Source organism: Haliotis rufescens, unplaced genomic scaffold (genome assembly GCF_023055435.1).
Source record: "Haliotis rufescens isolate VD_foot unplaced genomic scaffold, xgHalRufe1.0.p SCAF_6, whole genome shotgun sequence".
In the NCBI taxonomy this organism is placed as follows: domain Eukaryota; kingdom Metazoa; phylum Mollusca; class Gastropoda; order Lepetellida; family Haliotidae; genus Haliotis; species Haliotis rufescens.
In genome coordinates, this window is record NW_025964334.1 from 18,575,293 (window position 1) to 18,863,650 (window position 288,358).

Here is a 288,358-nt window from a genome sequence, read left to right on the forward strand (position 1 = left end):
CCTAGTGGTTAAAGCGTTTGGTCATAACGCTGAAGACCTGGGTTCGATTGCCCACATGGGTACCATGTCTGAAGCCCATTTCTGGTGTCCTCCGTCATGATTTCGCTGGAATATGCTAAAAGCATATTCACGCTCACTCCTACATGGCCGGTGAATACATAGGGCAGCATTGTTTTTAGCCAATGAGTCAAGCCACGGCCTGGTTACAGTAAGAAGGAAACCAGTGAGTGTTCTGACCAGAATGAGCACTGAGATAACATAGGTAACACTTCTCATGCAACATGCGACTTTGCCTTCATCTACAAAAAATTTGCTTCAGTATCTGGCAAAGGTAGAGATCGACTTGGCAGTTTTAAGTGAGGAAGTATGGTCTTACACCACTTTTAGCAATATTCCTGCAATATCACACCAGGGGACACCAGAAATGGGCTTCACACATTGTACCCATGTGGGAAAACGACCAGGTGTTTGACATGACGGGCAAACGCTATAACCACAAGGCCACCTACACCAATGCCCCAAGTTTTAAGGCATGATAACATCAAGTCAGCAGTTTGTTTTGACACACAGAAAAAAGAGAGCCTGATATGCATGAATGAGTGAGTGAGTGAGTATGTTTTTACGCCGCTTTTAGCAATATTCCAGCAATATCACGGCGGGGGACACCAGAAATGGGCTTCACACATTGTACCCATGTCGGGAATCGAACCCGGGTCTTCGGCGTGACGAGCTAACGCTTTAACCACTAGGCTACCCGACCGCCCCTATGCATGAATGAAAGGAACCACAAGACAAAAACCTATTCAAGTGACACATATATTTATTATACATGTTAAAATATACATAATACTTCCTTTGTACATAATTACAATGTGGATCATGATGTCAGGTGGCCATGGTATTTGTATATACACAACACACATCTGCTGACAATTAAATACTAGCAGCAAGAGCCCTCTCTGAAGAATAAACTGACCAGGAAAACTATAGTTAACATTTAATCATGTTTGTTGTTTAACGCTGCACTCAGCAATATTCCAGCTATATGACAGCGGTCTGTAAATAATCGAGTCTGGACCAGACAATCCAGTGATTAATATCATGAGCATCGATCCACGCAATTGGGATCGATGACATGCATCAACCAAGTCAGCGAGCCTGACCACCCAAACCGTTAGTCGCCTTTTACGACAAGCATAGTCACCTTAACATATAATAATGTTTGTTGTTTTATGCCGCACTCAGCAATATTCCATCTATATGACGGCGGTCTATAAATAATAGAGTCTGGACCAGACAATCCAGTGTTTGACATCATGAGCATCGATCCACTCAATTGGGATACAATGACATGCATCAACCAAGTCAGCCAGCCTGACCAACCATAAAAATGTCATGAATCTGCACTGACATAGGGTTTGAAGGTAATAATGAATTTTTTAGCGTCAGTTGTATCTCAGTGCTACCCAGCTGTGTACATTTCTGGGAAACTTTTAATGTATACGCTATGCAGTTCTTCAGTTAATACCATACACAAACATGAACTACCTTTAACCATACTCTTGACAACTGGGTAGTTGTGTGTCGTGTGTCAAAAGTTCAGTGCCACTATGTGACTGATATAGAGACACATTGTCATAATAGTTAACCTGTATTTCAGTCCTGCGCAAAAGTGGACATTTTCAAAGATTTACTCTTTCAAGATATATAGTAAGGAAACTCAATAGTTTTGATATAACCGGGCTGATTCTAACTTGCTTTCAGTATTGTTGATTACCGTATTGGACATAATAAGCGCCCCGCTCTAATAAGTGCCCATGGCGACATTTTCTAAGATATTGGCTAGTGAACAATCCCAATTAGCACCCCTTAAGATTGATCAATGTACATAAGACTTATTGATTTGCGTATAATACGCACTCATGTGTTATATGCACACTTAATTATAGGCATTTAATTCTGGAAAAAAATATCTGTCGTACATAAACATTTCAGGCTGTCAGCATAAACCACAAAATTTATCTTTCAACTCTGTTTTTTTCACCAAAATAACATTCTAATATGAGGCCCCTATTTCTAATTTTGAGAGCGCCCTGGGCGCTTATTACGTAGAGTATGGTAATATGAATATTCTGAACAAAACATGAACTGTTTTAAAGCCACTTGTCCCTTGGAAAATTCCAGAGAAAACTGGAAGTATTGTTATCTTACACATAATATCTAGTTACCCGATCACTCAGCATAATGAGCAGCGGTTAATAAACCAATACAAGTTATGATGTCATTAGTTTCGATGTAAAGTCAACATTAGGGTTGTAACTATTCACCAATGTCTACAATGTCTTCGATACAGATGATACTTGATTCGTCAGTTTGTGAAATGGGATATAAATAGAACAGGAAGTAACAGTGCCACCTGTAATACCAGTGGTATTGTCAATCTGTATCTCACAACATCTCAGACAAAACTCCACCTCCATCACCATGATGCAAATTTATTTTTGGCGCACTTTGGATTACCCTACATGGTAGAAAACATATTTAAATGAAAATAGCCATTACAAATCTGTAGCGGGTCTATAGAATATGAGTTGTTTGTATGTTTAACGCTGAACGCAGCAATGTTCCAGCTATATGACAGCGGTCTGTAAATAACCCAGTGATTGACATTGTGAGCATCAATCTACATCACTGGGATACAATGTTTGTTTGTTGTTGACGCCGCACTCAGCAATATTCCAGCTATAAGATGACGCTCTATAAATAGTCGAGTCTGGACCAGACAATCAAGTGATTGACATCATGAGCATCAATCCACTCAACTGGGATACGATGATATGCATCGACCAAGTCAGAGAGCCTGACCACCCGATCCCGTTAGTCGCCTCTTACGACAACCATAGTCGCCTTTTACTGGGATACGAAGACATGCATCAACCAAGTCAGTGAGTGTGACTACTCGATCCCGTTAGTTGCCTCTTATTACAAGCACAGTCGCCAGATCCTAGTTGAATGGTGCCTGGGTTTAAAAAAACATTCAGTTCATTACGCCCCAAAAACCTACCATTTACACCATTTACACATATAAATCATGTCCCTGCAAAGTCCTGATCACCTTCATCTGTGCACATAACTCGGGGTAAACATGTAGCCACCCCCCCCCCCCCCCCCCATTTCCTCAATAACCATGATTACAAACTTGTAGCTTATTGTGGCATTCCTATTTTTCTCTCACCACGTTACAAAACCGATGACTACATTAAGATTACATTAGGTTAAAAACACCAGCACAACAGACCACATCATCATGATAACATAGCTAGACAATGGGTTCTACAGGGACTGAAGTCATCTGCTGATACCATGGTAAATGTGTGTGTGGCATCCATACATTTTCAAATCGGAGAGGAGATGTATATAAGTAAAAAAATGTTCAGTCAGCACTTTGGTTTGCTGCTTTGCTGGACTCTCCAACACGTTTTCCCATATACTACTTAAAAAAAGTTAAGGGCCATCGGATTCTTTCATACCACTGTAACTGATCTGTCATGGCATGACAGTGAGTGAGTATGGTTTAAGCCGCTTTTAGCAATATTCCAGCAATATCATGGCGGGGGACACCAGAAATGGGCTTCATACATTGTACCCATGTCAGCGTGGCAAGCGAACGCTTTAACCACTAGGCTACCCGACCGCCCCCATGGCATGACAGATAAACTACAGTAATATGAAAGAGTCAGGTGTTCTTTAACTTCTTATGAACAGTATAATGATGAGATGATGTCTTTGGAGATTATTTGTGACAACTGCGGGTCAAATATCAATGACTTGTATGACTTTTGACCGCAAAAACAAGGCTGTTCTTCAGATATTATTGATTGTATAAAAAAATGACACTGTAGATACATTAGCCCAGTCGACCTATCATGATTATTGGCAAGATGGAATCGATAACCTTTAAAGCAAACTCCAAAAGAGATGAAATTCTCAGGCTACCAGAAGCACACAGTCTCATAAGCTACATCAACCATCACATCTCCGCCCATCTGCAGCTCACAGTCTAGCACAGGAGAACTCAAACCTTGAACATGCAACATTCAGTGAAGATTCTTATCCAACATACATGAAAGTAGAATTCCAAAGTGTGAGAAGTGAATGATCATCCTCGCCCTCTGCTGGACAAAGATCAGATTTGGCACTGCCATTATAAATAAGTCTGATATACAGAATGGCGGCATAGTCATTTAGGATCTTCAATGACTCCTTTTGCAATGTCTGTCATTTTGGGGTATTTCACCTTCTTCTTGTCGAGTTCTTCTTGTGCCCATAGCAACAGTTTCAAGAGGTTGGCAAGTCTGGGAGTGGAATCGGATTCAAGGATGGCAGCATTTAGTTCACTGGCAACCTGGTTTAAATTGCAAATTGTTAATAGGATAAAATGTTATAGACAAGGAATGTTTATGATGACATGATGATGCTCAAATTTAGTCAAATCTAAATATTTTTTACATTTGTATACTTATCCTGCATTACTCCTTAATGCATTCACTGCTTAAGTGAATGCATTAAGGAGTAATGCAGGATAAGTAAAAAATATAATGAATGCTCAAATTTCCATAAAACACAATCACGGCAATCACACCAGTCAATAAAACTCTGGGATGGAAATGACAACATCTAACCAGATTGGGTGAATGTTGTTCTATGCTACAGTCAGCAGTATTCCAGGTGAGGTGAGGTGAGGTGAGGTGAGGTGAGGTGAGGTGAGGTGAGGTGAGGTGAGGTGAAATGGGGTTTAACATCGCGTCCAAGATTATTGCACTTATATAGCAACATGCATGCACATGTGTGTTTGTGTGGCTGCTTGTACTAGTCCGGACTAATGCCGATTTTATAGTTCTAGGTGAATGAGATACTATGCCACAGTTTAATATGAGAACCCCACTCAGACACAGTATACTGACACCGAGCCAACTAGTCCTTGTTTTAGCCCCTTAATGCCGAGCACCAAGCAGGGTAACAACAAGTACCATCTTTTAATGTCTTTTGGTATGACGAGACTGGGGATTGAACCCCTGACCTTCCGCTCTCCTAGCGGACGCTCTACCACAAGACCATGGAGGCGGTCCAGCAGTATTCCAGCTATGTCTTGAAACATTTTAAAAGGAATGTTCAGATATTACTGTCTCCATGCAGCAACTGTTTTGAATCTTTTACATTGCGGTCAGCAATATTCCAGCTATATAACAGTGGCCTCTAAAGCCAACCAATGGCAAACCAATGGCAAACCAATGGCCAATATCATGAGCAAAAGCCCATGCCATAAGGGTATGTTAGCATGAAATCAATCAAGTCACCAAGTTGCTTCTTGTGACAAAGACTGGTCCCCAGTCAGGACCTAAATTAACCAAGGTCCCAAATGGATGAAGCTATTTCACCTTCTGTCTCTGGGATGGGTGGAGCAGTTCGCCAAAGGGTGAGTTCTCGGGGTCCTCAAAGGCCAGCAGCGCCAGTGTCCTCTCCAGCTCCGACAACACCTCCGGGTTCTCCTCGACTCTCTCTGCCAGGTGGGTCTGGGCGTACTCCAGGGCCCCCTCCACATCCTTCTGTCTCACCAGCTCAATCAGCTTCTGTTGCTGTTGGCAGTACAGAGTAGAGTCACAGTCTGTGCTGAACACTTTGCAAGTTTGGTGTATACTAGCCCGGACTTGGCATCATTTTCAGTAGATTTTAGAGAGATATAAACCAAACAATAGGCAGTTTCACTTCAATGTGATCACAAGGCTTGATCCAGCATTTTAAAGGATGGATCCAAAATATCAAAATCCTCTCAGATAATTTTACTGCCTACAACACACTACATTTGGTTTTCAAAAGTGGGTAATCGGAATCCCCTTGATCCCCTGTCTGGAGCCACCTCCCGGAGCCACCTATGGATCAAGTTATTTCTGTGTGCTCACTTACAATATCTCAGTCTTAGCTAATGTCTTCTTCAAAACATGAATGGGTGGGTGCTGTGAGGGTGGATGTGTCTTGGTTGTCAGTAGATTTCACATTATCTAAAGGGGCATTGTTTCCACCCTGAGTAAATGTTTTACACTAGTCAGCAATATTCCAGCTACATCATGGTGGCAGATAGATAATCAAGTCTGGGCAAGTCAAACCACAGCATGAACTATGTCCTGCGGTGTCCACTGGAACAAAATATATCCCCCATCATGGCAACAGACATTTTGCCGATCGCTCGTTCTTTGGGTGAGTGAGTATGGTTTTATGCCGTTTTGGGCAATATTCCAGCAATATCACGGCGGGGGACACCAGAAATGGGCTTCACACATTGTACACATGTCGGGTCTTCGTTGTGATGAGAAAACGCTTTAACAACCAAGCTACCCGACCGCCCCTCTCCTTCTTGGTAAACAACATTGCATAATGTACTAAAACACATGCTATAAATGTCTTCCGGAACTTTACTAGTAACAAGCATGTTAACGCAACAAACAAATGGTACACATCTCAATCTCTGTTTTCAAATTGTGGTAAATAATATGGCAGTAAAATACACTTGTTGTCGACATATTCCTTCTGTTAAAAGGGTCGATGTACCTTGAGCATGTTAAGATGCCTACAACTTCGTTGGTTGGTTTGTTGTTTAACGCCGCAATCAGCAATATTCCAGCTATATGACGGCGGTCTGTAAATATTCGAGTCTGGACCAGACAATGCAGTGATTAATATCATGAGCATCGACCCACGCAATTGGGATCGATGACATGCATCAACCAAGTCAGCGAGCCTGACCACCCGATCCCGTTAGTCTCCTTTTACGACAAGCATAGTCACCTTTTATGGCAAGCATGGGTTGCTGAAGACCTATTCTACCCCGGAATCTTCACGGGTCGCCTACAACTTCTACGATCCTAGCCTTCATTCAATTAGCCAGATCACACACTGCAACCTCCTGATCCACATCAACAAGGCAACAATCATGGGGTGATGGGAATCTACTCTAATCAAATCTGCTGCACTAAGGGATAAAAATTAGCACTAGCCCGAGTTGCTTTGGCTAATGTTGAAAGGTATCCTAAGGCCTCATAGAATTTCAAAAGGTTTGGGGATGTTCCTATATGTTATCAGTACTCTGGCCAGGAGACTTTCTAGGTCAGTGACCTGTGAAGAACCAGGGGTACAATAGGTCTTCAGCAACCCACACTTGCTGTAAAAAGCAACTATGCTTGTCATAAGAGGCGACTAACGGGATCGGGTGGTCAGGCTCGCTGACTTGATTGATGCATGTCATTGATTGACTCATTGTCTCAGAGTTCAGCCCTAGTGATCACTAACCTGCAACCTGAAGTAAAGATATCTGTCATTGTCTAACAACTCCGGGTACAGGTTGTTGACAAGTGAGATTGCTTCATGGACATGTCCGTTCTGTATGGCTTCACGGATCTTGATGCGATCGTCTAACTCGTCCAGGTCAACAGACGGCTGGATACCCGATTCAAGACGGAATTTCTCTGCTGCCTCCTTGAATCCCTCTGGTGAATAAAGACACATTCATAATCCTATCCAGCTTATGACATTTAGGACAAAAGGAACAATGCTTTCGTATTGCTTGTAACTGTTACCACAGCTTGAACACTTCCAGGGGAGACAATTTCACCTTCAGTAATTACCTTCCATTGTCTCCCCTTGACTGCCAGTTCAGTATTCTCTTTCATAAAATAGAACAGGTTGCTTGTTGCAAACAGTGTAAATAACATATAATACACCTTCAAATAAAACTGCACATGGTGCCATACCTTGTCATTGATTATAAATATTACAGCGGTTCAACTGATGAAGTAGGTGAGTATGGCATTGCATTGCTCTTCCAAATATTCTGTCACTGTCATGGTGGGGACAAGAAGAATGGGCACGATTTCGAGTGACCTTCAGGCACCAACAACTTATTCTAAAAGTGAGTGAGGGGAGGAGAGGGGAGGGGAGGGGAGAGGAGGGGAGGGGAGGGGGGAGGGAGGGAGGTAGCGAGTATAGATTAGAAATGCACTCCACACATTATACAAGTGGGGAACAAAACCCAGTGAGTGAGTATGGTTTTACGCCGCTTTTAGCAATATTCAAGCAATATCATGGCAGGGGACACCAGAAATGGGCTTCACACATTGTACCCATGTCGGGAATCGAACCCGGGTCTTCGGCGTGACGAGCGAACGCTTTAACCACTAGGCTCTCCGACCGCCCCAACAAAACCCAGGCCTTTGACATGACGAGCAAACACTTTACCCACTGGGCTACCCCACCACCACTACTTCAGCAGTGAGCGTACCTGTAACGAGATAGTTCATGATGAGCTTGTTCATGTCTGCCCGGGTGATGTGGATGTCCTGGAGTTTCTCCAGCCACTCTTCCTTCGTTATTTCTTCTGAACCCTTGTCCGTGCCAAGATTCATCTTAGGTCTTCTCACTGAAGCAACAAAGCAGACATGTTAGATGAAACGTCCTTCAAACTGGCTGATTTAAGAAAGGCATAGTTATTATCAATACAGTTGAGCCTATCCTACTTTTAACACTGATCGAAATTAACCATGAAAGTCAAGGGGTCTTGTCTTAACCCAAATGACCAAGAGTCAAATACTGAAAACAACAAACCTCAAAGACTCCAGACTCCTTAATTTCTAACACTGAGAAATATTTTCAGAATGAACCAAATTAATGTGTTGATTGAAAATACTCTTACTAAAAACAGATTTTTCTCAGAAATTTTGTAAAACTGTTTAATAAACCTAGACAAAATAACTTTGTTCTGTTTTCAGCCTGATTAATGGAATATTATTCATTTCACACTATCAGCTGTATAAGAGATGAATCATTTAATAGTTTGTGTGTTGTTTAACGCCACTCTCTGCAATAATCCAGCTGTATGATTGTGGCCTGTATATAACCAAGTTTGGACCTGACAATCCAGTGATCGAAAATTGAGAGTAACAATATATGCCATTTACAGGCTGACATCACATAGTTGGAATATTGCTGAGTGCGACATTAAACAACAAACACACACACATATACCGTATTCGACATAATAAGCGCCCAGGGCGCTCTCAAAATTAGAAATAGGGGGCTCTTATTAGAATATTATTTTGGTGAAAAAAACCAGAGTTGAAAGATAAATTCTGTGGTTTATGCTGACAGCCTGAAATGTTTATATACGACAGATATGTTTTTCCAGAATTTAATTGCCCTATAATTAAGGGTGCATATTACACACGAGTGCGTATAATATGCGAATAAATAAGTCTTGTGTACATTGATCAATCGGAAGGGGTGCTAATTGCCTCGGGCGCTAAGTAGAGTGGGGCGCTTATTATGTCGAATACAGTAACACCCCTTTTTCATAATGTACAGATTTTCGTAAGTGAAAAGCTTATTGGTAGCTGGTATTGGCACATTAAGACACAAAACATGTCAATGAAAAGGTTAGTATTATGTCTAAAATGGAACCAGATTGAAGTGTATTACAGAACAGGAATTGGGAGGGAGCGTACTCAGTCACATGCAGCTGTAAATGTTTGAAGTAACATAGTTAATAACATAACTGAGTATCACCCAGCTTCCCGAGAGAGTATACTGACTTTAAAAGTCCAGTTTCCACCCTTGCCGAACTAGGCTGGAATTCCTGGGCTCGATCGTAGCGCCACCAGTGGCTATTACGAGTTATGTCCTTTCTATACCTCTCCTATTGACCAATCTGATTCAACCTCTCGTATCACTTGCATTTGCTTCAAACAAAACGGTGGCGCCCAGTCAAGACGATCTGATTGATAATCAAGATCTATATTGTGATAAAACGAGTCTTACATCGCGAAGTGCATCAAATCACATGAGCACCTTGATTAAAAGCATGAAAAGATTTAGACATTATCTGTTGACAACGAGTTAGCGGTGCACATGCTTTGCAAATCCTGCAGTCGACCGAAATCTGCATGACACTTTACGAACCGGATTTCGATTTCGGTGCGCGATTTTGATTGGACTATGCATAGACTCGATAGTCCAGCCAAAACAGAACTCCATAATACCAGCCTAGTTCGGCAAGGGTGGAAACTGGACTTTTATAGTCAGTTAACTCACTTGCCTCGGGAAGATGAGTATCGCCTGGTATCTTGCAATACAATATGTTTCACAATACATTCTGACAATACCACTGGTATCGCGATACACCAGCAAATAGGAAAAAAAGGATGAAATCACTGAAATATAACTTTAAAACCTCTGGATTCATACATTTACTTATTATCTAAAAAGAAATTGTTAAAGACGAACAACAAAACAGTTTTAAATGAAGGGATGGTTATTAAAGGTAATAGCTTAATAGCAGGCACGTCCTCTATCACCACGTCCTCTATCACCACGTCCTATTGTTCGGCCATGTTTTCAAGTTGTGCTAGGCTATTTCTGCCTTGTCGGCAGGTACCTCTATCAGTTTCTTTTCTATATAAAATAGCCTATCACAAGATCACAAACAGACAATTCATGGGAGGCAACTCTATCAGTTTCTGTTCTATTTACAGCCTATCACAAGATCACAAACTGACAATTCATGGGAGGTAACTCTATCAGTTTCTGTTCTATCTATAGCCTATCACAAGATAACAAACTGACAATTCATGGGAGGTGACGCTATCAGTTTCTGTTCTATCTATAGCCTATCACAAGATTACAAACTGACAATTCATGGGAGGTAACTCTATCAGTTTCTGTTCTATCTATAGCCTATCACAAGATTACAAACTGACAATTCATGGGAGGTAACTCTATCAGTTTATGTTCTATTTATAGCCTATCACAATCTCAAAGACAATTCATGGGAAGTAACTCTATCAGTTTCTTTTCTATATAAAATAGCCTATCACAATCTCACAAACAGACAATTCATGGGAGGCAACTCTATCAGTTTCTGTTCTATTTATAGCCTATCACAAGATCACAAACTGACAATTCATGGGAGGTGACTCTATCAGTTTCTGTTCTATCTATAGCCTATCACAAGATCACAAACTGACAATTCATGGGAGGTGACTCTATCAGTTTCTGTTCTATTTACAGCCTATCACAAGATCACAAACTGACAATTCATGGGAGGAAACTCTATCAGTTTCTGTTCTATTTATAGCCTATCACAATCTCACAAACTGACAATTCATGGGAGGTGACTCTATCAGTTTCTGTTCTATTTACAGCCTATCACAAGATCACAAACTGACAATTCATGGGAGGAAACTCTATCAGTTTCTGTTCTATTTATAGCCTATCACAATCTCACAAACTGACAATTCATGGGAGGTGACTCTATCAGTTTCTGTTCTATTTACAGCCTATCACAAGATCACAAACTGACAATTCATGGGAGGAAACTCTATCAGTTTCTGTTCTATTTATAGCCTATCACAATCTCACAAACTGACAATTCATGGGAGGTGACTCTATCAGTTTCTGTTCTATTTACAGCCTATCACAAGATCACAAACTGACAATTCATGGGAGGTAACGCTATCAGTTTCTGTTCTATTTACAGCCTATCACAATCTCACAAACAGACAATTCATGAGAGGTAACTCTATCAGTTTCTGTTCTATTTACAGCCTATCACAAGATCACCAACAGACAATTCATGGGAGGTGACTCTATCAGTTTCTGTTCTATTTACAGCCTATCACAAGATCACAAACTGACAATTCATGGGAGGTGACTCTATCAGTTTCTGTTCTATTTACAGCCTATCACAAGATCACAAACGGACAATTCATGGGAGGTAACGCTATCAGTTTCTGTTCTATTTACAGCCTATCACAATCTCACAAACAGACAATTCATGAGAGGTAACTCTATCAGTTTCTGTTCTATTTACAGCCTATCACAATCTTACAAACTGACAATTCATGGGAGGTAACTCTATCAGTTTCTGTTCTATTTACAGCCTATCACAATCTCACAAACTGACAATTCATGGGAGGTAACTCTATCAGTTTATGTTCTATTTATAGCCTATCACAATCTCACAAACTGACAATTCATGGAAGGGGACTCTATCAGTTTCTGTTCTATTTATAGCCTATCACAATCTCACAAACTGACAATTCATGGGAGGTAACTCTATCAGTTTATGTTCTATTTATAGCCTATCACAATCTCACAAACTGACAATTCATGGAAGGGGACTATCAGTTTCTGTTCTATTTATAGCCTATCACAATCTCACAAACTGACAATTCATGGGAGGTAACTCTATCAGTTTCTGTTCTATTTACAGCCTATCACAATCTCACAATCTGACAATTCAAGTATCATCTGTTCCTTAGCATCGATGACTTCATAGGTATCGTGAATCGTTAACTCTTTCAACACCAGTCAACCAGAAGTGTTTACTGCTGGGACACCGAGTTCCCAGAGGCTCTTGTGTGATAGATGAAGCCAACATTTATCATAGAAAATACCTGCTGTAAAATATATTTGCTACTACATGTTATACACCATTTAAAAGGTCTGATCCTATGGTTTATAAATATGAAAGTTATGTTTTTCACATTATTTAAAATAATGCATTTACAACTTAATTAAATTTGTTGTAAATAAAAAATGTACGCTAACACGTTGTTAACATCCAGATTAAGGACCAAGGAAGCGAAAACTTGACGATTTTCGGCAAATATATGATTTCATAATATCCACGTACCTATTTCTATTTTATTTTCATTGTTTACGTTATTGGAAAATCATTTTAAAAAGAATTATAAATAGTCTCTGTCATCATCCATTTCCCGATAACAGCGACTGTCCGCTCAGTAAAATGAAGAAATACCCCCGTTTTCGAGGTTTCGTATGAATAACACGTTTCGTCGAAGAATGGCATATGACACATCGCTGGAAAGCTTATTCCTTCATCTACATGCTCGTAACATCGACTGGTTTTTTTCCGTAGTAATAACAAGCGATTTCATTGGATTAAAATTGGTTTCTAATGACGCTTTCTTGCTGAAATCTGCTACAAGTTTCGTGATTGGTCAATTTTGAGCACGTGACCTATGGCAGCCAATCAAATTACAGCTGTGATACCAAGCTCGTGTTCGATAAATTACAGAAGTTTGCGAAAGTATTTTGTTAAATCGTGTTATTCTGAACGTTTTGAGCAGGAAATCACGATATATATTAAAAATATGGAACTTCGTGAATGTATCGTGCTAGGTTACGAGCTGTGACAAAGATTTTTCATGCATATATTTTTGCATTAAACATCGTGTCCGAGCCGAGAATTCAAGGCGACGAAAGCCGAGATGTCATTTGACTTACATTACACGCGATCGCACGAAAAGATGAAAATAATAACTTAGATGTAAGTTTGATTACTTTTAGTTATATTTTTGTTGATTTTATATATTACTTTGTATAATATATTTAAAGATTTGTTTAAAACGTCTTTATTTTCCTCTTTGACGAGTTCGATGTGGACCGGTTGTCGAAATGTGTGTCCGAGAATTTTATTTTCAATAACATCGCGGGAAATAGTGAATAATTTTTTAATTTAACGATAAAAAATGTTAAATTGAAATGGAATATGTATTTCAGACACTGTGAAATGTGATAGATTTAATAAATGAATGATATTACAGGTAGGTCTATAAAAATATAGTACTATTTTGACGTTACTACGGCTTGGCCGGATAACTGGCCTGCGGTGTCTGGGGACTCGATGCTTCTTGGCCGGATAACCGGCCTAGGTGTTGAAAGAGTTAAAGCCCTAGTTAATAGTATAGCGTCAACAATGATCAGTTTACAGCTATCACCAGGTACTGTCAATGGATACATCCATGTAAACGTGTGCTGAAATTTGAAGGTTGTGTATATTATCACAAGATTATATGTCATGATATTTTCAATATTCGAGGTATTCAGAGGCTGGTGGAGAGTGGGGAGTTTGTGTCTTTGATATCGCTTAGCTGTGCACCAGTCTGTTGATGTGGGAGGACAGTATCAATGTTCTTTTCACAGAAACAATCTTATGGTAAACATGCTAAATGACTTTCAAGACATGTTTCATAACATGTGTTTCATAGCATCTTTTTAGCCAGTTTCTGAGATGTAGATACTCTTATAGATAACAACATTGAAACTTCATATACATGATATAGTCATAATAAATTGCACAATTCATTTCTCTGCAGCAAGAAAACTAATCTAAACCATTTGATCAAGCAATATATTTTTAATTTCAAATTTTAATGTCAGTAATAGGGGTGATATATACATATATATATCCTAAGTTTCCTGATGCAACAATAAATATTACCTACATTTATCATCCTTCCATACATCCAGATTCAGTGGAACTCCCTGGTTTCTGTTGGTTTGTTTGTTTGTTGTTTTAAAGACGCACTCAGCAATATTCCAGCTATATGATGGAGGTCCGTTAATAATCAAGTCTGGACCAGACAATCCAGTGGTTGACATCATGAGCATTGGTCTACGCAACTGTGATACGATGACATGCATCAACCAAGTCAGCGAGCCTGGTCACCCGATCCCATTAGTCACCTCTTACGGCAAGCATGGGTTGCTGAAGACCCATTCTAACCCAGATTTTCACAGGGTACCGATGTTTCTTAAAACTATAATTGCCTTCGGACATGTCACATCAAAGTTACAGCTTTGTGGCCCTTGTGCTTTCTGGGAAGGTCTTTTTTCACAATTTGATCAGAAATATCAGTTTGACCTTTTTACACATTTTCTGAAAATATTTTAATTTCATAAATATAACAGTAGCTTATTGTGGTATCAGGCACCCTCCTATGTATACAGATATATAGCCATTTACTAGTTTCAGAGTATATGCCACATGTGACCAAGCACATACACACAACAGAAAACAGTTAAAACTATAAACATTCTGATAACCTCCCTTGCACCTTCAGTCATTGTGAGCTATTTAGATGCTTATTTATCAGATTAAAAGTGCTCTGGCACCGATTGAGAATTATAATTTATTTCTTGCAATGTACAACATGGGCTCCAGATAAGCTGTGTATTTGCGTACAACTGACTTGAGTTTCTTGAATACAAATAAATAAAAAAAATAAAAAAATAAAAATATTATAATCATGATAATGACACTGTGTAAATTACCCAACGTAGCATTTTCAGGTTGTGTACCTGTATTTCTTTACAGATTGTTATACACTGATTGAATGCAGTCCTTTTACTTCTACATGAACTCTATGTAGGGGATAATGCAAAGACATGCTATATCTCGCATATTGTAACTTATATAAGTACCACTGTTAAGAGCTATGACACACTTAGAGCATCACATGAACAGATCCAAATTAGAAGTCACCTGAAACAGCATTCCAAAAAGGTTCACTCACTGGTTAAAGTAAGTAAGTAAGTGAGTGAGTGAGTGAGTGAGTGAGTGAGTGAGTGAGTGAGTGAGTGAGTGAGTGAGTGAGTGAGTGAGTGAGTGAGTGAGTGAGTGAGTGAGTGAGTGAGTGAGTGAGTGAGTGAGTGAGTGAGTGAGTGAGTGAGTGAGTGAGTGAGTGAGTGAGTGAGTGAGTGAGTGAGTGAGTGAGTGAGTGAGTGAGTGAGTGAGTGAGTGAGTGAGTGAGTGAGTGAGTGAGTGAGTGAGTGAGTGAGTGAGTGAGTGAGTGAGTGAGTGAGTGAGTGAGTGAGTGAGTGAGTGAGTGAGTGAGTGAGTGAGTGAGTGAGTGAGTGAGTGAGTGAGTGAGTGAGTGAGTGAGTGAGTGAGTGAGTGAGTGAGTGAGTGAGTGAGTGAGTGAGTGAGTGAGTGAGTGAGTGAGTGAGTGAGTGAGTGAGTGAGTGAGTGAGTGAGTGAGTGAGTGAGTGAGTGAGTGAGTGAGTGAGTGAGTGAGTGAGTGAGTGAGTGAGTGAGTGAGTGAGTGAGTGAGTGAGTGAGTGAGTGAGTGAGTGAGTGAGTGAGTGAGTGAGTGAGTGAGTGAGTGAGTGAGTGAGTGAGTGAGTGAGTGAGTGAGTGAGTGAGTGAGTGAGTGAGTGAGTGAGTGAGTGAGTGAGTGAGTGAGTGAGTGAGTGAGTGAGTGAGTGAGTGAGTGAGTGAGTGAGTGAGTGAGTGAGTGAGTGAGTGAGTGAGTGAGTGAGTGAGTGAGTGAGTGAGTGAGTGAGTGAGTGAGTGAGTGAGTGAGTGAGTGAGTGAGTGAGTGAGTGAGTGAGTGAGTGAGTGAGTGAGTGAGTGAGTGAGTGAGTGAGTGAGTGAGTGAGTGAGTGAGTGAGTGAGTGAGTGAGTGAGTGAGTGAGTGACTGACTGACTGAGTTGGGTTAAACTCTTTTAAAGCTGCTTTTAACAGTATTCCAGTTATATTGCGACGTGTCAGCTTAATGTGGGAGGAAAGCCCGAAGTGATGCAGATCTCAGACATTTACCACTTCGGTGAAACCCACGAGCACGGGTATGGTGCTGACAAACCTAGGAACATAATCGGAGCGAACCTGGATTCGAACCCACGATCATAGGTTTCTGGCATGCCCAAGGGATGCAACTCTGCACAGCGAATCGCTGCGCCTTAGATGACTGGGCCACCCATGCCACCATGGGCCACCCATGGTTTAAAGACCCAATAGGCTGGACCCAAGAGAGTAAAAATCTATTAAATACCCAAAGAAAACTATGAATACCCAAAGTTGGTGACAAAGCATGTAAATACTAGTACAATGGCTAAATATATTATCTGGAGCCCTGTACCAAACCTAATCCTCTCATTCTCAGCACAGAACATGCAGTGTGAGAATAATAAACAGGGAGAGAAAGAAACAGTTTAGAACAGGTACATAATAAGAACTTACAAGCGTTCATGTGCACTGTAAAAGCAAGGTGATATCTGATTAGATATAAACATGAGTGAGTGAGTGAGTTGGGTTTTACGCCGCTTTTAACAGTATTCCAGTTATATCGCGGCGTGTCAGCTTAATGTGGGAGGAAAGCCCGAAGTGATGCAGGTCTCAGACATTTACCACTTCGGTGAAACCCACGAGCACGGGTATGGTGCTGACAAACCTAGAAACATAATCGGGGCGAACCGGGATTCGAACCCACAATCATAGGTTTCTGGCGTGCCCAAGGGACGCAACTCTGCACAGCGAATCGCGGCGCCTTAGACGACTGGGCCACCCGTGCCCCCGATATAAACATGATGCCAAATACAGGAACAATGCTGGGCACAGTTCAGTGAAGAACCTGCATGATCAGTCAGAATTTTGTGATGAATGAAATCTTTACCATCTTTGATGTTTATTTTGTTATTCACAGTCACATTTTCAAAAATATCTAATAAAATGTCCTGTGGTTTTCACAGAAAATTCCTCACACAGTATACTCTGATTTTCAATATTCCTGGATCTCTACTTCTGGGGTATCTTACAATTTACAGAACTACTAATGTGCGCACAATATGTTGATTATTTGCATATGCATATTCTCTCATGATGCTCCTCATTTCTGTTGTCCCCTGCCGTGATATTGATAGAATATTGCAGAAAGCGGCGTAAAACCATACTCACTCACTCTCTCATGATACTCCTGCATGTCAACTGTTGTCTCACATCTTATCATTATTATGACATTTATGACAAATATCGGAAACTGCATAATTTCACAAATAATGATATATATCCTTACTTCCACTTTCGGGAAACAAGACTGAAATGTTATCACATCAGTGACAAATTTCTTCCAAAAGTGGTCTCATATGCATCTGTTTCTATTAACCTACCTATCGGATTCAAGTAGAAGTGGTATGAGTGACATATCCAACTGAAACTCACACCCATATACAACATTGTCATGGAAATGATTAACATCTGGAAATTGACCCTTATTGTTTGTTGATAAGCAGATGCTATGCAGTAGGTTGTTCCTGGCATATCTTTTTAAACTTCTATTATCATGATTATATCACGCACACTCACACACCATCACTTTGAGCGTAATCAAAACTGTCAATGACCATTCTAAATGGCAATAAATTATGACTTTGTCAGTTTGGATTTGTTGGGTTTAAATGATGATCCTATGCCTATGCTGCAAAATATAATTCAGAATAATGCGAAAAATCTGGTTGATTCCCCTAATTTTAACAGACAGGGTGGGCATGCTGGGTGCCCGCCAAAACAGACCAGCCTATTTGGTCATAACAGACCAGCCTATTTGGTCATAACAGCCCATCTTTTCTGGTCAAAACTGACCACTCTTAGTGAAAACGGACCAATGAAACGGCTGTTCCATTTTGACTGGTATCCATACCTGATATGTTTTCATCACATTTTAACATGATACTGTTTAATTAATGAAATACACTGATATGGACAAGATGAGTTTGCGATTTGTATCCAGATTGACTTCCACAACAACTACCTGGGTAATACAGAATCTGATGCTATATCAGTTTTCAATTTACAAATTTTTCATGCAGTTTTAAACAAACAATCTTGGCTCCATTTGGGTTGCTTCAATGACCTATCTAGATAATCAGGTTTATTCACCACCCCGTAAAATAAGTTTGGGAAACATCATACAAAGGGCCATGATTCCAAATTTAGTTATATTTTCTTCAGCCTATTCACACGATTCAGAATATTATTATTTATTATTTCATTCTGTATGACATCAGCACATAATAATGCTTCTAAACGTTCTTGGAAGAAATATTACATTCCTTTAAAAATAAATACATAATGATCCTCGGTTTAGTTACATCATTCGTGATATGCTATTTCATAAAGTTTCAAAGAAAACAAACCTAGCTAGACCATGGCTAATAATGCACGAAAACCGAGGTACAGTGAATACGAATATCCTGAATTGAAGAAACACTGACTTATCGCGTTCCTGTCTCTTTCCTACATCTGTTTTTGTGTTAACTGTGTTACAAACTATCTTCCATTCAACAAGGTATATAGTAGATATTCACACAGTATCTTACCAAACCAAAATATCACTCCACTCACGAACCAAAACAAAAGTCTCCCAAAACCGGAAGCGCATAACTCACGCACCTGCAAGTTCCGGTACATGAAAAATATATGAGAAATGTGTTACCGACAAATGTAAATCATATTATCTTTTAACTGACGGACATATATACATATAATCTAATGGTGGGTGTAACCACACATCCCCTAATTACCGTTTCTTAATTATTTTCAGGAATACACTTCTTTCTGTCACTGAATATTATATGCTATTTACTTGACGCCTAATGACAAACATGAAAATGATATCACGGGCTTCTGCTGAACATCTAATTACAGCTTCTATTCCGTTTGTAGACCTAGTTCGTAAACAAGCATAGTTTACCACTCAGGAAGGGATATAAATATCATAGCGGTACTTCAGAGACCAACCTGAAAATATTACATAAACATAGAGTGTGAAAGTATATAAGGTTCTAGACAACAACAAAAAGTATACTGAACAAAGACCACTAACATATGTCTACGATTTCTGCTTTAAAATCATAGGCTGGTCAGCTTGAAGTAGTGATGATAAATCTGCAAAATAATTTGCTATTTTCATACGTATTTATTTTCACATGCACAGAACACCAAATTAGTATATCAGTACCATAATCTGTCAGAATATATCAGAGATCCACGAGGTCAGTTTGGGTATCAGTTAAAATAGATTCCTTGGAATAAGACGCGAACACATGTTACATGCTGTTTGCTTTTTCTTATCATTACACTGTCGCATGCAGGTCACGGGAGCAGGGAGCCGTCCGCTCTCATTTAGGGATCCACTGCAGCGTTAATATACATGCATCATTACGATCTAGGTACGGAATGCAGATGGGGATAACAGTGTTCACAAAAAACGTCACGCTTGTTGGTGAACGTTAATTCATGGTAAATAGGTGAGCTCATACAACATTAAATCCAACACAAACTGATAAATAATCAAAGAACATTAACCCAAGAAATAGTATTCGAATATTGAATATATCTCGCTTTTTGTTGGACATTGTTGTACATATACACATAATTGTTTGACATGTGTGTAGCTCTATGTGCAAACGGTGATGAAGGTAAACCACAATGTCAAACATATGGCTTCAAACCCGAAACTCCGAAAAGGAGGGGTAAGATTTCGGGATATCATCTCAGAAAACGTGTAACCGTAAAAACATTGAAACATCATTGGTCGGTTTCTTATTATAATCTACGTTAATCCCCAAGATTTACATTGGTGTTAGTGAACGTACAATCATTAAAAAGAACAAACGTTTTAAGCACGATATTTGTTTACGGTCACTATTATTATGTGTCAAGGGTTGTTTTATTTTCGATGAGACCTAATCACCACTGTACCAAATTAACCCAAAACTTGTGCATGAAAAACCCAAAAAAACAGCATTGTATCAGTTGAGTCGTGGATAAAATGACTTGTCATTTTACTGTTCAAAGACACGCGAACCCTGTAGGAAATTGTCTACCACACGGATATATAATTAATGGTGTTTATACTTGAACATTATTTCTTTGTTTGAACTTCAAACATTGTGTTTCAGTATCGATTATATTCCCTCACCCGCCCACAAAAGCGGGATGCATAAGCGTCAACATTGAAAAGTACTTTTGGTTTCATATTTGTTTTGAAACAAAGTTCGCGTAACGTGTTGATTATTGCACCTGTGAATGCGGAAAGATGTTTGCAAATTTTGTTGTTTATTCACACTGTAAATTGCTTTCTTATGCATTATCATGCTTAACACACCAAGCTTTACAACCTTCCTTGAGCATGTATATTAAAGGCCGGTAACTCCTGAAGCTCAGGAAACGTTTGTAGAATACGGAGGAAAAATTCCCCTGATATAATTCTTGTTTTGGCTGTAACAATTTGAACAATAACCGATTTTGTTTGGTTGGAAACCATACAATGTGTTAGGGATGTTAATCGGATAAACGTGTTGTACACAGTATTAGTAAATAACATACAAACACAGTTTTATCAGAAGATTAATTACAGAAATAGTTGACCTGTAAATAGTACATATCTCGGTACGCCAATATGGCGGTCTCGGTGTGTTTTGGATTTCCGAACTATGTCAAATAGACATTCTATCTATTCTTATATTGGACTACCTGCCTCAACTAGGTGCCAACGATGGCTGAAAGGTAAGGAAGGGTCTACATTTCCTCTGATCACCCCAACGACCGATTTATAGCCAGCAAGGCATTGCCGAATCCCTCCAGCATTCTCTCTCATCCACTTGCCAACCAGCCTCGTCAACCACCCACTAGCGAACAGTAGGACAACCACTATGCACATTGTTGTGTTTTGGGGTATGGTGTGAAACTAGAGGTATCACGGCCGTGTCCATAGTCATTTCTTACAGTGACGATCTTGACCTAGGCATTGGTGCTCCCTTTCATAGACAAACGTTGGGCGGAGTTGGTGCCAATATCGCCCCATTCTTCGCGGTTGACAGATCGGGTCATGTCGCATGTACATTTCAGTTTAACAGAAATGTACATCGAAAAAATGATTTTATTGTGTACACATGAACAGTATATTCCTGTCTCAAACCTGTCTGAAGCATTGTAATTTATGTATGTTATGTTTGTTATTATTATCCCACAATAACAATGTAAGAGGTACAATCGTAATGAGTTCAATGTCCTACCTGTGTTTCTTCTATGCCTATTGTTATGAACAAAGATTGTGTTGCACACTGGAAAAAAGAGTTTCATTCTCAGTATATTCTCCAAGCATAATTAGTTTATCACACACACTAAATGCTTATGCAATTTAGTGCATTCGCAGGTAGTAGATAATGAGGTACCAGCTGATAAGCATTTAATTATCATGTTATGTATGAAATTAGCAATTTGGGCTCCGTGGGAGCAATTACCAATTAGTGAGGATTGCAATTGATAATCAGTGTGTGTATACCTGTGAATTTAGGTCAATAGCAATTGCTTAATTTATCATTGTGTGTAAGGTTGTCTATTTTGGTGTGTCTTTCAACCATGACAATTACTCAAGCTTACTCAGTTGACAGATTAGGTTGTTGTCATCAGATGAATATGCATTCTGAAAAAGTACAATCAAAAAGAATGTCTTTCTTTCAATTGAGCTCTCAGAGTCAAACAATATATTTACAAAGTTCTTGTTTTTGAAAATAGCTGTTGATTTTCAGGCATTCACACAAGGTCTGTTTGTAAGCTGAAGATAGAAACCATCAGAAACAGAATCTTGAAATGATTGTATCTTTTGTATTCTTTACTGCTAATCTTAAGGTAATGTTCTTATGGGTAATAATTGATAAATGATTGCTGATAGTAATATTGAGATTCAATAAAGGATTAGCTCCCTTTGCCCCTCGTGAATATTTCCTTTGATACAACCTTTTTATAAAATATTGTTCATGTCATATAAGGCATATGGTCCACACATCATGAATCAATGACAATGAGCAGTACGTGGTGCCGAGCTTTATACAATAATCAATAAACCGTGCCTGAATCTTCCTGTTCCACTGTAAATTACAAATTGCACGAGTAAGCATTTTAGCATCTCATAAATATTTAAAATTTAATAACAACTTTCCAACATCAACATGTTAAACTGCAACAAAATGCGAAAATGTTAACAATGTGATCATATGAGGGGATGACAGCTTAGTTTTTGTTGTAATATACATGTCACCTTTTCCCATGTGTTACATCAGTATGTGAATGAAATGAATGCCAATGAAATTAACGCCTTTATTTGTACTGTGTGACAACTCCGAAAGTATATTGTATTTTTACCACAGGGAATGATGATAGACAAGGGACACTTACTGATCAAGAGAAAATAATCAAGCAAATACCGTATTCGATGTAATAAGCGCCCCGCTCTAATAAGCGCTCACGGTAACATTTGCTAAGATATTGGCTAGTGAACAATCCCAATTAGCACCCCTTCCGATTGATCAATGTACACAAGACTTATTTATTCGCGTATGATAAGCACTCATGTGTTATATGCACCCTTAATTATGGGTAATTGAATTATGGAAAAATATATCTGTTGTACATAAACATTTCAGCATAAATAACGATATTTATTTTTCAACTCAGTTTTTTTCACCAAAATAATATCCTAGTAGGAGCCCCCTATTTCTAATTTTGAGAGCGCCCTGGGCGCTTATTACGTCGAATACGGTAGTCTGAAATAGGATGGACACTACACCTTTCAGTAGCTTGACTGACTGAAACAATAGTACAGGCTGATTATATAGAAACAAGTGGAGGAACTCACTCACAAAACTATGCATGGACATTTCTATAAATAAGTGGCTAAATATGTGTACATATTGACTCAGTGCACAAATCCCTGCCTTACATGTAAATATAGGTCTCAAGTATGTAAACATGAGTATTTTCATGATTTAAATAGTTTTCAGTGGTTGACAGTTGTTTGTAAGGTTTTTGCTGAAGATGATGTCAGCCACGCTGTCAGTAGATACTGGGTCTTTGACCACTATTTAAACTGAAGACCATGTTTAGCTGACTGTTGTCTTGTAAATATAGCAATGCTAGCCCATATGTAAACTAGCTTTGATCCAGGAGAGTTTGGGATGGTACATGGTACAGGTGAGAGATTTGGGCATTGAAGGTGATGATGTTGTTGATGACAAGGATGGTCATGATAAAAATAATTCGCAACAAGGGATTAATATTGCGAATGTAGCAGGGCGTGGAGTCATCCCACAGATGACATCCTTACCTTGTCAGCTTGCTGACGGGGTTAACCTCTTTGGTCATGTGGACAAGGCGTCCGACCTCTGATCAGAAGGTCCGTGGTTCGAATCCCATCACAGGACTCGGAAATTTTATGGCCGCTACATGAACATGACGAAAACTGACTATTTCCTAACATGTAGAGTCTTATTTACAACATTTCATCAACTTTTGGAATCGGACTTGATAATAATCCTTTAGTAACATTGATAATGATAATGATGATGAGGATGGTTTTAATTCTGTCAGTATTTTCTGTACTTTCACACTGTTTTTAACATGTCTTAGATTTAGCTATCTATTTTTAAACATGTAAGGCTTTTCAAGTATTCAAGAAAACAGTACCAAAATAAACTAAGCATCACAAATGGTAGATGCTTGGAGATACCATTTTTCAACTTCTCATCAACTTGGTGACAATCTATTATATACAAACAAACTTATAGCTGGAATATTGCTGAGTGCGGCGTTAAACAACAAACAAACAAACTTGGTGACAAGAAAATCTTTGATTTTGAAACAAGGATTATGAACATGGCTGTGTCAATATTTTCTATATTTTCACCTTGTCTTATGTTTTTCATATAGTTATCTATTTTTGAACATGAAACATGTTTCATGTATTCGAGAACAATGCCAAAATAAACATCATCATGAAAAATGGTAGATTCCTGGAGATGGAACATAAACACAAGAATCTGGCGACACTCCAACACTGACAGCCTCAGAAGCTCACTTCTTGCCCTAGATTCGGATTAATTGATCCCCTGGTTAGACCTGCCGAGAGTGGAAGCGAGAGTGGAAGCGGTCTATCCGACCCACTTATAACGGAAGCGGTCTATCTCCCTCTGATAGACAGTGTCCGTAAAGGCATGACTAATAGTCATCACAATTCTCCGTAGATGCCAAGGCTTGGCACTGTCTGTCACAAATACCTGATACTCCATTGCCAGACATCCCATGTCATGAAACTTCCTCACGAAAACAATACCTTTTTCGGGTGAGTTGATTTCTGAAATTGTTGATATTTTGTCATGGTTAAATTTTGGATGGTGCCTTTGAGGATCTGTTAAATCTTTTACGAGAGGGATGTTTTCATAATTTATTAACGGTAACCCTTCTCCGGGTAATGGGATTATTCCTGCATGGGAATATGGATCGATTATGTTCAATGCATTGAGAGATTAAGAGAAGGAAGCCTTGTGGAATTGGCTTTGATTGAATGACATTACGATCAATTATTTTAGGGCGATTACAAGAATAATGTTGAACAGATGATTATGAATGCTGTTCAAGTTGAATAGCCTTAATTGATGAATCAATTCTTGAAATGAAAATTAGGTGTATAAAAAAATAGTTATGGTTAATTGAAAACTGTTTGAATTAGGCAATTGTTTTTGCAGGTTAGAACAGAAACAGGGTTATTGATAAGAGCATGATGTGTTAATATTGACAACATCATACATGTCTTGAGTTGCATGATGAATAATGATGTCATTAAATCAGAATTTGAATTAATCTGTGTTTTCACTCATCTGTAACAATAATCTGTTACTGAGTTGCCATCTACATTGTGGTGGACATCCATTGGGATATGTCACTAGGCCTTCCTGTGTTTTACTAGTCTCAGACTAGTGGACATGTTAATTTCAGATCCTGTTAACTGGTTAATGCATTTTAATGTTTTGATTTAGCTTTGTTTTAGATTATATCAAAATGTAGGGAACTGTTAAATATTTCGTAGAAATATTCGAGATACAAACAAAGAATTTGATTGTAATTGGGCCTGATCAGTCAAAGGTCGATGTGGTCATGGTGGTAGTTAACATTGATTTGAAACTTGGGGTCAGACAGTGGGATTCTTTGGAAATGTTCTCTAAGGAGTAGATTAACTTGAAACAAGATGAAAGTTGTGTTTGCCAAGTTCTCTATGAGAATATCAATAATATTTTCAGAATCAGCTCTGAGAAACAGGATCTGTTTGGTGCTTGAGTCATATTATGCATCTTGTTGCGCCAAATCTCAGTGGCATGTCTTGGCTCATGTTCAATAGTGAAAATCCAAACAAAATATTTTCATGTTTTTCTTTTCAAATGAGTTTAGCATATGAATCATTAAGATATACTTGTATATGTCACACCCTTCTGGTATTTCATAACTTCAGGTAGATAAGAATGTAACTATGTATGTGATGTCAGATTATTTTGTTGAATATTTTCATTTGCCAAGAGTCAGTCTTGTCAGTTCAATTTCATGATGCAAGTGATTATGTTTTTGTTTGTTTGTTGTTTAACGCCGCACTCAGTGATATTCCAGCTTTATGACGGTGGTCTGTAAATAATCGAGTCTGGACCAGACAATCCAGTGATTGACATCATGAACATTGATCTATGTAATTGGGATGCGATGACATGCATTAACCAAGTCAGCGAGCCTGACCACCCGATCCCGTTGGTCGCCTCTTACGACAAGCATGAATATGTAGATATAGCCATCAAATGATTGTAAATTTAAAAAGAAGAAAATTCACTTTGCAAAGAGAATATTAAATTCAGATATTATATTTTGGTTGATTATTTTAATTTTTCAAGCATCAGTGTTGTCAGTTCAATTTCATATGGAATTATATGAGGTATATTCTAGCAGGTAGGTCTTGTATGGGTGAAAGACTTCTGTTATTGGGCTGTTACAACTTGTAACAAGGATATTGGATATTGTCGCTTACGGATCACTCTATGTTAAATGTTGCACATACCCACATTTGTGTCAAATCCGGAAACAGCCTCTTAACAAACACCTGCTTCAAAGTAACCGCAAGATGGTCACATGACTTCTCATTTAAGTCCTAAGTAGCTTTGCTTGGCTGGTTTAGTTAATCTGTAATGGCTGGCTTCATCATTTGTAAAGCAAAGGTCAGTGGAAAGGTCAGGTATTATGTCAGATGGTATAGAAGAGCGTCAATTTCGTATGATTGACTGTCAGCTGTTTGCCCACATCGTGTACTCCATACAGTGCTGCAAATGTCATCCCCACATTCTGTATACATTAGTCGGGGCGATATTGACGAATGTACATTAGGATTCCGAGTTTCGCAACAATTGGGATGATATTGAGGTATATGTATAGGTCAGTGGACGATTCTTTACAAATATAGACTGGTGGGTCAATTTTGAAGGTTGGGGGTTAGAATTAATGTTTTTAGGGGGTGTGGTTTTAGAGGGCTCAAATTTTCTTTGAAGCATTTTCTTTGGCTGCAGTTTTCATTATAGAAATTCAAGTACCATTTAACTGAAATAACAAATGAGCATCGAAATAATTAATAAGATTATGAATAATACTGAACTCTCTTCAAATGTTTATAGTGTGCAAGGGAGTATAATGTGTGTGATCATTTACACTTGCTTACCCCAAACTGTTACAAAAGTGGATCATATATCATTTTGAGAGTATAAGCAAATTTAATAATAAACATCAATCTTTATTTTCTTGTATTTATGTAAAATAAAATCAAAACAAACAGGTAATTGTTTCATTATGTTTATTTTTGATTAAATCAGCTATTCAATCATTTTATTGAACATTATTGTGAAAGTCAGCCGAAATATCCCCTGTATGAAAATATTTCTGAATGTTGTCCGGGAATGCTGCAGGGTCGTGGTCTGGAATGAACACTACATTTATTACCCCCAAACTTGCTTTTCATCCCAGATAGTATTAGCCTCATTCACCCAGGTGTTGCAAATTTGTTGAGACAGTGCCTCTGAGTACCGTATTCGGCGTAATAAGCGCCCTGCTCTAATAAGCGCCCAGGTTGAGATTTGCTCATATATTGGCTGGTGAACAATCCCAATTAGCACCGCTTCCTTCCCCTATTCGCGTATAATACGCACTTGTGTGTTATATGCACCCTTAATTATTGGCAATTAAATTCTGGAAAAATAGATCTGTCATACATAAACATTTCAGGCTGTCAGCATAAATCACGATATTTATCTTTCAACTCTGTTTTCTTCACCAAAATAATATTCTAATAAGTCAGCCCCCTATTTCTAATTTTGAGAGCGCCCTGGGCGCTTATTACGTCAAATACGGTATGTACAGTTTGTAATACTATAGTAATCCTAGAAGGATGTTTGCAGGGAGATGTACCATCACATGTTAAAGTCAGTAATGATAGGCTGTCCTTGTCCCCGGGATCTTTGAGACCTTTGTTACCCCCAAAACAGAACCTTTGACACAAGAATAGACGGCTAATATTGACACCCTGAAAGAGTTGCGATGGCAAGAGACACTAACTGTTTCCGAGTTCCAAATAATGTCTTTTGTCGGAAGTGCTCAATTTATCGGACAAAAGCCTTTAATTGTGACACCAAGAAATTCAATTCTACATTGGAAGTTAATTTCTAGAGCCCTTTCATCTAGGGTTGATGGTTTCTTTTTTGTGGGTGTTTGATCGAACGATACGATGGCCGTCCACCTCATCTAGTTTAGCCGAAATATCAATTTGTTGAAGAATGTTGGGCTGTGGAATCAATGGCTGCTAACCACAAAGTTTGGTTAGTTTATAGATAGATGCTGCGGCTGTTATTATGCTGCAGGATGGAAGAAATGAAAACGCTAATTAATAATGAATCGTAGTCCTACAGCCTGGGGCTAAGAAGTTTTTTATACACTGGTAAAAGTTTTCTTTTTTGGGAGATGTGGAAAATGGCATTATTATTGGTTAATTACAGAGAGGGTTTTGAGTTTAAAATCATTTCAAGTGTACTTGCATGAATTGCTGTGAGCAGTGCAAACTGGTTGGTTAGTATGCGATTTTTCCCTCTTTCTTGTTCATGTTTGAAAGGAATTCATTTTCATAATGGCTGAATTATATTTAGTGCTCGTATTTTCGAGTTTGTTGCTTGTTTTTGAAGGATTGAATATTTATGAACACTGATTTTTAGGAACCATATTGTTAAAATCTGTGTGGAATGAATGAATGAATGAATGAATGAATGAATGAATGAATGAATGAATGAATGAACAATTCCATCCCTCTTTTTACATCAATGCGGCATGTTTCTGTTAATATGAAATTCATAAGTCTGTTCCCCAAGGCATATTTCATGCAAATCAGTGCTGATCCTTCTTGTGGTGTTATTGTTTGAGACTTTGGGGTTAAATAATCCTTTCATGCAGTTGTTTAGTTCATGGAGGGATCCTATTTGACAACTTCAAGACAATAACTGGTGCCTGTTAGTCTGTCTCCCACACACCAGAGAATAAATAATATCATGAATACAGCTCAAATCTAGAATGAGTCCAGCTCTAGCCTGAAATTAAGCATTATCTGGGCTTCATAAATGGATTTAAATTTTTATTATGCAGATATTTATTTTTAAAAAACAACAACTTTATTTCAGGACTTAATATTTTTGTCTATGGTTTCTGTATTTATGTTGAAAAATGTGACATTTGTGTTGCCACATTTGAAGCATCTATTTTCTCTATTCTATCGGGGCGCTGGGGTAGCCTAGTGGTTAAAGCGTTCACGCGTCATGCCGAAGACCCGGGTTCGAGTCCCCACATGGGTACAATGTGTGAAGCCCATTGCTGGTGTACCTGCACCGTGATATTGCTTGAATATTGCTAAAAGCGTCATAAAACCACACACTCAATCACTCACTCACTCACTCACTCACTCACTCACTCACTCACTCACTTTTCATTCATAGCATTATTCCATTATCTCCCTTTATGATTTATCAATACCTGGTAAGCTTCACCTATACATAAGTTACCTTACTGAATCACTATGGATAGTATATTTGGTGTTAATTGCAAACATTGGAATCAGTGCCTTGTGTATTGTCTGTATTTATTGATAAATATTTGCGTTGTGAATGAGTTGTGCTTGATCATGGATCAATTTTGTTCCAACCTATTAATTATGGATGATATCATGTAACACTTGATGTCACATTGTTATTGTACCTTAACAATGTGGATCATCATTCATGCTATCAACAGGGCGGTCGGGTAGCCTAGTGGTTAAAGCGTTCGCTCGTCACGCCGAAGACCCGGGTTCGAATCCCGACATGGGATTTCTGGTGTCCCCCGCCGTGATATTGCTGGAATATTGCTAAAAGCGGCCTAAAACCAAACTCACTCACTCATGCTATCAACCACAGGTTTGCTTGTTCTAGACATATTGTTTACAGTCAATTGTGATATAGCTGGAATATGGCTGACTGCAAGTCACCATGCCCTGATGGCATGGATTGTTGCTCATGCTATCAACCACAGGTTTGCCTGGTTCAGACTTGATTATTTCCACTCACTGGATATGATATCGCTGGATTATTGCCGACAGCAGTGTTTAACACCATTCTCTATCCCACTTCTGCTGATGCTGCAATTAGTTGTTGGCACATCTCAGTGGTACTTTGTACTCTGCTGATAATGGGTTAAACTAAAGCCTTCATGACTTGCTGTCTCTGCAGTTCTATAGTGTGTGCCCTGATTGTATGGTTGCCATGAGGCACCCTTTGTCACTGACACTCAGATGGTATTTGGAGAAACAAATGAAGGAATTGCAATATTTGATTTCTATTTGGCATGGTTGGTTGGTTTGTTGTTTAAAGCCACACTCAGCAATAGTCCAGCTATATGACGGCGGTCTGTAAATAATCGAGTCTGGACCAGACAATCCACTGATTAATATCATGAGCATCAATCCACGCAATTGGGATTGATGACATGCATCAACCAAGTCAGCGAGCCTGACCACCCGATCCCGTTAGTCACCTTTTACGACAAGCATAGTCGCCTTTTACGGCAAGAATGGGTTGCTGAAGACCTATTCACGGGTGTCTATTTGGCATGGGAAAGCAGATCCCCTCATTGCATGTATCACCCTTATGCTTCGTTATGTCTGGTGATATACAACAATGCAATCTTTGGGATGTGGATTTTCAATTCCTACTGCAGGACCCGGTTTTTCGCGTGCGTGGGCAAAGTCCAGAATAAGTCTCGAAAACATTATGATGGTGATGCAGTGCAAGTACTGTCATTAACCAGGATGTTATATATATCATTGTAACATGTGTCACATTTGTTTCACATGAGTGTACTTGTCTTTAAATGACGCATGCTGTAGACATTCCTGCCATTTAATTATGTCAAATGCTGTCAGCAGATCAGGGTTGGAATTGATAATTATATTTTCACGGGTTGCAAAAATAATCTACAGAAGTGCCATTGACCATTTGGCCACTTGTCCTTCCAGAATTTTACTGTCTTAGACAAGTAGGTGCATGTTAATGTCAAACTTTGACCTGGGTGATTATAGAGGGAGGAAATTTCTGTGTAATCTTAATGGTACAGAGTTCTGTCCCAGGATCCTTGATTGTGGGTTCGATTCCCAAATTAACCAAGATTATGATCCTTGGTTTGTCTGTATCATGCTATGATCTTGCAGGGATAGACACCATTGGTCACAGCCAACTTGTCCGTAACTCATTTCAGACTAGACCATCTCTGTGGTCTAGTGGAAGAGCATCCGCCCGGAGAGCGGAAGGTCCAGAGTTCGATCCCCAGCCATGTCATACCAAAAGACGTTAAAAGATGATACTTGTTGTTACCCTGTCTGGCGCTTTGCATTAAGGGGCTAAAACAAGAACTGGTCGGTTTGGAGTCGGTATACTGTGTCTGAGTTGGGTATTCATGTTAAACTGTGGCAATTTTGGACGCGATGACATGCATCAACCAAATCAGCGAGTCTGACCACCTGATCCCGTTAGTTGCCTCTTACGACAAGCATAGTTGCCTTTTACGGCAAGCATGGGTTGCTGAAGACCTATTGTACCCTGGATCTTCAATGGAAAGTGATATGAGTGGAAATACCCAAAGCAGTGAAATACCGAAAAGCAGTGTTAAAGCCACATCACCTCTCTTACACTTCTTAAATGTTTATTGTACAAGTGGCTCAGTCATCCAAGGCAACGCAATTAACTATGCAGAGTTGCATCCCTTGAGCAGTCAGAAGCCTTTAACCGTGGGTTCGAATCTGCTTTGGGCTGGTTAAGTTTCTAGGTCTGTCAGCACCATACCCATGCTCGTGGGTTTCATGAAAGTGATAAATGTCTAAGACCTGCATCACTTCGAGCTTTTATCCTACTTCAAGCTGACACGCCATGATGTAACTGGAATTAACTGTTAAAAGCAGCGTTAAACCTGACTCGCTCACTCTGTTATATTATGAAATTGGGCCAGCCACCTATGAATATGGAATACTATCTTTGAAATGATTCTAAACAAATCCCACAGACAAACACAGGATCAGATTGAAATAGAACATAAATGGAGATTTTCTGTCACTAACAACTGCATGTAATGACGTCTCAAATACAGCCTACGAGTAACATAACATCAAAATCACAGTGTTCTTTTCATTCGATCACATTGTTATGAATCCCAATGCTGTCTATTACGTTGTCAGAACATAAACCAGAGCAGAGTCTTCTACTTCAAGTCCCAGCATGGATAATAACACTGATCCCACATAGCCAGCCAGATTTGTGTACAAGGCTTGTCCTGTGTAATGAGATGTTACCTGCTAGACAGGATCCCCATACTGGGATGGCTAGGAATTGATCCACGATTACATAACCGGCCAGGTGGTGGGGGATGTTTTCCATGAGACAGACCCGGTCTAGAGATGGGTCTGAAATAGGTGCAGACCCTGGAGTTGTGGTTTGTTTGACTCAGGCAGGTTGAGGCAGCCTGCAAGATGAACTGCTTACAAATGTCAGACGTTTGGTCATGACCGTCTGCTTTCAGCGTCTGCTACAAGCAGTGGCTTAAAGATGATAATGGATGTGATTTGTTATGAATGAATTTGGATAGATAATATTTCACTGTGGATTTGTGAAAATATTAATGTAAAAAGAAAAATATGCATCCTTGAGGACTTGGGATTTCCAGAATTAAAGAAAATGCCCTTGGGATTAATGTCAGAGATTGAAGAAGTATTGGAATTGCAGTGAAATGATATGCAACAAATATTGCAAGAACAGAAAAGTGGAATGGCCTTTTTGTAAAAGAAGACATCAGTTTGTTCCACTGATGGAACGCTGATTTCTATCTATCCAACTTGGTGGATATTTCGAGAGAAACAACAGGAAGAAACATTAAAGAAACATTTAGGATTTGTGGAGAATTTCTGGTTCAGTTCCTGAGATTTATTTGCAGCTGGATACACTGGAGGTTTTCTAAGACTGCAATGTTTCACACAAATCTGAAAAGCTCGAAAATATTCATTGATTGGTCTTGTTGTGTTTGATGATTTCATATGGAGAATGATCTGTAAAAAAAGTGTTCAACAGAACTCAAACAGCATTGACTGTGTGTTATGATGAATTCAGTGGAAATAGTATTGAGGACTTGATTAGAAGGATGAGGTTTGTATTTGCATGGATGTTAACATTGTGACAAAAAGGGAATAGAATCTTTTGATGACTTATAATAGTCGAAGTCATAACTTCCTTGATCATATTTGATATCAGTGTTAGAACCTACACCAAAATGGCGCTCCAAATTGTGATAAAGAAGTTGTTCATCCATATATCTTATCCTTACTTGCTTCATCATGATGGACTAATATTTGCTTGATCAATTTTTTAAGAGAACATGAAAAATCCCGAATAGTCTTGGCACATGATCGCAAACACTTTTGTTTATGAATTTCACAGAATTGAAATATATCTATTGTAAGAGTGAAAAAACAACATACTAATTTTTGAATCAGGATTTTGTTCCTATCAGCAAGTATTTTGGTGCATATAGATATGACTCATTGTTATACAAACGAACCATTGTTTTAATGCCGGATGACACTGTGGACGCTTGTGCATTACAGATGTCGACAATTTTGATTTCCTCAATAGATTCACCCACTGACATCAGGATGCAGGATGTCCCAATGTTTCACTGACCCCGAGGTCTTCGGACATAGTACATGTTCCATTGATGTATGTTGAAACCAGGTCTGATTGACAGCATGATTATCCAATTACTATAATATCTATCATCATGATCATACTTGTCTCACTGTAACTGAACTGTAGCATGGACTTAGCAGAAGGCTGAGTATGTCTGTCGAAGCAGAAAGTTCATGTTAATATACATGCAACTGAGGATGCATATTTATATAAAAGCAGATCATTTCAGTGTGTTGCTGGAATTATGATTTATATGATACTTATCTTTTAGATGAATTCTGTACATTGCACTCGGTAATCAACTTGACCTATTTCACTGGACCGGTGCGTCATCTGATAATAATGTTCATGGGAATAAAAGTTGTCATGACACATGAAGCAGCTCCTTCATTGGTGGAAAATCCTTGCTTCCTTACTGACATATTGAAGATAGTATTGTTATTGATGCGATAGATTGGATTTGTTTTGTGATGGTTTGTTTGCAATGAACATACAGTATTCATGTAATGAAAGGGCAAGTGGCCCTGAAATGTCATAAAAAACAATAAGGAAATTGTTATTATTAAGAGTTTCATCTGTTAACATGATTGGTTGATCATTTCCTCTTGGTATTTTTTCCATTAGAATTGTGGTTTCACCTTTTTAGTGGATTTGAAACGTGATATCCAACATTGGAACTCACTGCTGTTAAACACAATGCTGTGACTAAGATTTAAGACATGTTTTGCATACCAGAGTACATGGAGTAATGAAAAAAGTGCTGAGGCATCAAATAATGACATTATTCAATGACCAAGGTCTCCTCTCAACCATCTGAAAGTATTTGATCAAGTTGACAGACATTGATTGATGTCATATTGCTATTGATACTCTGCAATGTATTTCATGGATGTCATAAGAGGAAAGATTATAATTTTGCATGGCCAGAAGATGTACATGTTGAGAGTGTTGTGACCAAACAGTGTCCTGACTAAAAGAGATGGACTCACTTTGCATTGAAATTCATTTCAAATCCTCATTCTAGTTCAACAGGTGTCATTTTCTAGGCCGGAACCTATCTCCAACAATTTGTGAGTTTTAGGACAATTTATGAGGTTATAGAACAATTTGTGCATTACTTATAAGGACAATTGTGTGAATTTTGATTTGTATATTTTGAGTACAATTTGTGCATTACTAAGGCAGTCGTGTGAGTTTCAAGGACAATTTGTGAGTTTTCACTTAAGTACAATTTGTACTAAACTTAGACCTTTGTCTGAATTTCAAGAACAATTTGTGAGTTTCCAAGAAAATTGGTACATTCCTACAACTGTTTGTGAGTTCCTTGGACAATATGTGAGTTCCTTGGACAATATGTGAGTTCCTTGGACAATATGTGAGTTCCTGGGGCAATATGTGAGTTCCTTGGACAATATGTGAGTTCATAGAACAATATGTGAGTTTCTAGGAGGTTTAATTGTGCTCAAAGACCCTGCTTTTAGAAGAACCCATATCAGCCAGTTGATGGAATTTATTTCACGTGAGTGAAATGCGATAGTGACAGCTTCCATTAAATATGAAACAGATGACACCTGCTGGATTGGCACTGTGCTGGTGATCAGCTCATTTGTTGCAAGGCTGCCGGGGCCCCAGCAGGAATACTGGCTCCCTTGCAGGAACCTATTGTTTGGAACATGTTCAAGTTGGAATTATTTTCTATTTTGGATTTTGTAAACATTTACTAATGGAACTGACATATTGAGATAACATCTTGTAGCTGTGTGGATCTGTTGCATGTTTCAATGTGGATTTCTTTCATGCTGCATATTTGAACTTTTTCTTGCTGCATTTGGATTTTCCGCCGTGGAGACAGCAAATGAGGTCACTTTCCACATTTGTTTTACCTCTTCTAAAAAAGGAGCTAATATTTTGGATGGATTCGACAAAATATCTGTGGTAAAAATGGCATAATTTCGTAAAAAAAAGTTACAAAGACAAGTGAAAGTAAGATATTTCAGTGGACACTGGACAGACCAAGTTTTGAAGTCAATTTAAAGATATATCATAAACTATTACTAGTATTAGGATTTCGAGAGACAGAAGTGGACATACACATGATGACTCACCAACATATTTCATAAACAAGAATCTCATCTATTTGCTGCCAATGTCATATTTGACGTGTAATTATGCTTGATGAATAAGACTATGAATAGGGCGGGAATCATATCGCTCAAACAAGGATACCTTTATTGAAACTGTAGCTCTGGCTTGAATGTATCGCATGGCTGTGAGTTAACCAGTCATTGGCAGGAATATTGATGGCTTAGACGGACTGCTGAACCTGATTCCCAGAATGGAATACTGAAGCCAGACATGGTCACAGATGGCGATGTGAATGAATCGCTTTCAGCTCCGTGTCATCTACGGCAGACTCACACATATCTGACAATACTGGTCTTGTTTTTAATGGTCATCCCTTGATCTTGGTGATGATATTTTTTTTATTCTGAATGTGAAGAATAAGGCTTTGTCTTTGAAGAGGAGATAAAAGTGACTTCTGATTCAGTATTGGTGATATTGGATTTAAATCACCAAGGCATTGTTGATCAAGTTGAAACAGGTTTCGTGGCTGTATCTAGAATTACAGAGTTGTGAAGTTTTACTTTCTGTGACATTTTCTTATGAAAAGCAATTCTACCAACTGTACAATGTTTGAATAGATGGAAAAGGATTATTGATGTCTGTGGAAGAATTGGGAACGATTGAGGGGAATAAGAATCAACAGTTTGTGTGATGAAGAAAAACATTTCCTTATCAATCAAGTGATCAAATACAAGTCCTTGGTATGTGATGGAACAATACATGTGTTTTACATTGTGAACAGATTCAAAGACTTGACCTGTTTTGCAGTCGAAACATATTGACCATTAATCCATGCAGTTGGAATAACGTCATATAAGTTTCTATAGAGATTCAGAAGAAGTCTTCGTTTCATTGCTACCTCAGGAAGGCTGAAGTTCCTACTGGATAGATGAGCCAGTGAAACGTCATCAATGGGGAAGAAATTGGATAACGATGCCTATTCCTCCCATTTTGGGTACAGTACCATTGATCTTGTTTTGTCCCTTGATAGGCTTCCATGAATGCGTCACTGTCACACCATTGATCTTTTTCCTTGACCTTTTCCCAATTTCGTACGAAAGGCGGCAAGGGTTTTAGATTAAATGAAAGTTAAGGAGATTGGTTTTTTGGCTGTTGCAGGGTTTTGCAATGTTCTTGAAGGTTAAGTGGCTCTATACTACTTACTAAAAGTCCTAAATATTAACTAGAGGTTACCAGGGTTAGACATGGCCACTTGTCTGTTAGTCGAAAAGTAGTGAAAACTTAAAGGGACTGGTTGTTTTCTGCCAAAGCCAAGCTATTTCACATAAACCGCAAGTCCGTGATGAGTTGTGTATGACCAAAGGTGTCCACTCCTGCAACTAGTGCAGACATATTTGCCTTTTTAAAACATAGCAGCGTTAGAAATTGGCACTAGTCCTATAGCCCTTACCAAACTGCCCAATAGTTAAGGTATCCTAAGGACTAGTAGAAATTGGCCCATTTTAAGGTTTTGCTATATGTTGTCATTGTAAGGACAAGTGGACAAAAACTGTTAGTTTCTAACCCTGCTTATAAACCTATCATGGTGTTGTAACCATCTCCCAGACGACCTTTCTTTTGTAGTAAGACCACTCAGCGGGTTTTACAATTGCTCCTCAGGTTTTACAATTGCTCCCCAGGTTTTACATCCTCTCTTGTGAACAGTCAACGACACAATGCCATGTGGTACGACGCACGCAGTTCTTTCTGCACGTACAGCCCTCCTCTGCACGTGCAGTCCGCGCAGCAACTGTTATAAAGCATGTCTCGTTATACCGCGCTTATTTGCGACCCATATACCACATAAATATAAGCTCCAAAAATGACATAGATTAATGGATAGCAGTTTATAATTTGGACAAACCATTCCACCTCAGGAATGGTATGATTGTATAACCGGGTAGGCACGTCCTCGGCTTTTCTGTGCCTACCCGGTTATACAATCATACCATTCCTTCGGTGTCATGGTTTCTCCATTACATAGCCTTCAGGATAGTGCAATTTGTACCAATTTGACTAACAGGATCAGGTAGTCAGGCTTGCTGATTTGGTTGATGCATGACTTCATATCCCAGTTGCTCAGATTGATGCTCATGATGTCAATCACTGGATTGTAAATACCATAGAAACCGTTGAATGGGGTTAGTATCCTTTTGAAGTAAAGTTGGTGAGAAAAATGGATTTCATTGATGACTGATTGGTTTCACTTTCCAATCAAGAAATCAATCAAGGAAATACTTTCAAATTATATTTGTTCATTTTAATGAATTTTTGGAGGATAATTAGATTGTGAATGACTTGTTTATCACAAAAGTAACATAATACACATGCTTTCAATACTCTTAATGTATGATTGTTATAGATCATTCATGATCGATTGTTAATTGATCATTGATTGCTTTTGTCAAACCAGTGATCAATATTGCTGTTTCAACAAGCTCCCAACACTGTCAAGTATACCGACGTAATTAGCGCCCTGCAAGCGCCCACTGCGATATTTGCTAATATATTGACTTGTGAACAATCCTAATAAGCACCCCTTCTTTTTGATCAATGTACACAAGACTTATTTATTCACATATAATATGCACTCGTGTGCTACATGCACCCTTATTTATGGGCAATTAAATTCTGTATATAAACATTTCAGGCTGTCAGCATAAACCACGAAATTTACAATCTTTCAACTCTCTTTTTTCCCCCAAAATAATATTCCAATACAGTATTGTCTTATACTGGAGAAGACCCGTGAAGATCTGGCTTAGAATAGGTCTTCAACAACTATTGCTTATTGTAAGACTGATGGGATCAGGTGGTCAGACTTGCTGACTTGGTTGATGCACATCATTGTATCCAAATTGCATTGATCGATGTTCATGATATCAATCACTGGATTGTCTTGTCCAGACTGGGTTATTTACAGAGCGCCATCACATTGCTGTTATTTTGTTGAGTGCAGCATTCAACAACAAACAAACAACAAAACAAAATTATATATATAAGTGGATAAGATATTTCTGTCTAAAGTTGGGTATTTTTACTTGGAACTGAAGGTTGTGGCTTTGATCCTAAGATACACCCTGATTTTGTATTGGATCTTTATCAGAGCAGGTGATTACATCGTTTATTATTCGGTTGAGGTGTCGGACGTATCTCCTTCTTCTGGCCACACTTTGCTGACACCATCATCTAACGAAAAGACTGTAACAAGCTGTGTTTAAATCCAACTCACTCACTTTATGGCTTTGTGGGGATTCCACGTTAGATGAAGCAAACTTATTCTTGTCGTACAAGGAGACCTAATGGACTGGATGGTCAGGTCACGACAGCTCAGATTGTTGCTCACAATATCAATTGATCCAGGGGGCGGGCGGGTAGCCTAGTGGTTAAAGCGTTCGCTCGTCACGCCGAAGACCTGGGTTCGATTCCCGACATGGGTACAATGTGTGAAGCCCATTTCTGGTGTCCCCCGCCGTGATATTGCTGGAATATTGCTAAAAGCGGCGTAAAATCAAACTCACTCACTCAATTGATCCAGATTTAACTACAGTGTACATACAGGATCTGTCATTGCTGAGTATGGGATGAAGAACAAACCAAAAACTAACCCGTTGGTAGGGGTGTCATTGATTGGACATTTTAGTATATCATTATATATAAATGAATCAATTAATAATAAGATTAGTCAGAGCTCCAGATAAGCTTTTGGTGTTGTGGGTATTTTACCCATGAATTTTAAAATCATTGGGTATCAGTAATTCTATCTGGGTACCGGTATTCAAATTTCTCTTACCCACTAGTTTTTACGCATGTGGGTATTTAAGTTAAATATTTAAAAACACTATTCATCTAGTCCCTGCAAACTGGTGTCGTGTGGGTTCGAGAGCTTTCTAGGCCTAAAAAATACCACGATACTTCCACAAGAAAGTGTGATGGCAAATGATCGTGATGTAACTGTCATCGTGGAGTTTGGCAAGGTTGACGGAATGCCCGTTTATAATTTCAAAATAAGTTGCTGATTAGCTAATCGAATACGCAGGGTTACTTCACAATATTTTGATGATACGCACAAGTTTTATTTTTGTAGCTTATCTGTAATGTTCGTTGCATATTTGATACGCTTGGATTTTATTTTACTGCGTATTTCTGCATTTCTGATGCGTATTTTATGCAGATACGCAGCTTATCTGGAGCTCTGTTAGTTATTCTATATGTGTATAGATAAACAGTTCTTCTGTGGACCTGCAGTATAGCAGAACTAGGCTGATCTATTAAAAGTTTAAGATTAAAGTTTCTGCCTTCTCATTGTCCGTCTTAACCATCATGTAATCTTAATTAAAACACATCTGTGACGTCATTCTATTGTTTAAACGCTCCATTATTTTTCATGAATGGAGAGTTGCTTGTCAACTGTACATTATCTTGAAGCAGCATTTGAATTTTTCAAATATTTTTTATTACAGAATATTTTGTCAAAGTGTAAAAGTAGGGATGAGTTTTAAGTAGGGGAATATCCTCGTAACTCTCCATTCCTTAAAAATAATAGGCCTCGGCCCCTGCGGGGCCTCTACTCCGTTATTTTTAAGTAATGGAGAGTTACTCGGACATTCCCCTCTACTTAATGTAGACATTTCCAAGGTAGTGAATAGTCAATTTAGTACCGATATTTATAAATTTGTATCGATACAATATCAACATTAAAGATGTACCGATACATCAGTATTACGATATTCAATGACATCCCTACCTCTTGTTTTTTTAAATTTTTTTGTTTGTTGTTTAACCCCGCACTCAGCAATATTCCAGCATTGTGATGGCGGTCTGTAAATAACTGACCAGACAATCCAGTGATTGATATCATGAGCATCGATCCACGCAATTGGGACAAAGATGACATGCATCAACCAAGTCAGCGAGCCTGACCACCCGATCCCGTTAGGCGCTTCTCACGACAAGCATAGTCACCTTTTACAGCAAGCATGGGTTGCTGAAGACCTACTCTACCCTGGATCTTCACAGGTCTGGTTATTGGGGAAGGCTGATCACAAACATACTGTGACCTGGCTGATTGTATTTCACAGGTTTCACTGCTTGAAGAATTATTTGATTGAGGTAATATTTGAACATTAGATAATGAGTTGTATAGTCTGCCATCTACCACAAGCCTCATCTCCAGTCATTTTTATAAAGGGCCAGTTGATATATTTTCAGCCAGACTGTTTAAAGGCTTTCAGCAATCAGTACCATAGTTCTTTAGTTCTTCCAACAGCAGTAGAAGTTCCACCAGCTTAGTTGTCTAAAGACTTGCACAAGTCTCTAAGGCAATAATTATTATTTCATACAATAATTTCTAGAATATATAGAACATAAGAACAAGATGTCCCTGTAATAGACTTTTGTTCTTTAACTATACATCCATGGACGTATCATTCCAGCGTTAGAAATTGGCACTAGTCCTGTAGTCCTTACCAAACTGCCCAATAGTAAAGGTATCCTAAGGACTACTAGAAACTGGCCCATTTTAAGGGTTTTGCTATATGTTATCATTATAAGGACTAGTGGACAAAAACTGTTAGTTTCTAACCCTGATCATTCTCTACAGCCTTGGAGCAAGGCTAATTTGCCTATTGTACCGATATTTCTTTATGCAAGCTGCACACAAAATGAACATGTAAATTTGTTTGTTTAGCAAGTCAGCCAGCAAACACAAAAAACAATATATGTTATCCTCTTGGCAGGAAACAGTTTCCTTCCTTTTTTCAAGACTTTTTAAGTATTTGTCCATTGTATTTTAAAGGATTTTCCTCTGGGAATTATTTCAGCGTGATATAATGGTTCCAGTGTAGAATAAAGCATTGAAAAGACTGCCTGACAAAAAAATGTTCTTTTTTTGCTGTTACAAAATACTGGCATGGAAACTGTCCAGAGGGAATTCTTTCTGTGTCAATTTGATTAGGTTCAGATATTTCTTTTATGTCAGCTCCTGCAACTTGTAATGTTTTTTTCATAATAAAGTTCCATTCTTGGGGTAAATAGCTTGAATATTCTAAAGACAGAAGAGACTTATCCGTTATCGGATATGTTTTGGAGACCCATTTTGGCATCTGATATTTAAAAACAGTTCAGCATTGAAAGATTTGAAACATTTTTGGACTTTACAATGAGTTCGCATGATTCACAGTGACATGCTGCAAAAAAGATTATGGGCGTCTAAAATTACTGAACATGTAATAATCTGTTGCACAGGATTGAGGCATTCTGTTTTGCCTGGAGTTTTACTGCTAATTTTTATCCTTGAGGTAAAGTAATATGCTTGTGAAATAATCATGTCATCGTGGAATACCGTACATTATTCAATCTGGACAGTTCGTGATAGGGATGCAGATGGGAGTTATGTTAGAACCAAAAGCTTATTGTATTTTAAAAATATAACGACATGTTTTCTTCATGTTGAGGCAGGGAATCATCTGATGCTGCTCAGGGCCGATATTTGGTCTGCTGCAAATGTCAGTAATTCCCACATTGGAAAAAAGATTACCGTACACGACGTAATAAGCGCCCCGCTCTAATAAGCGCCTACAGCAATATTTGCTAATATATTGGCGAGTGAACAATCCCAATTATCACCCCTTCCGATTAATCAATGTACACAAGACTTATTTATTTGTGTATAATACACACTCGTGTGTTATATGCACCCTTAATTTTGGGCAATTAAATTCTGGAAAAATATATCTGTCATGTATAATACGCACAGACTTTTCTTTTGTATCATTTCAGGCTGTCAGCACAAACCATGAAATTCACAATCTTTCAACTCTCTTTTATTTTTTAATAAGGGCCCCCTATTTCTAATTTTGGGAGTGCCCTGGATGCTTATTACTTCGAATACGGTATTCCCAATTCATTTTGTAGTTATATCTAAAGTTATCATCTAGCTTTGTAGAGGTGACTTGTGTTTCACTGGTAACCATGGTAACAGGACCTATAAAGCTTCAAAGGGGCTTTAATGCTCCATAAGTTTTCACTTTTGCCTTAAACATGTTAAATACAATATTAAAATATCTCCAAATATTAAAAAAAAGCCACATTAATAGAAAGATGCTATTTTGAAAAAGTAATTATTTTTTTCTCAGTTTGCCTGCCATGGGCACTTATTTTGGTATCCTAGACACATCCCTGTTAAATTTTGTTTTAAGGCTGTGATACGTGGCTATAAATTTGTTTTGTTTGTTGTATAATGCTGCACTCAGCAATATTCCAGCAATATGACATCGGTCTGTAAATGATAGAGTCTGGGTTCGTGGTTGGCATTGGTGTCTAAGCATCCTAATACAGGTCGGAAGGGCAGCAGTAGAAACTTACATTATTTGTCCACTAGTCCTTATAATGATAACATATAGCAAAGCACTTAAAAATGGCAAATTTCTACTAGTCCTTATGATACCTTAACTATTGGGCAGTTTGATAAGGACTATAGGACTAGTGCCAATTTCTAACTCTGAAGGGGCGACTTAATTGACTGAGTTGTCAGACTTGTTGATTGGGTTGTCATGCTACCCAGACAACGTGGAATGTCGTTCATAACATATACCACTCAAACGAAGGTTAAGGACCACCTGATTCTTTCATTGACTATGGTAATTTGAAAGAATCGGATGTTCTTTAACTTCTTTTGCGTAGTATATATCACTGGATTGTCTGGCCTGGACTTGATTATTCTACAGGCCAGATTTTTTTTTATAGATTTCAGAATGTTTAAATCATGTTCCCGATGATATAAAGACTTAATAGATATGAATCATGTTAATGAAATTGTTAGTCATGCTGAAACTATTCATTAATTCCTTGATGCTCGACATTTATTACCGGTAATCAAATGACTTCAAAGAGTAAATTTTTAATTTATTTAAAACAAAGAATATTCATGTAAGGGTTTAGTCTGTCTTACAGACCCTGATACAGTATCTGAAAATGGAGAGAGTCACTGGGCTCCCTTTTATTATATTTTTATTAAGATAACTGAACAACTGGTTTTTTTCTGTACGATATGTTCATTTCAGAGACCAGATGTTAGTCTAGTAAGGGTTGGTAATTACAGGAACTGTATCCTAGAGGAACAGTTTACGAGACAGCAATATGATGAAAGCATATATACTACTCAAATAAAGTTTAGAAGCTCCCAATTCTTTCATCTTACTATAATTAAAATGTCATACCATGACAGATTAATTACAGTAAGATGAAAGAACCTTAACCTTTTTTGAGTAATATATAAGAAACCATTTTGGAGAATCCAGCCAACACAACAAACCAAAGTGCTGACTGAACAACAATTACTGTTGATGTTGCGAATATCGGGAATTCAACCATGCCATTCATGCAGTTCCACAGGCAACAGTTACGTTAACAGTACATCGTTCTGCAAATACCTGAATCAATTCTACAGCATGCATTATCTGTTAACGCTTGCTCTGGTGCAGCCGCTGTCGGCGACAACAGGAAGATCAGGGCAGGCATCAGAGAAAAGTCACAACTAAAACTGTCATCGTAGGGTGGTTCTTGTCATTGTGAAAAAGATGTGGGCATATTCCTGTTAATTATTCAGTCGGCATCCGGGACGTGTTGGAATTCTGTCACGCGTGGGTGCTTCCTGCCGCTGCCACTGTTACAAGCCTGTGGTGTGACATGGAGGACATGATGAACCTGTGTGTAGGCTTGTAGAGCCTCAGTTGTTAAACATGGCGTTACCTACAGGGTCGCTGTTGGCCCATTGATGTCGGGTGGGTGGGTGGGGGGGGGGGGGGGGGGGGGGGGACGATAAGCTGAGTGTTTGGAGGTAGTGGGAGGCATTTTTTTAAGGTATTAGGTGGTATTATGGGAAGTTTGGGATGTGGGGAATTAGGGAATTTCAAAATTTTTCATTGGTTTTAAGAAACAATCAGTGATGGGTTAATGATTGATAGTGAGTGAAAATAAAAAATAACATCCTTTTATAGCTTTCTTTGTCTGTATCCTTCGTGAAAACGACAATGCATAATATTTTAGTGTACTTTGCAACACAAATGCATCTACTAAGAAATATTGAAACATTATGTTTTGTTTGTTGTTTAACACCGCACTATAACGCTAAGTTATATAAGTATGTAAATAATCAAGTCTGGACCAGACAATCAAGTGATTGATATCATGAGCATCGATCTACGCAATTCATCTTTAATGAAATGCATCAACCAAATCAGCGAACCTGCCCACCAATCACCTTAGTTTCTTCTGTAATGACAGGCATGTGTTGCTGAAGACCAAGTTTAACCTGGATCTTCACTGGGTTCAAACTGTAGTGACCCGTGAAGATACGGGGTAGAATAGGTCTTCAGCAACCCATGCTTGCCATAAAAGGCGACTATGCTTGTGGTGAAAGGCGACTAACGGGATCGGGTGGTCAGGCTCGCTGACTTGGTTGATGCATGTCATCGATCCCAATTGCGTGGATCGATGCTTATGATGTCAATCACTGGATTGTCTGATCCAGACTCAATTATTTACAGATCGCCGTCATATAGCTGGAATATTGCTGAGTGCGGCGTTAAACAACAAACCAACCAATCAAACTGTAGTGGTGAGAATGTTACAGTGGTTGGTTCCATACTGGGCCAAATTCGCAGTCCCAACATATCGATTCCTTTGTTTTAACACTTCTGCTAAGTCCAATGTGATTTTGTGTATCAACCTAGCTGTTAATTATTACCCAAACAGCATAGAAACGATGGAGCATGAGTGGCCCAGTCATCTTACGGACTGCAATTCACTGTGCACAGTTGTGTCCCTTGGGCACACCTGAGGAACATCAGGTTTCGAATCCTGATTTGCCCCACTTGTTTCTAGGTTTGTCAGCACCATACCCGTGCTCATGGTTTTCACCGAAGTGGTAAAAGTCTGAGACCTGCATCACTTTGTGCTTTCCTCTCACATCAAGCTGACACACCGTGATATAACGAGAATTCTGTTCAAAGCGCTTTAAACCAGTCTTACTCAATCACTCACTCATATGGAGTGTAGATCTTTGGCTTGAAATGGGCACCCTATTTTTTAAATTAAGACTGACAGTCAAGGCTTCCTTGTTATTACCCTAATGGTAAAAAATAAAGATTTAAGGAATTAGATTCAAAGACTACAGGAGAACACCTCAAGGACTGGCCTTAATTTGAACATTTGCTTTATACTTGCCAGTACATGTCATTGTTTTCAAGCATGAACAATTCTGACATTGATTAAGCTTCTAGAACAGAATTCTACTTTTTCAAGATTTTCTACATTTCAATACTTAATGTTGCAAATGTCAAGGATCCTAACTTTCAAACACCCAGGCACTGTATCATAGAGCATAGCCCTCTGTACTGATCATACAGAATACCTTTGGTCTGTTGAAATGCAATTTTGGAAAATATTTGTGTTGTGTATTTGATGTCTTACATTTGTTTCTTGTTGATTTCAGGTGGGAATGGGTGGAGATCATCGAGCCCCAGACAAAGGAGCACATGTACGCCAACCTCACCACTGGCGAATGTGTGTGGGATCCACCCCCAGGGGTCAAAATGTGAGTCCCGCTTTCGCAACACACACACACCTACTCACCCAACACATATCTTTCTATTACAGGATACCTTATTTAACACAATAAGCCCCCATAGGAATTCAGTATCAATGCCAAGGTATGGTTGTCATGATTATACAGATATATCAATAAATTATTATGTGGGGGTGAGAATTTTCCTTGGATCTGTGGAATTGTGCAGATTTCATTATGTTAAGGGTCACTTTTGTGATACATGCCATAACATGCATAGATCAGATAGTCCCCAGACCCTAGGCAAACTTTCCATTTTTTGGGGGGGAAAAAAAATGTTGTCGTCACTGAATATTTGGATAAAACTCAGTTTTGATTTAGAATTTCACATTTTGAATATTTTTTTTAAAAGTGGTGAGGTAGCTGCCGTATGGTGAATACGTGTGCCTGTCATGTCGTTTAGATTCTGCACATGACTACAGGACCATTCTTGATGTCCCCACTGCTATATTGCTGGATATGTACAAAAGCTGCGGTAAAAATTTAAGCCAAGCTCGCTCAATCACATTTGGATGCATTTGTGATGATGTGCTTTTATTACAGGTGCTGTGCTTATTATGTCAAATATGGTAGTTGTATTGAATGTGGATGTTTTTGGTTTTTTTCAGATTTTTATTTTGTGTGCATGTTATATTTATCATATATGTTAATGTATTTAGATTTGCATTACACAATAACTTTGAAGCAAACATGTACACTTTATTGATGAAGTAGAGCTGTTAATCTGGTTTGTTCGTTCATAATCATATAAATCAATATAATGAAAGCCAAGCTGTGGAACGATATTCATTTTTTGTAATTTACACTAGCCTGCTGGACCGAGACTACTTAGTAGTTCTGAGGACAAGGAAAAATCTATAATTCCGAACCAGTTTTCAGTGCTTCAGTTTTGCTACAAATTAGAGCTAAATAAGACTGACAGAAAATGTAAATATAGTAAACACTTTTGTGTCTTTCAAGCAGGACTAGTTACAAGCACTCCACTTTGTCCTCTGGCCCAATCTTAGAAAACTCTGAATTTCTATTAATGCTGCTTATCAACTTCGAGATTGCCACTTGGTGACTTCTTCAATATATCCTTGATGGACAGTATGTCTTCTCAGAGTGTCTCGTGGTAGTTTTTAGACTAACAGCTAGTCTCCGAAATGAACATATTTTACAGAAAAAACAGTTGCTAAATTATTGATATAACATATAATAAAAAGGAGCCCAGAGACTTGCTTCATTTCCTCAGATACTGCAGTAATCTAGACTTGCCAAACATTATAGACTTGCATGGGCTGTTTGGATATATTTGTTTCAGGGTGTGTATGACAGATTAGGTTGTTTTGTGTACAGGGCAACATATGTACATGAACTAACAAACTGAAATGCTGAAAATGTGAACAGGTTGTATGTCATTTGAAACACATGGTCTACATAAGCACATGTTTTACAGGGGAACTGCCTGGCCCAGCTGCACATGTGTTTTGAAACTCTACAACATACGTGGTTATACATGTCTTAGTTCCAGGCATCATATCATAGATATACATTGACATATGTATTGTGATATCATATTGTGACATCTGGATATCATACAGTGACATCTGGATATCATACAGTGATATCTGGATATCATACAATGACATCTGGATATCATATTGTGACATCTGGATATCATACAGTGACATCTGGATATCATACAATGACATCTGGATATCATATTGTGACATCTGGATATCATTCAGTGATATCTGGATATCATACAGTGACATCTGGATATCATACAATGACATCTGGATATCATACAGTGATATCTGGATATCATACAGTGACATCCGGATATCATATTGTGACATCTGGATATCATATTGTGACATCTGGATATCATATTGTGACATCTGGATATCAAACAGTGATATCTGGATATCATATTGTGACATCTGGATATCATACAGTGACATCTGGATATCATATTGTGACATCTGGATATCATACAATGACATCTGGATATCATACAATGACATCCGGATATCATATTGTGACATCTGGATATCATATTGTGACATCTGGATATCATATTGTGACATCTGGATATCATACAGTGACATCTGGATATCATACAATGACATCTGGATATCATATTGTGACATCTGGATATCATATTGTGACATCTGGATATCATACAGTGATATCTGGATATCATATTGTGACATCTGGATATCATATTGTGACATCTGGATATCATATTGTGACATCTGGATATCATACAGTGACATCTGGATATCATACAATGACATCTGGATATCATATTGTGACATCTGGATATCATATTGTGACATCTGGATATCATACAGTGATATCTGGATATCATACAGTGATATCTTGATATCATACAGTGACATCTTTATATGATACAGTGACGTTGTATTGTGACATCTTATCATGATATCATTTACTTGTAACTTCATACTGGGATATCATATTCACATATCAATATTATCATCATATGGTGACATATTTTGACAGAATTTTTGATATTGTGATGACATCATGCTGTGACATATCTTATCGTAATATCATACAGTGAAATCATATTGTGAAAGCATTGTATTGACATTGTATTGATACATCTTATTGTGATGTCAGCAGGGAATACATATTTTCACTGGTTATAAAAACAATCTGCTCCAGAGTTGCCATCTGCCTGATGGCAAAAGACAAGAACGTCACTTGTCTTTCCTGAATTTTTTCGGCCACGGACAAGTGGACTTGTTTCATCAGTGACTTTAGCCACTGTTCTGAAGCCCAAGTCTAGTAAAATTCTGTTTGGTCTAGTAGGCTCAGGTAGTAATAGTTCACATGATGACACCAGACTCTGCTGAAAATGATGCTTGGAGCTCTATTGGGGTGACCAGACTCTCCAGTGTTTGGCATAGACTGCTTGTGATAATTTCTAACCCTGTATCCAGTCGCTGTTTGATACAGTGAACCTGACCAGGGACGACTACGTCCATCAGCCTCCATATTCCATAAATCTTTCAAGGAGTGTTCTTTATTATGTCAGGTTCACTTAAAGGCAGGGGTTGATGGCGTGTTGTATTGGGTAATGGGGACTGGCAATTTGTGCTGTAAGCTGGGACTGTGCCAGTACAGTGGGTGGGGACCACACAAGCCTGAGCACATGGGATGGCAGTGTGACAGTGAGCATGTGTCTGCAGCGGTCCGAATGGCGTGCCACGTGGGGGATGCAGATGGGCTTGCAGGCGACACAGATGGTTCATATGGAGGTAAACATGACATGTTGAGGTTAACATGACATGTTGAAGTTAATATGACACATATGGAGGTTACCATGACACGTTGAGGTTAACATGATTAATATGGAGGTTAACTTGACACATATAGAGGTTAACATGACACATAAGGAGGTTAACATGACACATATGGAGGTTAATATTACACATATGGAGGATAACATGACACATGGAGGTTAACATGACATGTTGAGGTTAACTTGACGCATTTTTAGGTTATGACACGTTGAGGTTAACATGATTATAATGGAGGTTAACATGACACATATGGAGGTTAACATGACACGTGGAGGTTAACATGACACATGGCATTTAACATGACACATGGCATTTAACATGACACATGGAGGTTAACATGACACATGGAGGCTAACATGACACATGGAGGCTAACATGACACATATGGAGATTAACATGACACATGGAGGTTAACATGACACATGGAGGTTAACATGACACATGGAGGCTAACATGGCACATGTTGAGGTTAACATGACACATGGAGTTTAACTTGACACATGGAGGCTAACATGACACATGTGGAGGTTGACATGACACATGGAGTTTAACATGACACATGTAGGCTAACATGACACATGTGGAGGTTAACATGACACATGGAGGTTAACATGACACATGGAGGCTAACATGGCACATGTGGAGGTTAACATGACACATGGAGTTTAACATGACACATATGGAGATTAACATGACACATGGAGGTTAACATGACACATGGAGGTTAACATGACACATGGAGGCTAACATGGCACATGGAGGTGACATGACATGACAAGGCTTTACTTTCCTTAAATATGGGGTCGATAGTTCACTCAACACACTGAAAACCTGGGTTTGATGGTGTTGGGATGGTCCCTCCATGTTGTGGTCATGACATGACAAGGCTTTACGTGTTCAGTTCAGCAGGTGGGGTTGTAGTTCACCCAACTTTCTGAAAACCAGGGTTTGGTGGTGTTGGGATGGTCCCTCCATGTTGTGGTCATGACATGAAAAGGCTTTATGTGTTCAGTTCAGCAGGTGGGGTTGTAGTTCACCCAACTTTCTGAAAACCAGGGTTTGGTGGTGTTGGAATGGTGTTGGAGAATGGAAGGTTGATGGTTCGATCCCCTGGCTGTGTAATACCAAAGACGTTAAAAGAGGGTACTTGTTGTTTAACCCTGCTGGCGCTCGGCATTAGGGAATTAAGCAAGGACTGACAGGCACAATGTGAGTGTGGTATCCCTGTTAAACTGCAGCATGGTATCTCAGTGGGCTAGCACTTTAAAACAAACACAAATCCAGAGCAGCAGCCACACACACCTCCATGCACATTCAGACCCATTTCACCTCACCTCAGGATGATGTAGATGCTCCTCTGCAGCCCACGGTTCCTAACAGATGTGTTGTCTTGAGTTCATGATCATGAGTGGAGTTCATGATCTCCAAGGAAAAATGCAGAACAATGACTGTAATGGCTGGTATCTGTCAAAAAAAGGTTGTTTATTTACAACTGTCAATATTACCATTCACCCACTGGTGTTGAGCAAAGCCGAGAGGCAATTGCCTGAGCAATTAGTCCATAAAGAAACCTCTTTTTCTCATCATGGGTGTATGTTAACAAATAAAAACATGTTAATCTCCTCTTCTCAGCCATCACGGCAGGAAACGACCCAAACTTTGCTGTAAATGTTTCCCAAGTTGTGCTTGACTTGGTCTGCCATACCAGTTGTGCCCTGTTAGCATGATCGGGTGCCCAGGTGAGGGGATCGTGACGTGTTTAGGGTTTGTAGAGATGGTCTGCTGTTGCTCAGCTGTAGATACTGCTGCTTCTGTAAAGAACATCTCTATGTTTTGTTTCTTTTAGTATCAGTTTCGTCCGATGGAGTTATCAGATTTGCCCGGAGATTTAATGAATTATTCACAAATGGAATGAAAAATGCAGTGCTCAGTGATGGGCCTTTTTTTATTAAGATGTCCTTTTAATGATTGGCATATGTGATTAATATCAGATGGAACGAAGCTTAGTTTTAGTGTCTAGACTTTGTAATGAGTGTCAGTTTTCTTACTGACAAATGATTTATTGCATTAATATAAGTTTCAGCCTTATACTTTTAGGTTAAACAGGCTTTGAAAAGAATTTCAGTGATATCAGTGATTAATGTGGGAGAAAGCCCAAATTGGTCCTAAATGTTGACCAGTTTGGTGAAAACCACCAACATGGGTATACTACCAAGTTTAACACTCAAGGTGAATCTGTGCATGTTGATAATAGTAAATGAAGTATTGAGAGTTTTATCAGAATGAAAGAGACAAAACCCTTTCCACAATGATAAGTCTCTACCAAAAGCAGAGTTGATTCTGACTATGTAATGAGATGGATGATAGCAGGTGTTGGTGTAACAGACAAGCGTATCCTGACCCACTGGTGGCAGCAATCACAAACACATGCAAAGGCAAGTCAATGTTCACCTGAATAAACATGGAAATAGAAGATTACTATAAGCGTGAAGATTATTGACAAGTGTTAGCAGTTTTAGAATGCCTGTGAATCTTTGTCAGAGCGCAAACAACTCCTAACCCTGCAATTGGAGAAAAGTCATAAATATTGTATGTCAATTTGGAAATTGATTCCTGTAGGAAGAAGCAGTTTGTTAAAGTGCAGGATGCAGGGGAGATATATGAGACAACCGATTCCTCCACAGTTCCACAGACATGGTTCCCAGGTGACTTGCTATAGGATCCACACCATCAGCCTAGTGTAGACCTGGATCATGATAGATGCAGCGCTTGCTAAATGCTGAACATCTCAGTCCATTTACACTACCATCACGTAACAATGTCTGCAAGTTAGGCAGATGTTTGTTCTCTGATATATTCATTGGATATTTCAGTGTTATTCATACCAGAGTTAGGCAGATATTTGTCCACGGATTGCTTACCAGAGTTAGGCAAATATATCTGTGTTTTGGGTACCACATTTTGGTAGATATGTGTTGATGTTGTAAATGCCAGGTTAGATATTTGACCATGAAATGCATATTGAAATTGGGTAGGCATGCCCATAAGATGCATATACCACAGTTTGGTAGATATATGTCCATGAACATGATGAAATGAATACCAGAGTTAGGTACAGTGATTTTGACACAAAAATCTGTATATAGGTCAATGACTTGGACCCAGGAAACGTAATAGGTCAATGGCAAAAGACAACAAGTCAAATCAACAAAAATGATGGAAGAGCCATAACAACAAATCAATGCAATACTGTTCGTGATCCAATGATCTGGCCATGAACGTGGCAATAAAAAAAGCGTTTGACAAAGTCACTATAGCTCGAGACAGTGTTTCCCTATGATACAGAAAGTACGATGCAAAGACATGCGATGTTCAGAATTTCAACTAGATTTTTAATGGCTGTGCCTTGTTTTATTGAATCTATACTGTAACTTGTAAGTAGGACTAATCCTTACTATTTATTTTTACAAACCATCTGTCAATTTGAAATTTTATCAGTCAATGACCTGTGACCGACGTCCATCTGAAACCCTGTAGGTAGATAATTGTTCCATCATCTGTTTGATCTAGTAAGCTTTGTTTTGATTGGAGTGATGGAAATATCACTTACACCTCATTGATTTCTTCTTGTTTTTCTTTCTTTTGAACATTCAATAAAGAAACCTGTAAATCTTCCAAGTTTGTTTTGAAGGATCTCCATTCTTCAATGCAAGTTTTGGGCTTTGAGTATTCTGCTTCCATGACTGAAGACTTACTGTGTTAATAATCAACATTGAACAGGCAAGCATTGATTAGTTTTAGTCATCAATTTTACCCTCGGCAATATTTGCCAGCACTTACATCGTGACATTTACTATTGCACTTGTATATATCAGGGTTCAATGAAATATACATCCATCAGTCTCCTCGTCTCAGGTGTCTCGGACTGGAGCCAGGCTTGTCTAGTTCCACAGTCAGTACATCTCATTGATTTTTGATGGCCTATCTCTGCTCCCGAAATGTTTTCTGGCCTATGGAAAGAGTTTCTGGTAAACTGATATTGTGGAGTAGTCGGTCATATTGCCCCTCATGAGAACCTCCATAGCTCGAGGTCTTTCTCAACATCCAATTTCATCGAATGTGAGGAATGCATGATCCACTGCCTTTTGTAATCTGTGAAGTCAGGTACTAGGGACCGATAATGTGAACAGGAAACTGGTGGAAGAAATTAAATACCTGTGATAGTTTCGAATCAAGAGCGAAATAAGCTTTAATGTCGAGACTACATTTTCATGATACAAATATTTTCCATAAATTCCAATCAATAGATATATGCAGTATTTCCCCAGTGGTTGAAGTGTTTCATCAATGATATTACCTGCTGTGCCCTTATCAACTTTTGTATCACTAAACATGCCCTAACATTTTTATTTGCCCACTCACCTATAAATTCTAAAGGGTGGCAGTTACCATGCCATATGAGTTATCTCCCTTGATTATGATTGCAAAGAATTCAGCTCTTAGCCCCTCATGAGTTAACCCTTGCTGTTGTCATGACTAGCAATGTGTATGCAAGTCAGCAAGTTCAGGGACCCCCAATAGTTAAATTCAAGGGCCCTTCCAGGAAATATGGTCGTGGAAAGTAAGGAAATGGTGTAGTACTGTAAGATTGATGTTTACTTTAATTACAGGACGTTAAAAATACTTGTCAAGAATTTGGTACAATAAATATTATCAGCATGCAATATATTTTCTTTTCTGTGTCCATGCTGTAAATTTGTACGTACTTGACGCACATTTCTGTGTTGTGTAAAACCCTGATAGTTTCATACTTTCATAGTATCATGCTTATCGTAAAAGGCGACTGACGGGATGGGGTGGTGAGGCTCGCTGACTTGATTAAAGCATGTCATCGATCCCAATTACGTGGATCGATGCTCATGATATCAATCACTGGATCGTCTGGTCCAGACCCGATAATTTACTGACTGCTGTCATATAGCTGGAATATTGCTGAGTGCGGCGTATAACAACAAACCAACCAACCAAATCATAGTATCATAGTATCATTTAAGTATTATACTTTCATGGTATCATACTTTCATAGAACATAGTATCATACTTTCATAGTATCATAGTATCATGCTTTCATAGTTTATACCTTCATAGTATCATTATTCGTATCATACTTTCATGGTATCATACTTTCTGTCATGTTAGAGAACAATTGTTTTATTCAGATTAAACCAACAATGCTATTATTTCACATGCATTTCTGAAGGTAATTGGACATGATGTACTGAAGTAGAGTTAATTATTGCATTGGCAGTAAATAGAGTCAAAGGTCAAAAGGATGTCTGTGAGGGTGCCTCATGTTTTAATTTCATGGTGGTGTTGGGCTGTTATTAGAGACAGGCATTAATCAGCTGATCATGGCGTTGTCAATAAACTGGCCAAATTAGCTTTTGAATAAATGGAAAGGAAATTTGCCAACATTGTGCTTGAATTCCTGAGAAGTTGTTTTTAATTGCAATGTCCTGAAAAATGATTTAAGCACCTCCATGAAATATTCATAATTGCATCAATATCCTTCCCTTTTAATTTCAATTCAGTTTAAAATACATGATAATGAAATGTCAAGTTTTTTATATGAAATTGACAAGTTGGAAGTGAACAAAGGATTGCATTCCTTGACAAAATAAAAAAAATATATCTTCAAAAGGTTGTCAATTTGGCAGATACTGAAAACATGCAATGCCAGTCATTTCCCCGAGGTCACAGTGACCTGTCACGGAGACCCATCAATTTCATGCCACAATGTCAGGGTAATAAGGCCGCTAGTGTACATGCCATCATAAATCTCTGACCCGCAGTCTCAGCCAATCTGAATTGTTAACTGCCCTGTCCACCATTGGTCAGTTGTGATTTGTTAATTACACTTGTCAACAAGCCTTGCTGGACGCTTGGTGGAAGCAATCACCATTCCTCTGCATGATTTCATCTGCTTATAAGATTTGCCATGTACCGCTGTTTGACCTTGAGAGTCAGGCCTGATATTGACAATTTTGGGTAATGACACTTGTCAGTTTGAATTTTGATTATGAAGGCTACTTTCATAGAACTACAAATAACATTTGATGAATATTGATTGTGAAACTTGAGAGCTTTGTGTGATGCTTAATAGCACAATGCATTGTTCCTATTAGACTTGCATAAGTCTCTGGGAATGATTCTTAGTTTATATCACACTTCTTAGGTTATGGAAATGACAAGAACAAGTTGTCCTGATGAAAGACAGTTATTGCCTCCTTATCTAGACTTGCCTATTATAAGGCTAGAATTTCTATGCATCCATGGACTTATCATTCAGTACAGCTTTGGAGCAAGGCTATACACCTGTGAGTGGTGTATTTATTCTAATCAGCTTCACACTGAAACTCTTGACAATATAAAAATAACATAAAGAGAATTACCAACGTAAGTCAAGGAAAAAATCAGGTGTTCTCCATGTTCTTTTGACTACTAATTAGTACTATGTGTATTTTATGAAACCCAAAGCAATCTAGATTGTCTAAAAGGCAAAAATCAGCATCAAGCAAAAAAAATATTAGAAGGGAGAAATATTTTGTGTAATGAAGGATTTCATAGACTTTCTGTTAGTCTATATATCAACTTTTTATCTATTTCATCTAATCAGTCTGCAAACTGTCATTATGGCATATATTTTTTTATAATTTCAACATAATATACAATGACACTTAACAAAATACATCCACAATTTTGAAAGCATTGCAACCAACCCTAAATATCAAATGAAATCAGTGTCAGAACCAGAAGAGTCCTTGAGAACCATGTAGTCCAAGCACAAGTCTTCCCAGCATGCCTAATTGAACACGATGACCCTTGATCTCTGGACATGCAGTCCTGCTAGTGAATCAGTGCTGAACAAGCCTTTAATACCACAAGTAAAGTGATTGTCACAGCCCCAATCAACACCTTCCTAGCATGGCGTGGACCAGGAATAGCAGCACTAGCCTGTCACAATGATGTCCTCTGGTCCTGCTCTCCTATGGTGACATTCAGTTCAGACATATTGATGCGTTCTGGTGTGTCAGATGGTGGCCAAAGAGCTGGCACCGTGTCATACTGACGTAAGCTTTGGACATTGCCTTATCCCATTAGCCCAAAGCTGAAGACTCGTGGAAAGGAATTGAGCAAGTCTCATTACATCAATGTTAGGGCATGTGTTTCCAAGTAATTACTAGCCTAAGGCTTTGAATTAGTAAAGATGAATTGGGGCAAGTCTCATGCTGTTTTGTGGTAAAGAAATTGTTTTTATCTTTCGCAACTAACTAGCCAGAGCCTAAAAATAGAGAAGTAAGAATGACTTCAGGCAAGGGAAGGAACTTCTTCATATCCTCAAGCATCTTGCCGTGTAACAGAAAACACATGTTATTGCTATATGGTTTAATGATCATGGACCCTATGATTAGACGGATCGTGTAATGACTAGACACATCATTGTAAATAAAAGTGACAAGAGGCTTTATCTGATCATAAGAAATCTCCACTAAAAGCAGATAACATTTTACGATTCAGACTTTATCACAAATATCTATCATTGAATCACTATCAAATTGTCATGATACCAGGTGTTTGCGAAAAGGTGAGCATATCCCGCACCTGCCGGTGGCACCCATCACAAACACATGCAAAGGCATGTCAAGTGTTCACCTGAAAAGCATATGAACATATGGTACAAGTTAAAATAAGAATTGCATCAGACATCATTATGTCTCCCCCAGAATGGAGGGAGACATATTGTTTTTGGCACGGTTCCCGTCGGCGTTGGCATCGGCGTTCCCACCGTTTCCAGACCATAACTCAGAAACCGTTTAATATTTTTTCGCGAAACTTTGTATACACATTAACCCAGCACTGAAGTGGTGTCTTTTGCTATTTAGAGATTTTTGACATTTTTATTTTTTCTCGTTTCCATGGAGATAAGTTGAACATAGACTCTGAATGGGGGTAAGCTTGGTTTCCAGACCATAACTCGGAAACCGTTTAATATTTTTTCGCGAAACTTTGTATACACATTAACCCAGCACTGAAGTGGTGCCTTTTGCTATTTAGAGATTTTTGACATTTTTATTTTTTCTCGTTTCCATGGAGATAAGTTGAACATAGGCTCTGAATGGGGGTAAGCTTTGTTTCCTGACCATAACTCAGAAACCGTTTAATATTTTTTCGCGAAACTTTGTATACACATTAACCCAGCACTGAAGTGGTGCCTTTTGCTATTTAGAGATTTTTGACATTTTTATTTTTTCTCGTTTCAATGGAGATAAGTTGAACATAGGCTCTGAATGGGGGTAAGCTTTGTTTCCTGACCATAACTCAGAAACCGTTTAATATTTTTTCGCGAAACTTTGTATACACATTAACCCAGCACTGAAGTGGTGCCCATTAGTTGTTTGAAATTTCTAGGAGTTCTATTTTTGTCTCTGATATGTAGTAATGGAGGGTGGGAATGAAGAGATGGGGTTTAACGTGAAGTAAACGAATGAATGGGGGTTAGGGGAGTGGGGGGAGACATATGTTTTTACGAGTAAAAACACTTTCTAGTTTAATATGTCACTGAGACTGTGAGAGTCAAATTTGGAAATGTCCTTCACAGACCATGTTTAGTTCCATGATATTTTCTATCCTGCATATAATGTCTTTTAAATCAAGATTTTGGTTAAGTCGAATATTTCATTGGCATGTTGAAATATGTTCTTACAACTAGTGAACATTAGTTACCATTCTGTATGTTACCCTCAGCTAAAAGGGGACATAATCACAACCTTTACTGAAGCTGTAAATCTGGGTGCAGATAAACCTTCTTCGTGGCACAAGACTCCATGACAGTCATTGTGATGTTAGCCACTAGTCCAAAGCTCGAGTCTAGTTAAATTTAATTCTGTCGTATAAGCTCATCTAATATATGTCCAAATATTCCCTATAAAATCTATTGAAATGAAGCTGAGAGAAAAGTTTGGGCTAGCAGATTCAAACCATTTGAGGCAGAGACTGTCATCACCACAAACTGTTGTGAGATTTTCATAACTTATTTGGGCCAGTGAAGATCTGGGATAGAATAGGTCTTCAGCAACCCATGCAAGGCGACTATGCTTGTCGTAAGAGGCGACTAACTGGATCGGGTGGTCAGGCTCGCTGACTTGGTTGATGCATTTCATCGATCCAAATTGCGTGGATCGATGCTCATGATATTAATCACTGGATTGTCTGGGCCAGACTCGATTATTTACAGACCGCCGTCATATAGCTGGAATATTGCTGAGTGAAGTGTTAAACAACAAACCAACCAATCATAACTTATTAGATCACTTTTATTTAAATAACTTTAAGATCAGAGGTAGTCTGACCAATAGATGAATTTACTATTACACAATACAATTCTTTCCTCTAAATATTTTTTTCTAATGCTGATTTCATTCATCTTGAGTGGTTTCATGCAATACAGATCTCGTTTCACTGGCAGTGCTTCCCCTATATCTGTCATGACAACTAAGTCGTGTGGAATAGAGCTGGCTAGACTTGCTTTTATGTAATCCTAATTGGTGATGGTTTCATAAACATACATATATTTCACAGTTATTGTGCATGATAGATCAGATGTTGAAGTAACTGCTGGCTTACCTTTGCCCTTTGACCTGCTGAGATAGCAGGAGACCTGTCAGTGAAACCGCTGGACCAGTCCTCCACATGTACTCACGCATTCCTGTACATCAGGGTATATGTAGTTGCAGGTAAGATATTAGACAATTAGTACAATTCTCCATGGCAATGATTATTCGTTTAAATCACAATTCCGAGATTATGTAAATGTTAAGAACAAGTTGTCCCTATGAAAGACAGAGCACCCCTTCCGTCACTTATCATGACTTGCTTTTTATGATTCCGGGGTAGAATAGGTCTTCAGCAACCCATGCTTGCTGTAAAAGGTGACTATGCTTGTCGTGAAAGGCGACTAACGGGATCGGGTGGTCAGGCTCGCTGACTTGGTTGATGCATGTCATCGATCCCAATTGCGTGGATCGATGCTCATGATATTAATCACTGGATTGTCTGGTCCAGACTCGATTATTTACAGACGGCCGTCATATAGCTGGAATATTGCTGAGTGTGGTGTTAAACAACCAACGAACCAAACAACTTTTATCAGGATAGAATTACTACACATCCATGGACTTATCATTGAGTGCAGACTTGAATCAAGGCTTGTAAGATTTATGTTCAGCTAGTTTCTTTTCAACACTTAACTGGCCAAGCTAGCCAACAGATTCTTGTTTTGTAAAGCATGCCCTGTGAGACTAGTTTGGTTTTAAGACTAGTAGACGTGATGTACTGCTACTAGTGATCCATTACGCTGACCCTCTGTGGGCTGGATAGTCAGGCTAACTCTGAAGACCAGCTATATTTGGCCATTCATTGATTAGTGAAGTAATTGGCTTAAGAACAATACTGTTGGGGCTGCCATGGATAAAATATAAGCCTTGTCCTCATCCCTGTAGGCTTTGCTTATCATAGACCTCAGGTTACCCTATTATTTGTATAAACATGCTTTCCTGACGTCACAAAAGAACCTTACAGATTGTTTTTGCTTACAATTATAGGACATAATAAGAATTCGTCGGTTTACTGATTTTTTAACGCCATTCAAGAAATTTCTTCTCATAACCATGGCAACTATGGAATTATTATATCAGAAGAAAATTCAAATTGAAATTTTGAAATAATAAATATTCTGACTTGAAGATGATTTTATGAAATAAAGTTCTCATTCATGGAGAATATGGATCACAATGTCTCTGAATCGGTAAGAATATATAACAATGACAAGGAAGGGAATTATCAATTCTTGAATGAACGGTGTTATTTACATAATGATAAACATAAATATTCACTTATACCATCACTGCTACATGTGCAGTAATTGAGTAGGATGAATTTATTCATTACATGTTTAATGATTTTGGCGATTCATCAGAATGATCGACCAGCCGCCTCATTGAAGGTCAAACAATCCCATCTCTGGGGAGATGGAGGTATTAGTCTATTTGTAAAGGTTTATCAATTGTAATAACCATACACTCACTGTATCATGCCTTGCTTCTACAGGCAATTCATTTGCCATGGAATGTTGATCAATTAGGGGATGGTATGTGTAGGGCTGATCTTGAGATGAAGATGGCTGTGTCAGACATACAAATGGTTTTGTATGGCAAAGCTAAATAAATGTTTGAATGTGGGATAAAAATGGTTAAGTCATGGTTTTTGTTGATGTATTTTTACCCTGTAGTCAAGACAGGTAAAAGAATCCTGAATGAGATGAATTGAGTCTTGGAATATTTGTAATCCGGGCTGTTTTTGTCTTGCCTGTCTCCCATGAAAATTGATTTTACAGCTGAGGAAAAATCTATTTAGCAATGATTATGGAAAAGTGCGGAATAGATTCAGGCTTGAATAATTGTTGTAATGGTGACCAAAATGGTGATTGGTTGGTCACAATGGATGTTTATGTCAGTAATGAGGTGTTTGACCGTCTCTATAGAACTATTTTCAGCTGTTTCACTAGGCAGATTTAGATAGAGCTGAGTATCGCCTGAGATCTTGTGATGTGATACGTATCGCGATACAGACAGACAATACCACTGGTATCATGATACACCTCAACAACGAGTAAGAAATGCTAAAATTACTGAAATACAACTCAAAGATGTGTTGACGTGTTTGTCATGTTCCCGCCGTACGAAACAATCAACCTTGCTCCAAGGCTGTACTGAATGATAGTTGTTGTTGGTTTGTTGTTTTACGCCGTACTCAGCAATATTCCAGCTATATGACAGCAGTGTGTAAATAATCGAGTCTGGACCAGACAATCCAGTGACTGACATCATGAGCATCATGACATCATGACATCATGAGCCATTGGGATTGATGGCACTGCATCAACCAAATCAGCGAGCCTGACCACCCGATCCCATAAGTCGCCTTGTTGGGTTGCATGGATTGCTGAAGACCTAGTCTTCCCCGGATCTTCACGGGTCTAATAGAAAGCTACAAATTTAATTTTTACTCAATATCGATCATTAACCCATCACTGATTGCTTTTTCAAACCAATGAATTTTTTTTATATATTCCCTAACCAAGACAGCGAGCCTGACCACACGATCCTGTCAGGTCGCCTTTTATGAAAAGCGTAGTCACCTTTTACGACAAGCATTGGTTGCTGAAGACCTATTCTACCCCTGATCTTCACAGGTCTGTACTGAATGATAGTCCATGGATGAAGAGTGATTCTTTGCTTATAACATTCAAGTCTAGATAAGCCGACAGTAGGGGATGCCAGTCTGTTATAGGGACGACTTCTGTTTATTAGAAATCAAGGAATTATTATTGAAACTAATAATCATTTCTTTTGAGACTTGAGCAAGTCTACAATAGACCCTTGCATCTGACATGTGAAACACAGAAATATCCAAAATATTTTTTTTTATTCAATCAAGCAGTTTGTATCAAACAACATTTAAACCAGGAGGGAGATATTGGATGCAAGGCCAGGATGTGCTATTTGCACATGTTTGACAACCGACAGTGCAATTGGGCTTCCTGTAACAATGCTACTTTGTTTCTTGCGCAGATGCTGTTTGCCTTACAACTCTGTGTAATTGTTGACTGTGTGGTGTCAGTACTGGAAGCGTTCGCCCTGAGCTCATTGCATGGATAGAAGAGCTTCAGTGTGGGGGCTATCAATGTGAGATGCATCCTCAAAAACAACATCCATCAGTACATGAAATATTTATGAGATCAGAAGTAGTTGTAGGTATACAGTATGTAGTGTTAATCTGAAGGTTAAATATGCCAAGACATTTGTCTCACGGAAAGGTTTTGGACAATATTGTCATTCGTTTTTGCAGCATATTAGTGTTCAGTAAGTGCAAGAGTGGGCTGTTTGTAGGGAATTAAGTATTTAGTGCTGTATTTTCCCTTCTGGACAATCATTACACTCAACTGAATACAGCTCGTGTCTCCAATACACATGATACATTGATACATGCTAAGCTTGCTTTGCTGATTTTCAGTGATCCATTTATATATTTTTCATCACTATTTTGCCTTTTACGCCCAATGGAGTCTGTTTTGGCAGATAAGCGAGACAGATTATTTTGGCGGTGACATTTTGTGTTTATGTCCTACTCAAAAGAAGTTAAGGAACACAAGTGTTTTTCCTATGATTATAGTTGATCGGTCTGATGATGTTCTTGACTTCTTTTGAGGAGTAAAGTAAAGGGCTGATGGTATTTTTGTTTTGATTAAATTATTTTTGTCAATATTGTGTAGCAATTACCTAATAAGCTTTCAAATATTGTAAAACACATGGACATAAATATCCAAACTAAGTTCAGTTTTTCTGGTATTGGATTCCGTGTTCAAAAACAAATTCAGAAATCAGCTCAGAATATATTACAGGTATGTTCACTTTAGACATTACCGATCTTTGAATGATTGTAGAGTTATGTTTGGGGGCATGGGTGGCGCAGTTGTCTGTGGCGTGCAATTCGTTGTGCGGAGTTGCATCCCTTTGGCGTGACTGAAACCTATAATCATGGATTCTATTCCCTGGTTCGCCCCGATTGTGTTTCTAAGTTTGTCAGCACCATACCCATGCGTGTAGGTTTCGCTAAACTGATAAATGTCTGAGACCTGCATCATGTCAGGCTTTGTTCCTACATCAAGCTGACACACTGTGAGTGGAATTATAACTGTTCAAAACAGCATTAAATAATATCCACTTATTCATTTCTGAGTGATTGTCAAGCTATGTTTCCTTCTAATAATAGTTGAACATTCAGCAAGTTATTTTGTAGTCTGCTATCAATAGATATCACTCATGGAAATGATTCATACAAAAGCCCTTCACTCGACTACTCCACTTGACTTTCAGGAAAGTGATTCAAAGCCCTTAACATGTAAAGGGCTATGATAAACTTCAGGTACTTGAATCTTTGTGTATTCTCGAATGTTTTGGAGAAGCAACCCAACTGACAGCTACCAGATAGTAAGTTGAACATGTCCCTATTGAGTGAGGCCGCATCGGAAGGATGTTGACACTGTGCTATGTGGAGTGTTTATATGGGTTGTGTCACGCGGTATGACGAGCCTGACATGATACCACAGAGTAACAGGGTGTTACAGGACGCTAGCAATTAGATATGACCGATGAAATAACACACCAGGCAATTACCATAAGTTTTCTCTTGCTACTGTGTCATAGAGTTGTCATAGAGTTGGTAACAGGGTTAGAAACTAACAGTTTTTGTCAACTACGTCCTAACAATGAAAACATATAGCAAAACCCCTTAAAATTGGCAAATTTCGACGAGTCCTTAGGATATCTTTACTATTTGGCAGTTTGGTAAGGACTACAAGACTAGTGCCAATTTCTAACGCTGGGTAATAGGCTGTTTCACTTGTTAAATTAATACTGAGTTTAGTCAAACCTTTAACCTTTTTCGAAAGCTAATCCATTTGGGATTGTCACATGTAATATGGGTACAATTTCTCCTCATGTATATTCTTTGCTGGACCATGTATATTCTCTGCTGGAGGTTGACCATGTATATTCTCTGCTGGAGGTTGACCATGTATATTCTTTGCTGGACCATGTATATTCTCTGCTGGAGGTTGACCATGTATATTCTCTGCTGGACCATGTATATTCTCTGCTGGAGGTTGACCATGTATATTCTCTGCTGGAGGTTGACCATGTATATTCTTTGCTGGAGGTTGACCATGTATATTCTTTGCTGGACCATGTATATTCTCTGCTGGAGGTTGACCATGTATATTCTTTGCTGGACCATGTATATTCTCTGCTGGAGGTTGACCATGTATATTCTCTGCTGGAGGTTGACCATGTATATTCTCTGCTGGAGGTTGACCATGTATATTCTCTGCTGGAGGTTGACCATGTATATTCTTTGCTGGAGGTTGACCATGTATATTCTTTGCTGGAGGTTGACCATGTATATTCTTTGCTGGAGGTTGACCATGTATATTCTTTGCTGGAGGTTGACCATGTATATTCTTTGCTGGAGGTTGACCATGTATATTCTTTGCTGGAGGCATGGTATCTCAGTGGGCTAGCGCACACTAGTTTAATGATACAGCACTACAATATCAGCAATATATTGTCATATAAAGAGAAACAATACTTGCACCTTGCACAGAAAGTAATAAATATAATGCAGTGATGAAATGAAGTCCATGGTTGCATATCATTACCCACCTGTTACATATATGAGATCAACATACTTTGTTTCCAGTGTAGAGATAAGTTACCTGTAGATTTAATCCTGTTAGACAGAATTAGCCAGTGCGGTGGTCACTAACAGCCATCACCTATTTTAATCAGAAGTGGTTATTGTGCTTTGAAACCTCTGATTGACAAGTCAGAATCACAGATTTACAAAATCATTGTAGAATTTCAGTTTAACACGTTTAAGGGCCTGAAATGTAAATACTACAGCGGACCCTGGAAACTGAAATGATATGTTTAATAAGTCTGTCTCCCAAACCCTAGAGAATATAATTATTTAAAAATAAATCCAACTCAAATCAAGAATGATTAGGCAAGTCTAGATTGCCTCAGCTCCAGGTAAGCATTGTTCTGGGCTCCGTTTAGATTATTATTTGTTATTTTGTAGATATATATGTTCAAATAAGATTTTTTTCTTTTTTTCTTTGACTGAATGCTTAAGTCCACCTGTTTTTTCAGACAGTCCACAAAAGTAACAGAAGTCATCGACTACATTGAAAGTTGAACAAGACATGTCTTTGTAAACTAGATTTGGGGAATATACAACTTATCCTTAAGATTCGCTTAGTTGGGGACCAGGAAACCTATGGCAGTTTCAAACCCAGAATAAGACATAACTTCAAAAGGATATATCCAAACTTGTCATAAGTAGCGGACACAAATAACGGAAGAAATAAAATCAGTGGGAACTAAGTAAGACATTTCTGCCTGCTGTGAGAATCACATATATAATGTTACCCACATGACAAATTCCATAAGGGTAATTGTAACTGTACTTGATTGCTCTGCGGCATATAACTGGCCTCTCGGGTTGCCTCCCGCGGCATATTGTGGCAATAAGTTCAGCTGTAACAGCCCTAACCTTTGTCACCGGACAATTCTGACTGAAATAGTCCCCATTGTACATACAGGAAGGTATACTGTGTGTCATTGTGCGGGGCATGGTCCAACAGGTTCATGGGTGTCGTGAGGGAAATATGATGATGATGTCTTCCATTGATATTTGAGAGAGTGGAGATTGATGACTTTGATTTGGATGACTTGGTGTTCAGATTTCATGGGGCATTAAACAGTTTGATGGAGGTGGAAGGAATTCTGATTGTTTAAGAAGGACTTAAGATTTTGTAATAAAGAAAAAAGATATTGTATTTCTGTGAGAATAGTGCTAAGTTTATAGTGGAAACTACTCTGATTTGTCCTGATGTGTCTTACTGTCCTAGTCTCCTAGTTTTTATTATAAGCGTCTTGTACAAAATGATTTTCATAGAAGACTTCAATAGGGGCCGGGTGGCCAAGTGGGTTTGTTTGTTTGTTGTTTAACACCGCACTCAGCAATATTCTGGCTATATGATGGAGTTTAGTAAATAATCGAGTCTGGACCAGACAATCCAGTGATTGACATCATGAGCATCAATCCACCCAATTGGGATCGATGACATGCATCAACCAAGTCAGCGAGCTTGACCACCCGATCTCGTTAGTCGCCACTTACCACAAGCATGGGTTGCTGAAGACCAGTTCTACCCCGGATCTTCACGGGGCCTAGTGGGTGAAGCATTTGTTCATAGACTTCAGTTTAATTGCTCACATTGGTATAATTTGTAAAGCACACTTCTACTGTCCCATGACTTTATATTGCTGAAATATTGCTGGAAGCAACAAGAGGCCTCCTTCCTTACTCACTCCTAAGAAATGGCGGTGGGGTAGCCTAGTGGTTAAAGAGTTCGCCTGGAAGGCCTTATTCACATTAGCCAAGTTCGATTCATATCTTTCTTGCTGTTCCTTACCACAAAGCCATCTTAGCGCTTATGATGTCAGCGTAAGAAATTGGCACTAGTCCTGTAGCCCTTGCCAAGCCGCCCTATAGTTAAGGTATCATAAGGATTAGTAGAAATTGGCCATTTTAAGGGTTTTGCTATATGTTATCGTTGTTTGGACTAACGGACTATAAATATTAGTTTCTACCACTGGAAAATATGATCGTAATTCCCATGCCTTAACTTAGGCTTACATAGGCATTGTGCTAAGATGGCTTTGTGGAATGGCACCCTGATTGCTGAACCTGAACCAAACCTTTTCACCTGTAAACAGATAGAAGCAGACATTAGAAACATTGCCTCTTTCAGGACAGGCCATCAATCAAAACTACTCATTTCTCTGTCATCATATGTGTATATCTTTTTCTACATCGACCTTGGCCTGTCACTTGATGTTGTATTGTGCTTGACCCCAGTAAAAAGTTATTCAAGACAGGTCAAGAATACAGATCGAGATCGAGAATTTCTTTTTACTTTGTAGATACATCTTCATACAATATTTGCACATGCTGATCATGTATCGTCAGTCTATTATAGTACACCATTTGTAAAACTCTAGGTTACCGTATTCCCCGTAATAAGCGCCCAGGGCGCTCTCAAAATAACATTAGTCGGCTCTTATTAGAATTTTATTTTGTTGAAAAATAGATTTCGTGGTTTATGCTGACAGCCTGAAATGTTTATATACGAGAGATATATTTTTCCAGAATTTAATTGCCCATAATTAAGGGTGCATATAACACACGAGTGTTATGATGTCAATCACTGGATTGTCTGGTTCAAACTCGATTATTTTACAGACCGCCGTCATGATAGCTGGAATATTGCTGAGTGAGGGGTTAAACAACCAACCAACATACAAACAAATGTATGTAAATCATGTCAATCTCTAACTGGTAGACTAACATCTAGTCTCTGAAATGAACATATGGTACAGAAAAAACAGTTGTTCAGTTATCTTAATAAAAATATAATAAAAAGGGAGCCCAGTGATTCTCTTCATTTTCAGATACTGCAGTAATATAGACTTGCATGGGCTGTAGTTAATATATTTGTATCAGGGTCTGTAAGACAGACTATCTAACTGGCAGTGGTTAGCCTTGTGGTTAAAGTATTTGCTTGTCACACTGATAGTCCCAGGTTCAGTTCTGCACGTTGGTATAATGTGGAATGTAAACCATACTTTGTGTTCATGACTGACGGTTCAGCATTATCAAGAGTTGCAGCTTGAAGATAAAGCTCTGAGTTTCTTCTAAGGAGGCCCCTGACACTAATGTTGTTTTCGTGGTAGCCAAAGCAATATTTATGAGCCAACAAATATCACAAGAACCAAATTTCAAAAAGAAATAAGACAGGCAGTAAGTTCAGATTCGTGTTCTATTTGATAGACACTCTATGGTATATAACATTGCTACCTAATTAATACATAATGACATGTTAGATTATTGGAATTTATTTGCTTGGGCAACCAAAGGGTTCCCATAAAGATGGCTGCTGGGCTGTTATACCTTGAGTGACTGAGTGACTGAGTGACTGACTGACTGACTGACTGACTGACTGAGTGAGTGAGGAGTGCGTGAGTGAGTGAGCGAGCAGTGCGTAAGTGAGGTTTAACGTTGCTTTGAACAGTATTTAGTCATATCACAATGGGTCAGCTTGATGTAACGCGGGCTGTTGACCACTTTCATGAAACCCACACAAATCATGGTTGGTGCTGACAAACGAAGAAACACACTCAAGAGAGAATCCTTTTAAGAAACTTTGTCAGATAAAATGAGGCCTATAAACATAGCCTTTCCTGTAAAACCCTGCAAACATACAAGGATGTGAATTTTCCACGGATTTCATTACATTAAGGGTCCCTTTTGTGATACATGCCATTACACTCATAAATCATAGAGTCCCACAGACCCCTGGATAACTTTTATGTTTTTTTTACAATCCCTAAATGGATCAGCTGTTTGAAGTACTTCGTGCAAAAGCAAGAAAAAGAGTAGTGGTTTTATCTTGTAATTAACAGTCTATTGATGCGGACTGTTATCTACATCATTTACACCTGTCCAGGTATGTGTTGATTGCTAATTTATTGGGGTGATGATGCTGGAAATGACAAGATGAATGTAAACAACCCATCACTCGTAGTCTCCCTTCTAGGTATATATAGCATCTAGTTGATGTACAAAATAAATTATTAATTTTGGTTGAAGAATAAGGTAAACAAACGCCTTCCGCTGCTAAGGGAAACCTGAAGCTTGAGTTTGTGTGTTTCGTGTCCATAGTCTATATTCTGTGGCTGATCGTATTGATTCTCCTGTTGATATATACAATGCTTGTGTGTGTTTTTTGTAGCCTGTCTTTTATTGTAATGAAACTGGATTGTGAGTTAGGAATGCTCAGTCTTTATGCTCTACTACATGTCATTCAGTTTCAATGAGGTTTTCTTTTGGTTTCTAAAAAATGTTTTATTACATTTGCGATTGGGGTTGAGGTTAACTATTTCACATGGACGTGTTAAAAACAAATGTTTTCAAATGTTAAAAGTATTTTGATTGACCAGTCTGTTTGTCAAAGGTTTTTAAAGAGTAAGACCTATATTGCATCATGTTTTCATCCTGTATCGACCAAGTGGCGATGCTGGGTTAGAATTATTCCTCAACAACCTTTCCTGGTTGTCAGAGGTGACTTAATGGATCTGGTGGCCAGGCTGAGCGACTTGGTTGATTGTGTGTCATTGTAACCCGATGGCGTGGATCGTTGTTCACAATATCGATCACTTATTTACAGGCCGCCATCATACAGCCGCATTTAACAAACAAAGCAACAAACAAACAAAACATTTGGTATCGATATTCCAAAAGTAAATTTTGAAATTTTGCAAGAATTTTGCAAGACAGCGATTCTGCCTATCAAAAAGAAAATACTCAATCTGTTTGCACGATGCCTTTGGAATGAGTCTAAATTAGCCAATCATGTGAGTTAAATAATACAGATTGATAGCAACAACCTCTTGTTAGCTGGGCCACATGGAGAAATTCAAGCAAAACGATGCTAATTAATTATTGTGATTAAATGTATCAGGACTCAAGTAGATCATGTATACGTGTGAAAATACTTGAGGTATGTCATGGCACCCTTATTATGAATGTACGGTAATCTGAAAGCCTGAGCACATAATAATAACATGGTTACAACTTTGTCAATAGTTGGGTATTGATTTCACACTTTTTCGAAATGCATACTACTTGAAAATCTGTTAGACGGGTGAATATAAATTGACCAAATGCATAAGCCAGAGGGAGTCTTGAAACATTGATTAATACATTCATCTGCAGGACTGACAAAAAGACTGGGGTAAAGAAATGATTAGCTCACAGAAACTCTTTTATGAACATGTTTTCATGTAAGGCTGTCACTGATAGAATATTTCAGTATTGATATGTCTTTAGGAAAATATGACATTTTGGTACAGTGATTTCCAAAAACCATGGAGACAGGATCTTGAAAAATATTAATAAACATCTATGTTAGTTGTCTTCAGAGATTATTTTAAGATGTAATAATCTATATTCTATTGATATTCCCAAATTGTGTATCAAGACGGTAACACATGCAGGTATCATTATACAGTCATTCAGGGATATTTCAACCATGGTTTCACTACAGTATTGCTCAAAAATGGCCTGAAATCCTTCTCACAACAACTGTAAAAGATTTTAAAAAGATTTACATCAAAACAGTTGTCTCTGTTAGTAGACACAAAGGATTTATTGTCTGTGTCCAGAACTATTTTCCCCCTCTCATACCCCCTCCTACACGTTTGACCCTTGTCATGACCTCGGCAGGGTATCCGCCTTCTGTTTGTACAACATGTCCCAACAATGCTTCCACAAGATATTCTCATACCTGCCACATTCCCCCCTCCCCCTCCTCTCCCCCTACCAGCTGCCATTCACCCTCCCCACTATGAATGTAGGTGTAATTTCAATCAAAATGGACGTATGTGTGTAAGCGTATGGTTTCAGGTTGAGAGAGTTATTGACAGCATGTTACTTATTTTTGTAAAGTTTATGAACTGGTTTCTGAGCCTGGCCTTAATGTCAATATTGCCATTTGGAATTTATTTTGCAAACTATATGTTTTTGCTGATAATTTAATTTTATGATTGTATCAACTTGTTTTTTTCCAGCCTCGTGAAAGATTGAAGAGTCTGAGGAATAAAAAATATGACGTTTTTTGTCACCATCTTCATAAAAGAATTGTCAGTTGCATGACAGCATGTCAGTGTTTTCTGAAAATTAAACTTTAAAATGTTGAATTAGTATTTTGGTTCGTTTTTCTCGCTAGTAATGGAAAGGACTTGTGAAGATCTGGGTTAGAATTGATCTTCAGCAACCCATGATTGTTGAAAGAGGTGACTAACGGGAACGGGTGGCCAGGCTGTCTGATTAGGTTGATGCATCATATCAATCACAGGATTGCCTGGGCCAGGCTTGAGTATTTACAATCCACCATAATTGCGATACCTAATTGTGATAATCTTAGGTGTGACGCTAAACCCCATTTCACCTTAAAATGAAGTTCAAAGCTGCGTTATGCCAAACTCACTCACTCACTTAAAATGATGTAGGAGTTGGAGGACGACATATTGATTGCCATCATTATCTGTGCATCTTTGTTTCTACATTAGAAAAAACTTGACAAACAGTTATGGTCCTTGTTGTACATGCTTAAAAGAGAAGGACAATGTCCTTAGGACATCTGTATGTTTCTGGAGCACATCACAATCAATGCCATGTAATGCAAGTATGGCACAATGCATCATGGGAAGCCTTTAAAGAAAATGTGCTGTTGACGATATTATCTTAACAACAAAGTAAGAACCTTTTGGACTTCAAAGGAACTGACCTTTATTTTGTCACAATAATTACGAAACACTATTTACAAGGGATGCTTCAGAAATTGCTTTCTTTCGGGGGAAGGGAAACAAGGAGATTATCTTATGACGTTGACACATAATGTTGCCACCTTTAATCAGAATTGCGAAGTCAGCATGGTCAGGGTGATAAATGACGTGTAAGTTCGTTTACATGGTCTGGGTTCCCCAGACAGCACATTTTCGCCTCCAAGACATTTTATTACAACTTGTAAGAGATCCATGGTAACACACCCTTGTTGTCAAATTAACCTGGAGCCGTCTACTTCAGACAGACTTGCGCGGCCCCTTGTGTGGATGTGTTAGGCTTTGTTACTCTTTTGAAATTATACAACGTTCAGATAAGCATTTTACTTTATTCTTCGAAATCCCTGGGTTCATTGCCTGAGGTGTAAGGTTGCAAATTCATTTTCCAACAAATTTTCATTTCTGTGTTAATACATTTTTTCATTTTTGTTTGGTCACATGTGAAAAAAAACTCTGGGAATTTAGGAAGCCTGTTGTATCTGACTGCTGTTGCTGTGCTGGTGGTGTCATTGCCGTCTTCGTCACATGAACCAGATTTCTCTGGACATATCGACTCTTAACTTAGCCTTACAATTTAACACTGAGTTCCCTTTCTCGGAGATGAGGCAGCAGAGATTTCCGTTGCAATTTCCATTTAAGACTGGATGTTAAAAATATACAGCAGTGGCTCTAGATCCTGAAGGCAACGGATATTACCTCAATAATAGGGTTAGCAAATACTGCACCTGGTAATGACAACTTCGGAAAACAGGATTGCCACCGATGTGGATGGAATTGTCTCCGTGGGGTGGTTGGGTTAAGTGATGCAATTTTGGGCTCTTCGATGCTCTTGGCTCTGGCACAATATTGTTGGTATTCTATAAGAAGTGTTGAAGAGGTGCCATTAGAGCTCCATATTACAAATGGACTCACACGTAACATTTGGATGGCATCAGTAAGATCCAGACCAATATAAGAAAATCAGAGGCACTTATAACTTATGTTCTGTAGTTGCTGGGGATGTAGGATATTGATGAAATGTCATGTGATCAGTGAAATCAGTCTGGTGTCTTTTAGCATCAGCATGCTTGAGGGTAGGTTCTGATTAGTTGATTGGAAAACGTCATGTTTCTGATAGGTTAAAAGACTTGGCAAGGCAGACAACTTTTATGAGAATGTGTTTTGTGTTGGACTTCCGCAGTGAAGAATGTAACTCATATTATATTTTTTGTTATTTTATTTTTATCTGTGACAACTTTGATATATTTTCTTTCGTATTACTAAGGGGGCGGTCGGGTAGCCTAGTGGTTTAATTTTTCGCTTGTCACGCCGAAGACCCGGGTTCGATTCCCGACATGGGTACAATGTGTGAAGCCCATTTCTGGTGTCCCCCGCCGTGATATTGCTGAAATATTGCTAAAAGCGGCGTAAAGCCATACTCACTCACTCACTCATATTACTAAGAGGGAACGGGTGGTCCAGTCTGTCAAAATATTGCCGAAAGACAGAGGCTTTGGACTAGTGGATCTGAAATATGTCAAGAACTTGTAACATATTGATCCTGATAGTTAGACATTGGTCCCTCACCGTACAGTGTTATTATTGTTAAAAGGGGGCCACGGGTGGCCCAGTCGTCTGAGGCGCCGCGACTTGCTGTGCAATGTTGCGTCACTTGGGCATGCCAGAAACCTATGATTGTGGGTTCGAGTCCCGGCTCGCCCCGATTATGTTTCTAGGTTTGTCAGCACCATACCCGTGCTCGTGGGTTTCACCGAAGTGGTAAACGTCTGAGACCTACATCACTCTGGGCTTTCCTCCCACATTAAGCTGACACGCCGTGATATAACTGGAATACTGTTAAAAGCGACGTTAAACCCAACTCACTCACTCAATTATTACTGTTAAATAATAAAGATAGATTCTCAACTGTCATCTTGCTGATTGTTAGAGATTGAACTGGTTCAGCTATGATTACGTGACAGGTCACAGTCACAGTGACATAGCAGTAATATTGGTGATAAAGGATAATACCCCATTCACTCACTCACCCAGTCAAGACATTTTTGTCCAGATTAACAATGATGAAACCATGATTATAAAAACAGGCATGCTGGGATAGAAAGGATTACTCGTATTTCAAGGTCTGTTGAGCGACAGTCTTGCTGACTCACGCTAAGCAGGTACAGAACTTGTAATGTGGCTGTGAGAATTGAAAAAATAAATGAATGTGTCGACAAAATGATGTTAATTTTCCAGTCCACTAAATGTACAATGATTGTCCCCTGGATTTGATGGATGGATGTCCGTATTGGGGGTTTAATTTTGGAGAAATTGCTCAACTGAGGCTGATGTTTCTCAGTTGCTTCTTCTGCCTCTGTGGTGTCGTGGATAGAGTGTCTGTCCAGAGAACAGTGGTTCATTCCCCTGGCCTCGTCATACCAAAAGGGGTCGGTCGGGTAGCCTAGTGGTTAAAGCGTTCGCTCGTCACGCTGAAGACCCAGGTTTGATTCTCGACATGGGTACAATGTGTGAAGCCCATTTCTGGTGTCCCCCGCCATGATATTGCTGGAATATTGCTAAAAGCTGCGTAAAACCATACTCACTCACTCACTCACTCATACCATAAGACACTTAAAGATGGTACTTTTTGTTACCTCCTTGATGTTAGGCATTGAGGAGATAAAACAAGGATTGGTTGCTCGGAGTCAGTATGCTGTATCAATGGTAAACGTCCGTATTAATATATCAATGGGCTGGCACACACACACACATGCAAAGCACAACAAAAGTTATGTGTTATTTCAATTCACTCCACGCTTACAAATACTCTGAATGAACACTACCCGATCAATATAGTCAGCATAGCACAAATGTCAGATAGAATATCTCCTTCCTTCCTAGTTATTGCTTACGGTAAGATTAAGGAAGAAAAAATAACCAGTTACATGTCCTCTACATTGAAAACGAACATCTCGTACATACCCTCTCTGTGTTCCTTTGAGTTGAAGACAGAACTTGACCTGTATGTCCGGGGATGGAGAGATGTTTTTGCATTATGTACCCTGGTAAGTTTACTTAGAAGTTCTGCTTTTAGTCAATCTGGCTCTTTTTGTGATCACAATGGAGTACGATGGCCATGTAATCCAAGGTGTTGCTAATTGTTGTGCAGAGTTGTGTCCCTTAGCCAATACAGGATCCATTGATCATTAGTTTGAATCGAAGTTTTATCCCCGGATTATAATTCCCGGTTTGTCAGCACCATACAGGTGCTTTTTGGTTTCACTGGCGTGTTATACTTCCTGCGCCACATTCATAAGCCAACACACCGTAACATAACTGAAATGCGTTTCAAATGATGCTAAACCAATTTCACACACTCCATTTGTCAATCCATAATTTTGTTTTAAAGGCAATGAGATTTTTGTGGAAAGTTGAAAGCTCATTTTAAAAAAAAATTGAATTATTTTTTTAAACACTAAAGTCAAGGGCCAGTTTTTAAAAACAACATCATTTAAAGCTTGTTTAGATTTCTATTGTTTGTTCTGATTCAGACATACAGCAAGACCCATTGGGTACAACAGCAGACTTTTTGCTACCTTTATGTTGCTTTGGGCCTTCATTTTCGAGATTCATTAATGTTGGAATTTCTGATTTTTTCCTCCTGTGGTATGTCAAGAGGGGCTCTGATAGTGTGTAATCAAACCAGCAAACTAGTTGTCCTAACTCCAGGGATAGTACTGTTCCGTGTCCCAGTATCTGTCTAGAACTGTGACATTTTCTTCCAGGATCACATTGCTGTTAGAATGGCAGCCATTTTTTTTATATTAGTCCGAATGTGGAAATTTCCCCATGGAAATAGGTTGATTATAAGGCAGTGAGCAGTTGCACTGATTTCTTTCCTGGATTAGTTGAGTAGTTTTCCTGTATTTCTTCAGAAAGTTAGAAATATCCTTGAAAGAAGCATTTTCTTTTAGTTCCTTAAGGTTGAAGAGGAAGTTGTATTTGAGAAGGTATTTGTACATTTTGGAAGTTATGGTTGTTGTATAAGCAGCCCTTAATGTGGATTTGAAATGTTGATGAGCTGCCTTGACTTATATATAACCGGAGATTTCTTGTTATTATGGAAAAGTTTTATCCCTTTTATAAATATTACTGTGGTGATTTTGTCTAAAAATAGTGAAATCTTTTGATTCTTTATACATTTTATGTATTTTGTAAGTTTTATAAATTACATCATGTTAATCATAAACAGGATTTCTCAATAGAAGAAAAGATTAACAATACAATAGATATGTTAATTTGTCATAATTTACATGCAGGTTGAAAATGATTTCAGTTAAAATATCGAACAGGATGTAATCAGAAATGTCCACATGTTTTAGCAATGGAGGAATTTCCACTGCTTTTGGAGCAGAGGGTAAATGCTGGACTTTCATTTGGGTGGGTGAGTGAGTTGGGTTTAACGCCGCTTTTAACAGTATTCCAGTTATATCACAGCATGTCAGCTTAACGTGGGAGGAAAGCCCGAAGTGATGCAGGTCTCAGACGTTTACCACTTCGGTGAAACCCACGAGCACGGGTATGGTGCTGACAAACCTAGAACCTGGAATCAAAACCACAATCATAGGTTTCTGGCATGTCCAGGGGACGCAACTCAGCACAGCGAATCGCGGCCCCTTAGACGACTGGGCCACCCGTGCTCCCACTGGACTTTCAAAAAGATGTGGTAAATTCTTGCTATTTTGGAATGGTTCCAGTATGTCTTTTATTCCATGTCACTTTTGATTAAGAACATCATGCCTTTGGTGAGGTGGCTGTAAGTCACGACACTCCCGCCAATCCATTATGTGTACCTATCAAACAGAGATGCTGCACACGACATTTTCCACTCTTTTCTGAGGCTGGAGTCCAAGGAATTGGTGTTCCAACTTATGTCCTTCCTGGCATTGATAGCCTTTTTCTGCAGCATTTTCAAGAATAATTTGGTTACCCATCCATCAAGAATGTATTAGGTCTGACAGATATGGAGTCAGGGAAGGTCTGTATTCCAGTCATATCGGTACCACAGCAAGGTAACTGCTGCCTACTCGCAAACATTGTCCATTGTCTGATGGATGGTTTGTATTTGACTTTCTGACTCCAGATTGAGGATTATCTCTTCAGCACTGGAAGACAAACACATGATGTAGACTGATTACCTACCTATTAGCTTACATACCTGTCTAAGCAAGGTGTTCCTTGTCAGGGTTGCAGACAGGATTCCTGCCATGCTTCTATAAAGAGAAACACTTGAAGCCTACAGATTGGCTCTGCATGTTTGAAAATTGAGGATTTTGTTTCGCGTTTTTTGTAATGTTTTTTCAACTAAATGTTTGCTAGTGGGTGTTTGTATGTAAGAGGAGAATTTGTGGTTTCAAATGAATATACATATGCAAGTGTTTTGGGGAAATAATTTTCAATTTGTAATGCTGTGATTGTTATAGGGTTAATCCTCTTGTAAGGGGTTCTTCTGAGGTCAAACTTCAAGAAAGGCAAGGAATTGTGTCAAGAGTAATGCTGATGTCTTTAAGAAAAGGGGCTTTGAGAGCACTTTGGTATGTTAGTCAACTCTGCAGAGTTTAGAACCCATTATAGAATAAACATAATTACATGTTGAAGATGGCTGAAGTTGACGTCCAACACTTTGTGTAATGTAGATCTTGGTTTAATTTAGAGCTCACTGTCAGAATATATGTCAGTTTCACAAGTTTGTTTGATTTTTTCTTTGAGTTTGAATTTAGTGTCTATTTTTAAGTTCTAATGTTAGAAATAAGTAGACCAGTTAGACATTTTAGATATCCTGTTTATTTTACGCAAGTACAAATGTCATTCACTGTGGATGATTCAGTGTTCAACAGCTGAAATGTCATTAAAAAAGCCCCCAGCCAACATGTGAGTTTTGAAATAGGCATTGTTCAGTATGTAAAATGTTGCAGTTTGCTGCTCAGAAAACTACAATCCTGGGTTCAAAGTTCAAATCCTACTGATAATGTGTTCATGTGACTTTCCACCCTAATGATGCTGGCACACCGTGATTTAACTTAATACTATCCAAACCAATGTAAAATCCCAAGTACTGTCTCTCTCTCTCTCTCTCTCTCTCTCACTCACTCACTCACTCACTCACTCACTCACTCAAATCCCAAGTACTCTCACTCATTCAGTCACTTACTCACTCACTCACTCACTCACTCACTATCCAACCAGTGTAAATTCCCAAGTACTCTCACTCACTCACTCACTCACTCACTCACTCACTCACTCACTCACTCACTCACTCACTCAAATCCCAAGTACTCTCACTCACTCACTCACTCACTCACTCACTCAAATCCCAAGTACTCTCACTCATTTAGTCACTTACTCACTCACTCACTCACTCACTCACTATCCAACCAGTGTAAATTCCCAAGTACTCCCACTCACTCACTCACTCACTCACTCACTCACTCACTCACTCAAATCCCAAGTACTCTCACTCACTCACTCACTCACTCACTCACTCACTCACTCACTCACTCACTCACTCACTCACTCTGGTACTTATCACATGGCAAGTTGTTCCATCCTGGCTGACAGTCAGAAATCATTATATGTTTTTGAATTGAAACACTCCAGAATACCTTGTCTTTGACTCAAAAGAATGATCTCATTTCTGCAAATCACAAAAACGTCTTGATAAAATTAATGGTAAGCTATCATGAAGTACCGTTGTTAGAATGTTCTGGCAAACACAGACATGCCGCAACCATGATTAATTTCTTCTTGGGCTACGGAAAAACAACCAGTTCCTTTCTTCTCCTAACCCTTTTCTACATGAAAATTTAAAGCTGTACGAAAGCAATTTATGAAAAGATTAAATGATCCATCAAGGTGAAACCAGGCATATATTGGTTCCATAACAATGATGATTATGAAATATTGGCCAATGTTCATCATGAGGATGAGGCCATCTTTGAAAAAATAAAACAAAAACAAAATCATTATGGTAATCCCACAATTCATTGATTGAGGCTGAAGACATGGATGATGACCCCTGTAAACTCTTCATCATGTTGTTCCATGATGTTCCTGGGTTTTCGCCACCTTATTCCACCCTGGGCATTATCGTACGTAATCCCCATTTGCCAAATTGCCCATGTCATGATATTCCAATGATGAAATACTAACCACTCAGGCTTAAATATGTCCAAAAATGAAACTGTATTGATTAGAGCACACAAATGGTCTAAAAGCTTGTTGCTATGAAACTAACAGGGACATTCTGCTTTGAGTTGTACTTTATGACAACAAAGATATCCTCTCTTGTCATTGATTTAGAATTATAACCGCTCTTAGCCTGGAGAGTCAAGTGCCTTATGTCTTGTTTGCCATTTTACCTTGTTCATTGCATGTATGAGTTGGCAAATTATTGATGTACTATAATTTGGTTTAAATTACTTTCTTTGAACTTAAATATTTTTTATCATAATTTACAGGTGGAAAATTAATTTTAAATGTTCTTTATGTTTAAAAATTATTTTATTTATTTTTTTTACATTTTAAAACTACATATTCCTGATTATTAAATGTATGTAAACTGTCAGTTTTCTTGTTCTTTAATTAGAAAAATAAAGATACTTGACTCTGTTGATTATTCAGCATACTCTCCAGTTCATGAACAAATTATACACTTTTTGAATACATCAACATCGTGTTAGAAGTAGTACATACAGATATTTTAACTGTACATGCATTCCTGTTTTAAAGTTTTTCAAATTTCAAAAGGACTGCCAACTGATTTCATGTCAAACTATCCTTTTCAAGTTGAAACATCAACTGTGGTTTCAGAAAAGGTTTCGAAATTACAAAAACAAATAAATCAACAACCTTCCAACATGTCCAGAACAAAAGCAGAAATAGTAAAAATAACCCAAAACCCAAACCAAATAAGGTAAATAATTCATATTGAAATACTTTTCTCAGGGTTACTTTAAAAGATAGTTATTAATTAATCGTATTAGAATAGTACAAATGTACCCTGGGTGGAAGCCCATTTATGTAACAGGTGCGTCTTTCTAAAAACAATAAAAGAAAAAAAAAAGAAAAAAAAAGAATAGTACAAATGTTACAGGTTTGATTATTCAAAGTAAAGACAAGATCAGGCATCATTCCGTTATTGGCACCATTCAAGGTAGTAACCTTCTAAGATCAAAGACCTTTGTAATCCCAGACAAGAAGACTAGTTGACCCTTTTCGGAGACAAATTTGGCAAATTATTACCTGGGACTGTCATTAGAGAATGTCTAATGATGGTTCCAGGACGTTATTAGCTTGTAGGCATGCCAGTTTGCAACAAGCAATACCATCCCAGACTTGTCTGACTCTCCCTGCATGACTTGACATTGCTACAGGATAGGCCACTTTTTCAACATGAACAACCCACATATACAACTTGTATATGTTGTATCTTGTCCAGTGTTTGGGATTGTTCGTTATTAACCCTATAAATCTTGGGAGATTATGTTTTTCATGGTGTAAAGACCCCAGGCTGGATAATGCTGATTGTAACATGTGATAAACATTTGCCGTGATGAAGAAAGAATTTTGTCAGAACTCTGAGTTAGGGACTGGTCCTTCGGTGCCTAGGCCTCACAACACATGGGTTTGTTTAAGTTCCTCTGTCAAATTAATTATCACAGTGGGAAGATAAACAGAAATAGTAACAGTCCAACCCTCTTGGTTAAAGGGCTTAGGATTACAGTGAGAAGATAGGGTTAACCCCTTCCCTGCTGGAGACTGGAACTGGCCAATGATTACAGTGAAAGGAAGAGGTTAACCCCTTTACTTACTGGAACTGGCCAAGGATTACTGTGAATGGAAGAGGTTAACCCCTTTCCTTACTGGAATTGGTCAAGATTACAGTGAGAGGAGGGGGTTAATCCCTTCCCTGCTGGAGACTGGAACTTTCCAGGGATTACAATGAGAGGAGGGGGTTAACCCCTTCCCTGCTGAAGAGAAGAACTGCACGTTACTCCCTTCTCCACTTGAGTGAGTGAGTGAATGGTGTTTAACTCAGCAGTTTAGTTTGCCAGTTATTTCATAACTGCATGTTAAGAATCGAGTCTGTTTAACTGTTTGGTAAAGTGATTTGATAGGCACAATAGAACTGAAATGATCTGATCACTGAAAGTTTCTTCCCATCAGTCCTTTCTGTGGAGAATTGAAACAAAGGTGTTGACCCTTTTAAGGACTTAATGCTCTTTCTCCAGTGTTTGACAAGTGAGGTACATATTTACACTTAATGCATTCCTTCAGATGTGGAGCTTCCCAAAGCCATTATTTTTCATGCCACACCAAACATTAACAAACACATGAGAAAAGGTGAACAAATCAATATTCGAAGTGTCTGCAATGAGAGTGACAATTATGTTATATCATGTATTTCGGAATTTGATACAAGAATAGCCGGTTCCTAATTAAGTTTCCTTGCTGCCAAAGTTGAGAAATGACACCGTCGAACAAAAAGGTCAGCTTGGAATAATTTCGGAAAGATAAACACGAGTGATGTCATCGTGTACTTGACTTCAAAGGGCAGGCGACTTGTGGCGTAATTGTATAAAGTGAGTGTGTTGGGTTTAACGCCGCTTTTAACAGTATTCCAGTCATATCGCGGCGTGTCAGCTTAATGTGGGAGGAAAGCCCGAAGGGATGCAGGTTTCAGACATTTACCACTTCGGTGAAACCCACGAGCACGGGTATGGTGCTGACAAACCTAGAAACATAATCGGGGCGAACCTGGATTCGAACCCACAATCATAGGTTTCTGGCGTGCCCAAGGGACGCAACTCTGCACAGCGAATCGCGGCGCCTTAGACGACTGGGCCACCCGTGCCCCCTGATTGTATACAGAACAAGCAGGGAATGGTAACAGCTAAGCAACGTTGAAACACAGTCTCCCAGGGTTAGGCAAAGATGGTGTTGCAGTTGCCAAGTTGAAGGAAGGCCGACATTGTTTGTTCAGGCTGAGACGTGGCAGAATGTTTGGTCAGTCAATTGTGACAGAAGGTGCCATGTCAATAAGCAGTCTCGCACACATGATGTCTCCCCTTAGGGATTCAAGAACAGACGAGGTCCCCAGTACCCCTTGCTTGTCTCCTTGTAGGGATTCCTGGATAGACTAGGTCCCCAGTACCCCTTGCTTGTCTCCTTGTAGAGATTCCTGGATAGACTAGGTTCCCAGTACCCCTTGCTTGTCTCCTTGTAGGGATTCCTGGATAGACTAGGTCCCCAGTACCCCTTGCATGTCTCCTTGTAGAGATTCCTGGATAGACTAGGTCCCCAGTACCCCTTGCATGTCTCCTTGTAGAGATTCCTGGATAGACTAGGTTCCCAGTACCCCTTGCATGTCTCCTTGTAGAGATTCCTGGATAGACTAGGTTCCCAGTACCCCTTGCTTGTCGCCTTGTAGGGATTCCTGGATAGACAAGGAGTAACTACCCCATGCTTGCTTCATGTAGGAATTCCTGGATAGAATAGGTACCCAGTACCCAAGGCTTGTCTCTTTGTAGAGATTCCTGGATAGACTAGGACTAACTGCCCCATGCTTACTTCATGTAGGAATTCCTGGATAGTTTGGGTACCCAGTACCCCAGGCTTGTCTCTTTGTCGAGATTCCTGGATAGACTAGGTCCCCAGTACCCCTTGCTTGTCTCCTTGTAGAGATTCCTGGATAGACTAGGTCCCCAGTACCCCTTGCTTGTCTCCTTGTAGGGATTCCTGGATAGACACGGAGTAACTACCCCATGCTTGCTTCATGTAGGAATTCCTGGATAGACTAGGTCCCCAGTACCCCTTGCTTGTCTCCTTGTAGGGATTCCTGGATAGACACGGAGTAACTACCCCATGCTTACTTCATGTAGGAATTCCTGGATAGACTAGGTTCCCAGTACCCCTTGCTTGTCTCCTTGTAGAGATTCCTGGATAGACTAGGTCCCCAGTACCCCTTGCTTGTCTCCTTGTAGGGATTCCTGGATAGACGAGGTCCCCAGTACCCCTTGCTTGTCTCCTTGTAGGGATTCCTGGATAGACACGGAGTAACTACCCCATGCTTGCTTCATGTAGGAATTCCTGGATAGTATAGGTCCCCAGTACCCCAGGCTTGTCTCTTTGTCGAGATTCTTGGATAGACTAGGACTAACTACCCCATGCTTGCTTCATGTAGGAATTCCTGGATAGTATAGGTCCCCAGTACCCCAGGCTTGTCTCTTTGTCGAGATTCCCAGATAGAATAGGTCCCCAGTACCCCAGGCTTGCCTCTATGTTGAGATTCCTGGATAGAATAAGGCCCATGTACCCCATGCTTGTCTCTTTGTCGAGATTCCCCGATAGAATAATTCCCAAGTATCCCAGGCTTGCCTATTTGTCGAGATTCCCGGATAGAATAAGGCCCATGTATCCCAGACTTGTCTCTTTGTCGAGATTCCCCGATAGAATAATTCCCAAGTATCCCAGGCTTGCCTATTTGTCGAGATTCCTGGATAGAATAGGTTCCCAGTACCCCAGGCTTGTCTCCCTGTAGGGATTCCTGGATAGATATGGGGTTACAATAGGTCTTTAGCAACCTATGTTGGTCGTAAGAGGCGACCAAATGGATCAGGTGGTCAGATTCGGTGGCATGGGTGATAGCGTGTCATCATACCCCTTCGACATGGAACATTGCCCACAAAATCAATCACTAGATTGCTGGCACAGATTTAATTACTTACAGGCCACCATCATATAGCTGGAATAGAGTGGCATTAAACGACAAACAAACAAAGTATAACAGTTTCGATAAAGTTCATATGAAACATTTTGTTTGAGTTGTGAAAAAACAAGAAGTCAAACAGCCCAGTATCAAAAGTGTTTCCAACCTGGTTGCATGACGAGGAATGGGTATTGAGAATTAATGCCATAACAGAGGTACCGTGATTCGAATCCACAATCATAGGTTTCTGACGTGTCTAAGGGACGCAACTCTGCACAGCGAATCCCGGCGCCTTAGACGACTGGACCACCCGTGCCCCCGTTGAATAGAGAGAGTAGAACTAAGACAAGCTAAAGGTAACTGCAAGAGCTGTCACATGCAGTAGTATTGAAGTACTAAAACAATACCAATTATGATTATCCCTATATACAATGCATGTGGCATGTTATAATCCTTATAGGAGTACACTAGAATTGACTTCCCAACTCCCTGGGGAGTACAGTGAATTAACACAAGTCCAACAATGATGTGATAGGTTTTCATTCAAATACCAACCCGTGAAGATTCCGGGGTAGAACAGGTCTTCAGCAACCCATGCTTGCCGTAAAAGGCGACTAATGGGATCAGGTGGTCAGGCTCGCTGACTTGGTTGATGCATGTCATCGATCCCAATTGCGTGGATCGATGCTCATAATATTAATCACTGGATTGTCTGGTCCAGACTTGATTGTTTACAGACCGCTGTCATATAGCTGGAATATTGCTGAGTGCGGGGCAAAATAACAAACCAACCAACCAAATCATTCAAATACCATTCATTTTCACTTGGATAAATTTCTTGTTTCATAACTTCCCTGACTCTGATTTCTCCGGTTTGGAGGCTCTGTCACAAGTTTGCTTTTCCGAACGTCCTTGATCTCGGCATATTGAGCATATTGTATTAACCCAAAGGATGAATATCAGGTTCACCCTGATTATGTTTGTTGGTTTGTCAGCACGGTGCCCATGCTTTGGATTTCAACAAGGTGGTAAACGTCCAAGACCTGCATCACTTGGGGCATTCCTCCCACATCAAGCTGATGCACTGAAAGACTGTTCAAAGCAGCGTTAACCAAATTCAATCACTCACATGTTGGATTTCAAAACGTACCTGATAAATTGTTTAAGTCCCAAGTACTTTAGATGATATTTGGATAATACATAACTGGTTAAACCTGGATAGTCTAAACCTGTTCTCTCAATGACTCCGGAACGGAAGCGGATGTCTAGGGTTTTGCAAGGTTATGTTATGTAATGGCTACAGCTGAATGTGTCATGTGCTCTATGTGAGTAAATTATTTTTCACATTATGCATTGTCAAAAGTCCATAAATATCCCTCGTCGCCAATGATACCATTATGAGACTTGCTGGAACCTTGTTGCCATGGTGATGTAAGAGTCTTTGACAAGATATATGTTACTGCCAGACACTCTTATACAAGGATGTCTTCGATTGTGAGTTAGTTTACTTCAGAATCAGACATACATTAGATTTATGGAAAAACCTTTGAAGTTATTTTCGTTTTAGAGACTTCTGTATATGATCTAAGGAAGACTTAAAGAGAAATAGGATGAATATATTCAAACAATGACATTTTCTGTTCAGGCAGACCAGTTTGATTCTTGTTTTTCTGAGTTATTGATAATAATGATAATCAGAGGTTATTAATGTAAATATCATATATTAGGAATCAATATTGGATTATGCAAGCCTAATTGTCCTAATATATATTTACGATATGGAAGCACACAAGGGAAGTAAAAATAATCTCTTTATCATATAATGGCATTTTTTGAATAATCAAAGTTTAAGACATATTGCTATTCACTGTAGTAACTTTAAGAACCGTGTAGGAATATATAGCCCGAGGGAGCCGCCCCATTTATGATATAGTGCCCAATGATTTGCGACCATGTCTATTTACAGAAGCACTCACACATAAGGAACCACTATCTTATCATTAGGGAATGTTATGCAATGGTTGTTGAGGAAGTAAACTCCAGATCTATGTACAGAGCTTGTCGAAAGTAGTTCCTGCTTGTGACCTCATTTGCATATTTATCGGTTCATGATACCAAGTTTATCGAATAGGTTTATCGCTAACACTAACCATTATGATGAAAACATGTTGTCAGATTTGATTTGAGGTAAACTTCCAATTCAATCAAATACAGCAGTTTGAATTAATACTTTTGAAAATGAAGGGTAGGTTTATTTGTTATCAAGAAAGTAAATTGTTCTGGGTAAAAGTTCTGTTAATAAGTTCCTGGGATAAAGAAAACTTTTATTATATTACACAAACTTTAAAAAAGTATGTATGAAAAAATATGATTGAAACTTGCTATTATGGAAAGAAGTTGTCTTTGAAGAATATTGTTCTGACCAGACATCAAGAAAACACAGGCTTTGATACATATTTAATGGTGTTTGTCTTCCGACCAGACAAAGTCTTCATGACAGGTCTGAAGAAAATTAAGCCCTTTGGAGATATCCTTCATGTAGGTTGACTGTGATGTTAATGGCAGAGATAGGGACTCTCTTGGTGAGACTGTGTCAAGAACAAGAAGTTGGTGTGCTATTTTCTTCACAACTAGTTCTGATCAGGATGTCGTTGGCAGGTTGCATTGTTGCAGCGTCATCAAGTACACTCGCTTGTTGCACATTGAAGTGACGAGAATTTCAATTCAGATTTTTTTTTTAAATGTGTTCCTGAATTTCTAAAAACTGAGTTCTTTTCCTCTTCGTTGGTTGGAATGGTGCCAGAGGTTGGTTTGAGATGGGAATGTTATTCTATTAAATCAACTTTGTAAGCTAACAGAAACGGTCTCAATGGTTCACATATTGTAATATTTGTGTTGGGGGACTTAGCTGTTGGGCATAGGGAATGTTCTATGTTTGTAGTTTAAATTAGCTGATCTTTAGAGAGATTTTCAAAAGAAGAATAAACATTTTCTGTATTGATTTGAAATACAGGTCATGAAGTGAATAATCATGAGAGTTTGTCCTGCTTTGATCTGTTTTGTAGCTAGATCATGATTTATAAAATGAACAATATTGTATAGTATTATTCCGGCTTCTAGGAAGGCCAGGAATTAGTAGTTAGCACTACCCTGCAAGCCTTCACTAATGTTGAAGGTATACTAAGGGCCAGAGGAACATTTTGTTGTTGTGCTGTGCTGTGCTGAGTTGTGTCCCTTGGGCATGCCAGAAACCTATAATTGTGGGTTCGAATCCTGGTTTGCCCTGATTATGTTTCGAGGTTTGTCAGCACCATACCCGTGGTCATGGGTTTTACTGAAGTGGTAAACGTCTGAGACCTGCATCACTTTGGGCTTTCCTCCCACATTAAGCTGACTCGTCGCGATATAACTGGAATACTGTTAAAAGCGGCGTAAAACACAACTCACTCACTCACCAATTGTGTAGTTCAATGCTCATGATTTCAGTCACTTGATTATTTTCAGACCATGATATTGCTTGATTTCAAACAAACAAAATCAAACAAAACAGCCCAGCATGATACTTTGGCTACTGCTGGCTGGTGTGTAACACTCCCACACTCCTATCCAAGTGGCATTTTTACTTGTGTGACTCTCCTATACTGAGCTGGCTGGTGTAGTGTGTAAGTGTACCCTCACAACATTGGTCACTGTAATATGTTGTCCTTCTTCAGGCTTAGTTTGTGAATGGGGTTCCATGTAGAATCATTGCTTGTGGGGTAGACTAGTGGTCAAAGCGTTCACTCGTCACACTAAAGGCCTGTGTTTGATTCTCCCCTAGGATTTTTTGTTGGAAAACCCAATTCTAATGTTCTGAGCAACTGAAACCATTCTCACACACTGACTCTTAGAGGTAGAATACAATCTCCAGTAATTTGTTTGTCATTTAGCTGACACACATGATGATTGAGAAGTTATATCCATATGGCCATCTACATCTGCTCTCACTCACTCACTCACTCACTCACTCACTCACTCACCCCCCATATGTAAATAAGCTGGGACACTGGCACTTATCACATAGCATGTTGTTGCTGACAGTCAGAAATCATTATATGTTTTTGAATTTTAACAGTCTAGAATACCTTGTCTTTGACTCAAATAAATTATCGTTTTTAACTCACTCACTCACTCACTCAAACACTCACTCAAACATTCACTCACCGTCTTCACTCACTCACTCACTCACTCACCTTCACTCACTCACCTTCACTCAAACACTCACTCACCTTCTTCACTCACTCACTCACCTTCACTCACCTTCCTTCACTCACTCACCTTCACTCACTCACCTTCGCTCACCTTCTTCACTCTCACTTACCTTCACTCACCTTCACTCAAACACTCACTCACCTTCACTCACCTTCACTCACTCACCTTCACTCAAACACTCACTCACCTTCACTCACCTTCACTCAAACACTCACTCACCTTCACTCACTCACCTTCACTCACTCACCTTCACTCACCTTCACTCACTCACCTTCACTCACTCACTCACCTTCACTCATTCACCTTCACTCACTCACTCACCTTCACTCACTTACTTAAAAATTATTGCATTAATGGTTTAACAGTGTTAACTAGATTAGGATCAACTTACAGTCTCAGACTCTTTAACACATCTACTAAATCCTTCCAGTACATACGTACATCTTTCAAGTCGTAACTGTTTGACACCAAGAAAACCTCTTCTTAAGACCATGGCCAAAAAGAGTGACTTTGTTTAGGAGTTTTTGATACCTGTAAACTGTTTCTCTGTACCAGGGGGCAGCGGCCATGTTTACATACCCAGCAGAGGCTGTGCAGCAAGTCGGTTCACTTGTTTTTCTCCCCGATGCAATGCGGGAGCATCAAAGCTCATGTAAACAGTGAAATTACATACGACCCGAATAATTAGCACCTTTTCACAGTGAGATAAGAGAGCAGAATCCTACCTTCAATACAGGAGAGTTCGGAAGATGGTTGACGGGTGTGCAGAGCAATCCACATCGATGGTGTTTTTTCAGGAGTTAGGTAAACAGTTTAAGTGGTATATGTTCCTGAAAATTGCTCTGTAAATTGCTTTTGGTGAAAAAGTATTAAAGAAAACATGGCTGATTTTGTGTAAGTGAAAGATGAGTTCTTGACCTTGACAAAGTAGGAGCTTGTGATGGCGATGAGTGTGACGGATTTGTAGGTGTTTGTAATGGTGGTGTTTCAGAAGGATGGTAAAGTGACCTTGACGTCCGCTCTTGCAGTATTTGAATTTTGAACCCTGTAAGTCTTTCAATTTGGGGCAAGGGGGAGAAATTAATTTTTCTTTTCACAAGTCCACAAATATTTTCCCTTACAGAGATGCCGTCTACTTCATGGTTGTCCACAAGGAAATGTCACAAGTCCTTCCTGGTTGGTTGGTTGGTTTGTTGTTTAACGCCGCACTCAGCAATATTCCAGCTATATGACGGCAGTCTGTAAATAATCGAGTCTGGACCAGACAATCCAGTGATTGATGTCATGAGCATCGATCCACGCAGTTGGGATCGATTACATGCATCAACCAAGTCAGCGAGCCTGACCACCCGATCCCGTTAGTCGCCTTTTACGACAAGCATAGTCACCTTTTATGGCAAGCATGGGTTGCTGAAGACCTATTCTACCCCGGAATCAAGTCCTTCCTGAGTTTTGCTAGTCTCGGACTAGCTTTCTGTGTTATTTCACACCCTGATGGGATTATGACAAGGGCCCTTAGATGCTTTATAAGTTTCAAGGGGGCACGGGTGGCCCAGTCGTCTAAGGCGCCGCGATTCGCTGTGCAGAGTTGCGTCCCTTGGGCACGCCAGAAACCTATGATTGTGGGTTCGAATCCCGGTTCACCCCGATTATGTTTCTAGGTTTGTCAGCACCATTGTAACCCGTGCTCGTGGGTTTCACCAAAGTGGTAAACGTCCATGACCTGCATCACTTCGGGCTTTCCTCCCACATTAAGTTGACACGCCGCGAAATAACTGGAATAATGTTAAAAGCGGCGTTAAACCCAACTCACTCACTCAATTATAAGTTTCAAACACTATAGGCTGTTGTGCCTGTAAGTTGCTTCCAACAAAGTCTGAGCTTGGCGTTTAGGCTGAACCTTGGATCTTAATGACCCATAGATAAGGTAGCATTTTGACTTAAAAAGTGATAAGTGAAGGATGATGAAAGTTTTAGTTGGACAGTTAGGTTATTTCCATCCTGCTTTAGCTGGACAGGCAGCTATCACACCGACTGTACCCCGGAGGTGGGGATCTATGTTGACCTCTTTGATCACCGGTTGCCTCTTCATGGACAAATAACGCCTTCCTTGTGTTGTAATATTACTGTGTGTGCACTAAAGTCTCTGGTATATGTATGCTGAACAGTCCCCCCCCCCCCCCCCCCCAGATTCATGAATCATCTTTATGACGATGTTGAGTGCCTGGTAGTTTCGAAAGGTTAATTTCTGTGTCAGCCTTGCGTGGTGCATGGGAATCTTAGTTACAGCTGATCGCTGCATGAGTTTAAATACTCATGAAGTTTTTCATGCTTTTAACTTTGGAAGTGCATGGAATTAACTGTGGGTATTCTTGTCAATCGTGACGTAATTTATGGCTCCTTGGTGGCAACATACTTTTATGATCTTGTATGAATTTGTTACGTTGAGACTTGGGAAAGTAGAAATTTCAGGATATTGCCTTTGGAGAAGATAAATTAGAGGGAAAATGTTGAAGTATCTGAGCAAAATATGATGCACGCTGTAAGGTAGGTATAGCCATGCGGAAAGGGTGTCAGCTTTTCATGAATACTGATGGGTTTTATTCCATTATTGGTATAAACTTGTGCGCTATTGTCATTGTTAGCCCTATCCAAATGAAAAAATGTCAAATTTATTATTACTACTGCACGTAATATATGTTATTTATGTTTTGGTTGACCAAGGGAGCCTGGCTGCAAGGGTATATCTTCCTACTCCTGTATTGCCAATTGTAATCATAGTATCGACCACTGGACCGCCTTTGTGGTGTAGTGGGTACAGCATCTGCCTGGCAAGAGGAAGATCAGCGGTTCAATTCCCGTCCGTTTCATTGTAACCAAAAGACCTTGGTAGATGGTACTTAATGTTACTCTGCCTAGCACTTTTTTCATTGTAACCAAAAGACCTTGGAAGATGGTACTTAATGTTACTCTGCCTAGCGCTTTTTTCATTGTAACCAAAAGACCTTGGAAGATGGTACTTAATGTTATCCTGCCTAGCGCTCGGCATTAACAGGGTAAAACAAGGACTGATTGGCTAAAAGCAGTACACACAGTACACGCAGGCATGCACGCAGACATGCACGCACATAATCTTGCAGTAGTCTTGAAATACTCCCCTCACTTCACCCTCAGCCACTACTTGACCATCCCACACTGAAGTCACACAATACAGTGCAGTGTGACAGCTGAAAAAGTGCTGACTACAGCATCTATAGCAATAAAAAATCAATTCTCTCTCTCCCTTTTTTTATTTGCTCCTAATGTTTTTTACATTTCAAACTGGTGTGCCACTGATATGATCAGAATTCTACCCTGTCGTTGTCATCGGATGCTCAGAAATGTCATCCAGGTTACCCAACTCTGAAAGACAACAGCTCAGCTCTTCACAATGTGAAAATAATCTGTTGTCAAGCTGTGTGCCTGTGTTTTACAAAAATACAATACATCAGTGTGTCAAACTTTAGTATAGGGGCTAAACATTGTGTGTGTTCCCTTCTGAGTATTACAGCCCTAAAAAACTTAATAGGTTTTTCTGTTCTTGCTCTTTGGCTTTCTCTGATTCCCTGTCCTTGTTTCCCAGCTGAGGTGGAGATATATTACCCTATTTTGACAGGACGCATGTCATTTTCACTAAAGTCATGCCTGTACAATGAAAGGGGTGGGTACACAGGCCAGTCTTTTTGTTTGACATGACAGTCTTCACGGGGTTGTTCATGTCTGCAACTGATTTTGAAAAAGATTTGAAAATGACACCTTTTTAAAAATAAAAAAATTCATAATGTCCATACATTTTTAACATTACTGATTCTTAATGGGTTGAGTTGAAATACAATTAAAAAATGCCAGACATTTTTAAAGCTGAGAATCCTGTTGTAACCGTTTTTAAGTGTAAAATATATAAATTGTTATAATCATCGGAAATTGCTTTAAAAATTGCTATTTTCAGATTGCCTGGGTCATTACACTTTAAAAATATATATTGGACTCTTAATTGCTGAACAATTGGTACCCCGGTCCTATATTTCGGCATCAGGTGTCGTAGGTGACTTATAATAAGGATCAATAGGTATAAAATCTATCTAAAAGTCTGCTGTGGTATTACTGTCGCTTGTTCTAAATCATGTCGTGTACAGTTCTTGTCAGCTCAGAATAATCTCCTTAGCTGCAACACAAGGTAAGAGTTTCTTACCCTGATGGAAAAAACAGTATTGTTTCACCTGACATCACATGGCGATTACCTTACAACATATCCCAGCCCTTGGGAAAGTGGAAAGTACTGAGCTCGGATTCTGAAGAGAAAAACATCCCAAGCTACATCATTATTATTGCATTGCCCTCCTCATACTGACATTGTCAGTAAACTGAACCTTCAATTTGTAAATGTCCATCACAGGTGCATTTGTTTTCACCATGATATGTAGTTGTTCTTTAGTAGTATATATATTCTTTCTGTATTGACTAGACTGTCTCACAGTCTGTCAACCATATTATTTTGCCCTACGCAAGCTCTACTGTAAGGGTATTGCTTTAAATAAACAAGTCTAGATTTTCCACTGAATCTCCCATCACATTGGGGCTCCTTTTCAATTTAAATGGAGTATTTTGTTCCTATCAAAATTCAATATTTTCAGAGACTTAGTAAAGCATTAGCCTATGTTTTGACCTACGCTATCAATAGTTAAGTCTCTGAAACAGGGTTAAGGATATGTAAGATTTAGTGAGCAGGAATCTGATACAGGTGCTTTCTATCAGAGGTATAATTTTACAGGTGGATATGGAACCATGTGTTTACACAAAGCAACATATGTGCCCTGGATCTGATGTAGTCTGTTGTTATTGTTATGATCATGGGGTCGAGCAAACAATTCATGCTGCCATTTTCTCTCTCCCATTTTCACCATGAATACGGTTCTGGTATAATTTGTTGGAAGCAGAAAACAAATCTCAGTGAATCTGAATCTATTTACAGCAGACTACGGTTATAACGAACACAAAGGGAAAACTCATTTTAGTTTTTTATGACCATAGTTCGTTATATACATCAAATGGATAGGACCAAAAGACAGTTCATTTTTTCCGTCAGTTCATTACAAGCCACTCTTCACTGACAGTGGACCTGTGAAGATTCCGGGGTAGAATAGGCTTCAGCAACCAATACTTGCCGTAAAAGGTGACTATGCTTGTCGTAAAAGGCGACTAACGTGATCAGGTGTCAGGCTTGCTGACTTGGTTGATACATGTCATCGATCCCAAATGCGTGGATCGATGTTCATGATATTAATCACTGGATTGTCTGATCCAGACTCGATTATTTACAGACCGCCGTCATATAGCTGGAATATTGTGCGGCATTAAACAACAAACCAACCAACCAATCACCGACAGTGCTTTTGACCTATAGAACATGAAATACAGTTCAGAAGTTTGGACTGTTGTTCCAACACTTAGCCTGGCCCAGCTTTATGTTCGTGGTGAATAGACCCTTTATAAACATAGTTTACTGTATTTAGTTCATTTTGTTGCCTTAATAATAATTGATATAGTGTTGCCCATCCTTCAGTAATTTGTTGGAAACAGGTAACAAATCTCTGTGTATATTAGGGGCGGTCGGGTAGCCTAGTGGTTAAAGCGTTAGTTCGTCACGCCGAAGACCCGGGTTCGATTCCCGACATGGGCACAATGTGTGAAGCCCATTTCTGGTGTCCCCCGCAGTGATATTGCTGGAATATTGCTAAAAGCGGCGTAAAACCATACTCACTCACTCACTCTGTGTATATTAGTCTGTGGATTTAGTCCAATTTTATTTTTTTTAAATAAAATAAATTGAAGTAGCCCATTATGCTTATGAAGACATGCTGTTTTTAACACAATTTTACCTTGAAAAGGGTCATTTGGCACTTTTTTTAAGGAGAAATATTCTTAATTTGTTATATTTATTTTAAATATTTTTCATAAAAATTATGAAAGATCGCGTGCAGTTTGGTTTATCATTGTGTGGTTGATGTTGATTTTAGATAAGCAAGTACTTCTATTATTTTACTTTAATTAGATATCATTTATAAGAATGTTTGGTGTGGTTTGAAATGTGAAAGGAAAAATACTGTGGGTGTGATTATTTACCCGAGATTAATTGTTATGCAAGCACGACCTCACCCTTTCATAACTCTTAAATAACAGAATCACCTAAAACCACATCCTTGTTGTGGCTAACACCAGGCGGTGACAAACTACGTCTAAGCCAACCAAACATTCTCAGGGTAACCACAGAACATTTTCCGTTACATGCTCCACGTTAGTACAAATGTTAATCACCTCCCCGGTCTTTACCATTTGCAGAGTTCATATCGTGACATTCCTGAAGCAATGAAGGATGCACCTCTTCCCTTCCTCCTTCTTCAGTAGCAAGGCTAGTCTCACCCTTCATTTCTGACTCACAGGATGGATAGACTTGCTAATGGTTGAGATAGGCAATGCTAATATATGTCTTGTCAACTCGCATGGCAGCAAATGAGAATTTATTTGGGAGGTTGCTAGATTGTGTAGTTCTCTAGACAAGGAGGCTGTGTAATGGAAAAGTCTTGCATTTTAAATTATAATTTAAATTAAGATGTATTTTGAAGGTGGCCGTTTGAGGCCACTAGGTGTGTTGATAATAAGTGTTGCATTTTGAATTAAGGTGAAAAGGTAAGTTATAGAGTTTGTTGTTTATGAAATGCCCCCGCATGAGGAGTTGGGCGGAACTTGTCCCCCTGACCTAGGTGTTGTGTCATAATCAATTATCATGGATCATTGGTCAGGTTTAGTTGGCCACTTGGAGCGGTCGGGTAGCCTGGTGGTTTAAGCATTCGCTCGTCATGCTGAAGACCCGGGTTCGATTCCCGACATGGGTACAATGTGTGAAGCCCATTTCTGGTGTCCCACGCCGTGATATTGCTGGAATATTGCTAAAAGCGGCGTAAAACCATACTCACTCACTTACTCTCTAGTTGGCCACTTGGTGTGTCATAGTTTGTGGATTTAGGCATGGATCGCTGCTCGTGCTTACAGTCACTGGATTGCCTGGTCCAGAATGTTTACAAACTCAAAGTGTTATACATGTTGAAATGTGCAACAGTAAGTGCTGTAGGTGATGCATTAATAAGCACCAGCTTCTCTTTTAAACTTAAAAAAATCCAGAAGTACCTAGGTGTAGTCCCTCGGGTAAATATTTCCTACCGCCCTTGTCATCTCTGTGCTGCTTATCGGCCATACTGCAACAGGACACGCAAACCTCCCTCAGTGGCTGTTTTCGCCACTGACTCGGTGACAGCTCTGTAGATGGGAGGCATTTTTAGCCCTCCTTCTTGTTTCCTTTCTCATGATATACAAACAGATAGGTGAGCGCACAAACACGATTGTCGACTTGGCCGTAATCGAGAGGAGGGTAAGGGAGGGCTGCGACATTTTATTGCACGGTTGCTGTTTGTTTTAGTACTCGGTGTTGGTGTGTGTTGTCACTAATTGCTTCAAACGAAGATAAGACATTGTTTTGGTTGAAAGGTTTTTCTGTGTTCTCGAGCTCTATATTGGGTGGTGACAGCAGATGCTGGCAATTATGTCCATGTTTTAGGTTATTCAGTGTCACGTCACCTCCTTCATTGAACAGACAATAGTCATGGGGATGATGTGAGTGGCAGATGGTGGTGGTGGTGGTGGTGATGGTGGTGGTGGTGGTGGTGATGATGATGATGATGATGATGATGATGATGTTGATGATGATGATTGTGGTGATGATGGTGATCACAGTGTCGATGATAATGACAATTGTCAGTGGTCACCCAAGACTGAAATGGTGGTGGTGGTGGTGATGATGATGATGATGATGATGATTGTGGTGATGATGGTGATGATCACAGTGTCGATGATAATGACAATTGTCAGTGGTCACCCAGGATTGAAATGGTGGTGGTGGTGGTGGTGATGATGATGATGATGATGATGATGATGATGATTGTTGTGATGATGGTGATGATCACAGTGTCGATGATAATGACAACTGTCAGTGGTCACCCAGGATTGAAATGGTGGTGGTGGTAGTGGTGATGATGATGATGATGATGATGATGATGATGTTAATGAGGATGATGATAGTGGTGATGATGTGTTGATGATTGTGGTGATGATGTGTCGATGATCATGTGGATGATGATGACAATTTATTTTTATGTCTGAGTGGTCACCAGAGATTTTAGTGATGATGATGATGATGATGATGATGATGATGATGATTTAGATAGTCGTTTCTTTCACTTTAGATCTTTCAAATATTTTGTTATCATGTATATTTTTAATGAGATACTAAAGGGTTTCAGACTAGATAGATTTTCAAAGTTTAAACCATAATGCTCCTACATGATAAGGAGGAGGATGAAATGATCATAATGTACAACAAATCATCCATAATAGGAATGAACTGACACACATTGTTTGGAAATCAGGTCTATATTGTCCGGTGTGGAGTGATATGACACACTAACACCACATACTGCCCTCATTATTCCAGTCATGTATATTGATTGTATCTAATGGTCATCATTTGTACCCATCACAAAATAATCAGCTTGAGTAGACCACCTCTTAAGGAAGCTCTGAGATCAGTCCTTTCATTATCAATAACCATACCCATGTACTCTCCAGATTACCAGCACATCTTGATCGTCTTACACCTGAAAACTCACAGTCTGGCATCACTAAAAACACTGTCATCTCGAGCATGATACTGTGCGAAATGAAGGCCCCATTCTCAGGGCATTTTGCTGATGAGATTCAGGTCATGTCAGGTCATCCTGAGACTTGATTCGAGGTGTACTACTAGGAAATAATCAATGCTGAAGTCAGGAAACTCGTGTTGATCTTTCTATCTTGGTGTAAGTTTTGCAGCAGCATCCTTACTTCAGCTGCTCGTTGATGAGATATATTACTTTTGTTCCCATGTAGTTTGTTTTTAATGAACATACTGTTCTTTGAGGCTTCACTTGATATTGATTTTCAATCAACTATGTTCCAAAATTGTGTGTTTTGCTTTTCTCGGCAAGTGATGGATAGTTGTGAACTATAAAAAGCAGCCATATAAAGGATTGTTTTTCATGTCATGACAGCCGATTATTTTATTTATGTTATCAGTTGTATTGTTATTTTAATGTATGAGAGAGTTTGTGTTGTCATCCTCAGCGCTGAATGTCATTCATTACACAATGGCGGGGGCATGGGTGGCCCAGTCATCTAAGGCACCGTAATTCGCTGGGCAGAGTTGCGTCCCTTGGGCACACCAGAAACCTATGATTGTGGGTTCGAATCCCGGTTCGCCCTGATCATGTTTCTAGGTTTGTCAGCACCATACCTGTGCTCGTTGGTGTCACCGAAGTGGTAAACGTCTAAGACCTGCATCACTTCGGGCTTTCCTCCCACATTAAGCTGACACGCTGCGATATAACTGGAATACTGTTAAGTGCGGCGTTAAACCCAACTCACTCACACTCACTCACATTACACAATGGCAGGGGTCACTCACAGACCAGTGGCATGGTGGGGGATGTTATCCAGTGCTTGCTGATATTGGAGAACACCCAAGTTTGATTCTTTGATGTTTATGAAGACCATATTCTGCATCCTAGCCTTGCTCCAAGGCTGTACTCAATGATAAGTCCGTAGGTGTATACTAATTCTGTCCTAATAATAGGCAAGACAGAAAGAACGCCAGTCTCTTATTGGGACAACTTGTTCTTATCATTTATATAATCTGGAAATTATGTTTTGAGCTAATCATTTTTGCCTTAGAGACTTGTGCAAGTGTAAGTGCATCCCAGCTACTTCATTTGGGGTTTGTGGTGTTTTTATTTGGTTTCATTTTATTATGATTAGTCATGCTATCAACCACAGCAGGTCTTGGTGAGGCTAGATTATTACAAGATATTAGGGTATAGGTCTTTGAACAGCATTGAAGTGGAAGTGATACACCTAAGGTTTGGTTTGGTTTGTTGTTTAACACCGCACTCAGCAATATTCCAGCTATATGACGGCGGTCTGTAAATAATCTGGACCAGACAATCCAGTGATTGACATCATGAGCATCGATCCACACAATTGGGATCGATGACATTCATCAACCAAGTCAGCGAGCCTGACCACCTGAGCCGGTTATTCGCCTCTTACGACAAGCATAATCGCCTTTTACGGCAAGCATGGGTTGCTGAAGACCTATTCTACCCCGGAATCTTCACAGGTGATACACCTAAGGAAGAGACATCCATAAATTCTCTTCCTTATTAGGATATAGTTTGAATAGTTCTTATATCGTGGGATCATAGTCTTTTGGATGTTATGAATTATGATGAAGGGTGTTGTATCACACAGATATTTTAAATACTCAGATGATGGCTTGTTTTTAAGAAAAAGTTGTCCTTTAGAAGTGAATGAGATGTTTTACAGTTGTGATCTTCAAAAACCCATAACATGGGGATACTATTACATTAAAGCAGTTATTAACCAGTTGCAGCACTTTGACACGATGAAAGTCAGTGTATGCAGTCTGTGAATTTGGCCACTTGCATCCGAAGCCCGAGTCTACTAAATTCTGTTCTGTCCCATAAGTAAGCTCAGGTAATACAGTAACATTACATCTCCTGAAAATGATTTGGTTGGTTGGTTGGTTTATTGTTTAACACGGCACTCAGCGATATTCCAGCTATATGACGGCGGTCCTGAAAATGATGTCAAGAGCCATGCTTGGGCCAGTAGACTAAAAGGTTTTAACAGTCTGGTGTCATTGTCATAATTATTATGTAACTAGATATATAACGTTTTAAGCAAAAGGTCTCCATGTTTATGTAACTGTTGAGCATCTCCAGGCATGGCAAATCAGATCTTGGAATGACACAGATTGTGAAGAAGCTGTCGTGGCTGATGGATGTGGCCCCCTGCACTCCCACAGCTCAGTCCATGGACAGGAATAATTACCAGTACAGTACTCCATGATGGAGGGAAATTTGATTTTACCACACACAGGTTGATGTGTCGACGTTGCGCGCCTGCCAGTAAAGTGAATTATACGTTATCGAGGGGTATTTACTTCACGGATACGAGTTACTGCCACCACGAGGAATGGGATTTTTTGTTTTCGGGATTCGCATTTGGGGATTTGAAATTTGATGAAGGGAATTTCAAAATGTGCTGAGTGTACATAGAGTAATGCAATAACAGACACATAAACCTCCCAGCCTGGCTTTTTTGGAAATAGAGTGTGGAAGAAGATGTGTAGATTTGTCAGTGTGAGGTGTTGACAAATGGATTGCTTTTGCATCTTGTCACCTGATGAAGTTGTATCAATCGATTATGGTTCTGTCAGATGGATATGTTTTGATTTGTGACAAGGTTTGGGATGAAAGCAATGATGATGCCTAGTGTAGAATGTTTTCATGGGCTGTGTACATAACTATTTTTAGCATATTTTTGTTTCTTTGTTGTTTAATGCTGCCCTCAGAAATATTCCAGCTCTATGACGACAGTCTGAAAATAATCGGGTCTGGACCAGACAGTCCAGTGACTGACATCATGAGAATGGTTCTACACGATATGGATACAAATGCATCAACCAAGTCAGTGAGTCTGACCTCCTGATCCCTTTAGTCTCGTCTTACAACAAGCATGGGTTGCTGAAGACCTATTCTAAGTAATGGAGACTGGACCAGACAAACCAGTGATTGTTATTATGAGAAACATAACAAATCCACGTGGTTTGAGTATGATGACATTACAGTCAAACAAAGTCAATCAGAGTTTGACCAAAAAATCCTTATGTCCCAGATATACTCCACAGCATATATACACATGTATTTAATAAAACATTGACCCAATTCTACTTCAGCTGTGAAATGGCATGGTTTAATCAAATCATCGACCACTGGTTTGTATGTTCGAAACCTGATTAGACCTTGACAATAGTGTTAAAATTAAAAGATTGAAAATACCAATTCCTGAAAATACTGAATGACCTTGGAACCATAATTTCCAGCAATGTGTTTGTTGTGCTCCATCATTCTGATACTTTTGTCAATGGCCGGGGTACAACAGATGTTGCTTCAACCTCCATTGACTTCCCTGACATGTTGACTCTGATAATGACAGAATTATGTTGAAGTCTCAGTTGGTCATTAGGCGATTATTATGGATTGCCTGACTACAAATCGGATTAATTATTTTCAAAGCATAGTATTGACTTTTTCGATGATTTTTTTTGCATCTGAAGGATGGACTTACTAATTGTACAGACGTCTGAGTATGGTAATCGTCAACTGCTAAATCTCCACTCGAACATGGAATAGTGTGTTGCAGTTAGAATCACAGATGTAGAGACCACTGTTCCTCCATCTAGTTTTTTGTTTTGATTTGTATTGTTTTTAATTTCTTTTAGCAATATTCCAGGTAAATGATGGCGTCCTGTCAATAATAATCGACTCTGGACCAGACAGACCAGTGATTGATATTATGAGCATTTTCTATAGCTATATCTAAGGTCTGATTCCTTTACTATTGGCTAATAAACGTAACAATGATTCTCTGAGATAAGAAGTTTTGCCCTGTCTGTATACTGTCTCTGTCTCCAAAGATGTATTCTGTGCAATGCTACAACTTAATGCTGAGTTGACAAGGGCTATTTGAAAAAAATCGACTCAATAAATCTATTTTGTGTCAGTTTTTTTCATTGATTTGTTCCAGCTCAGGTTTAAAAAAAAATTGCTATGAACCATTGACAGGAAGTGTTTTTGTTCCCATGTTTGTTGAATGTTGTGGGCATGACTTGTAATGAATGCTTGTCAGCCGGCAGGTTCCTTCACAAGCTGTAAGACCCGTGAAGATTCCGGGGTAGAATAGGTCTTCAGCAACTCATGCTTGCCGTAAAAGGCGACTATGCTTGTCGTAAAAGGCGACTAACGGGATCGGGTGGTCAGGCTCGCTGACTTGGTTGATACATGTCATCGATCCCAATTGCGTGGATCGATGCTCATGATACCAATCACTGGATTGTCTGGTCCAGACTCGATTATTTACAGACCGCCGTCATATAACTGGAATATTGCTGTGTGCGGCGTTAAACAACAAACCAACCAACCAACCAACCACAAGCTGTAAGCTCTAATGGCTGCCCAACTCTGGAATAATTATATTCCAAAGGAAACGTATCTTTTGTGAATTATTAGAATTTTGTGACATATGAGTAAAGGAAATGATGAATATTTCCTACTTCATTTGAGACCCGTGAAGATTCCGGGGTAGAATAGGTCTTCAGCAACCCATGCTTGCAGTAAAAGGTGACAAGGCTTGTCGTAAGAGGCGACTAACGGGATCGGGTGGTCAGGCTCGCTGACTTGGTTGATGCATGTCACCGTATTCCAATTGCTAGGATCGATGCTCATGATATTAATCACTGGATTGTCTGGTCAAGACTTGATTATTTACAGACCACCGTCTGTAAGCAATATTTGGGATTAAAGGTGAATGTTTGAAACCTGGGCTTTCACAGTTGAATAATGCAGAATTTGATATTCATTTCATAGAAACATTATACAGAGGAATGTGTTGATAAAAGCTGTAAGCTGTAAGCCCAGTAGGTCAGATTGCAATGTTTATTGAATATGTTGGTTCTGAATAGTTTATATAAAGCATCACACCTGGTTGCAAATGATTTGCTGATTGACTCCTACAGGGGTTAAGCCAGAAAGAGTTACTTCCCTTGGATGTAAGGCTTACTATATGTACATGTTGTCTCGTAGATATGTATACATTGGGTTTTGTGATTTTGTTGATGCTTGTGTAGAAATCAAATAATTGTTATGGAATGGTTGGTAAAAGACGTTTACATGGGTAAAAGTTGGATGAACAGTTAACATGTTGATCAGGCCTTACATTGTTTATGCTTTGTTTATGAATTCGTCTACCTTAAAAATGATAAATTAAGACAAAATAAAACAAGGATTTTAAAATACTTCTGACGGTAGAGATTAATACAACAATAAATGTATATATAAATGTATATATGGCTTAAATCGATTTTTTAAGATCTATTGTCGGATTTTAGATTTATCATATTTATAAGGACCCACCCCAGTCCGAGACTTTGTACACACAGATATTCTGTAATTCCAAGTTTGGAGTAGTAGGGCTAGGATGGGTAACTCGGGTAACTCGGGTAACTCGGGTACTCTGATCGGATGGTACTGACTAGGACCTGGGTACTCACAGGACTACCTGGACCTGTGGTTAGTCACGTGATATTGTGTTAAACGACGAAAATTCACTATAACTCAGTGGTTACACTACATAACACTTATATTGGCATTTCTTTCTGACTATGCACACATTCCTTCTGACTTTAATGTGATTGAATAAAGATAAAGCTTCAGTTAACTTCATAGCATGGGTGTGATTAAGGAGTTGCCAATCAGACATTTTGTACCCTACTCTTTAAAACATACAGCGGGTTCCTGGCTGGGATCGGGTAATAGGGGTTCAGGTCCCTGGGTGACCCGTGAAGATTCCGGGGTAGAATAGGTCTTCAACAACCCATGCTTGCCGTAAAAGGTGACTATGCTTGTCGTAGAAGGCGACTAACGGGATCGGGTGGTCAGGCTAGCTGACTTGGTTGATGCATGTCATCGATCCCAATTGCGTGGATCGATGCTCATGATACCAATCACTGGATTGTCTGGTCCAGACTCGATTATTTACAGACCGCCGTCATATAACTGGAATATTGCTGTGTGCGGCGTTAAACAACAAACCAACCAACCAACCAGGTCCCTGGGTAGTAAAGTTAGACTCATCCGTGTGAGCCCTCTTGAGCAGGTTTTTCTGTAAATTACTCGTTGACATTTTAAAATGAAAAGTCAACCCTACTGAGAAACTTCCATCAGACATAATGTAATCAATTTGTGATGTTATGAGCGTCACAGATGATGTCATACCATATTCTTTCCATCAATGAAGCTCTTTGACATCACATGGCTTTAGTTTAACCAATCAGCTTTGAGAATTGCTCAAATATGCATGTGCCAATATCAGACAGTTGATACACACAATCATTTAACCTGATGGGTAATATTCATGTTTGACAACAAGCCAGGTCTACCATTTGATGTGATATTTAGCAGATTAGTACCAGGAATGGGTACAGGGAACCTGTTCTGTCCAAGATTCCCCACGGAGTGGAAAACTATGAGAATGAAATGGTTGAAATGAGTAGATATTTAATTCAATCACAGACTTCATTAGTTTGTTTTCCCATCTTGAATTCTCTAGTTTCTTTGAAAACCAAAAAAGCGGATAATTTTTTCAGCCCAGCATTAAAACAGATTGTTAAAACAGAATTTATTCCCGAAAAATAGTTTCTTTAATTTGATGAAATTGTTTCAAATCATTATCAACATGTCCAAAGGCGCAAACTGATACCTCCATGGCTGTCACAAGACAGTAAAAGTATTCCTTATGCCGTTCAATTCCTTCATTAGAATTTGATTGGCCGACTATGACCAAGGGTTGAGTCAGAAAGGCATCAAAATGAGACTGATCAATCTGAGCCGAGGAAAGAATTGATGGATTATCTTCCCTTTGAAGTCGATCCTCACTTTCCCAACAAATCTTAACTCCATGTCTGTTGGAATCTCACTGGGGTTTTAAATATTCAAAAAAAAAAGTTCCTTCACGGTAATTCCTTCACTAGGAGCTCCTCCGGAGGAAATCTCTCCATCCCTTCGGTCACCTTTGACCTTCATGACCTTTGGTCTTCTATGGCTCTAGCCAATGTATCCCAAGGGTTCTCATCCACTGAAGTTGTTTAATTGGATTTTTTCATGACATGATATTGAAGTTTTTGGTATAAAGCTGCAGGATTAGCCGGTTCGGCATGCAGTGTTTTGCTTGATGAAAGAGGGAGATTGGGTGTTAATTAGCTAGTGACTATATGCCTTGCTAACTAAGACGTGAGATGTTAGGTAATGCGTGTTAATGGGTTAACTGGATAGCTGAGGGTCAAGCAATTTTGAACCTTTGTTGGAAATTGTCTGATTAAAATTGAATCTTGATGAAGCGTTTTTTGTTTCTTAATCACCAAATTGAAATTCTTTCCAATGATTAAGAACAGAGTGGAGTTGAGCTTTCATTTAAATCTTGAAGGCGGGGAGGAAAAAACATTAAGGAATCATTTTTGATTGTGACGAAGTTTTTTAGCTGTCCTTTGAGATGCCACCAAAAATGTCTCGGAGTTATAAAATATCAAAGATTAAATGGTTTTAATTAAAATAAGATTAAATACTTCTCATGTTTGATATTTTATGATATTTACACAGACGTTTTTGCACGTAATTATTTTGTGTATTATAAGGGAAAAAAATATCTCAAAATATTTTATTAATATTCTTGAATAGTTCCTTTTCTCATGTGAAATTGCTTTTATCATGGCCTATCAGTATCATAGATCAACATGAACAAACCTGTTAAAATGTAAAGGATTACAAAGGAATGGTTGCCAATAGTTGTGAAATAATTAAATCAAATCACAAGAAATTAGCTTTTAAGTAAAATTGTATCCCTTTTATATTATTCAGTATTTTTTCAAAAGTAAGATTCATAATTGAATATGAAAACTGTAGAAAGTAACACTTCTTTTCTATTTATTTTTTGATAGAATTACGGTAACTATGGGGCTTTATTTCAGTAGTACTAAGGAAATGACACTGGGGTAATTTATTACCCTTCTCTAATGGGTTATTAAAAAAACCCATCTCAAGGTTCACCGTGGTTTGGGTAACCTGGGATTACAAGAGATTGGGAGCTGAACATCATGAACATTTGGCTGACTTTATGTTGATGTTAGTTGGTATTTTTATGACATTATTGAGAACATTATCTGCTGCACGGAAATCATTTAAGGCAGAATACCAATATTTCATATCGACAGGGAGGGTTTTCTTAAAAGGAGCGTCTGTAGCTTTCTGGGTTTTTTATGTGGAAGTGTAATCATGTGTCATTATTTGTAATTGGAGACTCTCTTTTAGTTCATTAATGATGGATATCTTGATGTATTGATAGCTTAGAACTGTTATGTGTCAGATTTAGACATAGCTTCAGATCAGTTAATAGTATTAATGTTGGGAAAATGTTACAGTGTTTGTACAATTTAAATTGTTCAGACTTTACAGTGCATAATTTCTTTTTGCAAACATTTTATTTTTTGTCAAAATGAGAAATGTTTTTTGTTAAAACAAAATGAAAATATTAATAAAGGGACTTGTGCCACCTTTAACATATTTTTAGACTATGTATATATACTACTCAAAAGAAGTTAAAGAACACCTGATTCTTCCATATGACTGCAGTTTATCTGTCATGCCATGACTATGGTTATGTAGAGGATATTCCTCATGACACCACTCAGCAAAATATCTCCTTTCCCCTCGTCACTCAATGAGAGAAACATGATATTTTACTCGACACATGGAATATCCTATTTATTATATACTTTTTGTGTAGTCGTCTACCAGAAAATTAAATTATTTCATTACAAATGTAAAACCATGAAACATAAATTCTCCCTACCTATCACACAGGGACGATTCACCACCCCTTGTATTTGCAACTTAAAAAGTAGTTTGGTGTTTGCAAAATCTTAAGAAATATAAACGAAAGTAATAAAAAATATTTAGGGTCACGATAATTCTTTAACATACATTTAGCTATGACTATTTACAAAATCAACTTTAACAAAAAAAAATTGTGAAAACTTGGAGACCGCTGTTGGAAGCGAAAGAATACATGCTAGTCAAGTAACAAAAATGGTGCTTTGCGAAAAGAACAATCTTGATTGATGAGCTAAATGACAAATTTACAGTTTGAATAACAAACGCCAAAAAGTGATATTAACTCCATAAATGACCATCTGTCATTATTTTGCCTTGTCAATGTGGAACTAACATAAAGAGGACGTCAACAGTTTGTACACGGGCCAGACACTTATGAAGGAGACAATTTAAGGGGAGGTAACTCTTGTATGACAATAGTGCCATCAAAGTGTTATGTTCACTGTAGTGAAATATCAAGTATTCTCAACTTCAGGAAACTCAGTCTTTCACACTGAAGTATATAGTAAATGAATGAATCGGATGGTCTTTAACTTCTTTTGTGAAGTATATGTTGATTCTGTTGTTTGTTGAACTGCTATTGCCATTTTGGTAATGTTTTAGTATGTTTTCTGTTTGAAATGTATATATGTCTTCAGTGTATGTTCATCCGAGTCTAGCCCTGCTCCAAGGCTGTACTGAAAGATAAGTCCATGGATGTGTTATAATAATTAGCCTTAATAAGTCTAGATATACGGATATACAGTACAATCTGAGGATGTGAGTCTCTTACAGGGACAATTTGTTGTTATTATTTTTAAAATCTAGAAATTATGATTTAAACTAATAATAATTGTATGAGAGACTTGTGCAAGTCTAATTCAAGTCTTAAAACAAATTGAGTGATCTCTATGAAAGCCCATGCATTACACAAGTGTACAACTATTCCAGGGAGATAACTCTTCATATACAGAAGATTCACAGGATATTCAATATTGTTTGAAGTGTCTGTAAAATGTCTATCAGATTACCAGGGTGAATAAATATTGTGTTCTGCAGTTGTCAGCAATGTTCCAGCATTATTCCACCATCTAAATAATCATGGTGAGGCCAGGAAAACCAGTGGTTGATGGCATGGGCACTGAACGATAAACTCTCAATTGCTTGGGTTTGTTATGATGGTAATGACAAGCATGGGGAACTAGGGACCTATCCTGAATTGGTTTGTTGTTGTTTGTTGTTGTTGTTGTTGTTGTTTAATAACGCACTCAGCAATATTCCAGCTATATGAAGGTGGTCTGTAAATAATCAAGTCTGGACCAGACAATCCAGTGATTGACATCATGAGCGATCTATTCAATTGAATACGATGACATGCATCAACCAAGTCAGTGAACCTGACCACTTGATCCCTTTGGCCACCTTTTAGGACCAACATAGTCGGCTTTTACGGCAAGCATGGGTTCCTGAAGACCAATTCTAGCCCAGATCTTCACTGGTTGGGACTCCAGACTTGATGATAAGATATGCACCATCAGATGAAAGTGAGGAAGAGCAGGTCCATAGCTGCTCACATGGCTGTCAACATTCCTGAGACAAAGCAAATTAATTTTAATATTAATCGAGATTTAATAATGTTTTCCTTCTTACTGTTTGTAAGGCTACTTTGTAAGCTGGTCTAAGGACACTGCATGAATTAAATGTTTTTCTTGGACAAGCAAGCATGTTGAATGTACCGTATTCGATGTAATAAGCACCCAGGGCACTCTCAAAATTAGAAATAGTGGGCTCTTATTAGAATATTATTTTGGTGAGAAAAAAACAGTTGAAAGATAAATTTCGTGGTTTATGCTGACAGCCTGTAATGTTTATATACGAGAGATATATTTTTCCAGAATATAATTGCCCATAATTAAGGGTGCATATAACACAGGAGTGCGTATTATACGGGAATAAGTAAGTCTTGTGTACATTGATCAATGTGGGTGCTAATTGGGATTGTTCACTAGCCAATATATTAGCAAATATCGCTGTGGGCACTTATTACGTCGAATACGGTATTGGAGTTAGTGAGTTAATATTTAAAGTCACATCGGCATTATGTCAGCCACATGGAGACTGAATGTATAGGATATGTTATCCTGAATCCGGCACAAGAAAACCAAAGGGTTCCTAAAAATGTAGGTAACATTGACGTCATTGCTTTGGGTATGAAACTCATGAGTTTTCCGTGTAGTATTTTCAGATTAAATCTACAGAAATGATATTATGGGACATATGCACTGACTGTAATTTTATGTAGTAGGGCTGGGACGAGTGCAAATTTACTACCTGGGTAGCTGATCTCTGATTATCCGGCACGGGTACATGCTTTAGGTCTCAAGAGGTGTCAAAATGTCTGAATGGGAGTTGTTTTTCTGCAGCCCTTGCAAAAACTATTTAGATACATGTATAAAACGATCAGATCATGCGTACACTGAAGTTGATTGAAGCTTTATCTTTACTCAAACATAAAAAAGTCAGGGGCAATGCATGCATAGTGAGTAAGAAATAAGAACATTAGCAACTTGTAGTGTAACCATGGAGTTTTATTGTTATTGTCATTAAACTGTATATCACATGATAAACCACGGGTCTCGGTAGTCCTGTGGGTACCCGGTCCTACTCCAGACCCACCTGACCCGAGTACCCGAGTTACCCGTCCCAGCCCTAATAGGTAGACTCCAGTGACCCCCACCTGTTGGGTATGGGTAGTATTGGCTGGGTCATACTCCGGACCCACCTGACCCGTGTACCCAAGGTACCCGTCCCAGCCCTTATAGGTAGACTCCAGTGACCCCCACCTGTTGGGTATGGGTAGTATAGGCTGGGTCATACTCCGGACCCACCTGACCCGAGTACCCAAGGTACCCATCCCAACCCTTATAGGTAGACTCCAGTGACCCCCACCTGTTGGGTATGGGTAGTATTGGCTGAGTCATACTCCGGACCCACCTGACCGAAGTACCCGAGTTACCCGTCCCAGCCCTAATAGTTTAACTCCACCTGGTGGGTATGGGTAGTATTGGCTGGGTCCTACTCTGGACCCACCTGACCCGTGTACCCGAGTTACCCATCCCAGCCCTAATAGTTTGACTCCACCTGTTGGGTATGGGTTAATGAGTATTGGATGAGTGACACCATCAGTTTGATGACTCCTGTTTTGTAGGAATCCCAGGCAATATCCTGTCCAGTGTGTTGTAAACAGCGTGAAACACACCATGCTGCTCTCACTGACTCAGCTGTGACAGATACTGACATTGACAACCTTGACATGTCCATCATGCATCAGTGCTGGAATCACGATCCGTCTTGTTGAATTTGTACACTGCAATTGTTAAATGTTTTGATGAATTGTTATCCTTGAAATTTACCTGTTTTTGTATTGGTAAAAATATCCATGTACTGATGTTTTTTATTTGTTTATTTCTGTTATTGTATTTGTAATGCCCCACTTAGCAATATTCCATCTGTATGTCAGTCTGTAATTGAGTTTTGACCGCACAATCCAGTGATTAATGTAATGAGCATCGATCAGTCTGCCTGACCACCGGATCCCGCTAGTCACCTGTAAGACAAGCATGCGTTGCTGAAGATCAATTCTAATGAGGACTTTTCACGGGTCCCTGATACTGATATGCCTAAAGTTAAAGAAAAGTTCTTGGCCTTTGAAAAATTCTATTTAAAAGTTAGTTTTGTACATTAAAAAAAGCACCAAAATATATTTGTTTTGAAAAAACCAAAAAAAACCCTTTTCAGCGAACCTAAAAATTGCTGATTAGTAAAAACATGTTTCTCCTTTTTTTAACTTCTGACAGATGAGTCCCTGCAACATCAAACAAAACAAAAAATGTTTCCCACAAAAGTATGTGTATACCAAGTTCATATTTTCATTTCAAACTTAGAAAGTTTTGTATCTGAACAATGTTTTTAATTCTTTGGGAAATTACGGTATACCATCAGAAATGAACCAACACCAAGGCGCTTATCATCTCTACCCAATCTCACTCTTATGCTTTGTTTATTTAGTTTAATCCCAGGGGATCCCGTAAAGACCACCCATATTTTCCGTTTAGTGATAATTCCCACCATATTCTGTATTTCTGTTTATGCTGACCTTAGTAGTCTAGGAATATCCTATTTATTCATATCTACACCCAAGATCTCAAATCAGTGCAATCGCCCACCATCTTCTCAAAATATGGCGCATAAGACCAGACCTCCGTTTCATAATTCATTCTTGAAATGAACTACACCAGAAAACCTAATTTGTATGCAAGTGTTAACAAAAGTCAAGTTTTAAGTGAATTGAACCTGAGAGGTAATTTTGCCTGCAGAATAATATCTGTTATTTTCATCACAGACGCAAGGGAGATAACTCTGGTTTAATATCCCTCATGGTCGACCACTGAATATATCTGGGCACCGTATCCACTGACAGTTTATCAGTACAGTATATTTATATCCTCAACAGCTATCCTCTCATAAAAATGCAAGTTGGATTCAGTGATAAGTGTTTTCACAGTATCTCACAGTTTTACCTACATGCACAAGATAGTCTCTGAGATGGTCTTTTTCGCAACCCCAATATCAGAGCCGGAGTCATACACCGTCATAACCGTGATGCAGGCCATTTAGTTAGCATTTTATGGAGGCGGGGAAGTAAATGTTAGATAGCAAGAAGCGAAGCCAGGGCTCCAAGGACCCGTGAAGATCTTGCTGCTCAGGTACTGCATATATATAGGTGTGTTTTCTATGCAATAAAATGTGTGTAAGGTAAGATACATTTTCCTGGGGTACTTTCGCAAGACTTAGGGTCCGATTACCAACTACCTCATCTATGTTGTGAAGGTTTGGGGAGCCAGTTTGGGAATTGTGATGTTGTGTCGGTGAATTTTTTAATTTTTTTGTACTTTACTTGATAAGTTCTTTACTTGATAAGTTCTTTCCTTGATAAGTTCTGAGTTTGAATATTCATTTATCTCTACCTTTTCCATTTTGTTCTAATTTTATGATGTTATGTTTAAATATAATCTTTTTCTTCTTAGGTGCTTCTTGTATAAAGTCTTACTAGTTGATGATATTCAACCCCATGAGATATCCTTTACAGCAATATAAGTGGCACTTGTCCTATAGTCCTTGGGCTAGTAGAAATTATCCATGTTTAAGGGTTTTGCTATATGTTATCATCATACTTGTGGGCTAAAAATGTTTGTTGCTATCTCTACTTAAGTAACATATTTTGATAATGTTCATATTTACGAGTATTTAAAGAAACTTGGGTTTTTTTTACAGACAAAATAAAATGATTGTTTTTTTGTGATTCCTAGAGTTCTTGTTAGTGTTCAAGTTTCACAATATTATTTAGGAGATAAACCAAGTTTGCTTTCGTATTTTTATCAAGCAGTATTATATTTCTTATAAAAGTAAGTATTCGTTTTAGGTGTAATTATCCGGTATTGTGTGTAGCCAAGAATGGAATTCCAAGATGGAGACAATTTGTTACTGATATTTGTGAAGCAGTCATTGAATGTTGTTAGAATAATATAATGTCGAAATATGAGTCCATGTTTTCTGCACATTTGCTGTTGGGCTTAAACATAGAACACTTCAAAAGCATTATCTTTTTCAGATTGTCGTTAGCTTAACACAGGTGCAAGGCAGGTTCTGACAGCATAATCGGAGAGTCTAGCTATTAGGTAGTTTTGTAAAAATGATTTTCCCAAAGGTACGTGATCTATAACATGTTGAGGTAGAAATGTGTAAGAGATTGACATCAGGAGAAGGTCGAAGGTTAGCCAAATACATGAGAACCAAAGTGTTTTTCTATCTAACAACTGTGCTTGAAACAATGCTCTGTCACCTGATCTTTGAAACATCCTCGTCAATTACGTAATGAACAACGATTGATTTCCCACGCAGACCTGGAGTCATTTCCCAAAGTACAACAGTTTTTGTACATATCGCCTGACCTAGTGTATTCCCATCAGCCCTGGAAGAATAGGTCGTGTCATTCAAATTTACAGAATTGTTTGTTGGAAGTTTTTTTTTAAAGCAAGCTGATGGATGAATTTGTTTGTTTTTTCTAAAAATCACGAAGTTTCTTGTAATATTTTTTAATTGAGTTGAGTTTTCTTAGTTGATGTGAACACACAAAAATAAACAAATTGTGATATTATGCAGGAATGCATGGTTCATGGTCAGTTGCTCTTAGGATAAAATGACAACAGAAATGAAAAAAAAATAAATTGTGATATGATGAGCTATGCCTGAGATATTTAGCAGCCTTTCAAGTTGGAGTATTGAAGTCTACCTAATGTTGTATGAATGAGTGAGTGAGTTGAAATGTAACTCTGCACCAGCAGGGTGTGGTTTGACCATAAAGGATAGGAAAATGTACTTAACTGATAATGCCTACTTGTTTCAGGGTTTGAAGTCAGCTAATCTAAGACTGGTTAAATTCAGGAAGTACGAGTGACATTTCTATGTGGACTGCTATTTTTATGCTTTTTCCATTAGGAAGATGGCAATAGATGACAAGTGAATATAAAATGTATTTGCAAACCCTGCATGGTATTGACTTAATATCTTCTCTATAAGTACTCCTTTGGGAACAGTTCCTGGGAGTGCGGATGATGGGAGCTAGCTGAGTCACTAGCAGACTCACTGTGTACCTGCAAAATAGCTTGAAAGGGTGTAGGCGCAACTCTCATTTCTCACAATCCTCCATTCTGACATAGGAATAGGTATAACCCTTTTTTCAAACTGGACAAGATCGTTAAAATATGCTGATGGAAATTAGAGTGAGTTAAATTTTCAAGTCACCTTGGCAGGGCCTGGTGTTGGACATGATTGTCTTTGATCACACTGAATGCTCTGGGGAAGAACCAAATACATCACGAGATGTCATTTACAACAGATCAGATTGTTTGTTTCTTGTTGTTAGATGCCCCACACTGTAATATTCTAGCTATATCACAGTGCTCTGTAAATAATCAAGTCGAGGCCAGACAATCCAGTGATTGATATTGTACGTTATGATCCAAGCTGTTGGGGTAGGATGCCATGCAATCACCTGAGTCACCAAGCCTGACCCCCCATTCCTGATTAAGTCGCCTCTTATGACAGGTATACGTTGCTGGGGACCAATTTTCCAACCTGTGACACCGGGTTGCTTAGAGGAACTTGTTATGGGTTACATTTTCTAAGGGAATCTTTCTCATGTTCTTATTAGTAATATTTTAATGCATCTATCAATAAAATCCTTTGAAGATACACCCTCAAAACAAAGTCGTTATCCAGGAGTGCTAAACCTTAAAATCTTATCAAGTATCTTCACGGGCATTCCAATTTCGGGCAGTGATGGCATTCTTTCATGGGGTCATGCACATCACAGATTTCTTGTCAAAGATTATGAGGAATATGGCCTCGTACAAAGTTCTTGATTCCCGGAACGGTGTTGCAAGCCTCCTAAATGTAGATAAGATAACAATATCAGGCAGCCGCTGGTGCAGTCGGCGATGTTGCACATGATGCACAAACATCCTACACCAAGGAACTAATTGGTGACCTGACCCAAGCTTACTATCATTCAACTTACCTTCACAGTCGGAGAAGTTTAGGATGGTGATATTACATCATCTGTTTACTTAGAATGATAGGTATGGAGATGGGTTGAGCTGTAGTGCTCCGAAAGTGTGTGTAGTGTGAAGTTTTTGTCTCCGTATTCTCCATTTTGCTGTCTGTGTCAGGTATAGCCTTACCGGTACCTGGACAAGTTGACCTGATTCAAGGTGACAGCACCAGAACAAATACCAAGTTTGGTAGAACCATGCAGCAGCGCTGTGCATTCCACGTATCAGATTAGTGCCACAAGACCATCATAAAAAGGCTACTTATTTTGCTTTGTGCTGTTAGCTTGGATTTGTTTGTCTGTATTTTTTCATTTTCAGGCAAAGTAATGAGTGAATGAGCTGGTAAATAGAACAAGCAAATTGTTTGATTATTCTAGCATGTCAGTCACTTTTGAAGGATATTTACAGTTCATGTAGGTTAAATCTGTGTGATATTTGATATGTTATAAGAATATGATTGTTGGTTGATACAGGTAAAGAGAGCAGATGTTTGCTCTGATCGAGTTCATATGGGTAAAGAGAACATATGTTTGTTCTCTTCCAATATGTTGCCCTTTTCATATGAAGAGTTAGAAATTAAAAAGATTCCTTTTGACTTTGAGACATTTGACTAAATATTATCACCTATATTGATGATAAGCTTTAGAATTATGCCAAGTACACCCTGACCTCTATTCCCAAAGTTTGAACTTTGAGCTTCATTTCATGTTAATTTGGTTGTTCGTAATGTTATTTTAAAATGAGAAACTTGCTTCACATCTTCAGTTCAGTTTAAACCATTTCAGCAGCAACATTTAACTCGTTATTTTTGACATATCTGAAAAAGCATTAGCTGTAAAGATACAAGGAAACATTTGAAGAATGAAAAAAACACGGATTGCTGACATATGCAGAACACTTTTTATGGATTTTTGTAATCAAAACCACACTTATTTTGTTAATGATGTTAACTTCCATTTTGTCAGTGTCAGTGTAGGAGGAACAGCGCGTTAAGGTATCTGTGTAAATCTTATCTTATCACGGATCCATAACACTTGGTGCAGTTTGAGTTGAAGATAGAATTAAGTTTGAAATCTTGAGTTATCACATTTAGGAGATGCTGCACCAGGGTGTCAAAATGGTTTCCCCACTGGATGATGTTGTTCAGGGCTTCTGCAGCCCAACACTTAGTGCACTTACCTGAGAATAGTTTCAGGACTGGGCTGAAGTGACGGCTACACACCCTTGGTCCTGTGGTCTAAGCCCGCTCAACGTGCTCGTGTATCTATCTCAGGATCTGCTGATTTTGGTTTGAATTTCTTTTTTATGGGGAATATGATCGCTTTGGTCTTCTTCCTATGTATATTGCTCAACTTTTGATAAGGGTGTTTTGTGTTTATTTCTTTATGAACAGAAACGTCTAATGATGTGGTAATACTACTCAAAATAAGTTAAAGAACACCTGATTCTTGCATATTACTAGAGTTAATCTGTCTTTGCAAAATGACTTAATGTTCAATTACTTTCCCTTTTTGGAAATTCAGCATTCAGAAATAGCATGCTGCATTGGCATTTGTTAGGACAGCGTCATAGATATGACAAATATAGTGTAAGTGCATGGTCGGTGTGGACACACGTCAGAAATATAACATCTCATTTTAATTGTGTTCAAGAAAGAGTACATAAAAGAAGGCTAATAATAGCATTAGAAGACACAGAAATTCCCCCGAGATAGACACCACTCGGAGAAAAGCCTGAATAAATCTTTCAAGAAACAGTAATAAGAGCAGAATGGGATTAGGGGGATTTGTTTTTATGTGGCTGGCTTTGATCTACAATCCTGACTGAAAGTCGTACATTTTGAAGACGTTCCCTCAGAGTGGTTGATACATCGGAAGAATCCCTGTTGTAATAAATCATTCTTGTAATAACTTGAAATACATTTGATTCTTTTTATGCCCCAAAACCTGGTAAGGGTAATTTGATTATATGACCAGCATTAATTTAATAACTGCTCCATCAGCCACCTCTTGTGTTGGTACAGCTGTAATATTTATGGACATCTTGTGTAGGCCATGTCTGAGCCTTTCATCCCCTGTTAGGACAAGGAGAGTGGCCATGCTGATATGCATTCCGACCCAGTGCACTTGGAGGAAGCTGTTAGCTCTAAGAGGCTGTAAAGTCCATCTGGAGGGGATGTGGTCATCTAAGATTCAAGACTTGACCACTCCTGGACATGTTGATGGCTACCAGAGTTGGCGTCTGCTTGAAATTTTGGTAATTGCTAAATCCCACTAGTGATGGACTGGGTTCTGTCTACTGATTGTGTTAAGCTGGGTTGGAGCTAGACTAACATTTAGTCTCTGAAATCTTATATTACACAATATCCTTCTTGACTCTAAAAATCATAAAAAAATCCCCATGCTGATGTGGATAGAGCTAGCTTGAGCTGGCTAGACTTGCTTTTGTATGCATTTCTAGATTATTTTTTTTATTAATATAAATATATTCCACGGTCATGGTGCAGGACTAGGTTGGAGCATAACATTGGTAGAACCAGTCAGCTTAGATGGGTTTTTTTTGTCAAGGGATATTATGGTGATATTCTTTTGACATTGTATGTGTGAGAAGATTAAATTTGGTGATATTTTGTGTGTGCATCGAATGGGAAAATATGGTGATAGTTGAAACATTCTATAGGAAAATATGGTGATATTTGACAGATTCTAAGGGAAAATTGTGTACACTGTATGGTAATACATTTTAAGTGAATGGGAGGATGTGCTACTATTTCGTAAGAATAAGTCTATGAGACCACAATTTAAGCAAGCTTCCCCCCCCCCCCCCCCCCCCCCCCCCCCCCCTCTCTCTCTCTCTCTCTCTCTCTCTCTCTCTCTCTCTCTCTGTCTCTCTGTCTCTCTCTGTCTTTCTCTCTGTCTCTCTTTCTCTCTCTCTCTTTCTCTCTCTCTCTGTCTCTCTCTGTCTCTGTGTGTGTGTGTCTCTCTCTCTCTGCACACACACACACACACGACCAGGTGTAAATCGCATTATTCTCAGAGTGAGATCTAGACCTTCTGATGTTTTTCTTCCAAAATGTCAGAACGACACCTTGATAAGCAAACTTGCTCACATTATCTGTGAAACTGATACCTACTTGTCTTCGTTGAAAAATTCAATAAACATGTTTAAACGAATTTATAAATCCATGCCATCTGCCAACCACACAAGCTGTGGGGACTTGTTCTCTTCCACCAAGTGTCCCGGATTCCACGTTCAATTTATCTTTCTGTGTGCCTCCATTTTGACTTTTGTACATAGATACTATTTTAGGTGTGCTCCTGTAAGTGTAGCGCCCCTTTCCACGTCCAGGGGGCCACCAATTATACACGGGTTATCATGGCCCTCTATCACTGCTCTCCTAAACCAGTTCCTCTGTGACTGGAAAGGACGGAAATACACGGAAACATAGCACATTGCCGCTTACCTGACAAACAAACTGTGTTAGAGCCAGAAAGACTGAACTTTTCACGTATCATACCTCTTTAGATAACACTGATCAAAGAAAATTAGCCATGGAGACTTTAATGGTTGGTGTACATGCAAGAATTTCTATTGGTTGTGGCATAAAAGATTGACGATCATGCAGGGAGCGTGGAGGGTTGTGGAAAACCAACAGTCTCGGGCTCTAGATTGTGTTTTTACGTATTTTTTGTGTTTTGTAATGAAAGATTGCTAGTTAGATGTTTGTAAGCAGAATTACATGTAAGAACTTTTAGAGGTGTTAATGTTGCAGTATTTTTTATCTTTTCATTTGTTTTTGATTAAACCAACTAATTGACATGGCAGCTGTGTGAATCTTTGTGAGAAAAAGATTTCTTTGATGCCATGTGTCTGTTTTCTTGTGATGATACTGATAATTGTTTCAAGTACAGGTTTGAAGAATCTTACAAGATTTCTTTACATTGTGTCCAACCTTATCCTCAGGTTACATTGTGTCAGTCTCAGTTTCATTGTGTCAGTCTCAGTTACAGTGTGTCAGTCTCAGTTACATTGTGTCAGTCTCAGTTACATTGTGTCAGTCTCAGTTACAGTGTGTCAGTTTCAGTTACATTGTGTCAGTCTCAGTTACATTGTGTCAGTCTCAGTTACAGTGTGTCAGTTTCAGTTACATTGTGTCAGTCTCAGTTACATTGTGTCAGTCTCAGTTACATTGTGTCAATCTCAGTAACAGTGTGTCAGTTTCAGTTACATTGTGTCAGTTTCAGTTACATTGTGTCAGTCTCAGTTACATTGTGTCAGTCTCAGTTACATTGTGTCAATCTCAGTTACAGTGTGTCAGTTTCAGTTACATTGTGTCAATCTTGGTGACATTTTGTCAATTTATTGTGTCAATCTCAGTTACATTGTGTCAATCTCAGTTGCATTGTGTCAGTCTCAGTTACATTGTGTAACAATTGTGGCAATCTCAGTGACATTGTGTCCATTGATGTATGACTTGGTGACTGTGTATTCTGACCAAGGGATTTATCATTGTTCATGCTCTCATCACTCTGGTCCAGATACTTATTTCTTGAAGGACTGTTGTGACATATCTGACAGTGCTGGCTCTATCATTCACTGTCGGATGTTGTCTTGTTCTTTTTGTTTGTTTGTTGTTTAACGCCACACTTAGCAATATTCTAGCTATATGATGGCAGTATGTAAATAATTGAGTCTGGATTAGACAATCCAGGGAATGACATCATGATCATCGATCCATGCAATTGGTTGGTTTGGTTTGTTTCTTGTTTAACACCGCACTCAGCAATATTCCAGCTATATGCAGCCCATGCAATTGGGATACAATGACATGCATAATCTAAGTCAGCAAGCCTGACCACCCAATCCCATTAGTCACCTCTTATGACAAGCCAAGTCACCTCTTCCGGCAAGCATGGGTTGTTGAAGACCTATTCTACCTCCGATCTTCTCGATGCTTGGTGTTTTCAATGGATGCTGATGATTGGTGAAATCTGGCCATTGCCGATGTTGTCACATGCTTCCATAATGTAAACCCATATCTTCTTGTTGTTCCAGCTTCTAACTGCCTGTCAAAGACTTGATGTCCCTGTGGCTCATGCATAGCGATCATTGGTCTGTTTGGTCAACCATTGATTTATTCATTTTGTTCAAATTAATAGTGAGTGAGTGAGTTAAAATTTTACGTCGCATCAGCATTATCTCAGCCATATAGTGAAGAGACCAAGTTAATATATTTACAATTTTGTCATTAATGCAAAGTTTTGTTTAAAAACAAGTTGTAAAACATATTTGAGCATACTATATTTAGAAACAATTCATGAAACATATTTTAGCATACCGGTAACAATATTATATATACAGTTTTAAAACACGGGCTATAGGCCACCAGTAACCAAAGCTAGGCCACCTCCCTGGGGATCATGGGGACTTACAGTACCTCTGCTTCCTGCATGATACCCCAGCAGGAGTTACGTCATTACTTTAGCCACTGGTGGTTGTGCACAATGCTAGCCAATTTAAAAAAAATACTCATCAATGAGTAATAAGGGTTCTTGGATCCTTCAGGTTTGTTTCTGTAGTGTTGAATCTAAGGACACCCGAAATCTTTAACTTACACTGGGGCCATGACAAGAACACCTTGACATTCATGCTCAATTTTTTAACACTGTATAAGTGTAAATATTTGATTGTAAAATTATTTCATGGCTTATGTTAGCTGGTTCCAGCTGTAAGAGGGAGTTTTTTATGGGTTTGTAAAAGTCCTGCACTTGGAGGTGTCATGTTCTATAATCAGACAAGTTGGAGAGATTGCTTCTGCTGCAGAATGTGATGTGTTCTCTGGATGTGGTTTGCTGTGTACAAGCTGATGACACATTCAGATACAGGAATACACCATAAAACATGCAATAGGTAATTAATGGAGCTGAAAGTTGGAGAAAGGTTGTGTGTATTTCTGTGGTTTCTGGAGAGACCTTATTGTCATCCCATCAAGAGAATATCAGGAACTTCAAGGTTTTAGGCTGGCAAGTCACAGTGACCTTGAACCAAGAGATGCATGTTTTTTGGAGAGATGCAAGCATTATACAATTTTGGCATAATAGTTAGGATTTGGGTGTAATTGTTACCATTTTGGTGTAATTATTATGGTTTTGGCATAATAGTTATGATTTTGGCATAAAAGTTACAATTTTTGGTGTAATTGTTATGATTTTGGTGTCATAGTAAACATTTTGGTGTAATAGTTACGATTTTGGCATTATAGTTACAGATTTGGTGTAATAGTTACAATTTTAGTGTAATTGTTATGATTTTGGCATGATAGTTATGATTTTGGCATAATAGTTACAATTTTGGTGTAATAGTAATGATGTTGGTGTAAGTATTACGATTTTGGCATAATAGTTACAATTTTAGTGTAATTGTTATCGTTTTGGTGTAATAGTTACATTTTTGGTGTAATAGTTACGATTTTGGCATAAAAGTTATAATTTTAGTGTAATTGTTACTATTTTGGCATGCTAGTTGCGATTTTGGTGTAATTGTTACGATTTTGGTGTTATGGTTACGATTTTGGCATAATAGATTCAATTTTGGTGTAATAATTATGAATTTAGTGTAATAGTTACGATTTTGGTGTAATAGTTATGTTTTTGGTGTAATAGTTATGATTTTGGTGTTATTGTTAAGATTTTTGCATGTTTGATTTTGGTGTAATTATTACTATTTTGAACCTGCAACTATGCTGAAATTATGCTTGTCCTCCCACAAATTACAAGTTTTGTCATTTTGCATTGATTGTGTCATGTAATCTGCATGACTTTGACCTAAGTCAATAATTTCAGCCTAATGGGCTATAGTTGACAAATTTGACGCATCAGTGATGAAAATGATGTTTGATGCAATTCCATTTGCTGTGCCAGATGTTTTCTCAAGCGGACAATTGACTTGTTTTTGCATGCGTTTGTGGCGGGTGCTACCGGTGTGGCAGGATACGCTCTGCTTAACGTGAACACAAGGTATCATCACTATTTGATTGTGATTCATAAACACATGCTTATGATATGGTATAATCAACTCTGGTTTCAGCAGAGATTTGTTATGCATATGGAAGGGGTTTTGTCACTTTTTAAAAATATTATTATTATTATCATTTTTTTATATTTTTTTTTATTATTATTATTATTATTATTATTATTATTATCATAATCATCATCATCATCATCATTATTATTATTATTATTATTATTATTATTATTTAGATAAAGCTTATTTGTGTTAACATGTGTTATCAGAGCAATTTTACAATTATTCATCTGACTGTTGCTGATAGCATCATTTAATCCAACTCCTCCACAGTCTCGTATCATTGTATATTAAATATTTCAGTCTATGATGGCTGATACAAACCATCCCTGGTGACATCATTATCCTTCCACCCACACAGTCTCGCAGAGTCGTAGCCCTCATAGGAAATATTTCATGTAAAGACCATCTTCATCTGATGACATTTAATGATTCCAAGGACAGATTAGACCTAGCTCTGTGCTTGCATATGAAAAGTGAAAAATTGATAATAAATAGGAAAAAAACTAACAAACTGCATACACATTTAGCTTCTTGACGTCATCAGTATGGCACGTGTAGGTTTTATGTTTAAGATCTTCTCGATTATGATGTGCAACTAATGGGCCAGGATGTCGAAGTACTGTCCCTTTAATGCTAGAACCGAAAAAAAAAGACGAAGCTGAGTCCACGGATAATGGTTATGAATGTTGTGAAGATGATTATTACTTTTGATGTTTAATATAAGGAGATTAGGTATTGCTTTCATGGGAGTTTCATTGTCAGTAAGGATTGATAGTGATTTGTTATGAAACGTTTTCAGTTTTTTATTTTGTGAACAACATAGGGTTAAATGTTATGTCATAATACATTAAACCAAAAATCTAATATCCATTTAATTAAATTATGGAAGAAATAGAAATTTATTGGTTTTGATTTTCATGTGGCAATATTAAAATTAATTTAATTGAAAAACATAATTTTAAAAATATGGGCAAAAATTTAATGAAGATGATGAGAAAGAACAGTGAGTCATCCTCAGTGTGCTAATTGTGGGAGAAAATATGGGTTGCTCTTTAGTTATACGAGAATTTCATGTCTTTCGTCATTATAACTTCGTCACACTTAAGCAAGCTCCTGGCAAACCGTTAAAAATATCCTTGCATGTTTATTTTAAAAGATTTTTTTTAAAAAGTCAGGATTAAGAGTTGTTGACTTTCACTTAGCCCTCATCGCTTGAAGTTAACACATAGCCGTTATAAGACATGCACCTCCAGAGAGTGTTCCAGGGAGATATAGGGAAGGACAATGGGGCTTCTGTAACTGAAATAGGAGCTGTGTTTACTTCTTGTTATCACAGGTAAACAAGGTGTAGGAGCTATGGGAGATGTAGGAGCTGATTCATCGCTTGTAGGTAACTAACGACCAGGTGTACTGTCGTAGAAGTTCCACATCTTGTAGCCCCCTCGATTCCAGGTTTGAATACATCCCTATCAACCTATGGTTTTTGGTGAGGCGACAAAAGGGATGGGGGGTGGCTTGGTTGTTCGAGGGTCATAGTACGGCATCAGTTGGTGGTCATTATATCAGTCACTAGTTTGTCTGGTAATTGCAAGTACCAAGTCATGGCTCTTGCAGGCAGTTTGTTAAAGGGACATTTTGTCCTGAGTGAGTTGGGTGTAACACCGCTTTTTCCAGTTATATGGCAGTGTGTCAGATTAATGTGGGAGGAAAGTCTGAAGTGATGCAGGTCTCAGACGTTTACCACTTCGGTGAAACCCACGAGCACGGGTATGGTGCTGATAAACCTAGAAAAGTAATTGGGGCGAACCGAGATTTGAACCCACAATCATAGGTTTCTGGCATGCCCAAGGGACACAACTCTGCACAACGAATCACGGCACCTCAGACGACTGGCCCACCTGTGGCACACCCCCCCACCCCCCATTTTGTCCTGAAAGAGGTTATGTACGGTATGGATTCATGGTAGGGTGAGATGCTGACTGTTAACCTTCTTATGCTTCACAGGCAGCTTGGGTTGTATACTCCCCAGGGAGCTGAGAATGAAAATTGAGTGCTCACTGATCCATTGACCTGGGTAATAATGCAGCACTTTCAGCAGATTTTAGGGTGTGGATTTGGCGCTTTATAAATATGGACATTATGATTTCCCTAATAGGTTTTTATGTGTGAAGACCATTCTAGGGGTCCCCAGTTTATGATGATATTGCTGGAATATTGCTGAAAGGCACGTGATGACTCCAAAAAATGGATGTTCCCCATTGAATTTTCCATAGGTTTGCTCAACCCTTCATTATCTCTCTGTTGATTAGAGAATTATATCTTCCACATTTAAATCCTTCAAATGATTCATTATTTGAAGTAAATCCTCAGTAAATTCGGTAAAGTAACTTCATATATATGTGAAACCGACTTGGGGTTATTTTGGGAGTGCAGACTACAAGATATTCATCAATACAATTGACCAGAAAAGTTGGTAAAACTTTCCACCTATTATTGCTTCCTTCCAACAATTTCACTTCTTGATGGGTCTTCAAGAGACTTGAATCCAGTGTTATTAATCAGAACTGTGCTTGGGCTCTGGTTACAAGAATAGAATCTCATTTCCATCATTTTATCGAATTATTGAACTTCAGAGGTATGAAGCTCTTTAGTATGTGGATATTTTAAGATAATTCACCACCAGACACTGCCGCATACTGAGAGACTGAGAGGCAAGTCACACCAGCCCCTCAGTGCTGCAGACCACTGACAGACCTGCTGGTCTGTATTTACAACAGACCTCAGAAAAAACAGACCCTACTAACAGCAGACCTGGCAGACCAGCTACTGGCCACCAGTGACAGACTAACTGCAGGCAAGTTTAGTGCCCGTCTGCTAATGATACAGTTTCCCAGTGGCTGCGAGCAGACGCCAGCAGGCAGACGGCAGCGGAGCAGACGCCTCACTTCTCTGTAGGCTGTAGATGAGGAAACATGCCCACTTCCTCGCTGTGTGTGCACATGTATATTATCCTGTAGGCTTGTATATGCTAGATGAGTCCCTTCCATGATCCTGTGGATTAATTGTGTCTGTCTCAAGTGGGAGCTGTGAAGATTTGAACTTGACTTTTCATTGACGTACGGAACTGGTGGCTTCAAATTGTCAGCTAACATTTCATGTGACAGTTTGATTGTGATTTTTTTCATTTGAGGATGTTGTAAAGATTTTGTGTCTCTGTGTAATTGAGACAGGAGAACTGCTTCAGGTATTTGTTCCATTTTTATTGACTCATTCACTGCTTGTACATCAGCATCCTTCGATCTTATGAGGAACAATTTCATCAATTATTTCTGAACTTGAATTTGCGCATCTGTGAACTGTCTGATTTGATTATTTAACCAAGAGACAAGACGAATATCAACATTATTCTGTTTGTACCATCATTCCACAATCGGGAACCATGATTGGGATAATCTGAACATTCTGTGGCCAGGTCACGAAGAAGAAAAAGCACCAACATCCTGGTCCTCTGGAAGATTGAACTGACTAACCTTTTGGGCGACACTGGATAAGTTCATGATATGAGAATCAAGTAGCTCAGCTGTTACTGAGAGATCAGTGTCTCTACGGGATACTTTTCTGTACACCTTTTCTTCCCTCATGACATTTAGATAGAAACTTACCTGCGATTTCTCGTCATTGTTACACCACAGCTAGATACCTGTGTGTGTGGGATACATACACTTCTTGAAAAACTTGTTTACTATCTTCAGACTTTCAGAAAAATCAAGGTTTTCAATGTTTTGATTTAAAGTGAATGATATGAAATTTTGTCAAAAATATTTTAGAGATTTGTTTTTGATGTTGCCTGAGATTAAATGAAAACATTAAGATCTGCATCAATATATATATAATTGGTGAGAAGGAACTGGAAAGTACCATCTGAAGAAGGTTAGCATTTGGAGGCCAAAATATGCATTGTCTGCTAAATATTAAAATATCCTCAAAGGATTCTCTGTTAGAACAATGGTATTGAAAATATCCCTTCCATCTGGCGCTAAGTGTTAAGGAGCCGAGTCAGCTGTTTCCAGATCGCCACCATGTCTCGGCAGGTGTACATGACCTACATGTATTCATCGCAGACCAACATGTACGGGTCGCAAACCATGAACTACAACTACCAGTACCAAAGCAATGAATACAAGGGTAATATGTGCCCCAGCAACAAGTTCCCCAACCCAGGGTACCAGACAATTTCATGTCAGAGCAACTTGTACTCCCACGAAGGATTCGCAGGCCATGCTTTGGATGAACTTGCATTTCCTAAAGATGACACCAATCTGAAAGATACTACTTTCCCGAAAGAGATTTACCCAAATAATGGTTATCAAAGGTTGCCAGCCAGTGGGTTGCAAAAGCCAAATAATAACCGTCCTGGCCAGCCTAGTTATGGCGTGCCAGCGAAGTCGTCTCGTCCACTGGATCCAGCCGATCTCCGAGATATTGTCAGGTAGGAATTTATCAGAATGATGTAAATGTTTGGGCAAGTGATGAAGGAATGTCTGAAATAGGATGCAAATGTTAGGTAAACCCTGAAGCACATGTCTTTGATATTGAAGAGGGATGTATTCAGACCTATTGCCTTATTGATCGGAAGACATTCCAAGAATAATGTTTGGTTCTTGGATATGAGTATACGTTATTATATTGCATCCAAATTGTATTCATATTTTCTGTAGCAGAACAATCAACACCGAAACAACAGGGGAAAACATGTGGTTATTCAGTCATACATCAAACTGATAGATTGAAGGCAGTTGCTTGTCATAATATCCTGACAATGTAGATTGGTATTCACAGTGTCAATCACAGGATTGTCTGATCCAGATATGATTATTTACAGGCCATCGTTATATAGCTTGAATATAATGAGTGTAGTGTTAAACAAAAATTAAACAAATATATGTCATTTATGAGCCAGGACAGCTTCCTATCTCAGGATCCCTATCAAACTTTGAGCAGTATACCCTCACTGCTGCATGTCATTATGAACTAGGAGTAAAACCAAATAGGAAGATGTATTTGCCTCATTTCATGTAAGGATACAAATATCTGCCATCCTGAATAAAACTTAGATTTGTTCTGAACTCCTTGCCAACTTTGCTAGTTTTTGTGTGGGAGGTTGTTACGTGAGATGTTTAGAGAGCGAAACATGTGTTGTTGCATAATAAACCATCTTTCATCTCATCTTGGAGCATTTTGTCCTACTCTCCACAACACATGCTACTTCCTGTTAAAATCCCAGTTGAGAGTTTTGAGGGGCAAACACCACTGTGTGGAGCTTAAAACAAAACAACTTTCTTGTTTCTAAAAACGTAAGCTACTTTGTCAGATCTGAAGACCAAAGACTCATTCTTGTAGGGTCTCGACCTGGAAGGTTTATCATGAAAGGAACCTTGGAAATATAAGCAAGCAGTCAATTCAATGATGTCTTTTAAAAGCAAAAACCTAACATCCACGCAAAGCCAATTGTGTTCTTATACAACAAAAATCTGGCTCAAACTCATTGTTTAAAATGAGAAATTCTCATCTGAAGAGTCATTTATATCTCACAAATGTGTAGTAACTTGAGGCAAAATTCCCCGACTCCTTGAAAGCTTTATCTCAATAATCCTTCTTCATCTGCAGTCATACATCGGTGCCTTCAGGTAAATGTAAATGTTTTGGTTATGCTTAGGTTGCTTGAAGGCTTCCTCTGAAGACCACAGTGGTTCAACCTAATGAATGTAGACTGTCTTTAGGGGAACAGTATCATGCCAGCACCTTTTCTTACAGAGACTTACAGTGTTGTTGTTTCACATTTGGAAGCTTTTGTTGAAATAACTTGTCACAGAGATGATGTTTCCCTTATGAGTAATCTTGTAAGGGAATCGTCTAACGACCCTCAGGTGTGGGAGAGGGAAAGTAAGCCGGGCAAAGGTTCTCACCTGCTTTTGTCGGCAACAGGTAAATTAATGAACATGGAAATGTCAGGACGTTGCTTGTTGAGGTGGTAGGTTGAGGAAGAATAGAGATGGGCAAAGGTTTTCTACATACCACGGGTCTGGAACAGATTATTCTTACCATATGGTTAATATATGCAGAGGTGTTTGTGCATGGAGGTAATTGTCTGATGGTTTATTATCTTCTTATACAGTGAAGAAGGGACGGTACAGCCTTCTGAACCCTTGACTGTTGCTGAAGCTGGGTATGGGTGGCAAGCATTTCGCATCACTATTCAGAGATTTATCTAGACCTGCTCAGAGGCCGATATTCTGCCCCAAATCTGCAACAAAGCACAGTAAAAATTCCAATTTGTCTTTAGATTTCTCAATTCCTCCATATTTACAAAAATATGAACATGAAAAAATTGAATTTTACAAGGGTTGTCAATTTCATTTTCCCTTGCTTATTATGTATTATGGAAATTACATCACGATATATTTATAGAAGTCACATGAACAATATCCTAAAAGTGCCTTCTCAGCATTTGTCTGTGTTGTCTATTCATTTATTCAAAATCAATACAGAAGACAGGAAATGGTAGTCATTTCAACGGGATTGCTATTGAGCGGAACCCAACTTCATGGAAATACAAACACCCTTCCAAATGAGATAATTAACCTTACCAAATCTTGCCATTACCTCAGCAGTTTGCAATGTTGATGAGCTTCATATATCAGTGAACATGTATATAGGTCACATGACATGTTTGTTGGTATGTGAGGATACTTTTACCTATGTCTGTCAGTCGTGGAGCCAATGGTTGAGACTGAGATGCCTAGCTGACTGTCTATCAGTGATGGAGCCGCTGGTTGAGACTGTCGGAGATGCCTAGTAGACGCGATGGTTTGTTTGGCTAGGCTCCTGTTTCCTAATTGCCCTAATATGTTTGTATCTACTGAGGCCACAGCTGAGGTCTTGTTATAAACACTAGAGGTAGTGGCGTGGAAAACAGTACCAGACTGATGACACAATTGAGTGATGTTTATGGAACAACTTGTTCATGATAAATTAGCATGGTTTTAGGTGTAATCCTAGAGATTTGTTATGAAATAGAGAGGAGAATGAAGCTAATGAAAGGGATTTAGTTTCCATGCGCGTGGATCCAACCTGAAGATTTGTATGAAGCTTCAAGCACGGCCTTGCCAGATTTTTCAGTCATATATCATCTTTTAATAAGCAGGATGAAGACAGGGAAAGGATTATCTGTTTTGAAAGGGAAAACACTGCTTGGCATTCAATTACCACGCTAGTGGCAACATATGTAGCTTTCAAATATCAAATATGTTATATTTGTAGTATAGATTCTGTAATCTACCACTTACTTGAGATGTTTTGTACAATAAAATAACTTGAATCTTGAAACATAAGAATTATGGTTTTAAAGTTTGGTCAGAATTTTGAATCCAGTTTCATTTTGTTTCGGATTTGTGGTTTTCCAAACACTTTTAACTCTGAGAGTGTCATCGTAGATAGCTGTGGCAAATCTGCAGGTAATGCCCGACCAACCTACACCTAACACCCAAAGTTCTGATATAAAGATCTCATGATGTGATACAGTCCATCAGACCTACATTATCAGACCTGGGTGGCCTTGTACACAGCATGGTTCAAAACTCATGGCATTCTGAAGACATTCCGAGGCAACCAGTATCTGCCCAAGGCGCCCCAGTTTCCAGGTGTAAACCTGGGCCGTCTTCTCTGACCCCTTCTATCCCAGGTCGAAACTCTTGTTAATTGAATCAGTGGAATACGCCAGTCCCATCACTCTACTCACCGAAGCTGATTTATTTTCTTTTTATCAGATACCTGTGTTTTCACCCGATTCAGTTTTCACACCGTCTAGCCAACAAGATACCAGCTGGAAAGAAAATGTTTTTGTTTTGATTAAAACTGCAAATGCTGGCCCCCTTATTTATTTTGGTTTTTCAGAGTATTTGTTGATGGCTAAATGTTGAGATGTGTTTTTTGGGTTGATGTTTGTTGGTTTGGTATATAGTTCATAGTTTAATGTTAATAGTTGTCAGACGAACAGTATGGAGTATGGAATCTATATTTAGAAATACATTTTGATAACAAATAGTTGTTATGCCAGTTGTAGATATTAAATAACTTATAAATATCAATATTTTGAATGTTCATGTATTCTGGAAATACCAAACTGTGCTTCACAAATTTATCCTTTCAATGTAATTTGATCAAATTTAAACAGACCACTCCCCTCAAGACAGCTGGTCAGTGTGGAATTAATAATCACATATATGTTTAATGCAGTTTTTCTGGAGGATTAAACCCAAGTACCCCAACATGTGAAAGCTACACATATTTGTGCTATACATGAACCCTGCTTGTGGCAAAGTTTACAAAATATGCATCTATCATAAACAAAGAATATCATCTCATATGCTTGCCATGTGAACAGCCACCGCTGACTCACCAAGGTGCTTGTGTATTTTCTCAGTTTGGTAACCTCATCCAAGTCTCCAGGTGCAAGTCCTGAGCTTCCAGGAAGTCAATCTATAATGCCAGGTTATTGATAATAAATTGAAATCATTGCCTCGAGGGTAAATCATAGCAGAGCATTGTGTGTTATTCTCTCTGATAATTTGAAAGGTGTACCTAAAAAACTGGTGCATATCTAGCAGGGTTAGAAACTAACAGTTTTTGTCCACTAGTCCTTATAATGATAACATATAGCAAAACCCTTAAAATGGGCCAATTTCTACTAGTCCTTAGGATACCTTTACTATTGGGCAGTTTGGTAAGGACTAAAGGACTAGTGCCAATTTCTAACGCTGTCTAGGAGAGATCGGCTTTTAAGATTCAAATTTTGGTGATAGCATCTTCATATTTACGAGTCCTACAAGGCGATGCGATATGTCTGTCGGCTTTAGTGCTTTATGCACAAAATTACTTTTTGCCAGTGGGATGCTGTTAATGTGACTTACTTCTATCACTGACTTTAAAAGACCAATGAGTCTGTAGTTATGGGTGTTTGGGCTTGGATATTGACAATGTGTGAAACAACATCATCTATGACTAACACAAGTTTTCACCTTGACAAGAATTTCACCGAGGTCTGCTGTAAGGCAGTTTTTATGGTAGCTTTGGGGCAGTTTATCTTACAAGTGCAAGGGCAATGTTTCCAGGTCGTACATGTGTATTTTTTGGGTACAGTTTCCAAATAAAGGTTATCTTTGACTAAAAATCAGTGAATCACAAAAAGGTTAAGGCTGTATTTTGTCAAAACTTGCCAATCCACTCCCTTTCAGATTTTGATACCCTTGAAACAATTAAGATCCTTCAACGTTGGCCATTATTTGCCCAATCCATCAAATCATCACTGTATTTACCTTTTAACCAGTAAAGGCTTCCTTCAATGACCTTTAGCCTTCCATATGATTATGATGCATACACATCTGGAAATGTGTGTTCTCGTGTCTAACTTGTTAGTACTTTGAAACTCTACAACACTGAAGACTCTGTAGTGTTATGTACATTACTGCCCTTTTTCTTACATGAAGTAATGTTTTAAGCCTCATATAATTGGTTTTGCATTGTATTTACCATTTAGCATTAAAAATCTGTCTGATGAGGAAACACAGGTGTACTTTCAATTTGTGCAGCAAAGGATTAGGCCTGGATATGCTTTCATAATAGGGAAAACAGTTCACCATTATATATTTTGTCTGTTCATATAGTATGGCACTGTGTGTGTCCCGGTATTCGAGTGTTTTAAGTATTACCGCTGTACACTCTCAGAGTACATGCTTGCAATAATTCGTCATTGTTATTCATTTTTGTGATTCGGAAACAGTAACTGATATCTCCAGGCTATTCGCAGTGGATGTGAATCACAGTTTGTTTAAGAAACAAGATCTGATGATGGGCGTGGGAATAGTTGGTTGCCATTTTGCGCAGAAATACAGCAGTCTCACACCCGTGGGCATTCCAGGTAGGAATACAGATCCGTGGCAACCCGTGCTGGTCATAAGAGGTGACTATACGGATCAGGTGGTCAGGTCGCTGTCTTGGTTGATGCATGTCATCGTATCCCAATTACGTGGATTGATGCTCATGATGTCAATCCCTGGATTGTCTGGTCCAGACTTAATTATTTACAGACCGCTGTCATATAACTGGAATATTGCTGAGTGTGGCATTAGACAACAAACAAACAAAGGCAGCTTGGCGACTTGAAGGCACCTTATTGGGAATAAAACCTGTGACATGTAACTGCTTTAACACAGCAGTTAGATATTGGCACTAGTCCTATAGTCCTTGCCAAACTGCCCAATAGCAAAGGTATCCTAAGGACTAGTAGAATTTTGACATTTATAAAGGTTTTGCTATATGCTATCATTATAAGGACTAGTGGACTGAAACTGTTGGTGTCTACCGCTGCACTTGGCGTCGTCAGGGTCCTACCCCTGGGTATTTCTGGTCAGAACATGTCGTCAGTGCCCTTTGATTATCATAGTAGCCAACTAAAATGAAGATCTGTTTTCATTGTGCCAGGATGACATAGATAATAGTTAATACTGTATTCGACGTAATAAGCGCCCTGCTCTGATAAGCTCCCATGGCGATATTTGCTAATATATTGGCTAGTGAACAATCCCAATTAGCACCCCTTCCGACTGATCAATGTACACAAGACTTATTTATTCGCGTATAATACACACTCATGTGTTATATGCACACATTATTATTGGCAATTAAATTCTGGAAAAATATATCTGTCGTACTTAAACATTTCAGGCTGTCAGCATAAACCCCGAAATTTATCTTTCAATTTATTTTTCCCCTACCAAAATAATATTCTGATAAGAGCCCCCTATTTCTAATTTTTAGAGTGCCCTGGGCACTTATTACGTCAAATACAGTAATGTGCATCTTTAGGATGCATAAAGTCCACACACTAAAACAAACTCAGTAGCTACATAATTACCCTTGTCTGTCTCATTACTGAAATCGTGGAGATATACAAGACATATTATTCAACAGATTATGTTTTATTAAATTTCTTAAGCAGTTTTTGAGAGAAGAGTGTTCGGTTTTAATCCTCTGAGATGTTGGGCTTTGTTCGTAAATTTACTTTGAAGTTGTCATGAGCTGTTTATGGGCATCAAGTCTTACACATTTGTACAAATTGTGCTTCTTTGAAATCTGGATATCAAAGGGAAAACTGGATATCATTTCGTTTATTTTGCAAGACTTAACCACACATTATAACTTCACCTTGGTCGAGTTCTGTTTTAAGAAATGCTTTCAACTCCTGAGGCCCTTCACTTTAGTTAATAAAACCTGCTTTGACTTCAAGTCCTGCAGGTTTCTCTAAGATGTGCTGCTTTCTATAATCACTTAAATAGATTTTAGAATTCTTTTGTAACAAACGTTACCATTATATTTCAGAGTATTGTATTTCTTGTCAAGTCAACTACTCCATACAAGTTTTACGTTATTTTGGTCCTTTGAAGTAGGCGCAAATTTGATTGTTTTCTCCAAATTATGACACTGTTTTTAAATTGAAATAACTTGTTACATATTGAGGTGGAGATCATAGCCTTTTCCTTTGGATACTTAAATCTTTATCATATTTCTGAGTAAAGTATTATCGTTCATCATGATATTTCATGGACTGTAATTTTTCTGAAGGCAATTTTATGTTGAAGAGGATATCCAGCATATGTAGGGTATTAGTCTGAGTCATGATGGCTATCTGACAAACCTAGCTCTACACGTGCAGAAAACACTCTTCTTTAATGTCCGACCATCTTAGAATGCACAAATCGTGTTTCGGGGTGCATTAACTTTCACGGCGCCCTCAATTTCTATAGGGTTTTCATATTCCCAGAAGATAGCATGTTGCCAGATGATTGCTGGGTGATAACCCGGAGGGATTAATTTGCCTTTAATTAAAAGAGCTCACCTTTGAAAGGGAGATAACTCTGTGATAAGGTCGTCCAAGTAATGTGCTCAGATCTTCAGAACATTTGCTGGCATTTTGGTTTGTTGCCTGTGAAAATTTGTTCTTTTTATGTTGAAGACGTGATATGATTGCTGTGTCGGTTTGGCTTGATTACATGAAGGACCATTTGCGATATCATGTTGAGTGAGTGAGTGAGTGAGTGAGTGAGTGAGTGAGTGAGTGAGTGAGTGAGTGAGTGAGTGAGTGAGTATGGTTTTACGCCGCTTTTAGCAATATTCCAGCAATATCACGGCGTGGGACACCAGAAATGGGCTTCACACATTTTACCCATGTCGGAAATCGAGCCCGGGTCTTCGGCGTGACGAGCGAACGCTTTAACCACGAGGCTACCCGACCGCCCCTCGATATCATGTTGAAGGAAAATAAACTTATGGCTTAATTTGAAGAAAGTAATAAGCATTGCAAAGGGTTTGGGATTGGATATGGCTGATGAAAAGCTTGTAGTATCCACACACCCACACACACACATACCACACACACTTACCACACAAACATACCACACACACATACCACAAACACATACCACACAAACAGAAGAAAAGACAAGCAACTGAAACAAAAAAACAACAATAATTCTTTGTTATTCTTTCTTGGTGTCATGTCAGAAGCTAAAGATCCACAAGGCCGCTGATATTTTCCTGATGTAATTCCTTTCATTTCTCTCCTATGATTGGTCAGTATCATTTGTAAGTTTAATGGATACAGAAATTGGAGGAATTTTGCAAGAAGCTCTCGTATGGGTCAACTTTGAACAATTCACAAACTCAGATTTAGGCCTGTGTTGGATGTGTCTGGTGTTGTTTTGGAGGAAGATTGGATCACCTTTGCTTGATCCACATCCTCATTTTTCATTCTCACTCCCTGGGGAGTATACAACCCAAGCTGCCTGTGAGGTGTTTGAAGGTTAACAGCTATATTACATCTCATCCTACCGGGTACCCATTTACTGCTGGGTGAACAGAATCATATTTTAAACAAGCTACTTGCCCGAGGAGACACCACATGCTTGTATTTAGAGCCATCTGATCTGATCAGTTATCAGACCCCACTGATTGTGCCCTGATAGGGTGGATCAATGCTTATGCTTTCAGTCACTGGTTTGCCTGTTTAAGTCTCGATTATGTTCAACTGACTGCAGCTTTAACAACATCAGCCCCATGAAGAGGTCGACAGCAACCCATGCTTGTCGTAAGAGGCGACCAACAGGGTCGGGAGGTCAGGCTTGCTGACTTGGTTGGTGCACGTCATCGTATCCCAATTGTGTAGATCGATGTACATAACATCAATCACTGGATTGTCTGGTCCAGACTTGATTATTTACAGACTGCAATCGTTGAATGCTGCGTTAAACAACAAACAAACCAAACCAAATTTTAACAAAATTGGCTCACTTTTTCTGATCCTGTCCACGTTCCCACACTGTAAATGATGTGGTGCAATACTGGTCTACACAAGTCCCTTGTTCCTGTGTTGACAACTCACTGCAATGGTTGTTTATGAACAATTAGCATATTATTTCCTGTTGCTGCCATGTGGTTTCTCCCACACCAGACACACTGTCTCTATGTTATCATTGAAGCTGTGAACTAGATTGATACAAGTTTTGTTGATGCACGTTTTGTTGTCTGAGTGCATTAAACAGTGAGTGGAAACCCTCCCCTTCTTGCCCTTTCTTTCATAAACCTTCTTCGAATACCAATGTTGTCATGAAAACTATTTCAATATCATTTATATTTGCAGTGTAATCACTCTGTTATGTGTCAGCGAATGTCCTCCCCTATCATTGCTATAAGTCCTATATTTTAGCTATCATCACACTATAAAATCTTCAGATTTTCAACAGAAGTCCTCTTAACTGTCACTATCCATAATCAGTTGTACAAGAAATAGTATCTTATCTCCAAAATGTGTCTTTCTACCTGAAATTTTGTGAGTATTTCTCCAGGTCAAGTCATGTTTGGTAACCTTACAAAGGTCCTCTGTGGCCTTCCTGTTGATAAAGTAAAATGGCAAGCCCTTAGAAACCGTCACACACCTGGTGTAAACAGATGATAGGGATGAAACCCATTTTGATAGTATTTAGTTTGCATATATATGTTATTCTACTTCCTCCAATTCTAAAAGAAACTCAAGTTACATATCAGAGTTTATGCATCCACTTGTCGTGCACACTTAAGAACTGAGCGCCAGTTTCCCATTTAAAAAAATATATATGTTGCTGACGGTACATGTACCGTATATGACCGCGTATAAGCCGAATTTTGAGGACCAGAAAAAAGATTCTGTAGAAAGGGGTCGGCTTATCCACGGGATACACTTTCATGATAGTATTTTTCAGATCGTGATCTGTCAGAACATCGGCTGAATGACGGTCCGATAGATTACAACTTCCCGAAAGTTTGGAAGTTGCCACGACTAGAGCCATTATTCTTATAAATTATCAATAAAGTTATTATTATACACCAATGTTGTCATTATTAAAAAAATGTTATGCATGTTACTCCTTCCGATAATAAGTTTTCAATTGAATGTTCAAAGTTTATCGTTCTTCATAAACTCCACAATCTTTACATGTAACAATATATGTAATTCACAGCTATAATATATAATCCCCAGATAAAATCGCCAATAGCTATTACGTACGTTTTGCAAAGTTCATAAATTGATAGTGAACAAGTGTCTACCTTTATTGAAAGAGGCAAATAAACAACTGTATCGGCAAGTTATTCCGTTCGCCATTTGCAAAAACATGTGATCAGCTGTTACCTGTGACGTCACGAACGGTGACCACTGTGATTGCTTCCTGTTGTTTAAAGCAACACGGTACACAAGGAAATGAGCATTGATAATAACGGGCCGATTGGTATTGTCATGTTGTTTACACAAACATTTTCAAGTTGTGGGTGCTTAGCGATCGTGTTGGGAGTAGGGGCTTAATTCCTTTGTTTTCGAGAGATTAGTTTAATAAACTGGAGAAGCCTGTGAGTAAGTGATGGTCATTCAATGTGTTCATAGTATGATAGTTTATTTAATTCAATTGGATTAACATACAATAGTGGTGTAAAGGGGGTTATAAAAGTTGGTATATTTTTACAGACTGACATTTTCATCATGAGTTTTAAACAAAAACGCCATGCTTACGATGCTGAATTCAAACTGCGAGTCTTCGCGCCAGCTGATATATTTTCTCACGGGTTCATAATTCTATATACACCGATTCACAAAATGGCGCTTGGTTGTTGATGGCAACATATAACGATCATTATGAGATTAAAAAAACCCACGAGAAACAGCTTCCCACATTATGAAAGTGGATGACTGGTTTGTTAAATCTTTTTTAGAAATAATAATGACTTTTTCAATATAATTACAACGTTTTTCATCTTATATTTTTGAATATTTGCGAGTACCGGCACATGTCTTGCAGTCCGACTTCGCAGTGTTTTTTGTCTTTCAATTCCTGTTTCGGCTTATCTGCGGGTCATATCATTTTCTTTCGTATTTCAATGGTCAAATTAACACCTCGGCTTATCTACGGGGTCGGCTTATCCGCGGTCATATACGGTACTAAAATTTCAATAAGTTTCCATGAAGAATTTCGTACCAAGTTTTTACCCATATGGGAATAGTTTTTTGGAAAATAGGTTTTAGTAGTTCCTAAATAAAAAAATCAACCTTTACATGGTATACACATAAGTAGGTCTGCAGGTATGTTTTACATTTGTTTCAAATTGATGTGAAAACATTTCCTAAGGTTAAGAAAAGGCTGTTGATAATGATCAAGACAGTATGCATTTCAGTAGGCTGCAGTTAAGTTGCAGACTGATGGCTGTCTGCTCGGTGAGCCTGTATGTAGGGAGATACCCACAGTGCATTGAGACCAGGGACTTAGAGGGATGAGTTGTGTGTATTTGGATAAGCCTGCTTCTCTGCCCATGTGATGACACTGATAGCTCTACCAGAGCATGCTGGGATCGATGTACATGTCTCCTACTCAGAGCATGCTGGGAAAACTACATTTTGTACCTGAAATGTATCTCAGGTTGTGTGGGTTTGTGCATCTTATTAACTTCAATAAAACAAAGCTGTTAGGTTCAAGTTTGCCTTTGTGAAAATCATCCAGAAAGATTTTACAAACTCAGAATAAAATATGTGAGTGGTTATTATTCACTGCAAGAATAAAATAACGAATCAGAACTATCATACAGATATATGTGGATATGACATTCTGATAAAATGTCTCAAAGCCATTCCCCTACCTGCTCTGCTATATTTGCTCACTCAAACATTTAGAGCAGCCCATGCATAACATAAACTTGAAACTCATGAAAACAGCATCAATTCAACGAAACAGGGCAAATGAAGTGGAATAATCCACTTCCGAGCAAGAGCAAATACCCAGAAATTGATACCATTGGTGGAACTCAAGCAAGCGGACATCCAATACTCACCAGGGACCAACACCATGTGGCTGTGGCCAGTAGCCATGCGCACGCCAGTTGGTAAACATTGCCAATCTATTTAGGCTCAAACAGAGCACACCTTTCAATTTCCAAACGCGTATTGGCAAGGGGTTATGTGAATGTATGCATAACAATCAGACTCTCATTTCGTCTGTTTGGGATTTGTATCAGTTGATAACGCAACCGACCCGATCATAATTGCTTGGTGCTATCCTTGTAGGTTTCCTCGATGTATTTGTACTGTTTCTTGTGCCAGACTTTGCTACAGTGCCAAATTCATCGATTGCGAATGTACATTTTTTGGAACCATATCTATTGAATTAATTCAAGTGTATTGGACATACCTCTTGGGGGAATAAAAACGTTCTGGCATCATTTGGCTTTTATCAGTAAAACGGAAGCTGAAGGGAATATGCAATTTGTGATGTTGGTATTCAAATATATTGTCTCATTTGATTTCAGAAGTCGAAATTTCTGTTCAATAAAAACATTAGAAACATAAAAGCCATCATTTTATGTAAAATTATGCTGTCAATTTAGTTCATCATGAAGTATCTATTGAATTGTGAAATTTTCTCTGTGGATGATCTTAAGGTCCGTTTCTTCTGCTGTGTAACATTTTTCTGCGAGATATTATTCCACCAAAGTTTGCCAACAACTTTGAAGTGGGCTTCTAAGTTAAGTGACCAATGCAATTTGCAAGAGTGAGTAAAGTACGTAATCCTGTAGATCCAGCGAAGATTTACAACCTTTCAGGTCCAGGTTTTCAGAACTAAATCCATTATGTAAAACCGTAGACAATGTCGCCCCGTGAAATGACATTACCGTCGGTAGATCCTGCTTGTATATGATGGATGTCTTCGGGGGATGACTGTTTAGATAGAGATGTCAATTTTGTGGCATGGACGGATGGAATCTCACACCTTTTGAGTACTTACTGCAGTGTGATAATGCCTTTCGTCTGGTCACGCTGACCTCAACCACTACAAGTTTCACAAGCTTGAACAAATTCCCCAATTCCATTTGATGAGTTGAACAAATCGATCGAAAGTAAACAGAAACTCTCCCAATCTGCTTAATCATGTTTTATGGCTGGTTTAAAAAAGTTAGCCTGTGAAAAAAGTTTTATCACAGGATTTGTTTTGTAGATTTTAAGGACGTTAAATAATGATGACTGTAAGGTCATTGCTCCTGAGAGAAAATTGGACAAGATAATCTGAATGATTTGAAAGTCGATTTAGGTTTTCTTCTTTGTGAAACTCCCAGAACAGCATGGCATGACTCAATGTTTTTTTAATACATAACAGATAGAACGTTTGTAACAAAATATGCAAGTCTGACGTTTTGGTCTACTACTAACTGTTTTGGGCTTTGTACAAAAGCAGTCTTCATGGAGCAAGGCATTAAGATTATATGCATCCTGAATCCCCCGGAATCCCCCTGTGGTTTTAGTTTGCTTTCTTTGACAGAAATTCGCCTCTTGTTGCAAACTATAACAGAGAGATCCGCTTTTTGCTACAGGGAAGATCGAAAGTCTTTTTTTATTTATTTGAAAGCAGTGGATCGGTTTACTGTCCCAGGAGAGCTGTCATTCTTGAGGAACATACTGTCAGATACCAACTTAGAAGATACCAAGAATTTAGATTATCATCTGGGCTGTTTGAAAAATGTTTGCTTGTTCTCATACATAAACAAGAATGTCTATTGTAGCTGCACCCCATATGGAGTCATGCACACTTTTTGACAAATTGAGAATGGCATCTGTCTTGACAAAGTCTGTCCAAATGGATTTGTTTTTCAGGAGAGAAAAAACGAGGTCTTCTAAAATGCCGTGATAACAGGAGAGAGGGTCTATAAGTATGTATCCTCAGAAAGTTTATTTTGTTAACTTAAGGAGTTGCATCCTGTTCAGTGATTGTTTTTTTCGGTACAGCCGAAATTTACAAAATTGAAAGAAAGGGTAGTTTACGGAGAAAAAGTGGAGATGTATGAGACAGCGACCAGTGAGTGGAGATGACATATAGTCTCAGAAATAAGGTCATGTATAAGGTTAAATAAAATAATTCTATGAAGGAGCCCTTGAGTATAAAGGAACTCTTCAGTGGTTGAAACTAACATATTTTGTCCACTAGTCCTTATAATGATAACAAATAGCAAAACTCTTAAATATGGCAATTTTCTGCTCGTCCTTATGATACCTTAACTACTGGGCAGTTTGGCAAGGACTACAGGACTAGTGCCAGTTTCCAGCGGTTCTCTCAAGTCCCTTAATCTTAGAGTTGAGAATGGGATGAATATAGGAAGAACAACAAAAGTTAGGGATCATGAATACTTTTTTGGAATATGTTTTGGGCAGTGAAGACTGAGTTTCTATCAATGTGTACTGTATATAAAATATTTCATGACCCTTAACTTATTTTGTTCAGTATATATTGGGTAGTCTGTCACATTGCACTTGTGTAGGAGAACGCCAACCCGAGAACTTACCTTAAAATCGATATTTGTATTTGACATGAAAATAACATCTCCCATAAAGGGATCGAAACACACCAAATGAAGAGCATCTCTGAACTTTAAAAACAGCAATAAATATTCATATTCAGGGCTGGTAATGAGGAATGATATGCCCCTACTGCAGACATGCATGAGAAATCAGTCAAGCCGTAGACATGCAGACATTATTTTCATAGAAACTTCAATACAGAAGCCATCTGTCTTTCCGTTGGAGTGAGACAAACATCGATATCAGTTCCTGCCGAAATTCTGTCTGAGCAGAAGGGTCTGTTTCATTGATTGTAAGGTGCAAATCAATTGTCCTCAAGGAACCCAGGATCTATTGGAGACCAGTTATAGCCCTGGCTGCATGTCTGGTGATCTCCCTCACACGTCGGCCAACAGCCAACAAATAGAGCTGTTTGATACTGAGAAGAGTTGAAGACTTGCCAATGATGCAGTTGTGTTGATGGCTTTGAAGAGGGGGAAGTGCATCAGGGTGCCTGTGGGAAATTTGATGAGATTAATGAAGGTTTTTGCCTATCAACGTGTTCTGCTGTTCTTCAGGAATTGGCGGCACCGTCGGGTCAACTTGGCTTCTCTTGTGTGTAGATCTTTCGACAAATAGCTACAGCATGGTCACCAAACTATGTCCAAGGGGAAAATGTTCCGGAAAGCAGCTTCAGATTGTGTGCGTGTTGTTAGACGTTGTGATCAATTGTGTGACGTGTGTTAGGAAATATAAAGGGGGTCAGCTAGGGTATTGAGTCTATGGACCCAAAGGATGACTTCTTAATAACTTACTTTTTACTTTAATTTCAAACACTTAATAAAAACTATATTAGATAACAAAGTTGTAAATACAGTTTGTGCCACCCTTCAAACCACCCTAGACCTAACCTGTAGAACCTGAAACAGTGAACGCCCAAGAAAATCTGCAATACTTTGGCAAGTTTCGTTTCCTTAGTTTCCTGAAAATGAAGACGATTTCTGGGATCCTTTCTATTATATATTTAAGGACAATTTAATTTCCTAGCCCCGGCCTCTGTCACAGGGAGCCCTTAGTACGATGTGATCCTGAGTCATTAATATGTTATAAAAGGTGTGACATTTGTAGTTCAAAGGTCATTTTGTGTATTCAATTCATCAATTGTTGTAACATTACCCGTAAGGGTAGAATGATTATGTGTGATAACCACCAATATTTTCACATGTGCATTTTAGCAATTCTCAAAGTTGATTGGTCAGTTGAAGCCATAAGATGTCACAGTGCTTCATTGTGGAAGAAAATATGATATGACGTCATCCATCATTCATGCCGTCACAAATTGAGTACAATTCGTCTGAACAATAGGCTGCTTTCAGTGAAGTTTCTCTGTAGGGTTGACATTTCATTGGTTTTTTTCTTCATTTTCTCTCTTTTAATGGCAAAAAGTAACATAGAATAACCTACTCAAAACTTGGAAGTATGGAAACTCAGAAGTTTGGATTATCTGTCCCTTGTGAATGAATGCTGCAAAGCCCCGGCTTAGCACCATTCGTTCACTTGGAATAGATGGTCCGTAATTTCTTGTAATTCTTTGGTTATTCTCTAATTATCCATCTGCAGTAGACTAACACTTTGTCAATGAAAACATGTCTTTAAAATAATAATACATTTTTTTTTCGAAAGAACCCTTTCTTTTCTGCTGTTGAATCAAGCAAACTAGACTAGGTTAGTTTGATCTTGACTTGCCTAGGCGTATAGTAAAAAAAACAACCTAAAAAATATAAATTCCACAGTCATGGTGCAGGACTACATCTGCAGCTGCATGTTGGTCTTTCGATCCCCAATTCAACTTTTTTCAACCTGCAGAGGAAATTAAATGGTCACAAAGAACATGTTGTTCCAAGAGTCTATATTGGGTCCAAAACTAGGGCTCTGGGTATCTGTGTCAGTAATCCCTACTTAGAAACAAGCAGGTACCAAGCATCTAATCCCCACGAGGTACAGGGGTTTAGGAAGTGGGGCGTTTTTCGGAATCAAAGTCTTCAATGGACTTCCACTTAGTCTCTGAAAATGTTTAAGTGAGTGAGTGAGTGAGTTGGGTTTAACGCCGCTTTCAACAGTATTCCAGTTATATCATGGCATGTCAGCTTAATGTGGGAGGAAAGCCCGAAGTGATGCAGGTCTCAGACGTTTACCACTTCGGTGAAACCCACGAGCACGGGTATGGTGCTGACAAACCTAAAAACATAATCGGGGCGAACATGGATTCGAACCCACAATCATAGGTTTCTGGCGTGCCCAAGGGACGCAACTCTGCACAGTGAATCGCGGCGCTTTAGACGACTGGGCCACCCATGCCCCCTGAAAATGTTAAAGAATGAAAGAGACATACATATAACTACATTGAGACATAACTACATACACTACTATATTGAGAACAAAGAGTCAGTGAGATGAGAGAATCAGAACCTGTGGAAAATCTAGACTTGCTTCATTCAGGGCTGTGACATTACGGCAAGGGCTGGGCAGAAGGGAAAATAATATGGTTCAGGGACTGTGAGACAGACTAAGTCTTTAGCTCCTTGGGCAGTTGTTCTCCATCAGGGATGAATGATCTGACACATTATGGAGTAGGTGGTGATGTGTACTAAGATAGAGCAACGCCTTGTGTAAGCACGAGGGATGAATCCTAATGGTTGCTTGGAAGCCTGCCAAGCTCTGTTCTGTGGCCATTTTCTCATCATGTTATCATCCTTGTATTTGTTTTGGATGAAGAAGCAAATTGCAGACCATGACAAAAGATCATCTGTGGAACCTTCCCTTGTCATTAGACACTGGGTGATGACATATCAAACCTGCATGAAAGGTTCAGGTAATCTCATTCTGTCAACAGAAGAATGCCTTGTGCCATTAATGTGACATCACCGACACAGTTTAAAATAGTTTGGGCGCCAGGGTTATATCAGCTATGGAGGATCAAACGATGGGCTTGTTTCCAAGAGATTAATTTACCATGGCATAATGTTGATTACTCATTTAGTAAGGGTAATATTAGGTAGCCAGGTTGTTCCGGATTTAGCACTTGTCTCCATCCCTAGGCAGCTTGGCTATTTCAAGGGGAGACATAGACTTGCACAAGTCTCTTAGGCAATATTTGTTAGTTTAAATCATAAGTTCTAGATCATTAAATAATAAGAACAAGTTGTTCCTATAAGAGACTAGAGTCCTTACTGTCCACATTTCTAGAGATGCTTGTTAGGAGGACAGAATTACTACACATACATGGACTATTCTTTCAGTGGAGCAAGGTGCGAGGTGGTTGAGTCTGCAATTTTAACCACTTGTCGAAGCCTGAGTCTAGTACAAATTGTTCTGGTCCAGGAGGGGTGGTTGGGTAGCCTTGTGGTTAAAGCGTTGACTTGTAACGCCAGAGATACGGGTTCGAATCCTGACATTGTGTGAAGCCCATTTTCTGGTGTCCCCCCGCCATGGTATTGCTGGAATATTGCTTAAAGCAGCGTAAAGGCATACTCACTCACTCTGGTCCAGGAAGGTCAGCTTATTCTTGTACACATACTATGCCTGAAATCTGCTAAACATAATGCCAAAATACTTGTTCCAGTTAGTTTACTTAAACGTATTTGGCAAGGACTGTTGTGATGGAGGTGGTGAGACATTACATTCCTGGTTTTCTTGGGGATGTGGCAAAGCTATGGAATAATTCTAACGACAAAAGACATGACAATATTACAATAGAAAACAAATACATACCATATTCGACGTAATAAGTGCCCCGCCCTAATAAGCGCCCATGGCAATATTTGCTAATATATTGGCTAGTGAACAATCCCAATTAGCACCCCTTCCGATTGATCAATGTACACAAGACTTATTTTTTCGCGTATAATATGCACTCGTGTGTTATATGCACCCTTAATCATGCCAAATTAAATTCTGGAAAAATATATCTGTCATACATAAACATTTCAGGCTGTCAGCATTAACCACGAAATTTATCTTTCAACCAAACTAAAAGTATAAGAAGAGCCCCCTATTTCTAATTTTGAGAGCGCCCTTGGCGCTTGTTACGTCGAATACGGTAATCACAAGTTATATATAATTCTCAAAATTCCATCTCATGCAAAGTACCAAAGACTAGTTTACCCCTTGATAAGGCAAGACATTTAGCAAACTCCCCAACCAGAATGATGTAAAATCCAGGTAAAAAACAACTTGAAGAAACATGGATTGCTGTTGCCTTTATCGATTTCAACATGTTTCCCAGGCTTTCAACGAAAGGCAATAAATTCGTACCGAGGTCCCCCAACCTGCCACGGAGGGGATGGTCTATCTGAACCTGCAGGTTGTTATCTACGGGATGTTGAAAACTACTTCCTTTATAAGACTTTCCCTCCTACACCTCAGTGAAGAGCTGGCTGTGCTTGCAGATAGGAACCGGATTATCTTTGGCATAATTACCTGTAGATAAACTTGGCATCTTTGACAGCGTACTTTAAACCTTCAGAATCATGGATCTTAAACTCTACGATGTAAATATTTGGTGGTCATATTTGCGTCCTGATCTGTCTTGACAATCAGAACCATACCCTAACAATCTTTTTGACATTTTGAAAATCTGAAAGTTTTGTTTTCGCTTGTCCCATGATGCATTGTAAGTGAGTTAACTTATCTGATCCTGCCGTTGAATATCTGTGTTAAGTCACATTGGGTTAGCTCGAGTTTGTTATCTTAATAAATGTATCCTAGCATAGTTTTCAAGCCAGCCATTTAAACTCTTCTCATATGCAAGTGACAAGTGCCCACTAGTGCCAGTAACCCTATCTGTTCAAGTGCGATTTATGTGTTAAAATTACCACAATATCGCTTTTAGTTCCGTTTCTATTGACTGTTGAAGTGGTTCAGAAGAGGACTATACTTAGCAGGAGTTGATTTAAGTAGTGTATACTTATAGCAGAGCTCTGCGGAATTACGTTCAGTCAAGGAACTACTGCCAAGTGGCTTAGTTTGCAACCAAGCTGTTTGTTGACATTGGTGCCAGAGCATATTTCACACAGTCATATTTACTGCAGGAAATTGTTGCCTTAAGTTTTTCTGGCCTCTGTAAGGAGAGAATTATTGTGATGACTTGATGTTTGAGTGTTTGTTCTGATGCTGGTAGATGGTTTGTGAAAGTAAGACATGTCTTATGTCTACACATGTTTGCAGTCTGTAGAAGTCTTCATTTAATTGTTCAGGGCGGTCGGTTAGCCTAGCCGTTAAAGCATTCTCTAGTCACGCCGAAGACCCGGGTTCGATTCCCGACATGGGTACAATGTGTGAAGCCCATTTCTGGTCTCCCCTGTCGTGATATTGCTGGAATATTGCTAAAAGCGTCATAAAACCATGCTCGCTCACTCGTTCATTAATTGTTCAGTAACTTGTGAGGATTTGGAACAGAACAGGCCCATGCTTGGAAAGAGCTAGACTAACATCTAGCCTCTGAAATGAAAATATTTAGAGAAAAACCAGTTGTTTAATAATTGTAATGAAATAATATAACAAGGAGCCAAGAGATTGAAGGCTCTTCATTTTCAGTAACCTAGACTTGCCTACTATTATAGACTTGCCTACTATTATAGACTTGCATGCTATTATAGACTTGCATGCTATTATAGACTTGCATACTATTATAGACTTGCATGGGCTGTATTGGATATAATAAATTCCGAATTGATAGACGCATTGCAGGGAATAAAGCATCTGACATTCAATGACAACACTAATGAAAACTTATGTTGACCTTGAAATTTTTATCTTTCTCTTACAGTAAAAATACCTGTCACAGGAGTTGATGCATGTCTTCATATACCAATTGCGTAGATCAATGGTCATGATGTCCATAACTGGATTGTTTGGGCCAGACTTGATCATTTACAGACTGCCATCATATAGCTGAAATATTGCTGAGTTGAGTGTTAAACAACAAACAAACAAACCTAACACCGGACACATTTCCTAAATATGAAATCAGGTTTAATCTTATCCTGGGCCTAATTGTTCTACTTGGCTAGCCCTACACATGGATTTCATCATATTTGTTTTAAATTTGTCATATTCCTTCTTATAAAACAGTTTAATATAGATTATTTATAACATGATTGAAATATTCAAAGCTGTGTTAAACTCATTTCACTCCCTCAATTGGACTCAATCCTGTTCTTGCGTGGGCTCCAGCGTAAATATACGACTATTTTTGTAAGATTGGCAGATTTTAATTTTTAGTATTTCTGTTTTACTTTAACACTACGTTACCCAAATGATTCATGATTTTACCAAACAAATACAGACATACAGGAATCCCTGTGTGTCTATTGCCAATGTTAAAGATGATATGCATACAAAAGGCATGTCTTGCGTGCATGTTGATAAACAAAATAAACATCCCGGGAGATTGATATTGCCAGCAGATGTTACCTCATGCGTCTCGGACATGCTACCACCATGTTGCCATCATGCAACGGGGAAGCCATTATCAGCCCTACCGGCACCGGTACCTGCAATCTGCAAATGAAGAATACTTTTTTCTTCATGATAATCCCTCCATTTTTTCCTTATCAGGGACATGATTCTTTACGACTGCTTTTAACTTATCTTGCAAGATGCTCCAAGACGCCTTTGTTGACAGGATTGTGAAAAACATGTTATTTACCGATACAGTGTTCACTCTGTTCTTGCAAGTTTTGAGAACCTGCCAAGTAAACTTTTTGGTGGGAACAGTCTTGAAATTTTGCTTCCTGTTTAAAACAAAGATGCAGTTGTGAGGCAAACGTTATTTTGCTGAAATGGATACTTGGTTTAAAAAAGGCCAAGACATGTTCAGAGTCTTGACATGTTTATTTTCGTGTGAGATGTATCTCAAAAGTTCTGCCTTGAAAATCTAGAATCATTTGTTTATAGAAGAAGCTGGACTGTGGATTGAAGTTGTTTATTTTAGAAACGGAATCGTCACGACCATGTTCTTGTTTTACAAAATAATTGTCACATATTACAGTCTAAATTTGAAATATGAAAGTTATCAAATACTATAAGCACTCATTCATTATCCCTTGCCTCGTCATATCTCAGCCATCTTGCTTCATGGATATGTACAAGAATGAAGTCTGTATATTCAGAGGAACCTTAAAATAATCTTGTTTACCTTTGCATGTTGCAAAGATTGGATCGGTCATCGTTGTGCTATAAGCATGCTTTTGTTGTGTTCTCGGAGCAAGGTCGGTAACAGTGTCATGTCTTGATGACACCCTACCTTAATTGAATGGTGTTTTCCCTTGAGATAATCTGGACAGTGTGTCTTTGTTTAAATGTGTGTGATAAACAACCTGTTTATGAGCAGAAAGACCAGTGAACAGTTAGTTCACATGTTGATATTTTGGTCAGTAAATACATAGTTCTTCTTGCAAATTGTGTGAGTGGTAGGTGCATCAATATTTTAGTTTCCATAGTATGTTCAACACAAGGTGCTATTGAACCATATGTCGTTCTTTGTGGAAACTAAAGTGACAAAACCCTTTCCATATTCATGTTTGTTTTTTTGGTTGTTTTGTTGTTTAATGCCACGCTCAGCAATATACCAGCTATATAACAGAGTCTGTAAATAATCGAGTCTGGACCAGACAATCCAGTAATTGAAAACATGAGCATCAACCCATGCAACTGGGATCGATGACATGCATCAACCAGGTCAGCGAGCCTGACCACCCGATCCCATTAGTCGCCTCTTACGACAAGCATAGTCGCCTTTTACGGCAAGCATGGGTTGCTGAAGACCTATTCTAACCCGCATCTTCACAGGTCTCCATATTCATAAGAAATCTCTGCTGAAAGTCAAATGTACGATTCCAACATTATATGAGCAGGTGTCCTGGATGACATCATGTGTTGGCATAAAGGTGTGTGCACCCTGCCCCTCTGGTGGCACAAGTCACAAACACATGCAAAGGCAAGTCAATTGTTCACCGGGGAAAAAACATGCCAAATCAAGGATGCTTTGGACATAATTTTTGTCACTGATGCACCAAACCTTTTCTTTGTTCTTTTATTAGTGCATTGTTGGAGCATGAATTTGCTGAGATGTTTGTGGAATGGGTTACGTTTTGGGTTAATGAGGTATATAGTTACAACTTCCCTGTCTTGTTAATTCATACAGTATGTGCAACACAAGTGGAGAGCAGTGTTTGCATGACCTTGCTCCTTTGTGTTATGGGATATTGAACTCTGTTAGGCATGGTGTAGCCTTGCTCCAAGTCTGTACTGAATGAAAGGTTCATGGATGTAGAGTAATTCTATCCTTATAAAAGGCAAGTCTAGATAAGCGATGAGCAAGGACACCAGTCTCTCATAGAGACAACTTGTTCTTGTTCATATAATCTAGAAATATTAATTTAAACTAATATTCTTTGCCATAGGGACTTGTGCAAGTCTAGGCATGGAGCTCATGTCAGCAAGGATATGATGTCAAGGAACCTTTTTGTTCTTATTGTGTATATAATCTAGAAATAATAATTTAAACTAATATTCTTTGCCATAGGGACTTGTACAAGTCTAGGCATGGAGCTCATGTCAGCAAAGATATGATGTCAAGGAACCTATTTGTTCTTATTGTGTATATAATCTAGAAATGATAATTTAAACTGATATTCTTTGCCATTGGGACTTGTGCAAGTCTAGGCATGGAGCTCATGTCAGCAAGGATATGATGTCAAGGAACCTATTCCCCACACAATGAACCATGCATGTACTACAGGTTGTACTTAAGCACAGGTTGTTTGTTTGCTGAGATGTTTTCTCATCTACCTGATTGTGTTCTCCATGTCAGATAGACATCTTGATATGGGTGACCAGTACTGGTCCTGGCGGGCAGGAATCTCCGCCAGGAATCTGGGCCCCGGAATCTTCACCTCGGTAACAAGCTGGATTCCTCCCATAGTCTCCTCTCTGTTGTCAGTGAGCTTATTTTACAGCTTCTTACTTAGTGCTCACATGTCTTGAAGGGAAAATTGGGTTATCCTTGATCTTTGTTGAACATGGAATATTCTCTACAATAGCTATTTCCAACTAAAGCCAGCGGTAGAAACTAACATTTTTGGTCCACTAGTCCTTATAATGATAATATATATAGCAAAACCCTTAAAAATGGCAAATATCTACAAGTCCTTATGATACCTTAACTATTGGGCAGATTGGGCAGATAGGACTAGTGCCAGTTTCTGACCCTGAAAGCATGTTTCGTTTTGATTTGTGTTTCTTTAAGTTACTTATAACAAATTTTAAAAATCTGACGTGGCTTATTTTGGGGGTACATATGAAGGGGGAGGGGATGGTGTGAGAGTGTTGGTATTTTTGTTAAGACAGGTAACAGATAAATGAGTGATACAACACAGAACTTTGTTAGTGCTGTAATTTGCAGTGCAGAGTTTTCTCCCTTATCAATGCCAGGATCTGCTGGTTGTTGGTTTGAATCCATGCTTGCCGTGATCGTGACCAATGCTTGTGGGAGTACAAGATTGTAAATGTGTGTATCTGGCTTTCCTTGGGCTTAACTCCAACATTCCGTTGTGAGGCTGTGAAACATTCTGTTCAAAGCATTGGTAACTCACACACTGGGCCATATATCTCTTTTAAAAAGTTGGATTATGAGAACAATCTTCCCCCAAAATTAGATAAAAAATGAAATGAGTTTTGACAAGTTAGTTTTTGGTCTACTCTGTTTAACAATGAGATGAAAAGATAAAAAAAAAAACTCACACAAAATTTTATCACCACGGTTCGTAAAAAAAGGTGAATAACATGTATAAAAATATTTATTCTAACAAAAAAACATGCTGCAGTACTGCTGGAGACTTCATTGGATTTAGGTTCAATGCTCTTTATGTTTATATTCATAAAAATCCTAGATATTTAAATATTTCCCCGTTTTGTAACAGTATTTCAAAATGTGATAGGATGAGTCATATTTATCTCTGTAATATTTAGTATGAAGCCATCTTTTATTCCATGATCACATACCATTGTGTAATTGTCTGTCTGGGTAGCTATTTCTATTGGCATAGATGGATGATGATGTCTGCCTTGAAATATCCCAATTGCCATACTTTAAAAGATATTTGAGTAATTTACATCCACTTTAAACTTTCATATCTACAGGTAGCAGCTTCTTATAACATTTCTTGCCTAATGTTGGTAAAAATATTTGTGAATGTCGTAAAATGTTAAGATAGAAAGTATGAATGTACAAAATACATTTTGAAATCATATATCACCAATCTTTTCCAAGAATGCCAACATTACGATAAATGTAATTCCAGCTTTCATCAAAACTACTTGATAGTGTGCGTCTAAAACCCATGTGTCATGTTCATATCGGGGAATCCAGTTAGGGATTTAATCTGTTTGACACGATACCTGAAAACCTAACACCCTTTATCAGTGAGTTGATACCACACCTAAAAATGTATGTAAAACTACTTAGAGTATGTTCTTTACATATGTTGTGATACACGCAATCTCAGCCATATCTTGGCGATCGACACACCTGGAAAATTCCTTCAAGTTGGCCAGCAGAATGCATTAATAGTTAATCTAAAGGGCTTGCTCTGATGCGCGTTTGATGGTGAAGACTTCGAATACAAGACCATTGAGTAACATCGGGTGAAACAACGTCTGACCCGGGCTCGCCAGTTTCACCCCAGGCCACGGGTTCTCGTATACATTTCTCATTTTCACATGCACATTGTCTCACCTTTCTAATGTGGGAGAAAAAAGGAAAAAATCTGGTGTGGTAGGAGGGGTGTGCAAAACATGTCTGTATCACGATACTGTGAAGCCTACAAGGATTAAGCTCATGCAGCTTCCGTGTTCTGGCTTCGCTGCTCTCAAAGGTATCAAATTTTGCAGGTTTAGCTGATAAGACATTTCTAGAGATGAACAAACATTTCTAGAGATGAACAAAACGATAAAAAGAAATGGCATAGCTTTGAAAAAAGCTGTAAAATAAGATCGAAACTAAAAAGAAATATCTTCCTATTTGATGATGGGAAGATGTGATAGTAAAGAAAAAAACAACTTAATTGAACTTATTTTGACAAAAAGTGTGTTTGAACATCGTAATGGGAAGAAAAAATATGACGTGATACTAAATGTTTTATTTGGGTATACTTTTCCTTTGAAGTGGTTTGGCACCAGGAAGCTACTAAGTTGACATAATAAACTTTTAATGAGTCTCAGATACAGAGTATTGGCAGCGCAAGGGTATTATTTGTCTGTTTTTGAGATTGACAAAGCGTAATTGTTGTACACACAAAAACACTGTGAAAGTTTGGGATACTATATCACTTTTTGGGGGGTCTTGAGAGGATTGATGCATCCTGTGTTGTATGCCTTGATAAGACATGTATGGATATGTAGGTAATATGGATTTTGTTGAAAGCAACTTGAAGCATTGCTGATTAAGTATTGCCGAATGTTGAAGAATTGTTGAATAAATATTGATAAATGCTGAATAATTTGTGTATAAATGTTGAAGCATTGTTGAATGAATGTTGAATGATCAAGCATTGTTGAATGAATGTTGAATGATCAAGCATTATTGATATATGTTGTTGAATGTTGAAGAATTGTTGAATAAATGTTGAAGCATTGTTGCATAAATGTTGAAGCATTGTTGAATAAATGTTGAATGATGAAGCATTTTTGAGTATATTTTTAATGTTGAAGAATTGGTGAATAGATGTTGCTGAATATTGAAAAAATGTTGAATGTTAAAGCATTATTGAAGAAATGTTGTTGAATGGTGAAGCATTGTTGATTATATGTTGAATGGTGAAGCGTCATTGAATAAATGTTGCTGAATGTTGAAGCATTATTGAATAAATTTTGAAGTATTGTTGTCAATGTGACCTGAGTGGCGATGAGGTAGCCCAGTGGTTAAGGTGTTAGCTCACAGCAAAGAACCAGGTTCAATTCCAAGTTACATTATGCATGAGACTCTCTTTTGGTGTCCGCTTCTGTTTTGTTTCTGGAATATTGCTAAAAGCAGCTCAGTCTCCAGTAGAGATCCTGACAAGTATGTTTGAAGGATGTAAGTAATAAGATTCGAGAGATGCTGTTAATTTGATAAACTGTGGTCTGTAAGGATTCCAGTGTTTTATGTTTGGAAAGAGAACATAAGCACGGATTGGATGACCATTATGTCTGCTTTGTGTGATGAGGGATTCAGTTCTGAAAGACCAACTCTTGAGACGTGACCTGTTGATTAAATCATTGACTGTCAATTCCCATTGAGTTGCTATCTTAACAGACCTTGGTGCCTCATACCACACAGTAATTCCAGCTCGGAGACTATCGACTATTGTTAGCCATTGTGTCTGTGTTGCAAAAGTCCCATCACCTTCATTATTTTGTAGAACAGAAACTGGGCCCAATTCCTCGCACGGATCTTAGGGCTAAGATTATCGTTAACCCCATACTTTAACACTGGCTTATGATACATATATATAAGATAGTCGTTGACTGAAGATTGTTTTTTGCATGGGGCCAAGTGGCCGCAATTCCACCCAAAATCCTAAAGAGGAGGAAATGTCTCTCAGGATGGACAAAGATTGGAATCCCCCACAGGCAGAGTTAGGAGAGACAAGCCTACAATCATGTGGCGTTGAGAGATCACCTGTTTCGTAATTATGAACCTATTTGAAGGGATAAATAAGACAGCTGTCTCAGATCAACTGATACTTACAATCTTGCTTACAGCATGAGAGAGGAAATTTATGTAAGATGGTATTGTGTCTTTGAAGGCAAGGCCACCTTGGCTGTGTGTGGCTTGACTTTCATTATCAGAGCTGAGATATAATGAAGAGGCAACAATGACTGACAGATTTATCAATTTGCCTGTGAGGGGAGCCCAGCTTATCGGAGTTAATTATCATCATCCAGAAATATACATTAGTCTTTATTCAAATGCTTGGTTCATATTTCTTTTGTAGGAGCTGGATTCGAAAGGTTAACATTGGATGACATGATGAATCATCTTGGTAGACTGCTTGAGGTGTATAAATGGATGTTTCTTCCTGTAGTTTTTTTTAGGATCACTGTGCCCCCCCCTCAATAAGTATGCCAGCTTGCTGTGCAGAGTTGCCTCCTTTAACTGTGCCATGGTCTCATGATCCTGTTGATCCTGGGTTTAGATCCAAGATTTGTGCCAATTACGATCAGTGGCCTCGAAGGTCCATACTCATGCTTGTTAGTGGTGGGACGATACACCTGTGCAGCGGTGGATCGTGACTTTTTTCTTCTCGATACAAGAATTGGTCACAGTCGCACACTAGGTAAAAAAATATCGATTCTTACTGTTAATGTTTGCTTTAATAACTTTTACACTAAACACTAATTAGTTGTGAAAGTTAATTGTAAAAACTATTTTCATAAATCGTCAGTGTGCCAGGTATTTGGTCATCCTGTCTCTGTAAAAGATGGCTTGCGGGCCACAGATAAAAGCTCATGCATGTATCGTGATACGTATCGGATTGTGAGTAAGGTATCGGATCACACAGTTGGTGTATCGTCCCAGCCCAAGTGCTTGTGGGTTTCACCAAGGTGGTACCCATACTGCACCTGTGGTTCTCTGGGCTTCCTGTTTCTCTGACACAACATGGCATTACTGAAATGATGTTTAAATCTCTGTAAAACCCAAATCAGAATAATGAGGTCTTTTTTTCAGAAGAGGGAAATTGTGATAGGAAGTAAAGACAAAAAGAGTCTTGACAAGTGTAACTTGTGTGTCATGAATTAGATTAAGAAATATATTGTTAAAACAGCAACCTTCATTGCCCTTTATTGCTTTGAATGATTAGTGATTATTTACAAACATGATCAAACAGGTGACCTCATTGAAAGTGTACCATCTTTACCCACAAGCCATCTGGTGTCAGAATTGTAATCCAGAGTTATAATCATGAGTCCCATCAGTTGATCGATTCTAATTAGAACAAGTTTTGGTTGGAATCTGACTGCCGGCGGCGGTGTTTTTCTAAATGATTACTACACAAAGATTATTGACATTACAGATTATTCTTCCATGGACTTCTTCCAAATGGCCCTTGGGAATTCTTTTGGTTCATATCATGAAAGATCTAAGGTCAAGGTCACGAGATAGAAAAACTTTTTACTAAAACATTTTTTGTTTGTGGTTCCACTTTCTCAAAAAGTATTATTGCAATTAACATTAAACTTGGTATGTACCTTTAAGATGGGGCCTGCTTTGAAAAGGTCTTCGGCAAGATTAGTCAAAGGTCAGCATTCAGCTTTTTGTAAAACATTGGTAAATCTTTGTCAGTTTGTGCAACATGGTAACGTCTCTACAGGCATGACACTACATATTTACATGTATCTCTACAAATCCTGCCACACATTTAATGTTGGTGCCCTGTCTCTCAAGGTTGTAGTGAATTGGTTATATAAATTACTGCAACGTTTACTGTTGGATGTTTACTTGTACAATCCTGCGACTTTGGTAGTACATTTAGAAGTTATCTTGATTTAGGTCAAGGTCTGGAAGTAATGTTTTTGGACTGGATGTACATTGTGGTACATTACAACTTTACCCTTGAGGAAATGGTGGGGACATGGCTGCTTGTAGTTTTGTAAATACCGTATTCGACGTAATAAGCGCCCAGGGCACTCTCAAAATTAGAAATAGGGGGCTGTTATTGGAATATTATTGTGAAAGATAAATTTTGTGGTATATCCTGAGAGCCTGAAATGTTTATGTATGACAGATATATTTTTCCAGAATTTAATTGCCCATAATTTAGTGTGCATATGCCACATGAGTGCGTTATTATGCTTGAATAAATAAGTCTTGTGTACATTGATCAATCAGAAGGGGTGCTAATTGGGATTGTTCACTAGCCAATATATTAGCAAATATTGCTGTGGGCGCTTATTAGAGCGGGGCGCTTATTGCGTCGAATACGGTACGTTGAAACATCACCAGTTGAATCTTAAATTCATCAAGTCAGGACTTTATAAAACAGACCAATGCCAAAAACTTAATCAAAAAGCCGTCTTGCCAAACTACATCAACTTCTAGTGTACAGCATTGCCTTATCTACTCTCTGTAATCACATGTTTTTTTATTCCGAGTTCCTGGACTCCAAGTGTTCTACTTTGTTCTATACTTAAGCTAACCAATCCACTTAACCAAATTGATCACCATTCCTTTCATTGAACCCAATTTATTTAACAACAGAATGAATTGAACTATGGGTAATGGCTTGCCAGTCCAAATGCCCCTTACCCTTCTTTGAGAACCAACTTTCTGGGACTGACAAAGTCTCATTCTGATGAACTGATTGTTTTGGCTGTTGCCGTTTTAGTTTACATTCTAGAATGAAAATAATGGTAGCTTGTCCTTGCTGACCCGTATCCCAGGGTTCCATTCTATGTTTGTTGTTTAATGCCGCACTCTGCAATAATCAAGCTATTTGAAGGTGTTCTGTAAAAAAATCGAATCTGGACGAGATAGTCCAGGTTTTGACATCATATGCAGTGATTTACGCAAATTGGGTTACAATGACATACATCAACAAGTCATTGAACCTGACGTAAAAGGCGACTAGCGTGATCGGGTGGTCAGGCTCGCTGACTTGGTTGATGCATGTCATCGGTCTCAATTGCGTGGATCGATGCTCATGATGTCGGTCACTGGGTTGTCTGGTCCAGACTCGATTATTTACAGACCGCCGTCATATAGCTGGAATATTGCTGAGTGTGGCGTTAAACAACAAACCAACCAACCAAACCAGTGAACCTGACCACCTGATCCTGTTAGGCGCCTCTTAGGACAAGCATATGTCGTTGAAGACCAATTCTAACCCAAATCTTGACCAGCTGATGAGGATTTGGTGGTTACAATGTGTGTCTTTGTATCCTGACAGTGTAGATTGTTTGCTCTTGCGGTCAACCACTGGTTGAGCCACCACGACACAACTGGAGTATTGTTTACATAATTAAATTTTTTTCTCTTTATTTTTTTCAAAGATCCAGTCAATTGTGTCAGATATATATCACAACTCTGTTGTTATAATCTTTAGTACATTTTATTCTCGTCCTTTGCCATGTTATAATCTTTGGTACATTTTATTCTTGTCCTTTGCCATGACTGTGGAATTTACGTAACTTTAAAATTATTTTTTTTCTAAAAGCCAAGGCAAGTCTAGATCCAACTAAACCTAGTTTAGTTTCTTTGATTCCACATATGAAACATATGTAAACAGAGGAGGAGGAAAAGTTCTTTAAAAAAATAATAATTTGAATTTTTAGTTTAAAAAATATATTTTCTTACGCTAAGTATTAGTGTAACATTGTCCTTGAAATTAGGGGCGGTCGGGTAGCCTAGTGGTTAAAGCGTTTGCTCGTCACGCAGAAGACCCGGGTTCGATTCCCGACATGGGTACAATGTGTGAAGCTAATTTCTGGTGTCCCCCGCCGTGATATTGCTGGAATATTGCTAAAAGCGGCGTAAAACCATACTCACTCACTCCTCACCTTGAAATTATTTTACTTGACCAACAGATTTGTTACTGGACTTAGGTTCAACTATTAACTGAACTCTTTTAAACTCAATTCCATTTTCTTTATGTATGAGAATCATGGCTACAATTATATAAAAAATACAACCCAAATCTTTTAGCTTATATTAAATTGACTTTTTATCAAAAAGACCTCGAAAGATAACTCATTCGCTGCTCATATAGTATCTTTGAAAAAAATCCTGAAACAGGTACAACCAGAACTCCAGCATCTCTGAACCTGTGACATCTTGATATCTCCTTAAATTAATCTTGCCAAGATTAATAGATCTGATATGAAATACTTTCGACTAAACTTGCCAATATATTTCCCTGAAAAAGAAACAGCCAGTTCAGGTAGAAATTGATGGCCATTGGGAACCAGCTGATTGTACATCTGTTGACCGAGATGAAGTGGCTCGTCAGGTCTGGAAGGGGGGGCATGGAAACTATGGCCAAATTACACATGGGCAGATTAGGGGGAGAGGTTTCCAACTCTGGAGAATGGCATGTGCTACCATAAATCATGTCCAAAATTGACAATTCTGAAGCCACAAATTGCAGTGCATTTACAGCCTATTTCTTCATAACCTCATTGCTATCGATTGCATCTGGTATGGTTCATCATGCCACTTTTACAGAATCCTTGGTCCAGAAGGATTGGACTCAGGTGATCATTGCTGTGCCGCCTCTATGTCTGGTCTGTAATTATTAGTTGTGTTGATGTAATAAATGGAAATGCATCATTAAGTTGTCATCGATGTTCTTTCCGAATCCTTAATTCGTATCTTACAACTAGAGATATTTATTACAATGTTGGCGTATTTGTTAAGTTAAAGTTTTGGAAATGCTGAAAAATTGTTGATGGAATAAATAGAAAAACACCATTAGGTTGACATGTGTTATTTTTGTTGAAAAATGGTAATTTAGTCCCAAAGAAGTCAAATTTGACTTGTTTCTTTTGTTGTTCCTGGTGATGTTTTTTTAATAATCAATTTTTTTAAAGTATTGGCAGTACTCTTTACCCTTTCACATAATTATGTTTTTGTTTTTCCTCTAAAAAAGACGTTGTTGAGGTTGTAATTGTTCAAGACAAGACACTTCAGAAATATCAATTTGGACATCAGATGAAAGAACTTGATGCCTTTTTTGAGGAGAATATGTTGTACTCCTCCAGTTAATGGACAGTGATGAAATATATAGCAGTACAAGACACCTGCAGTAGTTGGGAGGTGGTTGGGAGTGTGGAGCACTGCTATGACCCTTGGCGCCATGGTTTGGGAAGACATCCGTGGCATGTAACTCGGTGCTAATTAACACCAACGGTTAGAGGTTAGGTCCAGGGGCTGACACAGGAATAGTTCTTCAGGAAAATAATTACTCATTGATACTGACTACCACCTCCCAGTCCTTCCTGGGGTGTAATTACCAGACATAGTGATGCTTGTGTGAATCACGGACAATTGTCCGAAGACAGTGATGAAGACAGTGATGAGCCTCGTGTCACCAAAAGATCCCACTGTGGGTGTTTAGATGCTCCGGTGGAGTCTGTGTTGTAGCGGTGTTTGTTCTGAATAAACACCAGCCTGCCATGTGACTTTCTCCAAACAGGAACTGTAAAAGACTGCATGGTTCAGTTTTCGGTTGTTCATTAGCTGAGCCTTGTGTACGATAAGAGGAGGTTGGGTAGCCGAGCGGATGATGCTTTGCTCTCTACGCACAAGAACCAGGTTCTATTCCCACATGGGGAAATACTGTGCAAGATCATTTCTTGTCACTCAAAAGAACCAGGTACTATACCCCATGTTGGTGTTTAATGTTGGTGTTGGACCTTGTTATGATAAACACAAAGCCCAGTGTTCAGTGTTTTTGTGTGTTTACTCCAAAAAGCAATGTTGTGTTCCCAACATGGGAAATCATTTTGACTTTTTCTTGGTATCCACTGTCTCACGGTAATTTCATTATTTTTGTGAAAGTACCACTTTAAATATCGTTCATCATTATCTGATACAGTATTAATGGCCGGCTCATGTATTCACCTTTTTCGCAACCACCAGGTGTCATCACGACTTGAAAGTGATTCATAAACACATGCTTATGATATACTGTAAAACGGGAAATTAATGCGTCTGAAAGAATGTGACAGCTGACCCCTAGCCAAAAATGCGACTCAATATGAATGGGACACCCCCTATTTTCAAGCATCAGTGAATTTATATCTAAACAAAATGTCCTCTGTCAGGTTTACAGGAGAATACTCACCTTAATCCAACCTTACATTAATCCAATCACACACCAAATAGCATCGCTTATTAGCCCTGAGTAGAGTACTTAAGCTAAAACCATACGTGCGACCTGGCTCGTGTTGGCCTTTGATGCAGTCGCAAAGAACAAAGACACTGTGTTGGGTGGCGTCTGTCTGGACTTGCAGGTGTGATCAGTGATGACATGAGTGAGTAGATCGCTTGTCTTGACCCCATCAGTGACAATTCACGGGATGTAATTAGTGTTTGAATGACATTGTTTATATACTTAAAACAAGTACTGCTCAATAAACATTGATGTGGAATACATAGTTGTTGTTTTTTTCAGCGTATGTCTAAGTTGGTATTTCTGCTATCCAAAATGTCTTATTGTTGATATAAATGCGATGTTTAATAATGCGAGCAAAGACCACTCGCATTTTTCGCATTTAATTCACGCTCACGTTAATTTCAAGATTTACAGTAATCAGAACTGCACAGTTTAGGACTCCTAAGATTATAGAAAGGTTTTGTCGCTTTTGTTTAGATGTCATTCTTTTAGGTGCCATTGCTAGCAATAATATTGATATGGGGGACTTATTTCGTCAAAGGCCCTGATGCTGCCCTTTTTGTAGGATTAGATATAGTCTTTGGCACCAGCCTGAAGCAGACCCATGCATGCAGCCTTCATGAGACTGGAAACATTTGGTTTTAACAGTTAGATTTACCTGTGCTTTGTCATGATATAAGTGATATCTGAAAACAGAAAAGGTCCAATTCACATAACACATATCTTGAGACAGGGGGAGACACCATTGGTCAAATCCATTTCAGACAAGTGATTATGTTACATAACAACCTATGGGAAAAGAGCAAATGGTCTGTCTAGATTGTTACAAGTTTCAGACCAGTGGCCATGTCTATTCTGGATTTGACTGTATTTTGGATCATGGTAACAAAATGTCTGCTTGGTATGACTGGTTATGACTGGAATTTGGATGGGTGATAAAGATCATGGCTATCTTTCAGCTTTGAGGTTAATGATTGTTGCTCATACTATTAACCCCTGCTTGTCAGATCCAGACTCAACTACTTGATAAAGATGTTACATTGCGGACTAACATCAAAACAGGAGTTGACTCAATCAATCAGACAGACACTTGTTCTACACGCCATTGAAGACTGGTAGATTCATCACCATGGTCTGGTGCGGATGACAGCAGTTTTGGCAGAGGCTGTGTGTACCTTATATCTAATGTTTGTACAGACTTATTGTAGAAATAACGATAAGCTAATGGTATGATGAATCAGAACCTTGTTCCTGCTATCTCAGAGACCCAGACTCCGAGCTGCACGGTTAAATAGCTTGTACTTATGCCTGTCATGGGAGGTGACCAAAATGAGGATTGGCTGGCTGCACTATGTGGCTTGTTGTTTGTCCTTTTAACCTGATGGTGTCGACAACTGGTTGCCCTGACTTGATTGTTCACAGCCCCCTGTAATATAGCAGGAACATTGCTGGTAGCGGCAAGTCACTCACTTCACATGGTTGTAGAATAGGTCTTCAGCAAACAATACTTGTCGTAAAAGGCGCCTATGCTTGTCGTAAAAGGCGACAAACGGGATCGGGTGGTCAGTCTCGCTGACTTGGTTGATACATGTCATCAATCCCAATTGCGTGGACCGATGCTCATGGTGTCAATCACTGGATTGTCTGGTCCAGACTCGATTATTTTACAGACTGCCGTCACATAGCTGGAATATTGCTTCTTGTGGCGTTAAACAACAAACAAACAAAATGACATCACATGGTTGTTTAAGATGTATTGAATATAACAAATGTGTGTGTATTTGTTGTTTAATGCCACACTCAGCAGTATTACAGCTATCTGACCGAGGTCTGTAAATGATCAAGTGTGGAACAGAAAATTCAGTGATTGATGTCATGAGCATTGATCTATGTAATTGGGACATGGAAGCATGCATCACCCAACTCAGACAACCTGACTATCGGATCCATTTAGTCTATTAAAACCAGCGTGGATTGCTGAAGACCTGGTGATGAGTTCAAACCCAGGTGCCGCCTCCGTGGTCTTGTGGTAGAGCGTCCGCCTGGAGAGCAGAAGGTCCGGGGTTCGATCCCCAGCCGTGTCATACCAAAAGACATTAAAAGATGGTACTTGTTGTTACCCTGTCTGGCGCTCGACATTAAGGGGCTAAAACAAGGACTGGTCGGCTCGGAGTCAGTATACTGTGTCTGAGTGGGGTATTCATGTTTAACTGCGGCATGGTATCTCAGTGGGCTAGCACTATAAATCGGCATCAGTCCGGACTAGTACAAGCAGCCACACACACACACGTGCATGCACGTCGCTATATAAGTGCAATAATCTTGGACGTGAGGTTAAACCCAATTTCACCTCACCTCACCTTCAAACCCAGGTCTTCAGCAACCAATGCTTGTTTTTATAGGCTAAACAGATCAGATAATCAGGAAGGAAACATGTACACATCAGACACTTACAGACTGTGGAAAAATGACTAAATGGATTGTAAGCTTAAGGATGCTGGAACATTTGGGAATATGATTCTGTCATTGTGGGAATACTTTGCCAAGTTCATGTAGTGTTTGCGATCCAGCTGATGTCCATGTAATAATATTACATAGAATTACCCACATAGCTGTTGTTGTGTCGGCCAATGACAGACATGTATGTAATAGAGAGTGTGGCATCCTTTGCTGATGTGGGCTGACAATAAAGGTTATCACAACATTGGCTCAACCAACACGGAAACGCTTCTTCCCAAGATGATTTTCATAACTCCCTTACCAGGAAGCTTGGATATTGTCAGAGATATGCCCCGAGTCCCTGCAGGAAGCTGGGTGTCGAGACTGATACACAGATTGAGCTATTTCTGTTCTACTTGATGGCAGTCGACTGTTGAATGTCATTGGCATTGATGATATGTGATGGGTGTGTGCTTAACAATGTGTGAGGATTGAGGATATATAAAATTGGAATGATTGTTTTTTTTCACTAAGTGTTTCGCTAATTTCTTCATTAGGCATCATGAACCTATTGTGCTATTTCAATAATTTAGATGTTTAATTGTTGTTCATGTATTAATAAATATGACTTAACGTTTGATAGAGATATTCCTATTATTCCTTTATATGCCATATATTAAGATATATCTTAAGGTATGAAATATCTTAGTATTCCTGTCAAAAGTTAAGTAGTATATTTTTATAGATGGATAATTTTTTTAAAGCCAAATTTTGTCAACAAAATTGGGTTGTAAAGTCAGAATTCTATCAGAAACAATTAACATTTCATGAAGTGATTTAGTTATTTAGTTCATGAAAGTGATCTTGAATATAGAAGTTCATGAACTATTCTCGAACTGTTTGTTCTTGAAATGTTCATTAAGCTTGTGCTATTTGATGTGAATGAACTACTTGTGAACTGTTCTTGAGCTTTTTATTAGCAGTGCATGAACATTAATTAAAGTACAATTCTAGAACAATTCATGAATTGTTCTTGAAAGTTTCGCAGGTGCTAGCTCCTTAAGCAGTTTACTGTACTCTACAGACCAGCTGTTCATGAAGAGGTTTGATTTTGAACACCCTTAGGAACATACTAACAGCTCGATCTCCCCATCTCTTGTTTTGATTCTTATTGATTAGTGAATGAGTGAGTGTGGTTTTACGCCACTTTTAGCAATATTCCAGCAATATCACGGTAGGAGACAGAAATAGGCTTTACACATTGTACCCATGTCAGGAATCAAACCCGGGTCTTCGGCGTCACGAGCGAACGCTTTAACCATTAGGCTACCTGACCGCCCCCTATATTATTACCTGGGCTTTATGTGAGCCAAAAACATTAATTGTCCTCGTATTCAGAACTCCCTGAGAAGTATGAAGCTATTTCCATGTGTTGCAAAGGTAAATTAACTTCATCAGCAAATATCAACATGTTAAGTCTGATGTTCTAATCCTTGTCTGAAAGTGTTGGTTATTTGAGATTAAATATTGATGCAGGTTTAGATAATGCATACACTGTTTCAAAATCTGTCAGGCAGATAACTGAAATTGTGCCGTGGATGTTGACGATAGATACACTTCTATTCTTTGAAACAAGCTTGTACCTTGTGTCTCATGATGAGAAAGAAACATCTTATCCTAAACATGATTGTACATTTATGTCCCATGCCAAGAAAATATTAAAATTATTCTGTCAACTGGCAGTGTTTCTTCATTATGAAAATAATTGTTGAATATCAATTTTATTTATTTTGGGGAGGGGATGTGTGCTATGGTGGTTGGTGTGTCAGGGAGCTTGTGTTACCATCTGTTCTGAATTAAACACAGAATTCAAGTAATAAAACTGTCAGAACGGTTAAGCTTGGTGCATGTGTGATTGTTTGTAAATATCACATGGCTTGAATTCCAGGAACTCGTAGGAACGCTGCGAAAAATCAACAAACAGGATAAATCATGGGTGTGTGTCAACGTATATTATAACATCAGTAGCGTGAAGCAAAACGGATTAATGACATTTTTATGAAGAAATGTATTTGCTGTGATTTGTATTGTTCAGATTTTGCAGTAAATAGCAAATTAGCACATAGATTGGCCTTTAAGAATCTAAAACTTTATTAAATTTTATGAATAAACTTTAAATATTTTGTACTAGTTTTCATTGAAAATTGTTATTTTTGTGTGCAAAGTCAAGGGTAATGATGCTATTGAGCTTTTTGTATGATAAAGTTGTCAATTGTTTGGATCATTTCGCTCATTTCGATAAATACAGCAATTCCTTCAGTTGGTCTGATTATCAAGCCCAAAACAAAATCTTTTCTCCAGTAACTGTCAATCCCTAGGGTTTCTTCAGTGTGACCCCTAAATGACCACACAAGGAAATCTGAGGGCTTTAATCAGTAATTGACGACTGAATACACATGCTGCGATGTTGATTGTTTGCAAAGAGAGGAACAACCCTTGAAATTCTAGCATTCAGTCATTTGGATTATTGACTTGAAAACATGTGGCTAGTCCCTGCCAGCTTCTCCGTGTGATAGCCAAGCCCTCAGGAACACTTTCGACCATTCACCTATTTATACTAATGTGGTCAATTTTGATGGACATGAAATTAATTCTCGTTGATTTCGCTTTGGGTTCATTGGGCCTTTCAGCATGACGTATGGGGAACTTTTCTTATGCTATTAGTGTCTTGTGTTGTAATTCTGTTTGCAATAAGAGGTTTGACATTTACTGTAATGGAAAATTTTCTCCAAGCTTGAAAGTTTTACACAGATAAATCAATAAGTTATTCATTTGATATTTGAAATCTTGCCAATTTTGGGTAATGGTTTGGAAAAATCGCCAGACATTTATCCAGAGGACACAAAAAATCAAATCAAAAGAAATCCTCAGAATATTACCATTAATACCTATGATTTGAAAAATTGTAATTTGATTTCTCTATCCACGGTAAAGATTATCATAGAACACCATGGTTCAAGTCCCGAACACCATACCAGTGGAATAAACATAAGCCACATCTAACTGTCAGCCAGCGTTTGATAGTGCGGTCAATTGTTGGCCTGGACACTTGACCCAGGCCAGAAGCCGATGGCCAGGAAGTGGCGGGCAGCAGTGTGTCTGAAGCCCGGTGTATAACCCTGATAATGTATGTGTTGTGTGTAGGGAAGGCCAGTGGGAATTAATAATGGAGAATGTATTCCTCTTTGTTCTTGAGGAAGGATACCGTATTGGAACCGTCAGGTAATATTTTAATGTCATTCTGAGAAGCTCTTTTTGTTATTTTGCTCTTTTATCTTGTTAAATTCAGTAATTGTTTGGATGTGAGCGGTCGTAGTACACAGCATGGCCATAATTCTATCAATTATTCATCTCTGCTGTCTAAGATAAAGTTATGCTTTGGGACACCTTGGTCTGAAGGTTACTGATGTGTCTCTGTTGAGTTAAATATTTATATTTGATTTGATACTTGGAGATTTGATGGTATGAAACCTGGTGGGATTGTGGAAGTGTTCAACATGACCACGTCATGGTTTGCCGTACTTGAATGTCACAGGTTACAGCTGCAGGGACAATTTTCATCTGAGTGAACTTCCCTCAATATGTTGTTACTAATTCCACCAGTTGGTTAAGTTTTGCCAAGAAATAAAGTAAAATAAAAGTTAAGAATACTTTTTCATCTTTTTTCTTTCTTTTTTGGCAAGAAAATCTGTAACACAAGTCATAGTGACCTGGCATAAGTTTGAAAATAAATATGCCATCAAAAGAAGTAAAAGAACACCCGATTCTTTCATATTACTTAAGTTGATCTGTCATGCCATGAGTGAGTAGTGTTTTACGCCGCTTTTAGCAATATTTCAGCAGTATCACAGCAGGGGACACCACAAATGGTCTTCACACATTGTATCCATGTGGGGAATTGAACCCGGGTCTTCAGTGTGACAAGCAAACGCTTTAACCACTAGGCTACCCACCGCCTTGTCATGCCATGACAGAATCGGGTGTTCTTTGACTTCTTTTGATAGTATATAATGTGTTCTTGAGAATGTTGGGGGCACGGGTGGCCCAGTCGTCTAAGGCACCGTGATTCGCTGTGCAGAGTTGCGTCCCTTGGGCACGCCAGAAACCTATGATTGTGGGTTCGAATCCCGGTTCGTCCCAATTATGTTTCTAGGTTTGTAAGCACCATACCCGTGCTCGTGGGTTTCACCGAAGTGGTAAACGTCTTAGACCTGCATCACTTCGTGCTTTCCTCCCACAATAAGTTGACACGCCGCGATATAACTGGAATACTGTTAAAAGCGGCGTTAAATCCAACTCACTCACTCACTCTTGAGAATGTTAGCTTTGATAAAACCCATTCTTAACATTTTCTGTCGCATGTATATATACTGTATATTCTGACTCAAGTAAGATGATGCCAATGTGTGGAATCAGCGCATCTACTAGGTATTATCACTCATGAGAGCAACCATGACAGTTTTCCCCTCTAAGTAGGTGTAACAATCTTGTCTTTATTTCTCTGTCTAACCTAATAACCATGCTACTTTGTAAACTCAGTTAGATTTTCAAGGTACGTTTGAGTTGCACGGCCTTGACTTGCATGCTCTGTCCATCTTCAAAAGGATGAGGCTTCCATCTTTCCTTGAAATGATCCTGTTTGAGTCTGTGTGACTGAAATCAGTATGGGGAAGACATATTTGTGATCTCTCTCAGCCATGGATGGATTCAAGAGGAAATGTGATAGTGTTGTGTTTATGGTTTTTGCCAGATGGGTTGCTGGATGGGAAAAAGAAGGTTATTTTTTATTTCTCTTGCAGACCACTGACCCAATATTTTGTAGTTGGTTTAACACTTGTGAACTTCTTGAAACTTATCTTACAGAGTTTTAAAATGTGTTGGTTGCACTGGAAGGCCAGGTTTGTGTTACCTGAAATGATTTGTTGGATGTTATGGCAATTTAAGTGAAATGGAGTGTAGACTATGTAACTCTCTTGTGAATGAAATCGTTTTTTTTGCAATACAAAATTCATGTCATTTGTTGAGGTCAGTCTTGTTTTTTGTGTTGCATGTTTTCTAGGCCAATTTACCACGTTTAAAGTCTGAATATGGTTGTTGTAATGTGTTTGTATATCAGTTCCAAAACCAAACCATTGACAGGATAACCTTAGAATTCAGAATGTTTTATTATGAATATTAGTTCACATCACAAGGATGGTTGTATTTTTTTCTTGCAAAGTTCTGGAAGTAAAAGTAAAAGAGACGTTTTCATCTAAGACTAAGCATACTTTGATTTGTGCAGCAGCTAGTGGGGGATTTTTCAATCTTAGTCTCCTGTGTATCGTAAAGCCAATATTGGTCCGTGTTTCTACATAACAGCAGTGGTAATTAAGACAACAGTAATATGGCTGTTATGAGGGTGACTATTTTTATATTACTGCAATGGACCTACAGTAAAAGTTTGCAGACCATCAGATATAATCCACTCAATCGTAGTCCGAGACAGGTGGAGTGCAGATCTTGTACCAAACTGCCGATGAAGATTCTCCTAGGGACCATAAACTTATCTAGTTCCTGTAAATATCCTATCTCTATTACATCACTGCCATAAATCCTGTGTTTTGGCTGTCATCACACTATGAAACCTTCAGATTTTCAAGGCAAGTCCTCTACACTGTCAGCTATCCATAATCTGTTGTACAGGAAATAGTATCAATTATTAAGATAATAAGATTGTGTGGTGGTGGGGTAGCCCAGTGGTTAAGCATTCGCTCATGAGGCCAAAGGCCTGGGTTCGTTTCCCCACATAGGTTGAATGTGTGGGAGAGTATGTTTCTGGTGTTCCCTATTGCTTGATATTGATAAACCATACTCACTCATTATTAAAGGTTCAACTGTATATTGTAAGAAATTTGAACATGTGTTGTATCAACATTTATCATCCAAAACTGGCTCCAACAGGAGATATGCTTGGATGAGATCAAGCGATATCTACATTGAAGATGTTGCTGCAATGAAATTGCATCACAATGCTTTGCAGACCATTGTGACGTCATTGGTTACCATGACGTCACAATTTAATGACATCACTTATGGCTCTGCTACTGAAGCTGTTAGCAGTACTTTTTACACTAAAGACACTGCTTATCACTGTCAACAAACTGAAAAAGTTGGAAGAATGATGTTGGGTGATAAATAAAATCTTGTGCTCATGTCTTTTGATATCAAATATATCAACACTACGTGATATATTTGATATCAAAAGACACTCAGGTGAGATTCTCAATATATGCTCCAGCATTCATATCCCATTAGTGTAGACCGATGCTCATGATGTCAATCACTTCATTGTCTTGTCCAGACTCGATTATTTACAGACTACCTTCATATAGATGGAATATAAAGAGTGTGTAAAAGAGAAAATGGTTTGTTTGTCTCTCTGAAACAAAACGTGATGCAGATGCGTCTTTCACTCTGCTGTCTGTCAGTAAATTAAACTTTGACACGCTGACACTTCCAAAACTTCTGCTTGTAAAATACTACTTTTGACATGTTGGCAGATCAGACCATATGCTATTAAGCTGCGATCTTGTGACAGCACATTATTTTAACCTGCAGGGTTTGCGTATTAAGTTGCTCTAACCGATAGCATTAATTATTTTTCTTAAGCATCTTTGGGAAATTGACAACGTAACATAACTACAAACTGTGGTTTCAGATGCCAAAATAGGTGGCTGCTGCTGTCTGAGACGTGCTTGAGATGTGATCATGTAATTCATTACATCCCATTGATGGCTGGCGACAAAATAACACGGAAGTGATTAGCGAAACCCCAGATTTGTGATGAGTCACTGGTGTGTTTGAATATCATCCCGATGTTTCTTACAGAGGAAAAATGGTATCTAATGCCAGTCAACTGATTTGGGATGACTTTTCTCACAAAATTATTTCTGACTGGCAAAGATATAAATGTATCGTACCAGATTAATTGACTTTTAAAAAAAAATGCTCTTGTTTTTTAACAGAAAACAACAAATTTGAATAGAATTGAATTATATCTGAAATACAAATTGGTAAAAATCCAGATTATTTTGTAGATACAGGGTGCGACAAATTAACTGGTCTACTAGACACATAAGCTGTTTTTTTATTATTTCTTTTCTCTCTCTATTGTTTGTACCACTCTCTGTGTTCGATGCTCATGTTGTCAATCACTGGATTGTCTGGTCCAGACTTGATTATTTACAGACCACTGTCATACAGTTGGAATAATGCTGAGTACGGCGTAAACAAAAAAGAAAGAAACACTCACTCACTCTTTAAACATTTCAATTACAGAGACTTGAGACTACATATTAGTCTACTTCCCTAATTATCCCCCGCCGCGCGAAAGCGCGAAGCGGGGGATATAGTATTCACGACCGTCCGTACGTACGTCCGTACGTCCCACCTGTTTGTTGCCGCGATATCTCAAGAACTAAACACTGGATTGTCTTCATATTTGGAACTATGGTGTATATACAGACTCCGCAGACACCAGTCGGTTTTGGTGACCTTGATCCCATTTTCAAGGTCACAGCAGACAAATCTGCTTTTAGAGTTGGAAAACGGTGTTGCCGCGATATCTCAAGAACTAAACACTGGATTGTCTTCATATTTGGAACTATGGTGTATATACAGACTCCGCAGACACCAGTCGGTTTTGGTGACCTTGATCCCATTTTCAAGGTCACAGCAGACAAATCTGCTTTTAGAGTTGGAAAACGGTGTTGCCGCGATATCTCAAGAACTAAACACTGGATTGTCTTCATATTTGGAACTATGGTGTATATACAGACACCGCAGACACCAGTCGGTTTTGGTGACCTTGATCCCATTTTCAAGGTCACAGCAGGCAAATCTGCTTTTGGAGTTGGAAAACGGTGTTGCCGCGATATCTCAAGAACTAAACACTGGATTGTCTTCATATTTGGAACTATGGTGTATATACAGACACCGCAGACACCAGTCGGTTTTGGTGACCTTGACCCCATTTCCAAGGTCACAGCAGGCAAATCTGCTTTTGGAGTTAGAAAACGGTGTTGCCGCGATATCTCAAGAACTAATAGCTGGATTGTCTTCATATTTGGAACTATAGTGTATATACAGACACCGCATACACCTGTCAGATTTGGTGACCTTGACCCCATTTTCAAGGTCACAGCAGGCAAATCTGTTTTTGGAGTTGGAAAACGGTGTTGCCACAATATCTCAAGAACTAATCGCTGGATTGTCTTCATATTTGGTACTATGGTGTACAGGCGGGGGATATTTCGTCACTCTGTGACAAATACTTGTTTTAGAAAAAGAGACACCCTTCAAATCTGCCATTGGGACTTATCTCTCAAAATGATACAGTCTGGAAAGGATTAAGTGAGTTAGTGAGTGAGTGAGTATGGTTTTATGCCACTTTTAGCAATATTCCAGCAATATCATGGCAGGGGACACCAGAAATGGGCTTCACACATTGTACCCATGACAGGAATCGAACCCGGGTCTTCGGCGTGATGAGGGAACGCTTGAACCACTAGGCTACCTGACCGCCACGAAAAGGAATGAGAGAAATATAGGAGTAAATCTGACGCAGGATCAGATCCACGCTTGGTTGTTGGATGGGTTACGACTGTTGCTGATTAGTTATTAACGATCTCATAACCGGATGCATATATGTATGTAATAGCATGGGTTATAGGATTACAAGTGTTGAACCAGTTAATGCCATCAAGACCTGCAGCACCTGGTGATGTACCAGGTGCTGGCCTCTGATCAGTGAACCAGGGGCCAGATTGAGGGGAATTCCTCACTAGTGTAAGGCCCCATTATTTACACTTTTAATTATACTGGCTGAATCATCCCTTGTTTACGAGAAAATAACAGATATACCGAAAATGTAATGAAATATATACCCATGCTTATCTGTGGTGCAACTTCTTTGCGTTAAGTGAACATCTGCTCTATCACCAAGTTATTACCAATTGGAACTGTATGTGTTAATAAAAAGAGATGTTCTTAATATTGGGTTAATAGTCTTTTGAAATGTTTTTCATTTGAAGTTGATGTAAAATATTAATTATTTGAGAATAAAAAATGATTTGCCTTCGCTAGAATAGAAAATTAATTTAAATGTCGTGCAGTGAGTATTTTTCTGTTTCTGTGTGAAACAGTCATTTTTTAGATAGGACAATCTTTCAAAGGAGGTTTAACTGTTTATGTATCTTGAGTTAGAATCAAGTGAGTCAGGTTTAGTGCTTGTCTGTCTCCCAGACACTAGAGAATAAAGTATTAAATGAATCCAAGGCTGAATCTTGGCGGAAATTAAGCCTCGTTCTGGGCTCCTTTTGGATTTTACTTTAAATTTTGTAAGATTAATGGATGTTGAAAGCCGAATTTGATACAGTTTGTAAATATTTACCTCTTCTGTGAGACAAATGAGCCATACCGATAGGGTGCTGACGTACCAAGTATCATGATCCGGGCACAGGCTTCAAAGACATGATCATGACATGGCAAAGGGAGGCAACTCTGTTGGCCTCCCCAATTATTAGTGACATGGCTGGACAGTCCATTTTCAGGTGGTCAGACTTGGTGCTTGGTTGATTTGATGTCAATTTATCCAGACAGCCTGTGATGATGATTATTTTACTGGGCGCTGTTAAATAGCAAGAATATTGCAGAGGGTGGCGTTAAACAACAAAGAAACAAACTAAATATAGTTGACTGCATCCAAAACGGAATGGATGGTGATGGAACAAAACAAAGGGAGATGCAGGTATCAGGATTCATGGACAAGATAATTTGTGGATCATCTCAATTTCTTGCTCTCTGACATTTCCCATCTCGTCCATTTCATGCTGATAGCACACTCATATCATTCCATACCATCAACATATTGACAGAGCCCATTGCTACAACAGTGCGCAATACCATGTGTTTATCACCTTGATTGCAGATATTTGGCAGGAACGTAAGGGTTCTATTCGTGATATATGCTGACCATGCTGTATGTGGTTCTAGCTCATACTGAGAAATTTATTTCTGGCATTTCCTGCTGTGATAGTGAATGATTTAATTTTGTGTCACACTATCTGTGTTCCTGGTTTGTCCGCTCCTGCTTGTTAGCAGTGAATGGAGAAGTTTATGATTTTGAATTTTCTTAAATGTTTGACAAAAAGATATTTTGAATTTTTTGGGTAAAATCAGGGTGTTTTTTTATTAATTGGTGGCAACATTTTCTGCAGTAATAAAAAACCCCAAAGAAATGAACTCAGCTTTTATTGTTTATTATCGATCTGAATTTTGTTTTGGTCCAAATCATGTTTTAAGCGAGTGGGCTAGGTTTGTGACCCCTTTTAACACTTATATGACATCTTAATGTTGAAGGAAATCTTAAAGTGATGCAGGGTACGAGCATTTACCACTTTGATGAATCCTACGACTTTGTCATGACCACGGGAGCACTATTAGCCTTGCTCCATGTCTGTACTGAATGATAAGCCCATGGATGTATAGTAATTCTACCCTTAGAACAGGCAAGTCTAGCTAAACAGACACTAGAGAGGCAATTCTTTGATAGGGACAACTTTTAATTATCATTATTCATATAGTCTAGAAATTATGATTTCAACTTATAATCATTTCCTCAGAGATGCAATTCTAGGCCATCAATAGTCGGTCTCACACAGTGTGAAACTGAACCATATTATTTTCCCTTCGGCCCAGCTCTTTGTATAATGCTATAGCCCTAAATGAAGCAAGTCTAGATTTTCCACAGGTTCTCCCATCTCAATGGGACCTCTTTTAATGTAGTTACATGCTTGTACCAAAATTATGTATTTTCAGAGAGTAAGCGTAAGTCTAGGACATCATGACCCTCAACTTTGTGGAAAATTGTTCAGGAATAGAATTAGTTTCATGGAAAATATTCTTGGAATAAAATACCATGTAATTATTGTTTCAAGTTGATTATATGTTCTGCCAGCATGATTAATTTGATGCAAGCTTGTGCATCTGTTTCCATCCAGAACTTACTGGCATATTGTAAGACGTGCAGTAATTCACCTGAAAGTGATCAGCAACTCCTGTCAGTGTGTTCAGACACCCGTGAGTAGCTCCAGCGTTATACAGGAGCCATGTACATTTAACTCTCGTTGTCCATCTGCTATTAGACTAACAATTAGTCTCAGAAATATGGTTATGTCATTTAAAAATAAATATCCACAAAATAGAAAGTAACTTTTATTTATCATCTTCAGTACTCCACACAGTGTAAGAGCTCTACAGTACTCCACACAGTGTAAGAGCTCTACAGCACACAGTGTAAGAGCTCTTCAGTACTCCACACAGTGTAAGAGCTCTTCAGTACTCCACACAGTGTAAGAGCTCTACAGTACTCCACACAGTGTAAGAGCTCTACAGCACACAGTGTAAGAACTCTACAGTACTCCACCACACAGTGTAAGAGTTCTAAAGTACTCCACACAGTGTAAGAACTCTACAGTACTCCACACAGTGTAAGAGCTCTACAGTACTCCACACAGTGTAAGAGATATACAGCACTCCACACAGTGTAAGAGCTCTTCAGTACTCCACACAGTGTAAGAGCTCTTCAGTACTCCACACAGTGTAAGAGCTCTACAGCACACAGTGTAAGAACTCTACAGTACTCCACACAGTGTAAGAGCTCTACAGCACACAGTGTAAGAACTCTACAGTACTCCACCACACAGTGTAAGAATTCTAAAGTACTCCACACAGTGTAAGAGCTCTACAGTACTCCACACAGTGTAAGAGCTCTTCAGTGCTCCACACAGTGTAAGAGCTCTTCAGTACTCCACACAGTGTAAGAACTCTACAGTACTCCACACAGTGTCAGGTACAAGCTCCAGTACTCCATCTGCTGTGTATAGGTTTGGTTCCCACAGTGTAAGAGCTCTACACATGCTGATCTATGCATGAATCAGGTGAAGAGAACTTACAGCTACCTGGCGTCTATTAGCAATTAAACCATGAGAGGTGATTCATTGCCTGTTGTGTTTAGCTGTGGCCTTGTGGAAACACTCCCCCGTGTAATGACAGTTGCAGGTCTCACTCGGGTCGGTCTTCTGTTGTCGGCTTTTAAGGTGCAGGATTGCATGTGGTTTTGTGGTGTGAGAGTTTTTACTGCCACAGTAATAGTTTGTTTACATGCTCACTGTTTTATCTATTTTTTGCCACTCTGTTTAATTCAATGCTAAACATGCCAGCCCTTATTCATTGACATGCATCATTAATCAAGTTACCTTTTTGTTTGTACACAATCTCACATGCCATGTTATAACTGAAATACTGTTCAAAGCGGTGTTAAACCAGACTCACTCACTCATACATCAAGTTGACGCTCAATGCTACAGCTAAAATACTGTTCAAAGCGGCATTAAACCAAAGACACACACTCACACATCAAGCTGTAATGCCTTGATATAACTGAAATACTGTTCAAAGCGGTGTTAAACCAGACACACTCACTCACACATCAAGTTGACACTCAATGCTACAGCTAAAATACGGTTCAAAGAGGCATTAAACCAAACACACACATCAAGCTGTGATGCCTTGATATAACTAAAATACTGTTAAAAGCCAAAACCAGACTCACTCACTCACACATCAAGTTGACGCTCAATGCTACAGCTAAAATACTGTTCAAAGCGGCATTAAACCAAAGACACACACTCACACATCAAGCTGTAATGCCTTGATATAACTGAAATACTGTTCAAAGCGGTGTTAAACCAGACACACTCACTCACACATCAAGTTGACACTCAATGCTACAGCTAAAATACTGTTCAAAGAGGCATTAACCAAACACACACACACTCACACATCAAGCTGTGATGCCTTCATGTAACTGAAATACTGTTCGTTGGCACAACAATCTCTGCATAGTGACATAATGTTGCTAAAAATGAAACTTAAATTATTAATTGGGACTGTTATAAATGGACACCACTGATACAATTCCCAGTTTGATATCAGCAAAAACCATCTCAATGAGACTGGTTCTTGGATGTGTTTGTGTTGCAGCCTTTTTTAATTTATAGAGACCCATTTCATTTGTGATATACTCAGTGAATCGATTTTTACCATTATCCCACTTTGGACTACCATTTAGGGCATACATGATTAAAAGAACTTTGAAAGTAACAGACAACTTTGGACGTTTGGTAGCTTTGCTGAAGGCTGGACTGAAAGAAAAGATCTCAAATGTGTAGTCATTCTATCCTCCTAATTGGCAAGTCTAGATATGTGGACAGTACGTAAGGACTCAAGTCTCATATAGGGACAACTTGTTCTTATTATTTACATAATCTAGTACTTATGATTTAAACTGAAAATTAGTCCTTTAGAGACGGGTGCAAGTCAAGGCGTTTGGCATATCTGCAGTATATACCATTTTATGAATGTTTCAACTAATTTAACCAGTGTGTTATTTGTTTATGTGATTGTTGTGCTTTGTATCATAAGTGAGTGGCGTTTATTGTTTACTATTGTAACACTGTTGCATCAATATCACAAAATTATGTATTTTCAGAGAATAAGTGTTAGTCTAGGACACTATGACCCTCAACTTTGTGGAAAATTAGTAAGGAATAGAATTAGTTTCATGGAAAGTACTCTTGGCATAAAATACCATGTAATTGTTGTTTCAAGTTGATTATATGTTCTGCCAGCAAGATTAATTTGATGCAAGTTTGTGCATCTGTTTCCATCCAGAACTCCCTGGCATACAACTGGTGACCATTTTGGGAATCAAACTCAAGTCTTTGGCCAAATTAGTGAATACTTTAACCATTTGGCTATTCCACCACCCTTTGCAAGAGAATGGCCTCAAGAAATTATCTTTGCACTTTGTCCTCATGTAGGGAATTGAACCTGAGTCTTCTGTGTGACTAGCTAACACATTAACCACTTGGCTACTTGCTTCATCTCAACCGGAAGAAATGAGATATTAATCTTTGTAACTTGCAGACGTCAGAATGACATTGGGTAGAATGACATAGTAATATTTCAAAAAAGAAATCAATTGGGAAAAATGTTGCTAAAAAGCGTAACTTTACTCAATAACAGCAACTGCTATAAATAGACGCCATTGATTCGATTTCCGATTTTGAAATAATCAATTTTACATTTCTAAAGTTTCGATCAATTTTACACCCACTGGATTTTGTAAATTGATTCCTGCCTGTCATTGTAAACAGACACATCCCACACACCTTCAGCAGTCAGATTATTCCCAAACCTTGCCAATCTCACAGCTGACAGCTACCCGTCACATGTAATCATTCATGTACTCACTTAAAGAATCCATTTCCCCTTGCCCCCCCCCCCCCCCCGCTTCTATGGCCATCCCATCCCCTACTTCAGCAGCTAACGCTCAGTTCACTCAGTTCCGTGGTTCCAGACTCACTTTCATATTGCTACAATGATGATTTCATTTTATTACGTCCACATCAAAGGGAAGCTGGGAGGTTGTGTGAAGGCTGCTCTCAGTACTCCAATAATTGAGGCTGTGATTATGTTTTTGATGAAGAGGGGTGTGAGGATGGTGATCTTGAAAGAGTTGTCTCCCTTGGATGATTGCACCATGTGCCTTTTGAAGCATTTAACATATAGTCCCTGAAAGAAAGCCGTGTGCAAGGTTAAATAAAATAATTCTGTTAGGAACCCTCCAACGTTAAAAAATTGTAATTTCAGAGAGCTGAGAATGGGTTGATTAGAGACTGCTAGAGCTGAGAATGATTCAGTATGGACTGCTAGAGCTGAGATGGGGATGAGATGCATTAAGATTTTTAGTAGTGGAACTTCATCAATCAATAATATATGTATAATAGTTGCCTGAATCTTTGCACATTGCGAAGCCAAATAGATAACATGTGTGTCAATGATAAATTTAACTATTTATTTTTTGCAGGCCGAGACTTTTGCAGCAGTATTTTGTGTGGACCAATTACATACAGTTGCAATTATTTTGTTGAACACAGTGTTGAATGTTCTGTTTTTTGTTTGCAGTAAAAAGACTGATGACAACCAGTGGTGGGAGTTGTTTGACCCGAACACGTCCAGGTTCTACTACTACAATGCCACGAGTCAGAAGACGGTCTGGCACCGACCACAGAACTGTGACATCATTCCGCTAGCTAAACTACAGGTGAGCTTGGACACTTTGTTCTCCAAATTACCAGGTTAATCAACCCGTGAAGATCCAGAGTAGAATAGGTCTTCAGCAACCCATGCTTGTTGTAAGGGGTGACTAACGGGATCGGGTGGTCAGGCTTGCTGACTTGGTTGATGCATGTCATCGATCCCAATTGCGTGGATTGATGCTCGTGATATCAATCACTGGATTGTCTGGTCAAGACCCGATTATTTATAGACCGCCGTCATATAGCTGGAATATTTCTGAGTGTGGCATTAAACAACAAATAAACAAACAAACAAACAAACAAAGTATTCATGATGTGATAACATCACAAACATGTCCACAGCCTGTCATGTGATACCATCATGGATACAGTGGACGTCTATATTTGTCGTCAGTTTAAACCCCGCCTGTGTCAGGGTGAGAATGGCCAGTTGAATATTGTGATATATTATAATTTACAGTGGCTACTATGTGTGTTAGTTACGTGTGTGTTAGTTACGTAAAAATATGTACCCAAGTGGCTGTTTGTGTTAGATTTGCAAGTGGTTAGAATTGGTCCTTCGGAACGTATGGTAGTCAAAAGAGGGGGTTAATAGATTGGTGGTCGGGCATGGTGACTCGATGGATGGATGTCATCGTACCCGACAGTGTGGATCATTTCTAATAATATCAATCACTGGATTGTCTGGACCAGTCTCTATTAATTACAGACCACTGTCATATAGCGGGAATATTTGGTATGAATAAAGAAATAGGGCACATTTCTCTGGCATTGAACAAAATGTTATGTCTCCCACATTGATTTTTATTTTCTTTATGTTCTTTTAAGAAAAAGAAACACTCATAAACAAACAGGATTGCATTCGAAGAATTAGTCTGCCTCAGAGTCCCTGAACCACACTGATTTTCATTTTTATAACGTCTTCGATTCAAAAGAAACGTTCATAAACAAACAGGTTTACGGTCGAAGAATTAGTCTGTCTCATGGTCCCTAAACCATATTATTTTCCCTTCCGCCCATTCTCTTACTGTAAATCCATTGTCCTAAATGAAGCAAGTCTACATATGACACAGGTTCTGAATCTCCCAAATCACTAGGGTTCCTTTTAGTCTAACAAAGTAGGAGCAAGTGTGTGGAGTCATTTTGGCCGTTTGTGCTGGTCTAGGGGAGACAACTCTTCTGGGACAGGAGGAAGCAGTCTGTCTTCAGTTTGATTGCCATGCTTCGTGAAGAAATAAGTAAGATAGACATTTGATTTTTTCTTCTTTCCAAAATTGAAATATTGTAAGAATTTTCATGACTATTCCAAATGATTTTTTTCATATTGTAGCGAAATAAATTTAAATAAATAATGTTATATAGGGAATGAAACATTGAGAAGCAACAAGCCAGTTACATGTAATGTACTCTCATTTGAGTGAGTGAGTTTATTTTTCCACATCTTTTGACAATATTCCAGCAATATCACAGCGGTAGACACCAGAAAGGGGCTTCACACTTGTACCTCTATATGGGGAATCAAACCCGGACCTTTCATCAAACACTTTGACCACAAGGCTGCCATGCTCATTTGAAAGAATACTGAACACTCAACAGTTAAACTCTAAAAATAATTTGATCTTACCTAAACTTATTTCCCCTACTCTTACATAGGATGTGGACTTCAAAGACAAGGACTTCCTGTGTTTCAAAAACAGCGCCACACATGGTGCCACACCTCTTGCTGTTAAGGAAAGATTGGTAGTTGGTGTTTATGTAGTTGGGGAAATAAGCATCTCACTGTCGTTATTCTACGTTAAAGTGTAGAGGTTACAGTCTTGTTTGTTTGTTTGTTTGTTTGTTGTTTTATGCCACACTCAGCAATATTCCAGCTATATGAAGGCGGTCTGTAAATAGTCTGGACCAGACAAGCCAGTGATCGACATGAGAATTGTTCTATGCAGTTTGGATACAATGACATGCACAAACCAAGTCAGCGAGCCTGACCACCCAATCCCGTTAGTCGCTTCTTACGACAAGTGGGGCAGTCGGGTAGCCTCGTGGTTAAAGTGTTCGCTCATCACGCCGAAGACCCGGGTTCGACTCCCGACATGGGTACAATGTGTGAAGCCCATTTCTGGTGTCCCCCGCCGTGATATTGCTGGAATATTGCTAAAAGCGGCATAAAACCATACTCACTCACTCACTCACTCACTCACTCTTACGCCAAGCACAGTCGCCTTTTATGACATCAAAGAACTAAGATCACTTTTTGGAAAGAGTAGCCATGATGTTTTCTACTGGTCTAATACAGTGTACAAAATAAAGCATGAAAATCAAGGGACTTTAGCTATAGCCCAAATGTTCATGGTTAAGATTTAGGTGTCCCCAGATTCAGACACCATAGGAGAACATGTGTGTGACCAGTCCCTTATTTCCCATAATGCTGAGTGCCGGGCAAGGTAACAACATGTACCATCCTTGAGTGAATGAGTGAGTGCGTTGGGGTTAACACTGCTTATAGCAGTATTCCAGTTATATCACGGCGTGTCAGCTTATTGTGGGAGGAAAGCCCGAAGTGATGCAGATCTCAGACATTTATCACTTTGGTGAAACCCATGAGCACGGGTATAGTGATGACAAACCTAGAAACGTAATCGGGGTGAACAGGGATTCGAACCCACAATCATAGGCTTCTGGCGTGCCCAAGGGACGCAACTCTGCACAGCGAGTCGTGGCGCCTTAGACGACTGGGCCATACCATCTTTGAACGTCTGTTAGTATGACATGGCTGGAGATGGGCAGACGCACTATCCACTAAACCACAGGCAGTCTTCCCGGACATGATGAAGGCATGTTAAATAGTTGAAATATTTCAAATGTGTTGTGCGGCTATCTGAAATGTATTGACTGCATGCAGTATGGAAACAACAAACCCATAAACATACACCCAACAATAAAGAAGAAGCTATAGAATAATTGAATAATAAATAGATAATAAATAAATAATAAATAAATAATAAGTAAGTAATAAGTAAATTGTCAGTAAATTGTCAGTCTTTCTTCAAATGTGACCAGCAATGATACTTTTATTGTTAATAATGTTGTTTATCATGAAATGGTTGGTGTTATTGATAGGATAAATCAGTCAGATAAACTTGGTATCATTATATGACAAATATGCAAATGAATCCGACTTTTAGTAAGGCTTGCATAATATAATTTTTGTTCATGATATATTATATTTACCATATGAAAACACACTTGGTGAACAATCTCTATACTTTATTTGTTTGTTTGTTGTGAGCCATACTCAACAATATTCCAGCTATGTGATGGTGGTCTCTTAAAAATCCAGTGATTGACATCATGAGCATTGATCTACACAACTGGTATACTGTGACATGCATCAACCAAGTCAGATAGCCTGACCACCCAATCCCGTTAGTCACCTTGTACAACAAGCAATTCTAAGCCTGATCTTCGTTGGTTTGATACTATGTGACAATATGAACACGTGACACATTCAGCGACTATCTCTCCTTTTTGAACCGACTATAAAGAATAAGGTTCACTAATCTATATGTTTCTTTGAATACAAACAAGTTGAACAGATTTATTTAACTAAATACAGTATGTAAAGTTAGGAAGATATCAGGTAGCAGTTGCCCAATTATCTCTGCAGAGTTGTGTCCCTTGGGTATGCCAGAAACCTGTGGTCGTGGATTTGAATCCTGGTTATGTTTCTGGGTTTGCAAGCACCAAAGCAGCAAACGTCTAAGATCTGCATCACTTCGGTCTTTCCTCCCACATCAAGCTCAAACACTGTGATATAACCAGAATACTGTTCAAAGCAGCATTAGGGACGGTCGGGTAGCCTAGTGGTTAAAGCGTTCGCTCGTCACGCCGAAGACCCGGGTTCGATTCCCGACATGGGTACAATGTGTGAAGCCCATTTCTGGTGTCCCCTGCCGTGATTTTGCTGGAATATTGCTAAAAGCGGCGCAAAACCATACTCACTCACTCACTCACTCAAAGCAGCGTGATACCCGTCTCACTAAGTCACTCACTCACTCACTCACTCACTCACTCACTCACTCACTCACTCACTGTGACAGTATGCCATGAATATGACTGACCACATGAGTGCGGAAATGTTTATTCCGTTCACGGGTTGCCATTGACAGTGAGTCACCCTGGAGGCTCAACAGGAACCAGGGGTCTCTTTCACTGACTCATTTCAAAGTTTATTGTCACTGCATCCAAAAGTTGAAAAGTAAATTGTGTTAACAGGATTTGAAACTGGTTACTAATAGTGTTATTTATGGGTTTGCATTTTGAAAGTCAGATTTGGGGCCAGAAAATGGAGGTGATTATTCTGTTTCTAATTCTCCTGTTGTTGGAAGTGTTTAACTTGTCTGTGTGGTATGTCTGGTTGCATTGACAAGGCCCTTCTAGGAGGTGCAGAGTAGATGTAGAGCAGGGTTAGAAATTGGCACTAGTCATGTAGTCCTTGCCAAACTGCCCAATAGTAAAGGTATCATAAGGACAAGTAGAAATTTGCCATTTTTAAGGGTTTTGCTATATATTATCATTATACGGACTAGTGGACCAAAAATGTTAGTTTCTACCGCTGTAGAGACTAGGATAGCTGTGGGAAGCTGTGCAAGCTTTTTTTGACACCTGCGCCATCATATTTGAAGTTTTAGGAAACTTAATGTCTTCGCAAAGTGTTTTTGTGAGTTTTTTTTACATCTGTGGTAATTTCATATGTTCTTTTACATCAATCAATCTTTGATCCACTTTCAAATCATCCATCTTCCAAAACACCCTTCATAAGACCCAGTCAACCAGCAATATTCATCATTGTCATCGTCATTTGCTGTGCAAAGTTGCCTCCCTTTGGCATGCCAGAAACCTGTGATTGTGGGTTCGAATCCCGGGTTTGTCGGATTATGTTTCTGGGTTTGTCAGCACCAGTCCCCTGCTTATTTGTTTCACCAATGTGGTAAACATCTGAGACATGCAGCATATCAGGCTTTCCTCCCACATCAAGCTGATGCACCCTGATATGAATGGAATTCTGTTCAAAGCTGTGTTAAAACCAACTCACTCACTCACTCACTCACTCACTCACTCACTCACTCACTCACTCACTCACTCACTCACTCACTCACCTAGTGGTTAAAGCGTTCGCTCGTCACGCTGAAGACCCGGGGTTCGATTCCCAACATGGATACAATGTGTGAAGCCCATTTCTGGTGACCCCTGCCGTGATAATGCTGGAATATTGCTAAAAGTGGCGTAAAACCATATTCACTCACTCACTCACTCCTCCCTGTATGTATACCTACCATCATGTCCTTGTAATCTTTTAACAATAAAGTTGCAGGATTGGTGATTGATAGCCTGTTTTGTTGTTGATGACTTATGTTGTTTTGTTGTTGATAACCTGTTTTGTTGTTGATGACTTATGTTGTTTTGTTGTTGATAACCTGTTTTGTTGTTGACGACTTGTGTTGTTTTGTTGTTGATGACTTATGTTGTTTTGTTGTTGATAACCTGTTTTGTTGTTGACGACTTGTGTTGTTGTTTCCAGACTCTGAAACAGAACACAGAGGTTCGGGGCGGTGAGGAGGCACGACTCACATCTGTCAAATGTGAAATGGGCACCCAGACACCAGACAGACAATCGGTATGATATTGTCTATTTCAGGTTCAAACCTGGCCTTCAGACTGACAGAAATAACACAGGTTAATTCAGTTAAAGTACCCAGTTGAATCTGCACGACAATTTCACAAACTTGATTTCGATTTTGTTGCATGATTTTGATTGGACGATGCATGGACTCGTTAGTCCAGCCAAAATGTAACTCCATAATACCCGCCTAGTTTTGCAAGGGTGGAAACTGGACTTTTATAGTCAGTTAGACCGCCTCCGTGGTCTTGTGGTAGAGCGTCCGCCCGGAGAGCGGAAGGTCCGGGGTTCGATCCCCGGCCGCGTCATACCAAAAGACGTTAAAAGATGGTACTTGTTGTTACTCTGTCTGGCGCTCGGCATTAAGGGGCTAAAAAAAGGACTGGTCGGCTCGGAGTCAGTATACTGTGTCTGAGTGGGGTATTCATGTTAAACTGTGGCATGGTATCTCAGTGTGCTAGCACTATAAATCGACATCAGTCCGGACTAGTACAAGCAGCCACACAAACACACACACGTACATGCACGTCGCTATATAAGTGCAATAATCTTGGACGCGACGTTAAACCCAATTTCACCTCACCTATAGTCAGTTAACTCCCTTGCCTCGGGAAGATGGGCAAACCGTGAACATCAAGGTGGGTGGGATGAATAGAATGGCTGGTGGTCATTGTAGGTGGGGGCATCATTGGATTTTGATGGGAACAAGGTGATCAGTGTTATAGAATCTAGATGCTGAAATACCTACAGATGCTCCATTTATGTTAGTTGGGCAGTATCATGGAGGAAAACGTCAAAATAAGTGATTCAGTTTAAATGCTAATATTGAGGACATATTAAAGAACATGCAATTATGTATGTCTGTTTCCTTGTGATGTCTTGTAAGCTACTTCCTGTAAACTGTCACTATGGTGGATCTCACATCTGGCAAAACGGAAAACAGGACGGGGACTGGGAATATGTGAATTATATCCGTGAAGATCCGGGTTTGAAATGATCATCAGGAACCCACGCTTGTTTGAAGCAACTAACAGGATCGGGTGGTCAGATTTGGTGACTCTGTTGATGCATGTCATTGTATTCCAATGGCATGGATCATTGCTGATGACAGCAATCACTGGATTGTCCAGTCCAGACTTGATTATTTACAGACTGCTATATTATAATGCTCTGAAATACTGTTGAGTGTGGCGTCACGTCACACACACTCCGAAAAACACAAAACTTTTGATGTAACCTTTGCTCAATTTCTTTACTTGAATTTTTCTAACCACACACTTTGTATAAGGAGGTAGGTTATAAAAAATAGAGAAGTATAAACAGAGAAATGTAATATTATGCAAAAAAATCCCAATTCAATTCATGGCGCTTGTCGTAAGAGGCAACTATCGGGATTGGGAGGTCAGGCTCGCTGACTTGGTTGATGCATGTCATCGTATCCCAATAGCGTGGATTGATGCTCATGATGTCAATCACTACTTTGAACAATATTTCAGTTATAATCATACGGTGTCATGTTGGAGAAAGCCCAATGGCTTTAGGCATTTAAATTATTTTGGAGAAACGCACAAGGATGGGTATGGTGCTGACAAACCTGAAGACATGATCAGACTAAACTGGGATCTGACCTCATGATCATGGCAACTTAGATCTGGATCGGGCAGTCAGGATCGCAGACTTGGTTGATGAACATCATCGTATCCCAGTTGTGTAAATCAAAGCTCATGATGTTAATCATTAGATTGTCTGGTCAAGATTTGATTATTTACAGACCTCCGTCATAAAGCTGGAATATTGCTGAGTGCGGCATCAAACAACAAACAAAGAAGCATCACATTGGCGCAAAACTTGTTTCAATTATTTTGAAAATAATTGTAAGGGGATACAACCAACAAATAATCAGTTTACCGTGACCTTCATACGAGGCGTTTGCCTGCCATACAGTTGGTTCCATGTAGAATGCGTTCTGTGACTATCATGTACAGTGTAACATAGTTACCTCATGTATCACAGTAATCATAGTGTTCCTGCAGCCATTGACACCAAATATATCTGTTTTCAATTTGAGGTTTCATATGACAATATATTATTTAGGTCAAGGTTGTTTTGATATGTGACGTTGGATCCTGGTGTTGTTGACTACAGTGAGAGATTGTCTGTCCTGTAGTGAGTGTCCATCAGTCCTTCGTGTAGGATGTAAGGTAGTGCTGGCAGTGTTGGAATCAACCCTCAGTAGCCATGGGTCGTCTAGAGGTTATGGCGTTTGCTGATCATATTAAAAGTCTGGATTCAAATCTCCAACTTTTAAATTTAAGAAACGGAAAGGGAGGGGGTTGGGGACTGTACGAATCCATTATTGTTGTTCTTGTCTACAGATGAATAAACCATACTTAAGACATAAATTGCAGTTTAAAGATAAACAAAACATTTTTTATGATACAGTGTACTTTTTTGGGAACATTTTGATGTTTTTTGTCATATTCTAGTCTTTGTTAGGAAATTAGCGTCAAGTCAATTGCATTTCATTATTTTAAGTTAACATGTGATGTTTTGTTCATATGACTATAGTTAATCAGTCATGATAATATAGTCATATAAAAGAATTAGGTGTTCTTTAACTTCTTTCAAGTAGTATTCATATAAAATCTGTGTCAAATACTTTTGAGAAAAGATATGTTGTTGTTTTATGTCTTTTGAGTTGAATATGATGTTCAGGCTTAGTTTGTTGTCTGTTGCTAAAGACGAGGCTGGCCTAGTCTGTCTTACAGACCCTGATACAAATATATATCAAATACAGCCCATGCAAGTCTATAATGTTTGGCAAGTCTAGATCACTGCAGTATCTGAAAATGAAGAGAGTCACTGGGCTCCTTTTTATTATATTTTTATTAAGATAACTGAACAACTGTTTTTTTATGTAGGATATGTTCATTTCAGAGACTAGATGTTAGTCTAAGGCTGGCCCTGTGGTTCAAGCGTACATACGTCACAAGTAATCCGAGGTTTTATTCCCAATCACGGATCGATTGGTCATCCAAGCAGATGTCTGGTTCAGTGGCGTAATTCTTTGCATGCTTCAGCTTAAAGTATTTGGTATCAAATTCAATTGAGGGTTCATATTTTAAAGGGAACAAAAAGACCTAAGAATAGATTCTATCTATTGTATATGTATAGCAAGACTTTATGGAGTAATTGATCGTCTTACAAAGTCAGTTCGACTCGGCTGTTGACATTCCTAGATGTTTATGGTTGTTCATGTGCTATTAAGCAGAACAATCAGAACATTTAGCAAGTATCATCAAGCCATTCATGTATCAAAATCTTATCATTTACTTTTCATAACTCAGGAATTTGCTAAATTACAGGTGTAGCATCAGCATTCAAAATGATGGTTCCACCCTATGGTGAAGCTCCGAGTTGAAGGGGCTACAAGCTTGAGTGGAGAGCGAGCCTTCATTCAGTCTGATGTACCTGCATGTACAACTATTTACAACAAAGGGATGACAAAAACATGACTCATGGGCTCTCGTCCCCAGTAGGGGCTAGATGTACCGTAGTTAACTTGATTTTAGCATATTCTTTACATCTATCAAACATTCACCCTTTGTGTGATCACAAAGTTTGTTTTTTTATTTGTTGAGTCAGTGCTTGATATTGACAACAATGTGTCAGTGGTTCAAAGGAAAAATCTAATCATCCTGTTATATCTCTACAAGACACAATGGTTCTGACCTGAAAGGGTTTTAAAAGGTATTACTAGAATGAGAAACCAGTTACAGCTTGGTAAAAGGCAACTATGCTTGTCGTAAGAGGCAACTATTGGGATTGGGTGGTCAGGCTCGCTGACTTGGTTGATGCATATCTTTGGTCCCAATTGCGTGGACCGATGCTCATGATATCAATCACTGGATTTTCTGGTCAAGACTCGATTATTTACAGACCGCCGTCATATAGCTGGAATATTGCTGAGTGCGGCGTTAAACAACAAACAAGCTAACTGAAATAGGTTGAAAGGCATCATTGATAACATGTCAGCACATTTGTTAGAGTGAGTGAGTGAGTGATTTGGGTTTAACACCACTTTGAACAGTATTCCAGTCATATCATGGCGTGTCAGCTTAATGTGGAGGAAAGACCGAAGTGATGCAGGTCTCAGACGTTTACCTCGTTGGTCAAACCCACGAGCATGGGTATTGTGCTGACAAACCTAGAAACATAATTGGGGCGAACTGGGATTCAAACCCACAATCATAGATTCAGGAATGCAAGGAATGCAACTCTGCACAGCGAATTGCGGTGCCTTAGATGAGTGGGCCACCTGTGCCCCCATGTTTATTAGAGCATTTACGGTAGATAGAAGCAGACCTGAGGAAGCCAAGTGTACGATCAACAGTCAGTCAGTGCCTTGGTGCATGAATCATCAAGAGGACAGTCTGATGCTGTTGACCTCAACTGGTTGTGTAAACAGTTGGAATAATGGAAAATGGCCTGAAAGAGGGTACAGGGCATGCATAAATTTGAAAATTTGAATTAGAAGATATTTCCATTTTTTTGTGGATCCTTGGTTGAAAAACATAATTCTTGGATTCAAGCATTGCGTATTTTACCTGGATGGTGGAATGTGCTGTGAACTTGTGCAGATTACTGGAATCTAGAGGAGCATTGAGACTGTTGAAAAAATAGGACAGTGATTCCTGATTGGATCTTGCTACCTGGGGCATTTTGAATTGTTGTTGAATCAAATGTGTTGGATTCAAACTGTTCATGGGAATATTTCCCTGAGGACCACGGTTATTGTGTGGCAGGAGACCACGGTTATTGTGTGGCAATGATTCATGGATGAAATATATGAAAATACCATGCAAATGTGTATGGTTGTGTACAGAATTATTTGCATTTATGAAAGTATTGATACACACAGTAGGCGTTAAATCACGGTGAAGTGTTAAAGAAGAAATATGTGTGATTCAGCTGCGTTGAAATTCAATCACCGTTGCTGTTAATTTAAAAAATAAATATATATTTTTTTAATTTTTAACCTGATGATTCATTGGTCTCACCGTCTTTTGAAAAGAGTACCTGACAGCAATTGTGCTAAAAGTAGACTGATTATATTGTTATCGTGAGGTGTTAAAGAAATATGTGTGATTCATCTAATATGAAATTCAATCACCGTTGCTGTTAATTTTTTTCTTCAAATTTACTATTTTACCTGATGAGTCATTGGTACATGCTTAAAAAAAAATACCTGTCAGCTATTGTGTGTGGTAGAAGTGTTCTGCTATACAGTTACGAAAACATTCCCAACACATGCTTCACTCACTGTGGGTGAACGGTCAGTAGCTGTCAATCTTCTCACTGAGTGACATGTGATCCTTCAACATTGACAAATATTGAAGTTCTGTGACAAAAGACTTGTTCTTTTCTTGTTAGGGTTGGTTGGGTGTGTAAATAATCGCCAAGATGGGTTAGAGGTTAATTCAATGTAGCTGGACCACAGAAGGATGCCGAGTGACATTTTGTCTGTCGCAATACATGCACCATGGGAGGAAGTCGCACATTTACAGACCTTGAAATTGACGCTTGGGCTGCGACTGCTAGTCTGAAATTGACGACATAGTGTGTGTGGATCAATATGGTGCACCACGGACCTTAGACGTAATCAGTGTGGAAAAAAACACGTTGAAAGTGACCGGGATACTGGAACGTGTGCTGTGTATTTGTGACAGTTGTTCATTTTGCATCGGTAATGACACGAAGAGGTGAAGGCAGTGTTATTGCAGCTGCAACAGTTGTGGATTTCTTGTCTGATAGGCAGGCGTTTATTTCTGTTTTGGAGACACCTGAACATGGATTTATTCAGTTGGGCTACAGAGGCATTTTGGGGATGATTGCACAGCTGAATGCGATATGTTGACTGGCGGCAGTATTTGTGCACATTAAAGTTAATGACAGTGTAGATTCGTGAGGAGATTGTTTTCTTTGTGCCTGCAGATGCTATTATTCATATTTGGTGTGCCCATGTATTGTAAAAAAATATTTATGTTTCCATAAGTATATTTTGAATGCCATTTGTGAGAAAATAATATGTTGTTTTCCTAAAACAAGTTTTGAATTACTATATAATTGATAATTATAGTTAATTATTCTATCAATTTTAGAATTTAAGAAACCTGGAATTCCTGAAAGAAGGGATTTGTTTCTTTAAAATGTAGACCTTGACAATTTGAGCAGTTGGTGTCATGTTAGTTTACATGAGTTTCTGAATAATATGTGGTAGAAAAGAATAAGTTTATTTGCAAAAAGGCCTCAGGAGACACACAGCAAGTGCAGATAATTCCTCATCTGCAGTGCCTTGTCAGTTAAGTAACAGGTTTCATTCTGAAATTGACATGCAATATACGTGAGTTCAGCTGAAACTGACAGCTGTAAACTGGGGATATACATTTCATAAAATCAATTTCAGGGTTTCAGAGTATAAAATCAATTTAAGTAGAATCTGTTTGATAAATGTTTAAAAAATGTAAACAGATGAAGAATAGGAGCTTTTCCTAAATTGTAACAAGATAAATTTATTGAGAAGACTTCAGGAGTAGCATGTTGATTTCATTAAGAAAGTGTTCTGGATACTGTAATACTGTGCCAAGGAAGGCTGGATTTGAATATAGCATGGCGTATTCATTGCTTAAGAAGCCATCAAGTTAAGTAGCTGTTGTTTAAATGGCCATCCTGACCCATTCCTTATGCACTGACTTGCTAGAGGTGAAGTTAGTTTCCGAGAGGAAGCTTTAAAGCCTGTTGTACACTTAATAAATAGCTGGTGCTATGCTGGCTGAATAAACTCCCATTTAAGAATATTTACGACCAGATCTGGAAGTGCAGGGTTTTATTGAACCTGAAACCTTTTCATCATTTTCGACATGTAATCAGCGAGGGCATTGATCGGAAGGCGTATACTTTTCATGAATTTCACACTCGTTTACGCGTTGTTGACAGTAACGTCCTACGCTGCATGAGCATTTTGGCTCATAGGTTAAGGCTTCAACTGCAACATGCAAACAGATCGATGTACTTATGATCATCCGGAAATGTAAACAGAGGCGGGATTCTTAGGTGACATTGACAAGCCCAGGAATGAAATGAACGTTTCCTTGTTGTTAGTGCAGCATTGTGGTGCTGGATAGATGGCTGCTCACGATGCAAATCGACAGCTATTAACAGAAATTAGAGTACTTGTGAAAAGTCAGAGCTGTGTCAATCAGCTGGGAGCAACACTGAGTCCTTGTGTGGACCAGAAATGGGATTGTTTGTAGGACACAGTGTTATGCTGCTCCTCTGATAGTAATCCTCATCTCTTTGGGAGTGGAGTTGTGGATAGTTTGGAAATCTTTGGAGTACTGATTTCATAAGTTGCATATATTGTTTCATGATTTTGTGACATAGAATGGATGCCTGGTTTGAAGCTACATTTGTTATGTCAGTTTAGATTATGCTTTGATGAGTTGAGTTTCTAGTTTCACATGTCACTGTGACTTGTGTTATGTTTAAACAGCTGGATATTACTGGGACTCTGTGTTTGTGCGTCTGACAGCCGATGTCACGTTTCTTTCAAGATGTGCAACAGTTGTAATAGGAAATGCATACACGACAATATTACTGAAACCGATACCCTGATCCACCAGTGGTGCTTTTTCAACTAAATCTACGTGGGTGTAAATGGACTTTGAGGATTCTGGGATTGTTGTCAGTCATGAGCAATTATGAAACTGAAATACTCATCGATTACAGGACATCAACAAGTGTGTTAAAGAAGGTGCAAATTTGATGCAGTGAAATTGACATGCAATGAGTGACGGAATGGATTTCGTGACGTTTCTGACAGCGAACATAGATGGGTTATCCAATGCTGTTATCACAATGATGGGAAACACTATCTCTCACTCCTACTCTGAAATAACGCTGTGTTTGTTGATATCGTCAGTGACTATTTTATATGGTTTTCTCCTGTTTTGGCGACAGAGACGGGAACATGTACGAGCAGGGTCGTTGAAGAATTCAAGTCAAAGCAGTCCCAGGAGCTCCCGAAAGGTACGTATTTGATTTTTGTTATATTGCTCGTGTAATTAGTGTCCTGCAAAGAACTGCATGTCTACCAAGTCAGAGCCATGTCATCAGTCCCATCTGTTATGTAAGTGAGGTAGGAGCGACTGTTTTTAGTAGAATCCTGCTACAGGGCATGGATATGTTTTGTTGGTTGGTTGTTTAATGCTGCACTCAGCAGTATTTCAGCTATTCAATGGCAGTCTGTAAAATAATCAAATCTGGTCTCAAATCTTGATCAGACAATCTAGTGATTGACATCATGAGCATCAATTTACACAACTGGGATACGATGACATGCATCAACCAAGTCAGTGATCCTGATTGCCCGATCCTGATTTAAATTGCCATGATTGTGAGTTCAGATCCCAGTTAAGTCTGATCATGTTTTCAGATTTGTCAGCACCATACCCGTCCTTGTGCATTTCTCCAAAATAATTTAAATGCCTAAAGGCATTGGGCTTTCTCCAACATGACACCTTATGATTATAACTGAAATATTGTTCAAAGTAGTGATTGACATCATGAGCATCAATCCACGCTATTGGGATACGATGACATGCATCAACCAAGTCAGCGAGCCTGGCCTCCCAATCCCATAAGTCGCCTCTTATGACAAGCATAGGAATTTTTTGTATAATATTAAGAAACATTTCTCTTTTTATACTTCATTTCATCAACCAAGTCAGTGATCCTGACTGCCTGATCCTGATTTTAATTGCCATGATCGTGAGTTCAGATCCCAGTTTGGTCTGATCCTGTCTTCAGGTTTGTCAGCACCATACCCGTCCTTGTGCGTTTCTCCAAAGAGGTAAATGCCTGAAGCCTGCAGTACAGTCTCTCTCCAACATGAAGCCGACATCTTTTGATTATAACTGAACTATTGTTCAAAGTGGTATTAAACCAAACTTACTCATGCATCAAGTTGACATGCCGTAGTATAACTAAAATACTGTTCAACGAGGTGTTAAACCCAACTTACTCACTTACTCCTGAGAATCAGATTGGCTGGTCAGATTCCGGGTTGGAATGAGTGAGTGAGTGAGTTGGGTTTAACGCCGCTTTTAACAGTATTCCACTTATATTGGGGCGTGTCAGCCTAATGTGGGAGGAAAGCCCGAAGTGATGCAGGTCTCAGACGTTTACCACTTCGGTGAAACCCACAAGCACGGGTATGATGCTGACAAACCTAGAAACTTAATCGGGGCGAACCGGGATTCGAACCCACAATCATAGGTTTCTGGCTTGCCCAAGGGACGCAACTCTGCACAGCGAATTGCTGTTCCTAAGATGACTTGGCCACCCTTGCAAACTTATGCTGGTCTTGCGAGGCGGCCAAACAGATTGGCTGGTCAGATTCCTGGTGTGAATAAGTACTGACCAACTGATGCTGGTTGTACGAGGCGGCCAAACAGATTGGCTGGTCAGATTCTAGGTGAGAATGAGTCCTGACCAACTGATGCTGGTTTTACAAGGCGGCCAAACAGATTGGCTGGTCAGATTCTAGGTGAGAATGAGTCCTCACCAACTGATGCTGGTCGTATGAGACAGGCAAATTGATCAGGCTTTGTGACTTGTTTGACTGCACGTCATCGTACCCCGTCAGTGTGGATTGTCAGTCACTGGATTGTCTGGTTCAGACTCGATTATTTACAGGCTGTCGTCATATAGCTCAAAGTGTGGCGTTAAACATCAAACAGTTGTTTAGCAGCTGCAGCCATCTGTCTGTAACATGTCTGAATGATGACAGAAGCAATGGGTCACTTACTCTCTCCTACATATCTGCCCCACTATGTCTCTGAGACGACAAACCTATTAAACAGTCAGTGGTCACAGACTAACAACCACAAACACAGTTGTCATAAACCTAGGGTGGAAAATAACATCCCATCTTCACACCTGTTTACGTTTTATTTATCCTCATTATATTAATGCAATACACTGGAGACGGTTCGTCCGCATGGCACGGAGATGTTATGTTTGACCAAATAGTATTTCTCCCTTCTCATCGGTTGGCTGATAGTTGTGATTGTGTGTGAAGCTGTTCTTGTCAATTACTAGGATGTCATATCAGTGCATTAAAGAGTTAAAGATAATGTCAGTGCATTGAATACTAGTAGTTAAAGATAATGTCAGTGCCTTGAATACTAGTAGTTAAAGATAATGTCAGTGCCTTGAATACTAGTAGTTAAAGATAATGTCAGTGCCTTGAATACTAGTAGTTAAAGATAATGTCAGTGCATTGAATACTAGTAGTTAAAGATAATGTCAGTGCCTTGAATACTAGTAGTTAAAGATAATGTCAGTGCAGTGAATGGTTAAGCATCACATCAGTACGTTGAATAATTAAAGACAATGTCGTTTAATTGAATAAATTATTTTTACGTCAGTGCATTCTATAGTTAAAGATGACATTGGTGCATTCTATAGTTAAAGATAACATCAGTTATTGAATAGTTAAAGATAACATCAGTTATTGAATAGTTTTAGATTACACCAGTTATTGAATAGTTAAAGATTACACCAGCTATTGAATAGTTAAAGATAACATCAGTTATTGAATAAAGATAACATCAGTTATTGAATAGTTTAAGATAACAACAGTTATTGAATAGTTAAAGACAATGACAGTTATTGAATAGTTACAGATAACATCAGTTATTGAATTGTTAAAGATAACGTTGGTGCATTTAATAGTAAAAGTTGACACGGGTGCTCATGGCACCCATTACAGGTAGTTGTCAGGTCGTTGTAACGGTAGATCATCTTCCCGAGGCAAGAGAATTAACTGACTTTAAAAGTCCAGTTTCCACCCTTGCCGTACTAGGCTGGAATTCCTGGGCACAATCGTAGCGCCACCAGTGATTATTATGAGTTATGTCCCTTCTAAACCTCTCCTATGGACCAATCAGATTCCACTTCTCGTATCACTTGCATTTGATTCAAACAAAATGGCGGCGCCTAGTCAAGATGATCTGATCGATAATCAAGACCTATATTGTGATAAAACGGGTCTTATATCGCGAAGTGCATCAAATCACGTGAGCACCTTGATTAAAATCATGAAAAGATTTGGAAAATATCTGTTGACAACAAGTTGGCTGTGCACATGCTTTGCAAATCTGGCAATCGTCTGAAATCAGCACGACAGTTTACGAACTGGAATTCGATTTCGTTGCGCAAAATGTAACTCCATAATACCAGTCTAGTTCGGCAAGGGTGGAAACTGGACTTTTGAAGTCAGTTAACTATCTTGCCTCGGGAAGATGACGGTAGATTTACTAAGCTCATCTCAAGGTCACCACAACCCCACAAAATTTCAAACACTGCTGTCCCAGTAATATAGTTTAACAACTCAACAATTGTGAGGGATAATATTTAGAATGAACTTTATTGGAATTAGAAAGTGTGCATTTGGTGTCACTCAGTATCTCTGATGACTTCTGTTTGTACTGTTGTCACAAACTGCGTACATTTATTGCTGTTGGCCTGCAGATCATTTTGATCTTTAAATCAGGAAGTTCAGGGATTCACTCTTGTTTCAATATCCTCATGAAAGCATGTATTTTCTCTGATGTCAAAAGAACTGAAAAAGGTAGGAAACCTGACAAGGAAACAACAGTCACAGATGCATACTCACAGCATCCTTGTCCTCCCCCCTTCCCCCTCCCCCTCCCATCCATCTGTTCCCTGTCCCCACCCCCCATAAACACACATGGTGTCATCTTCCTCTATGTTCATTTTCCTGAACCATGTGTCTCTTTCAATATTTGCCCTCTCTGATTATATTGCATATTCATGCATGAAAGCATAACCCCAGGGCACCTGTTTTATGTCAAGGAAGTTACCAGCCTGTCCCCTAGTGCCTGCTACCTGCAGATGTCCAGGGGTCTGAAGCACTGTACAGAGTTGCTTCCCTTTGGTGACATTGTGGTTGAAAGCACTGAAACTCACTTTACAGGGTTACATCCCTTGGTGGCCTTGTGGTCTAAAGCACTGAAACTCACTGTACAGAGTAGCAACCCTTGGTGGCCTTGTGGTCTAAAGCACTGAAACTCACTGTACAGAGTTGCATCCCTTGGTGGCCTTGTAGTCTAAAGCACTGAAACTCACTTTACAGGGTTGCATCCCTTGGTGGCCTTGTAGTCTAAAGCACCGAAACTCACTGTACAGAGTAGCAACCCTTGGTGGCCTTGTGGTCTAAAGCACTGAAACTCACTGTACACAGTTGCATCCCTTGGTGGCCTTGTGGTCTAAAGCACTGAAACTCACTTTACAGGGTTGCATCCCTTGGTGGCCTTGTAGTCTAAAGCACCGAAACTCACTGTACAGAGTAGCAACCCTTGGTGGCCTTGTGGTCTAAAGCACTGAAACTCACTGTACAGAGTTGCATCCCTTGGTGGCCTTGTAGTCTAAAGCACTGAAACTCACTGTACAGAGTTGCAACCCTTGGTGGCCTTGTGGTCTAAAGCACTGAAACTCTATTGACTATTGGGGCTATTTTCACTGTTGTGATTGGATTACAAAAGTACCCCACACTGTTGCAATAGTATTGTGATAGTAATAAACCAACTTAAAGGCTTGATACTTATATTAGTCACTGTAACAGAAATGAATAAAGTATTGTTTACAATGTAAATGTCAGCCATTTCCAGGTTTGGATTGGTCCCTAGCAACCATGCTTGTTGACTAAACCTTGTCGACTTAATGGCTCGGGTGGTCAGAATCAGCCACTTGATTGATTGTGTGCCATTGTTCTCCAGTTGAGTGGACCATTGTTCATAATATCAATTACTAGTCTGGATGACACGTGCAGCCATCACATTGAATTCAGAGATGGATATTAGCAGAGATACATATCCTTCTGTCAAGGTGAAAATGAATTCCTTTGACAAGCAGAATTTTGAGTTTATTGATGATCAGTTCACACAGCCATATGTACCTTCAGGAAGGACATGTTTATTGATGATCAGTTCAGCCCTCTGTACCTTCAGGAAGGACATGTTTATTGATGATCAGTTCAGCCCTATGTACCTTCAGGAAGGACATGTTTATTGATGATCAGTTCCCACCTTTGTACCTTCAGGAAGGACATGTTTATTGATGATCAGTTCAGCCCTCTGTACCTTCAGGAAGGACATGTTTATTGATGATCAGTTCAGCCCTCTGTACCTTCAGGAAGGACATGTTTATTGATGATCAGTTCAGCCCTATGTACCTTCAGGAAGGACATGTTTATTGATGATCAGTTCAGCCCTCTGTACCTTCAGGAAGGACATGTTTATTGATGATCAGTTCCGCCCTATGTACCTTCAGGAAGGACATGTTTATTGATTATCAGTTTAGCCCTCTGTACCTTCAGGAAGGACATGTTTATTGATGATCAGTTCCCCCCTATGTACCTTCAGGAAGGACATGTTTATTGATGATCAGTTCAGCCCTATGTACCTTCAGGAAGGACATGTTTATTGATGATCAGTTCCGCCCTATGTACCTTCAGGAAGGACATGTTTATTGATTATCAGTTTAGCCCTCTGTACCTTCAGGAAGGACATGTTTATTGATGATCAGTTCCGCCCTATGTACCTTCAGGAAGGACATGTTTGTTGATGATCAGTTCAGCCCTATGTACCTTCAGGAAGGACATGTTTGTTGATGATCAGTTCCGCCCTATGTACCTTCAGGAAGGACATGTTTATTGATGATCAGTTTAGCCCTATGTACCTTCAGGAAGGACATGTTTATTGATGATCAGTTCAGCCCTATGTACCTTCAGGAAGGACATGTTTATTGATGATCAGTTTAGCCCTATGTACCTTCAGGAAGGACATGTTTATTGATGATCAGTTCAGCCCTATGTACCTTCAGGAAGGACATGTTTATTGATGATCTGTTCAGCCCTATGTACCTTCAGGAAGGACATGTTTGTTGATGATCAGTTCAGCCATATGTACCTTCAGGAAGGACATGTTTATTGAAACAACCGCATGGCAATGAGGCCGGGCAGTGTTGGAAACTGGCACTGTAGTCCTTACCAAACAGCCCAATATTTAGGGTATCCTAAGGACTAGTAAAAATTTGCCTGTGGACTAAAACTGTTAGTTTCTATTGCAGTTAGGGCGTACTCTCAATATATCCACATATGGATGCAGCAACTTCTGCAATAGTAGGGGTCTCTGGAAGGATCTCTACACATAGTAGTCATGAAGCAGCATCATGATTCCAGTGGTGAAGATGGATGACTTAATCAATGGCATTTTTCAGCTTTTGCCTCCTTAAACACTCAGCATGTTTGCCTCATTTCCGTCTTAACGGGTTTGTATTGATTTTTAAGATTGACTTGTGTACTAATTCTGTCCTGATTTCTGTTTCCTGGTTCTCTGCACTGGCATGTGGGGAGATACTGACACAACCCAGGAAACCCCACTTCCAATCTCATTAAAATCAGATCTTAGTTCTCGCTACCGCTAAACAAAGATCTGAGGACATCCAGTTACGGGTCACGTCAGACCGACCTTGCGCGAACTTTGACTGACCAATGGAATTACCAATCAGAAGGCAGCTTTCTCATGCTTTACGGCACTAATTTCAAATTGGCGACTACGCTTCGAAACATTTTTTGACACATTCTCGATTACAAATTTGAAACCTGAACAAAAGAACATTCTGGAATGGCTAATAAATGGTCTAGATTGTATGGATACAGTCGTCAAACCCGTAACTATCGTTCGGAGTTAAAATTTTCGAGGCTGCATGATCAGAAATCACATTCCGACTATCACTTTCATAATCTGGTAAGCGATGCTCTGATTGGTCGGATGAAAGGTCGTTCTGACGTGACCCCTAAAGGGATATCCTCAGATCTTTGTTTAGCGGTAGCGAGAACTGAGGTCTGATTTTAATGAGATTGCCCCACTTCCAACACCTCAGGGCTCCATTTACGGAGCTTGATTAAACTTGCACCAGGTGCTTGTTGACAGGAAAACCTAGTTGCACCAGACAAAAGTAGGTTGCACCCTGGTCCCGTAAAGTTATCAAGGTTGAAACAGAGATGCATAAACAAAACAAAACAAAACAAAACAAAACAAAACAAAACAAAACAAAACAAAACAAAACAAAACAAAACAAAACAAAACAAAACAAAACAAAACAAAACAAAACAAACTACAGTTTGTAAACTGTTTAGCTCACTGGATTTGAGTTGACCATTATGTCTGATTTAGATGTGTCTTGTGGACAATGAGAAACAAAACAAAACAAAACAAAACAAAACAAAACAAAACAAAACAAAACAAAACAAAACAAAACAAACCAAACTACAGTTTGTAAACTGTTTAGCTCACTGGATTTGAGTTGACCATTATGTCTGATTTAGATGTGTCTTGTGGACAATGAGAAAGAATGGTCATTATTTTTTAAACTAAATTTGTAAATATTACAAACAAACAAGACTTAAAACTAAAACAATATCAATAAGAACTGTTTGCCATTCATATAAATTTTCATTTTGTTTTAAAGGAAAATGTTTTGTTTATTTACCACACACCCTATTCGACTGACTCTTGACGAACTGCAACAGATCAAAGCCACCAAGCAACTTAACTCTACTTGACTAGGAGCCATTGTTTGCCAGATCAATTAGCAGTTCAAGTGGTGTATTTATACAGTTAATATAAGAACCTTGAAAGTTTTTCACATCCCCTGCAAACATGGCTATTGTTTAGCTTATGAATGGACAAAACTGTGCCATGAGGTTTCCCACAATATGCTGTGCATTTGGCTCATGGTCATTCACTGATCGTCCAGGACTGTATTTGGGGCTTTGTTTGACGTTGGCTTTTCGCCCACATCATGTTGTAGGCACAGGTAATTCTTCACCAACCAAAACAGGGCTCTCAGTATTGACTTGTTTAACCAGCTAGTTAAGCTGTCAGACAGGAGTTGATGTTTGGGATAAGGTCCCCAGCACTCCATGCTTGTCTCTTTGATGGACTACAGGACAGATAAGGTCCCCAGTACTCCATGCTTGTCTCTATGATGAACTACAGGACAGATAAGGTCCCCAGTACTCCATGCTTGTCTCTATGATGGACTACAGGACAGATAAGGTCCCCAGTACTCCATACTTGTCTCTATTATGGACTACAGGACAGATAAGGTCCCCAGTACTCCATGCTTGTCTCTATGATGGACTACAGGACAGATAAGGTCCCCAGTACTCCATGCTTGTCTCTATGATGGACTACAGGACAGATAAGGTCCTCAGTACTCCATGCTTGTCTCTATTATGGACTACAGGACAGGCAAGGTCCCCAGTACTCCATGCTTGTCTCTATGATGGACTACAGGGTAGATAAGGTCCCCAGTACTCCATGCTTGTCTCTATGATGGACTACAGGACAGATAAGGTCCCCAGTACTCCATGCTTGTCTCTATGATGGACTACAGGACAGATAAGGTCCCCAGTACTCCATGCTTGTCTCTATGATGGACTACAGAACATAAAAGGTCCCCTGTAGTCCATGCTTGTCTCTATGATGGACTACAGGACATATAAGGTCCCCAGTACTTCATACTTGCCTCTGTAATGAATACAAGGGCAGAATAGATCTAGGGCCATCATAACGGCTGATTTATTAAAACTGTGTTATGACCATGCTTGACCTGGCTGGCCAGTTACCCTGCCAGTGTTTGTCTACTTAGGATACAGTTTCACCCCTTTGATAATGGTGCCTATCTAGAGGACTGTTGGCATGAAAGTGCACCAGGTGTACCTAGCCTTGCAATGACACATCTGAAGAGTAGGCCAAGGTCGCAAAGTGACAGGTGACAGCTTGGTGAAATATATGTACAGTGTCAATATATGCATCTGATATATATGCGACCCTATTATAACTTTGAAATGGATATGCTGACACTGTGGAACCTTTGTTAATCAAAAAGAATGAACTTTTGTTACAGTTTACTTTAATTTATGAAATGTTGAATACCATGTGTTCTGGTATTGTAAATGTTAATAAATTGTCAACCAGGTATAATCGTTTGTGTTTTAAAAAAAAGACAATTTTTTTTAAAAGATTCAAAATATGGTAAAGTTTTGAATTTGTATTCATTGTTAATACACTGACAGAACTAGGGGTCTGAACTATATTGACCTCAATCTCTTCTTACTGTGCATAGTTGCTTCCCTTTGGCATGCCAGGATCTGCTGATCTTGAGTTTAAATCTCATCATTTTGGTCTAGTATTAACATCAAATACTCACAACAAAAAGTGATGAGGGTTTGTATTTAGATAAACATGTTTAGGACTTTGTGTAAGTACATTGTTGAAACATGATGTAAGTGTATACATTATTGAAAGAGAAGGGTCAGTTTCAAGTTCTATTTTAATCTATTGTCATCACTTTAAATGTAGGGTATAGTGCTGACTTTTGTCCTGTGAGTCATACACACGCAGTCCGGGCAGTGTTCCTGCTGGCACAACACATCATACTAAACTGACCTATTTTCACATTGAATACGTCAAGGCATTTATGTGTTAGGTAATGGGCTACAGATCTTTCACCATACCATGGGATTGATGAACAAAACATAACAAGATTAAGTTTTTAAGCGATAATGTTTTAAACATGGTGTGGTTAAAAGTGCCTGTCTGCCTGTCTGGCTGTTTGTCTGTCTGTCTGTCTGTCTGTATGGCTGTCCGTCCGTCCGTCCTTCTGTCAGTGAGTGTGTGTCTCTGTGTGAACTACCCAAAAACAAATTAAAATGGTACTTGTTGTTTCCCTTCCTGGCATTAGGGAGATAAAACAAGGACTGGTCGGCTTGGAGTCAGTCTGCTGTCTGAGTGGGGTGTCAGGTTCTAAGTGGCCTAGTATTATACAACCAGCGTTAGGACAAGCACAAATGCACCCATGCACATCACTTTCAACACCATGTCAAAACCAAATTCACCTCACCTCACCAACATGTGATCCTGCTGATTGAGTGTCCTCAAACCCCGATAGCATGGCTCATGGCAAAGGCTATGTACTTGAACACTTGTTTATCTGATCCCAGCTTAGATATCATTCTCCTGGCATATAGTTTATGGGGATATAGCCATCATCTGGTCTCTGTGACCATCCGTATTCGTTTCCGAAGCATAACTTCAAAACAGTAAAACATATTTCATCCAAACATGGTAGTGACAATTGCATTAAACAGGGGTTGAAGTGGTGAGAGGAATGGAGGATCTGTTAACTCTTGATGGCTCTTGTTTTTGTATACAAGCAGCCATGAGATGTCTGTAATGTTTTGTACAGTTAAACAACATTCCAAAACAATACTACCAGGAAATGTTATATATAAGAACTGTAGGTAAATAGATCTCATCTGAGACGATAACCGCCTCCGTGGTCTAGTGGTAGAGCGTCTGTCCTGAGAGCGGAAGGTCCAGGGTTCGATCCCTGGCTGCATCATACCAAAAGACATTTAAAGATGGTACTTGTTGTTACCCTGTCTGGCGCTCAGCATTAAGAGGCTAAAACAAGGACTGGTCGGGTCAGAGTGAGTATAATGTGTCTGAGTGGGATATTCATGTTAAACTGTGGCAAGGTATCTCAGTAAGCTAGTACTATAAATCGGCATCAGTCCTGACTAGTACAAGCAGCCACACACACACACACATACATGAACGTCGCTAAGTTAAACCTAATTTCATCTCACCTCATTTGAGACGCTTGTAGTTAAATTAAGCCACTTTGAGGTTCTAGCTCCACTAGTTTAGCAGCATATCATTACACATCTATCAATACAATACTATAAGGGAATAGGTAGGATAAGGTTCATTTTCGGCCCACAGGTCTGCTATTTAAAAAATTGAGAAGACGCTTAGAAATTGCTCTCAACATTATTAGATACGCTCTAAGCTTCGTTCATTTCAACAATTGTATGTTTGGGACTTTGGATAAAATGTGTCCGAAAGGCTGATTCTAGATGTTTTAAGGAAGTCTTTTCTAATGTTTGAACATGAGCAAGCCTTTGACGCAAGCTGATTCTCCTAGGAGATTTCCTAAAAACTTTGTTGTGGATATAAACTCCCCACGAGGTTGGTTGGTTGTTTTTTTTAACACCGGACTCAGCAGTATTGCAGCTATATGACGGTGGTCTGTAAATAATTGAGTCTGGACCAGACAATCCAGTGATTGATATCATGAGCATCGATCCACGCAATTGGGATCAATGACATGGTTCCACTAAATCAGCGAGCCTGACCACCCGATCCTGTTAGTTGCCTTTTACATCAAGCATGGGTTGCTGAAGACCTATTGTACCCATGATCTTCACGGGTCTCCCCACGAGGTCTTGATGGGGAATGGAGAATGTAAGCCCAGGAAGGAGGGAAATAGGGGAGGGGCAAAGGCCCGACCCAATCTCCCCACTCCCCACTCCCCCAGGGCTGCTTACATTCTCCGTCAAGACTTGTGGTGGGGGGAACAGTGGGTTATCAAACTTTACGGGGTTACGTAACACGATATGTGAGGTTACAGATTCACTTTTGTATTCACATCAAGAGGCTAGTTTATAAAACGTTAAATTTCACGGAATGCCCGCTTACCCCGGCATACTTAAGCTGGAATGCCAGCTTCCCCGGGCGTTCTGATGGAATAACTCCTCTACGGGTTTACCCGAGAAAAGTCCAACCTATATTTATAACAGAGTGACATCGACATAAATATTCATCCTGGGTCACCTACTTTCTCACATTAAAATTTGATTTAAAGTTCTAATATTTTGCCTTTTTCACTCATTTTTGCTATATTTGTGTATTGGACTGTCTGAGAGGTCCCAAACTTGAAAGTGTAAGAAAATATAAAGACTAGTTGTTTGATAGTGTTCAGACCAATATTTCCAAGTTTTTAACCTTCCCATTTGACACTACCGATCGACTGAACAAGTCCCATATCCTACTTTCTCTTCTACATGATAAAAACAGACATGGAAGTTTCCCTTGCTAAAAACAGTTACACTTAATATGGATGACGTGTCAACAGTTAGCCTCTAACATCTGACCTCAGATTAAATCACATTGAGACAGCCAGGGAAAGACCTGCTTCCTTATATTGTTAAGCGAAGACCCAACGCTGTCCTATTGTAATACCCTCCAGGAACACTGCAGTTCATTCCAACAATGAGGATATTTTGTTTTCCTCCACTAAAGGTAGGAAACTGGATTTAACTTTGTTTTATTTTATTTTTAGGATAATGGTGTTATCTCAAGTTTACAATGTCATAAAACAGATGTTGTGTACGCTTTAAACATTATCACAACTGGAATCTTGGCTTGCAGAGTTTCATGTTAATCTTGCCAAAGGCAGGGTTGTTGAGGAGACATATTGTGTGATATCACCATGGATATTTGTGCTGGAAATGACATTGAATTACTTCAGTGTGGTTTACAGGTATTTATGGCAAGTGTGTAGTGTATCAATCAGTGTTCAAAGTAAACGTTTAATCCCCTAAAGATCCTGGTTAGAATTGGTCTTCCGATACCCATGCTAGTTGTTAGTGAGTGAGTGAGTGAGTACGGTTTTACGCCACTTTTAGCAATATTCCAGCAATATCACGGCGGGGGACTCCAGAAATGGGCTTCACACATTGTACCCATGTCGGGAATCGAACCCGGGTCTTCGGCGTGACGAGCGAACGCTTTAACCACTAGGCTACCCGACCACCCCCGCTAGTTGTTAGGCGATTAATGGAATCTGGTGGTCAGGCTCCGTGACTTGGTTCATGCAGCATTAGAAATTTGCACTAGTCCTGTAGTCCTTGCCAAACTGCCCATTAGTTAAGGTATCATAAGGACTAGTAGAAAGTTGCCATTTTTAAGGCTTTTGCTATATGTTATCATAATGAGGACTTGCAGGCTAAAAATGTTAGTTTCTACCGCTGGTTCATGCATGTCATCATATCCCAATTGTGTCGATCAATGTTTATGATGTCAATCACTGGATTGTCTGGTCCAGATTCGAGTATTTGCAGACCGCCATTATATAACTGGAATATTGAGGAGTGTTGTGTTATTTACAAACAAAATAAAACAAAATCTATTTGTTAAATCAGACAACCACGGGATCATAAGCTATTCCCACTAAGCTCTTTAGAAAATAAGTCGACAAATTTTTCATAAATATCATTACATGGGATGTTTTATGTTTAATTCATGACTATTTATTCAAATACAAATAGTTTGAATAATACCAGTGATCTGATCAACAAGTTTTGCAGGGGGTATGAAAATGAACTCCTACCTTCCATGTGTCCATCCATAGCAAGATGTCGTTTCTGGAGCAAATCTTGAATACTGTACAATATTTCTTCACCAAACTTGGCACAAGGATAGGTCTAGTGGTGACTGGCTCCTTTTGATACTGAGACCCTTACATTTGACATGCAATCTATATAACTAGTGATGTATTCACGACAAGTATTTACCTCTGCGGAAGATATCGATGACTTTGTCCTCTTGATTATATATTCATTCTGCCCAATTTCTCCAAATGGTTTGGGGGAGGTCGGGTAGCCTAGTGGTTAAAGCATTCGCTCGTCACGCCGAAGACCCGGGTTCAATTCCCGACATGGATACAATGTGTGAAGCCCATTTCTGGTGTCCTTCGCCATGATATTGCTGGAATATGGCTAAAAGCGTCGTAAAACCATACTCACTCACTCAAATCCAAATGGTTTTGTACAAATCATTGATTGATGTTACAGATGAACTTGGATTGAGGACTTTGTTTGTGCAGTTGTTAGAGCATTCATGCAAATTTTGAGTCATTTGTCTCGGGTCAATGGTAAACTCAGTCACTCAATACAAATTTGTCACTTATCACCGACGATTGTTCATGAATAATACGTTAATGTCATCTACCATACTGAATGGATGTTTTAACATCAGACATCTGTAGTATTACAAAATGGCTTACATTTGCTAGGTTTAATCCTGCATTTTGTGGTATCTAAATACCTTCTGCTTTTAAGTAAGACCAACTTGTTGGGGATTATCAAAAAGATTAGAAACAAACAACTGTTGTCAGTTGTCTTAGAGCCAATTCGCTGTTCAGATTTACTTGTATTTTCTATGGATAGTTGAACACAAAGACCATGGTGTTAGTAAGTAAAACTAATAACATGAGTTTAGTGGTAGTGACAAAGTGATCGTGAATGGATTAACCGAACTTAGTTTACTTTGATGTAAAGTCCGGTGAAGATTCCTCGTTAGAATTGGTCTTCAGAAACCCATGCTTTTCGTAACAGGTGACCAACGGGATCGGGTGGTCAGGCTCACTGACTTGGTTGATGCATGTCATCGTATCCCAATTGCGTGTATCAATGCTTGTAGTCGCCTTTTACTGCAAGCATGGGTTGCTGAAGACCTATTCTATCCCGGATGTTCATGTGGCTTGTCTTTTTGACAATAGAATATGTTTAATAAGAATATTAATGTATGGACCTATTAGCAAACGTTACTAGACCAAAAGACATTTTCCTAGACCTCGGACTGAGTGGCTAAAGTCAAAGACTGCCATGTTAGTTCATTACTAGAAGAGTTATTTTTTTGTCATGTGTGTTGCTCTTGTCACATGTAGAGGTGTCCATTGCAAATCTTCATACTGATTTTACAGAATTTAAGTCCAAACAATTGAGAAAATTATCCTGAAACAACGTAAAGTATTTTAAAATTTTCCTGTTTCCTGACAGGGAGAAGTGACTTTATAGTTCTTTTCTCTTATGTGGAGATTGTGGTGAGGAAAATAGCTCACTAAATCCTGTATCACATACTTCATTGAGGAAACCATGTGATACGATCATTGCATGTTGTATCATAGTGTGTATTACTGTAAATGTGTTATATATTTCCTTCTTGTAAATATTGCACATATTGCATTCACTGATATGGCCAGGCAATAACAACAATAATCATGACTATGAATTTCCTCATTGTATAACAATAATAAATATTCTTTTGACAACGGGAAATATTACATGTCCACTTTCCCTTGTTGTTTTTCACACTTAGACAAAACCATAATTGCCATTTGATTTAAGTCTTATAAATGTGATAGGATTGTGATCTTTGAAGCAATGATGGATATTTGACTTACTTTAGAATTTCAATGCAGAAATGGCTGTGAAAGATGAGTGCTGCAATATTTCTTTGTTGGGCTTGTGAAACCTGTATGATAAGAGGCTTTTGAAATTCGTCACTCTGTTATTTATGATAAACCTTTGTACAGCTGAAATACTTCCATTTTAGTACTGACATGCCAAGGGGATAGCATTTTGGGGGCTAGGGAGGCTTGTCAACATGGAGGTATGTTTTGTGTCTGTTTTTGTTTGTTTTTATAATAACTGTGGTGTGTTGTAATTTCAGCAACGCTTTCATCGACAGGACTCCACATCTTCGCAGAGCAGTTCCAGTCGCCAAGACAACTCGGACCAACAAGTTAATGGCGACCGTGCACGTCGCCGAGGAAGTCAGTCATCATCGGTGAGCCAGAGCAGTTACAGTGCTCCAGTGTCTGTTGTTCAGCCAAGTGTGGTGCGACGCGATTCCTTCGAAATGCCACCAAGGACAATCATTGACTCACCTCGCCCTCAGAGGTCAAGGTCACTACACAAAACACCGAGTGACAGTAACGTGCCAAGCCGTGGTGGGAGCTGTCGTCGGCATGATATGGGTGTAGGGGTGCAGGATGATAACATTAATCTTCAGCAACATGCTCATCACCCACGGCAGAGAAGTTTTCCAGAACAGTCCATGGAAGGCTACCCAACATCGGTGAGTTACGTGCGAGCAGATAACTATGCTCAGGATGTGCTGAGCGGACATGAACGTCTCTATAGTCCCGATCTCCGTGGAAAAGACGAATATTTGGCGTTCAGTCAGGATATTGTGAACCAGCAAGGAAACATCAGCCCCATTCCACAAAAACCTAAACTACGTTTCCCTCGAACCAACCCTGCCTATATTGGCATATCGAAAAGAGATGGTAACACAGCTTATAAGAAAATAAATGTCGAGGGTCAAGGGGGGTATGATTTACCATACCCACAAGATCCTAGCATGTATTCTAGTATGGGAATTCAGACCTCCCAGTCGTACACAGACTACCCAGAAAATTACATGTATCATCGACACGAACGATCGGACAGCGATACGTCCCATTCTTCTAACCGAGGTCATTATCTCTGGCACGACAGGACTGACAGTCAGACATCTCATTCGTCCCGAAATCGGGAACTGTCTGATAGCCAGTCTTCGCAGGGTTCCCTACGCAACATGTCAGATACCCAATCATCAGCTGGGTCGTTGCGGAATTTACAAGATAGTGCTGTTTCTGTGCAAGACAGTGTTTCGTCGAAAGGATCGGGTCGGAGCACGGATCCAGATATTATGCATGATCGGTCAAATAGTCAATTGTCTCAGAGGTCAATCACAGTGACCAACTCAGAGCCAGATCAAGAACCGGATTACGCCAACGTACCAAGTATTCACCCCACAATCCTTAAGGACTACCCGCCACCGAGCATCTACGATCAAAGTGTCTACAAATACAATGCACAGAACAGACCTCAGATACAGGACTATGAAGGTAGGATATTTTTTATTTTTAAATGTTTTATGATTTGTTTGCTGATGAGATCCAGCCAACCAAGGCAATGCAAGTAAGAGTTACGGGCCTTAGACATGTCAGGATCTACTAATCGTGGGTATCAAATCCCAGATTCATGTCAGTTATGATCCATGGTCAGCATGATGTGTTATGTCCATTGTTTCAGCAGGTTAACTTTCGTAACAACCCTGCATGCCCAATGTGCTGAGGTTGGAACAATTCAGTTCAGACTGAGAGGGGGGCAAGCTTCAGTTCACAGTTTTGTATTGTCGCGTAAAGTGTATCATGGCCCACATGGTACAAGTTGGTTAGCACCCCTCTGCAGATGATATGGACGTCAACACTCTCAGCGTAGTAAGTTCATGTCATCCTTAGGGGCGGTCAGGTAGCCTAGTGGTTAAAGCGTTCGCTCGTCACGCCGAAGACCCGGGTTCGAATCCCGACATGGGTACAATGTGTGAAGCCCATTTCTGGTGTTCCCCACCGTGATATTGCTGGAATATTGCTCAAAGTGGCGTAAAACCAAACTCACTCATGTCATCCTTGGGGAAGGGGCTAACGTCTTCTTACAAATGGTTATCACCAAAGCGGTAAACATCTACAACCTGCATAACTTTTTTCCCACATTAAGGTGACATGCAATGAAATAGTGTCCAGATGATTCTCACTCACTTGCTCATACTGGCAGTGGCAGTTTATGTATTCCTCAATTTCCCGGGGGACGGTCGGGTAGCCTAGTGGTTAAAGCATTCGCTCGTCAAGCCAGAGACCCAGGTTCGATTTACCGACATGGGTACAATGTGTGAAGCCCATTTCTGGTGTCCCCCGCCGTGATATTGCTGGACTATTGCTTAAAGCAGCGTAAAACCATACTCACTCACTCACTCACTCAATAGCCAGGTTGTATACTGTTCTGCATTTATAGAGTACATGTTTATAGTTTTGATTAACCATATACTGCCCAAAATGTTGTCTCAATAGAGGAAAATATTTCTACATTGGTTAAATGTTACTGTTAGAAGATGGAACTTGTTGGTACCCTGCCTTGTGCTCGGCATTTTGGGGATGAAACAAGGAATGGTCAGCTCTTCCCAAGATCACACATCATGTATTTAGGTTTATGGACAGAGGTCCTTGTTGATGATTCACTAATTATCAGCTGCAGGTATTGTTTGGTCACACGCACAGAATATCTGTCTGAAAGGGCTGACAAAATGTTGATGGACCTCAACTGTGTTTCAGTCCTATATACTACTCAAAAGAAGTTAAAGTTAAAGAACACCTGTCCTGTCATGACGGATTAACTACAGTCATATGAAAACTCCTTTTGAGTAGTATATATAAAAACCAGTAACTAGATTTTGAAAGAAAACTGGTAATCCTTTCAGATTTATTTGTAATGGCTGTGTCTAACTGTTGACTTAGAAGAAAATGCTTGCAGTAGATCGAGTTGGTGATGTCCTCGATTTTACCAGAAATGTTGATATTTCTTCTCACGGATATCATTTCTCATGCTTCCTGTGAGATCATAGCATACAAACATGATGTGGATGTGACCAATCAAAGATTTATTATGAGATAAGGAAGTTTCACATATATATATATAAGCATTAGGCTGCGTTGACAAAACGCTATTAATAGAAACACGAAAATTTGGGGGCTATTTTTAGCAAGCAAATTCCCCAATGAGCTGTTCACTGTTTTCCTCTGGCACACAGTCATGTCGAGATCATATGATTTGTCACATGGGTAAAACATGATGTGTTGATTATAGCGTGTCATTTTCTACAAGATTCTCATTCAAGAAGACAGTGCTGAAGCATGGGTTAGTATAGACTTCACGCTCAGCTTCAACCAGGAGTTTTATTCAAACTCTAATGTTTTGTCTTAGTGACTGAGTGAGTGAGTGATTGTGGTTTAACGCCGCTTTTAGCAATATTCCCGCAATATCACGGCGGGGGACACCAGAAATTGGCTTCACACATTGTACCCATGTCGGGAATCGAACCCGGGTCTTCGGCGTGACAATCGAACGCTCTAACCACTAGGCTACCCGACCGCCTTCAGTGACTGAAGATCCTGCAATCATTTCCATTAACAAGGAACAGTAAGGACAGTTTTTCCTCTTGTATCAATGTGTTGACCACAGCCATAGGGAGAATGTGTGAGTATGGCGGTTCACTGTTTTTAATAATAATTCTGGAATATGACAGCTGGTCACACTAGAAATGGGCCCCTCTCGGGGTACCATGTTGGGAATCGAACCTGGACTTAGCTGATGAAGCGTCATATTCATGCTCGTTGGTTTCACCAAAGTGATTAACATCTAAGACCAGCATCATTTTGGACTTCCTACCACATCAAGCTGACCCGCCGTGATATAACTGGAATACCGTTCAAAGCGGTATTAAACCCAACTCACCCGCTCAAAGGGTGTATTTATTTTTTAAGCATGCTCCTCTCATGGTCCGACTGCATCTTCTGCCTGGGTTGCACTGTTTGCTTGTTTGATATTACTTCACTTTTTCCCCTCTTGTTTACAGGTATTCAGGACCAAGGGTTCGAGGAGTCGGACAGCAGTAGTGTATTCTCGTGCAATTCTCCACGGGGGCTGATCCAGCCATCTCCTACACCACTCCAACAGGAGACCCATCATGCATCACTACGCAGGAAGAAGGGTCCTCCGGTGGAACGCGGGTCGGAACCAGTTCCGGTAAACCCTGCCCTTGAGAAGAGCCAGTCCCTTCAGACAGACATCTCACAGCGCCCTCTGTCAATGGTTGTGGCCTCACAGTCCGAGGCAAATATGTCGCTTAGTCCCAGCACAGGATCTCTGAACAGACAGGTTTGTATATCCACATTTCAAATGACTTTAAAACTTGTAAGAAGTGTGTAAGAAACAAACAAAGGTCATTGGTTTGAATTGTTATCAATAATTTATTAGTGTCATTGATAGATAATGTCTTTCCTATGTATACTGCTCAAAAGAAGTTAAAGAACACCCAGGTTAATTTGCCATGGCATGACAGTTTAACTATGTAATAGGAAGTAATCGGGTAATATATATCAACATGTGCTGGCACTGATTTACTTTCTTAAGAAAGATGTAAAACACAATTTTGAAATTGAGAAAAATGAAAAATTACTATCTTAGAATTGTCATTTTGTTTAAGTTTGTGAAACAATATTGTCTACCCTATAATTAGTCTACCCAATAACATACTGTAGAACGCTTATAACATGCTCTTCCCTCAATAATTATGTCCCTTTCCTCTGGATGCCAGAAGATAGAAATAGAATGAAACACAAGACTCAAGCCCCAACAAGTTTGCAGAAAGTTTGAGGAATCTTTTTCAGTAAGAAATTAAGTGGGGTCCTTGCCACTTTTGGCGATCGATTTCAATCAAAAGGACTTCCAAAATCTGTCCTGTTTAACACCGGGACCATGACAAGGACTTGGCCTTTCTTCCTTATTGTTGAACACTGTTCAGGGCAGTGTTGTTGAAGAAAGGGTACAGGATGTTATGATCACAATGCATGTACTTGTTGGGGGAATAAAGAAACCATCTTTTTTTTATTTGAAAACACAAGTCTGTGGGTTACCACCCTTCTCTGTTGTCATATTTGATTTGTTTTTAAGACAAAAATAAGTTAATTGTAGAGAAGAAAAAAAGACTTTTTTAAATATGATACTTTTATGCCACATTTGTGAAATTATTGTCAGTGAATCTGCAAACCAAATAATTAGAAACGGCATAGAATTTTGGAAGTTTAAGTACTCAGACGCGAGTGACCCAGATTCAAGTCTTTATATCAGGAGGGTAGTGGAAACTATAACCCGCCTGGCAGTTCATACCAGGAGTATGTATATAGAGGCAGTCATCATATAGCTGTGGTAGTAGAAGGGTCCACTCACTCACTCACTCACTCACTCACTCACTCACTCACTCACTCACTCACTCACTCACTCACTCACTCACTCACTCACTCACTCACTCACTCACTCACTCACTCATCCCAGGGACATGCTCCTGTAGAGCAGACAGGTCATAGGTTCAGGTTGAGGACACTTGTGTCATGTATGATAGAGGCTTAACATGTCGTTCCAGAAATAAAGATATCTTATTTGAAAATATATCTCTACAAAATAAAAACATCCAAATAGAGCCCAGAACAATGCTTGATTTCAGCCTGGAGCTGAGGCAATCTACACCTGCCCTGTCATTCTAGACTTGGCATATCATTCTAGACTTGAGGTGAACTCCTTTTTGAATTATTCTCTGAGGTCTGGGGGACGGACTTTGTGTGAGGCTGAAGTATGCCCCAGCGTGGCTCTCATTTCCTCTCAAGAATCTAGAAAGGTTTCCAAATGAGAAAATAATCATGAAAAGTCACAAATGGGGAAAGTTTCAGTGTGTCTCAATATAGCAGCCTCCCTCCCCGTTATCAACAGCCATGATGTTGTTGTCATAAAGAAAGATAATCTTTGAAAAAAGAAAGGTTTCATTTGGGTGAAAATGCCAAGGAAAGGTCAGAATTTGATAAGTTTGTGATAGTGTGAAGTATATTCATTATGAGGCGCTGTTATTCATCAACCCATGTCAACCAGGATAAAAGCAATTTAATATTTCAATAATTGTCTTTGGTAACAGTTACTCATATAACTACTTGTTTTACTACATTACTAACTAAAGATCTATTTTATTTATAACTGAAAATGTTTTATTTTTCACAAAAGTAAAATGAATTTATACAATTTCATTTAAATTTTTTAGTATTGTTATTACAGATGCATGGATGAAGTTAAATTAAAATGCAGTTGAATTTCAAATAATGTTTTCAAAAACTAAAACTTCTGCCACATCATCTTTATTAGGGAAGACAGATACAATGTTTCGGATTGTTTCTTATTCTAGGACATTGGACTGATTGTCATCCAAAATGTCCTAAAATGTTTTTTAAATTTTGTAGAGATGTAGAAATTTTGTTGTTGAAAAGTTAAAAAATTGATATAAACATTAACATGTCATGAAGGAATAAATAACCCGATTAAAATCACTGAAACGTTTCAAAAACTACAAAATGTTTCCTCAGTTAGCAGTGAATCTACATATCTAAAATTGTTTGAAATCCACAAACATTGTTTAATAAGCAGATTATCATAACACATACAGATGCCGGTAATAACCAGCCTTATGGCCATCTGCCCTGTGGTCAGGGATGAAAGGGTTAACTATGTAGGCAATTCTTCATGCATTTCCTGGTGTCAGTCTCACCTGTCAGTCACTGGACAGGGGTCAGCTGATGGTGTACATGTAGCTAGTGGCAAATCTGGGCTATGGAGGAGAATGAGTTTTCTGTATGATGACAACGGAAATGTGGAGTTTGAGGTACAGTTTGAATTTAATTTAAGTCATTTTGGGGGATAATGCAGAGCTTTTGATAAGCTTTTGGTTACTTGGGTATTTTACCCAGTGGTTTGATTTTTATTGGGTATCCACAATGTTTGGAGGGTATTCAAATATTATTTACCCACCTGTTTCTTGACGTTTGTTTTTTTTTAACTTAAAACCTGTTTCGTAACAATCCCCTTAAACCATTTAAAACTACATGAATAGTAGTATACCCGTCTGCGTCTGCTTGCAGCTCCCTTCCCGGGGAGCCATTTTTGTTTGCAAAATTTTGCATCGTAAGAAAGGCAGTATTTTTTTAATCACCAATCAGCGACTGTTTAAGATACAACATGCCAATGACTGGGTACAAAGTGCTTTTCAATTGGCATGTATCAGTATGGTTGTCGCACAAACTTTTCCAAATGTTACCGTCGGTGAGTGAATTTTGCGATCGGCTGATACACAATCATGTTATCTAACATTTGTAATGTATCGTTTTATCTAAATGTTGTAATATACGCATTAATTAAATGTCAATAGTGTATTTATAGTTTCTACTGCGTGTTTGATACGCTAGGATTTTATTTGTCTGCGTATTTCAATTTATTTAATGCATATTTTACACAAATACGCAGCTCTCGTATCTATATTTCTGTATTTGTCAGTGTTGAAGTTACGCAGGTAAATCATAGCTCTAATGTTAAAAGGTAAAGATTTAGGGGTCCCTTACTCCTGCACCATGACCATGGAATATTTTTATTTTATGAAAAAAAAATAATCTAGAAATGCATACAAAAGCAAGTCTAGCCAGCCCTAGCTAGCTATTTTCCAGCATAAGGGACTTTTTTTTTTTAGGGTCAAGAAGGATATTGTGTAATATAAAATTTCAGAGACTAAATGTTAGTCTGGGGGTCCTCAGTGCAAGTAATACAGGAGCACACAACAAGGACCCCACGACCCTACTTAATATCTAACACTCTTTGTAATCTGTGCTTAATCTTAGTTTACCCTTAATAGTCTGTGGTTATTATTTCAAAGTAAATTTTCTTATGCATGGAGGGTCTATTTCTGTAGGAATACAAATTCACTGTGTCGACGTTTGGACATCAGGATTTTGAAGCACATTTTAATATTTCTTTTAAGTCATTTCAAGGTAATCTCTGCTTATTTTGTAAGTCAGGGGGTAATATTTCAACTTGATTTTCCCATGTACATAGGGTCTCCTTTGCTGATAGTACTGTATGTTGACATTTGAAGAAAGCCTTTTAACATATACATTTTGGAATTAGTTTAGTTCATTTCAAGATGTGTTTTTAGAGGCTAGAAAATTCAATAGACATAAATAGTGTTATTCAGACTTTTTCATAGTGTCAACAATAATTTTTAAAAAGGCATTTTATTCAGATACAGGCAACAGTTTTATGTTTGAAAAAAAGAGTTTGAAAAAATAAGTACCATATTTTCTTGAGTATAGTACACACTTTTTTCAGAAAATACTGCTGTGTAGAGGGGTGTGCACATAATACATACTGACAGCTCTTTTATTCCATAGATATACAAATTCTAAAGTGCACATCACAACAAAGTTCAGAGCAGCATTTTGGATGACAAATATAGCTTCAAACTAGCATCTGACCAAATCATGATAAACTATGCTGAGTAAGGGCCATGATGATGAGATCACCAGCCCTCACTATGATTTAGCAGGATGAAAATCCTGACTAGTCACTTAACATGAATCATGGCAAAGTTTGGTGTTGCTCTTGATGGCGAAAATATTAATTATAGACAATTGTGATACAGTTTGACTGTATGATAATGACTATGCTCTTTAGGGGCTGGATTGATGGTTTCACCAGCCCTGATAATGAATATGTATTACTAATAGCTGTAAATAGTACTAATTTCTGTACAGAGTGACAAATCACCAGTATAATCGCCTCACATTAAATATGATTTCCTCAGTAACTTTTATGTTTGTTGTTTGAGTGTATTTGAACTTTGCACTATATTTATGGCTGAAACTATTTTTACATACTGGTCGACACATGTCTACATCACTGACCTGTCCCTACAAATAGTGCTGTGTTGTATTGCTTGTCAGTGGCAAAAGTAACAAGGGGACCAGTCATTGTGTGGATGTGGACAGAGCTTCAGGGGAGGGGACCTGTAAGTCATTGTGTGGATGTGGACAGAGATCTTCAGGGGAGGGGACCAGTCATTGTGCAGATGTGGACAGAGATCTTCAGGGGAGGGGACCAGTCATTGTATAGATGTGGACAGAGATCTTCAGGGGATGGGACTAGTCATTGTACAGATGTGGACAGAGATCTTCAGGGAATGGGACTAGTCATTGTACAGATGTGGACAGAGATCTTCAGGGGATGGGACCAGTCATTGTACAGATGTGGACAGAGATCTTCAGGGGATGGGACTAGTCATTGTACAGATGTGGACAGAGATCTTCAGGGGAGGGGACCAGTCATTGTACAGATGTGGACAGAAATCTTCAGGGGAGAGCCACTATGGGGAGGATCACGCAAATAATGCAAATGTTTGCAAAGTTGAACAGGGATAGAATCTAACTGTTTTAATCTACTAGTCCTTATGTTGAGAACATTTAGCAAAACCCTTCAAAATGGCAAATTTCTACTAGTCCTGATGATACGTTAACTATTGGAAATTTTCACAAGGACTACAGGACTAGTGCCAATTCAGACTTCACATAAGAGATAGAGTTCAGTGGAATGTAGAACAGTGTCGATAACATTTCAAATTTATGGGCAACAGGATAACCTATTTACATTGGCTTTTCACTTATTGAAAGCCTGCGAATAATCAATTATTTGTAAAAGAAGTGTATTAATCCTACATAATGAACATCAATAATGACCTACTCCTCATTCACAGTGAAATGGCACACCTGTTGCCTGTGACAACATAATAACATTTCCTGCTTGTAATCTCTTTGTCCTGTAGATAGGATCGCAAGTTTGTTCCTGTCATTGCATAGTAAATATATTTTCACCACAATATTACATGTTGACTGAAAAATATTTTTTCTTGCCTTTAATCTGTCAGTTGAAAAAGGGTTTTGTGTGAAAAATAGATTCCTTGTGGTGAGTTTGGAAAATAGACATTTTCTTACTTAAAGGATTACTTAAAATGCTTTGCTGCAGAATGCCATATTTGTTCAGATTTTGTTTGCAATGAAAGTAGATGTTTAAACACAGACAGCAGCTGTCATTGACTCACATTTTGTCCGAGAAATAAAGTGATCTTATTTAAAGATATATGTCGACAAAATCCAAATGCTAATGCCTGGAACAATGCTGAATTTCTAGAGTTGAGGCAGTCTAGACTTGCTAGATCATTCTAGACTTGAGTTGGATTCAATTTTAACTTATTTTCTTGGAGACAGATTACAGTTTCCCAAACAAGTTTCAGATGTAGCCATCGGTTTTAACAGATTCTTCATTTTGAAACTTTTTTTTTCTTCATAGTTTTGAGCAGTTTTGTAATAGTTAGGGGCGGTCGGGTAGCCTAGTGGTTAAAGCGATCGCTTGTTAAGCCGAAGACCCGGGCTCGATTCCTGACATGGGTACAATGTGTGAAGTCCATTTCTAGTGTCCTCCACCGTGATATTGCTGGAATATTGCTAAAAGCGGTGTAAAAGCGTACTCACTCACACTTGTAATAGCTGTTCTTACTAGGAAAAGGTTTAAGATTTCAGTTTTCAGTCCGATCATCACCTTTCTACCATTGCATAGTTATCCTGTGTTGTGGTGTGCAGCTGCTAATCCCTCCCTGCTTACCTCCCCTGCTAACCAACTAATCTGTCCCTCGTAGAACCGCCCAGGCACGGTGCCACCGTCAGGCTCTGGCAGTAGTCTGTCTCATTCCCAGAAACTTCCATCGGAGAGTGACATCGAGAACTACGCCCCACACCTCAACCGACACAAGAAGGGACTGTTTGGGAAGAAAGTGCCTCTCACCAACATGCTCGTCTGGTCAAAGGTAATCAGTTGGAACTCTTACATGTCACATTATCATGTTTCACGTTGTGTTATTCTGACAAATTGGGGGATCTGGGTAGAACTGGTCCAGCAACCCATGCCTTTCATAAGCCGCATCTGCATGGATCTGGTATCAGACTCAGGAGCTTGGTCGGTTGCATGTCTTCATACCCTGTTTGTTTGGGACATGCTCATAATATCAATCACTGGATTGTCTGGTGAAGCTCAATTATTAACAGATAGGCATCATATAGCTGAAATATTGCTAATGGTGACATTAAAAAACAAACAAACAACATAATGTTCCTGGAGTCATTTATTGCCTCCCAGATGTTGCCTTCTCGGATTGCACCTTCCTGAACCAACTTATTCATCAGGCCAAGTTGTGTATTGTATGTTTCTATATAACGCCAAGTTATGGTAATGCCTGCCATTGTGAAAACTTCATTGGCATTATGGGGCCACGGTTGGCCCAGTCATCTAAGGTGCCGCTATTCGCTGTGCAGAGTTGCGTCCCTTTGACGCGTCAGAAACCTATGATTGTGGGTTCAAATCCTGGTTCATCCTGATTATGTTTCTAGGTTTGTCAGCACCATACCGGTGCTCGTGGGTTTCACCGTGGTAAACATCTGAGACCTGCATCACTTCGGGCCTTCCTCCCACATCAAGCTGACACGTCGTGATATAACTGGAATACTGTTAAAAGCGGCGTTAAACCCAACTCACTCACTCACTCACTCACTCACTCATTGGCACTATACCTACATTGGAGTGTGTCTGTCACAGGCAAAACCTGATGCAAAATGTGTTTATAGTTGTGGCTTGTAATGTTATTGACTTTCTGCAAATGAAATGGATACAAAATGTCTCCCAATGACTACTCTATAATGTAATTTATTTCTTCTGAGAGTTTCATGGGCTTCTGTCCTGCTTCACACTGAAGCACATGTACACATGTGGTGTCTCCTTAGGCAATGTGCCTCTGTTGATCCAGCAGTGAATGGGTACCCGGTAGGTTAACCTTCTAGCGCCTCACAGGCAGCTTGGGTTATATACTCCCCAGGGAGCTGAGAATGAAAATCCGGTGCACACTGATCCATTGACGGGGGTAATAATAGTGTATTGTTATGAGCATCCACTAAGTGAATGGAATTTGGCACATTATGAATGCCCATTATCATCATCATCATCATCATCATCATCATCATCATCATCATTATTATTATTATTATTCATGTGTGTTTCAGCCTGTGTATATGTGTTTCAGGACCTTATACAGAAGCCCATGTTGAGGACCAATGATAAGAACATGAAGAAGGAAGCATGTGATGTCTTCAAATATATCCTTGTGAGTTGAACCCTGGTCATGCACCTCAGTGCAACTGCCTGTTGCTTCACATCAGGCTCATGAATATTGTCTTCTTTGTTGTTGTTTAAGCATATTTTGTTCTCATTCAAAAGATTGGGGACACATTACCACTACTTAGAACACCCTCTCCCATAGATTGACATGTAAGCTTATTTACAATTAATACATTAAATGACAGAAAGGAAAGAAAAGAAATAGAGACACGTATGTACGTTCACAGTGCTCACTCAAACCTTTCTGTTGTCTATATGTATGTACATTCCTAAAACTGTTTCGTTCATGAATATTGTTAGGGGGTAAACCCTTGCACTGCATCCCCTGACACTTGTTATTGTTAGAGTAAATATCCGTTACCAATGCTGTAATTATGGGCCATACACCAGTGTGGTGTAAAAAATACTTCTACCATTTTTTGTAATTACATGGTTTACAGTTTGCAAAAAATAAAATAGTGTGGTATGATTGATTATCAAAATGAAGCTAAAAGGGAACAACTTGTCTTATTTTGTTTGATCTTATTAACAAAAATAATGTCGATTGGTTACTTCCCTTTCATATGTTTCTCATTTGAAGGTATTTCTTGGTACTTTAATTAGTTTTCCAAAAAGAAATTTGAACTTTTTATTTTTATTTTTATTTTTGTACTCAATTTGAATTAAAGATTGTTTTGTTTTTATCTGTAAACAAATATTCAAATGAAAATCCCTTAATGTCTTGTTTCACTCAGTTTTTGAAGATGCATGGGAATTAATTCCTCAAAACAGACCTTCTCAGGCCATAATCCTACAGTTAGCCTTTGTTGTCGGAACACGCAATGGTCATAAGTTGTTAGTCTCTCCCAGAAACACCCTGTCTCCTACATGCTGCTGGTGGTCTATGCTTCCAACACTGTTAGACCCGAGAAGATTCCGGGGTAGAATAGGTCTTCAGCAACCCATGCTTGTCGTAAAAGGTGACTATGCTTGTCGTAAAAGGCGACTAACGGGATCGGGTGGTCAGACTCGCTGACTTGGTTGATGCATGTCATCGATCCCAATTGCGTGGATCGGTGCTCATGATATCAATCACTGGATTGTCTGGTCCAGACTCGATTATTTACAGACCGCCATCATATAGCTGGAATATGCTGAGTGCGGCGTTAAACAACAAACCAACCAACCAAATCCAACACTGTTAGGATTACCATAGGAGCTCAAACTACAGGGCTTCAAACCAGGAATTGAAAACCAGAATTGTCTTATCAAAATTTAGTTTTATCAGCAATGTTGCAGTGGGTTTGCTTTGGTTTGAGCTTACCAAGTTTTACCTTGACCTACAAAACTAGGGGTCCAGATGACCCCCAATAATTAATTTCAAGGGTCCTTACCTGAAGTATGAGGGTCCTGTCATGTTATGAAATGGTGTAGGGTACTGTTTTGTAAAATTTGATGATTACTTTCATTATAGGACCTGTTTATTGCTTGTCAAAAATATGGTACAATGAATATTATTGTGCTTCCCTAGACGCAATATTTTTTTTCTTCTGCGGCCATTCTATACATTTGTGAGTACTGGATGCACATTTCTGTGTTGTGTAAAACACAGCTTATTTCACACTGATCTAATTTCCTGAATCCAGGAAAACCTGCTCCAGCCAAAGTGTAGGTGAATCTGTGATGGCTTGATATTTTGGAAAGTCAATTCACATGGAAATATTAATGACGAAAATGACGTTGGATAAAGGCATTATGATCTGTTTGAGTCCTTAACAAGTTTACATATCCAGATGTACATGGGAGATCGCAAGACAAAACAGGCCCCGATGAGCGTGGCCTTGGACATCATAACTAAAGGGTGGAGTATCCCCCAGCTGAGAGACGAGATCTACATCCAGCTGTGTCGCCAGACTACAGAGAACAAAAAAGAGTGAGTAAGAATTACACGATAACATGCCATGGGATTATTACACTTCTGAGTGAGTGAGTGAGTTGTGTTTAATGCCGTTTTTAACAGTATTCCAGTTATATCACGGCGTGTCAGCTTAATGTGGGATGAAAGCCCGTATTGATGGAGGTCTCAGACATTTACCACTTCGGTTAAACCCACGAGCATGGGTATGGTGCTGACAAACCTAGAAACATGATCCCGGCGAACCGGGTCACGAACCCACGATCATAAGTTTCCGGCGCGCGGAAGGGACGCAACTCTGCACAGCAAATTGCGGCGCTGTAGACGGCTGGGCCACCCGTGCCCCCTATAACACTTCTGAGTAAATAATGTGTTAGCATCCCCTCCATTGAGCATTAAAAGTCAATATCACCTTTGAGGAGGACACTATCCTATACTGATACCACTAGGTTATGTCTATAAGACCGAGGTTGGACAATATGATTCAGACGAGGGAAACAACTTCACGGTTCTGCATCCTCCCTTACAAACCTCCAGTGACGTCATCCTATTGTTCTCCAGTTGGGTTAAATCTCATAAACAGGGATGTTGTAATATCCCGGGGATTTTATTAATACACCTTCCATTAAGATTGTAACATGATACTCGCTAGAAATTTATTTCGCATTTGAAAACAATGTTATTAAATATAAAATCAAATGACAAATGTTTTCTTTATGTTTCCCATGAATCGAACATGCAACCTATGTACCATTTGGCTAAAGACACACGGATAAATCACAATGCTTTTAAGAATGTCTTTTTCAATAACATATGCTTTTCAAATACCCATCAATGAAATTAGACTTACCTCCCTTGGTGCATCGCCTGCTCAACTAGCTTTCCTGTGTCAATGTGTTCCTAGCAAGGTGAACATGTCTTTACTGACATACACAGAATTTAGAGATGTTTGTTAATGGATACATTATACAATTTGATGTTATACTATATGATAACAAGGTTATTATACGTCAGTTGTCATAGCATACCCCATATCAACCGGAAACCCCCATACAATCCCGAGGGCCAAAGCTAAATAAGCTCTGATAAAACTAAATTGTTTTTTTGTCGAAACAACATAGATACATTTGGAACGAACCTGTCCTTAACCAACAGAGCAGCCAGGGCTGTGTAAGCTGTTCAACTATTTTGTAATTCTGTTGTAACATCTCAAATCACTTGAGAGTCAGAAAGTAATACCGTATTTGACGTAATAAGCGCCCCGCTCTAATAAGCGCCCGCGGCGATATTTGCTAATTATATTGGGTAGTGAACAATCTCAATTATTAGCACCCCTTCCGATTGATCAATGTAAGACTTGTGTGTAATATGCATCCTTAATTATTGGCAATTAAATCCTGGAAAAATATATCTGTCGTATATAAACATTTCAGGCTGTCAGCATAAACCACGAAATTTACAATCTTTCAACTGTTTTTTTCCTCCAAAATATTATTTTAATAAGAGCCCCCTATTTCAAATTTTGAGAGCGCCCTGGGCGCTTATTACGTCGAATGCGGGATATTGTTGTACGAGGCCTGTGTTGATGTGTACTTGTGTTTCAGGGAGAGTCTGCAGCGTGGCTGGGAGCTGATGGCGGTGTGTCTCAATTTCTTCCCTCCAACACACAAGTTCTACTCTTACCTGGAGGGCTATATTTCCAAACATATGGACCAGATATTTGATATGCCAAATGTAAGCAGTTGTAGCGTATATATTTTGGTTTCTATTCCAGGAATAATGATTGTTCACCAGCCTTGATATGAAAATATATGTGATTTTGATTTTGTGATCCTGTTTTGTTATCTAAGGGAGGTAATTTGTGACATAACCTGAGCGTGATCTACGATTAAAACATTCCTGGCATTGAGGTTAGGGTGAACTCAAATCATCAATTGTTATCTTAAAACTACATAATTACGTTGGATGGCCGGGAAGCCTCGTGGTAAAAACGTTCGCTCGTCACGCACGCCGAAGACCCAGGTTTGATTCCCGACATGGGTACAATGTATGAAGCCCATTTCTGGTGTCCCCCGCCGTGATATCGCTGGAATATTGCTTAAAGCGGCGTAAAATCAAACTCACTCACTCACATAATTATGTGATATGACCAAAATGTTTTTTCTTTTCTTTTTAAGATATTTTATGGCTACCTACATTATCAATATTTTATTAAAGCAGACTGCGTTGTAGTGGATAGGTTAGAGCTCTTGGACCTGAATGTCTATTTGTTGAAAGCTGAATCTGAGAGATTGACTCTGTGGTGTAGTGAACAGAGAGCTCACTCTGAGAATGGAGGGTCGATGGTTCTGTCACCCCTGTTCTTGTTATTACGTTTGATTGTTACGCCGAAGACCTGGGTTCGATTCCTGACATGGGTACAATGTGTGAAGCCCCGCCGTGATATTGCTGGAATATTGCTAAAAGCGGCATAAAACCCTACTCACTCACTCACTCTTGTTATTACCCGACCTGACACTTGTGATTAAGGTCATAAAGCAAGGAATGGCTGGCTTGGAGTCAGTGTTCTGTGTCTGAGTTTGCTAAACTTCTACTTGGTAGCGCACAAACACTTTGCAATAATCTTAACACGATGTAAACCCCATGTCATCTGACCTCACTTTGAGTCTGAGAAATGCAACACAAAATGTGCATCTAATTACTCTTGTCAACCTAAATGATGAAAAACAGTTCTGACATTGCCAAGGAGTCTCTTACCATTGGGAAGATTAATTCGAGTAAAAGACTGTGGTTCCATGGTGTTTGTATGTATTTCTTCTTGATTCCAGGTGCCAATCAGTCACTTTGCTAATCACTGCTACCAAAGACTAGAGCGAGCTCTGGCAACTGGCGCCAAGAAGGGGGTCCGAAAACCAACACTAGATGAGGTGGAACAAGCTAAGGTAAGATTTACTTGTATGTAAAATGTATGTAGGCAAAACATTAAGCATTAGACCCTTTGGGAAGATTGAGAGTATTTTGAGGTAATCATCCAAATTGCCATGGTTTCAATGAATTATTGTGTCCAGTTATTTTGGGGTAGTCCATATTTAAGCAAAATGTTTAACAAGAGGATTGTCTCCCTTAGCTGATGAGAATCTGCTGATTATAGGATTAGATCCCAGATTCCAAGGCTGATCCATTAAATGTTTAGATTGAATTTTCTGCCTTTTTATTGCCAATATTAACCATGGTAATCTTTATTAATGTAAACGTTTCTTTGGCTGTGTATTATTAATTTAGTGTGTATATTTATAAATTTGTATGGATACAGGATTGACATTCAAAATTTATCGATATCGAGATATATACGAGGACATCCCTACTGTTACCCTTAGGCTTCACAGACCAAATGTAATTTCACCTGACTCCGGCTTCTATCTCATGGATGAGGTCACACCTTCACTGAAACTATGAAACTAGCGGTACCTTTTCTGACCCGTGAAGATCCGGCTTAGAATAGATCTTCGGCAACCCACGCTTGTTGTAAGAGGCGACTAACGGGATCGTGTGGTCATAGTCCAGCGTTAGAAATTGGCACTAGTCCTGTAGTCCTTACCAAACTGTAAGTAAAGGTATCCTAAGGACTAGTAGAAATTGGCCCATTTTAAGGGTTTTGCTATATGTTATCATTGTAAGGACTAGTGGACAAAAACTGTTAGTTTCTAACCCTGGAGTCGAAGACTTGGTTGATGAATGTCATCTTATCCCAGTTGTGTAGACTTGATTATTTACAGGAATATAGCAGCGTTAAACAACAAACAAACTAATGAATCTTTATCCAACACTGTCCATTTCCAGAAATCCATCTTCCACCCATCTATGTTCGGAAGCCCCCTTGATGATGTACTGCTGATGCAAAAGGATCGTTATTCTGAAAGGACGTTGCCATGGATACAGACTATCCTTTCGGAAGAAGTTCTACGACTCAATGGTGCTCAGACTGAGGGCATTTTCAGGTAGCTGTCTTCTCAAATGTTGACATTTGTTTGTGCATGGCAAAGTTGTTTACATATTTTTACTAGACACGGGCATCGGACTTGTGGCTTAAGTCACCGACTGCCATGCATGTATATGCACTGCCCCCAGAAACATAAATACTTCATGTTGTTATTGGTTTATATACTAATCAAAGGAAGTTAGGACCACCTAATTCTTTCACATTAGCTGTGAGTGAGTATGTTATCAGACGCTTTTGGCAATATTCCAGCAACATCAACTGCCTGCTGAAACAACCAGTGAAGATCCGGGGTAGAATAGGTCTTCAGTAACCCATGCTTTCTGTAAAAGGCAACTATGCATTGTCATAAGAGGCTTGATCGGGTGGTCAGGCTCGCCGACATGGTTGATGCATGTAATCGTATCCAAATTGTGCTGATCGATGCTTATGTTGTCAATCACTGGCCTGTCTGGTCCAGACTCGATTATTTACAGACCACAGTCATATAGCTGGAATATTGCTGAGTGCGGCCTTAAACAACAAACAAAACGAACCTTATGAAACTCTTAAAATAGGCTCTTTCTATACCATTTCTGACTTTTCCCATCTCAGAGTGCCCGGTGATATTGATGAGGTGAATGCGTTGAAGATTCGCTGTGACCAGTGGATTCCCCCATCGGACTGCCCCGACCCCCATGTGCCGGCCTCCCTGCTCAAGCTGTGGTACCGAGAGCTGTACGAACCTCTCATACCCTCCCACTTCTACGAGGACTGCGTCGTCAATTACTCCAACCCTGAGGCGGCCATCTCCGTGGTGAACCAGCTTCCCCACATCAACCGCCTTGTTCTCTGTTATCTCATTAGGTTTCTCCAGGTCAGTGAGAGAATAGTCCACCTCCTAGAATTTTGAGTAAATGCTTTCAAAAGGCATGTAGTGATAGTTTGTTTTGGTGACATAAGTCTGTCTGTGATGATCTCAAACCAATCTTTTATTTGATTAATCACCATCAGTTTAGAGTTACCTCCCTTCTTCCTCAGTAAAAATCTGTTCTTTGTGGTAAGAGGTAAAGGTATATATAACTGATGTTGAGAATGGTCGACCTCGTGGAATTTTGAATGATCACCATCAGCTTAGAGTTACCTCCCTTCCTGTTCAGTTAAACTCTCTTCTTTGTGGAAGAGGCAAAGTTATCTAATTGATGTATGATAACATGGCAAATAAGTTCAGAGGTTTGCTTGCAAATGGCAGGACTTTGGTATGTTGTATAATGGGATTGATTTGCCTTTTAAAAACCACAATCAACCCAGTTACAATATAACTGTCAGCACCACAATGGGGCTCTCTTTGTGATAACCATGCAAAGCTAGAAATCCTTTTCAATGATCTTTCATGATTTCTCCCTGCCTAATCTTTGATATTAATACTGGTGATAATAACTGTATGCTCTGCCAAAATACTAACAAAGGGAGGTAACTCAGTTACAGAAATATTGACCAGTTTCTTCTAAAGTGTGAACCAAAGAAACTGTCTACAAATTTTATTACTTAAATTTACTAAAGGGAGAATACTCTTTTATCAGCAGCACTAAACCATTAAACAAAGATGTTTTTGTTGTTGTTGTTATATGTGTTTCTCAACATAATAAAATGTTTGCTTATATTTGATGCAATATGTTCAAAACGATTTGCACTTTTTTTTAGGTTTTTGCAGCTCCAGAGAATGCAAGTGTCACAAAAATGGACGTAAATAACTTGGCAATGGTGATGGCACCTAACTGTCTCCGCTGTGAGAGTGATGACCCTCGGATCATTTTCGAAAACACACGCAAGGAAATGGGATTCCTTCGGACACTAATCCAACATTTAGATACCAGCTTCATGGAAGGCATTGTTTGATTGAGGAGCAGAAATTAGTGTCTTTTTTTTCCTCACATGTTGTTTTCTTGAGTATTATGGAAGCTGTTGATGAATACAGCAGAAATAATCCTTCACTGTTATGAGAGTTCAGCCTTCCACGTCTTTCCAGACTCCTTTGCTGAAGAGCTCCACATTGACGTTTTCTTTATCTCCAGTGCTGAAGAGACGAATCTTCCATGCTGTTATGAAGTGTTATCCCAGTTACAACCGTGTTACGTAGTCACTGTATTTGTACATAGGGCAGAACCAACACAATGTTATGAAGGAATCGGGGCAGAACTGGATCAGCAACTCATGTTGCATTCAGACAGCTTCGGCTGTCTCACTAACTCTACCATTTGGCACATCTCTACATAAACTGTCTGTTAAATAGGCATAAAATTCAGGTCGTCATTTCTTAAAACAAGCATATATGGCTGAAAAAATAAAAGATTTGGTTCTCAGGCAATGGCTTTCGAAATATAGTGCGGTTGGGTGGTGTCCTTTGTGTTTTTTGGGGGGTGGAGTGTTTCAAATTAGTATGTAACCAAATAAACAGTTGTGCGACCAAATAAACACTTGGTTACAATCAACCTGGGGAATGGCCTCCCTACATAAATGTATTCCTTGACGAGTAAAATGCTGGAATACAGTATTTGACTACAGTTGCACTTGGAATATTTAAGGATATTTTTTAGGGTTTTTTTTAAAATGGAAATAAAAACAAAACATTCGGCAAACTTTATGGTGGTGCCTGAGAACCAAGACCATTATTTTTTTAGCATATCATAAAAATTCATATGAATACCCAAAAAAAATTGGATAAAAAAATTATGTTTATATTTTATATTTTAAAACTATTAAGTGTATATGTGTGTGGAAATTAACTGGAAACTAACTGGTATTCATTTTTGAAACATGGGAAGATGAACCAAATCTGCCCGGGGATGATCCTTCGACCATAATACCAGCTGCATAACCCAGTTGTATCACTCGTAATGACGTTGAATTATTGATGTGATCATGTTACTGTTATCATCATGAGCTTCCCTTGAAGTGAGATGCACCACCTTATACTCAAACACATAAGAAACGCAACATTTTCTTTTCGTGATAATTTTTCAATTTGCAATAGTGGTCAAATTATATTCTTCTCAGAAGAAGTTTTAGACCATTGTTTCACTCATATTTCTATGGTTAATCTGTCATGGATTGACTGATTATATAAGGTAATAGGAAAGAATCGGCTGGTCCTTAACTGCCGTGACACATGAACTATAATATTTGTGTGGTCCCTAACTTCTTTTGAGTAGTATATATCAGGTTAAAAGTGAACTTGAAAGAGGATTTTGCTGCGTATGCTTTGTAGTTGTCAGTAACACAGAGCCACAAGCCAGGTCCAGTCAATGCATTATGGAACTGTTGGGTACGCTAGTGGTTAAACTGTTGACTCAGCAAGACCCACCTACATACTGTAGGACACTGTGTGAAGCATGTTTATAGTGGCCCCTTGCTGGGAAATGACTGGCATATTGTGTAAAACCCTACTCCTTCCCCTACTCACTCCTGTATTTGGGACTGATTTTTTTGGGGGGGGACATTTTTTTGCACTTGAGTGTAGTGGTGTTCCATTAGGATGTCTGAAGTGAGTGTTGCGTTTCTAAATGTATTCTTTTAGAGCCAAGTTTTCCTGCCACAAGCAAAACAGCATACTGATAACAGCTACAACACTGGTAATCTTCAAGAAGTAAATGTTTTTGCTATCATTTTATATCAAAGTTTAGTGGCTTTGAATTTTTTTTATTGAGACTTTCTTGCATTATCGTCAAAGAATGAAATTTGTCGTTTTGTAAAGAAAATTTGAAATTACTTAAACATAAACTTAGACTGTCATGAATCATGATTTTTGTGAAATAAAATTTAATTATTTTGATTTCTTTGATATTTTTTTTAAATACATATAATATTGTAGAAATGGTCAGCAAAAGGACTTTGTTATCAGCCTATGTTTCGACAGTGACAGTTTGTCTTTAGACATGGTGTTATGTGAAATTAACATTTTGTTTCGGCCCACCCCAAAATGTTTTTGGTTTCTCCAGTTCTTGTTTGAGCAAACCCAGAGTGGATACAGAGATTTATCTGTCCTAGAATGATATAAGTATGCAAATTCAGAAATTGAGATGTACAGGAACATGTTGTAATTCCATGGAAGTGTGTTCAGAGTTACCTGCCAAAACATAGCAAATTAAAATACAAAGTGCTCTTTTTAACCTGGGAGGTTACCATGGATACCAGATTTATAGCATAGTCCTCCTTAGATGTTAATTAATCCCCTGATGAGTGGTCTCCCCTGACACACCAGGGCATATTCCAGTTGGCAAGATAAATATTGCTGATCACGTGACACAGGACAAACCATCCTTACAACAGATGCTGGAAGACCCAGCCTGAGACATCGGAACCCGTATACGTACCGCTTCTCTCCCTTTCTCCGTCAAGAACCGGCTGGAAATCGGGGGATGTAGACTCCGTATCCTTATCAAGATGCCACATGATATACACAACAATGAGTTCGACAGTAGCCATTACCGTGTCCTGTGTCACGTGATCACCAAATGGAGCGTAAAATCCAGTATTGCAAGTATTATTATCCCCGTTAAATCATTGTCTTCTGACACAAATTTTGTTCAATTTTGAAATGGGCCAATTATTTTGAACAAGGTACTGGCACGATGTACCCATCATATTGTAGTTGAGTGTCTAGTGTGTACTATACATCCTAATGTGTTATTTATTTATAAAACTGTCAATATTCAAGAAATCTATTATGGATCAAAGAGCACCGTCTGAACAAAGGATGTTTTTACAGTTACAATCAGGTCAAGGCATGGATGTGATATGCACATTTTACTTGTCAGAGTATTTAAACATTTTTAAATATTTTATCATTTACTGAAATTCTATGTTATGAAATAATCAAAGTTACATTTAACTTTTATAAAATATATCTTAACATTTTTGATCACTTTTAGATACATTGTGTATGTAAATTAGTAGAGATTCATTTGGTGTTGCAGAGCGCAGTATTTAATTCTGCTCAAGTCTACTCATCCATAACAACGGTAACCAAAACAAACAACGTCATTTTATATCTAAAGGCCAGAATTGTTTTGAGAAGTCCTGGATCATGTCTTTGTGATATGTGGAAAATTAAAACGGAAATGTTTTTTTCTTCAGTTCAAATAAACAAATTATGATTGATGTGTATTTATGTGATATGACGATTGTGTGTGTAAGTAATTGCCTTTAATACCATTTACACAAATTCCAATGTTTTCATATCTAGCAATGGATATGGATCTCCAGACAGCTGTTTCTGTTGTTTTGGATGAGTAGTCACCTGTCCAGTTTCATGTTAATTATCATAAATTATGTATAAAAAAAATAATTGTTTCCTTTAATATTTTGTAGATATTAATGAGTGTAAATTTAGATTGCGTTCTCCACTTATCTGTACAAAAATTTATCTGTGAAAATATTACATTTCATTCTCGCTGATGACGTATTCAGTGACAATATAACCAGAATGCACTGCACAATATGGACATGTTGCCTGTACGATAAAGCTTGATTTCAGAAATGAGTGACATCTGCATAATGCAATGTATGTCATTTTCATTGAAAGAAACAAGACTGAAGTATCAAGTGACCGTAAGCACCATATTAACTTGGTATATATCCAGATGCTGTTGATCAAAGTTGATGATACAACTTTGTACAATTTTTTGTAATATTATCTTTGTATGATAAACCCTCTTTGATAATGTACATAATGTATGTATATTTACATACCATGAAATGTACATTTGTAGTTTAGATAAGTTGATGTGATCAATCTCCATGATCTTGTCGTTAATTTCATGGAGAGAATGTACGTACTCTGTGTTTGTGTAGTAGATGGCGTGACTATTGTATTTATTACGTATGTATGGTTGATCGAAGGACTTGTATCAGTACAAGACAGTTAATGGACTCAGTGTTTATGTACAGTCTGTGTCATTTTAACCTTGTAATTCAGGAGGGAATATGATTTTTGTTTACTTGCACTAATAATATCATAATATGGCAATATAATCCATGAAACAAGAACTATAACTTCAAGTGTAACGACTTGCTTGGCATGTTTTAGTCCACTAACATAATGTTTGTGTTTCGTACTGTTAAATGTTACTTAAACCTATTTGTGATTGTTTGCGTCATTAGAAACCATTTTTATCTTTCATCCAAGTTGACTGCATCTATTGAATGTAAAGGTACTAATCATTTGAATTTATCAAAATAAATTGAAATATTAACAGAAATGAATAACGGTTGGTAGTTGTAGCAGATTAATCAAATGGAAACAGATTTAGAGATTTGAATTGATACAATCATTTAGAAGCACTGGATCAAAATGTAGTTATTTATTGACTGTAGAATACTGTAGCTTTATAATACACACACACACACACACACACACACAATGAACACTGGCTTGGCTTGACACTTGTATGATACTACATGGCAGACAACTTAGCTTGTCCCTATTTTTTTATTTTTTTCCCAGCTTTCAAGCTTTCTTAAGCTATATTTATTTTTAAAAATTGTTTCCGAGGCAAAACAACTTGATCTATGTCATAAATTAATCTGAAGGGTTCTAAACTTTAAGATGTCTGAAAACTGTTACACAAATACTGAAATATACTGTTTTAATTTTCTTCCCGCTCACCCGCTCCCTTCCTGGTGGATGTTGGAGATGAAAAACACATTAAAAAATATGGATGGCCTAATTTGGATTATTGAGGTTCAGATACTGGTTTGGGCCAATTTTTTTTTTTTTTTCTGACAAGCCTACTCCAATGTTGCAAACATTAAATAAATGATTTTTTTTGCTGTTAATTTGAAATGATTCTTCTTAACACCATGTTATTTGTATTTGTTCAAACTCTGATTTCAGAAGCGGTTTAGAAATTAGCCTCAGATCAACCCTGGCCAAAAACAGATTATTATTTTTGCCTCCCTGGCAATATTGACCAAGAAAATGTGTAAAATCTTGTTTTTGTTTGGCCTAACATTTTCCAAAGAATTACCTCCCTTTTACCCACAACCTGAGTGAGTAGACAGTTTTATGCCGTAGTCAGCAGTATTACCGCTACATGACGGCAACATGTAAGACATGGCGTTTCCACTGGTCAACCGGTGGTCAATAACATGAGCATGGATCCACGTGGGTATTACTGCACACAATCAGATCCATCTGAAAGCCGATCTTGTCCACCTCGTTCCAATGCTTCATAGTCAGAATTCATTGTGACCCCTCCATCCATCCTGCACATTGAAAGCTGCGTGTTGGTGACAAGCTTAGGTAACAGCCAATAGCTGATTTTTTTAAGGAATTGTTCAGCCTCCAAACACTGGAAAATCAAAATAAATGGTTTTTGCGGACCGTGTCACATGAATAATTTGGGTGTGGATGTTTGAAATTTATTTCAAAAAGTGTACAACCATCACATTGTAGTTTTCATTTTTTGGTCCAAAATCAAAGAGAACATTTTCATGTAGCAGTTCCTGAAACTTCATTAATCTATTTTTATCCTTTGGCATATTTTCATGGTCACTAACATGTTTTGATTAACACACATATCAAAGCAAACATTTGAGGGGGGGGGGTGCATGGGCACTAATTATGTCATATACTGTATAGCCAGATGTTGATTAAGTATGAGTATTCTGCATGTGAGCTTCAGATTTTAAGATTTTTTTACATGAAGTGCAAATTTCAATAATACCTTTTGTAAACTGGATTTAATTACCGTTGTATTAATGGTATCTTAGCTGCATTGCTTTTGCCAACTTTTATGGAATATTAGATGTTAAGAAAGTATATATATAGTCCAAATGAAAAGTATTAGATATTTATTTGGCATGTTGTCATGAAGCTTTAAAGCAAACAAATCAGGGATTTATTTCTTAGGAAGTGAGCTGATGTTTATTCTTCAAACATACAGGGACATGGGTGACCCAGTCATCTAAGGCGCTACAATTCGCTGTGCAGAGTTGTGTCCCTTGTGCAAGTCAAATGCCGGTTTGCCCCTATTATGTTTCTAGGTTTGTCAGCACCATACCCGTGCTCGTGGGTTTCACCAAAGTGGTAAATGTCTGAGACCTGCATCACTTCGGGCTTTCCTCCCACATAAAGCCGCGTTAATACAAACTTCAAGACATTGAACCAAATTTTATGTTACTTGTAAGGCCACACACAGTATATCTTTAGGTAAATCTTAGATGGGATTGTTGCAGTTTTTGATGATTATGTTTACCAGCATTAACCTATCCTGCATGTCCATAACCTTAGCGAGAAGGCGACTATGCTTGTCGTTAGAGGCGACTAACGGGATCGGGTGGTCAGGCTCGCTGACTTGGTTGATGCATGTCATCTTATCCCAATTACGTGGATCGTTGCTCATGACATTAATCACTCTATTGTCTGGTCCAAACTCGATTATTTACAAACCGCGGTCATATAGCTGGAATATTGCTTAGAGCGGCATTAAACAACAAACCAACCAACTTAACCTTAGTACCTATCCTGGATTCATTGATTGGACATTTGGATAAAGAATTAAATCATTAAATGTCACTTGGGAGATATTCAAATTTTATTTTACTTTGAAAGGTATTCCAACAAACAAAATATACTACTAAACTTTCCTAATCTGATATGTCAGTCTATTTAAATATACACTTGACATATTATGAAAATCTGTTGCTTGAATCATGGAAAGTTCAAAATATCCCTATCAAAAGTAGCCTGGTGTGAATTAACACGAACAAATATTTAAGACTGACATTGATTGGTTAAGGATTTCCTTTCTGGGATGGGTTTACTTCACCACAGTGATGTGTCACCAGCCTCTGTTGTAGTCCTTGTACCAGAGTTGTTTTTATTTTTATATTGCATATACATCTGTGGCCTCGTTTGTGTAACATCATTTGTCAATTTCTCGCAGCTGATCAGTTAATCACTTCTTTTTCTCAGTCTCCCAATCATGCAAGCCAGTTATGTTTTTGAAAGGAATGATGAAAGAATGACTCCTTTGGTACATGTAGTATAAGTCGGGCCATGTCATGCCATCGGCCCAGTGGTCGAAGAGTTGCGGCCCTTAGTCATTCCAGGATCTGCTGATAGGGGCACCATTGACGATTATGACACTTGGCTTCTCAGCATGATACCCTGTTTGTGAGTTTCATCCAGTTAGATGTCTAGGACCTTTGTCACTTTGGACTTGCCTCCCAAATTCAGCTGCCATGCCAATATGTCTGAAGTCCTTTCAGAGCAATATTAAATCTCACTCACTCACTCACTTGATGAATTTTTTTTTAATGTCATGTCATGAACTCCAATACGTATAAAAGTCTAATTTACTGTGGATTAATAATAAGAAAATATAAGGTTAAAAATAAACATTAAATGTTTCCTTGGGTGTCACTTAATAACCTGAGCATCAGTCATATGTCTGCCAATAAAAAATATAAAAAATCAAAATTTCCTGCATCATATGAAACATAGTCTGTTTACCATAATATAACATACTTGATAACTGACATCCTCTTGAAGAGTAAGTTTAGTGTGTGCTCTGTTGTTAGTTGGTATTCATGATAGGAAATCTTTTTTTTTTATCCTGCATCACTTTCGTTTCAATAAAAAAATATTTATTAAAAAGTCAGCTTCACATTTTTTGACTAAATTAGTAAATTCTGTAACTGAATATCATTGATCTGTAAAAACAAATGATCAATTAATTTCCTATTTCCAATCTATTAATCACTATTGAAACATACTGTATGAAGGCTGCCTTTTGTGCAAATACATATGAGGATAAGATACGTGAAGTAATTTGTATTTTTAGGATGGATGTAGGAGGGACCTGAAAACTATGGTGTAATACACCTAATAATGGTCATTTAAGTAGAATAGAAAGAAAGTAGAAAGAAATTGAAAGCATACACATACCATGAATCATAGTTTCCATTTAAACAAAAAGTAAAATAGTACTTGCATCAGTACCTAGAATCAGGAAACTTTTTTAAGTACGATCATTTTATCTTTATGAAATTTTAACAATATTTAATCTTTTTCATAAACATGCATGTCAGTTTTTAACTATTTTTGGCCACAAGTAAACTACTTCAATCTAATGTTTTACACAGTTTACAATAGATGTGGAATTTAGATCAAGGCAATATTGGTTAGTTGTGACAAGTTTTTATGACGTATAAAGAACTAGATTTCCCAGGATCTTTCACAGTAAGGATAAAGCATGTAGTTTTTATGGAAAGATGATGAGAAACAGTCTTTCCTTCAGAATTCTGTTTCATAACCTTTGGACTTTGATAAGGAATTGCAACAGACCACTATGAATTATTGTTTGTTCTTTTAAATTGTTTCAGTTAGCATGCAGAGGAAAATATTTGTCTGTTATAAATGACAAAATAATTCTTGTTGAAGACCAAAATAATTAATATTTGCTAATGGCAGATTTTAGATATGATTTTTTTAAAGTTGTCATTTATTAATATGAAACTTTTGAGAAAATACATAGATGTTCTAGACTGGTGCCATCATGATTAGATATGTTAAGACAAGTTCGTAACAAAAACCAGATCAGAAAATTATATTTTTTATTTATTTTTATCATAATAAATTCTGGGATTTCTTTTTGAGTTTTCTGAAGAACAAGTTTGATGAGATTCTGAAGAACAAATGATTGATTTGTGGTGGAGTAATAAGTTTTTTAGGTGTCATCATTTGAGTGCTTTGTCAGCATCCTCAGCAACTTGTGAGCTGAGTTTCCTGTACATGTGTCTGTATCATACAGTGTTTGTGATCTATTCAATGTATATTGTCATTCTCAGTGTACCTCTGTGCAGATTGTAAGACATCAAAGTTGTATGTAATAAAATACACAAATCTAATTATGCCTTTGTCTTTTTTAGAGGGGGATTCTCTGGCACCATTATGTCTCTAGGTCTTTCTGCACCTTACCGTGCTCGTGGGTTTCACCGAAGTGGTAAACGTCTGAGACCTGCATCACTTCGGGCTTTCTTCCCACATTAAGCTGACACGCCGTGATATAACTGGAATACTGTTAAAAGCGGCGTTAAACCCAACTCACTCACTCACTCTCTCTGGCACAATATGTTCCCATTGTCCCATGCTTGCCTTCTGTACTTCAGAAATAAAAGCGACACGATCCTAACCATATTCCTATGAAAATCTGTGCTGAATACAGAATTGATTATATAACGACTATATCACGATCATGTGTTAATGAATCACTATGAAATAGTGATGATACCAGGTTTTGGTGAGGCGAGTGTATCCTGCCCCACCGGTGGCACCCATCATAAACACATGCAAAGGCAAGTAAATTGCTCCCCTGGGAACATTGATTTGCTATAATGTATGACCTGGTTCTTTGTTTATGGTTATACCTCGGGGCCTTGATTGTTGCTCATAATGTCAACCACTGGTTTCTCAGATCCAGACTGGATTTCTGGTTGCTGTGACAAAGCTGAAATTTTGCTGACCACCACATTTCCTGTTACTATTGGAGACTTTTTATATTTGACAGGATTTGTTTCCTTGTTTGTTATGTAGATTTCCCTGCTTGTCACCCTTGTGACTTAAAATATTTACCCAAAAATTTTGGATTTGAAAAAAATATGATTTTGCTAAATTTGGTATTTTAAGAAAATGCGTATTTATATTGCAAGTCAGACCTGCGAAATAATATCATATTATAATCACTATATGTCCAATAGAGCACAACTTTTTAACCATGAAAAACATGTCAAATAGGGCACATATTTATGAATGGGACGGTAGGATAGCCTTGTGGTTAAAGTGTTTGCTGTCCATGCCGAAGACCCGGGTTCGATTCCCCACATGGGTACAACGTGTGAAGCCCATTTCTGGTACACAGTAAAATGCAGATTGGTCAGAAATAGGACACACTGTCTTACATTAGCACACAATAGATTGTCTGGTCCAGACTCGATTATTTACAGACCGCCGTCATATAGCTGGAATATTGCTGAGTGCGGCGTTAAACAACAAACCAACCAACACAATAGAAACAGGGGACACCAGACCCAATAGACTCCCTTTCTATAGGCAAGACGCACCCATTACCCATTAAGAAAGAATGTTCCAGACAGGTGCAAGACATGTTTGAAGCCAATATCATTCAGCCCAGTTCTTCTGAATGGCACTCTCCCATTGTCATGGTTAAAAAACGTGATAGCTCTTACCGCTTTGCCGTAGATCACAGTTGCCTCAATGCATTTTCCCCTCTACCACCTCTGCCAACATTTTTAGTGTGCTTGACTGTGCTTGTGTCAAATACCATTTCATCCATGATGCAAAAAAAGTCGGCAGAAATTACACCCGATGGTGTTTTTGGATGGAATCGCCTCCCTTTCCGAAAATGCTCCAATGGCATTTCTGAAAAAAACATTTCAGAGTCAATAAAGAAATGAATTGGCGTTACATACTAATATATGTAGCTGACGTAATATTTTCTAAAACGGTTTTGGAACACTTGAATCAAGGCTCGCTTACTTGGTTGATGCATGTCACCGATCCCGATTTCGTGGATCGATGTTCATGATATCAATCACTGGATTGTCTGGTCCAGACTGATTATTTACAGTCCGCCGTCATATAACTGTAAAATTGTTGAGTACGGCGTTAAACAACACACCAACCAACCAAGGCAGTATTCCTAAAGATCAAAGAAGCAGGAATCACTCTAAAACCAAGCAAATGTAAACTTTCGACAAAACAAGTCACCTACTTCGGGCATATCTTCAGCTAAGATGGCGTCCAGGTTCCAAGTAAGGGTATATGATACTTAATGGTCATTTCCCATCACAGTCAACAACTGTTATTGCCTCTTGAAACTGAAGATTTGAAACGATGATACTGTCTCTCATGACTATGTCTGTCTGTCTGTCTGTCAAAGAAAATGGCTTTCTCCTCACGAAATAGTCTGTATTGATGAGGATGGCCACATTGTGGTCGAGACTTTTTATTGAGGCTGAGTTATTTCTTTTACATGCAGATGGAGGCTGAGATTTTTATTTACACAAATTTATGAGCTGTGTTTTTCTCACTACACAGTTTACCATAAAGATCTCCAACGACAGTCGCGTTTCAAAAATGATTTTCTTTAAACTGATTTGTGGAGGGTCCCGTTTTGAATGGACATCCCTCGATTAAAATGCGTTCGCTCGTCACGCCGAAGACCCGGGTTCGATTCCCGACATGGGTACAATGTGTGAAGCCCATTTCTGGCGTCCCCTGCCGTGATATTGCTGGAATAATGCTAAAAGCGACGTAAAACCCCACTCACTCACTCACTCACGATTAAAATGCTTCACCGTGAACAGCCTGCTTTGCAGCAAAAAGACAGCATAGATACTATTGCTATAATAACAACATATAGTTATAACATGCCCGCTCTCATGAAACCTTTTTCTCAACATCTGTACAATTTCAACATGTATTTACTGAAACACAAGAAAAGACAAAACCGTCTAGGTATGAAAACTGCATAGTTGCGTACAGGAAAGTTGGCCGATGATAGGCGTAAAGCTTGCTGCGCATATCAACAACGAAACCTGATTAATTCGTGGCAAGTACGCCATCAAACTAGCAAAGAAACGTGACTAGCAGAGTCTTTCCGGATCTGACTACTTGCGGTTGTTTTGGTTATTTGGAGAAAAAAATCAGCGTCGACTCCCGTATTGTTATAGATGTAAACGGATGCTGTGGTGAGGACACGCATTTGTGTAGGCAACTGTTTGTTTATGATGTGGGATGAAGACACATACAGGTCAGGTCCTGATAGTTGATTATGTTAACATCTTCACCCATTGTGTGGGCTGACAGTAAGCAGTTTTAGGGACTGCTATAAATTGCGTATGATTAAGCAAAATGTATCTCCGTTCATATAGATGGAATTTGTACGTACGTGATGTCCGCCTTCACAGGAAAGTACTGTCGGAAATGATAGAATGCTTTGAGTCATTTGAAAAATGACAGGTTTTTTTCACGGAGTGCTGCTATTGTGGTTTGAAGTATTTCAGTCACAAGGAGCCCCGTCGACAATTTTACAGGAGACAAATTCGAACGAAAACAGCAAATTCAGATTTTTAATGTAGAATTGGGGAGAAAATTAAAGACACAATGCATGTTTCCCGAGCTCCATCAATTATTGCTCTCCACGAGATGGGATGTTGATAAACTGCACGTGGCGATGACCGAGATGTTCCATCCTGTCTATGAGGTCACATGATCTCCGCACCATTCATGACTATCGCAGCATCCATACCCTTTACCTTGCTGAAACCTGGGTAAATAAGAATCATTCCACTGGCTACCGTCAGATGGACGAAAAACAACCCTGGTATCATTAGGTGCAGGTAATCGTGAACCCGTGATCTATAGCTTAATGATGTCTAGGTTTCGAGTGAGTGAGTGAGTGAGTTGGGTTTAACGCCACTTTTAACAGTATTCCAGTTATATTGGGGCGTGTCAGCTTATTGTGGGATGAAAGCCCGAAGTGATGCAGGTCTAAGACGTTTACCACTTTGGTGAAACCCACGAGCACGTGTATGGTGCTGACAAACCTAGAAACATAATTGGGGCGAACCGGGATTCGAACCCATAATCAAAGATTGCTAGCGTGCCCAAGGGACGCAACTCTGCACAGCGAATCGCGGCGCCTTAGACGACTGGGCCACCCGTGCCCCGTCCAGGTTTCGAGGCGAACAAGAAATGAAATGAAATGAATGGTGATGTGTTCTCAGACTGATTGGAACATCAGCTACTACTCAATCTTAACAACCCAGTGTCATTGTCATGGATAACGCCAGTTATCATAGCGTCTGGGAAGCAGATACTGTCCCGCCATCCATGAGTAGCGACATTTGCCGGACTATATGACATCTTGCAATGTCGACTTTTGACCATCTGAAACGATTGGTTGGTTGGTTTGTTGTTTAACGCAACAATATCACAGCTATATGACGGCGGTCTGTAAATAATCGAGTCTGGACCAGACACTCCAGTGATCGATATCATGAGCATCGATCCACGAAATTGAGATCGATGACATGCATCAACCAAGTCAGCGAGCCTGACCACCCGATCCCGTAAATCGCCTCTTACGACAACCACAGCATGGGTTGCTGAAGACCTTTACTTCCCCGGGTCTTCACGGGTATCCTATTTCAGATCTGTTTAACACATGGAGCCTGAATACACAAATAGCCTGAATACCAAACCAGTAAACTACTAGACAGAGTTCCTGGCGGCACAACACGATCACGTTGTCTTACGTACGCCAGTCAGGCATTGTAATCTCAACCCTATTGAGCTAATCTTTGCTAACTGTGAAGGGTTCGTGCCAAGACATGACAAAACATTCAAACCCACACATGTCAAAGAGTTGATCAACGCAGCCTTTGCTCGAATCTCACTAGAGGTATGGCAAAAGGCTTAAGATCGCGTTTTGAAATAGAACGTCCGTTCAGACAACATGACCGCTTAGATATCAACCTTGTTGCAGTAGTTATCATACATTTGGATGATATTACAGAAACAGACATGTCATCAGCTGAGTCACATACTGGCAACAGAAAACACCAGAAGAGCAACAAATACTCCTTGATTAAAAAACCCGTACCTTCCAATATTCTCCCTTTTCATGGCTTTGACTATTCCTTCATCTTTTGAAACAAATATATTGCAGATCATATCTTAATTGCTACCTCGTGAACGCATATCTAAATAACGTTCGACCACCTCCGTGGACTAATGGTAGACCGTCCGCCCGGAGACCGGAAGGTTCGGGGTTCGATCCCCGGCCGCGTCATACCAAAATAAAAGATGGTACTAGTTGTTACCCTCTCTGGCGCTCGCATTAAGGGGCTAAAACAAGGACTGGTCGTCTCGCAGTCAGTATACTGTGTCTGAGTGGGGTATTCATGTTAAACTGCGACATGGTATTTCTGTGAGCTTGCACTATAAATCGGCACGCGACGCGACGTTTAGCCCAATTTCACCTAAATAACAGCAATACATTGTGACCCTCCAACTCAGGTGATATTTGCACCCGTGAGAATGCACGTGCCCGTGTGGGGTCATCATCACCTGGAGACACGTACTAGGTAATTACACCTGGCTATCGGCTGTTTCATACATTCATGACAACATACGAATAAAAGTTTATCATCATTTTACCGGTAAAACTATACTTTCAAGGCCAATCACAGTGTCAGTAAGGATAGGCTTGATTTGGTCGATTTGCGTATTTTGATATATGCTATTTTCATAGCACTATGAGGGGGCACGGGTGGCCCAGTGGTCTAAGGCGCCGCGATTCGCTGTGCAGAGTTGCGTCCCTTGGGCACAACAGAAACCTATGATTGGGGGTTCGAATCCCGGTTCGCCCCGATTATGTTTCTAGGTTTGTCAGCACCATACCCGTGCTCGTGGGTTTCACCGAAGTGGTAAACGTCTGAGACCTGCATCACTTCGGGCTTTCCTCCCACATTAAGCTGACACGCCGCGATATAACTGGAATACTGTTAAAAGCGGTGCTAAACCCAACTCACTCACTCATAGCACTATGGTTCGTATTAATTTAATGAAGCCTGAAAAACATTTTTCTAGCATTTCCGACAGTAACATCGTGACCTTAGTCACGATGACCCGGAAACAATACTGTACCTTTGTGTCGGTACCCCTGACAAGTTAATCACGATGCGGAATCCACACGTGGGCTAGTAATAAATGTGTATTTATCCCCAGATGAGATCCCGGGACTGAAGGTCCCCGGTAAGATATGTGTTTCAAGTAAATAGAGTGAGTGAGTGAGTATGGTTTTACGCCGCTTTTAGCAATATTCCAGCAATATCACGGCGGGGGACACCAGAAATGGGCTTCACACATTGTACCCATGTCGGGAATCGAACCAGGGTCTTCGTCGTGACGAGCGAACGCTTTAACCACTAGGCTACCCGACCGCCCCTCAAGTAAATAGAAGCGACATTACCATTGCCATTATAACAGGAAATCTCTTCTTAAAAGCATAGCTCGTTGTACGATTCCGACTATATCGTAGGCATTTTTCTTATAATCACTATCAAATAGTGGTGATATCAGTGTTCGAGAAAACTATTCCCGCTTTGCTGCCATCAGTATTGGGTTTTATGTAAAGCAGTTTATACAACTTTCATTCACTCACTGACAAATAAAAGCGACAATATTCGAGTGCATTGAACGATATTATATTATAAGCATGCGTTTCGTGAATCACTATCAAATAGTGATTTTACAAAGTGCTCGCAATATGATGAGTTTATCCTGCCCCACACACGCAAAGGCAAGGCAAATGTTCACCTAAAAATAACCAAAATAATATGGTACAAATCAAAATAGAGAATTGCTTCAGGCGTATTTTTTGTCAGCCATGCATCAATGGAAAATGTTCTCCACATATCTAACATAAAACCTTTCCAAATCTTAACTAAGGCTTTGAATGTTGTAACCGTGAAGAAACACGGCTTTAAATGTTGTAACCGTGAAGAAACACAGCTTTGAATGTTGTAACCCTGTTGCAACACGACCTTGAATGTTGTAACCCTGTTGAAACACGGCTTTGAATGTTGTAACCTTGTTGAAACACGGCTTTGAATGTTGTAACCCTGTTGAAACACGGCTTTGAATGTTGTAACCCTGTTGAAACACGACCTTGAATGTTGTAACCTTGTTGAAACCCGGCTTTGAATGTTGTAACCCTGTTGCAACACGACCTTGAATGTTGTAACCCTGTTGAAACACGGCTTTGAATGTTGTAACCCTGTTGAAACACGGCTTTGAATGTTGTAACCCTGTTGAAACCCGGCTTTGAATGTTGTAACCTTGTTGAAACACGGCTTTGATTGTTGTAGCCCTGTTGAAACACAGCATTGAATGTTGTAACCTTGTTGAAACCCGGCTTTGAATGTTGTAACCGTGAAGAAACACGGCTTTGAATGTTGTAACCCTGTTGAAACACGGCTTTGAATGTTGTTACCCTGTTGAAACACGGCTTTGAATGTTGTAACCTTGTTGAAACACGGCTTTGAATGTTGTAACCTTGTTGAAACACGGCTTTGAATGTTGTAACCCTGTTGAAACACGGCTTTGAATGTTGTAACCCTGTTGAAACACAGCTTTGAATGTTGTAACCTTGTTGAAACCCGGCTTTGAATGTTGTAACCGTGAAGAAACACGGCTTTGAATGTTGTAACCCTGTTGAAACACGGCTTTGAATGTTGTTACCCTGTTGAAACACGGCTTTGAATGTTGTAACCTTGTTGAAACACGGCTTTGAATTCGAATGTTGTAACCCTGTTGAAACACAGCTTTGAATGTTATAACCCTGTTGAAACACGGCTTTGAATGTTATTACCCTGTTGAAACACGGCTTTGAATGTTGTAACCTTGTTGAAACACAGCTTTGAATGTTGTAACCTTGTTGAAACACGGCTTTGAATGTTGTAACATTGTTGAAACACGGCTTTGAATGTTGTAACCCTGTTGAAACACGGCTTTGAATGTTGTAACCCTGTTGAAACACGGCTTTGAATGTTATAACCCTGTTGAAACACGGGTTTGAATGTTGTAACCCTGTTGAAACACAGCTTTGAATGTTGTAACCCTGTTGAAACAACTTTTGAACCGACTCATGGGCATGTCATTATTCTTTTTATGTTGTTTTTAATTTGTCTAATTCTTTTTATACTAAAACTACATGAAATATTCATAAAAGTCCCCAACCCAGACTCGATTATTTATATACTACTCAAAACAAGTTAAAGAATATCCCCAATTTAAAGGCTGTGTGTTGCAATATCCACCAGCTATGATAGATTAACTATAGTCATATGAAGAAATCAGGTGTTATTTAAGTTCTGTTACGTAGTATAGCTGGTATGCCTGCATTTCTTACAAACAACGCGACCCGTGAAGATCCGGGGTATCATAGGTCTTCACCAACACATGCTTACCGTAAAAGGCGACTATGCTTGTCGTAAGAGTCGACTAACGGGATCGGGGCGTCAGGCTCGCTGACTGACTTGGCTGATGCATGTCATCGTATCCCAATTGCGTAGATCGATAGATTCGTCATGAAGTCAGTCACTGGATTATCATGTCCAGACTCGATTATTTACAGACCGCCGTCATATAACTGGAATATTGCTGAGTGCGGCGTTAACAACAAACAAACACATAAACAATACAAACAACGCAAGACAAGCCTGAACGCAACTCTGTCAAAGCAATACCCCTGCTCTTGGGTCTCGCCACAGCAGTAAACGTCTGAATGAGGATTAGCTGAATCGTTACAGCCATGAGACATGTTCATGGTCCCCGTGAAGATCCGGGGTAGAATAGGTCTTCAGCAACCGATGCTTGCCGTAAAAGGCGACTATGCTTGTCGTAAAAGGAGACTAACGGGATCGGGTGGTCAGGCTCGCTGACTTGGTTGATGCATGTCACCGATCCCAATTGCGTGGATCGATGCTCATGATATCAATCACTGGATTGTCTGGTCCAGACTCGATTATTTACAGACCGCGGTCATATAGCTGGAATATTGCTGAGTGCGGCGTTGAACAACAAACCAACCAACCAACCAACCAACCAACCAACCAACCAACATGTTCATGGAACATCTGCCCGGAGACTCGAAGGTCTGTGGTTCGGTCCCCGGCTATGCCATACCAAGGAACGTTTAAAGGTGGTAATTGTGGGGGATAAGAGGATTAAACAAGGACTGGGACCCGCTCCACAAAGCGAACTTCGCTCTAATCGCAACTCCCAGACTTTAATATAGAGATGTGGAAATGCTCATATTAAGACGCCAATAAAAGTGTTTTTTTTATTAATTTCCATATACATACAATGCTTGCTCTACAAATGTCATCTGTGTTATATTATATAAGAACCAGAAATATCTGTTATGTTAATATCAAGTATCAGGGGGCACGGGTGGCCCAGTCGTCTAAGGCGCCGCGATTCACTGTGCACAGTTGCGTCCCTTTGGCACGCCAGAAACATATGGTTGTCGGTTTGAATACCTGTTCGCCCCGATTATGTTTCTAGGTTTGTCAGCACCATACCCGTATTCGTGGGTTTCACCGAAGTGGTAAACGTCTGAGACCTGCATCACTTCGGACTTCCCTCCTTAATTAAGCTGATACGCCGTGATATGACTGGAATACTGATAAAAGCGGCGTTTAACCCAACTCACTCACTCACTTTTAGTAAAGGTTTCTTATGATAATGGTTATGGATAGGTATTTGTCTCTTATTTTATTTGTGATTTCCTCCCACAGAAACTCTTCATTCGAACCCACAATCATAGGTTTCTGGTGTGCCCAAGGGACGCAACTCTGCACAGCGAATCGCGGCGCCTTAGCCGACTGAGCCACCCGTGCCCCCTTTGATAAAAGAAGAGTTCATTGTATGATACCGGCTGTATCATAAGCCTGTGTTTATGAATCATTATCAAATAGCGATGATACCAGGTGTTCGTCATAGGTGAGCGTATCCTGCCCCACCAGTGGTACCCGTCATAAACACATGCAAAGGCAAGACAAGCTTTCACCTGAAAAGACCCCACAGAAATAAGGGTACAGGTCAAAATGGGGAAATCATTTTGGGCACCTTTGGAAATGTTTTCCATATGTCTACCATAACATATTTTTAAATACACGTGGAATGAAATCTCAAAACGGCACAGATAAACGTTAACTACTTTAATAAAACCTTCGAGTCCGGATCAAGGGATTCGAACCTACGATAATCGGATCCAGTTACCACAAAGGGACGCAACTCCCACTTTTTCAAATAATTTGTTCTTTTTGTTTGAACATCTCCAGGGTCTGGTCATTTATTATAAGGATGGTGTCATGAATACATGTTACGTGTAATGGGGCATTGGTGTAGAGAGATGCTAAACTGTGACATGATGTCATGGTGGAATAATTTTTATTCATTAATAAAACCAGTGTGGGTGTCAATGGCCATATGCGCATATGTGGGGAATACAGGACGAATGACGACAGACTCTCAGTCTGATAATATATGCCGAAAACAATGTCTCACGATGTCAAGCTTTTTCTTCTACGACGGTAGGTTTATGTTCCGATCAAATGTTGTCGCTTGCTGTCTCACCTACGTCACAGCCACATATCGCGTTTTGCATGTAAATAAAGCACGTGCAGGACACAATCCTATTTGCAATACAATGCCACCGTGTGTGAATGGCCATCACGTGATCATATGACGATATCTGATTGGTCAAGACACTCTGCTGGGCTCAAGTCTTTAATAAACACAACAAACACAGCAAACGTCGCAAAAGACGTCAATACAGTAAGTGTGACCCGCTGTGATTACAACCCACATCAGCGTCCACAATGACAGAATAATACTGATGTATCAATTTGTCATTTCATCCTCAACTTCATTAATACACTTCAGTCTCATTGTCACTCTTGCTATTGTCCCGAGGGAGTATTGTGCTGCTTGTCACCATGTATATTTCAAGTTGTTTGACATTGTGTCATACATGCCCCCGCGTCACATGAAAAGGATTATGTATATGTTCAACAATGTGTTTCTCTTCAGCAGTGTCATCTCCCAGAATAATAAACACGATATTACCGAAGGCGGGGCGTGGAAACTGTTTGTTTGATTCATTAACACGAAATGTAGTATGAAATGTAGTGTGTTGTGAGCAGTGAAATATCTGAGAGAGGATTTTAATATTTTGGACCCCTCCTTTTTAAAAATGCTGGACCCGCCCTTGAGTAATGTTGGATTACAATGTTGATCCCCTATATCCCGTGTGATTCGTTAGAACGGTGGCCTCTGTATCCCGTGTTAGTCGTTAGAACGGTGGCCTCTGTATCCCGTGTTAGTCGTTAGAACGATGGCTCTGTAGCCCGTGTTAGTCGTTAGAACGGTGGCCTCTGTATCCCGTGTTAGTCGTTAGAACGGTGGCCTCTGTGCCCCGTGTTAGTCGTTAGAACGGTGGCCTCTGTACCCCGTGTTAGTCGTTAGAACGGTGGCCTCTGTACCCCGTGTTAGTCGTTAGAACGGTGGCCTCTGTGCCCCGTGTTAGTCGTTAGAACGGTGGCCTCTGTATCCCATGTGAGTCGTTAGAACGGTGGCTTTGTATCCCGTGTTAGTCGTTTGAACGGTGGCCTCTGTATCCCGTGTTAGTCGTTAGAACGGTGGCCTCTGTATCCAGTGTTAGTCGTTAGAACGGTGGCCTCTGTATCCCGTGTTAGTCGTTAGAACGGTGGCCTCTGTACCCCGTGTTAGTCGTTAGAACGGTGTCCTCTGTATCCAGTGTTAGTCGTTAGAACGGTGGCCTCTGTATCCAGTGTTAGTCGTTAGAACGGTGCCCTCTGTATCCCGTGTGAGTCGTTAGAACGGTGCCCATTGTATCCCGTGTTAGTCGTTAGAACGGTGGCCTCTGTATCCCGTGTTAGTCGTTAGAACGGTGGCCTCTGTATCCCGTGTTAGTCGTTAGAACGGTGGCTCTGTAGCCCGTGTTAGTCGTTAGAACGGTGGCCTCTGTATCCCGTGTTAGTCGTTAGAACGGTGGCCTCTGTGCCCCGTGTTAGTCGTTAGAACGGTGGCCTCTGTACCCCGTGTTAGTCGTTAGAACGGTGGCCTCTGTACCCCGTGTTAGTCGTTAGAACGGTGGCCTCTGTACCCCGTGTTAGTCGTTAGAACGGTGGCCTCTGTATCCCGTGTTAGTCGTTAGAACGGTGGCCTCTGTACCCCGTGTTAGTCGTTAGAACGGTGGCCTCTGTGCCCCGTGTTAGTCGTTAAAACGGTGGCCTCTGTACCCCGTGTTAGTCGTTAGAACGGTGGCCTCTGTACCCCGTGTTAGTCGTTAGAACGGTGGCCTCTGTATCCCATGTGAGTCGTTAGAACGGTGGCTTTGTATCCCGTGTTAGTCGTTTGAACGGTGGCCTCTGTACCCCGTGTTAGTCGTTAGAACGGTGGCCTCTGTATCCCGTGTTAGTCGTTAGAACGGTGGCCTCTGTATCCCGTGTTAGTCGTTAGAACGGTGGCCTCTGTACCCCGTGTTAGTCGTTAGAACGGTGTCCTCTGTATCCAGTGTTAGTCGTTAGAACGGTGTCCTCTGTATCCAGTGTTAGTCGTTAGAACGGTGCCCTCTGTATCCCGTGTGAGTCGTTAGAACGGTGCCCATTGTATCCCGTGTTAGTCGTTAGAACGGTGGCTCTGTATCCCGTGTTAGTCGTTAGAACGGTGGCCTCTGTATCCCGTGTTAGTCGTTAGAACGGTGGCCTCTGTATCCCGTGTTAGTCGTTAGAACGGTGCCCATTGTATCCCGTGTTAGTCGTTAGAACGGTGCCCTCTGTATCCCGTGTTAGTCGTTAGAACGCTGGCTCTGTATCCCGTGTTAGTCGTTAGAACGCTGCCCTCTGTATCCCGTGTTAGTCGTTAGAACGCTGGCTCTGTATCCCGTGTTAGTCGTTAGAACGGTGCCCTCTGTATCCCGTGTTAGTCGTTAGAACGCTGGCTCTGTATCCCGTGTTAGTCGTTAGAACGGTGCCCTCTGTATCCCGTGTTAGTCGTTAGAACGGTGCCCATTGTATCCCATATTAGTCGTTAGAACGGTGCCCTATATCCCATGTTAGTCGTTAGAACGGTGCCCTATATCCCATGTTAGTCGTTAGAACGGTGCCCTATATCCTATGTTAGTCGTTAGAACGGTGCCCTATATCCCATGTTAGTCGTTAGAACGGTGCCCTATATCCCATGTTAGTCGTTAGAACGGTGCCCTATATCCCATGTTAGTCGTTAGAACGGTGCCCTATATCCCGTGTTAGTCGTTAGAACGGTGCCCTATATCCCATGTTAGTCGTTAGAACGGTGCCCTATATCCCATGTTAGTCGTTAGAACGGTGCCCTATATCCCATGTTAGTCGTTAGAACGGTGGCCTCTGTATCCCGTGTTAGTCGTTAGAACGGTGCCCTATATCCCATGTTAGTCGTTAGAACGGTGCCCTATATCCCGTGTTAGTCGTTAAACGGTGCCCTATATCCCATGTTAGTCGTTAGAACGGTGCCCTATATCCCATGTTAGTCGTTAGAACGGTGCCCTATATCCCATGTTAGTCGTTAGAACGGTGGCCTCTGTATCCCGTGTTAGTCGTTAGAACGGTGCCCTATATCCCATGGTAGTCGTTAGAACGGTTCCCTATATCCCATGTTAGTCGTTAGAACGGTGCCCTATATCCCATGTTAGTCGTTAGAACGGTGCCCTATATCCCATGTTAGTCGTTAGACCATGTTAGTCGTTAGAACGGTGCCCTATATCCCATGTTAGTCGTTAGAACGAGCTACCACATGAATCAAGTGACTTTACCCCCATTGGTAAAAGCGGTGTTAAACCATACTCACTCACTCACGTCATTTATAAAGCAGTTCCACATCGAAAATGGGCTTTACACATTGTACCCATGTTGGGAATCGAACCCGGGTCTGTGGCGTGACGAGCGAACGCTTTAACCACTAGACTACCCCACCACCCACCACCCCTGGTGAGGTGAAATGCGTGTTTAACGCTGCGTTCAAGAATACTGCACTCATATAGCGACCTGCATGCACGTGTGTGTATGTGTGCTTGCGTGCGTGCGTACAATTAATAGTCCTCGTCCACAGAAATACCATGCCGCAGTTCAACATGAATACCCCACTCAGACACAGAATACTGATTCCGAGCCGACCAGTGCTTGTTTTATCCCTTAATGCCGAGCAACAGGCAGGGTAACAACAACTACCATCTCTTAACGTCTTTTGGTATATATATAAAGGGGCCGGGAATCGAACAACCTACCTTTCGCTCTATCCACTGCACCTCGGAGGCGATCCTGAGAGTTTGATTGTCTCACACGTTGGAATGGAAATTTATAAAATCATACGCATACAATATTTTCTACAATCCTAAATTTCAGCATGATATTCTACATGTGGGGAAAACATAACAAAAACGACTCTTATGCGTGACTAAATGTTCATTTGATGAGCTCAGATTAGATTTTAAAAATATATATTTATTTTTTTAAAAATGTGGATAAGATATGTAAAATGACTTGTTTACGAACAATAGTTTTACACAATCCGCCCAGTCGAGAAGGTGACGGTTTTCCATGACGGCAGACAAGGTGGTGCGAGGGAACACACCTTTTCTTTCTAACCATCCAACGCACGAGGTCAAGAGGTCAGGCAATTTCTCTGTAAGGGCAGGTGACGTCATTATCTGGTTATTTAAATGGTGAATCTGAAAACAAACCATTTCCAGTGAAGAGATAGTGAGGATGACTCTTCTAAAGATATTCATTGTTTTATGTCAACTTCAACAGATCACCGGCTTTGCCCGTCTCTTGGACCCCCCACAGAGATCGTCGCTATGGAGATACGGATATAAAGGTGCACCTGTTAATGAACGAGACGGGGAATTAAACTGCGGAGGATTTGATGTAAGTTGAAACCATTTCTAGGTTTTGAATATATTTGATATCTTTATAATAATATTTTCAAAAGAATCTAATTCTTTCTTGTTTTCTTCAAGTGTATACCGGAAAAGCATGACAAGTTGTATCGTCTCTTGTGAACTTTTGGTCACTATAAAGTTGTTTCTAATACCTTTTAGTACAGTATGAAGGCGATGAAGTTTGAAAAATAAATAAAGTCAATATTAGGATGTACTGGATCTAGATCCAATTATCCTAATTATTAATAAGATAAAATGTATCCGTGAATGGCATAAATCAGTTGTTCAATGATATAACAATTAAAAACGTATACGACAAAAGTTTATATATGGTTTTAGCGATTTCCATTTAGTGAATATGCATTTGCATTTAAATTTCAATTCGAACGATCCGGGTAGCATAGGTCTTCAGCAACCCATGCTTGCTGTAAAAGGTGACTATGCTTGTCGTAAGAGGCGACTAACGGGATCGGGTGGTCAGGCTCGCTGACTTGGTTGATGCATGTCATCGTATCCCAATTTCGTGGATCGATGCTCATGATGTCAATCACTGGATTGTCTGGTTGAGACTCGATTATTTACAGAACGCCGTAATATATCTGGAATTATGCTGAGTGCGGCGTTAAACAACAAATAAACAAACAAACAAGAAAACAGGGAGGTCATTCTGCAGCCATCACGTCTCCACAGGGCATTATCAAACCGTTCTGGTCTGTTAAATTACGGTTTACTTTTAGACATGCTTAGGGCGAAGCAGAACAGATTAATTACATGAGGTGGTAAGGAATGCAGCTAAATATGTTTGACCCGGAATAAGAAGGGGACAAAGCTCCATCAACATAGGGACCCCACCCAGAATGTTCTACAGGGGAACTAGGGCAATTATTTAAGTTAGAAGCCCAGGAAACACGAAGACAACACAGTTTAACAACTCTTCCTTAAGTCGCCTGAATCTCGAACATATCATCTGTCATGAGTGAAATATGCGTATACCTTGCTCTATGGCGAGTGTATCTTATAGCTGACCTCGTACCTATATACATCTGTGTGTAAGACGGATGGAATCGTGCGGTTGGACACGCCCGTTTTGTCGTGTAATATCTAACGTGAAATATGCATCATACGCTCTTCTTTCAATCACGTTTGGAAGATACATGTAGACATGTATGTAAGATTGGACTTTCACTTTGTGTCAGTTCTATCGAGCGATTCGCTGTGCAGAGTTGCGTCCCTTGGACACGCCAGAAACCTATGATTGTGGGTTCGAATCCCGATTCGCCCCGATTATGTTTCTAGGTTTGTCAGCACCATACCCGTGCTCGTGGGTTTCATCAAAGTGGTAAACGTCTGAGACCTGCACCACTTCGGGCTTTCCTCCCATATTAAGCTGACACGCCGTGATATAACTGGAATAATGTTAAAAGCGGCGTTAAAACCCAACCAACTCACTCAGTTCTTTCGAGCATGCACGTCAGGAACAGGGTCAAGCTGTACGAACGACGGAGCTTTTAGCCATTACTTTCTCAGTCAATGATAATCTGCTGCTTATCACAACATGTCATGAATAATATATACCTCTCATCACTTGGTTTTAGTCACTCCAGCTTGATAACAGTGTACGAATATACATCAAATTACATATGCAATAAACTAGACGTCGTTATTCCTAAAGTTGCATGATTTCTTAGTTTCAAAGTCATGTGACTGGCTCGCTCGTCGTCCAATGAAAAGACCGTATATAGTATATGGTTCAGACAAAACCTCTTCGTTATTGTTTATTATACTTCATAAACGTTCACGAATTGCTAATTTTTTTTGTCAAATGAGTACATTAATGTATCCTTTCTTGTTTTTAAAATAACGTTTGATAACGTTAGAACAAGTTAACTGGTATGTTAATCCTTTGTGATTACCAACAGTTTACAGATACTTCTTTAAGATGTGTTTGAGTGCAAGTGATGGGTGCTGCCGATAGAGCAGGAAATGCTTACCCTTTTCTCGAACACGTGGTGATTTCCAGTGATCCAATCAAACAATATTCATCACTATTTTGCCTTTTATACCCAATGGAATGTTTCGGCGGATACTCTAGACTGATCATTCTCTAGCGCTGACATTTCATATCTAATCACTATATAAATACCAATATATCGAGAGAGTACATGATGAATTCACCCGTGACGATCCGGGGAAGAATAGGTCTTCAGCAAACCATGCTTGCTGTAAAAGGCGACTATGCTTGTCGTAAGAGGCGGCTAACGGGATCGGGTGGTCAGGCTCGCTGACATGGTTGATGCATGTCATCGATCCCAATTGCGTGGATCGATGCTCATGAGATCAATTACTGGATTGTCTGGTCCAGACTCGATCATTTACAGACCGCCGTCATATAGCTGGAATATTGCTGAGTGCGGCGTTAAACAACAAACAAAGAAACATGATGAATACCAACGGAAATATAATTCTGCGTGATTCTTTAAAATCTCAAAAAAGGGATTTATATTTCCCTAAAACACTACCTGAAACTATTCTTATGTATAAACATCTTGTCGTTACAAGTACGTAACACCTATCAATTGTTTACAGCAACTCTAAATTATGTTAATAAATTTGCTGAAGACAGCTGACAGCCAACATGCATTTTCATAATTAATCAATGTCAAATTTTGTCAAAATTATGAAATATGTTCTTCAGTAACATATTCAGGTCCTGTATGATAGCTGTCATGCAAATGCAGTACAATCGGATTTTTATTTTAAAAAAATGTGTTTTCTCTGTTTGAAATGAAAATTTAAGTGTGGGAATTACGTGCTGTCGTGTTCCCTTCCTTGCACGTACACGCCTACAGTGTCTGTTAATGCAATACTTGCACCATGCCGTACAAGCTTCGCCCACTTCCTGTTTTAGTTGGCTTTGTCGACAAAAGGTACATGTATTATCTTGAAGTGTTTTCACATATTTATGAACAAACATATGAAAAAGTGATATCAAGTTTTAAAACATAAAAAAATAAATCTTCAAATCGCAAGAAATGCGGCAATCCGGCAATAATGGTTTCCGAATACGTGGACAGCTTGTAACAGTCACACAATCACTCGAACAATCTCTCAAACAACCACTAACACCATCCATTAATTGACATGTTGAACATCTATCCATGCAATTGGGATACATGCATCAACCAAGTCAGCGAATTCTGACCACCCGATCCCGTTAGTCGCCTCTTACGACAAGCATGGGTTGCTGAAGACTAATTCTAACCCGGATGTTCACGGATCCGCCCACTGTACTCAAGTTGGCATCAAACCCGACAAGTGGGCGTTGTTAGGAATAATAGGCTATTCCATCGCCTGACAGTAGTGTAAACATTATGGAATCTCTCGAAACCTTAAAGTTTTCGGACCGCCTCCGTGGTCTAGTGGTAGAGCGTCCGCCCGGGGAGCGAAAGGTCCGGGTTCGATCCCCAGCCGTGTCATATCAAAAGACGTTAAAAGATGGTACTTGTCGTTACCCTGTCTGGCGCTCGGCATTAAGGGGCTAAAACAAGGACTGGTCGGCTCGGAGTCAGTATACTGTGTCTGAGTGGGGTATTCATGTTAAAACTGCGGCATGGTATCTCAGTGTGATAGCACTATAAATCGGCATCAGTCCGGACTAGTACAAGCACACACACACACACACACACACACACACACACACACACACACACACACACACACACACACACACACACACACACACACACACACACACACACACACACACGTGAATGCGCGTCGCTATATAAGTGCAATAATATTGGACGCGACGTTAAACCCCATTTCACCTCACCTTAAAGGTTTAGGGATGGCCAGGGATACTGTGGACAGTTATTTTACTGGACAGAGAGAATATTAGTATTTTTGGCCATGAGGCCAATAGGACAGTAACAGTTTTACAAACATTATGTTCAGAGCGCCTGTTGAGATCAGTTAAATGCAATTCTATACAGTTGTAGACCATTAACATGTATCTTTGGTATTTGGTTTGAAGATTCCCCTCACGCAATTAGATCAAACATTTTACTGAGTACCTTAGTATAGGTTTACGCCGCTTTGAACACTATTCCAGCAATAGCGCACAGAGCAAACGTCAGCGCTATATAAGCGCATTGTTATTATCATCACCATCGTTATCATAACTATTATTATCACGGCGGTGGATAGAAATGGGCCTCACGCAGGCCCGTGAAGATCCGGGGAATGAATAGGTCTTCAGCAACCCTTACTTGCCGTAAAAGGCGACTATGCTTGTCGTAAAAGGCGACTAACGGGATCGGGTGGTCAGGCTCGCTGACTTGGTTGATGCATGTCAGCGTATCCCAATTGCGTGGATCGATGCTCATGAGATTAATCACTGGATTGTCTGGTTCAGACTCGATTATTTACAGACCGCCGTCATATAGCTGGAAGGCTGAGTGCGGCGTTAAACAACAAACAACATTGTCTCCATGTGGGGAACTCGAAGCCGGGTCACCGGCCGTAGCCACGCGACGTTGAACCCAATTTCACCTCACCTCACCTTAGGCTATACATAACATCAGAACTTACGTACCTCGTCTCTGAAATGAATTATATAACCAGTAAGAGCTGTCCTTATTTGCCAGTGCGGCAGAATATGTTTTGGTCACCGTATATCAAAATCGATCAGTTCGATGTCCTGTTACATTTTTTCACTTCTAATAATCAGAGACCATATCAACAGGTCTGATCGTGTGCTGCCTGCGCCCTAAATTAATTACCTTCTAATTGTAACGTTACGAATACGCTAGCGATCAATCTGGACTTTAACGCTCGAGGCGTTGTGATCGATATCCCCCACTGAAGGGGTCGCTTACCTACTTACAACACGTGGGCTACGAACACGACGCACGTTACATAATAATGCAAACCTCTTAACCAAGACTTACCACCGCCCCAGCCCATTTATACCTCCTCAACAAGAGGTCTACTAGTGAGTGAGTGAGTATGGTTTAACGCCGCTTTTAGCAATATTCCAGCAATATCACGGCGGGGGACACCAGAAATGGGCTTCACACATTGTACCCATGTCAGGAATCGAACCCGGGTTTTCGGCGTGACGAGCGAACGCTTTAACCACTAGGCTACCCGACCGCCCCAATAGGCCTACTAGCTATCTATAGAGTTCAGGGGTACTACACATAGTACATATGACACTATCGTTGAAGCTGGAAGTCTTTGTATAGTTTCCCTGGTTGAAGGTAAAGAAAGGTGTTAATTACGATGTCTTAGGTTTTCTGCAACCCATTTTCCATGTGGCACCGTGCTCGTGCGGCTGTAGAATATGTTTAGTTTCATCGTTTGATTTGCGCCGTATCGTGAGAGTGTGTGTGTGAGCTTGGTTTAACACCGTTTTGACCAGTAATCCAGTGATAACACGACAGGTCAGCTTAATGTGTGAGGAAAGCCTGAAGTGATGCACGTCTTTGACCTGAAACCCTCGAGCACGGGTATGGTGCTGAAAAACCTAGAAACATAATTGGTGCGCACCGGGATTCGGCCTTAGGATCATAGGTCTCTGGCGTGCCCATGAGACGCAATTTAGCACAGCGATTTGGAGGGGTTTTAGACGACTAATGCCGACTTTATAGTGCTAGCCCACTGAGATACCCTGCCGCAGTTTAACATGAATACCCCGCTCAGACACAGTGTACTGACTCCGAGTCGACCAGTCCTTGTTTTAGACCCTCAATGCCGAGGACCAGGCATGGTAACAACAAGTACCATTACTTTTTACGTCCTTTAGTATGACGCAGCCAGGGATCGAACCCCCGACTTTCCGCTCTTTGGGCGGACGCTCTACCGCTAGACTACGGAGGCGGTCGCAGAAGAATTTAGAAGGCATTATAATAACAAATATTTACCAGTGAATAAATATTTTGATCCGATTCGCAATATTTGCCTTAGTTATAAACTATTAGAAATACGTGTAGATGTATTTTACACTTTCAATGTGCATAAAAGTTTATTACGTGGCAGGGCATCATGCAACGACATCATATTAACTCCGTATTTACCGAGAGTTACATAGCCAACTGTAGCGTTTAGTGGCTGCGTAATAGCTGCTTTGACAGCTGTATCACTACTCGCCCGTTAGGAATTCGGGTTAGAAAAGGTCCGCATGATTTGTTTGTTTAAAGTTTTACGCCGCACTCAGCAATAGTCCACTCATATGACGGCGGTCTGTAAATAATCGAATAAGGTCCAGACAATCCAGTGACTGACATCATGAGCATCGATTTACGCAACTGGGATACAATGGCATGCATCAACCAAGTCAGCGAGCCTGACCTCCCGATCCCGTTAGTCGCCTCTTACGATAAGCATAGTCGCCTTTTACGGCTAGCATGGGTTGCTGAAGACCTATTGTTACCCGGATGTTGGTCCGCATGAACCAATGCTCGCCGTAAGAGGCGACTAAATAGATTGGGTGTTCAGGCTGGATAGATTGATTGGTGCGTGTCAGCGTACCCCGACGGCATGGACCGTTGCTCATGATATCAATCACTGGTTTGTCTGACCTTGACTCATTTATCTACAAACCGCCGTCATATAGCTGTATTATTACTGAGTGCGGTGTTAAACAACACACAAGAATATCTTAATGCACTGAATGTTCTGTGTTACAGCATCAATGGTTGACCATAGAAGACGAAGGGTGTTGTGGCCCTTGTGGAGATCCATGTGATGGTGAACGCGAAAACGAGGATGATGGGAAGTACGCAGTCGGCATCATCGCCGGAAGTTTCCAACCTGCAGCCTCCGTGACGGTGAGGGTAGAAATATGGCCGCCTCAACAGTTGGGGTATTTCGAGTTCCGCCTGTGCGACCTTGACGAAATCAAGGGGCCGGCAACTCAAGCTTGTTTTGACAAGAACCTGCTGGTTATTGAAGATCTTAATGAGACGCAGTACTATCCTGGCAGCTTCAACGGAACAGTCGTCTCCAAAGTTCTTCTCCCACCTGCCATCACATGTGAACACTGTGTTTTACAGTTCAAGTATAACACAGGTTTGTGATATCTGTTATTATATGTATGTCATTATATTCCAAACCACGCATGTTTTTAAAAGGCGTGGTATTATGGGTTTTTTAAACAAGCCCTAGGTCTTTTTAACTGCCCTCCTTCGTCGGGCAGTTAATGGAAGACCTCGGGTTTCTTCAAATGATAATGCCTAGAAAAATTGCGTTTCCCTTATAACAACGTTGACCTATTATCTAATTTCAGGTTATCGATATGGTGGAAAGAACTGTCCCTTCCGAGGTTGTGGGCCTCAGGAACAGTTTTATAACTGTGCAGACATTCGCATTCAGAACACTTTGAGCACGACCAATTCCCCACCACAGTCAACAGCATCTAGTGTGGAGCTATCGAGCTCAAGCGTGTTTCCAACTAGTGCAGACAAGTCTCTTATCATGGAGACATCATCAGCGGACACTAGTGTAAGCGATTCAACCTCCTCTATGTTTGAGACATCAATAGCTCCATCGTCATCATCGGACTTCAGTGTGAGAATACAAAGCTCAAGCATGCTTCCTTCAAGTGCAGAGACGTCTCTCATGGAGACAGCAACATCATCAAGTGGGACTCTTATGAGCGACCCATCCTCCCCAATCATGATAACAACCACATCAACACCCGAACAGAGCGTACAACTTACAAGCTTGAGCGAACCAGCCTCGACGATCATAGATACATCCACAGCATCATCGTCACAAAGCTTAGAAACACCTTCATCCCTATCGACAAGTGTTGACATCCTTCCATCTTCAACGCTTCCAGTAAGTAGTTCTGATGGGGGAATCACCACTCTAATCCTGTCCATCCCTCCACTGTTTACGACGAGCATAGAGGTGAACAGTGCAGTGTCTGGACATACTCCGTCCTTCTCGCCGGGACTCTCCAGTGGCTTGTCAACTCTTGCAGCGTCTCCCAGTAGTGTTACTATTGAGACCTCATCTGTGAATGACGTTACACCTACCATGACGACAACACCTGGTACAACTGCAGCAGATACATCCTCCACCACTCCCCCGACATCATCTGAAGAATCAACGACAGAAGTGTCAACCACTTCCCCGACATCATCTGAAGAATCAACGACAGAAGTGTCAACCACTTCCCCGACATCATCTGAAGAATCAACGACAGAAGGCTCAACCACTGCCTCAACAACGACAGAAGGCTCAACCACTGCCTCAACAACGACAGAAGGCTCAACCACTGCCTCAACAACGACAGAAGGCTCAACCACTGCCTCAACATCCGAAGAATCAACCACTGCATCGACAACGACAGAAGGTTCAACCACTGCCTCAACAACGACAAAAGGCTCAACCACTGCCTCAACAACGACAGGAGGCTCAACGACTGCCTCAACATCCGAAGAATCAACCACTGCATCGACAACGACAGAAGGTTCAACGAATGCCTCAACAACGACAGAAGGTTCAACCACTCCCTTAAAAACGACAGAAGGCTCAACCACTGCCTCAACATCCGAAGAATCAACCGCTGCATCGACAACGACAGAAGGTTCAACCACTGCCTCAACAACGACAGAAAGTTCAACCACTGCCTCAACATCCGAAGAATCAACCACTGAATCGACAACGACCGAAGAATCAACCATAGCCTCGACAACGACAGAAGGCTCAACCACTGCCTCATCATCCGAAGAATCAACCACTGCATCGACAACGACAGAAAGTTCAACCACTGCCTCAACATCCGAAGAATCAACCACTGAATCGACAACGACCGAAGAATCAACCATAGCCTCGACAACGACAGAAGGCTCAACCACTGCCTCATCATCCGAAGAATCAACCACTGCCTCAACAACGACAGAAGGCTCAACCACTGCCTCATCATCCGAAGAATCAACCACTGCCTCGACAGCGACCAAAGGCTCAACAACTGCCTCGACAATGACACCTTCGACAGAAGAATCAACCACTCCATCAACAACGACAGAAGCTTTAACTACTGCCTCGACAACGACAGACTCTTCGTCAGCAACCGACTCAACAACAAAACCAACACCAGAGACGACAGAACCAGTTACAGACTCAACAACAGACTCGACCACAATATCGTCAACAGCATCTTCAACAACAACCACGGCAACATTGACAACACCAGTATGCGATTCATCTTCCCCAAATTATCATTGCTACTCCAAATTCAGCTATATAGGTGACGAATGGTGTCACGACAACTGCCTACTCGGCCACTGCCCAAACCATATATGCTATTGCGCATGTCCGGAAGGAGAGGACACTGGGGTTCGACCTAGACCTCCAAGTGAACGAAAGTGCGTTCCTCAGTCCAGACCAGACTTTGCCTTGTGGTGCGCGTCCTATTACAACATCGCTAAGGAGTGCCCCACGGCCTTCTGCAGGATTACCTTTGCGTAGATCTGCCATGTCAGTGTTTTCAGATTTGTAAAATATATTTATGCTCAGGCGCAGAGTGATCTATTGTTTTTATATATGTTTGTCTGTTAAAGATTTTATATGTGCAATCTGCCATTTAAAATATGCGATTTCAACGTTTAGCTTGTTATTGAGATTCATCCAAGTAATGTTTATTAACTCCTGTGCCCAATAATTAACGTGATATTTATAACCCCAAGTTCATATTTATAGGTCTGTTTGTATCTATGGAACATGCTGTTTATGTCATATGTCATTGGCAGTTGTATTTATACCCTATAAAAATAGCCAATTTCCTTCCACTGATTTACTCACCGGAGCTGGGAATGAGAGACCGGTGAAACCGCCTCATCTGTGTCTTACATTTAAATCTATGCATACAATGACAAAAAACTCTCCACAATACTGTATGAAAAGAGGGATGAGGTGAAATGGGGTTTAACGTCGCGACCAAGATTATTGCACTTATATAGCGACGTGCATGTACGTGTGTGTGTTTGTGTGGCTGCTTGTACTAGTCCGGACTGATGCCGATTTATAGTGCTAGCACACTGAGATACCATGCCGCAGTTTAACATGAATACCCCACTCATACACAGTATACTGACTCCGAGCCGACCAGTCCTTGTTTAAGCCCCTTAATGCCGAGCGTCAGACAGGGTAACAACAAGTACCATCTTTTAACGTCTTTTGGTATGACGCGGCTGGGGATCGAACCCCGGACCTTCCGCTCTCCGGGCAGACGCTCTACCACTAGATCACGGAGGCGGTCATAAAAGAGGGATGACTTCACCATTGAAATTCCCCCTTTTTGTCGAGTAATATTCCAACAGCTCCAGCCTTTCGTGTACACATAACACAACTAATGATGTACAATCGGGCATGTCACTTCGGGCTTTCCTCCCACATTAAGCTGACACGCCGTGACATAAGTGGAATACTATTAAAAGCGGCGTTAAACCCAACTAACTCACTCTCTCACTCACTCACTACAATCGGGCTTGCGCTTTCTACTAAGATTTGAAAGAGCGCCATATGAGCTGTTTAATTGTTTAATCAGGGCTATAACATTCAAGGTCTTAGTAAAGTTTTCATAAACCTTTATGGTAGACATGTTGAGGACATTTCCAAATTTGACCAAAATCAGTGACCAAAATTTCCTCCGATGTAATTACTTATTTAGAGTTGTGCCATATGTTTCCGTGTTGTATGAGTGTATAATTGACTTGCCTTTGCACGTGTGGCGGATGCCACAGGCGGGGCAGGATACGCTCAGCTCCTCACGGAAACCTGGTATCATCTCTAATTGATTGTAATTCATAAACACATGCTCATAATGTAGTAGGAATCGTGCATCCGACTCCTGGGCCGATATTTCTTATCAAAATGGGGGGCACGGGTGGCCCAGTCGTCTAAGGCGCCGCGATTCGCTGTGCAGAGTTGCGTCCCTTGGGCACGCCATAAACCTATGATTGGGGGTTCGAATCCCGGTTCGCCCCGATTATGTTTCTAGGTTTGTCAGCACCATACCCGTGCTCGTGGGTTTCACCGAAGTGGTAAACGTCTGAGACCTGCATCACTTCGGGCTTTCCTCCCACATTAAGCTTAGACGCCGCGATATAACTCGAATACTGTTAATAGCGGCGTTAAACCCAACTCACTCACTCACTCACTCACTCTTATCATAATGGAAAGGGTTTCGTCGATTTTTTAAACACCCGGTAAAATATTGACATAGTTATAGCGATAATTTATTTCTTTTTTTATATGTGACAAATGTGACCAATTTTGTACGTGTGATATATATAAAATACATGAGTGATAATAAATTTTTATTCTGTAATTAACTGGCCGAGTTTGTGTTTCAAATAACAGCACAATGTGCGTGTATAGGTCGGGCAGGACATGCTCACCTTTGCCGGAACACCCGGTGTCATCTCTGATTTTCAGGGACCACGGGTGGCCCAGTCGTCTAAGGCGCCGCGATTCGCTGTGCAGAGTTGTGTCCCTTGGACACGTCAGAAACCTATGATTGTGGGCTCGAATCCCGGTTCGCCCCGATTATGTTTGTAGGTTCGTCAGCACCATACCCGTGCTCGTGGGTTTCACCGAAGTGGTAAACGTCTGAGACCTGCATCACTTCGGGCTTTCCTCCCACATTAAGCTGACACGCCGTGATATAACTGGAATACTGTTAAAAGCGGCGAACCCAACTCGCTCACTCTCTCTGATTTTCAATTATCCGTTCATATAACTTTCACGGCTATTTTGCCTTTTACGTCCAGTGGCGTCTGTTTCGGCATGTAATCAATCGATACTTGTTATTGTCTGGGTTGACGCTATTTATTTATAAACATTCAGATGGGGATGAAGCAATAGTTGCCTGAGAAGACGACAGCATAAGACAATATTCAGATATATCATAGCCTGTCAGCTTGATGTGGGAGGAAAGTTTGAATTAATGCAGGTCTTAGGTTAAACCCACGAGCACGGGTATGTTGCTGTCAAACCTAGAAACATGATCAGGACAAACTGGGATTCGAACCCACATTCATTGTTTCTGGCATTGTATAGAGAAGCAGCTCGAATTGAAGCGTGGCCACCCGCGCCCAATTCATCTTCCCGATACATATGCGCACTATTTAGTTACCTGTTCATTAAGATAACTCATAGACCCGTGAAAATTCCGGGATAGAATAGGTCTTCAGCAACCCATGCTTGCCGTAGAAGACGACTATGCTTGTCGTAAAAGGCGACTAACGGGATCGGGTGGTCAGGCTCGCTGACTTGGTTGATGCATGTCATCGATCCCAATTGCGTGGAGCGATGCTCATGATGTCAATCACTGGATTGTCTGGTCCAGACTCGATTATTTACAGACCTCCGTCATATAGCTGGAATATTGCTGAGTGCGGCGTTACACAACAAACCAACAACAAGAACAAGATAACTCATACTTCAGTAAATCAAGGAATCAAATCACGTGTCTCTATACACAGACTCTTCACAACATGTCCTAGATGTGACTTTACCATTGATCACTTTCACATTTTGCAAACCTCCCTTTAGCAAACCCCCATTACGAGGCGCACCTTGCAGCGGTCTTCTCATTATGTAGATATGCCACTTCATCATGTACTGGGGCGGTGGGGTAGCCTAGTGGTTCAAGCGTTCGCTCGTCACGCCAAAGACCCGGGTTCGATTCCCCACATAGCTACTATGTGTGAAGCCGATTTCCGGTGTCCCCAGCGTGGTATTGCTGGAATATTACTAAGAGCGGCGTCAAACACACACTCACTCACTCACTCACTCACTCACTCACTCACCCACCCACTCACTCACTCACTCACTCACTCACTCACTCACTCACTCACTCACTTGTTCATTCATCATGTACTATTTATCAGACCTCAGCAACCTCTTCAGTACGTTAATGTCCTATTAATCACATTCAATTACACACAATGTTAAACCTCCATTACGCGATCTCTCCTTTCAGCAACCTTCTGATATAAATCTACTTAACCATTATACAGAGGCTCAGTTCAGCAGGCATACAATTGGTTAATATCCTTCATCATTCGGTAGATGTGTAATAATGCAACCTTCCCATTGGGTTAATATCCTTCACCATTCAGTAGATGTGTAATAATGCAACCTTCCAATTGGGTTAATCTCCTTCATTATTCGGTAGATGTGTAATAATGCAACCGTCCCATTTGGTTAATATCCTTCATCATTCAGTAGATGTATAATAATGCAAGATTTCCATTAGGTTAATGTCCATCACCATTCAGTAGATGTGTAATAATGCAACCTTCCCATTGGGTTAATGTCCATCACCAGTCGGTAGATGTGTAATAATGCAACCGTCCCATTGGGTTAATCTCCATCACCATTCAGTAGATGTGTAATAATGCAACCGTCCCATTGGGTTAATGTCCATCACCATTCAGTAGATGTGTAATAATGCAACCTTCCCATTGGGTTAATGTCCATCACCATTAAGTAGATGTGTTAATAATGCAACCTTCCCATTGGGTTAATGTCCATCACCATTCAGTAGATGTGTAATAATGCAACCTTCCCATTGGGTTAATGTCCATCACCAGTCGGTAGATGTGTAATAATGCAACCGTCCCATTGGGTTAATCTCCATCACCATTCAGTAGATGTGTAATAATGCAACCGTCCCATTGGGTTAATGTCCATCACCATTCAGTAGATGTGTAATAATGCAACCTTCCCATTGGGTTAATGTCCATCACCATTCAGTAGATGTGTAATAATGCAACCTTCCCATTAGGTTAATGTCAATCACCATTCAGTAGATGTGTAATAATGCAACCTTCCCATTGGGTTAATGTCCTTCATCATTCAGTAGATGTGTAATAATGCAACCGTCCCATTGGGTTAATGTCCATCACTAGTCGGTAGATGTGCAATAATGCAACCTTCCCATTGGGTTAATGTCCATCACCATTCAGTAGATGTGTAATAATGCAACCTTCCCATTGGGTTAATCTCCTTCATCATTCAGTAGATGTGTAATAATGCAACCTTCCCATTGGGTTAATATCCTTCACCATTCAGTAGATGTGTAATAATGCAACCTTCCAATTGGGTTAATCTCCTTCATTATTCGGTAGATGTGTAATAATGCAACCGTCCCATTTGGTTAATATCCTTCATCATTCAGTAGATGTATAATAATGCAAGATTTCCATTAGGTTAATGGCCATCACCATTCAGTAGATGTGTAATAACGCAACCTTCCCATTGGGTTAATATCCTTCACCATTCAGTAGATGTGTAATAATGCAACCTTCCAATTGGGTTAATCTCCTTCATTATTCGGTAGATGTGTAATAATGCAACCGTCCCATTTGGTTAATATCCTTCATCATTCAGTAGATGTGTAATAATGCAACCTTCCCTTTGGGTTAATGTCCATCACCATTCAGTAGATGTGTAATAATGCAACCTTCCCGTTGGGATAATCTCCTTCATCATTCAGTCGATATGTAATAATGCAACCTTCCCATTGGGATAATCTCCTTCATCATTCAGTCGATATGTAATAATGCAACCTTCCCGTTGGGATAATCTCCTTCATCATTCAGTCGATATGTAATAATACAACCTTCCCATTGGGTTAATCTCCATCACCATTCAGTAGATGTGTAATAATGCAACCTTCCCATTGGGTTAATGTCCATCACCATTCAGTAGATGTGTAATAATGCAACCGTCCCATTGGGTTAATCTCCTTCATCATTCGGTAGATGTGTAATAATGCAACCGTCCCATTGGGTTAATGTCCATCACCATTCAGTAGATGTGTAATAATGCAACCTTCCCATTGGGTTAATGTCCATCACCATTCAGTAGATGTGTAATAATGCAACCGCCCCATTGGGTTAATGTCCATCACCATTCAGTAGATGTGTAATAATGCAACCTTCCCATTGGGTTAATGTCCTTCACCATTCAGTAGATGTGTAATAATGAAACCGTCCAGTTGGGTTAATGTCCATCACCATTAAGTAGATGTGTAATAATGCAACCTTCACATTGGGTTAATCTCCTTCATCATTCAGTAGATGTGTAATAATGCAACCTTCCCATTGGGTTAATCTCCATCACCATTCAGTAGATGTGTAATAATGCAACCTTCCCTTTGGGTTAATCTCCATCACCATTCAGTAGATGTGTAATAATGCAACCTTCCCATTGGGTTAATCTCCTTCATCATTCGGTAGATGTGTAATAATGCAAGATTCCCATTGGGTTAATAATTATCCTTCATCATTCGGTAGATGTGTAATAATGCAACCTTCCCATTGGGTTAATCTCCTTCATCATTCAGTAGATGTGTAATAATGCAACCTTCCCATTGGGTTAATGTCCATCACCATTAAGTAGGTGTGTAAGAATGCAACCTTCCTATTGGGTTAATGTCCATCACCATTCAGTAGATGTGTAAGAATGCAACCTTCCTATTGGGTTAATCTCCATCACCATTCAGTAGATGAGTAATAATACAACCTTCCCTTTGGGTTAATCTCCATCACCATTCAGTAGATGTGTAATAATACAACCGTCCCATTGGGTTAATGTCCATCACCATTCAGTAGATGTGTAATAATACAACCTTCCCATTGGGTTAATGTCCATCACCATTCAGTAGATGTGTAATAATGCAACCTTCACATTGGGTTAATGTCCATCACCATTCAGAAGATGTGTAATAATGCAACCTTCACATTGGGTTAATGTCCATCACCATTCAGAAGATGTGTAATAATGCAACCTTCCCATTGGGTTAATCTCCATCACCATTCAGTAGATGTGTAATAATGCAACCTTCCCATTGGGTTAATGTCCATCACCATTCAGTAGATGTGTAATAATGCAACCTTCACATTGGGTTAATGTCCATCATCATTCAGAAGATGTGTAATAATGCAACCTTCCCATTGGGTTAATCTCCATCACCATTCAGTAGATGTGTAATAATGCAACCTTCCCATTAGGTTAATGTCAATCACCATTCAGTAGATGTGTAATAATGCAACCGCCCCATTGGGTTAATGTCCATCACCATTCAGTAGATGTGTAATAATGCAACCGTCCCATTGGGTTAATGTCCATCACCATTAAGTAGATGTGTAATAATGCAACCGTCCCATTGGGTTAATGTCCATCACCATTAAGTAGATGTGTAATAATGCAACCTTCCCATTGGGTTAATGTCCATCACCATTCAGTAGATGTGTAATAATGCAACCTTCCCATTGGGTTAATGTCCATCACCATTCAGTAGATGTGTAATAATGCAACCTTCCCATTGTGTCAGTGTCCCAATTTATCATCTCCCCAGATGAGATCCCATGTTATCCTGTTGAAATGTACAAATCCTTTATATTTGTTTAGGGCTATCTAAAATCTAGAAATGGCATCTGAGGATGAAAGACGTTCACTTGCGACTATACCACTATATAAGTAAAAGCAACATAATAAAGATATCGTTGCTCAAAGCAGAGTCGACTCAACGATTACGACCATAATCATGTGCTTATGAAACACGACCAACTATTGATGGCACCAGCTGTTCGAGGAAAGGTGTACGTATCCTGTACTACCGGTGGCACCAGTGGCAATAATGTGGAAGTGATAATCCGAACTAATATGGTCATATTGTGCATTGTATGAGATCCACGTAATGGTCGAGAATACTTCCGTATTAGGGGATTCAATTTACACATTCTAAGATATTTTAGTACTTCCGTTATATTAAGGTGTGTCACCTAGATATGGGATGAAAGCCCGGAGTGATGCAGGTCATAGACGTTTACCGTTGAAATTCGCGCACCGTGTGTGGTGCTGACAAACCTAGAATTTGAATAAGGGAGAACCAGGATACGAACCCACAATTATAGTTTCCTGACATGCCTAAGGGACGCAACTCTACAATACAAATTCCGGCGCCTGGGACAACTGAGTTACCTGCGTCCCCGCGTAGATCTATGTACTAATTTGGAAGTGTTAAAAACACATCAACAAGCTCCAAAAGTGCATACACTAAGACTTTACAATAATCTATACGTGATAAACCTGAGAAGATTCAATAGTTCATATACCAAGACTTTGCAATGATCTATACATGTACATGATAAATCTGAGAAGGTTAAATAAGGCATTGTCGTAAAAGGCGACTAACGGGATCGGGTGGTCAGGCTCGCTGACTTGGTTGATGCATGTCATCGATCCCAATTTCGTGGATCGATGCTCATGATATCAATCACTAGATTGTCTGGTCTAGACAGACCGCCGTCATATGGATGGAATATTGCTGAATTGCTGAGTGTGGCGTAAAACAACAGACCAAACCAAACCAAGCATACACCGCGATCTTTGTAATAATCTATAAATCTGAGAAGTATCAAAAGTGAATATACCAAGATCTTTGTAATAGTCTTTATCGTCCCAAACTGGCTCCCACGGGAGATATCGCTTGGGTGAGATCAAGCGATATCTACACTGTAGATATCGCTGCAAAAAAATTGCATCACAATGCTTTGCAGACCATTGTGACGTCATTGGTTACCATGACGTCACAATCAAATGAGATCACTAATGGCTCTGCTACTGAAGCTGTAAGCAGTACTTTTTACACTTAAGACACTGCTAATTACTGTCTACAAACTGAAAAAGTTGGAAGAATGATGTTGGATGATAAATAAAATCTCACCCTCGTGTCTTTTGATATCAAATATATCAACACTCGTTGATAAAAGTGGAAAAAATCCTCGGCAAACCTCGGAGTTTTCCTACTTTTATCAACTCATGTTGATATATTTGATATCAAAAGACACTCGGGTGAGATTCTCTATTTATCATCCAAAACTGGCTTCCATAGGAGATATCGCTTAGGTGAGATCATGCGATATCTACATTGTAGATGAAATTGCATCACAATGCTTTGCAGACCATTCTGACGTCATTGGTTACCATGACGTCCCAATCAAATGACATCACTAATGGCTCTGCAACTGAAACTGTTAGCAGTACTTTTTACACTTAGACACTGCTTTTTACTCAGTCTACAAACTGAACAAGTTGGAAGAATGATGCTGAATGATAAATAAAATCTCACCCTCGTGTCTTTTGATAGGAAATATATCAACACTCGTTGATATATTTGATATCAAAAGACACGAGGGTGAGATTCTCTATATACATGATATATCTGAGAAGTTTCAAAAGTTCATATACTAAGATCTTTGTAAAAATCTATATACGATAAGTCTGAGAAGTTCCAATAATGCATATACCAAGATCTTTGTAATAATCTACACATGGAAATTCTGACAAGTTTCATTAATGCATATACCAAGATCTTTGTAATGATAAATCTGATATGAATCAATAGTGGATTTGCCAAGATCTATGGAATAATCTATACATGATAAATCTGACAAAGTTTACCCCTTTAATATATTAAGATCTTTGCAATCATCCATAAATGATAAAACTTGACAACGTGCAGCTGTGCATATACTAAGATCATTTGATATATACTAACAGAAAAAAACCGTAATAGTGCTGCATATAAAAAAAAGACATATCCACTTTAGGGTTGTGTACACAATTTGCACAGCGCACAATGTGGATGTTTGTGTGTTTGCTGGGAGAATCATACCCACAAACACATTTAATGTTAATAGCACAATTTATTGTTTGGCTATACAATGTGCATAGGATACTTTTGTTTAACCGAAAATAACACTTACACAATGCCACGGCTTATTGAAAAATCAACGTCTACGCGTCACTGGTGTGCTGCAAACAGGAATGACGCAAAACGAAGTTGTTAATAACAATTTTATTGGCATACGCTACCGGGACGGACATGTTTTACCCTTTGATCAAATGCAGGGATGTAACGCCACATTGCAGCAGAGTAATGCTACCCACATGTTGCACGTGTTGTAATTGTCTTTTTGAGGCAGCATAACATTGCTGTTCTGAAAAGGCCGGCTGTTTCTCTCCCCACGTAAAACAAGTCTGGGATGAGAAAGGTCGACGCCTACGACGGGATCAGAACAAGCCGGTAACGCTTAATAACTTGGGCCAATTTTCGTTTGACATATGGAACAACATGCCCCAGAATGTTTTCAATCATCTGGTGTATTTGCCTCGCCTGTATCAACGCAAATGGTGGCCACACCCGATACTGACATTGTCAATTGAGTTGTTACACCACCCCTCTTTAAGGGTGTGTCACTCTGTCTTCTATGACCAGGTATAGGTTTTGTCAATGGATTTGCTATGATAAAACATTGGTAAGACAAATGACCACATATTGTTGTTATTTTCAATTACATAACATTTACGACCCGTGAAGATTCCGGGGTAGAATAGGTCTTCAGCAACCCATACTTGCCGTAAAAGGCGACTATGCTTGTCGTAAAAGGCGACTAACGGGATCGGGTGGTCAGGCTCGCTGACCTGGTTGATGCATGTCATCGATTCCAAGTGCGTGGATCGATGCTTATGATGTCAATCACTGGATTGTCTGGTCCAGACTCGATTATTTTACAGACCGCCGTCATATAGCTGGAATATTGCTGAGTGCGGCGTTAAACAACCAACAAAAACCCCATAACATTTACACCACTTCATATGAAACACAGTTACTTTTTTTCCGTTAGTATACAAGAGTTTCGAACAAACTAAGCTAACAAATCCTGTACACACAGGCCAGACAGACCCCACGATCTCTCAGTCTTGAGCCTAAAGCAGACCTGTCAGCATGTAATGTAGCTGGAATATGCACATGCATGCAACTAGCATGCACTAATGAAAACAATCATTATTTGACGTGAAGCTTTTAGCTCCGATGGGAGAAGGAGTCATTATCTCCTAACTGTTGTCCGGATATAGATCAATAACGTGCTATGGACTAATGAATATCATGACGAGTACCTTATATCATACGGAGGAAATGTTGTCACTGATGACTGGTGAAGCCAGGTTAGCATTGATGGAAAGACTTCTCACTGTCTACTTGTAAGCTGGGAAATTTGGGTGTGTGGTCTGAAGGGTGGATTAAGCGTGTGGAATCTGATCCTGATCAAACCCGTTTGAAGTTCGGATGTCGAAAGGTGAGAGTTACTGTTTTTCTGTTGTAATATATATAAACCGTCAACGCCAAAAAATATCAGTCTTGATTATCTGTCGAAACAGATCGGCCGTAAAAGTGAGTGAGTCTGCTTCTTTCCAAGGTTACCTTGATTACGATAGGGTCCGGCTAATAAGGAAACAAATGGTAATCCCTCGTACTTCGTGCCTGACGATATGGGGATTTTCGAGAGGTACAGTGTCAGTACTTGAGAACCCTTGGACCCTTGGACCCTTGGACCCTTGGACCCGGGGACCTGCTACTGTAGTTCCCCTAGCAATCACAAGATCTTTGTTTGATATATTTTAGTGACGTCTTGTGTTGCTAGTCCAACACACTCTAATTTGTCACTATCTATGAGAGACTTCAGTCTCGGTCCAAAACTCTGGTACTTAAAATATGTTTCTTGTTCAATGAAGGCTGGCAATCTAGGCGAGAGCGGGCGCGCTTCCAAGCTGGCTATAGCTTGAGGTCTGCTGTTGGTTAAACATCCGGGTCCCTACGTCACAACCTTCTCATCTCAGAACTAACCATCGGTCACTAATCTTCCCCCACAATAACATTTTCCACTTCCCTACTCACTCTTAACGGTATCTCCATAATTGGGCTCTTTGGTAGTGTTTGTTTGTTTTTTAACGCCTCACTCAGCAATATTCAAACTCTATGACGGCGGTCTGTAAGTAATCGAGTCTGAACCAGTGATTGACATCATGAGCATCGTTCAACGCAATTAGGATCGATGACATGCATCAACCAAGTCAACGAGCCTGACCACCCTATCCCGTCAGTTGCCTCTCACGACAAGCCTAGTCGCCTTTTACGGCAAGTATGGGTTGCTGAAGACCTATTCTATCCCGGATCTTCACGGGTCCCTTGTTAGTGATTTCACGGAATTCGGCGTTCAATTCCCAGATTTGCCCATGCCAAAATAAGTCGAAAGGTACCTGGCTACTAGTATGGTTATGACAGTTCTGATGCTAAACCCTAAGGGGGCGCTGGGGTAGCCTAGTGGTGAAAGCGTTCACTCGTCACACCGACGACCCGGGTTCGGTTCCCCACATGGATGTAGACTGCCTTCGTGATCTAGTGGTAGAGCGGCCGCGTCATACCAAGAGACGTTAAAAGATGGTACTTGTTGTTACGTTGCCTGGCGCTCGGCATTAAGGGGCTAAAACAAGAAATGGTTGCCTCGGAGTCAGTATGCTTTGTATGTGTGGGGTATTCATGTTAAACTGCGGCATGCTATCTCAGTGGACTAGCACTGTAAAATCGAACTAGTCCGGACCAGTACAAGCAGCAATTGGGATATGATGACATGTATAAAGTCAGCGAGCCTGATCACCAGTTAGTAGCCGCCTACGACAAGCATGCGTTGCTGAAGACCAATTCTAACCCGAATCTTCACAGGTCAGTTTGGTATGCCGTGGCTAGGGCATCAAGCCACGGACCTTCCGCTCTACTCGACCATTGAGGCTGACCATGAAACAGTGGACGAGAGAGCGAGAACGTTAACAGTAAAGAGTTGCTTTGATCTGTAGATGGGGAGGAACGTGACGCAGATTATAGACGTATGTAAATGAAAGCGTAAAACCCCGTCCTCTCCATATTCCTTAGAAATCTGTGCAAAAACCAGATTTGATTGTACGATTCCGACTATATCATGAGCGTGTGTTTATGAATCACTTTCAAATAGTGACGATACCAGGTGTTCGCGAAAAAGTGAGCATATCCAGCTATTTTGACTTTTTTTTGTCACTGATATTGAGGGAGGAGGGGGGGGGGGGGGGGGGGGGGGCACAGATGGGAACAATAGATATAATGTGTGAAGACACCTGGTGTCCCCCGCCGTCCAATTACGGCGGCGTTGAGCCCTTCTCACCCACTCTCATTAGGCAGCGCTAACGATTCCTACCTGCGGCAGCCAAAATGTGTTACATTTCATGTGATTATCAATCCAGATATATTATAAGTCAAAGCGGCACAATCCTGCCACACTCATATCCGAGTCCATTGTATGATTCCGACTATATCATGAGCATGTGTTTATTAATCAACATCTTAGAGTGTCTACACATGTCTACTGCACTCACCAAGTACAGCAAAAATTGTAGATCAGACGCCAGGCCACATGCAAAGGTTCATTCTCTCACGGAATGACTCCTCATCTGAAATGCTGGGGTTGAGCATGGGGGTGAGATTGGTCTTTTGACTGTTTTATATTTGTCTAACGCCCTATTTATATTATGACACCCCCCCCCCCCCCCCAACCACCCCACACCCCACCCCACCCCCCTACACCTATAATAAATGACCAGTCCCTAAATAATGTTAAAATTAATAAATGTTGCGAATAAAAATGTGTCTTTTTGGTATGACACCTCTATAGTTGTAATAAAATTTGCTGACCCCATTTTTTCGCTTTGTCAGTTTTTCATGACACCAACCCCTTTAATCTCAACGCCCCTACAATAAATGACAACTCCCTTAGTTATATGCACCGTTGTATTAATTCCCCCTATTTTTGATGATGATGGTGGTGGTGGTGGTGGTGGTGGTGGTGATGATGATGATGATGATGATGATTGTGGTGGTGATGATGATGATGATGATGATGATGATGATGATGATGATGATGATATTTCAGTAGATGAAGTATTTCAGTAGAAACTGACGAAATAATGAATCATCGGCAACTATTTTCATCTTATATCGGGAAATTCTCTCTCAACATGATTCTGCAGTAGAAGTCATCAGATGTTGCTTATTGTCACAAATGGCGATTACACTGAGTGATGAGAGAACTGTCGCTATCATTCGATCTCAAGGAGTAGCTTGTCGGATAGGTCAGCGGTTAAGGTAAATACAATGTAAATGGGGCCACGGTTTCAGGTCGTTGGTCAAGAATATTGTCAAGAATTATTAATAGAGATAATTTTACAAAACGAGTGTCAGAATTCTCGTATTTACCGTGCGAAAGCGAGGATGGTACACGAATTGTCTTACCACAATTTTCTGATGACGTCAACAGTCTTCAGCTACGACGTATTTTCTAGCCTAACGTCATTCCGACCTTACGTCACAATAAGATTCGAATGACGTCAACAATGCAGCCTCGATGTCAGAAACAATGCACTGGTTCGCCTGAATTGATATTGCACTCGTGCATATGGATTTTTATGAAATCAGTTATTTCTAACCCTAGGAGTAATAACTGTATCAATCTAATCTCATATAACGCTGTAATGCAGTTATGAGTGTTACTTGTTTTCTTAAGGATGTAATATCGTTTTGTTATATCGTCTACCTGTGTTCATGACCTGTCTGAATGCAGGTTAACCCTCTACGTGTCGTTATTCAAGCTGTAACCTTATTTTTTTATCCTTTCAGATTCACTAATTCTGAAGGTGTAATAAATAATCACCTTAAATGGTTCCATTTTATGTACAAGAACCAAACTTAGAGTAATCATGGCAACGACAGCCACAACGACCAACACTTCCACGACAAGCCCGATCACGTTGGAAGACTGTGTCCTTGACCTTTCAAAAGCTGAATTGCCACTCATTCTGTTCCCGACGTTTATCTTCAACGTCGTCGCCCTGGTCGTTCTTCTGAAGATGAAGGGAACCGCCGACTCCTTGGACAGACTTCTCGTCACCAGCCTCGTCGTCAACGACCTCATCTCCACCTGTCTGTACCTCCTCACGTTCCTGATGGGGTGGCTGTCCTGTGGAGCCATCCTAAAAAAACCGTTCGTATGTGGGCTGATGGGGTGGCTGACAACGACGATGGTGATGTGGTCAGCCGGTGTGATCACCGTGATGACGTCATGCAGATATTTAGCTCTGGTCAAGCCTCTCTACCACAGGTCAAAGGTCACGTCACGGTCTATCAAATTCGCACTTCTTGGAACTCTGATATATATGACATTGCATCTTATTTTCCCGTTTCTCCATCTGGACACCCCCTACAGGATGTACGAATCAAATAAGATATGTGGCTATGATTTCACACCGGCTTTAGGCGGATCCGTTCACAAGGTGATATTAGGGCTGATCAGCGTTGAAGGCCTTATGACGATCATTGTGGTTTTGTTCTTCAATTTGTCAATTATAAAACAGGTAAGTCGTTATATTCATACAGTTTATTTTTACGTGTCTTTTTATATGCATGTGAGGTACAATCGTGCATGCTCTTTCTACGACAAAAGCATTTCCGCAATCATAAGAAATCTCTAAATATAGAGCCCATTGTATACGATTCCGACTATATCATAAGCTTGTGTCACTATCAAATAGCGATGACACCAGGTGTTCGCGAAAGGTTAGGCGTATCCTGCCCAATCCATGGCAGCCGTCACAAACACACGCAATGGCAGGTCAATTAGTAGTATAGGCAATAGGGTTCTGCCGCAACTCGAATGGAGCCAGATTTATACAACAATACCTATACTACAGAGGTATTTTTCTATGCAAAAACGATGACGCGATTCAATAATCGTCATGACTGAATTACTGAATTGTAACGAAAATATTCTCTATTATTTTGACTCATACGCATACCATTATTTTGAACGAAGTGAAATTCAACATTTTTACTAAGTTCATCGTTCATTTTACTAGGAGACCAGACTGTATACTCTTCTTTGAAATTGGAAAGAAACAATTGATAACCGTATTTGGATGGTTTGACATCACTGTTATAATATATACCTTGAGGCAAATCTCGCCATTTGATAATTTTGTCCCTATCCTACTCAGTTGCTCACTAGAAAAAACCACGGGAACATATGGTACAAGTAATAATATACCGCTTATGCGTCATACTTGGAAATGTCCGCCACATATCCACCATAAAACATATTAGGGAGAGTTTTACTGAGGTCATGAATGCTGTAACGCTGATCAAACAACGTTTAAGCAAGTCGTTAGGAGCTCTATGAAATCTTTGAAAACATTTTAGAATACTGCATTGAAATACTGGATTAACGTTTTAGTATATTGCAGCTGACTGTCCACCAGTCCGCTGTTAGATTTGATTGTCTGTCTCTCTCTCTCCCCACCCCCCACCCCCCACCCCCCCCCCACCCCACCCCACCCCCACCCCCCGTTACTCTGTTCGGCAGAGACACATGGTTGTGGATTCAAATCCCGACGTAAGCTGACAATATCTACCCCCCTAGATTTTTGGGACCTCCCAGAATTAAACCCCTTTCCCAGAATCTACCCAAGGGGTATAGTCTTGAAGTTCCCAGAATCTACCCCGCTGTAGATAATAATAAATTGTTATCGAATCTAAAAACTCATCGTAGTCATTATCAATTTGTAAGTTCGAAAGTTGGTGTTGAGAATTGTGTGAGGAAATGTCTTACACTTATGTTATATTTATTTTCAGACTTTACAAAGTTCGCCCCGAATATGTTTGTAGACTTGTCAGCACCATCCCCATCCTTGAGGGGTTCACCAAAGTCGTAAACGGGATTTCCTCCCCAATTAAGCTGACCGGCCGTGATATAACTCCGGTGTTCAAAGCGGCGTTAAACCCAACTCACTCACCCATACGTTAGGACACAATTCTCCCTAATTTCCTGTCAGCCCTAAATTGATAAACGCATGTAAGTCTGTCTTTCATTTTGCACACGCTATCGTCCCAAAACACATTATATGACAACTAACCATAGGCCTCGACGTACCGCTCCCGCACGCCAAGCGAATAACACGAACTGTGCACAAAGACAATAAACACCTATTTTACCGCGATTAGATTTGGTGTTTAAAAGTACATACCATTAGCAGAACATTTGTTTCCTCAAAAAAAATAATTAGGAAGCACTATTCGCAAAGGCCTTACATTGAACGGATTATCCGAACACAAAAATGCCATTATGTTCGCGAACATCGAGAATTGTGTTCTCGGCCCTGACTCAGTTACCAAAACTGATGTCAGGAACAACAAGAAACCAAAATGCAATTAGTTCCGGATGTTTGCGATCTGTGACAAGACACTTTCAATATGATGGAATTTGTTAACATCGCCGTTGCCCTGGCGACGCGAACACACAATCTCTGTGCTGATAATGACACAGGTATGGTGAGATTGTAGAACTCTGAAATGACACGTATTGTTCTGATTCCGACTAATGAGTATTTCTTGTCAATGGCGTCCTTATATCAACAACGCCGTGACATAACTGGAATACTGTTAAAAGAGGCGTTAAACCCAACGCACTCACTCACTCACCTTATATCAACATGACCTTTCTTCATTGGCCTACTTCAATGGCGTTTAACGCGAATGAGTATGTTTTGAAGAGGTTTCAAATAATCCAACTTATAGTCCGCGTGCTGTCCAGCCATTCTGTTTTCTCAACACACGTCATGGTCAATCAATCGATCGAGTATGTTTTTCACTTACTTACTGATTTTTAGGCGATGTACAGGAAACCACGGTTATAACGAACTCAAAGGGACCACATATTTTAGTTCGTTGTAGCCGTGGTTCGTTATATGCATATATACAGCATAACTACAGCACATAGTCGGGACAAAAAAGTAAGTTCGTTTTATCCGTCAGTTCGTTATAAGCGTTATCGTTATAACCGTAGTTTACTGTAGTATTTTTAGCTCAGGTGGATCAATCAGTTGAAGGGTCTTGGCTTTTTGATGGTTATTGAAGATCATTCATATACCTGAAGCTTAAACTAAACGTCTTGGCCAAAGTCCTTTGATTTTGACAATCCTAGCAGACATTTCGATTTATATTCATCAAGAAACAGATCGTCAAGACGAGGAGGAGAATTCGTGCACCTGGGGATGTCTACTCTTTTCCTAAATGCCCGCGCCTCACATTTAGCATCGATGTTTTCCATGAGGAAGTCCAGCATTGTTTTGTCAGTATGCTTCAGTTGACGTTTGCTTTCATTACTGACAACTTGTCCTGATGATAGAGATCTATGGTCACCGCGTGTGGTGACACATGCCCCATGTTTCCCTCAGTTCGTAGTGTGTGATGGTGCTGATCAGTGTTGAAAAGTCAAATGTTTTGACAAACAGGCTTCCCTTTGTACTACTCACTCAACAAAATACCAACCCACCACCCACCACCACCCACCTATCCACCACCTTTCCACCAGCCACCTATCCATCATCCACCACCTATCCACCACCTATCCACGAACGTTTACCCACCACCCACCACCTATCCACCACACACCACCTATCTACCACCCACCACCTATCCACCACCCACCACCTATCCACCACCCACCACCTATCTACCACCCACCACCTATCCACCACCCACCACCTATCCACCACCCACCACCTATCTACCACCCACCACCTATCCACCACCCACCACCTATCCACCACCCACCACCTATCCACCACACACCACCTATCTACCACCCACCACCTATCCACCACCCACCACCTATCCACCACACACCACCTATCTACCACCCACCACCTATCCACCACCCACCACCTATCCACCACCTATCTACCACCCACCACCTATCCACCACCCACCACCTATCTACCACCCACCACCTATCCACCACCCACCACCTATCCACCACCCACCACCTATCCACCACCCACCACCTATCCACCACCCACCACCTATCCATCCACCACCAGCCACCTATCCACCACCCACCACCTATCCACCACCCACCACCTATCCACCACCCACCACCTATCCACCCACCACCAGCCACCTATCCACCACCCACCACCTATCCACCACCCACCACCTATCCACCACCCACCACCTATCCACCACCCACCACCTATCCACCACCTATCCACCACCCACCACCTATCTACCACCCACCACCTATCCACCACCCACCACCCACCACCTATCCACCACCCACCACCTATCCACCCACCACCAGCCACCTATCCACCACCCACCACCCACCACCTATCCACCACCAGCCACCTATCCACCACCCACCACCTATCCACCACCCATCACCTATCCACCACCCACCACCTATCCACCACCCACCACCTATCCACCCACCACCAGCCACCTATCCACCACCCACCACCTATCCACCACCAGCCACCTATCCACCACCCACCACCTATCCACCACCCATCACCTATCCACCACCCATCACCTATCCACCACCCACCACCTATCCACGAACGTTTACCCACCACCCACCACGAATCCAACACCAACCACCTATCCACCACCCACCACCTATCCACCACCCACCACGAATCCAACACCCCCTTTTTCCACCCACTCCTTCATTTACTGACTCTGTCGCTCAAACACCGACCTTTCCACGATACACCGCAGACCACCAAGACATTAGCGATATACGCTTGTCAAGGGCTTCAAACCGACTTACTCCTTTTGTTTATTCATGTCATAAATACTATACCTTTAATGATGACATCAAACAGGAGAGTGTTTTCAGTCAATTACACAATGACAGAGCTGTTTTGTACTGGCTTTGGCCTAATGTAGTTAAATATCACATCGCATCCAATCAATATGTGACGGAGAAGATGAAATGAATTGTGATATTTCTTCAGTAAAGAATGGCTTATGTGATGTCAATCAATACCTATAAAAAAATATATGAGTATACAGCTGAGGAGTTCTCCATTTTTCCATTAGCTTTTATGCTTGTTTATTGTTTTACGTCGCACTCAGTGTCATTCCTGCTATGTCACGCCGATCTATAAATAATCGAATGAGCAACAGACAAACCAGTGATTGATATTATGAGCAACGTCCAATGCTATCAACCAAGTCACCGAACATGACCACCCGCTCCATAAGGGCCCCTCGTACGACCTCGTACGACCAGGTTGCTTGGAATATACTTGTTACATCGATGTCGAGTAATAACAGTGATACATATTACATCGCATGTCGAGTAATTATAGTCATACGTATTAAATCGCATGTCGAGTCAATATAGTGATACATATTACATCGCATGTCGAGTCAGTATAGTGATATTTATTACATCGTATGTCGAGTAATTATAGTGATACCTATTCATCGCATATCGAGTCAGTATAGTGATACTGATAACATCGCATGTCGATTCAATATAGTGATATTACATCGCACGTCGAGTAATTATTGTGGTACGTATTACATCGCATGTCGAGTAAATATAGTGATACGTATTACATCGCATGTCGAGTAAATATAGAGATACGTATTACATCGCACGTCGAGTAACTATAGTGATACGTATTACATCGCATGTCGAGTAAATATAGAGATACGTATTACATCGCACGTCGAGTAATTATTGTGGTACGTATTACATCGCATGTCGAGTAAATATAGAGATACGTATTACATCGCATGTCGAGTAAATATAGTGATACGTATTACATCGCATGTCGAGTAAATATAGAGATACGTATTACATCGCACGTCGAGTAACTATAGTGATACGTATTACATCGCATGTCGAGTAAATATAGAGATACGTATTACATCGCACGTCGAGTAATTATTGTGGTACGTATTACATCGCATGTCGAGTAAATATAGAGATACGTATTACATCGCATGTCGAGTAAATATAGTGATACGTATTACATCGCATGTCGAGTAAATATAGAGATACGTATTACATCGCATGTCGAGTAAATATAGAGATACGTATTACATCGCATGTCGAGTAAATATAGAGATACGTATTACATCGCATGTCGAGTAAATATAGAGATACGTATTACATCGCATGTCGAGTAAATATAGAGATACGTATTACATCGCATGTCGAGTAAATATAGAGATACGTATTACATCGCATGTCGAGTAAATATAGAGATACGTATTACATCGCATGTCGAGTAAATATAGAGATACGTATTACATCGCATGTCGAGTAAATATAGAGATACGTATTACATCGCACGTCGAGTATACGTAATTATTGTGATACGTATTACATCGCATGTCGAGTAAATATAGAGATACGTATTACATCGCATGTCGAGTAAATATAGAGATACGTATTACATCGCATGTCGAGTAAATATAGAGATACGTATTACATCGCACGTCGAGTAATTATTGTGATACGTATTACATCGCATGTCGAGTAATTATAGTGATACGTATTACATCGCATGTCGAGTAATTATAGTGATACTTATTTAATCGCATGTCGAGTAATTATAGTGATACTTATTATTTCGATTACCGATTAACTATCAGATGGTAGTAATTATCGTACATATCTTAAAGTGATGTACGTAATACGGCATTGGCATCATATGGAGATGTATAATATATAATAACGCATAATGACACGTACACGTCCCTTGCTGTGTGACCTTGTATGTGGCACCATGTGGACACCTGTCACATTCAGCACACATGACTCTTACAGATAAACCCTCTAGAAATATATCGATAAAAACAAAATAATTGAAAGTAGGAAACGCCAACTCATTGACCGAAACACTGTGTATTTTGATGACTAAATGCACAGAAGAATTAGTCCAGAGTGCTTTCATGCATTAGCTAATCGGTTGCACATCCGTTATCGATTCCAGCATTGAAGTTTATTATTAACACGATCGCAGTGTCCACAGTAACGCACCTGTCCGGTGTACACAGTAAAGATAATGTCAGCTGCCACACCATTGACGCAATGTTTGAGGTATCTGTATCCTTGAAACACACTTGAATGTCTCTTCCATGCTGGGCTGGCTTGCGTTCCTTAGTCGTGACAGGATCTTTGGTTTCTCATAAACCAGAAGCGTAATCGTGGTCCGCTACAGCTAATAACATCGGTAGGGACAAAAGTAACCACAAGCAGTTAAGCAATATTCCGGCTACACTGTGGAGCCAAAGAGGTGAGGTGAGGTGAAATGGGGTTTAACGTCGCGTCCAAGATTATTGCACTTATATAGCGACGTGCATGCACGTGTGTGCGTGTGCGTGTGCGTGTGCGTGTGCGTGTGTGTGTGTGTGTGTGTGTGTGTGTGTGTGTGTGTGTGTGTGTGTGTGTGTGTGTAGGTGTGGCTGCTTGTACTAGTCCGGACTGATGCCGAATTATAGTGCTAGCCCACTGAGATACCATGCCGCAGTTTAACATGAATACCCCACCCAGACACAATATACTGACGCCGAGCCGACCAGTCCTTATCGAAACCCGGACCTTCCGCTCTCCGGGCGGACGCTCTACCATTAGACCACGGAGGCGGTTAGGAGCCAAAGAAACTATACCTCTAGGATGATATTATCATGTGTTTGATGTTCGCCGAAAACCAAAAAAAACCGTAGTCTTCTTCTAAAATAGAAAGAACCATGCAGACTATTTAATGTCACATCTGGGTGAGCCATTAATAGTCCATACCGAAATCATCTGTATTTTCATTGTGTGCTGCCCTTCGAGGCAGTCATCGACCGCTTATTCCATGCGCTGCTTAATACCCCACCGAGGCTTACATTATAGTGTGAATATAACTCTGTGTCTTTCTAAATAGTACATATAACATTTGTGTCGTGTACAGAAAGGGAAAGTACTTCGGTCACGTGTTACTTATGATCTTTAAGCCTTTGGGTATCGTTCGATGGCTCTCTTTTTGTTCCCATTGCGATTTTCGGAGCATTATATACCAACTTTACGGTTACAGTAACATGTTCGTCTGAAATGGTTGAACTTTATATATTTCAGCAAACATATGTTCCACATTTGATAACATTAATTGCATAATTGGATGTAGGTCAAGTAGGAGATAACCAAGTGAGTTTTCAGTGTAGAGGTTTCGAAAGCAGATTCGAAACCTGTAAAATTTCACCCGCAAACGAAAGCAATAGCGTGATGTTTAAATTTGAAACATTTACAGGTATCAAACAAAATTGGATACCTCAAAATTGAAAACACCATGATACCATGCCAAAAGAAGTGATTAGTGATGTGGCATCGGTTGAGCCTATTACTATTTTCAGTATGTTCAACGGGGAAATTCAGGGATCAGTGGAGATCGATTTTAATCGGCATATATCTTGGCTTTCATCTACCCCGACCTTGTTTTTACCATAATATTGAAACACAATGGAACACAAGAAAATCACACAGGCAAATATCCTGCAATTTTCAAACTGACATCCCTTGAGAAAATGAAACAACCTTCGTACTGTTTTGTTCTAAAGTATACCCATCATGACGTCATAAACTACACAAGAGAGGTCTACGCATTGTGACGTCACAGTACGTGATGGAATAGCGCCAAAAGTCAACCATGTTGCTGCAACAGAATTTCAAAAATAGACAATCTCACCCTCGTGTCTTTTGATATCAAATATATCAACACGAGTTGATAAAAGTGGGAAAACTCCGAGACTTGCCGAGGATTTTTTTTCCACTTTTATCAACGAGTGTTGATATATTTGATATCAAAAGACACGAGGGTGAGATTTTATTTATCATCCAACATCATTCTTCCAACTTTTTCAGTTTGTAGACAGTAATAAGCAGTGTCTTAAGTGTAAAAAGTACTGCTCACAGCTTCAGTAGCAGGGCCATTAGTGATGTCATTTGATTGTGACGATATGGTAACCAATGACGTCAGAATGGTCTGCAAAGCATTGTGATGCAATTTCATTGCAGCGATATCTACAGTGTAGATATCGCTTGATCTCATCCAAGCGATATCTCCTGTGGGAGCCAGTTGGATGATAATATATATTGCCACACTTGCAGTGAATAATTTAGGAACCGTAACACGTTATTTAGCAACGTTAATAAAGTAAGATCGGTATTTGAAATTGCCAGCCTGGCGGAAACTAACTGTTCTTTCGCAGTAATGCGGTCGTCAGCAACATCATGGTCTAACGTTAATTCGGTGCTGCTGGCGGACCAATCAGAATGCAGTATTCTAAAAAGTTATCAAAGATTTCAATCAGAATGCGATAATCTAAAAAGATGTCAGACATTTTAATCAGAATGCAGTATGCGAACATATTACCAAAGACTTCAATCAGAATGTAATATTCTAAGAAAATTTCAAATAATTTTAAGAACGTCATTGTTCGATCAAGGCTACAGCATTCAAGGCTTCAGTTAAGCCTTTACATAGACATGCATGTGGTGCACTTGTGGTGCACATTTGAAGCATCAGTGACAGAAATGATGTCCTGTGCAATTCCCTTTTATTTGACCATATATTCCCGTTGTTGTTTTTTCAGGTGAACAATTGACTTTCCATTGCATGCGTTTATGACGTGTGCCACATGCTTATGATATAGTCAGAATTAATTATTATGGGCATGTTTTTGTAGCTTTTATTATCGTATTTCCGGACTTGAAAATGAAATCCCCTCCGGGTTACTGAAAATCCATTTCCTGATAGACAACGGGGCATTGGGGTAATTCAGTGTATGTGGGAGTGGCAAACACAATGTGTGTATACTGAAACAAGTAGTTGTGTATCGCCGCACCCTTTCATACTAAATCAATCAATTCTCAAGGGAAAGGCTCACTTGCTGATGTATTTGTAAAAGATCTGTACACTGTTATTCTTGACGTCTGAAACAAAAATGAATCAAACGAGTGAGCTTTATGCACCTTTTAGCGATATTCCAGTGATAGCACGTCGCGCGGGACGCCGGAAATGGGCCTCACACTTTTTACCCATGTGGGGAATCGAACCCGGGTCTTCTGCGTGAAGAGCGAACGCTTTAACCCAAATACTACTCCAACGCCCATAGATAAAAAAAATGTGTATGTTAGTAGACTATAGCAGTGGAGTAATGTTAGTTGTTTTTACCATAATATTGAAACACAATGGAATACAAGAAAATCACACAGGCAAATATCCTGCAATTTTCAAACTGACATCCCTTGAGAAAATGAAACAACCTTCGTACTGTTTTGTTCTAAAGTATACCCATCATGACGTCATAAAATACACAAGAGAGGTCTACGCATTGTGACGTCACAGTACGTGATGGAATAGCGCCAAAAGTCAACCATGTTGCTGCAACAGAATTTCAAAAATAGACAATCTCACCCTCGTGTCTTTTGATATTAAATATATCAACACGAGTTGATAAAAGTGGGAAAACTCCGAGACTTGCCGAGGATTTTTTTTCCACTTTTATCAACGAGTGTTGATATATTTGATATCAAAAGACACGAGGGTGAGATTTTATTTATCATCCAACATCATTCTTCCAACTTTTTCAGTTTGTAGACAGTAATAAGCAGTGTCTTAAGTGTAAAAAGTACTGCTCACAGCTTCAGTAGCAGGGCCATTAGTGATGTCATTTGATTGTGACGATATGGTAACCAATGACGTCACAATGGTCTGCAAAGCATTGTGATGCAATTTCATTGCAGCGATATCTACAGTGTAGATATCGCTTGATCTCATCCAAGCGATATCTCCTGTGGGAGCCAGTTGGATGATAATATATATTGCCACACTTGCAGTGAATAATTTAGGAACCGTAACACGTTATTTAGCAACGTTAATAAAGTAAGATCGGTATTTGAAATTGCCAGCCTGGCGGAAACTAACTGTTCTTTCGCAGTAATGCGGTCGTCAGCAACATCATGGTCTAACGTTAATTCGGTGCTGCTGGCGGACCAATCAGAATGCAGTATTCTAAAAAGTTATCAAAGATTTCAATCAGAATGCGATAATCTAAAAAGATGTCAGACATTTTAATCAGAATGCAGTATGCGAACATATTACCAAAGACTTCAATCAGAATGTAATATTCTAAGAAAATTTCAAATAATTTTAAGAACGTCATTGTTCGATCAAGGCTACAGCATTCAAGGCTTCAGTTAAGCCTTTACATAGACATGCATGTGGTGCACTTGTGGTGCACATTTGAAGCATCAGTGACAGAAATGATGTCCTGTGCAATTCCCTTTTATTTGACCATATATTCCCGTTGTTGTTTTTTCAGGTGAACAATTGACTTTCCATTGCATGCGTTTATGACGTGTGCCACATGCTTATGATATAGTCAGAATTAATTATTATGGGCATGTTTTTGTAGCTTTTATTATCGTATTTCCGGACTTGAAAATGAAATCCCCTCCGGGTTACTGAAAATCCATTTCCTGATAGACAACGGGGCATTGGGGTAATTCAGTGTATGTGGGAGTGGCAAACACAATGTGTGTATACTGAAACAAGTAGTTGTGTATCGCCGCACCCTTTCATACTAAATCAATCAATTCTCAAGGGAAAGGCTCACTTGCTGATGTATTTGTAAAAGATCTGTACACTGTTATTCTTGACGTCTGAAACAAAAATGAATCAAACGAGTGAGCTTTATGCACCTTTTAGCGATATTCCAGTGATAGCACGTCGCGCGGGACGCCGGAAATGGGCCTCACACTTTTTACCCATGTGGGGAATCGAACCCGGGTCTTCTGCGTGAAGAGCGAACGCTTTAACCCAAATACTACTCCAACGCCCATAGATAAAAAAAATGTGTATGTTAGTAGACTATAGCAGTGGAGTAATGTTAGTTGTTTTTACCATAATATTGAAACACAATGGAATACAAGAAAATCACACAGGCAAATATCCTGCAATTTTCAAACTGACATCCCTTGAGAAAATGAAACAACCTTCGTACTGTTTTGTTCTAAAGTATACCCATCATGACGTCATAAAATACACAAGAGAGGTCTACGCATTGTGACGTCACAGTACGTGATGGAATAGCGCCAAAAGTCAACCATGTTGCTGCAACAGAATTTCAAAAATAGACAATCTCACCCTCGTGTCTTTTGATATTAAATATATCAACACGAGTTGATAAAAGTGGGAAAACTCCGAGACTTGCCGAGGATTTTTTTTCCACTTTTATCAACGAGTGTTGATATATTTGATATCAAAAGACACGAGGGTGAGATTTTATTTATCATCCAACATCATTCTTCCAACTTTTTCAGTTTGTAGACAGTAATAAGCAGTGTCTTAAGTGTAAAAAGTACTGCTCACAGCTTCAGTAGCAGGGCCATTAGTGATGTCATTTGATTGTGACGATATGGTAACCAATGACGTCACAATGGTCTGCAAAGCATTGTGATGCAATTTCATTGCAGCGATATCTACAGTGTAGATATCGCTTGATCTCATCCAAGCGATATCTCCTGTGGGAGCCAGTTGGATGATAATATATATTGCCACACTTGCAGTGAATAATTTAGGAACCGTAACACGTTATTTAGCAACGTTAATAAAGTAAGATCGGTATTTGAAATTGCCAGCCTGGCGGAAACTAACTGTTCTTTCGCAGTAATGCGGTCGTCAGCAACATCATGGTCTAACGTTAATTCGGTGCTGCTGGCGGACCAATCAGAATGCAGTATTCTAAAAAGTTATCAAAGATTTCAATCAGAATGCGATAATCTTAAAAGATGTCAGACATTTTAATCAGAATGCAGTATGCGAACATATTACCAAAGACTTCAATCAGAATGTAATATTCTAAGAAAATTTCAAATAATTTTAAGAACGTCATTGTTCGATCAAGGCTACAGCATTCAAGGCTTCAGTTAAGCCTTTACATAGACATGCATGTGGTGCACTTGTGGTGCACATTTGAAGCATCAGTGACAGAAATGATGTCCTGTGCAATTCCCTTTTATTTGACCATATATTCCCGTTGTTGTTTTTTCAGGTGAACAATTGACTTTCCATTGCATGCGTTTATGACGTGTGCCACATGCTTATGATATAGTCAGAATTAATTATTATGGGCATGTTTTTGTAGCTTTTATTATCGTATTTCCGGACTTGAAAATGAAATCCCCTCCGGGTTACTGAAAATCCATTTCCTGATAGACAACGGGGCATTGGGGTAATTCAGTGTATGTGGGAGTGGCAAACACAATGTGTGTATACTGAAACAAGTAGTTGTGTATCGCCGCACCCTTTCATACTAAATCAATCAATTCTCAAGGGAAAGGCTCACTTGCTGATGTATTTGTAAAAGATCTGTACACTGTTATTCTTGACGTCTGAAACAAAAATGAATCAAACGAGTGAGCTTTATGCACCTTTTAGCGATATTCCAGTGATAGCACGTCGCGCGGGACGCCGGAAATGGGCCTCACACTTTTTACCCATGTGGGGAATCGAACCCGGGTCTTCTGCGTGAAGAGCGAACGCTTTAACCCAAATACTACTCCAACGCCCATAGATAAAAAAAATGTGTATGTTAGTAGACTATAGCAGTGGAGTAATGTTAGTTGTTTTTACCATAATATTGAAACACAATGGAACACAAGAAAATCACACAGGCAAATATCCTGCAATTTTCAAACTGACATCCCTTGAGAAAATGAAACAACCTTCGTACTGTTTTGTTCTAAAGTATACCCATCATGACGTCATAAACTACACAAGAGAGGTCTACGCATTGTGACGTCACAGTACGTGATGGAATAGCGCCAAAAGTCAACCATGTTGCTGCAACAGAATTTCAAAAATAGACAATCTCACCCTCGTGTCTTTTGATATTAAATATATCAACACGAGTTGATAAAAGTGGGAAAACTCCGAGACTTGCCGAGGATTTTTTTTCCACTTTTATCAACGAGTGTTGATATATTTGATATCAAAAGACACGAGGGTGAGATTTTATTTATCATCCAACATCATTCTTCCAACTTTTTCAGTTTGTAGACAGTAATAAGCAGTGTCTTAAGTGTAAAAAGTACTGCTCACAGCTTCAGTAGCAGGGCCATTAGTGATGTCATTTGATTGTGACGATATGGTAACCAATGACGTCACAATGGTCTGCAAAGCATTGTGATGCAATTTCCTTGCAGCGATATCTACAGTGTAGATATCGCTTGATCTCATCCAAGCGATATCTCCTGTGGGAGCCAGTTGGATGATAATATATATTGCCACACTTGCAGTGAATAATTTAGGAACCGTAACACGTTATTTAGCAACGTTAATAAAGTAAGATCGGTATTTGAAATTGCCAGCCTGGCGGAAACTAACTGTTCTTTCGCAGTAATGCGGTCGTCAGCAACATCATGGTCTAACGTTAATTCGGTGCTGCTGGCGGACCAATCAGAATGCAGTATTCTAAAAAGTTATCAAAGATTTCAATCAGAATGCGATAATCTAAAAAGATGTCAGACATTTTAATCAGAATGCAGTATGCGAACATATTACCAAAGACTTCAATCAGAATGTAATATTCTAAGAAAATTTCAAATAATTTTAAGAACGTCATTGTTCGATCAAGGCTACAGCATTCAAGGCTTCAGTTAAGCCTTTACATAGACATGCATGTGGTGCACTTGTGGTGCACATTTAAAGCATCAGTGACAGAAATGATGTCCTGTGCAATTCCCTTTTATTTGACCATATATTCCCGTTGTTGTTTTTTCAGGTGAACAATTGACTTTCCATTGCATGCGTTTATGACGTGTGCCACATGCTTATGATATAGTCGGAATTAATTATTATGGGCATGTTTTTGTAGCTTTTATTATCGTATTTCCGGACTTGAAAATGAAATCCCCTCCGGGTTACTGAAAATCCATTTCCTGATAGACAACGGGGCATTGGGGTAATTCAGTGTATGTGGGAGTGGCAAACACAATGTGTGTATACTGAAACAAGTAGTTGTGTATCGCCGCACCCTTTCATACTAAATCAATCAATTCTCAAGGGAAAGGCTCACTTGCTGATGTATTTGTAAAAGATCTGTACACTGTTATTCTTGACGTCTGAAACAAAAATGAATCAAACGAGTGAGCTTTATGCAGCTTTTAGCAATATTCCACTGATAGCACGTCGCGGGGGACGCCGGAAATGGGCCTCACACTTTTTACACATGTGGGGAATCGAACCCGGGTCTTCTGCGTGAAGAGCGAACGCTTTAACCACAATACTACTCCAACGCCGCTAGATAAAAAAATGTGTATGTTAGTAGACTATAGCAGTGGAGTAATGTTAGTAGAGTAGCGTTTCTAACACTGGAGTTTCCCCTATGGAGATTCGTGCGAGAATGCCACTTATGGATCGGGTGGTCGGACTCGATGACTTTTTGCCTGAGATGTTGCTCTTGATTTCAATCACTGGTCTGGATGCAACAAACAAACAAAGAAACAAACAAACAAACAAACAAACAAAGAAACAAAAGATGAAAATGTCTTGCCCTTTTTCATATGAAGCTACGGAAGAGAGCTCAAGTTCAGTCTGGTGATGTAACGGGCTATCAAACACAAACCCATGTTCGTCAACGTCGCACAGCCTTTGCTACCGTCTGCATCGTCGTGTCGCTGTTCTTCTGTCTCTGTTATGGACCATTTTTGGTAAGATCTTAACCAGTTTCTTTTTCAGGCTACGTGAATTTAGTCTAATATTCTCTTGTTGTTCAACAATTGTCTCGAAACCCTGTTTGAACGCAATAACATAACGTTAACTCAGCAGAGAATGGGTACCCGAGAG

The 288,358-nt window shown here is 39.6% G+C and overlaps 4 protein-coding genes across 18 annotated transcripts in view; 3 read left to right on the forward strand and 1 right to left on the reverse strand.

Annotated features, from left to right (window-relative positions):
- Positions 1 to 2,873: 2,873 nt before the first annotated feature.
- LOC124111294 (glucose-induced degradation protein 8 homolog) lies at positions 2,874 to 19,112 on the reverse strand. 2 transcript variants are annotated; one of them, XM_046470954.2, is made up of 6 exons: positions 19,007 to 19,112; positions 16,872 to 16,886; positions 8,333 to 8,470; positions 7,345 to 7,541; positions 5,439 to 5,636; positions 2,874 to 4,405 (listed from the first exon to the last, which is right to left on the reverse strand). In XM_046470954.2, the coding sequence occupies exons 1-6, from the start codon at positions 19,095 to 19,097 to the stop codon at positions 4,241 to 4,243; spliced, it is 804 nt and encodes a 267-aa protein (XP_046326910.1). In that variant the 5' UTR covers positions 19,098 to 19,112; the 3' UTR covers positions 2,874 to 4,240. The 2 variants fall into 2 exon arrangements, with proteins under 2 accessions (XP_046326910.1, XP_046326911.1); XM_046470955.2 differs by lacking the exon at positions 16,872 to 16,886.
- Positions 19,113 to 21,060: 1,948 nt separating this feature from the next.
- On the forward strand, positions 21,061 to 234,035 carry LOC124111293 (rho GTPase-activating protein 39-like). Of its 7 annotated transcripts, none has more exons than XM_046470952.2 (15): positions 21,061 to 21,197; positions 46,413 to 46,514; positions 175,914 to 176,052; positions 181,626 to 181,721; positions 189,744 to 189,812; positions 205,238 to 206,459; positions 209,024 to 209,325; positions 215,723 to 215,890; positions 217,157 to 217,237; positions 219,024 to 219,163; positions 220,750 to 220,879; positions 221,974 to 222,087; positions 222,986 to 223,143; positions 223,737 to 223,998; positions 224,826 to 234,035. In XM_046470952.2, exons 1-15 carry the CDS (start codon positions 21,187 to 21,189, stop codon positions 225,018 to 225,020), a joined length of 3,189 nt encoding a protein of 1,062 aa, XP_046326908.1. In that variant the 5' UTR covers positions 21,061 to 21,186; the 3' UTR covers positions 225,021 to 234,035. The 7 variants fall into 7 exon arrangements, with proteins under 7 accessions (XP_046326908.1, XP_046326907.1, XP_046326905.1 ...); XM_046470951.2 differs by lacking the exon at positions 21,061 to 21,197 and adding an exon at positions 36,742 to 36,872; XM_046470949.2 differs by lacking the exons at positions 21,061 to 21,197; positions 46,413 to 46,514 and adding an exon at positions 123,377 to 124,941 and having other exon boundaries at positions 215,780 to 215,890.
- Positions 234,036 to 248,343: 14,308 nt separating this feature from the next.
- On the forward strand, positions 248,344 to 258,336 carry LOC124111292 (mucin-22-like). Of its 8 annotated transcripts, none has more exons than XM_048386004.1 (5): positions 248,344 to 248,465; positions 248,592 to 248,708; positions 255,412 to 255,793; positions 256,011 to 257,511; positions 257,569 to 258,336. In XM_048386004.1, the coding sequence occupies exons 1-5, from the start codon at positions 248,379 to 248,381 to the stop codon at positions 258,200 to 258,202; spliced, it is 2,721 nt and encodes a 906-aa protein (XP_048241961.1). In that variant the 5' UTR covers positions 248,344 to 248,378; the 3' UTR covers positions 258,203 to 258,336. The 8 variants fall into 8 exon arrangements, with proteins under 8 accessions (XP_048241961.1, XP_048241964.1, XP_048241963.1 ...); XM_048386007.1 differs by having other exon boundaries at positions 257,626 to 258,336; XM_048386006.1 differs by having other exon boundaries at positions 256,011 to 257,494; positions 257,609 to 258,336.
- A 10,410-nt stretch (positions 258,337 to 268,746) lies between these two features.
- LOC124111257 (cannabinoid receptor type 1A-like) overlaps positions 268,747 to 288,358 on the forward strand; it is a 21,295-nt gene continuing 1,683 nt past the window's right edge. The window contains exons 1-3 of the mRNA XM_048386390.1: positions 268,747 to 268,890; positions 272,295 to 273,028; positions 288,082 to 288,222. Coding sequence (XP_048242347.1) covers positions 272,375 to 273,028; positions 288,082 to 288,222 — 795 coding nt within the window. The 5' untranslated portion in view covers positions 268,747 to 268,890; positions 272,295 to 272,374. The remainder of the gene's footprint in view (positions 268,891 to 272,294; positions 273,029 to 288,081; positions 288,223 to 288,358) is intronic.

Coding starts and splice junctions, on each gene's coding strand:
- LOC124111294 (XM_046470954.2), bottom strand. CDS start 19,097: ATGTACCGGAACTTGCAGGTGCGTGAGTTATGCGCTTCCGGTTTTGGG. Junction 7,542..8,332: donor CATGAACTATCTCGTTACAG/GTACGCTCACTG, acceptor TTTATTCACCAG/AGGGATTCAAGGAGGCAGCA. Junction 5,637..7,344: donor ATCTTTACTTCAGGTTGCAG/GTTAGTGATCAC, acceptor TACTGCCAACAG/CAACAGAAGCTGATTGAGCT.
- LOC124111293 (XM_046470946.2), top strand. CDS start 124,532: ATGTCTCGGCAGGTGTACATGACCTACATGTATTCATCGCAGACCAAC. Junction 220,880..221,973: donor AGATATTTGATATGCCAAAT/GTAAGCAGTTGT, acceptor TCTTGATTCCAG/GTGCCAATCAGTCACTTTGC. Junction 223,144..223,736: donor CAGACTGAGGGCATTTTCAG/GTAGCTGTCTTC, acceptor TTCCCATCTCAG/AGTGCCCGGTGATATTGATG.
- LOC124111292 (XM_046470945.2), top strand. CDS start 248,379: ATGACGGCAGACAAGGTGGTGCGAGGGAACACACCTTTTCTTTCTAAC. Junction 248,466..248,591: donor AGAGGTCAGGCAATTTCTCT/GTAAGGGCAGGT, acceptor CAACTTCAACAG/ATCACCGGCTTTGCCCGTCT. Junction 248,709..255,411: donor TAAACTGCGGAGGATTTGAT/GTAAGTTGAAAC, acceptor TCTGTGTTACAG/CATCAATGGTTGACCATAGA.